This window comes from Heterocephalus glaber, unplaced genomic scaffold (assembly GCF_053883595.1).
Source record: "Heterocephalus glaber isolate CG9 unplaced genomic scaffold, H.glaber_assembly_v1.0 deba00001608, whole genome shotgun sequence".
NCBI classification, from domain to species: domain Eukaryota; kingdom Metazoa; phylum Chordata; class Mammalia; order Rodentia; family Bathyergidae; genus Heterocephalus; species Heterocephalus glaber.
Genome location: NW_028258379.1, coordinates 20924799 through 21157496, shown reverse-complemented (window position 1 = coordinate 21157496; position 232698 = coordinate 20924799). Strand labels below are relative to the sequence as shown.

Sequence of the window (232698 nt, the reverse complement as noted above, 5' to 3'; positions counted from 1 at the left end):
CCAGTTTCTTTTGCCTGCTTGCTTCCGTCCAAGAGGATTTCACTGACTTTTCACTCTCAGGACTGAATACTTCCTCATGTCTTGCACATATTAGGAGACTTAAGTATCCTAAGGAAGGATTCTTCGAAAACGAAGATCTCATCAGTTTTGCATGATTCAAGACTTAAATGTGAACAGAAACCTCCATTCTTGCAAGCATTTATTTCAAGACGCGATGACACAGCTGTAGATTTCAGAATTTACACATCTGGGTTTCCCCGCTCTCCCCGCCTAGCCTCGCCCGTAGCATGCTTTTCTTAGGAAAATGATTAATTGAACAATGGAATCTGAAACACATGGAGATGAATCTCGATCGTGTGCGTGTGTGTGCGCACCAGTGGGGGAGCGGAGGGACGGTTTTGTATAAAATTGTCTTGTTTTTTCAGCCTGCACGTGTGTCGTTACTTTCTTTCACACACTATGTGGACCGTGTTCTCTGGCTGGTAGCATCTTCTGAAATGCAAATTTACTTCAGCGAGGACGTATTTCCCTATATCTCTATTTTGCCTAAAATATGGAATGTAAGTAGAACGGTCTACACTAGAGATGTGAACACCAGCCTTCCCCGCCTCCCAAAGGGAATTGAAGATTTACAAGTCTGTTTAAATGGCACCAGTGTTTCATCACCCATTTTGAGACTTCAAAGTAACCACACCTCCACAACCAAATTGATATTTTGTGTACTCGGGTTAGTTTAACCAAGGAAGGATGTGTTAGGTGTCACCAAACAGCACAGTAAATTAGGGCAGGACATTTATCCTGTACAGTACTGAAATAGAGGAAAGAATATCAACAGCAATGATACCAATTTTTTATTTTTTTTTGTCGCTTTGTAATTTAGGCTGGCCTTGAGCTCTCTGTGATTCTCCTGCCTCAGCTTCCTGAGTGCTGGGGTTATAGACACAAGCCACTGCACCTGGCTGAGCTTAACCCAATCTTAATTATAGAAAATTAAATTGCATCCCATTAGAAGTATTACCATTATCAAGGGGCTTTTTAACTGTGTCACACCTCTAGGGTGAATCATCATGACAAATGGGGTGGATGCCTAAGGGAGGGGTGAGCTATACCGAAGCTGGTTTGACATTCCCAACTGCTCCTCCCGTCATCCTCCTGGGTTTCCTGACCCCCTCGCTTTTTTTTATTTTTGGTACTGGGGATCGAACTCAGGACCTTGCATTTGGCAGGCAGGCAGCGGCACCACTGAGCTAAATCCCTGGAGCTGGGGATTTAGCTCAGTGGTTTCACCGCCTGCTGAGCAAGTGCAAGGTCCTGAGTTCGATCCCCAGTACCAAAAAAAAATGCCCAGCCCTTCCTGACCCTTTCTGTAGGGATTAATGAGCAACTCTAAATGCAAGGAGAGCCGGGAGGCGGGTTCCACAGGGTTCTGCTGGGAGTGGCCAGGGGGCGGGCAAGCCGCTTACCCTACATGGTGTCCACAGCATCAGGAGACGGCCTGCCCTGGACGGTCAGGAAGGTCCTGCCCAACTGCTGGAGGTCTTGGATGTCAGAAGTAATTGAAGTGACTTTTTCACCAACACCAGATTCCTATAGGGCTTTGAGGTGGAAATAACACATTCCAGTCTCCTAAAATGGTTGCCTCAAAATATAAGCAAAATTGCCATGTATGTTTCAAAGGTCAATCTTAAAGTTCATAACATTTATAACATAATAATTTATCCTTCATTCACTAGCCTTTATCATACTCTAGGCTCTATGTTCCAGGTACTGAAATGTAGAATGAATGCTGAGATGGGTTTGAGCCAGGCATGCTGGTGCATGCCTATAATCCCAGCATTCTGGGAGGCCGAGGCAGGAAGGTCACAAATTCAAGCTCAATCTGAGCAACTTAACAAGACCCAGTCTCAAAAAAAAAATTATTTTTAAAGGCTGGGGACATAGCACAGTGCAAAGCCCCTGAGTTCAATCTCCAGTACTGAAAGAGAGTTGGAGGGAAAAGGACACAAAAGAGTGAATTTAAAGAGGCTTTTGTCCTCTGAGAGCCATTTTTGCAATTGACTGAACACGTGTGACAGGCACTAAATGACGTGTTACTGAGTTTAATCTTACTCCATGATGTTGGCACTGATCACTCCCACTTAACAGATAAAGGTGCAAACTCAGAGATGTTGCAGAATCCCGGAACTGCAAATGGATTGCACCCAGAGGTTTAGAGGCAGTAAACAGCTTTATTTACATCAGCAGACCTGACCGGGATCTTTCCCCAAAGAAATCAGGCCCAGAATGTCGGCGGGCTGCCAGTTTTATAGGGTTGCAAGCAAGAGGTACAGAAGCAGAAGCAGAAGCAGAGTATTTGGCAGCCTTTGGTTGGTTATTGGACATTTTTTACATCTCTGAGGCTTAATTCCATTGGCGTTTCCCTGGGAATATAGCAAGCAGAGTTTACACAAAGCAGAGCAGCGGGGGGGTGGGGGTGGGGGGTGCAGAGCAAAGAGTTCTGGCAGGACTTTCTGAGTCCATTATGCTCCTTTGGTGACAGATTACAGAAGGTGTCATGGCTACTCAGGTACATTCTACAAAGAGCATAGTTACCTAGTTAACCCATAGTTACTTAATAACACAGTTGACTCATAGTTCCCCAATTCAGATATTTTTTCTTAAAAATATCTGTCTGGGGGCCAGGGATTTAGCTCAGTGGTTTCGCTGCCTGGTGCACAAGCGCAAGGACCTGAGTTCGATCCCTGTACCAAAAAAAAAAAAAAATATCTATCTCCCTGGAAATTCCTCTTCAGAGAGGCCAAGCAGTTTTCTTAAGATCACTCAGCTAGTGTTAGTCTTAAAAGTGGAATTCAAATAAAAGACTGTCTTGGCCATAAATCCCACATTCTTAATTGTATACTATGCTGTACTATACAGGACCTTCAGTGCAACATGATAGGTTTCATAATAGAGCCATAACGAAGTGCCATGGGGTACAGGAAAGAGCAATAGCCATCTCTTTCATGTAGACTTTGTGCACACTGGCGCCCCATTCTGTTTGGAGCACGTGCTGCTAAAGCAATGTTTTCGGGCACCTAGCACTGCTCCGAGATGCTCAGGACAAAACACACCTGGAGCACCTGCAGGCTGGTTCCTGCTCCACCTTGCCCAGGTTGGGATGGGCTATCTTGAAAGGCTTCAGGAGCCCCATGGCTGGGACCTACACCATCTGACATCTGCTGGAGCCAGAATATCCAAGACAGCTGCTGCACTCCCATGCCTGGCATCAGGGGTGTGATGGCCAGAGCACTGGGGACTGGCTGGATCCCCTTCTCCATGCATGGAGGTTTGGGGGTAGCAAAAGCGTCTCCAGCCAACCTCACAAGAGCTCAGATGGAGCTGCAAGCCTTCTTAGGACCCGGCCTCGGAAATCTCAAACACTGTTTCCACTGCATCATCTGCTCAGTGGTTCCTGAGGCCAGCCAGAGTCCAGGGGTGGAGGTGTGGAAGAACAGGCTCCACCCTGGAGGGGGATGCATGGGAGGCGAGGAGGGTGGGAATCTTGGAGATGAGACTGCTGCCATCGCAGGTTCATTTTCCTCTGTGGCATCGACAACCTTGATAGTCCTTAAATTAGTTATAGAAAGCATCAATGTTTGACATGCTTCAGGATAACTTCTCTGTATATAACTTGTGCTATGAATCGAGGGGATAACAAGGATGACAGTCAGACATCAGCTCCAGCCCCAGAGATGTGGTAAACAGTGGCCTCTAGGAGCTTTTCAAGACCAAGACTGTTTCCCCGTTTTCAGTCTCCAGGAGCTTTTAATGTAACTGCTACCAACCCAGTCTGCCTACAGATTTAGAATTAGGTCTCCCATCTCCGTTTTTCCTGAAATGGCTGAGCCAGTGAAAAAGGCCAAGGGGGCTAATGGAGGCACCTGTGTGTGTGTGCAGTGTTAATCATACCTGTTCTCAGTTCTCCGAGCTGCTCTCCCCTGGCTCTGCCCTGCCTCTCTGTCCTTCCTCTGCCTGCTGGCCAGGGGCGCTCCTCCTGTGCTCACATGAAATCAAGTCCATCTGTCACACACCACCGCTGTGTTTTCCCTTTACAGCCCCTTTTATCATAGATTACAGCATTTGTTTAATCTCCATCTCCCAGTTGGTAAATCTCGAGAGGGCAGGCATCAGTCTGCCTTAGTCACCGGTGTGTGCCCAGAGCCAGGCACGGTGCCCAGTGCAAATTAATTTGATTACTGTCTGAACTAGCAGATGGGCTTTCCAGTAGAAAGAACATTATAAGAGACGGTGAAGACCCTGAGTCAGCTGTTGAGAGACCCCGCCTAAAGGCAGGATTTAAATTGTGTGGGTTAGCTACTTCAAGCAAGATTTCCTCCAACTTCCTGCCTGCTTCTCTCATTTCCCAAGCAAGCAGTAGAAATCCCTTGTGGGAAAATAGCATAGAGGATGGAGAGGAAAATGAGTGTCAGGTGCAGGGCCCAGGCATGAGAACTGGCACCCCAAAGGAGAATGGCAGAGCCGCTAAGAAGGAGCAGAAGGGCTTTGCATCGAATTTGGCCTATTGAAGTGACAAAGCCCTTTGCAAATGGAAAAGCAGGAAAGGCTGGAACCTAAACCACCGCTGAGAAGAAACCAAGGCAACCTCTGCCCTCCTAACTGGGATGTGGCAATCCTGCTCAGGCTTTCTACGGCCAGGGCCTGGGCCGGGTGGGAGGAGCCGGACACAGAGCTGGAGGCTAAGGGAGCGTTCGGGCGTGCAGACTCAGGGCTCAGCCTTCCGAGCACCACCTTTCTTCACTTCCCAGGTGAATGCTGTCCTGCGGCCGCCCTGACGGAAAACTTACAAGGACTGCAGCTGGGGGATTGGCTTAGGCGTTCTCACAAGTCTCAGATCATGGTAATCTGGGTGAAACCTGGTTTGCTTTGGTTTTTAGCCCTATTAAAAGCTGAAAACTAAGGAGTGCTCAACATCTACTCATTGCAGAAAGCGCCTCGCTCCATTCTTAAGATTTTGTGCCTGGAGAAGATACCCAGCCATCTTCATTCCGTTCTCCTCCCTCGACCTGACGCGTTTATGTGAAAACAAGGCCAGCGCGTGGAATCATGGAACCTGAGTACACGGGCTCCTCACACCGGCCAGAATTGCTCCTCTCAGGGCTGAACAATAAACTGCACTGGGTTCTCGTATAAATGCTCCAAACTCCGCGTATGTGTGTGTTTCTGTGTGTGTGTTAACTTTGGAGCTTATTAAAATCTACAAATACAGACCGGCTCCTCTAAAAAAGTGTGGCTGTAGTTACCAAGCTTTCCACTTGAGGGAACCAAAGGGCTACATCTGAAAGAAAGTTGAGGCGGGAAAAACTTCCAGAGCTTTTCCAGAAGTCTTTTCTGAGGAGAAATGAAATCTGAGGGGTGTGTGCCCGTAACCAAATCAGTGTAACTGCTGGAGGCTTCGTCTCAGCCTCTATTTGGTATCATCCACGCCGCCTCTCTTGCTCTTTTGTTTTGACTGGAAATGCTGAAGTAGCGGAGGACAGCTGTGAACTGACATCTTGTCTACCCCATTGTGGGATGCGGTGACGGGAGAAACAAAGCTCCCCGGGCTTTGCACCCACTCCATGCGGCCTCCATGGGTGGCTTCCCCAGACTTCCCGTCTCCCATCTTCCAGTGTGGATGGAGAGAGAGGAGCAGAGAGGCAGCAGGTACCTGGTGTGGGACAGTGTCAAAGGAAGTTTCCAGCTCCAAGTAACTCAGAGATGGGCACCCAGGGGGAAGAGGGATCTCTGTCATAGAGAAAGACCCCATTTTCCCGTTTCCCTGTAAGAATTTGCACCTGGGTGTGGTGGTGCCCACCTGTGATCCCAGCACTTGGGCGGCTGAGGCAGGAGGATCACTGTGAGTGTAAGGCCAGCCAGGGCTACATAATGAGCCCTACATAGTGAGTTCAAGGACAGCCTGAACTACATAGTGAGACCTTATCTTACTTTTAAGAATTTGCAAAATGCTCTTGGTGGTTGTGCTATTTGTTTGTTTTCAGTACTGGGAGCTGAACCTAGGGCCTCTGCACAAACAACATCTCCATCCCTTTTTTCATTTTTATTTTGAGACAGAGTCTCTTGGTAGGTCATTAAATTGCCCAGGTTGAACTCAAACTTGCTGTCTTCCTCCCTCAACCTTCCCAGGGCCGGGCTTACAGGCGTGGGCCACAACACCTGACTACTTTGCATTTCTTTTGCTAGTGGACTTGATGATCTTTCCTGTTCTAGGAGTCATGTGCATTTATTTTCCTGCAAACGGAATCATGTTGCTCGCTTTTCCCGTTAGGCTATTGATCCTTATTGATTTCTGTGAGCTTTTATGTCTTCAGGAAATTAACCTCTTGCTGGAAAATGAACTGCCAGTGATTTCTCAGTTTGAATTTGCTTTTTTCACTTTGATGGTGTTTGTCATGCATACTTTTTGTTGTTCTTGTTGTTATATAAGCAAATGCCTCAATCTTTTTCTTTATGACTTCAGGACTTGAGTGTCATCAGAGAACTTCTATCTAAATGTTCCAACAAGCAGAGAAAGGATATCTTAAAAAGTAGAAGCACTGATTAGGGCTGGACCTGGTTAAACATTTATCTAAATTTATTTGGAATATAAGGAAGAGGAGGACTGGGGAGATCACAGAGCTCACTTTCTTAAGAGGGCATCTGGCAGCCAGGGGGGCTGGGGTGGTAAGGAGCCCCAGCCCAGCGCTCCACATAGCCCTTTCAGTCACACGCCAGGCACTCCCCTGAGCAGCTCACAGCCGAAGCTCTCTTCGTCTGGCTGTACTCCCAGGGGTGTTTGCATGCTGCTGAGCTTCTCCCACCTCTCCTGCCCAAGAGCATCAGCTCCCCCAACCTGCTGGCTCCTGACAAACACAATAAGCAGAAACTGTCCTCTCCGGGAAAATTGCAGGAAGCTGGCTCAAGCCCAGAAGGCTGGGCAAAGGCTGGCCCGGGCTCTGGAGTAGGCAAACAAAGCTGATGGACTGTGAAGGGAAGCAGTGGGGTGTGGGGGACAGGGTTTTCTCGTCTCCATCTCTGTGTGAGGCAGGTCCTGAAAGACACAGCCCGTGTGTGCCCCTGTCTAGCCCCGCTGGTTGGGCTATGGTGCTGCAGCCCTCAACAAGAGAAGAACCTGAAATCACTTTTGAGTGACTCTGTACCAGCCTGTACCCCTTGGCTCCTCTTTCTCAAAGAAAGTGAATTGTGATTCCACACAAGGCAGGCGCAGAGTTGTCCTCGACTGTTACTAGTGGCAAAGGAGCATGTGGGTGGGGAGAAAAGGGTAGACTTGCTGAGCGGGAACACGTGTGAGGATCTGTTTAGATCTAGAAACTCTCAAGCTAGGAGAAAATGATGGTAATGACTCAACATGTTCTGAGTGAGGCAGGGAAAAGGTGACACCAACTCTCCTCAGAGAGTGGCGTTCCCTCGTGGTCTGCCCCTCACACCAGACGACGCTGGCCCTAGACAATTCCTGGCAGAACCCCAGCAGTCACTCCAATCTCTCCTCACTACCACCTCCCCACTGTGCTCCCACATGCAGAGTTCAGGTGTCACAGCAGGCCAGACCGGAGCCAATCGGTCAGCTGTCCTGTGCTACTCAGTGAGCTTGGGCTCAGGGAGTGTTTCTCAGCTTTCTTCGCTGCTAGCATCTTGAGCAAACATTGTAAATGTTTTTCCCTAATTGCTGCCCCCTCCCCAGGAAATTTTAATACCACAAGTATCCTGCATATCTGTTTACGTACTAGGTGTGCATCTTGTGCTTTGTATAGAAAAATATTTCTTTGCTCCCTGCCAAGAATTCATTTTCACCCCTTGGAGGTCAATCTGGCCCCCACTGAGCATGGTACAAACGTATTGCAGCACTATTTGTAAAAGCAAGCGATTAGAAATAAATATTCATCCAAAGGACTGATTGCATAGACCACTGATACATGCAAGAATGTGATACTATGTAGCCACAAAGAGGAGGGAGTCTCCTTTGTACCACCAAGATGAGCTCTGCAAAATGTATTAAGAGGAGGAAATACCCTGAACTGAACCATGTTTATAAAATGATGCCCTCTGTGAGAATTTGCATTGCCTAAATTATCCTTGGAATAGATAAGACAGGGAATGGGTGACTCAGTGTCCTTAGAAGAAGGAAGGCTGGGGCAGGCATGGGATAGAGGATTCTGACTGTGAACTCTGAACCATGGGGTTGTGTTAAAAATATAAATTTAAAGTTAGCATTCATCCTTTTTAGTGCATCTTCTTCAAACATTACCACAGCAAAATCAGTAGTGTTCCACCACCTTAGAGTAAGGTTTTGTCACCTCAGGTTTTTCCACGTCCTTTCCATAACTGGAGTAAAACATGACGCTGAGCTTGGAAATGGAATTTCCCTGACTCCCCGCTGTCATTTCTGCTCAAGCACACAGTTAATTCCCCTAAAGCCGCATATTGATCGTTACACTATGGTTTACACAGCGACTTTCCACACCTGCCACAGGAACTTTGTCCTTAGACAAAGAGGTCATTGCCTGACTTGGTGAATATTTTGAAGCCAAAATTTTCCACCATATATTCCTACCTGTAATGACTTGTTATCCAGACATGCGAAACCCTAAACTGAGGAGGAGCTCTACACACTCAATTGGCTGGACCCTTCCCCTTTCTGTGGTTGAAGTTGTTTATCTGTAGGTGAAGAATGGGGTGTGGCCATCCCGCTGGGTGTCAGAGGCAGTGGGGCTGTGGCAGGACAGGAAAATGGGGCTACGGAGAAAGACAGGTCATGGTGGGTAGAGAGGGGCTGAGGTTGAAGGAGAACACACCAAAGTTAGCCCAAGAGCTCTCCTGGGTAGAGGACCTATCCCTTGAGCGGATCTGGTGCAGCCACTGTTAGTAACTGAGTGGCTACAGCACAGGAGGCCAGACATCTGGTCTTCTGGCCTGAACAGGTGTGGGTTTAAATCCGTTTTACTTTCTTCATGAGGTCCTCACCTAATAGCTCTTGCTGGTGCTCAAACCCCTAGAGGTTAACAAATCATAGTATAAAATTTTCAAAGGACAATTTTTTTTATCAAATTATAGTCATGTGTTACTTAAGATTGGATTATGTTCCAAGAAATGTGTCATTGAGCAATTTTGTAGTGGAGCAAACTCAGAGAGTGAACTTACCCAGACCTGATGGCAGGGATCGCTAACAGGGCCTTTGGATGCAATCAAAAGACATGGAAAAGTGATACCTTGTTTCCAAATAAAAAATAAACAAGGGTTGGTAATGTAGGTCAGGGAAGGGCCCTGGGTTTAATGCCAGTACTGCAAACCAAGAGGAGGAGGAGGGGAAGGGGGAGGGGAGGGGAGGGAAAGGATGGAGAGGGGCAGAGGGAGGGAGAGGGGGAGAGGGAGGGAGAGGGGTAGGGGGAAAGAAAAGAACCAGAGGCTGCGGCTGGTATAATATGGCAGACTTTTTTTGGGGGGGTACCGGGGATCGAACTCGGGTCCTCGAACTCGGGTCCTTGCGCTTGCGCAGCAGGCAGCGAAACCACTGAGCTAAATCCCCGGCCCAATATGGCAGACTTTTACAGCAAATTTTTTCCCCATAGGTAGAAAGGATACACTAAAATAATGATAAAAATTCCGTATAGCAAATACACAAATCAGTAACACAGTCACCTATTGTCAGGCATTAGGTACTCTACAGAACTGATATGTGTGCTGTTACACAACTGGTAGTGTGTTTACCTGGCACCACCACAAATGCGAATGTGAGAGGCTACAGCATCGCTATACAACAGAGAGTTTTGTGCTCTGTATAATCCTATGGGGCCAGAGAGGTATGTTCAGTCCACTGGTCGCAGTAACATCACGCAGTGCAGGACTAAAGTTGTTAGTTGTCGTTTCATCTTCTAGAGAAAGAGCTTTTTGTACACTTTGCATTTGGAAGTCTTCCCTTTCTTTGATCCTTGTAGGAAACGTGTTTAAATTTCCAAATTGGGTTGGCTTTTAGTAAAAAACGTACAATGCTAACTTTTAAATTTGTTCTGGATATAATAAATGCACTGTATCATTAGGGTGGGGGCATAGGTCTCAGATCACACAGAGATGCCCAGTCTGCAGACAGCGCTCATGATCTCGCCAGCTCTGTTAGCTCAGGGAGACACAGCCCTGATTCTCATCGGTGCTTAAAATTCAAATCTCTATGCCCGCCCCGCACCCAGGGGAGGGCAGGGCACTTGATTGACAGCTGTCTAAAACCGTGTGATCCGGTGCGGGGGGCTTGTGGGGGGGGAGAGATTTAGAGGCTGAAGCGCAAAGAAAGAGAAGGAAACTCTGAGCAGGTTCAAGCCATAGACTTTCAAATGCCAGGTTTATGTTGTGCTCTTCTACCATTCTGTTTAGTTAATCAGTGATACTCATTTCCGAACCCAGAATGTCCAGAGCCTTACATGAGGGGGATCAAGTCTTTCCCTTGAGGAGCTGATAATCTGGCTGAAGACAGATGCACTAACCCGCCCACATGTAACCTTGGAATCTGAGATACAGCCAAATACACCTGAGTACACGGCAAAAACACAACAACGCTGAGGCTAAACCTGCAATAAAAACCTCTTCGTGATTATCCTCTGACAGTATGAGGTGAGAGACTTGCAGGGATTCTCAACTTTCTCTGATGAGGGCACTTTTTTAATTTCAAAAACTGTCGTAGTAATAGTTATGTTTTTATATATTCCGTTAATGAGCTAGGCTCATTAAATGCCCCAAGGGCATTTGCCAGCCCTTGCAATAACCCAGACTTCCACGAGGGGGCCTCAGTGCACACGTGTGTTTTTGTTTGTTTTTTGGTGCTGGGGATCCAAAGTGCACACGTTTTTAACCAGAAGTCTAAGCCCACCACTCGGAGTACTGTAATTTGAAGATGGTTTCCCTTAATCTGTTGATGATTCTCCCTGGTAGAGAGCCTTTTATTTTATTTTTTTTGATACTGGGGATCGAACTTGGGACCTTGCGCTTGGGAGGCAGGCAACGGAACCACTGAGCTAATTCCCTGCCCGAGAGACTTTAAATAACCGTCTGGAGACATCTATGGGCTTGAAGAGAAGCACAGGCCCTGGAGTCTGAACTGGTTCCAGTCCTTTTCTGTGTTGAGTAATGGTGACAGTTACGGACCTCAAGTTCCTGTAGTGGTCCCAGTAATGCCCGTGCCCTGCTGCCTAATGCTGTATCTTCAGTCTTCTAGGACGGTTCCCAAAGAAGCTGCTTCACCCTCCCTGCCTGGCCCCAGTGTTTGTGGGAACTCCCCTCCCCACACTGGCCCTACCCCCAACTCACCCCCTCCTCCTGCTGGCCAGGCAGAGGTGGGAACCCCGACTGCAGAGAAAGGGGTAGGGACAGAGGGCAGCAATGCACAGGGCGAGTGAAGCGGCGCATTAGCCAGCAGTTAACAGCAGTAAATTTAAGTACCTGTTTGGACAAGCACATCATAGGTGTTTTCCACAGTCGTTTCCTACAAATACCCTCCAAGTAAGATCTAGAGCTCCACTGCCCAATACAAGCATCACTGGGCCCACCAGGCCACCAGAAATACAGGCTGGACCCAGCTGAGGCACAGGCCGAGTGTACGATTCCTACCAGTAAGAACTAAGAGTTGACTATGGTTTTGGTCCATTCCAGCTGCTATAACCAACTACAGTACACTGAGTGGCTTAGAAACAACAGAAATTTATTTCTCACGGATCTGGAAGCTGAGAAGTTCAGATCGAGGCGGTGGTTAACAGATGGTGACTTGTCTGTCTCTTCATGTGGAAACAGGGTGAGGGCGGCCCTCTTGGGGCTCTTTTCCAAGAGTCCTAATCCTATTCATGAGGGCTGCACCCCATGACCCAGGCACCGCCCCAAATCCCACCTTCTAATACCAACTGTCACCAGTGATTATGTCCCAACGTATGAAGGGGGGGCTAAAAATACTGAAACCATAGCAGATAGTTTAATGAATAATTTTTATTTGATTTTATTTTGATATTTTTGAGATCAGATTAGGTAAATAACAGATTAAATATATGATGAAAAGTAATGTGGCGGAGGAAAGCATCAAGTGATAAATGCGACTCACAATGTATTTCTGTGGATAGTGCTACCTTGGCTCCACTGGCTTTAACTTTCCGACCCACAGCCGGGGGTGGAGCTCAGTGTAGCGCGTGCTTAGGCTTCACCAGGCCCATCCTTCAGAAACGTACAGGCAGGCACCTGTATCAAGGGTGTAGGTTTACAGCGTGGTGAAAAAAACTGGAAACAACCTAAGAGTTCGATGATAAATGATAGTCATTCAAGGCTGGGGGTGTAGCTCAGTAGTAGTGTGCTTGCCTAACATACAAACACCCTGGGTTCCATCCCCAGCAACACGTACACATATGCACACACACACGTGCATACACACACAAATAGTGCATCCATATATGGGACATGTGTAATGATTGAAAAGGCCGTTTTACCCCAAGAATCATCTGAGACACTTAGGAAAAGTACCAAAATGAAAAGGCTTCCTAGGCTGGTCCCTGAGAAATTGTCACTCAGTAGGTCTCCAGTAAGACCTGTCAATCCCTATGTTTAAAAAACGTTCTTAAGGGCCGGGGATTTAGCTCAGTGATTCCACCACCTGCCCTGCAAGCACAAGGACCCAAGTTCGATCCTCGGTACCAAAACAAAACAAAACCCAAAAACGCTCTTAAGAGATTCTGAGCTGGGTACATGCCAATAATCCTAACACTAGGGAGGCTGAGGCAGGAGGATCGCTTTGAGTTTGAGGCCAGCCTGGGCTATAGTGAGTTCCTGACCAGCCAGAACTACATAGTGATACCCTGTCAGAGAGAGAGAGAGAGAGAGAGATTCTGATTTCCAAGTAAGTTTGAGAGATACTAAAATAATTGATCAATATATGTAACTCCATTGGAAAGCTATTCAAGATAGTAATAATTTCCATGATGCACATTTGTTTATTAAACAAATTACGTGTATGGAGTACATTATGTATTTATTCCTAGAAAGAGGTTTGGAAGGATGGATCCAACTTCATGAGAGGTGGCTGCCTTTGGAAGCGCAAGGGGAAGGGGCAGGCTTGCCCTTTTCACTCACTCACAGCAGTGTTTGCCTGCACATCACTTTAAGGAAGCAGGGAGCACTCTTGTGATGTCACAGGTCCCCAAGAGTTCCAGGAGGGTGAGCAGAGGAGAAAGATAGGGGCATTGCTAACTGCTTCACACACAGCCAGGGACATGCAGCGCTGGGGTGGGGTGGCCCCTCCAGGGGGCCCATGGTGGGGCAGGGTCCTTCCCTGGAGACCGGAATGGGGCTGGCCTGGCCCTGGGCCCTTTTCCCTCCTCCACCTTTGCACAATGGGAGCCTGACCTAGGAAGAGGGCTTCCCAGATCGCTGCTTGGCCCGAAGCAGGGCCGACGATGAGGTCACCCTGCACAGCTGCAAACTATTTCAAGGAAACAGGTGGCAGCTCAGGCCTCTTCCAGGCTGGGAGTTTGCTTAGAGAGGCCTCGTTCAAGGGCGTCCTTCATGAAGCCCAGCCACAGAGTCCTCTGCAGCAGGGAAAGGGGAGAGCAGGACAGCAAGATGCCCTCAGGAACCCACAGACACTGCCTCCCTCCACAACCCGAGGGCCCAGCCCCAGCTGCACATTCACCCCGAGAACTTTGGAAATGCTGCGCCAGAGCTGCCCTCCCAGCCCAAGAAAGTCAGACTCCAGGACTGGCCCAGCATCAGCCTTCAGAGAGCTCCCAGTTACTCAAAGGTGCAGGCCGGGTTGAGACTTTGCATCTAACCTTTGCAGCTAAAGTTCCTGTTCCAGCAACATTGCCTGGAAACTTGAACATGCAGACTCTCAGGCCTGGAGATCATAACCTTAGGGAATCAGAATCTGCAGTCCAACAACCTCTGTAAGAGAGTGGATGCACTTCAGAATTTGGAAGCCCTGCAGCTGTACTCAGGGGGCTTGGGAATGGGGACACAGCTCCTAGAAGACTCAGAAAGGGGGAAGAACCGGCTAAGTTCCTGTCTTCCCTGAGGTGCACACTCTCATTGATGCAAAGTAGACCTAGAGCGCTCGTCCTGGCTGGTTGAAGAAAACTAAGTGTGGCAAGGTTGGTGGAACACCTGGTCCCTAGCGCGTAATAAATCAGAGCTCCTGCTTTGCTGGCTATTGTTGCTGTTTCCAGTCTTGCGGCATAACCTGCTCAGTCGGCCAGCGTTCTGGTCCAGCTCAGCCCCATCCTGCCTACGTCAAATGGCTTTTCTTTCCTGGGGGCTCTGACATGGGGACCAGAAAGCCCATGGCTCAGTCTGAACTCTGCAGCAGAGCTGTTTTTCCTGTGGGAACCAAGTGATTGCTCCATCGTTAGGAAGAGAAACAATAAAAGGGTGTAGGTTCTTGTAATCGAGGTGAAAGCTGTGAATGTGGAGCTCTGTGCCAGCTGGAGTGGAGAAGGGGTTGGGGCAGGGCTTGCCAAATCCCTGCCTCCTGGGCATCCTGCTTGCTGTTCAGCTGTGGATTGTGAGCTGGAAGAGCCTCCTGGAGGCAGCCTGCAGTCCACAGTGAACAGTGGACATCACTAAGCGACATCACGCACTTGAGGATATCGTAGCTTCTTCCTATAATGGTACCTTTCAGTTATGTATTTTTATTTATTTTGTTTTTCTGAGACAGGGCCTTGCTGTATAGTTCAGGCTGAGCTTACACTCACTATGCAGCCCAGGCTGGTCTTGAACTAGTAGTGATCCTCCTCTGTGCACCTCTAAGCCCGGCTCAATAATGGTACTTTTTGGGTGGCCCACACCTGTAATCCCAGCACCCGGAGGCTGAGGCAGGAGAATCACTTCGAGTTCATTTTATAGGCAAAAAATAAATAAACAGGCTCAGAGATGTTTAGGTCTAGGGTTAAACAGCTATGGAATGACAGAACTGGGATTCACACAGAAGTTGCCCTAGGTCCGTTTTGGGCCAGACTGTACATCCTCTCCTTAGCCCATAGAGCATGGCATCGGGACTGCAGGCCTTTCAGGGTAAAGTATTTGCTCCTTTTGTGTTTGTTCCTCTTTGTGTACAGAGGAGCCCCTGTGCTCTCCGTTCCTATGTCAATCCCTTCATCCTCCAAGAGGGGTCAGCACAGCCCACCGTGAGCTACAGTTTGGCTTTGTAAATGACAAGTGTTTAAAATTATTTCCCTTTTTCTTTCTCACCTTTCTATTCAAGAAACACTCATTGAGGGTGTCAGGAAACACACAGTTAAGTCAAAAGAGAGTCGGGTCTTATTTTGAGGGACGGGAGTGTGACAGAAGGAATGCTAGCTGCTGGGGTAGTGGGAGAGGAAAAAACACTTGATTTTATTAACCAAAAAGGAGAAATTTCAGACAAAAGGAATAGCAGAAGCAAAGACTCAGAAACAGTGAGCATAGCTCTGTGCTCTTGGTTTTGTTTTTGAACACTAAAATGCAAGTCCCTTGAAATACTTGATTGGGATTTCAAGGAAAAATGATTTTAATTTAATTTAATTTATTTTTGTTTTTGGTATCGGGGATCAAACTTGAGTCCTTGCGCTTGCACAGCAGGCAGTGAAACCACTGAGCTAAATCCCCGGCCCTGATTTTGAATTTTAAATGATTTAAAAAATAATCTTAATAGTGTTTATGAATTCCTATCACAATGCACCATCCAGCTTGCTCAGTGCTACCTGTCCTTTGTGCCCCACAGTGGGCTCTGAGCTGCCCAGTTCTTTCATTTTTCTTACCCACAGCACCTAGAAACATTCTGGCACACATTCCTAGCTCCATAAATCCATAAATATTCACACAGCAAACAAATCTTGGTGTGGGGATACCATGCTATGGAAGAACACTTAGTCACTGCACTCTCTAGAACTGATTGCAAGTTCATTGAAAGTTCGTAGAAGAGAAAGAGCAGCACGAACCAGAAGATCCATTGAGGGAGTTAAGCAGGTTCCAAGGTGGGGACAGAAACAAGAAGTCTAAATAAAGATTCTTCAACACCACTTCAGCATCTTGACAGCAAGAGTTCCCACTTAGAAGAACGCTGGGTGGGGAGGGTGGTGTTTAAGGGATGGAGAGAGGAGCAAGATCCTCGGATGTCATTTCTTTTGCTCTTTTTCTGGATCTCAGGGCCAACCCTTTGGAACTGGCAGACAGGATCTATACTCTTTCCTGTTCCCGGCACGTTCCACAAAGTGACAAGGCCATACATATTGGTGGAATGGAAACGCTTTATGGTAAAGACAAAACCAAATCTGTATTTCAGACAGACACTGATTAAGAGTTCAGAGAGGCTGGGCACCGTGACTCATGCCTGTAATTCCAACACTCTGGGGAGGCCGAGGCAGGAGGTTCACAAGTTCAACCGAAGCCTGGGCAATTTAGCAATTTAGCAAGACCCTGCCTCAAAATAAAAAATTAGAAAAAGGCTGGGGATGTAACTCAGTCTGAAGGCCCTGGGTTCAATCACAATCAGTACTGGAAAAGAAAAAAGAGTTCACAGAAAAGAGACAAAAGCAGTGAGATCTTACTGAAGAACTTTTAATGGATACAGGTTTGAGTGGAGCTGTGGGACACAAACTGTCCCACTCCTATGTCCCTTTGTATTTTTCCAAATTGCCAGTTAAGCCAGACATGGTAGTAATCCCAGCGCTTGGGACGCTGAGGCAGGAGGATTGCTATGAGTTCATGGCCAGCCTCAACTACATAGCAAGACCCTGTCTCAAACAAACAAACAAACCAAGCAAACCAAACTGCCAGTTAAAATGGTGCTAGTCTTAAACCAGCTAAAGCTATACTACCATGTTGGTAGCCATTAGCTACATGTGGCTATTCAAATTTAAGTACAACTTAAAATTTGATGTTGCAAGTTGCAACTAAGTGTATTTCAAGTGTCTAATGGCTGCATGCACCCGGTGGCTGCTATACTGAATAGCTCAGCTAAAGAACATTTCCACCATCATAAGATGTTCAACTGGACCATGCAGACCAAGGGAATAACCCCCCACCCCAGTTGCTAAAAACAGGAGTATGAGGGTTAACTGGATCATATTTATCTACTTTTCACAGGCTCAGAAAAGTTCCTCCACACTTTTCTACTTTTAGCTACTACACCTTAAGATTTAATTAACATTTCCCTTGTTAACAGTTTCTACACTCTCAGAATATTTGCTGTGTACTTTTGTTTTTACAATTCAGTGATTTTTAGTATAGTCACAAAGTTATGTAACCATAAACCCTAATTACAGAATATTTGCATTACCCCAAAAAGAAGCCTCATTTTCACTTAACAGTCCTTCCCCCATTTCTCCTCCCAATCCTTGAAAACCACTAATCTGCTTTCTATCTCTATGGATTCATCTATTCTAGGTATTTCATAGAAATGAAATTATACATTATGTGACCTTTTGTTTCTGGCTTCTTTTCCTTTGCATAATGTTTTGAAGATTTATCCTTTGTATCATGTATCAGTACTTCGTTTGTACAGCTGAATAATATTTCATTATATGGATAGACTACATTTTGTTTATCATCTGCTGATGGGCTTTTTTGGGTTTTTCTACTTTTCAGCTGTTATGAATAATGATGCTATGAATATTAATGTATAAGTTTTTGTGTGGGGATGTGTTTTCAGTTTTTCTGGATATATACCTAGGTGTGGAATTACTGGGTCATATGGTAATTCTAATTTTTTTGTTTTTGTTTTTTGTTTTTGGTACCAGGGATTGAACTCTGGTCCTTGCGCTTGCTCAGCAGGCAGTGGAACCACTGCGCTAAATCCCTGGCCAGTAATTTTAATTTTTGAGGAACTGCCGAACTACTTTCTAAATCGGTTGCACCATCTCATCTCAAGTGCCTTAAAAAATAAATCTCATTTTTTCTCTTTCCTGAGAGTGCTGGATGTCCTGGAACTACCTATTCAAGGTTGACTGAATGGATGACAACTCTGGCTCACAATGAATGTCCATCCAGCCTGGACCTAGAAGACGGCCTTCTGAGTCCCATGAGAGAGGTGTGGCCCTGGTCTCCCTAATGCCACATGTCAACCTGTCAGTGATGCTAGTCTGTCAACTTGTGTTTATTGAGCACATACTGTGTTTCACTTTAGAGGCAGACATGGGGACCCATTGCTAAGTAATGCTCAGTCCTCTAGTCGAGAAGATGGTCAGGTAAACAGGTCATGAAGACGCTGTTGCTTCCAGCCCGTCAGAGTTAGCAAAGTCCTTATGGAGGGACAGATATTTTAGTCAGGACTTGAGTGCTGTGTAGGAGTCATGGAAGAAGAAATGGGATGCGAGAGGCAGAACTGAGATTATTTTCTAGATGAGTCAGGAGAAGGTCTGGCCATCAAGAAGAATGTAGGGTGCTTGGGTGGGATGCACATTCCCCTTTCTCTTGGCATCCTTCCTTCGCTTGTCATCCTTCCTTCACTTCTCATCCTTGGGCTCATCTTTCTTTGATGCAACCAAGATTTACCCAATTCGCTCTCTGCCTTGGGTCAGCCTTGTTCTCTGTCTTTGAAGGGAAGGTATGATAATCCAGCAGAGCTTCAGCTTTGGCAAAAGCCACAGCTATGAAAAATGAGCAACTAGAACTAAGAGCTGACAATCTCTGTGTGCTGCTGGTGCTTGGAAAGGAACTGCCATGAGAGCACTCTCCTCAGACGTCGTCCTGTTATGCCTGATGTTTTAAACAGGAGACGCTCAACTCATGCCCCAGTCCACATTTTCAATATAGCAGGAGCCTGTTTGTCCATGAATATAAATCTAAGCTCTAGTGAACTACAGATAACAAGGCTGAGGCAGGAGAAACATAAATTTGAGCCTATCCTGGGCAATGTCGTGAAATCCTGTTTCAAAAAGAAAAAGAATTAAGTGCAGGTGGGTTGAAATGAGCAATTATTATTTATCCTTATCTCCCTAGCTTGGTATTTAGTTCTCTGGAAATGAAGACTTCATCATGGTGCTCTTTTTCTCCAGGTAGCATAGTTGTTGAATGACTGGGACCTTGGACAAATCGCTTCCCCTTTGTGACCACGTCGGGGTGTGGGAGGCCTCCACCCCGAATCCACGCTGTTTGGCGCCTTCTGCTCACAAGCTACTGCCCTCAGCCCTATGCCTCTTGTATAGCGAAAAGTGTAAAAATGAAGTCGGGAGACTGGCGGAAGAGAGGCTTGGGCGCGATGGTGCCGCCACCTCGGAGGTCCCCAGCCACCAGCCCGCGGGGTCCCCATCCAGCTCCAAGGGGATCCCCATCCTCCCCCACTCCGGCTTTCCTCGAAACGACACTTTCTGCTCCGCTCGGTGCTGCAGGAGGGGGTCCCCGTAGTCGCAAAGGGGGCAAGGGACAGAGGACAGGACACCCCAGCCCCGGGTGCGGTAGGGACACAGGCTGTGGCGCGCAACTGTCGGGGCTCAGGTCCCCGCCGCTCCTGGCCCGGCCCCGCCTCACTCCCCAGCTGCCCAATCAGCGTGCAGCTCGGGCGGCGGCGCGGCCAATCAGAAGCGGCGGGAGCGGCGCCCGGAGCCGGGGGGCGGAGCGAGCCTGGAGTCCGGAGCCGGGAGCCGGCGGCGGCGCTGCGGACCGGAGAGCGCGCGGCGACGGCGGCGCGGCTGGGCCAGATCCCCAGGCCCCTCTAGCTACGGCCGGGACCCTGCGGACGGCGTCGCGGGTAACGGAGCCTGGCGCCGCGCCGCGTGGGGGTGGGGGACGCGGAGAGGGCGCCGCGCAGGTGGAGCGGGCGGGGGCCGCCGCAGCAGGGTCCTAGCGCCGTCCGTGTCCCGGTGCCGGTCGCGGTCCGGTCCGAGCCCGGGCTGCACGTGCGAGGCCGCCCGGCGTCCGGGGCGCGAGGGACGAGGCGGGAGGCCCGGGAGGGCGAGCTGGGGGCCCCTGCGGCCCCTCTGGGACACAGCGCTCCTGGCCCCCGGCGTCCAGGTCGCCCAGCGCGGCTTCGTGTGCCCGACTAGGAAGGCGACAACAGGTGTCGCCGGGGACGGGGCCTCTCCAGCACCCCGCCACTCCCGCCTGAAACCCCGGGGCTCGGGACGGGACCCCCGCCGGCCTGCAGGCGCCGAGCCCGCTGGACAGCGCCCGGGGGCGCCGGGCTGGACCGCGCTGGGCACCGAGTTTCCTGAGCGCGTTGCCAAGCAATTTGCGGGACACCGCCTCTCGCCGGGATGGAGAGAGTTGGAGGCCAGACTGGGAGCGAGAGCGTGTGCTTGCGTCTGTGTGTGTGTGTGTGTGTGTGTGTGCGCGCGTGTGTGTGCTCTGCTGCATCCCCTGCTGAAAGGAGCTGCCTGAGGCTGCGAGTGAATCATTAACCGTGGTCTGGTGCCGCCGCCCCTGGCTCCCGCCTGCACCCTCGGCTCTCCCTCCTCTGCGGTTTCCCTCGCCTCCGCCTCCCGATCTGTGAAGTGGCAATAACGATTGCTCTTGTTGTCTCGAAGATTGGTTGAGCCAGTGTCTGAAAGACATCAAGCACAGCGCCAAGCTGGGTGAAAGCTGAGTCTTATTATTTATTATATGAAGTGCACGGTCGCTTTTAAAGAGCGAGCCAGACGTGTCCAAACTGGCCTAACGACCATTTGGAGCTCTGAACAGCTTTCTACACTTGAAGGGGGGAAATGCTATTATTAATGCTACTGATGATATCATTTAAAGGCGATATAGCTTGAGGGGAGGGTAAAAAACCTGAGCCTTTGGGAAGGTGAGAGAGAAATGGATTCTACCTAAGCTTTGTAGCCCTTGGAAAAATTAGTGTGACTGTTACGTGAAGCGAATGTGGTGATACTTTGTTGAATGCTCATTTTTCACTAGCATGGGTAATTGGGGTGGTGGAATATTTTTAGGTTTCTATACAAACAAGAACGTTTACAAGACATAGAAAGAAAAAAAAAAAGAAAAGTCATCCACACCACAAAATGCCAAAACTTCTAGAAACTTAAAATTGCAGTTGCTACCTTTAAGCATTTAATTCTGTTTCTGACCTGGGTGGTCTAGTTCAGTCCTTTGCCACCGTGTCATTTTCCTTTTGTTGTTTAATCTGAAGAGTCAGATAAACATTTGGCCCCATGTATATTTTTAAAACCTAAAATATCACACGGAGCAGATTTGCTTAGGGTCTGAACCCACTGCTACACTTGCCTCCTCTTGTGATAACCTGTAAGGACCTTCCCAGGTCCTCTAGGGTGATGTCAACCTATCTCGTCACCTTACCCCTGCAGCCTGGGACCCCGGAAAGACTGCAAACTGCCCCAGTTCTCCTAGGGTTTCCAGTGTCTTTTCCAGAATAAACACATCCTATGTTAAGTGAAATAAGTCAGACATAGAAAGTTAAATATCACAGCAACTTAGTGAGACCCTGTCTCAAAATAAAGGAGGGAATTCAAAGGCTCAGAGTCCACTGTTCTGTGCAAAATAAATAAATAAATAAATAAATAAATAAATATTTAAAAGGCAGATGTTTTGGGGATGGGGAGGGGGACCTGAGGGGGGCAAAGGGATCAGAAATGATCAAGGTATGTTGATATGTGCCAATTCCCCATTATGAATGTAGCTATTATATATTGTAAACATATACTGATAAAAATGTGAATTAAAGAAAGAATAAATAGGTCCATTTGGAGAAAATATCTTTTCAGATGGTCAGAAACCCACTTCCAAATGGAGATCTTGTAAAGGTCACAGGAAGGTAGCAGTCCTTCCAGTTGAAGAGGAGTCCTCAGCCTCCATTGGGCAGCATCTTGCTGCTGAGGAGGGAGAGGCCTGTGGTATGGGGCGAAGACTCTGAGAGCCAAACCCCTACCTGTGACTCTGATTGAGGCAGGAAAATTGGACCAGCTGCTCTCCTCTCCAAAGCAAGGCCTCCTGCTCTGTAAGATGAGAGCTCAGCTTGCTTTTGTTATTTTAGTAGGATTCATACAGTTATGTTAAAGAACGGGAAGCCCCTAACACCTACCATAGTGGGGACATACTTACAGATCTGCAGCATCTAGAGAGGGTTGTAAAGGTGAGCGTGATCAGACATACTTGGGAAAGATAAAGAGCTGATTGAGGGGTAACGGTTGAACTGAGTGCAAAAGGGTAAGAAGTCTCTTGTGTGGCCAGCAGTAAGTTGGGATTTGAAAGAAAGGTAGAACAGAGGAGAGAAGATATTCCAGGGAGAGAGGAATGGTCAGAAGGGTTTTCGTTGTCAGGTTAGGCTAACAACAACTAACCCCCAAACCTCAGTGGTTTATAGCAACACAGGTGCCTTTACCTCTGATACTGTATGCTGAGATAGGTCCTATGTAGTTTGACTCCTCATCCGTCTTCATTCTGGGTCCCACTGTGCTTAAGAAACAGCCTCTTTCTGGGACAAAGCTAATCTCATTTATGGCAAAGGAAAAGAGAACTTGAGGAATAAGCCTATGACTTTTAAAGTCTGCTGGCAAATACCATCTGTCCCTTCAGCTCTTGTGCTGTTGACCAAGGTCATCACATGGCCAAACCTGATGTCAGGGGTATAGGGAAGAATAAACTTCCTGCAGATACTGAGAGATGGCTGGGTAGGTCGGAAGGTACAGAAGGAAACAAGGTCAGGGCAGTGGCCCAGAGGCAGATAATGAAGGACCTTGGGTCATGTGCCAGGAGCTTGGGACTTTATTCTGTGGCTAGGGAGCAGCCTACTGGGGCTTGAGGGTCAGAACCTAATAGCAGTGTGGAGAGAAGACTGAAATAGCTGAGGTGAACGAATACAGTGGCCTTGACTCTCTCACTGGTTTTCACATACCTGACTTGAAAATCCACTACTGGAAAATTATTCATTTGGCACTTGAGTGGGTTGTCTTCTTTCTAAGTCCTCTACTGAAATGCACATGCTCTCTCATCTTATTATCTTGGAATATCATCTAAAGCAAATGATTCTTAAACTATGGTGTGTATCAGAATCATCTGAGTACTTGAGAAAACAGATTGCTGGCTTCATCCTGATCCCAGAATCTGAAAATCAGTCAGTCTGGAGTGGAGCCTGAGTATTAGTATATCTGACCAGTTTTCAAGTGAGGTTGCTGGTCCAAAGATTGCACTTTGAAAACAGCAGAACTAAAAGGGAGAAATGAAGGTTGAGGGAAAGACTTGAGTGCAGGGGCCTCATAGATGGAGGAAAAAGACTGGAAGGTTCTAGCATTCTCCATGTAGCAGCTTTGCTGAAGGCTGGACTGCCCATGAGCAGTCAGGTCTGTAAAGTGACTGCATCTTTGGTTTTATATTAAATTGTAGATGCAGTTCTTATGGTGAGGAAATGAAAACAGTTCAGATTCAGAGAGGGGAACAAGTGCTGCTTTGTCCCCGCCCTTTGTAATTCTGCACAGCCTCCCCGTCCAGTCATTGAGAACACACCCTTCAGTCTGGCTCCAGACCTTTCACTAAGGCCTAGCCACATATTCCAATCTTGGTCCCTCAAACTTCTTGTCATTCCAGTCGTAATTTCTTCTGGAACTGAGCTTGCCCACTGGGTGGACACTTGGCTGAATTTTAATGTAGTCAGACCAAAAATATTACTTCACTTGAGGTCAACTTAATGAATAAACATCTGTACCATGTGGTCATGCAAATTACAACCATCCTCCCAACCTTCTACATAAATAACCCTTTGAGAACCTGGGATCAACCAACCCTAGAAGGATTGGCTTATTCTAAGAGGTGGAGCAAGTCACAACAATTCCCCTAACTCTGACTCATCACTCTTACAGTGAGAGAGCATTTTAAAAATGGTTGTGAAGGAGGAAATACATTGGAGTGTACATGACATGGGAAATAAAATACAACACCTTTTTTTTCTTTTTTACTATATTTTTGTCACTTGTGGAAATGCAAAAGTTTGAACTGTACCTGCAAGGCATATGAGGCAGTGGAGTTCCTGCCTAAAACGACGGCACAAGAATGTCTGAAATACTTCCAGGGTCAACATTTCCAGTGCTGGCCAGCTGGTTAGAATACCTGTTTCAAGGTGATCACTGGGGTGATCACTCAAGTAGATCACTGGGGTGTGGCTAGAAAATTCTAGAAACTCTAGGCATATTAATTTTGTGTAAAATAAGAAACAGCATTATGAGCCCAAGCTATAAAATGAAGTGAGGTTTGAAAAGACCTTTGTTCTAGTTGAGAATTGACAGATAAGTCACACTTTGAAAATGTATCTTTTGAGACAGAATTTCTCAGGATTCTGGGTACCTCCAGAGGTGGATGAGAAACCTTGGAACCATAACTTCTGTCTAGGAGGTCTGAGGCTCATTATTTTCCTTTCCAGGGAATTCTGAGAAGTAAGCTGTTTCTTCTCTTGCAGAATTGGCCTCAGTACCACCTTCCCTTAGTGACTTCTGCAAGGGACTACAACAGTGCCCTCAATCTCAGCTTTCCAGAAACTCAGCCTAAAGTTTCAAAAGATGTAACGAAACTAAACTCTAGACTTAAGATTGCAAACCAGAAGAGAAACTAGCCAGGAGGGATTTAAAACATTAGAAAGTGTCACTGTCCCCATTGGATACCATTTATCCAGCAGTTGATATTTTTAAAAGGTAGGCATAAAATCAGTAAATAAATAATATTCTGTTTATGTATATATTGAACAAATCCATACACACACACACGCACACACACACACACATACACACACACACAGTCTGCCAAAAAATGTATACACATTTCAACAGATGGTATTACCCTTGCATGGGGGACCCTAGAGGATGTTGTATATCACTGAAAACCCACGAAACTGCCGGTCCTTGGAGAAGAAATTGGAAATGCATGTGCAGCAGTCTCAATGACCAGGGTTACCCAGGCAGCAGCTCATCATACTATTAAATGTCTGGAAGCTGATGGTCACCACTTGGAGCATCTCTTGTAATTGTAGAGGCCAAAGGTAACTTGTATTAATCTCATGGTGTCTCAGTAAATTTAGTATTAAATAGTTATACAAGTTTTTGTTTTCTTAAAGTATGTATACATTTTTTTTGGTGAACTCTCTATATAATGGCACTTTTATGAGGTAGGTTTACCATGTTAATTTTGTCTTCCTAAAGTGCAATAACTGAGGCAAAAATAGTTGATTAAAATTCCATAGATAATAGACAGAATTGAAAACCTAGGGTTCCTTGAGTTTTTCGTTCATTGTGTACTACACCTCTGTCACCTCAGCTGGCCCTGTACTACCTTAGGCTTGTTACCTGTGGTGACCTCAGCCAGGGAAGCAGGGGCAGTGTTGCTGTGATGGTTAGTTCCAAGGAGAGGTTCTCCTGATTGTTAATGGCCCAGTAAAAGCTTTGGAAGGTGGCTCATGTTAATGGCATTGGCCAGCTTCTGGGTACAGGACTCTGAGGGGAGTTGAGAAGAATTCAGAGAAGTGTAATGTTTAGTCTTTTGGCATGGCCTCCATTGTGAGAGAGGAATTATGTAATATTTATACAAATTCATTAAGAATTACACAACCAGACCAATATCAGGCAAATAATGAAAGAGGATACTAAATGGTGTGAATTCTGACAAGGAGTCATAGAGGCTGTGCTGTGCTGGAAGGTCTAGGAAGGAGCAATTGCATTAGGCTGTATGTAGTAGTGGGATTTCTCTGAGTGGAAGCACTGGTTTTGTAGGGAGGGCCCCTAAGCAAACTGTGTCTGCATCGGTCATCAGTGCTGTTTGAAGTTCACTGCCATTGTTGTACCTGGAATGAAAGAGTCAAGTAAGAAAGAAAACAAGTTTAAGCTACATGACTTCTTAAAGTCTTCCCTTTTTGATCAGCATGTGACCATCTAATTTGAATGATCTTGCACTTGACAGCTTTATAACCTCCTAACAAATGAACCCTACTCATTAGTAGGTGAGTAACACTGGACTCTGATTTGAACTTCTTGTTTTTGTTTGTTTGTTTTTTGAGACAGAGTCTTGATATGTAGCTCCAGCTACCCTCAGACTTAGAGCAGCCCTCCTACCTCAGCCTCCTGGTTGCTGGGATTAAGGCATGCACCACCACACCTGCCATGATCTTCTTAACAAGTTCATTTTATTAATAGAAAAGTACTTTGGAGCTAAGGATGTCAAACCTCTTTATAAATATAATCTCATCCTACCATAAACTATGTCAAGCTGGCAGGTGATCGGTCCCTGTACACTTCCAAAATGATCTGGAAAGGTCAAGAACCCTTTTTAAAGTCATGTAGGAATGCCTTGGCACTTCCACATCAACTGAGCCCACCTCCCCTGACATGTGGTGGTGTCTAGTTGAAGTTGCTTCACAGATCTCCATAAGGATGGTGACAGTAAGGATGTAGGGGCCTGTCATCTCATTAGGGTTTCTCCAGCTGGAGGAACCGTAACCCTAAAGATCCTCACTAACTGTAAACTGACAGTGAGATAATGACACACTTTTTGAGTCTTAACCTTGGTTCTCATTGAAAGAGGTAGTGTTTTAGTGCTGTTGGTCTCTACAAAGACACAATTGGAATGAAAAGACATTAAGTATTTTTAATACCACATGCCAATCAGTATAGCAGGTCTATCAGTTGCTTTCCATCTGCTTGAACTTTGAAGTGAGACTCCAGACCCTGACAAGCTTGATAAGATTGCTCCACTGCCTGCCTTTTGAAGTTAGGTAATTGCTTCCCCCAAAATTAATAAATAAAAAGGGAGATGCTTTAAATGAAAACAGATTTTATTTCATTGTTTGCTTTGGAAACTGAGTATGTTTATCTATCTTTTAGAACTTAAGTTTTAAAAGAGAACAGTTACAATACCATAAGTAAGTGGCTAAGACTAGGATGATCCATGGAGAATGAATTTATTAGCTTATACATTGTTCAAATGTCAACTATTTGAAACCAGAGCTATCAAAACTTCAGCTTACTTGTGTGTTCCTCTACCCTTGCCAAACATAAATGTTAATTTCTTTTCCATATCATTCCCTGTCTCTACATTTTCCTCCACTTCAGACTGAACAGTTGAAAGGTGTGAAAAACTGTTACTCACATTATCGAAATCACTATAAATCGCTGTCATTCATTGAGTTTTCCTAGATTCCAAGTCCTGTGCAGCATGTGATCTCACTGTATTTGCACCTCAGTGATGTAAGGTGAGGAGGAGGAGGAGGATCTCATCTTACAGATGAGGCAAACAGAGTCTGGGCTTAAGTCGTTTGTCAGCGGCTGGGGTGGAGCGGGCCTTTGAATATATACCTCCTTTAATGTCTACATCTGGAAGCTATGCTCTTCGTCGCTATGATGTCTAGAGACAAAAGGAAAAGTGCTCTAAAGAGTTAATGAGGGCTGTCTGTTCGCTCTTTCCACATCTTTAGACCCCGATAGGAGATAAGCTGCCCTTAGCTTTGCATGTCCCTTCACAGTGCACGCTATCAGCAGAGCTGCTGAAGCACACTTACACTTCTATCTCCTCTTCCTTAATATTTTTTTATAAAGTAACCTCTAAGAAGGGGGTTAGCAGTGGAGTGGGGATCGATTACAGCATGTCTCTCAGTCACTCATCAACCTAACTGGCATGGGCAGGGGGTCCTGTCTGCAGCACCGGCCAAGCCCTGTGTTTGCTAACTTCTCCAGCTGTGCTGTCCATCACACTTGGGGCCTGGAACTCACGTGCTCTGCTCTTGATCGCTTTTAAGTTCCTGATCCCTGACAAGGTCTTGGGGATGCAGTACAAAGGAGTCAGAGCTGCCTGCTTTCACATCACTCTCAGGCCTGGAGGACTTGGAGGCTCACGGTACAGTGCTCATGGGACCCATGGCTTGGCCTCTGATCATTCCATTACAGTTTTCCTGTGAAGAGGAACCTAGTCGGGCAGGCACTTGCAGAACTTCGTCCTGGCTATAGGAAGCTGGATAAGAGTGTTTGTTCCTTTAGGGTTATGTCTCTACTTCAGGGAAAAGAAAAAAAAGCTTAATAGGAAAAAAGGTATGTCTTATGGATAGAGCATAGTGAAGTGGTTGACAGCACAGATTTGAGAGTCAGACGGTCCAGGTTTGAATCGTGAGGTCTTGGGTAAGTTATTTAACTTCTCCATGCATCCATTTCCTTATTTCTATAAACAGGACAATAGTAGAATTATTGCATAGGCTTGTTATAAGAATTACATGAGTTATTTAACTAAATGAGTTATAAAGCACCTTAAGATCAAGGAAGTATTCCAATACTGTTTATCAACTAGCACAGAAAAATAAAGTGGAAGGTGACTTGAGATCCAGGAAGTATTCCAGTAGAGTTTATCAACTAGCACAGAAAAATAAAGTGGAAGGTGAATATCACTGTGCACAGTAGACAAAGCCAGGATGGATGACGCCGGTGTAACTGGGTCAGTGAGGGTGCTCCGGATGTGTGTGCGAGTGGAATCGTGGTGAGTGGCCTAGGGGAACTAGGCACTTCAAAGAATCGTATGAGACATATGTTTGTAAACGGCCTTTTTGTAAAATGAACCTGAGAGAAAAGTGTAAGAGGGAAAGGGGCTACAAGGATGGATGACTTGATGTTTTGGGCCAGGGCTACTAGGCAGAGCTGCCATCTTGAGTGGGGAAAGCTTCTCCTGCAGTAGTTTTGGGGAAGAGAGCATAACTTGGACATGTCAAATTTGAGAGACCTGTTTAACATTGATGTAAGATGGGCACCATGTAGAGTCAGGTGAGAATTCAAGGCTGGGAGCATTTTGTGGGGGTCCCAAGCTTATGGGCAGGACCTAAAGCAGTGAAAGGATGCAGTCATTGTGGAAGGGGGCCCAGGACTGAACCAGGGGCAATCAAGCTCCACTGGAAAAGTCCAGCTGGCTCTAGTTTTCTCATTTGTTCTTTCCTCCCTTTGCCAGTGTAAAATGAGGTGTGGACCTCTTGGATATTGGCATTTCCTTTGGGTAGTTTTTATCATTTGAGCTCTATAATGCTGTGGTTAAGTATATGGACTTAAAGTACATAGACCCATATCAGCTATTGTTTGATATTCTGCTGGCTTTGTACTCTTGGGCAAGATATTTAGTCTCTGGGACTCAGTTTCCTTATCTGTGAAATGAGAGCTAATAGCAAGAAAAGCCTGTTTCATAGGTTTGAGAAATCTATAAACGCTGCACCAATACTAGGAACCTATTCTTCTCTTTATCACTGTATAGTTCTCATGTGCGTGCCAGCATGTTAGAAATGAGGAACAGTGATAGCTCACACATGTTTAAAGCTCTTTGAATTTTTTCTGAACTGAAAACCATATTTTAATTTTACTCATACTGCTATAATTTTCCTTCTTTTTATTAAAAATAAAAGGAGGTCAGGGAGATATTGCAATAAATTCTAAACACATATGAGTTATGGATGTTTCCTCTGTAATTGAAAAATGACATCCAAAGATGAAGTCTGTCCTGCATATGTGAGAATTGCTACCTGAATCACAGATGTACCAGCAGCCAGAGGTCTGAAAGCTGAAACAAAAAGTGGATTGCCTCTGGCCATGACTATTTTGATGCAGACTAACTGCACCCTTTCTTTTTATCATTCTGAGCCAGGTAAGGTGCTCACTCTCTTCTAAAATAGTAACTGATCTTCCCTACTGCTTCAAATTGGAGTTTCATGGTTGGTTGGAAGGTACAACTAAATCACTTTATTTCATTCACCAAGTAGTATTATTCTAAGTCTGTTTTTTAAGATGCCTCATGCTCTAGGATAAGTAAGAATCCTCAGATATGGAGAATCACATTCTGAAGTCTTGTCTCTTCATTTTCTAGCATGTTTGCTGTGTTTGCATTTATGGTTTATATGCTTTGAATTTGTGGCTTTTCTGTTTTGCAAGAGTTACTGTCAGTGAGACGTCTACCAGAAGAAATACTATTATTAGTGGTGGCTGGACCAAACCTATGTAATGGCATGGTTTGTTTCTATAAATCCCTACTAGAGTTTTTGAGAAAACTTTTCCAGATGGATGTGAGTGATGTGAGGACTGAAAAGAAAAAAAAAAAAATTAGAAACAGCAAAGCAGAAAAATTAATAAGAAAGAGCTTCCACCAGTGATTAAATTTTTCCTTCTGGTCTTTCAGGTTGAGGAAGTAGAGAGAATAGGCATTAAATGGTGGGAAATTTCCATCAATTTGGAAAAAAACAATAGATGAAATCATTTTTAGCCACTGAGGTGCAAGCTCATGAAGTGACAAGGTCAGAGGATCTTGTCCCATTTGCCTGTGGCGTCAGCCTCCCCTTCTCCGTGAGGAGCATTTTACCCTAAAACAGTAGAAGTGTCCCTGGGAAGTTGAAGTGGATGCAGATGGAGAGTTTATAAATCGTATCATTTTAGAATTATACCAGTGGCTAGGCTTTTTTACATTTTCCAGATTTTTTACTGAGTGCCTTCTTTTTATAATAAAAACATAGAAATTAGAAAAGCAAAAGAAAAGAAAGAAACTACAAGTGTGGGAATGCTTGGGTCATCACCATTTAAAGACACTCAATTGTGAAAATTCTTTTGTCCTGTAAGTTGTGACACTTCCTAACATGTCTGCTCTCTAAATTTACAGTTTATACAGAAGGGTGGGATGTTAATAATGCATTTCACATATCAAAACCCTAGACCCTGCTCTGCCAAGGCAGAGCTAGCCCTCAGTCCACAAATCTCATTCAGCTCTCATGCTGTGCCAAGCCCACCCAGTGTGTCCCAGTTCATCGTGTCTGTCCCTGGTAGTTGGAAATACCCACATGTCCCTGCCATCAGTCCGCAAATGTGAACGTGGGATGGGTCTTGTTTGTGAGAGGTCTGGTTCGCCAGGATAACATAACAGTCAGCCCCCGGGGCCCCCTGTGCAGCCTGTGTGTCTGGTTTTCTGGGAGAGGAGGGAAGGGATGGATTCTCAGAAAAAGGAAGGAGCTATGCACTATATTACTGAAAGCGGAAATAAGGAATTATCAGTTCATGGTCAGTAGAAGCCATAGTGTCTGACTTCCTTTTATGCTCCTCTCAAATTATTTTGTTTTGTTTCTCAAGGCTAGAAAGTGACTTGTGCTAGATAAGTTGTTCTGGGGTGGGAGCTTTAGGCAGGGAGTCCAGAAATCCCTAGGGGATTCATGGATGGACCTTGGAAAGACTGTCAGTGAAGCACAAACAAATAATGTTGCATGTATGTGTGTCTTTCCAGAGACAAGAGTCTCTGACTTAAATTATCACTCAGAGAGATTCAGAGAGTCAGTACTTTTTTAAAAAGGTTATGAGCCGGCTCTAGGAAGAGGTCTTCAAGTTTGAGTTGTGCATCTTGGCCTTGGCCCTAACCAGGGAACTCTTCCTGATGGCAAACATGCATATAGTGGAAATACAGGCACAGGTGTGTGAAACACTTAGGTGTACTCATTGATGCCCATCCTGTAGAAGGGTGAGAAGGTTTCACTTCTTCCAGTGCCAGAGAGGTGGAAATCCAGAAATCTGTAGCCCCTGTAGTTCTGTCCTTCTTTATGCCTCCTGCTTGCTCCTCTCTCTGTTGTTCTTGAACCCACACAAATCTCCTTTAACTCTGTATTACCTAAACATTGTGCTAGTTGGAGTGAACACAAATACCTCTTTTACTTGATCTTCCCCTGGTTTCTAAGAGAAGCAGCTTGGTTTTCCATGCAGTGGGAAGTTGAATCTGACCCAAGCCTCCATGAGGGTGACAAGAGAAGACATTTATAATGGACTCCTAAATGGCCACTATCCTAGGCCCAACACGTAAACCTTCATCTTCCCTACGTTCCCAACCTTAGTTCTTATTTCTCCTCATGTTATTCTCTCTGAGTCACCTCATCCAGATTCCCTCCTTCCATCACTCATCTCTCAGTCTGCTTCAGCAGCAGTCAGCTCTTCTTCTGAGCTCTGGAGCTGCCTGTTGAACAGGCCCTACAGACACCTCCCTGGTTGTCTTACAGGCCCATCAAACTCATCGAGTCTAACCCTGAGTTCATCATATCCCTATCATCCCTTGACCATTTTTCTCTCTAAAGTCTTCGTCTTGGTGAACAACACAGAAATTGGTCTAGTCTTCTAAGAGTCTTTTTCATATGCCTATCACATAACTACTTCTTGAATCTAAATGAGCCCCAAACACTTTATCCCCATGTCTTACTGATGTTACATCCTAAATGGCTGTACAGACATCCTTCTTCTCTGCGCCTAGTCTTGCAGTGTCTGATCACTGTAATTTCTAGCTCCTCTTCCCACCTTTCTGTCTATCTTCCTCATTGCTTCCAGAATCATCTCTCTAGAATTCAAACTGAGTCATATTTTTTACCCCTACTTACATTGTTACTTGATTTCCTTTGCCTTTATGGGAAAACCCAGTAGTCTTGGCCTGGTCTCCAAGGCTCTAACTGACTGACTCCTTCTAGTCTTTTAGTCTCCTGTCTTATACTCTCTTGGCATATTGCTTCATCAAGCTGAATTAATTGTCAATCAGATAACAACATGCTTTCATTTATCTCCAAGTCTTTGTATGGGCATATTACATTTTAGTGGAGGGGTTTTGAGTGGGGGCCTAATAAAAAAAATGGTCACACTTTAAATTTCCAAGCCCTGTATATAAAACAGACATCTTCAAGCTATCTTTGTGCATCACCACATCCCTGCCCAATCCTCCATTCCTAAAATTAACCCCGAGTCTCAGGGCCTCCAAGAACTCCAACCTCATTTCTTTTTTCTTTTTCTTTTTTTTAACATGATTTTATTGGTACATTTTAGGTATACAATATAATGACATTCATCATTGGAAATTTACACCTTTACATAATCTCTCTTGTCCAGCCTCATTTCTGAGCCCCAGCTGCCCCTCACACTGGGTCTTACTCTTATTTCCAGATCCCACCCCATCTCTGATAGCCCAGGGGTGAGCGTCAGGACTGGGTGATGTTTAACTATGGGGTCAGGCAGCTGAGGTCAGGGATGGATGTAAGAGTCAGAGGTGTCTGTTGCACATATTTGGGAGCAGCAAACTGGCTTTGCATGTTATTGTGATCACTGAAACATCCTGAGTACAAATGATCCCCTCCAACTGACCGTAATGTACTGTATTGTCACGCTTTGTTCTGGTTGATGCCATACTGTGAGTTGGGAGTGCTCCTGTTTTCCACCAGTGCTCGGTCCCCCACCCACTAATTTCTATTCATCTTTAAGGTGAGCTTCAGTTTAGGGTGATAACAGATTTCTGGGTATAGTTGAATGTTCCTGTAAATCCCTTTTGTTGGTGTCCGCAATCTTGAAGGGGGATGAGATTATGTAGACTCAGAGCCAACCCACCTTGTTTTAGACAGATTACATATCTATATGCAGAGCTCAGAGAGGTTTGACCCAAAATTTTAAGTCACAAAGGAAACAAAATGAAGGCCAGCCTTCTATTGGATATCTGTAGGTCCAAATGAAGAATCACTACTTCTTTTTAATTTAGCAAAAACTACTTTTACATAGGTGATGCCTGGACCCCCCCCCCCCATCATGGTTTTAATGGGTAATGGATTAAGGGCATAGGAGTTAGATTGTTCTCTGTCCCTGCAGTGGTCTCTGACAATGTCATTCGGCCATCCCCTCTATCTTTTGTGTGCTGAGGTAAGATTTTAAAAATGTGATGAGTGTTTAAATATTTCTTTAAAAAATTATTACAGTAAAAAACAAATTGCCATTAATTCTTCTAAAAGTATTCCCCTTCACTTCAAACACATTTTGTTCCCCCTCACTTTCTGAAGCAGTTCTGGAAGTTCTCTTTCATCAGTCTTTTTTTTTTTTGGTACCAGGAATCGAACTTGAGTCCTTGTGCTTGTGCAGCAGGCGGCAAAAACCACTGAGCTAAATCCCCGGCCTCTCTTTCATCAGTCTTTCTGTGGCTACCTCAATGTCCTGAATTGATTTAAGATATTTACAGCAGTTTCTGTCAAATAAAAAATTATGGTGTATCCTCATTAACCTTACTCACAAGAGCTACCACCTGGTGACTTCTGGCTTTTCCCTAAGTCAGAATGACCGTAGAAGGTAAATGTTTGGAATTGACTTGGGACACTGAAGCAGCCACAACAGTGCAAGTACAGATACAACCGAAGACTTCTAGAACTGCTTCAGAAAATGGCAAAAAAGGTGGGGTGTGTTCGAAGTGAGAGGGTAGTATTGTGAAAGAGATTAATGGCAATGTCTTGTACTATAATCAATTTTTTAGAAACTTAAACATTCGTCATTGTTTTTAAGCACACTGCATTGTGTTTTTGTTTTTAATCACACTGTGATATGAGATTGCCTACCAGTATGTATTCCTATCTGGAATTGAGCTTCCTGTATTGGCTGCTTCTTAAGCACATCTCCAGTCCTCTTAGCCCCACCTGTCTCTGGGTTGCTATGGTGACCAGTATTGCTGTTCTGAACCATTCAGCCATCTGAGACTAATGCTGGGATTCTGGCCCCCACTTTCGGGTGCAGGCGAAGTACCACACTGAAGGATGTGGAATCTTGCTTCCCCATCTGCTGCTGCAGGTGCTAGGAGAAAGATCCAAACATATGAGGAAACTGGGTCGTTACGGGGTGAACTCTGACCACAGAGGAACAGAATCACGCTGAAGCTGCCAGATACATTGCCTGTCCTAGCACCACCCAGCCCGTGGAAGGTTTGGGGACAAAGGAGTCCCTGAGCTGACCAAGTAACAAGCTATGATTCTTGTGAAGCTGTGGCCAGCCCCCCACACTCAGCTTGTATTTGTTTTCCCAGTCTCACTTCTCTCCTTCCTTCACTCTGGCTTCCCTGGCATTGCTATCACATTTTGGCATAGAAGCTTGGCCCTGGGCTCTATTGTCCAGGGAATCCAGCCTAAGGTACATTCAGCGTAGCATCATTTCCCTAGAGAAACACAGGCCCATGCAGGGAGCAGGAGACCCACAGCCCAGGAGGTCCAGAGCACAGATCCAGGGGCTTAGGCCCAGGCTTCGAGCCTGCGTCCTTGTCCTTCCTTGGCTGTGCTGCACTGAGTGGCGTTGGCCACTCATTTAGGGATGGGAACTGGACAGGTGGGTTCATCATTGGAACCTGTGAACTGGTCCCTGTAGGCTGGCCATCTATTCCATGATTTCCTATTTTAAAAAATGTTTCTAATTTTTTTTTTTTTTTTGGTACTGGAGATCAAATACGGGACCTTGTGCTTGTGAGGCAGGCGGCAGAACCACTGAGCTAAATCCCTACCCCAGTGTTTCTAATTTTTAAAAAAATCAAATATTATGTAACTTTACATGTTCCAATAGGACAATCATGAAAATGCATCTTTATGAGGTCTTTAACGTATTCTGGGTTTACATTTTAGCTCTTCCCATAGCTGTTTGTGTAATGTTGAGAAAGTTGGCACGTCCAAGCCTAGGTTTCCTTAGCTGGAAAATAAATAGTGGTAATAGCGTCTTATTCACAGAGTTGTGGTAAAGATTAGATAACGCATAGAAAGCCCTCAGCACTCAAAGGGTATTAGCTGTAGTTATTAGCATCAGGTTTTTAAAGCACAGATTGAGAATGATAGTGTTAATCCCTGTAAAAAAAAGTTTAGAGTGAGATTTTGTAGTCCTTAGGGGTTTTATTGGGACTGCAAGAGATACCTTCTTCGTCTGGGATTTCTTCCTAGGGAATGAAAATCATAGGTCCAGTTTGGATCTTGCTGGAACAGGTGGGAAGGCAGGATAAAAGCTTCCATGGAAGCAGTGTTCACCCACTACATATTTTGAGTCTGCTTCCTTTGTAAACAAGTCTATATCAACCTCAAATTAATCAATTTGTAGAAAAGTTTTACAGCTCTTTTTTTCCAGTACTGGCGATCAAACTCAGGACCTTGCTCTTGCCAGGCAAGCGTGGTGCCACTGAGCTATATCCCTGGCCCCAGTCACAGCTCTTTTGTGGTCATTCAGAGAGTTTGTATCTGAGAAGATCCCAGGAGATAGCCTGTTGCCCTGACACTCATGTGGATTTCAGTATATGCCAGGTAAATAAAAAAGTGCTTCCTCCGTGAAAGCTTGTAATCAGGGTTAATAATGTATCCCCTAGAGGGTTTTTTTTTTTTTTTTTTTTTGGTACTGGGGATTGAACTCGGGTCTTTGCACTTGCGCAGCAGGCGGCGAAACCACTGAGGTAAATCCTGGGCCACCAGTGGTGTTTTTTGCTTTCTTTTACAAAGCCGTGTTAAGGGTTGTTAAACTTTAAATGGTAATCATGGTTTATTATCAACTCTTTGCAGTTCGAGCTTCTAGTGCAGCTGTTGTGCTTTACTTTGAAATGTTCGTTGCTTTTCTTCTGTGTGACCAGTGCCGAGCATTGTAAGGAACTGTAAAGAAGGGCGTCGTCCTCCCCTCTCCAAGCTAACACTCCAGCAAACCTCCATAAGGCTCACTAGCAACCATCTGAGTCCCTTTATGCCCTTCTGTAGGACTTACTAGAAAAATCTACTTTCTTCTGGAAAATTCTCTCTTGCCTCCATGACCCTGGAAGCCTCTGGTTTTTCTCTGTCTCTCTGACTGTCACTAGAGGACTCCTCCTCTCCTTTTCCTGCCTTACTCCCTTGTGTAGACATGCTCCAAGAGTCAGCCAGCTTCCTCTGCCTGTGGCTTTACTTCCTGTAATGATAACCTGTTTTCTCCTTGGCTTTCTGTATCATCTTTCTTGGATGACTGAAATAACTTTTTGCCTCTGATTTTTCTCTCGATGCCAAATCTACATATTCTCTAACGACTTTTTTGTTTCACAGACCTTGAATCTCAGTATGTCCCAGATAAAACTCATTTCTCACCTTCAGCTCTGATTAGCTGCATTCTTTACCAGGCCACTCCTAATTTCCTCAGGATATGTGCTGGGACCTTCTCTGCCCTCAGTTCAGCTACTGATGGGACCAACATTCTCCTACTCACCCACACTTCATGGCTGCCTCCTATCACTCTTGTTCCTTTTATTCTGTTAAATGGAGAACAACCTAAGGATTTCTCTGTCGGTGTTTCTTCTCCTTTCATTCTCTTGTCCTGTCAAGGTTTTCTACTGAACATTCACCATTTTCCTAATGTGCAGAGGTGTGGGAGGAGGGTGTGTGCCATGCGTGGCTGCGGGCGCTGCATTTCTGGACAGTGCTCAGGTGAGGGGCCCTGGTGCGCATTGCATCGTGCAGATCGTGCCTTCTGGATTGTGTGCCGAGGCACAGTGTTGGTGAGGTCCTGTGCTGTGGAGTCTTGAGTGGCAGGGAAAGGGGGTGGGGTGGCACTCCAACCTAGGAGGAAAGTTTCCTTTCTATAAATGAAGGAAGGTTGGGGAGTTTTTTCCCTGTTATTTACCTGGGGGAATAAAGCTCTGTGATGTTCAGTACAAGTCTGCAGTGGGCTTACTTAATTGTACAGCCAGCCACCAAGCTTGCGAGTTATGGATAGGGCTCTGTTTTTCTCTAATCCTTGATATAATGTTGATGGAAGCTTCTAAAAGGAGGGTTCCATGTTCTTGCAGCAGTATGGATAAATTAGGATACTCCTCTCTTATGTCACAACTGGATTTCGTTGTTGTTGTTTTTTTTGGTACTGGGGATCGAACTCAGGTCCTTGCACTTGCACAGCAGGCAGTGAAACCACTGAGCTAAATCTCCAGCCCATAACTGGATTTCTTTGCGTATGATTCCTATTGCCCCAAAGAAGCTGGTGATCCCTATGGTCACGTTGCTGCTTCCTGTTGACCGAAATGGGTGATAGGGACATGCCAGCGATGGTACACCTTGACTGATGCCTGCAGCAGCACTGCCAGCGGTTCTGGGACCCTGGCAGCACCATCCAGGCAGGTTGCCCCTGGGGCTGCACAGCTGTGAAGCACATACCCTGTGGGTATCGCTCACATCGTGACTGGCTGAATGGCATCTCGGAGATCAACATGGTGGCCCTGACCCCTCTGTCTTCTCTCACTGCTTATTTCCAGCCCAGCCTGTGCCTCTCATTGGGCTGGCCTGGCTGCTTCCTGTCTCCTGGTGAAGCTCACACCATTACTTCCTTTTCCCCCAAAATTTCTAAGGTCTCTCTTTCCCTTCCACTTTCACTTCCCGAATGCTATCACCACAGAAATGAAATCATCAAGTTTTTACTCTTTCCTTACCAAACTAACTCCTACATATTCTGTATTAGCAGTGCTAATAGATTGCATTGATCTAACACTTCTTATTCATTATGCTGAGTCTTCTGTGCAACATTATTTTTCATCTTACAGGAATCCCTAAGTTTCAAATGAAACTCGGATTTAGAGAATTTAAGAGACATTCTCCATGACTGCAGTCAATAATGGGGAGACTTGGCTGAAGAGCTTGTGCTCTGAGTCAGGATCTCTGTGCCTTCCTAAGACCTAGGTCACATATGGAAGTCTTCTAGGAGGCCCTCCCTGGCCTCCTCACAACCTGCACGGAGACCTCTGGTAAATCTGCTTTTGTAACCTGCATTATAATTCAAGCTCAGGCCTCCTGGAGATAGTGGGAAGAGGACTATGTTCCTTGGTTTTTTGGAGGTTTCTTATATATTAAAAACTGAAATCCAAAACTGGGTTTCCAATTCTGAAGGACTATTTTCTGGTTTTATATTTCCATATAACCAAATTAAAACCATTAATGTATAGTCACATACACAGAAACCCACAATGTAATCTTGTTGGCAGAAAGTAACTATAGGAGTTACAGAAGATATCCATTGTACACTCTATGTGGAGTGGTCTGGCATTGGAACAGGAATTTAAAGTTCTGGGAGGCTCATCTTCTGTCTTTTCAGTGTATTATTTGAAGTCTTTCATAGTATGAAGCTATTGGCCCTTGGTCTTTCTGGAGCCTGTATTATTTATTTCTTCATCACTAACATCTACTATAACATCAGAATTTGGTACATTAAAGGCTCTTAATTCATGTTGGTTAAATGCATGAGTCTATTAATTGTCTGTGAGTAACTCCAGAAGTCAAAAAGATTTTTGATTGGGAACCCAGCACTATCACTTACTACACTCTAAACTTGAGCAAGTTACTTAGCCTCCCTACCTACCTCCTGTGGTTGATAAAAAGAACAAAGGAGATAATGTACCTCATCTATGGTGTAGCAAAGTGTTAAGTAGTACTTGGGTCCAGGTTGAGAGTGGTGGGAGACAGACAGGTCATGGGCATCATTCTTAATAAAAGCTTCCCTTCCCCGGGCCTCTGCTTCCTGCACAGCCACAGAAAAGGACTGGTGGCCCCAGGCAAGTCTCCAAAGCACCTGGTTTGTTTTCAGGGACAAAGCTCCTATCCACAATCTGCCATTGGTAGAAAACAATGTTCAGACCTTACTTTTTAAATAACGCACTGCAGTCTGCCAAGCATTCTCACCCACATTATGTCATTTAATAATTACTCAGAATTTTAAAATTGCCTGTAGTTTGAAGAAATGTTATAACATGCCTGGCACCTGCTCCTCTTGTCGTGGAAGAGTCATCACCAAGAATATTTTCTCCTGTATTTATTGTGTTCTTTAGCAGTACTTTCATTTTTCTCAATTCTTGGATTCAAGGAATCTCATGGAGAATGTGGCCCAATGGTCTGGGACCTCTGACTCCTGTGTGCCATTGTATTGAAGAGCAGGGCACAGCACACTGCCACCTGGGGCTTCCTTATCTTTCCTTCCATTTGGAGTCACAGAGTTCTAGAACTTGGATGAAGCTTAACAGGGCTGCGACCATGCTCTTCCCAACATGTGAAAGCATTGACCACTTGTTTTGCTACAGTCTTTCCTTAGATACTCTGATTCATTCTGTAAAGTAAAGACTTCCTAACTTGCATCTCTGTCTCTGAGCTCCAAACCCAAATGTCCCAAGTGCCTAGTTGCCATCTCTCTTGAATGTCTGATAAGCATCCCAAATGCATCATCTTTTGAAAGAAATGCTTATTTCACTTCCAAATCCTAACTCATCTCCTGAACTCTAGCTGGTGGCATTGTCACCTTCCCAGATCTCAACCTGAATCCCAGGATGGCCCCCTCCTTTCCTTCACAGCATTCATCAGGCAGTCCTTAGGGACCACCCTAAACTGTGTCTGAAGTAGCATTGCATCCTCTTCATCTCCATTGCCACAGCTGGATTCTGGCTACCATTATCTTGTTTTTCTTTACAGAGAAACAAACAACTTCATTTTTAGTGCTTCTATTATTTTAAATTGTAATAGAGTTTTTAGTAGCTTGACAAAAAGTTTCAGAGGTCATGAAACAAACATTTTTCCCTTTTGATTATGAAAATTGCTTTGTATGGTTTCAGCTTGCATGATCACTTAAAATGTTTTTAAAATTTTCCTTTAAAGATGTGTTACAATATATGTAACCTAAATCTTACCACCTTCACCATTTTAAGAGCACAGCTCAGTGGCATACAGTACTTTCACACAGACGTGCAGCCATTGTCCCTAAAAGTTCTCCACCTATTAAGCACTACTCATTGCTCCTGCCTCCTCTCTAACCCCTGATGAACTCTGCTCTACTTTCTACCACTGTTAATTTAACTGGTCTAGCTTCTAGGTACCTACTGTAAGTGGAAAATCACCTACCACATGTGCTTTTGAAACTGGCTTACTTAAGTATAATATCCTCATGGTTCATCCATGCTATAGCATGTATATCAGAATTTCCTTCTCTTTTAAGCCTGGAAATGTTCCATTGCATGTACATACCACATTTTGTTTATCCATTCATCCATTGATGAGCACTTAGATTATTTCAAGCCACAATCCTCTTTTGTCTCAACTATTCCAACAGCCACCTAATTATTCTCTCCACTAGTAGGCATCTCCCTTCCAACTGCTTCTTCACCTAGCTTCTAAAAGAGCAAGTCAAATTTTAAAATCCTTCAGTGACTTCTCTTTGTGCTTAGAATAAAACCTAAACATCTTAATCTGTCTCACAAGACTTTGTATTTCTAAAACAAATTACCTTTACAGCCTTATCTCATGTCCCTCTCCTGCTTGTCTACTCTGTTCCTAGTTCAGGTTTTTTCTTGTTTGATTTGCATTTCAGACTTTTTGTGTCTTTGATTCTCTCTACTTGGATTACCCCTCCCTTTTTTTAAAAAAAAAATTCTTTTATTGGTACATTTTAGGTATACAACACAATTACATTTCTCATTGGGAACTGTACCTTTACATAATGCATCTTGGCTCTTATGTTTTTCCCCATTCCTAGGCCTCCCTTCACCCCCTCCACCCTTCCCTATTTATAAAGACTTTATTTCCATTTTTTCCATTTCTCAGCATTTCTCCTTTCCCTTCTTTCCTTTCCCCTGCCCCTCCCACTACCCCTACCCCTTTGGACCTTTTCTTCCTATTTTGCATTATCGATTATTCATTCTAATCATTGGTACATTTTAGGTGTACAATATAATGACATTCATCATTGGGAATTTGCACCTTTACATAGTCTCTCTTGGTTCTTATTTTTCACCCTTGCCCAGCCCTCCCTTCAACCCCTCCAGTCCTCCCTATTTACAAAGATTTTGTTCCTATTTTTCCATTTTCTCATATTAATCCCATTCTCTTCTGTCCTTTCCCCTAGCCCTCCCACTTCCTTCCCCTTTGCCCCTTTTCTTCCTATTTCACATTACCTGTTATACCTTTTAGTCCTTATTTACACTTTCAGTTTCTCACACCAGAGAAACTATTTGGTATTTACACGTGTGTCCTATTTCTTTCACTTAAGAGTATCACCTCACTGTGCATCCACTTAGCTATAAATGTCTCTAATTTCTCATTTTTTATGGCTGAGTAGTACTCCATTTTATAAAAAAACCACATTTTCTTTATGCAGTCTCCAGTTGATGGGCATTTCGGCTGTTTCCAAGTTTTAGCTATCACAAACTGTGCTGCTATGAACATGGGCACACATATATCACTGTGGTATGATTCTTTTAATTCTTTGGGGAAGATCCCCAGCAGTGGAATAGTGGGGTCAAATGGGACTTCCAGTCCTAGTTCTTTGAGGTATCTCCATACTGATTTCCACAGTGCTTGCACCAGTCTACACTCTCACCAGCAGTGGAGCAGGGTTCATCTTTCCCTACAGCCCTGCCAGCATTTGTTATTGGTTGATTTCATGATAGCAGCCATTCTTTCTGGAGGTGGAATCTCAGTGTTGTTTTCATTTGCATCTCTCGAATGACCAGTGATGTTGAACATTTTTTCATGTATTTATTTGCTATTTCTACTTCTTTGTCTGAGAAATGTCTGTTCATTTCAGATGCCCATTTTTGGATTGGGGCTTTAAATTTGGGAGGTCTAATTTTTTTAAGTTCTTTATAGATTTGAGATAGTAGACCTTTGTCTGAGGAAGAGCAGGTGAAGATTTTTTTCCCACATTGTGGGTTGTCTGTTCACACTGCTGGTGGTTTCTCTTGCTGTGCAGAAGCTTTTTAATAAGAAGAGATCCAACTTGTTGATTGTTTATGCTAGTTCATGGGCAACTGAGGTTTTGTTCATAAAATCTTTTCCTACACCGATGTCTTCAAGAGTTCTACCTAAGCTCTGTTTCAACTGGTTCAGAGTTTCTATTTTAATACTTAGATCTTTAATCCATTTTGATTTTAGTTTAGTGCATGGTGAGAGATATAGGTCTAGTTTTAATCTTTGGCAAGTTGAAGCCCAGTTTTTCCAGTACCATTTATTAAAGAGGCTATCTTTCCTCCACTGAGGGTGTTTAGCTCCTTTATCAAAGATGAGATGGTTGAGTGTATCTGGCTTTGTTTCTGCATCTTCTAATCTGTTCCACTGGTCCTCAGGTCTGTTTCTTATGCTGTTTTCACCACAGTAGCTTTGTAGTATAGTTGCAAGTTGGGGATTGTGATACCCCCTGCCATGTCTCTGTTACCTAGAATTGCTTTTGCTATTCTGGGTCTCTTCTTGTTCCAAATGAATTTTTGGATTGTTTTCTCAAGGTCCATGAAGTATGCTGCTGGGATCTCAATTGGAATTGCATTAAATCTATTTAGCAGTTTTGGAAGTATAGCCATTTTCACTATATTAATCCTTCCTACCCAGGAGCAGGGGATGTCTGTCCATTTTCTGATATCATCTTCAATCTCTCTTTTCAGAGTGCTATAGTTTTCAGAGAAGAGGTCTTTGATTTCTTTTGTTAGGTGCTTCCTAGGTATTTCAGTTTTTTGGATGCTATTGTGAAAGGAATTATTTGCCCTATTTCTGCCTCAGTGAGTCTGTTGTTCATGTAGAGGAAAGGTATTGATTTTTGTGTGTTGACTTTGTATCCAGCTACTTGACTGAATTTGGTTATTAAGTCTAGAAGACTTTTGGTAGAGTTCTTGGGGTTTTCTATATAGAGTATCATGTCATCTGCAAATAATGACAATTTGACTTCTTCATTTCCTATCTTTACTTCTTTTATTTCTTTCTCTTGTTTAATTGCCATGGCTAATGTTTCCAGAACTATATTGAACAAGAGTGGTGATAGTGGACATCCTTGTCTTGTTCCTGATTTGAGTGTGAAGGATTTCAGTTTTTGACCATTTAGTATGATATTGGCTGTTGGTTTTTCATAGATGGCTTTTATCAGATTGAGGTAGAGACCATCTATTCCAATTTTTTGTAGGGTTTTTATCACAAATGCATGCTGGATTTTGTCAAATGCTTTTTCTGCATCTATGGAGATAATCATATGGTTTTTGTCCTTGGCTCTATTGATATAGTGTATTACATTGATTGATTTGCGTATGTTGAACCATCCCTGCATCCCTGGGATGAATCCCACTTGATCAGGGTATATGATCTTCTTGATGATCTTCTGTATTCTATTTGCCAGTATCTTATTAAGGATTTTTGCATCTATGTTCATTAGTGAGATTGGCCTATAGTTCTCCTTTTCGATTGGGTCTTTCTCTGCTTTGAGGATCAAGGTGATGCTTGCTTCCAGGACTGAATTTGGGAGTATTGCTTCCCTGTCAATTTCACTGAAGAGTTTAAACAGTAGTGGCAGAAGTTCCTCTCTAAATGTCTTGTAGAATTCAGCAGTGAAGGGCCCGGGCTTTTCTTAGTTGATAAGTTTTTAATGACGTTTTCAATTTCATTGGTTGATACTGGGTTGTTTAGAATTTTTAGGTCTTCTTCGTTCAACTTTGTTAACTCATAGGTATCTAGGAATCTGTCCATTTCTTCTGTGTTTTCCATCTTATTCGCGTATAGGTTCTGGAAGTAGGTATTGATGATCCTCTGGATTTCTGCTGGGTCTGTTATAATTTCACCCTTTTCATTCTTAATTGCATGGACTTGGGCCTTTTCTTTCCTTTTTCTGATAAGTTTGGCTAAGGGTTTGTCAAATTTGTTGATTCTTTCGAAGAACCAACTCTTGGCTTCATTGATTTTTTGTATCATTCTCCTAGTCTCCATTGCATTGATTTCTCCTCTGATCTTTATAATTTCCTCCCTTGTATGAGCTCTGGGGTTGTCCTGCTCTTCTTTTTCTAGAAACTTGAGGTGCAGCATCAGGTTGTTTAATTGGGCTCATTCTGTTTTCCTAATATGCGTATTCACTGCTATGAATTTCCCTTGTAAGACTGCTTTCATTGTGTCCCATAGATTCTCATATGTTGTATTGTCATTGTCATTTAATTGAAGGAACTGTCTGATTTCTTCTTTAATTTCCTCTGTGACCCATTCGTTATTCAGAAGTGTGTTGTACAATTTCCACATGTTTATGAAATTTTTCCAGTTTCTTTTGCCATGGATCTCCAATTTCATCGCACTATGGTCTGATAATATACAGGGCATAACTTCAATTCTTTTGCAGTTACTTAAACATGTTCTATGTGTGAGTACGTGGTCTATTTTGGAGAATGACCCATGTGCAGCTGAGAAGAATGTGTATTCTGATTTTGTGGGGTGGAACACTCTGTAAACATCTGTTAAGTTCATTTGTTGAAGAGTTCAATTGAGTTCTAGTATTTCATTACTTAGTCTATTTGATCTATCTATTTGTGACAGTGGGGTGTTGAGGTCCCCCATTACAATTGTATTTGTGCATATATGACTTTTCATGTCCGTTAGTATTTATATAGTTGGGCGCACTAGTGTTTGCTGCATAGATATTTATGATTGTCATCTCTTCCTCTTGGATTCTTCCCTTTACAAGGATGTAGTGTCCTTCTTCATCTCTCTTAATCAGTGTTGGTTTGAAATCTACTTGATCTGCCAAGAGAATAGCTACTCCTGCTTTTTTTCGGGTTCCCTTCGCATGGAGCATTGTTTTCCACCCTTTAACTTTTTAAGTTTCCTTTTGAATTAAGTGTGTTTCTTATATGCAGCATATTGTTGGATTTTGCTTCTTGTCCCATTCTGCCAGTCTGTTTCTTTTGATTGGTGAATTGAGACCATTAACGTTGATAGTTATAACTGAAATGTATTGACTTGTCATTGCCATGACTTTTTCTTTTTGTTGGGTTCTCCCCCTTTACATTTAATTTCTTGTCATGCCAGATGGGTTCATTCTGCTTTGTTTCCTGGGGTTGTGATCCTCAGTGTCTGTTCCTAGGATATTGTGTAAAATTTTTTGGAGTGCTGGTTTGGTATTCACGAAGTTCCTGAGGTGCTCTTTGTCATGAAAGTATCTTATTTCTCCATCAATTTTGAAAGATAGTTTTGCAGAGTACATCAGTCTGGGTTGGAGGTTGTTTACTTTTAGGGCTTGGAATATGTCACTCCAAGCTCTTCTTGCCTTGATGGTTTGTGTTGAGAAGTCTGCTGTGATTCTGATGGGCTTTCCTTTGTATGCTATTTGTTTTTTTTTTCTCTAACTGCTTGTAGAACTTTTTTCTTCTGTTGAGTTTCTGGAATCTTAACAATTATATGCCTATGTATAGATTTTTTTTGATCAAGGCTATTTGGAGTCCTATATGCCTCACTTATCTGTATGTCAAGCTCTTTTCCCCTGCTTGGGAAATTTTCTGTCATCACTTCTGTGAAGAGTTTTTTTCATGTCATCTGCACTCTCTCCTGTTTCTTCATTGACTCCAATCAATCTTATGTTATTCTTCTTTGCCTCGTCTAGCAGCTGCTGGATTGATTTCTCATGTTCCCTTATAATTTTGAAGCAATTTTTCTTTTCCTGGTCATTAATTGCAATCTTATCTTCTATATCTGAAATTCTGTTTTCACATTGGCTCATTCTGCTGTGTAGACTTTTTTTTTTTTTTTTTTTTTTTTTGGTACCGGGGATAGAACTCAGGTCCTTCTGCTTGTGAGGCAGGTGGCAGAACCACTGAGCTAAATCCCCGGCCCTGCTGTGTAGACTTTCAGTGGAGTTTTTCATGTCCTGGAAAACTATTTGCATCTGTTTTATGGATTCCATTTTTTTCCTATGTTGGGATTCCATCATATTCCTCAGCTCCTCTCTAGATTAATCATGTCTTGCACTAGGAGCACAATTTCTCCTGTTATCTGAGAAATTATTTCTGATTTCATTTTTTCCAGATCCCCTTTTGTTGCCAGTTAAGTGGGTCCAGGTCGTTGAGTATCAGAGTGTTCCATCTCATTTCCCTTTGGGGTTGCTGTAGGTGATCTAGAAGTCTGGTTTTGAGACTTATTTACGTGTTTTCTCATTTCATCGGGGGGGGGGGGCGGGGGGTTGCTGTTGGCGCCTGCAAGGATCACCTCCTCTGAGCTGTGAGAGGTGGGACAGGGGCCAGGAGCAGCAGTAAGGATGGTGGCCCAGAAGCGCCTTCCTCTGGGCTGGGAGCGGCGGGACAGAAGGCAGCCCAAAAGCCCTTTCCTCTGGACTGGGGGCAGCGGGAGGGATGGTGGCCAGGAAGCCCCTTCCTCTGGGCCAGGAGCGGCGGGACAGAAGTTGGCCCAAAAGCCCTTTCCTCTGGGCTGGGAGTAGCGGGAGGGATGGTGGCCTGGAAGCCCCGGAAGCCCCTTCCTCTGGACCAGGAGCAGTGGGATGGCGGCTCAGCAGCCCCTACCTCTGGGCCAGGACTGGCAGGACTCAGTACCGTGGTCTGGTGGTCTGGTGGTCTGGTGTCCTCTGCGTCTTTGTAGTGTGGAACCACGTGGCTGTACACAGGAGCGGGGGGTGGGGGTGGGGGTGGGTGGGTGGTGTCCAGTGGATTGCTGCTGGGGCGCGGACTGATTCGGCGTGTTCGGCGCGGACTGATTCGGCGTGTTCGGCGCGGACTGATTCGGCGTGTTCGGCGCGGACTGATTCGGCGTGGACTGATTCGGCGTGGACTGATTCGGCGTGGACTGATTCGGCGTGTTCGGCGCGGACTGATTCGGCGTGGCCTGATTCGGCGTGTTCCGATTCGGCGTGTTCCGATTCGGCGTGTTCCGCGCGACTCGCGATCTCGGTACGGCATCCGCAGACCTGCCTGTCTGCGGTGGGCTGATTCGGCCTACTCCTCCCTTTTTGTCCAGTCATCATTGGCTTCTCATTATTATTATTATTATTATTATTATTTTATTACTTTTTTGTACCGGGGATCGAACTCAGGACCTTGTGCTTTCAAGGCAGGTGGCGGCACCACTAAGCTAAATCCCGGGCCCAGGCTTCTCCTTATCTTTGAGGGACTTGTTAAGTGTAACCTCTTCAGAGAAGTCTTTTCCTACCCACCCCACGTATCATAAGATCCCTTATTAGGCGCTTCACCTTATTTCTTCAGTTATTTGCAGTATTTTCTTTGCTATAGTTGACTTGTTTCATACCTGTTGTGAACAAAATTCAATTCTTTTGTCGTTGTAGAATTGTAGTACCTATTCAAAGGGCACTTAATTAGGTTAGCTTTACCTAAATAATCTCCTCTTCTTAAGGTCAAGTAAGTACTAACCATAATTACATCTGTTAAATCCATTTTGTTATGCAGTAATATCGAGTCACTAATCACAGGAGTAATACTAGGGTATGAAGATTGTGGAATCATCTTAGAAATCTGCCTGTCATAATTTATTTCTCCCATTTTTTGGTTAGAGTTGCATTCATCAGCATGGATCAGGAAGCGTAATTGCAATTGCTTAGACAAAAGGATATATTTTTTTCATATAGCAAGAAATAGATGAATAATTATAGGTTCTGGTGCCATGTGGCTCAGTGCCATCGGGGTCAATGATTGCAGTTTTCTCATGCTGAGCTTCATACGATTGGGCTTCCACTATTGTGACCATGGGCAAGACTTGGAAAAAGTGAAAGTAGGGATTAGGGCCTTATGAGTTACGTGTGTCTTCTTCACTAAACAAACCAGAGATAGAAAAATACTTCTTGGTGCCATATTCCTCACCATATCTTCATCTATGTCTAATTAGCCAAATTGTCTACTACTCCTAGGTACAAAGGAAGCTGGGAAAGCAGGAATAGGAAGTGTGATCAGCATAAACCAATAATGACTCATCCTCCATGCTGGATGGTGAGAGGAAATGCCTGTTGGGGATGCAGCTAATATTATTGTATCTGTTTTCTGAAGGTAGAATATGTTGTAGTAGAAAGAGCGGAAATTAAAGTCAGAAGATCATAACCCTGCCCCACCTCTGTCCTGTTAGCTCTACGGCCTTGAACTGGTCATGTAACATCTCTAAGTCAGTTCCATGTGTATAACAAGGAAGGGAAATATCTACTTTGGTATCGTAGGGTTATGATAAAAGTGAATTGAAATAATCTGTGAAATTCTTTACATTCTGGAAATATATACTAGTGATTTTTGAAAATCATTTGGTATAAAAACAAGACTGTCTTTCATCAATTTTTAGAAATATGTGTATGAATATATATACGTATATTTAATGTCTGTATTTTATAATTATGGCATTTTAACTTCAATAAACTGTAGTAGTGATATTTTGTCAAGCTTCTTGGAAAGCCTTAAGGTAATGCCCCGGAAATATGGCCATCTCAGGGACCCAAAAAACTTCTAGGAAACTGAGTCTCACATTGGAACATCCATAAGTGATAGACTCCTGGTCCTGAGATATATATGAGAAGATTATCCACACCAATTCCCTACCTTCCTATGGGCAAATGTTAGTATCTTCATTTTAAAAATATAAAATTGAGATAAGTCATGATGAATTTGCCAAGATGCACTAAGATAGTATCTTCTAAGGGATTAAGGGACTAGAAAGTGTTCTCAGACTTTAAAGCTTGACCATCTATCCAAGTCACTCACTGATGTGACATACTGTTCAGGTACCTGGGATGTCATTCAAGGTCACTGCCTCAGAAACGCACCAAAGACCAGAGGCAGTGTCTAACGTGTTTTTAAAGCCAAGTGTGTCTTTGATCTTGACTGTGCATGTAGTAGGGTAATGAAATTGTTGGATAGTACAACCAGAAGGATTATTTTGAAGAAAAATCACACAATATAATATATTGTAATTATAACCCTGAGATGCACTTATATATGTATATGATTATGTATATATGCACAAGCACACTCATACATAAAAATATTGTGAATTTAGAAAAAGAATAACACTTTCTCTATTATACATTTTGATACCTAAAATGTACCAGTAAACTTAATGAATTTAAAAAAATAAAATAAAAAAATGGAGACTAACACTGATAGGTAAAGGACTGTGGCATATGTGATTGAAAGGGGGCAAGGGTGAGTTTATGGAGGATCCTCCATAGATGCTGACTAGTACTGAAATATCGCATCCGTTCCTATTGCACTTCTTTTTCATTTGTTTCATTTGAGGCTGAGATATTTACTCCCCGTTTTCCATTAGAAATCAAAAGAATGATCAGTCTCCCTTTTAAATTTGTATTTTAAAGAATAATACATTTAAGTAAAAGATTGAAAGAAAAATAATTGAAAGACAAAGAGCAAACAACAAGGGTCACTCAACTCCAATTCTATTTTTTTTTTTTGGTACTGGGGATCGAACTCCGGTCCTTGGGCTTGGGGGGCAGGTGGTGGAACCACTGCACTAAATCCCTGGCCCTCCATTTCTATTTTAGGAGCATCAAGATACCTGCTAATGAAAGTCTGTGTGTGTGTGTGTGTACACATGCGCGTATATTCTCTGGTGAACTTGGTTCCAGTTCTGTTAGTGAGGACTCTGTTCTCTAATGAAGGAAAAGCATGTGAAGGAGAGGGAAAAGAAGCCATGTTCCAAGTTCTCACTCTGATTTGGGTCTTTCTCATAAGGTCATAGTAGCCCTTCAGTCTTCTGTTTATTCTAAGAACTTATGAAGAAAGCAGCATGGTTACTTCAGTTTCCTGATTAAACTTTTGTGGTTGCTATGGCCCACTGTGATAGAGGTCTCAGTATAAAACCATGCTTGCTATGCTTTTATATTACCGTACTGTGTACAATTCTAAGTATATAGTAGGTGCTCAATAAATTAATGAAATGTCCTCTAAAAAATAGAATCCATAAGGTCTTATTTTCCCCATTTCCCTTCCTGCCTAATTTTCCTTTTGACCTTTTAATGTTTGAGCTATCAGGGAAAACGAAACAAAACTGAATTCTAACTTGAGGGTTTAGAATTGTCACCAGGATCTAGTTTAAAATGTTTCTGCATAAACTCTAAACAGATGGCTGAATAGTGTTTGCCAGTAGACTAAAATCTAACAAGCAGATATAACTTTTCAAAAAAACCATCTAGTTGAATACATACGAAAAAGAGGCCCAAGGGGAAGATGGCCAAAGATACAAACAACTTCTTTGGATCACTAACCAGGCAGGAGTAATGTTTTTGTATAATATAGTGTGGCTAACCTAATAAAATAAAGCATTGTCTCCACACTGTGGGGACAGTATTAATCCATTTGGCTGTATGAAATTCTACTAATTCTCATGATTTATAAAAGTTCTGCAAAATGTCTACTAATATCCAGGGCATCAGGGTAAAATTACCTTTATTTAAATTATCTAAACTGGTCTCATTTTTAAAAAGTGAACACAAGGGGCCAGGTATTTAGCTCAGTGGTTCCGCTGCCTGCGTCACAGGCACAAGGACCCAAGTTCGATCCCCGGTACCAAAAAAAAAAAAAGTGAACACAAGTCAGAAAGGACCATTTCAGGGGAGGACTTACTTCCAAGGGTGCCTATAAGGGTACCAGACTGACCTTTTGCAGTAAACAACCACAGAGTGACAACATGTTGAGACAACTGTTTTCAGCAATTGGTCAACAGGCAGCACAAGATTTCCAGCTGGAGGGAAGGAAAACCCAGGCGATGAGCTGAGCAGCCTCATCTTGGCTCTTTTCCAGGGGGGTTTCCTGATTGCGGATGCAGTCAGCTGCCGTCTAAGCTGAGCACAGCAGTCCTACTGAGCCGAGGAAGTAGAGATCAGGGCTTGGGGCAACTGAAGCAGCTGGAATCTACGGGATAGGGCCTGTCTTATTCTGTTCAGTATTGGTGTAGCAAAATACCTCATTCGAGGTGATGTATAAAGAAGAAGTTTGACTCATAATGCTGGTGGCCAGAGTGTCCAAATAGCATGGAGTTCATTGGTGTCCTGGTGAGGGACCCCAGGCTGCATTGCAACATGGCAGAAAAGCAAAAGGGAACCAGCGATGTGCACAGGGGTCAAACCGTGGGGTACCCTGACTTTATAACAGCTTGCTTTTGTGAGATGACATTAATCCATTCATGAGTGTGGAGCCCCTATGACCTGTGTTCCACTGGGATCCTCTTTTTTATTTTTCAACTGGAATTGAACCCAGAGCCCTCACACTGAGTTACATCACCAGCCCTTTTTTATTTTTTATTTTGTGTCAGGGTCTCGTGTAAGTCACCAAGTTGCCCAGGCTGAGACTAAATTTGTGATCTGACTGCCTTGGCCTCTGGTTCTGGGGACCAGGCTTCCAGCATGTTCCTTTAGGGGACAAACCATATCTGAATGACAGCAGGGCACCTGAGAGGAGAGAGCTGCTGGAAATGTCTGGCTGTACTCAGAGAATCCTCGGTTAGAGTAGAGCAAACATCTTCACACTGAAAGCTTCCTAATGGTGGCTGTTCCAGGATTGCGAATCTGTAAGGCAGGCAGTTCTCAGGGACACTGGTGATTCAGCCCAGCCACAGTAAAAGGTCCTTGTTAACACCTTATTAACAACCTAAGCGGCCAGCCAAGGTGTAGAAAGTCTGTGTCTTAGAGTTAAGGACCTTAGCAGGGTTTGTAAATTTTTCTCTGAAGAAGCAGTAGTAATTGCTATTATTAACCAGTAATTGTTTTAGTCATTGTGAGCCATACAGTATCTGTCATAATTGTTCAATTCTGTTATTGTGCAGCAAAAGCAGCCACAGATAATACATCTATGTACATATGTGGGTGTGTGTTAACATAAATTTACTTACAAAAAAGGCAAAGGGCCAGACTTAGGTTGTGGCTGTAATTAGTCAACCACTGCTGTAGAGTAAGCCCCCCCGCTCCCCAATCCTAGAATCAAATCCTGTTGAAAATTGCAGAGGTGGTAGTTTGGAAGTTCAGTCTTGGTTTTTTTTGTTTGTTTGTTTTTTTGGTATTGGGGATCGAACTCAGGACCTTGCGCTTGCGAAGCAGGCGCCGGAACCACTGAGCTAAATAATCCCCAGCCCTGGAGGTTCAGTCTTACAGTAAATAGAGAGGCTTAGCATTCATCCAAAAACATAAAAGACCAAGTCTACACTAGCTCAAGGTTGAGCAGCCAGTAGTCAAATTGACTAATAGAATAGAAATCAATATTCTGCAGAGGAAAACCCAATCCAGATAAGTATATCCACAACAATTATTAGATATATAAAAGAATAAGAAAATATTATTCTGGTCCAGGAATAGAAGTCAACAGAAACTAATCCTAAATGGCCTAGATATTGAATTTGGCAGACTAAGCTTTAAAAGCAACGATTTCAAATATGTTTAGAGAACTGGCAGAAAATACTGTCCTAATGAGTGAATATATAGGTCATCTCGACAAATAAATGAAATTATAAAAACATTAAATGAAAATTCTAAAATGGAAAAAGTTGAATAAGATACAGTTCATAAGATGAGTTTACAGGACAATGGAGATGACAGAAGAGTCAGTAAAGTTGAGGACAGATCAAGAGCAGAGATGAAGAAGGTGAAAAAGCTCATATATGAAGTAGTAACTGAATGTTTTCAAATTTAGTGAAAAAAAATTGATATATAGATCAAAGAAACTTCACAAACTTCAAACTTCAAGTGAGAAGTGTTCTATGAAAACCACATATGGATTCCCCATCGTCAATTGCTGAGACCTAAAGATAAAGAGGAAACCTTGAAAGCATTTAGAGGAAAAAAAGAATATATCATATGTATGGGGCATTACAACCAACTCCTCACTGGGAACATTCAGACCAAAAGACAAAATACCGAAGGAAAAATTCTATGTCTAGTGAAAAATAGTCTTCAAAAATAAGGATGATATGAAGACTATTGGCCTATCAGGGATTAGAGGGCAATGGGGAAAGATATTCTATATCAGAGTTCTTAGTTGCAAGCAACAGAAAGTGACTTTAACTAGTTTAAAAAGGGAGAGCCTACGAAGGTATTGGAGAACTCACTGGATTGGCAGGAGGCTTGGAAAATAGGAAAGAACCACAGGACCTAGCTAGCAGTGAAGAAGCAGGGTCACATCAAAAGTCTGATTAGGATGGTGCCCTTGCTGCTGTCACCACTGAATCAGGATGTAGCTGCCTCTGGGGTTGCACCAAATTTCCGTTGCCTGTATGCCACTTTTGCATGCATTCAAAGCCCTTGTACCATTTAAGATCCTTTAAAATCCTAACGTTCATTAACATAGGTTGGATCAATTGCCAGGAAGGATGGAAAGAGTGCTTTTGCCTCTCAAGAAAGAAAGGGTTTTTGGATGTTGAGTGGCCAGAAAATAACAAATATGCCCATTCTAAAGTTTTCACAGCAAGAGTCTGTCTTCTCTATCTCTGGATTCAGTGATTGCCTCTTGGTGTAAATGCTTGTTGAACTAAACCAGAGAGTGTGCTGAGATTTGCAGGTGAGTAGGAACTCATGAAATAGAAGCATGGGAGAAATATATCTCAAAGAAAGCATTTAATAGTACATTAAATTACCAAATATGTGAACAAATATTTGAATAAGACAAAGTATACACAAAACCAGTTAGAAAATTTTCAAAAAGTATATGGTTCATATAGGAAGATACTGACAAATGAGATTAGAGATGTAGTTGCCTACAGAAGTATTTATTGAGTACCTACCAAGTACCATTGTGTACTCTGCTCAGCGGTAAGGGTATAGCCATGGACAAAGCTAATGCTCCTCCTGCTCTCAGGGAACTTTTGTTCATTTTTCATGTCTCACTTTATCCTATGAGGAAGAATCTGAGAAGTTTTAAAGTAGAACCAGTGCTCAGGCATTTTCATTTAGGAAGACCACTCTCACATAACAGTGTGTATAACAGGCTAGGGGTGTGATGTTTAAGGCATGGAGATGGGAAGGAAACTAGTAACTGTCTGCATGAGAGATGAGAGGCTGAATGAAGGTATTCTCATGGGCATGGAGAGAATAATTTCAAGAGTTCCTCAAACTTATTTTGAAATTCAGAGCTGTCACTGTTCCACCACTCCCATCCTCTTCAGATGCGCAGAGTGTAACTTACTGTAGGATAGTATGCCATTCCTGTGCCTTTTCCTAAACACCTTTGCCTTTCCATGCTTTTGCTCAGAGCTCTCCTTTCCAGTTGAAGATGAAGCCCAAGACCATCCCCAGCCCAAGTTCTTAGTAATGTCTGAATGCTTTTACTCTCTGGCATTACAGTTTTGTTAGATAACCCATCAGAATGTTCGAGAATGGAGGTTATTATTTTATGTCACTGTACTACCTCCCTGTGATGAACTGTAAGCTACTTAAGAGCAGTGATGCTTTCTTCCTTGTACCCTTACAATCTAGAAAGGGCCTTGGACCAAGTGGTCAGTGCATATTCCTGATGACAATAGTCCCTGGATTTGTGGAACACATTAGCAATCTGTGTGCCTTATAACTTCCCATCCCTTCTTAGTTTCTGCTCGGCGGAATCTGAGGAATGTTACTCTCCACTAACTATGCTTTTTTAACTCACTTTACTCCTAAACCTTTAGCATCTTCTCATTTCCCATTGAGTCTTCTTAGATTTTAAGGCTTGTCAGTCCTTTCCCCAGTAGGAACCACTGTCCTCACCAGACAGACCCACAAACAAGCCTTCTTAGGGTCTGGGTGTTAATCTTCACTCATGTCGATCTTCTGCCTCGAGGACATCTTTACTCTTACCTTCCTGCAGCCCAGAACCAAGAACATCTCGAAACCCAAGAAACCTGCTTAGCCCTTGGTGATTCCAGCCTCCAAAGGTCTCCCTGGGGCTAAACTGTCACAGCATTCACAGTGTGTCATTTAGCAGAACCTTTGTTAATTATGTGTATTCATCCTTGCAGATAAATTGTGAGCATCTTGAGGGTCACTATATCAAAGGGCACCTGGTAACTTTCCAGACGCATAGGGCTTATGAATGCATATTAGAGGACTGATGAAAGACACATCTACTTCTATGACTCCCATCCTATTGGACAATTGCTTTGCAGCACTCTCCCCCAATTTTAGGGTTTAGGGGATGCTGTGAAAAACTATCTAGTGACTCCTGGGTAGCCTTGCTGCTGATTCTGAGTCACCATTCATTTGTGGTGACTCTAAGCCTTACTTTGTGATTCATATTCTAAAAATGGGGTGGGTTTTCAACTGAGGAACTAATTCCAGTCTGAATTTAGCCTCACAATTATTGGATTCCTTTGTAGGTTTCAGGCTTCTCAAGGTCTGGTATCTTATGGCTTATTGGATGTGGCTTTTTTATGACAAATACTTAAAATCCATTTTACAAGAGTATGATGGGAGAGGTTCCCTATAATGAATATTCTACCAGCTTTTCTTGGAACTACTCGTTTGCAATCAGCTTGTGTCTGATCTGGGATGGATAAGCTAAGGAGAGTAGATCAGTCTTTGGTGTTTCTCTTTCTCCTTCTCCCTGTCTGTCTCCCTCTTCCCTCTTTTCTTTTCCTTCAATCCTTCCTCCAGCATTGGGGTTTAAACCCAGAGCCTTTGCAGTGAGCTACATCCTCAGCCCTTATTTATTTATTTATTTATTTATTTATTTATTTATTTATTTTAAATTTTGAGACAGTGTCTCACTAAGTCACTAAATTGCCTAGGCTAGGCTCAAATCTGCAATCCTCCTACCTCAATCTCCAGGAGTGCTGGGATTATAGGTGTGCACCACCACACCCAGCTTCTTTCTGACTGGTCTTGGTTCCTTGTTGAGAATATGCCTATATCTATAAGAGAGGGTATTTCTGCACTTGATCTTAGCCAAAAGGCCAAGAAGACATGAGAGGTTATTTCTGAATTGACCATCTAGGTCCTGTAACTGAGCACTACCTAGCGTCTAGGAGACCTGCTTCAACAATGACTGAAAAGCAGAATGTATAAACAACATAAATGGGATGATTTCATGAAATCTGAGTTCTAGCCCTAAGACTTCCACAAACAAGCTCTGCAACCTTAGGTGAGACATTCAGCAAAGCAGCAGTATGGCAATAACTAACATTTACAAGGAATTTGGTATGAGATCTGGTGTGGCATGAGCTTCCATGAGCTCATCTGCCATTATTATTATCGTTGTCATTGTCAAAGAGGATTTATTATGCTCAGCCCTGAGCACTTGGGATACATTATCTCATTTAATCCTTAGAATTATAAGGTGAGTTTTATTATTCTTGTTGTACAGGGGTGAACTGAGGCTTACAGAGGCTGAATTATGAGTCCAAGGATGTACAAGATTCCAGCTGGACAGTCTTAACTTCTGAGCCCATGTTCTCAGGCTTGGTTGCTGTACTTGATTTCATTGGGCCGCAGGTTTATCATCAGTAAAGCTTAGGAGCTACACTATTTGTCTATACAACGCTCTGATCCTAAAATTCCTATGTATTTTCTCATCCCCTTTGTACTTCCCTTCTTTCTCCCCTCTCCTCCCCAGCCCTCTTACTATGGATTTCGCTGGCTTCCTCACAGGACCAGTAGGATGTTTTCCCCATTGGGTTCTGACAGTGCATGTGTCAGCACATGGGCTTTGCTGTGGCTTTCCTTTTGAGAGGGCAGGGCCGGGAATGTGGGTTTATGCGCTTCTGCTGCTGCTGTTGAGGAAAGGGACATCTGACTCTTCAATTTTGTTGTGTTATCTTGGCCTACAGCCATAACCACACTGAGTGACACAGTGGCAGGGCTCAAGAAAGGCTCTGTAGGCAGAAGTGCACACGAATAAGCTCTCAGAGTGTGTAGGCCCCGAGTTGCTCTATGGTGAGATCTGGGTTAGGAACCTGAACTCTTCAGGCTGTTTGAACATGTCCTGTCCTGTGGTTGCTAAGGCTCTCAGGGGAGGGCCTTGGAGGAGAGCTTTCTGCACTTTTCATCCTCTGTATAAATAGGGTGTCTGCCAGATTTCCACATGGGGAGTTTCCCGGGGCATTTCGTTGTAGTTTTAGTATGATAGATGTTTATAAGGCATCTGTCTATCCCTCCATCCATCCATCCATCTATCCTGTAGTACTTTTTTGTATCTGTGACCCAAAAGTTACAATATTTTGGTATTGGCAGAGCTGCCTTCAGGGGTTGGTTCTATCACTTCCTAGCTTGGGTAATTTAGCACACCTACTTGTAGTGGCTTCCATTTGATCAATCTTTATTTGGGATTTTATTATGAAAAAGAAGGATCAGTGTTTTACTGCCCTGAGATTTGTGCATCCTTCCACTTAGAAGCCTGGAGGGAGCATTTTAGCAATCTGAAGACACCAAATAACCTTATGGCACCACTCAGTTTCTCTCTGCCCAGATTTTTTCACCTAGTAAAGAATAATAGTACCACTTATACATCTCAGCTAAAATGGATTTTGAATCAAATGAAGAATGGTATGAAAATATTTCATAAAATTATGTATTTTCTATAAATATTGGTTGTTTTTAGGAACTATAAAACAAAAGTAATTGCTTTAATCACCAAGAAGGGCAAAAGTTATTACATGTTTATATGCTGACTTTTACAGTATATATTATGTATTGAAGATAATATCCTATAGTAAAATGTCCTATTTTTCTTGTTATTGTGTGCCAGGTGAAAGCTAAGAGTTAAGTTATTCTAGAAACTATCTGAATATTGTGTGTATTCAGCTAATAACCACTGGTATTGCTCAAGGCAGTTAGTAGCTCTTTTATGGAAGCACATTAATTTTGCATTAATTCTGATTTTATTAATTCATCATAAGATCAAGAGCTGTGTTCAAGTTGTAAAAAAGAGATTAATAGCATGAACAAAATTATAAGCTAAATAACAATTCTTCTGTATACATAGAACATGATTACAATATAAGTAAAGGCTTGACATACATATACTAATTCTAATTGACCTAGATTGAAACGTGTTTCTTTTTTTTCTTTTTTTTTTGGTACTGGAAATCGAACTCGGGACCTTTCATTTGCGAGGCAGGAGGCGGAACCACTGAGCTAAATGCCCAGCCCATGAAATGTGTTTCTTTAATTCACATAATTCATGAAAGCAAATATTCTCCATCCTCTTGCTTTAAATGAACGAGATGACTCCATTTCTATTTCTCTTGATTGGTAAACCATGCTTGGAGAGACCATCTGGAGATTGTTGGGTTTCTGCCAAAGATTCAAATCAGGTTTGCAAAAAGTTACCTGCCTAAGGCAAGAAACTGCACTGATTTAATAGAAAAGACCACACTTCTATTTCACCATCTGGTAAAAGAAAAAGAAAACACTTTGAAAATTTTAATATTTGCTTCACAATGATAGTACTATATTACAGATAACAGTATTTCAAAATACAATTATTGAGGAAGTTAGGGAATGTAATTGCTGGAATTTGGGTGATTAATTACAAGTCTGATATGAAGGCATATTATCCAGACATCTTGGTGCTGGTGACAAATGTTTTAGTATAAAAAGTAGAGACAAGACAGAAGCAGAGAGAAATATGACAAGTTGAAAACCACCTCAGACTTCCTGTGGGCAGAACTGCAAGCCTTAGACCTGTGTGTATTTGGTATAATGTGATGGTAATCCTTTTTAATTTTTTTAAACAGATTTTAACTTTGCAGGATAATCAAATGCAAGAAGAACTAATGGTCTACATTCTGAGTACTGCCCTTGGCAAGACCCGCTTAAGATACTGTACACTCCCTTTACCCCAGACATCCTTCTGGGGTCCATCTGAGGTCAGCAGTGTGAAGATGACCGGTGCCTTCTTAGCATGACGACCTTGGACCATGTGATCGCTACCCATCAGTCAGAGTGGGTCTCCTTCAATGAAGAGCCACTCTTTCCTATCCCTTCTGAGGGTAAGGAGTGCTTTCATTGCCTAAAGTGACAGGATTAGCGAAGAACCCACCCTGTTTGCTATGAATTCTACTTGATCATTCTTTGAATAGAATCTTAATAAAGAAAAAAAGATCCAGTTTGGTCACTTTCCTGACATTTATGAATACTTCCATTTAGAAACCAAGAGGAAGCATCTTAGTAACTGTAGGGTCCTAAAAAGGGGCCTGGAAACACAAAGTATTGGTTCTTTCCTTCCAAGGAATATAACTATTTATGAAATCCCTTACTGGCAACATCTCTTACAGTTAGTCTACCAGCAATTTGGGTTTTCTCTATTTTTAAAGTGTATTGTTATAGTGGCAGGTTCTAGAGCCATATTGCTTGAGCTCATATCCTGACTTCATCACAGAAGAATTGTGTACCCTTGGAAAAATCACTTATTTAATCTCTGCACATAGTTCTATTATCTGCACAGTTACCACAGTACCTCCCTCAGGAGTCTTTGTGAAGACTAAATGAATTAACATTATATAAAGTACTTAGAACAGTGCCTGGCCCATGGAAGGAAATCAATCCTGTCAACCTGGGTCACAGTGAAGGTGGTTACATTGCTCCTTAGGGAACTAGGGTTCAGGAATGGAGGTAAGGAGGGGATCCAGGACATATGTGCAGAGCTGTGTCATTTTGTTCTGTTCTACCTCAGCTGCCAGTACCACCTGAAGTCATCCTACCTTCATTTTCAGTACTTGGAAAGTGTAAATCTGTGGGTGTGCCATCCAGGGTGGTGTCTGTGTGACCAGTGATCCCTTGAAATATAGCAAATCTGAATGAAGAAGTGCTAAAAGTATAACATACTTATTCTGAATTTCAAAGACCTACCTAGTTAAAAGAAAAAGGTTAATTATCTTAACAATTTTTATTGCATTTTGAAATTATATGTTATACATATTGGGTTGAAATGCATATTACTAGACATCCTGGGTTGAACATATTGGGTTAAAATGCATATTATTAGAAATAGTTTCTGAGCCTAGAGATACAGCTTAGTGGTAGAGTACATATGCTAGGTCCTGGGTCCTATCCTCCCACCCCTCAAAAAAGTACCAGATGCAGAAATGCATACCTGTAATCCTAGCTATTCTAGAGACTGAGACAGAAGAATCATAATTTTGATATCAGCTTGGACTACATACCAAGATCCCGTCTCAAAATTTTTAAAAAAAGGATGGGGATGTAGCTCAGTGGTAAAGCACTTGCCAACGTGCACAAGGTCCTGGGCCCAGTCTCATAACACCCCTCAAAAATCTCCTGATTCTTTTTACTTTTTCAAATGTGGGTGCTAGAAAATTAAAAATTATACATGTGGCTAACTTTTTATTTCTATTTGACAGTGCTAGTCTAAAGGCTTTGATTACATGCAGGTCACTAGTTTCTTTGGCTAGTGGTAAGAAAAAGGACTTTCATAGTCTTTGCTTTTTAAAAATTCTCATATAGCAAAATTGACTTTGTAGTACACATGTCATAATTTTAGCACATGTATAGATTTATATATCTACCTCTGTATCCTGTATATAGTTATTTTACTTTCAAAAATTTTTTTTTCAAGGGTATGAAATATCTCAGGAAGAGCCTTTATGTCACGCCAAGCTGGTCATTAGTGGAGAATTTGCATCTGGTGCATACAGACTCTAGTGCAGATTGGATGGCAGGGTTTTAAATTTGAATTCAGTGTGCTTAGTCCAGAGAGAAGCTCAGCTGTTCAGCCACAGTCTCCACAGCCCCTATTGCCTTTATTTGTCCCACTCAGCTCAGGTTTATCTTGTATTAGAGCTCTGTGGGCATTTGCATTTGTGATGCCCAAGCACTGGAGTAGATGCTGAGACAGAGTGACCAAGCTGGGTGTAGTGGCACACAAGTGTAATCCCAGTACTCTGGGAGGCTGAGGCAGAAGGATTGCAAGTTTGATCTAACCTAGGCAATTTAGCAACTTAATGAGACTCTGTTTCAAAATAAAAAATGTAGCTCAGTATAAAAATAACACATTCGGGCCAGGGATTTAGCTCAGTGGTTCCGCCACCTGCTCTGCAGGTGCAAGGACCTGAGTTCGATCCCCGGTACCAAAAAAAGTAACACATCCAATCCCCAGTACCACCCAAAAGTTTTTTTTAAAGTGACCAAGACTTCTCTTCTCAGTCTGTGTGCTGCCAAAGCGAGCACAAGACTTGTCAGCCTGCCCAGATACTGACTGGGGACATGTCGAGGGAAAGTCCTTGAGCATAGTGAAAGGTCAGCATGGCTGTTTCCCCTCCCCTTCCTTCTGATCCCCTCCAGTCCCTAAGTCACCCCTTGCTTTTGCCTCTCAGAGACAGTGTGATGAATGTCCTTCCTCATGTGATAGTGGGATCTGCTGTTTGTTTCAGGTGGGGCTGAGGAATATCCCCTGGGACTATCATCTTCCTCAGACCAGTCCGAGAGCTCCTCTGCAGAGAACCAGGTGGTGGATGGAGGCTCTCGGGACCTTTCCCACTCCGAGCACGATGACTCCTCTGAAAAGATGGGCCTCATCTCTGAAGCAACTTCTCCTCCTGGGAGCCCTGAGCGGCCCCCACCCGACCTGGCTTCTGCCATCAGCAACTGGGTTCAATTTGAAGACGACACACCCTGGGCCAGCACCTCACCACCGCATCAGGAAACAGGTGGGACAGACAGAGGCTGGCCGAGTGCCCGGTCTAAGGCGGGCCAAGTTCTGTTTTACCTGCTCCAGAGCTTGGAAGCACCTGCCACATAGGAAAGAGTAGACAGAGGTATCATCTGCTTTTTAATAATTCTGAAACTGGTTTTTGTTGACATAAGCATACAAAAGACTTTACATGTTCTGGTTATTTTCAACCTCTACCCTTGGCTTGGCTGTTGACTTGTCTTTGGAAGGTTACCTACATTTTTACCTATTACAGATTGGAACTATATTTACCTAGAATCTAAATTGCAAGCTCCTTACACATAGAGACAAATGTTTCTCAAAGTGCGGCTCATTGGACATCTCTAATAGAGTTCCTGGTGAGACTAGTTAAACACGGGCATTCTCATGCCCCAAACCTCGAGGGTCCAAGTCTTCAGGGATAGAGATGGTTATAAATGATAAATGATGTTATGGCTCTGAAATGGCCAGGAGCTGCACTAGGAAGCTTAGAGAAGCCAGGGAATCACTAGTGCCCACCCCAGTGACCTGGCTACTTACTGTGTTGAGCACTGAAGCATGCCAGGGGTGATTGGGTAACCTTTGGGACTGTATTAGTTTTCTACTTGCTGCTGTAATGAATAGCAGAAACTTAGTGGCTAAGAGATGATACAATTTTATCATCTTACAATTCTCTGGTTCAGTAGTCCACATGGGTGTGATTGGGCTAAAGTCAAGGTGTTACAGGGCTGAATTTCTTTCTGGAGGCAATGGGGAATCTGTTCTGTGGCCCCTCACAGCTTACACTGGCTGCCTATGTTCTTTAAGATGACCTTTTTTCTGTCATCAAAGCCAGGAGCATAGCATATTCTGAAGTGACATCATTCTCTAACTTCTGCCCCCTCTTCCATTTTTTTTTTCTTTTTTTGGTGCCAGGGATCAAACTCGGGTCCTTGAGCTTGCAAGGCGGGTGGCGGAACCACTGAGCTAAATCCCCGGCCCCTCCTCTTTCATTTTTAAGGACCCTTGTAATTACATGGAGGGAAAAGTTACTGAATACTGCTGCTATGGCTTGAATATTTTGGCTCTCCGAAGTTCATGTTGAAATGTAATCTTAAATGTGTTGGTAGTAAGAAGTAGGTTTTTGGGAGGTCACCAGGGCTTAAGAGTAGAGCCTTTGTGAATAGGATTAATGCCCTTATAAGAGACTTGAGGGAAATTTTCCTCCATTTGATAACACAGTGTCTGTCCTTTTTGCCATGTGAGGGCACAGCTAGAAGGTGCTACCCATAAGGAATAGACCTGACCAGATAACCTATTGGTGCCTGGCTCTTGGACTTAACAGCCTCCAGAACTGTAAGCAAGGAATTCCTATTGTTTATAAATTACCATGTCTAAAATACAATGGACCCTCAAGTTCTGACTGGCCAGACATATAAACAACTTAGTTAATTAGGTTAATGGAAGACTCATCTGCCTCTTGTGATCTATAGCGTGTTCCCAGGTAAACATCCAGATCTCAGCTGTATTGACTTACAACCAACCTGAGTTACAACCAGCCCTTGGGATCAAGTTTAGAAGTCAAGGGACCACTGTATTTTATTATAGCAGCAGGGACAGACTAAGAAAACAGCAGTGAATTTCTAAAGAAGTATGTTTTTTATTTTTAATAGGATAGATTTATTGATCAGTAACTCTCTCCACACTATTATCTCATGTACTTTTTATAATAGTCATTTGAAGAAGGTATTCATATTCTATTTATTTTTCTATGAGAAGACTGAGATAGGTATTGGTTTAGGAATTTGCCCGAGGCTACCCTATGCTAGAAAGTGCCAAGAGAGAGCTTCTAGCCCTGGCTCCTGGGGCTTGGATGGCTGGAGCATGCTGACCTTTGCGTTACTGTTGCGCTGCAGTTGCTGCCCCATGCCCTCTGCTCCCTCCTGACATCGGAGGTGAGAGAGGCAAGGGCTGGGAGGTAAGGGGTGGATGGAATGACCTTTCTCCTCCATTTGCCCTAGAATGGCCGTGCTTTCAGCTCATTGTTATATTCATGGCCTTCAGATTCTTCCACACCCGGTTTACATCTTACTGTTAGCCTGAAAGACTTCTTGAGTGTTTAAAATTATAAGACAGATGGTTCAGTTTCCTTCAACTCTTCACCATTTATATTTACAAAACTAACTTTGGGGTTAGGTAAGTTCTAATCATGTTTCTTCCATCTAGCTGAGATCGTCTTGTTGTTGACCATATTTTGATATATTGTTGAAACTATTCTTTAAGGCAACTATTCTTTATCTAACCTTGGTCTATATACTCCTGTGTTTCCCCAAGGAGTCTGCGGGGTAAAAGTTATTTTCCTAAGAATTCTAAGATGGTCTTTGCTTTTTTCATTGCATTGGCATTTGTATCAATGGTGCAGAAGTAATGACAAGTTAAATTTCGGTCCATTATGTACTCATAGTTAAAAAAAAACTTCAGTTTCACTTAGCAATAGCTTTGATGAAAGAGCAGAAAGTATTAATTTATAAAATCAGGTGATGAACCTGTTGGCCATAGTTTGCTGCTTTGATTTGATATTTTCAAAATATTCATCAAAGTATTACTTTAATAACTGAATTGTTGGACACTCCCTAAATTTTGCACCCAAGGCGAGCGTATCATTTGCTATACCCACATTCCAGCCCTGTGTTGTTCTGAAGATAGATTCATTGGTATTACTAGAAAACAAGTCATCACATGTGCAAAACCATAATTTTGGCTTGAAACTTGCTCAGACATTAGTAACCCCATCTGTTGCCATGTATGAAAATTTCACTCACTGTGGGGCTGGCACTGTCTGCCTCCGGGGGAGCCGGTAGGGTGATTTACCAGCAGACTTCATAACTAATGCGTAAGCAAGAAGTGGAATAAACCATGCATGGTGCTCACACCCTTCTCAGGTAGTGTTGCTAATATAGGAACCCATAAGCCATGGAGGACTCTGCAGAGCATTAGGATGATTTAAAAAATTATTTTCAAATAAAAAATGAAAAGGCAATAAATCTAAAGACCAAATCCCAAGTTTGCTGATACCCAACTTGACCCATCAATGAAACTCCTGAATAAAAGGTGGCATAGTGCATTCTGATTACCCAAATGAACCTCTCCCGCATAGGCTAACTCTTTGGATTTCTTCCCTTGGACTGTGTTTAGCAGTAAGGAAGAGTGGTTTGTAGCCCACTCAGCATGGACAATGTAGACATTCCTCACTGTAGACAGTTGTTCTATTCTGGAGGCTGTTGGGCAGCTCAGATTTTGACCCCAAAATGTTTGGACACATGTCCTGTGTGATTAGCACCACACATGCAATTGCAGAGATTACACAGAAATAACAGATATCTGCAACAAGTTTCCTCACAGTGTCGGAGACATTGTGAGACTTGTACTCACTACTGCCTGCTCAGTTCTTTTGGTAATACTAAGTATATCTTTGGTAATACTAGGTATAGTAGACTGCATAATGGCACTCCAAGACCTAGGACTCTAAGGGCTTAGTCTTTGAAACCTGTAAATGTTATCTTATTTGGACAAGGGTCCTTGCACATGTAATTCAGTTAAGGAATTTGAAATGGGGAAATAATCCCGGGTTATCTGTGTGTGCTGGAAATGCAATCACCTTCCATGCTAGAAGTGTGGCAGAGGAGATTTTTCCCACACAGAGGGGAAGACAAAAACTTGACAATGCTGGCCTTAAAGATTGGAGAGATAGGGCCGGAGATTTAGCTCAGTGGTTCCGCTGCCTGCCTCGAAAGCTCAAGGTCCCAAGTTCAATCCCCAGTACCAAAAAAAAAAAAAAAAAGATTGGAGAGATAAAGCTATAGCCAGACAGTGCAGGGAGCCACCAAAAACCAGGAGAGGCAAGGAACAGATTCTCTCCCTCAAGCCTGTGGAGGGAGTGTGGTCCTGCTGACATCTTGATTTCAGCAAGGGATTTTGATTTCAGACTTCTACCCTCAGGAACCACGAGAGATTAAGTTAACGTTCTTTTAAGCTCCCAAGTTTGTGGTCATTTGTTACAGCAGCCACAGGAAACTAAGGCACTAGGAGTCTAGATTCTTAAAATGGGACCATTTGCTTAAGGTTGAGAATGAGTTGGCCTGGTCCAGGGAGCATCTGTAATAACACAGGCTGTTTGTGAAGCACATGTGTGCTCGCCACTGTGCCTTATCTCCAAACCATACAGCCCTTTATAATTTATTCATTGTGTAACTGGATAATCATTAAGCACTTTATCTCTTTACTTCTGCTAGGTGTGGATATTCAAAGACATAGTAGAGTGATCAGAATTGAACAGAGATTCATTGAGCTTCTCCTGGGGTACTGTAGCAAGAAACCAGAGCCCTGTGATTTCCCCCGTCTGCTTCCAGTTGATTGTCAACTGCATGTCTTCTTCTGCATGTCTTTCAACTAATGCTTCTGTGTTGTTGTTGCTGTTAATGTTCTTCATTTCATGGTAGCTGAAAATTTGGAACTGGGTCTAGAAAAGCAGTATTAGGAGAAGTATTTGCTTCAGAGGTTTATTTTGTAGCCAGGTTGATTTTCTGTCTCTTTTCTGTGAAGGATTAAGTCAGAATTCCCAGTACCCTCCCTTGCTAAACATCAGTTACTTCTGGGGCCTCCCCAGAGCTCTCACAGTTTTTCCCTAGACCAGTGGTGTCTACGTGGAAGAAGTTCACAACTAGGTAGTCCATGTATGTAAAATGAATGATCTGGTGATTTTTAGTCTAATCTGATAATCTGGAAATTATTTGTTCATCAATATTAATTTCTCCACTCTAAGAAAGTTTTTATTTTTTTTTAGTCTCTTAATTACCGTCAGTCAGATCTTGCCTCTGTTTTGGGCCCTAGCTTTGCCTATGTATATCAAGTAGACTTTTTTTTATGGATAACACATTAAAAAAATGGAATTGGGACAAAGAGATGGCTGACATGCTGTATATAATGTGCAAAAGTTTGGAATCATTGTAAGTCTGGAGTATGTAGGTGCCTGTCTGCATGCAAGTGGTGAGATTTAGTCAGAGAAAGTAATTCTTTACTTTAGCTGTCCTCCCAGGCACATCAGTATCACCTGAGCAAACGGACTCTTTCTCATAGTGTATAGTTGCAATGTTAAGTTTCTCAGTGTTAAGTTCGCTTTATTTTCCATGTCTTATTGGCTTCTATTAAATGCTCAGACTTTTAAATTGGATATTCTTGAATTAGGTGAAAGGGAATCGCTTCTTGGCCTTTTGGCCAAGATCAAGTGTAGGTGAAAGGGAAAAATGCTTAACCTGGTACCTGTATGTACCATTCAACTTCTCTGGATTTCCTTTTAGGAGAAGGTCTTGGCTTAAGAGATATAGGTGAGAAGATGAGGACGAGAAGTAGGACTGAGCGCGTTTTTCCTAGTCTTGATTTCTGGAAGAACAAGTGAAGCTTTATTTAGCCAGTCGTCCCATACCTGAACATCTGATTTACAAAGATAAGCTAGAAAACAAAAGATAGCACACATACATACACAAGGAATAGCTAGGTGGAGGAACCTATCTAGGATATTCCTTTCCTCCTTGAAGTCTTTCTGGCAGATAAGAGAGAAAAACCAAAAGAATATATCTTTTAAGCTGTTCCACCTAAGAATAAAGCCAAGGGAGCATTGGATTTCAGCCTGGAATGAGAACGTACTATTTGCCCTGATTAAAATGCAAGGAGGCTGTAGGCCCAGTAGAGTTAGGGACAAAGGGACTGTCATTAGTGGTAGATCTCTTATTTTTATGGCATTTAAATGGCCAGAAGCTGCACTAGAGAGCTTAAACAAGCCAAGGGGTTGTTAGTCCCCACCCTGGTGGCCTGGCCACTTATTTTATGTGCACTGAAGCATACCAAGGGTGATTGGATAACCAGGAGCAACAGTTGGTGGGGAAAACAACTTTAGAAATGCTCAAGTCCCCCAAGGGAGGAGCTTTCTTCTGGACTTTAACTAGGGCAGGATTTGAAGTGAATAAGTACCATCATGGTTGGTCTGGGAAAGAGGCAATACATGATCTCCCTCAGAAAAAATATGATTAAAATAAAGTGAGAACAACAAAAGGCTTTTTATAACTATATCTGTGGGAAAAAGAACAGGTGTCAATTCTTAGGACCTGAGGATGCTGGGAATGAGGGAGCAAATAAAATCATTCCTCTTGAATCTTTCATGAAAATTGGTTACTCTGTTAAAACTCCTGAAATGTGGTAGAGGCCAAATGTGAGAGTCATCTCTGAATTAATAGGTTTGGACTATGTTGGTAAATGTTATCTTCAGGAACATTTTTTATTAAAGAATTTTAAATGTCAAATACTGAAGACTTGGATTAGCCACAAGCACACTGTTCATGTCTCATTATGATGGTGCCACAGGATTTAAGGCTATGTGGTTAAAAAGTATAAACAGATTTAATGGGAAACGTGTTTGCTAAGCTAGATGCATAGATACTCTGCTGAATCATGAGTAGAACCAAAGTGCAAGAACAAACAACAATGATAATCCACAAAAAGTTTCTGGCAAATATAAGTCAAATTTTCATATTGTTCTGTGAAGAAATATTTTTGATAATGAATCTCATCCCAGCCAGAGTTTTATCCATACTTGGTCCATGAGCAATATCATTCTTGACTTCTCCTTGCTGCAAAGTTTAACTAATATACATAAGATCTCCTTGTGCTTTAAAATTCCACCTCGCACCAGGAAGAATATAACAACGGTCAGCTTATCTATCACCTCAAATCTTTTTTTTTTTTTGGTACCGGGGATTGAACTCAGGACCTTGCATTTGCCAGGCAGGCACCAGAACCACTCAGCTAAATCCCCGGCCCTCACTTCAAATCTTTAGGAAGTTTCTCTCCCAAGAAACACTGACTTTGAGCATGTGCATTTTGCAAGTGTGCATGTACTTACAGAGCGTTTGCTAATGCTTACAAACTGATTGAAAAGCAAAGTTTATTCAAAAAATTTAAAAACAACAACAACAAATCAAGGCACTGTTATCAGCATAGGCTTCCTGTTCACTTGTCATTTTATGTGCAGATCTTCCTCCGTGGACATAGCAATTTTCAGCGAGGCTGGGGCTGAATTGGACCCATTATGCAGATACTGCAGGATGTGCCTAATTACAAACATACAAAAAAACCTTTCATTTCCCGAACATTTGTTCCACAGCCCAACTGAAACACTAGTATTCCCTTGTGCTTCAAATGTCTTCCCTAAAATCTTGATCTAAGGCCTTCCCATTGTGTCTGGGGATGCTAATTATCTGGGCCCAGAGAAAGAAGCGCTTGTTTGGGGGAGGCAAGGGGTGGCAGCTGAGGGATGTCATCCGCAAGACCAGCCCAGCAGTTCCTTTCTGTCCTGCTGTTCATTCTGGCTATGGGGGTGGGGGTGTGGAATAAGATCCCAGCCCCTGGGTGAATGTGTAGACAAGGGCCGCTGCATTAGCATGCATGTGTATTTCCCTTCTCAACAGAGCCATTCTTATTATCTAATTGTTCTTCTCAGCTTCTAAATGTAACTTACGACCTATCCGGAGCACATACTCAAGAGTAAATTTCAACTGAGCCCTTCCTCTCTGCTGGCCTCCTCTTTGCTCTCACCACTCTGCCTTTCCTGCTGTTCCAGATAAGTTCATTGCTGCTCTTGCAGTTTGCTCTGCCCTGAGGGCTGTTCCTCCACACTTTCACTCAGAATTCTGCTCAAGCTTGGCCTCCGCAGGGAGGCTCAGAACACTCCATGCCCCACCTCTAGCTTTGCCTGCCTTAAGTTTCTTCACAGCCTTTGTCACTTCCTGAATGAGGTCATATGCTTATTAGTTTGCTTGTTTATTATCTCTCTCCGCCTTAGAGGGAAGACCTTTGCTTGTCTGATTTACTCTCTATCCCAGAATATGGTGCTTACTTAGTACTTGTTGGGTTACTGCATGAAAGGTGTATATGAAACCTAGTGCAGATATCTCAGGGACTCCCACTGATGCACTGTTGGGTAGACCAAGAAGGATGGCTTCTTAATGAAGTCGGGATTTTTTAAAAATAAAATAAGCAAGGAAACCAGGCCAGCCTGTTACCCATTACAACCTTTTCTTATTAACTATTATTATGTTTATAATTTCCCATTGTCATGTAGTCCATACATATATACCCATATACATTTGCATATACATATACATTGGGACATACACATATGTACACACAGCATATATGGTTACACATACACATAATCACAGAACATGGCATACAAGGGTGATCACGATATTTGGTGAATATTTAAATTTGAAAAATTTATTACGGTCAAAGATACGTTGCCACAGTGGCACCACACCTGCCTCGAAAGAGCAAGGTCCTGAGTTCAGTCCCTGGTACCAGGGGGGAAAAAAGATACATTGCCATTAATCCCCCTCAGAGTATTCCACCATATTTTGAATATACTTATCCCATCTTTCTTACCAGTTTATGAAACATTTCTGTAAGTCCCCTTTTGTGCCTTTATGAGATGTGATCAAAAATACCGTGAATGCTGCTGCCTAGTATCATCCACTGGAAAGACAGGCTTTTAAGAACATTACAGTGTGTCTTCGTCCACCTTCTTCATCAGATCTGGTACTGTGCCACTTGGGGCTCTTCTCTAAAGTAAAAATGACCATGAAAAGAAACGTTTTGCATCAAGTCAGGACAATGAGACAGCCACAGTAGCACAACTAAAGATACAAAAGATGACGTCCAGAACTGCTTCAGACAGAAAGTGCTAAGAGTAATGGGATAAATGTGTTTGAAGTGAGGGGGAATTTCTTGAAGGACAATGGCAATATGGCTTTTACAATGATTTTAAAAAAATTTTATATTCATCAGATTTTTTCTATTTTATGAAAAAAAAATTTCAAAACAGCAGGTGACGAAACCACTGAGCTAAATCCCCAGCTGATAAAAATTTCAAAACAAAATAAGAGACTAGCAGTACTTAAAACACTGTATACCAATATCTTCAAAGTAATTACTCATAGTACAAGATAAGGACAAAAAAGATTCTCATCATATTTTTGATCAGCCCTCGTACCCTTATATATACATACACACATGGATACATAACCTCAAACATATATATATTTCCCCTTGGTCTGCCTTTATAAAAGTACACCTAAAAGTGTCTGCTGTATTTTTGTTGTATTTAAAAGTATTGTCATGCCATGAGTGATGGGGAGAGTTCTTTTATATTTTTTTGGTACCGGATATCGAACTTGGGACCTTGTGCTTGCTAGGGAGGCACCAGAACCACTGAGCTAAATCCCCGGCCCATGGGGAGAGTTCTTAAAGATAAATTTTTCCAGCTCTCTAGGAAGAACCTTAAAATATTAACTCTAGTCCTCCTCCTCCTCCTCCTCCTCCTCCAGAGAATGTACTAGCTCATCCAAGGAGGATTTGGGGCCCATCTTACCCTCAATGTGCAGCACAAAACACAATAAACCACACAGGCATGCATCCATTAACTAGTGCATTCATGCAAAAAATATTTAGGCACTGGAAATACAATTATGAGGAAGCTGGACACAGTTCCTGCTCCCCCAGAGTTGAAGTTAGCTAACAGTTGGCAATCTATTACTAATGGAACCCTGTAAGAGCAAACAAGAACTCTTCTAAACCAGTCCTGGTGACAACTGCTTCATGTTGCCAGCTGGGAAACAGCAGGAGAGCCACAAATGAAGAAGAGTCGAGTGAAATATGTTTTGTGTTCACCAATGGACACCTTCAAAACATTGGAAAAAACCACATAGCGTAAGTGATTAGATATGAAAGTATCAAAACATATATAAATATTTAACATTTTAATCTATCCAAAATCCCAGAGGAGAAAAAATTATAGTATTATCTGTGTTCGTTGTATTAGCTGACAACTTATACGTCCTTACAGTGTCACTTCAAGCACCCACTGAATGGCGATCTCTGCTCAAAGCAGGGTGGATAGGGGTGAGTATTCCAGCTCCACAGAGCACACGTCCTGCTGGGAAGCTGCACGGGGAACACAATAAAGAAGAACAAACAGAGTGTGTCAGGAAATGTGCTAAGGAAATGAGAGACAAATGAGGCAAAAGAAGAGAATGTGGTGAAGAGGCTGTGAAATTTTTGTAAAGTCAGGGGGTTACTTTTCAAGAAGTAAATATAAGTGAAGACCTGAGGGAAGCGAGGGAGTGAGCCTGGCAGAAATTGGGAGGACCTTGCAAGCAGACAGGGTGGAGGTGAAAACCCCAAGGCGGCTTTGGTCATGCTGGTGACTGCAGCAGAGTGAATGTAAGGAAAAGGTTATGGCACCTTAAAGGGCAGAGGCATGGTAAGGATTTTGACTTCTGATAGGGATGAAGTGGAAGCCACAGCAGGGTTTTGAACAGAGGCATTCCATGATCCACAGCGGTTTTACAGAGTAACTGTGTTAAACTGTGTGGCTCGCTGTCAAGTAGCCATTGTGAGAGGCATGACTGAGAATAGACTGACAGGAAGAAGCCAGATAGAGACCAGGGAGGCCAGGTAGGAGGCCACTGGATTGGTCCAGGCAAGAGAAGATGAGGACTTGGTCCAGGGTGGTATCTTGGGGGGGGTGGGGGGTGGAAGTGAGCAGATTCCAGATGTGTTTTGAAAGTACGACTAACAGACCTTGTGTTGGACCAAGTGTGAGAAAAGCTGAGGATAACATGATGGTTTCATTCTAAGGAGCTGGAAAGATGAAGGAACTGGTTTGGTGGGATAGCAGGAACTTAGTTTGGGACAAGTAAAGTTTGAGATCTAAGTGGAGGTTTAAGGCAGATTGGGACATATGGATATATCTGGAGGTGATGACTGCCATCACTTAGCAGACGCAGTACTTCCTCTTTGCCCAGCACTTTTCCCAAGTGCTTTATAAGTAGCAGCTTAATTCCCTAGTGGGGTTTGGACTCTTTTTAGCTGCACTGTACAGATCAGTAAATGGAGGGACTGGTGGATGAAGTCATTAGCCCTAGGCAACAGCTAGATCCAGCCAGTGCACCAGGCAGTGTGGATTTGGGGCCTTTGTTCTTAAGCTTGAGGAAGGGAGAGAGGTGGATTTTGATCTTTCTTTAACTTTATTTTTTGCTGCATGGATGTGGCTGTGATGGCAGCAACCCACTTCTGTCTGGCTCGGGCATCAAAGATCTGGCGCCTGGGAGATGAACAGCTGCAGGCTCAACACTGTTCTTCCTCCCTCATTTCAGCCAAGCGTGTGGCCTGAGGACACTCAACTAAGAATGTAAATAGAATAACTCACCTGGCATTTTGAAGTTGATAAATAACAGGGATTAGACCACATGAGAACAGTTTAGCAGCTACAGGGACTGTGCCTCTCCCAGCTTCACTACTCTTATTTTCTCTTTTAAGGGAAATATTGGTGTATTATCTAACAGATGTAAAGAGCTAATGTGAAAATACAAATGATTAAATTGCTTCCTTTTGGAGTCTTTTTTGATATGTGGTTTTAATAAGTTTTACTCACCATTGAATACATACAAAGGGTCGTTATTCAAATATATGAACATATAAAGGACAGCAGTAGGACCCATCACTCAGTTTAATGAGTAGAATATTGTCATCATCGGGGCCTCCCGTGATTTCCTGCTGGTCACATCCTCCTTTCATCACACTCCTTTCCCTCTTCCCTACACCATCACCTTCCCGAGCCTTGTGATAATAACTTGATTACTTCTCTTGATGCTTTTCTTGACAGCTTTTCTACCTACACATCCATCATGAATGATATAATTTAGTTTTGCCTGGTTTTGAACTTTGTATCAATGGAACAATTCTGGAGTTATTATTTTGTTACTTACTCTTTTGACACATGATTTGTGAGATTTGACCAAGTTATTACCTATAGTTATAATTCCTTTAGTTCACATTGATCAGTATTTGTGTCCCATGATAGTTACAGTGGGATACACCACAATTTATTTATCCATTCTGGTCCTGACAGGCATTTGGTACTTAGGAGTGTGTTTGGATGAACCACCTTCTTCGCCTTCTCCCCCTGCTCCTCCTCCTCTTCTTCCTCTTCTTCCCCTTCCCCTTCTCCCCACTCCTTCCTTCTTCTTTCTGTGAATGTCCTTCACTTGTTTCCAGGTGAACATGTCCAAGCAGTTTTCTTGTATAAAAAAGTAGGAGGGGAGTGGCTGTACCATAGAGATGTGTTCATCCTCAAATTGATGAGGTAACCTCAAGCTGTTTTCTAGAGTGGTTTCTGTTTGTTCTCCAACTGTTGTATGTGACAGATGCTGTGACTCCACTTCCCTGTCTACTTGGGATTGTGATACTGTTCTATTTTTGTCATGGAGGGGATAAAAGAAGAAGGGGAAGGAGGAAGATTAATGATATCTGATGTAGTTTTTTTTTTTTAAGAGTAAGAAAATTTATTGAGAAAAAGATAGCTTCTGTCTAAGAAAGACAGAAGGGGAACCGGAAAGTGGGTTGCCCGTATCTGATGTAGTTTTAATTGGCATTTCCTAGATTACCAGGGAAGATGAGCATGTGTGTGTGTTTGTGTACACTGTTTGATTTTTTTCTTTTCATAAAATGCCTATTTGAGTGTATGCCTTTGAGTTCTTGCATTTCTATTGCAGTTTTATGGGAGGTCCTGGTAGGTATGATGTGTGGTAGATATCTCCTGCCCTGTGGATAGTCCTTTCATCTCCTTTATGTTGCCTTTTGGTGGAAAGGGGATTTTTTTTTTTTCATATGAAATCTGGTATTTTTTTTCTTTTATGCTAAGTGCTTTCCCTGTCTTAATAAAGAAAATCTAATCTTTCCTTACTCTAAAATCATAAGCATATTTTGTCTATATTGTCTTCTGTAATACTTCTTCTGCAGCCTTTCACATATTGACGTTTAGTCCACCTGGAGTTAATTTTTCTGTACAAGTTTAATTTTTTCCCACACAGATATCCAATTTTCCCTATAGTATTTCTATTATTTTAAGATATATACTTACATCATTAAAATCTTCATTTTTTTCCTGTTTAAGTAGTGTGTTTCTTCTGAACATGAAAAATGTGCTAAGATTTAATTGAGATTCCAGTTAACCTTTAAACCAACTTGGAGAAACTGATGTCTTTACAACATTTATTCTTTCAGTCCGTGTGTATATATGTATTCATTTATTTAGGCCTTCTTTATGGTCTGCTAATAAACTTTAGGAATATTTCCTCTGAGGCTTTGTACAGTCTTTTGCTATGTTTATTACCACTTATGCTTTATATATCTGTTACTATTTTAAATGCTGTCTTGCTTTAAGTTTTTGTTTTCTACATATATCTTGCTGGCTTTGGAAACACAGTTCATTTTTATGTTGATTTTCCTAAGTCAAAAGTACCTAGCAGAAATTATTAATTTGATAATTTATCATTTGGGTTTTGTAATTTTATGTATATAAAAATATCATCCAAAAATTATGAGAATTTTCTTTTGCTTTTTTTTGTTTCCTGCTTTACCCTACAGGCTGTGACCATAAAAATAATGTTGAATAGGAGGTTAATGGATACCACCTTTTTGGTATGAATCTTCAAGGGAAAGCTTTTTAACTTTGCATGATGTCTCCTGTGGTGTTTTGGGGTTATCGCTGCTAGGTTTGGGGAATCTCTTGTTTCTAGTTTGCCAAAAAATTACTACTTGCATAGGTACTAAAATTTGTTCGGTGCCTTTTCCATATTTATTATGAGAACAATATAATTTTTCTTCTTTAATATGTTATTGTCCTGACTTACATTAATTGATGGGGGTGTTGGGGATTAAATTCAGGGCCACTCTATCATTGAACTATCTCCCCAGCCTTTTTTATTTTTTATTTTGAGATAGTATCTCACTGAGTTGCTCAGGTGGGATTCAAACTTGTGATCTTCCTGCCTCTGCCTCCCAGAGTGCTAGGTTTACAGGTATGAGCCACTGTGCCCAGCTTAATCGATTTTTAAAATGTTAACCAGTATATTCATAGCAGGGCAATATTATCCCTAAAATGGCTAAAATAGTTCTTGAATGACAGCAAAAATCCCTTAAATCTTTTTGTGTATGTGTAGCATAACTATACATAAAGTACATAAATACACATATAGCTTATCTAGCATTAAAATTTCAAGAATAGATAAATTGGATTTCATCAAAATTAAAAGCTTTTATTTTGCAAAAGACACTGCTAAAAGAGTAAGGAGACAAGTTACTAAGGTAAAATACTCAAAATCAGCAGTAAACAATTCAATTCAAAATAAGCAAAAGACAGCCTATGGTGGCCATGGTGGCACGTCCCTGTAATTTCAGCACTCAGGAGTCTGAGGCAGGAGGATAGCCATGTTCAAGGCCAGTCTTGACTACCTAGTGAGTTCAGGGTCAGCCCAAACTACATAGCAAGACCCCATCTCAACCCCTTCCTCCAAATAGGCAAAAGACATAAACATATGTCTCAACAAGGAGGATATGCAAATAGCAAATAAGCACATGAAAATATGTTCAATGTCATTAGCCATTAGGGCAATGCAATTTAAAATAATCTATCATTACACATCTGTTAGACTAAAATAAAAAATAGTGGTAGCATCAAATAGTAGATACAGAGAATTTGGATCACTGATGCATTACTGGTAGGAATCTAAAGTGGTACAACCACTTGGGAAAACTAAATCTGGCCATTACTTATAAAATAAACGTGCAAGTACCCAATGGCCCAGCAGTTGCACTCATGATCATTTATCCCACAGAAGGGGAGACCTATGCTCACACAAAAACCCAAACCCAAACACTCATAGGAGCTTTGTTTATAATAGCTCAGAATGGGAAGCAACTCCGATGCCCTTTGATGGATAGAAGTCCTTTGATGATGGGTGAATGGCTAAGCTAACTGGTGCATCCTTACTATGGGATTCTACTCCACAAAAGTAGGTGTGAACTGGTGACATCTGCAACAACTTGGATGAATCTCAAAGGAATTGTGCTAAATAGTAAAAGCTGATCCTAAAGTGTTACGGACTGTATGATTCTGTTTACATAGCTTTTTTTTTTTCCAGTACCAGGCATGGAACTCAGGAACTTGGGCTTGCCACACAGGCATGGCACCACTGAGCTACATCCCCAGCCCCCATTTACATAGCATTCTTAAAATGACCAAACTATGAAAATGAAAAACAGGCAAAGTGGGAGGAAAATGGCTATAAAAGGGCATGAGGATCTTTCCAGTGATGGTGCTGTTCTGTATTTTGACCATGGTAGTGGTAGTGGAAGCCTGAATCTGCACATGATAACACTGCACAGAACTAAATGTGAACACACACACACACACACACACACACACACACGTATCCATGTGAACTGGGGGAATCTGAATGAGATTGATGGATTATATTAATATCCTTTCCTAGTTGTGATATTCTATTTTTGCATGAATAATTTTGAGACTTATTATATATATATACGAATTTAGAATTATTTATTTCTGATTAATTGAACTTTTGTCATTTTTTTGAACTTTTGTCATATTGTGGTAGTCTGTAGTCTCTGATACAGCTGTATCACTTTTATTTTCATTTACTTTGTTTTAATGTGTCTTCCTCATCCCTCCATCACTGATGATTTTTTATAGTTTAGATATATTATGGACAACATACTGAATTTCATCTGTTATTCAGCCTGACAGTCCTTCTCTTTTAACTAGATCTGTTTACTTATGTTTATTAAATAATGATACAGTTTTATTTGTATCATCTTATGTTTTTCTCATCTTTCTTTCCTACTTTCAGATCATCTTCTTTGTTTTTCTAACTTGTCTTTATTTTCCCTAATTCTGTGACGATATTTTCCTTGGTTGTGCAGTCCTAACTTGATAGTTGTTTTCTGTCCACACACCCTGGCTTTTCTTTCTGTTGAAGAGCTGGTAGTCAAGTCTAATCATCCTGTTGATAGCAAGCTATATTTTTTTTTTAGTGGCTTTTAAGCTTTTTCCTTTGTTTTGTTTTTACATAATTTTGATGTCTGCTTGGGGCTTTCTTCTTAGTTACTCTGCTTGACACGCCTTGGGGTTTCTAATCTGACAAGTAATATCTTTCACAAATTCTAGGAAATCCTCAATCAGCATTTCAAAAAATGATGCAATTTTCTCTCCCTTCTTTTCAGGAGCTCAGATATAAACAAGACCTTCTTATTATGTCTTCTATTTGTTTTTGTCTCTCTGTTTTCACTTTTTGTCTCTCTTGTCCCTTCAGTTTTATATTTATGATAGTATATATTTTCTTTTCCAGACATTTATTTAGTCCTCTTTTACTTCCACCTGTTCCTTTCTCATTTTTGCAGTTTCCTTAAATAAGAAATATTTTCTGTGAATAGTCTGTCTGAATTCTTTGCAGGTCTGATTCTGTTAGCTCTTCCTTTTCAGTACCTTGATTGTTCTTGTTTATGGTAACCTGGCTTTTGTGTTTTCTGATTTTATTATTATCATTACTATATACACATCAGTATAGGAACAGTCTGCCTGAAGGGCTGGTTTGAAGCTATCCTCCAGAAAGGATTATTTGCTTTTCCCAGGTATCAGAGGCCACTACCAACCTGAAAATACTTCAACTAAAATCTCAGGCTGGAGGTTTTTCAGATGGCACAAATGTTGGCCATGAAAACCCCTACATGAGACAGTATGTCAGGCGATATGTTATTTCCTTCGACCCTACACCCAAACAGACGGCAGATCATTTTCTTTGCTAACTAATTTCAAGGGTGGAGGTTATTCCTAATTTACCCATTCAGCCTTTTGGGAATTCTCATTTTCATATCAGATTTATGTTAGTTCTCTCATCCTGGGTTGGGCATAGGTGTTCTTCTCCTTTGTCTTCTTTACACAAGGCTTAAAAAACCCAGACTCAAGAGTTTCTCTGGTTTGCTCATCGTGTGGAGAGTATGATGATCAGGTTGAATGCTTTGCTTGTGTTTCTGGGTTCCAGCTTTCACTTGGCCTTTGGTAATATTTCACTTTCTTGGTAGTCTTGTAATGTATTTTAAATAACGTTGTTACACCTTATCTACCATTTTATTTCCACAGTACTTCAAAGTTCTAATCCATTATAGGAAATGGCAGTCCTATAATAAACTTTTACAAATTCAGCTTTGCTTTTTATTTTATTTTTTTAATTTTTATTTTCCTAGATGGGGTGAAGAAGGAGAAGTTGCAATATGTATGTGGGTCAATTCCCTAAGGTGAATGTAATTAGTATGTGTCAAAAACATATGCCAATAAATTTGTTTTCTCTTTCAGTATTTCAGTTTTATCTGTGTTTGTATAGGGGTTTTAGTTATTTATTTATTTTTAATTATTTTGAGACAGGGTCTTGCTATGTAGTTCAGGCTGGCTTCAAACTTACTATGTAGCCCAGGCCAGCCTTGAACTTAAGGTGATCCTCCTGCCTCAGCCTCCCTAGTGCTGGAATTTCAGGAGTGTGTATAGGAGTTTTATAGCTCCCAGTTTAGTTTTAACAATCTGTATTCTAATATAGACCATTATAGAATGATTTGTGGTGCTTCTGGCTACATAACCAACAAACCAGACACTTGCTTGTCTTTTTCCTGGGCAGTATCTTAGGAATGAGAGGGATAACAAAATGGACGAGAGGTCCTGTCCATAAGGAGTGTCAATTCTAGTATAGAACACATAGCTATCTAGGACATCAGATAGTGATTCTAAGAAAAAACAGACAGGGAATAAATCAGGACTAATTTGAAAATAGAATGACATTTTTAAAGAAAAGTAGGTACAAGCTATGAGCCCACCAGAGAAAAGGCCTAAGTGCTTTATAAATGCCTAACAAAATAAGGACTAGAACAGCCGAGGATTTAGCTCAGTGGTTTCACCACCTGCTGCGCAAGTGCAAGGACCCGAGTTCAATCCCCGGTACCAAAATAAGGACTAGAAATTCTCCTTAGTTTTATATTTGCACTATGTCATGGATATTGCCATTTATTCCTTCTTCTCTGTTAAGTCTCAATTTTCTCTTCTTAAAGGACTAATATTTAGAATTTATAAAGAATTCAAAAAAATTAACCCCCCCCAAATTTAAAGACCTAGTTAAAAAATGGACATGTAAAATGAGTAGCTACTTCTCAGATGAAGAAATATAAATGGCCAATAAATCCATGAAAAAAGGTTCAGCATCACTGGTCATTTGAGACATGCAAATTAAAACAACACCGAGATTCCATCTCACTCCAGAAGGAATGGCTGCCATCAAGAAATCATCCAGTGGCCACCATTCCACGCTCCTAGGGCAGAGAAGGTGAACTGCGTGGGCACCAGAAGCACCCCCCCCCCAACCGTGGAAATGAGAAGACATGTAAACAAGCCTCAAAAACAGACTTGCAGATCACCTACAGCAACCCCAAAGGGAAATGAGATGGAACACTCTGATACTCAACCACCTGGACTCTCTGAACTGGCAACAAAAGAGGATCTGGGAAAAATGAAATCAGAAATAATTTCTCAGATAACAGCAAAGATTGTGCTCATAGTGCAAGACATGGTTAATGAATCTAGAGAGGACACAGATAAAAAGATAGCAGATCTGAGGAACATGATGGAATCCCAACATAGGAAACAAATGGAATCCATAAAACAGATGCAAACAGATTTCCAGGAGATTAAAAACTCCCATCAAAAGTCTACACAGTGGAATGAACCAATGTGAGGACAGAATTTCAGATATAGAAGATAAGATTGTAATTAGTGACTAGGAAAAGAAAAATTGCTTTAAAATTTTAGGGAACATGAGAAATCAATCTAGCATCTGCTAGGTGATGCAAAGAATAATAACATAAGACTGATTGGAGTCAATGAAGAAAGAGGAGAGAGTGCAGATGACGTAAAAAATCTTTTCACAGAAGTGTTGGCAGAAAACTTAGCAAGCAGGGGAAAATAACTTGTCACACAGATAAGTGAGGCATATAGGACTCCAGCTAGCCTTAATCAAAAAAAATCTACACATAGGCATATAATAGTTAGGATTCCAGAAACCCAACAGAAGAACAAAGTTCTACAAGCAGTGAGAGAAAAGAAACAAATCACATACAAAGGAAAGCCCATCAGAATCACAGCAGACTTCTCAGTGCAAACCCTCAAGGCAAGAAGAGCTTGGAGTGACGTATGTCAAGCCCTAAAGGAAAACAGCCTCCAACCCAGATTGATGTACCCTGCAAAACTATCTTTCAAAATTGATGGAGAAATAAGATACTTTTATGATAAAGAGCACCTTAGGAACTTCATGAATACCAAATAAGAGCTCCAAAAAATTTTAGACGATATCCTAGGAAAAGACAATGAGGATCACAACCCCAGGAAGCCCAGCAGAATGAATCCATTGGGCATGACAAATTAAACGCAAAGTGGGAGAATCCAACAAAAAGAAAAAGTCATGACAAGGCTTTGAAAACTTTTAACTTCATCTCCCTAATGAGTGTATAATTCAATCTTGTTATTGTACTGATTAGTATTTTTCTGATTCTAGAGTTGCACACCTTTCCTTGTGCTGTACTGGCTATTTATCATCTTGTGTCTACTTTTTAATTGGGTTGTCTATTAATGAGCTCTAAGAATTCTTTATATATTCTGGTCATAGGTTATATGCACTGTAAATATGGTCTGTTTAAGGACTATTTTCATTTTAATGATGTCATTTAAAGTTCTAAATTTTGATGGAATCTCATTTATCAGTTTTTTTCTTTTATACATCATGTTTTTTGTATCCTAGGTAGTTCTTGCCTACCCTAAATTCATAAACATTTTCCCTTATACTTTCTTCTTAAAGTTTTATACTTTTAGTCTTTCATATTTAGGTTCATAGATCCTTTCAAGTTATTTTTATGCATGGAAATAAAGGGTTGAGGTTAATTTTTTATGTACGGATGCCAGGTGTTCTAGTGCCATTTGCTGAAAACACTATCTTTTCCTTGGCTCTTGAATTGAGTTTATATTCTATAAAATGTTAATGTTAAATAATCTTTCAAAGCTCAGTGGACCATATGTGTGTGGTTCTATTTCTAGATTCTCTGTTTTATTCCAATGATCTATATTTCTTTCCTTACATCAACACTACCTTGATTACTGTAGCTTTAGAAGAAGTCTTAAAATTAGATACTAAATGTCTTCCAACACTGGTTTTTTTTTCCTCTTTTTCTTTTTACTTTTCTAGGTCCTTTGTACTCCTACATAAGTTTTAAATTTCAATATCCAATTCTTCATTTATAGCAAGTGTACATAGACCTGAATTTTTATATAAACCTTGTGTTTTCTAATCCTGCTAAATTCAAATACAAGTTCTAGGGGATCCTAGAGATTTCTTAGTATTTTCTCTGTAGCTGATCGTTTCATCTACATGTAAAGATTTTGCTTCTACCTTGCCAATCCTATCCTAATTGTGTCATTTTATTGCCAGACTATTTTGGTGCAGCCTAGGTTTCAAAGTTTAATGGACAGATGAAGAGTAGGCATATCTGCCCTTGTTCCCCACCTTGAGAAAGCAATGTATCTTCTCCATTCATATAAGGCGTTCTCACTGGAAGTATGGAGTACATGTCTTTAATCTGTTGAGAAGGTTCTGTTCTACTTCTAGTCTCCTGATAGCTTTTACCATGAGCAGCTGTAGAATTGAGTCCGATACTTTTTCTCCAACTAGTGACAAGATCATATGGCATTTTCCTTTCCTCTGCTAAAATGATGACTTTTAGGGATGAATCTTCCAATGCTGAATGAACACTGCCATCCCCATAATAAAACCTCTTTCTACATCCTGCCAGATCTGACTTCTAATAGTTTGTTTTGTTAAACAAATTTCTATCTATGTTCATACTTTTTTCTTCTATTATCTTTATCCAGTTTTAGGATTAGCACAATGTTGAGTTCCTAAAATGAGGGGAGAAGTGTTTCTTTCTTTTTCTGCTTTAAATGTTTGATATAATTTATCAGTTAAAATGTTTATGAGCCTGCTGTTGTCATATAGGTAGGTTTTCAAGCTAGGAATATACTTTCTTTAATAGGTGCTATTCAAATTTCATATTTCCTCCAGAGTTAGTTTCATTAATTTGTCTTCCAAGGTACTTCTCAGAAGTTTTCAAATTTATTTCAAAACAGATTTTTGAAATATGCTTTCTATATCCTTTTAAATTCTGTAAAATCTGTGGTAATGTCTCCTAGGTCTTGATATTTTAATTTTAAAAATGTATAATTGATGTTGTGTAATAGGAAGTAAGGGTCTAAAGGAGCAGAGGAAGTAGGAGGGGTAGGGGAAAGGAAAGAAGGGAAAAGAAAATATATGAGAAAAGGAAAAAAATGGAAACAAAGTCTTTGCAAACAGGGAAGGGAGAGCAGGGGAAGGGGAAAAAAATAAGAACAAAGATACTCATGTAATGGTACAAGATCCCAATGATGTATGTAAATGTATTTTATACCTAAAATGTAACAATAAACTTAATGGAGGGGAAAAAGAAAAGAAAGAAAACTCCCTTGAATTAAAAGAAAAAAAATCATCCAGTAACAAATGCTGGTGAGGCTGTGGAGAGGAAGGAGCCCTTCTCCACTGTTGGTGGGAGTGCAGACTGGTGCAATCATTGTGGAAGTTAGTATAGAGAGTCTTCAGAAAACTAAAAGTAGAAATTCCATTTGACCCACCTATTTCTCTTCTAAGTATCTTCCCCAAAGCGTTAAAGACATCCTATTACAGTGATGTATGGATACTTGTTTTTATAGCAGCACATTTCATAATATGAAACATTGGAAACAGCCTCTATGTCCGTCAACAGATGAATGGATTAAAAAATCTGGTATTTATAAACAATGGAGTACTACTCTGCCATAACGAAGGATAAACTTGAGTCATTTATAGGAAAATGGATGTGCTTTGAGACCATAATTTTAAGTGAAGTAACTCAGACATGCAAGCTTAAATATTGCATGGTTTCTCTTATATGAAAAACTCAATATATATATAGTAAGAAATAAAAGATAATAGGAAAAAGAGGTATTGTAATCTAGCACAGGCAATGTATCTAAAATTGTACTTTGTACCAGGCATGCCTGTAATCCCAGCACCTGGGAGACTGAGGCAGGAGGATCGCTGCAAGTTCAAGGCCAGCCTAGGCTACATAGTGTATTCAAGGCCAGTATGAACTACATAGTGAGACTCTATCAAAAAATAAAAAGTGTACCTTGACTTAGTACAATGGTCTTACATGTTTTATGTGTTCTTTGGCCCATTAGTCTGGTTTTCAAGCTGTATATATAATTAACTTTATAAGGTCTTGCAAAATAAATAAATGAACCTGATGCTGGAAAAATAAAAAGGGGGCAGAGAGAGGGGGAAAAGAAGGGAATTAAAATGTGTTATGTACATGTATGAATTCCCTACAGTGAATGTAATCATTATATTCTGCAAACATGTACTAATAAAAGTTAAAAAAAAAAAAAAACCAACCTTGTTAGCAAAAAAACCTTTCAATTTCCTGTATTTTTTAACCCAAATGCACTTTTGTTCTCCAGCCAAGAATGACTGTGATCTTGGCAAGTTTCTTACCCTTAAGATTGTTTCCCCTCTCTAAAATAAGACCATTACCTATTTCTCTGGATTGAAGGATAAAACAAGGTAACTTGGAATAGTGCTTGATCTTTGAATGGGCATTCAATATAGAGTGATTTCTTTCATTTTTAGTCCTTTCTTGTCCACAGTGTTTTCAGTGCTTGATGGTAAATTGTGATGATAGGATTTTTATACAGCACTGTGGAGAAAGCATATGGTAGGCAATTAACTAAGGACAAATAAGGAGAATTGGAAATTCTGACTTCTGAAGTTAAAACACTTTGTGAAGTGGGTTTAAAAGGAGAGGAAGCCACAGCCTGTGCATTTTCCCCTTAAGGACATTTTTCATTGCATTGCCCAAGGTCTGGCAGTCCCAGCAAACTCCATTTGTGTATATAATGTTCTGGTGAGTCTTCAGTTCCTGTCAAACTCAGCCAAGCAGAGGCATAGCACATAACAGTCCATGGACAGCCATGTGTCTACCAGCCTGGCTCTGATTCTGCAGTGTCACTGGAGCATTGTCTTGGGTTATTAGTGTGCCACCGAAAGTGAAGGAAATCCAAGGATAAAGGTGAAATTGCAAGAAGCATGTAGTTTGGGCTTGAATTAAGCTGAAATGCTAAATTCAGAAATAAAATTGGAGCCTAAAGAAACTCATATTTCCTTAATGAGATTTGCTTTGAATTGAGGGTCCTGAGATGCTCGTCTTAGTGCTGGTTTTGACAGTGACTCACTGTTGGATCTCCATCTGATTTCCTGTTTGTATCACAAGTGATTCTTCCTGTATTTCTTTGCCTTGTATGGCTGTTGTGATTCTATAAGATCTGAGCGACATCAGAGTAAGACAAGAACTCCAAATAAACAAAGGACAGTGTTTAAATTATACCCTCTTGGGTTTCTGTCTGTTACTAGCCCTCACATTGACCATGCCCTGTTGGACATGTCCGTCCTTTGACTCCCTGCGGAGATGCCCTCTGACCTCCGAGAGCAGCTGGACCACCCATTCTGAAGACACCAGCAGTCCTAGCATTGGGCCTTCGTACACAGACCTGCAGCTCATCAATGCGGAGGACCAGACAAGCAGCAGGGCTTCCGGGGCTGACTCAACTGGTAAGCCAAGCTCTGAGCCCTTTCTAGTTTTAGTATTTCCAGGTCTTCCTCAATCCCTGTCATCAGCTTTCTTTGCAGAATGAGTTCAAGTGTAGTCACCCAGTCAAAAAGCCAGCATCCAGAGTGGTTTGAGATCACATTGGCAAAAATGTATGGACTGGCTGATTGGCGGGCTGATTATTCAGACTGGGAAACTATTTGACAGTATGTCTTAATGTGTTACTTTCTGACTGTTTGGTACGCGTACCATTCCCTGCCAATTTATTTTCTCCTTGGATTACTGAACTGTATGTAACATGCACAAGGCTGGCTCTTTCATCCTCCCACCCACACATTTTGCCTCTTTGGAAGGAGGGAGGTGGATTTAAGCAGAGAGAAAGTAAAGTAAATATTTTGTGAAGCAGAATGAGAATCAGGACTAAGTCACTATGTCCAGGCTACAGATAATTTTGCAGTTAGATGGTTGTTCATTTGTGCCTTGATTGAGCTATATGGCGGTCTGTGGTGTCCCACCGTGTCCTTTATTTAGCTTTCCAGTGCTGGCTTGCTTTGCAGGTGGAACATGGGCCTCCCAGTAGACATTGTGTTGGGGGAGGGATTTGGCATGTCATTGGAAAGAAGTATGGCCTTGGGGCTTTATTTGTTTGGCCCAAATGTTATGCTAGTTTCTCTACAGATGAAATTATCCTGTGTGTCCACGATATGTGATTTCCCTACTCAAAAATGTTCTGTAGGAGTTAGTCTCTAGGCCATTTTTCATGTTTGGATAATATTTTCCCTCATGCTTTATGCTACTGGATTCTACAAGTATAAGAGTACATCGTTTGTGTAGACTAAAGGGTTCAGGTAGGATTTGGCTTGGTGTTTGACAATATTGCAGGGTATCTTTGCTTGTTTTTAGAGACAAAGTCTCACTATATAGTTCAGGCTGGCCTTGATCTGTATGTAGTCTAAACTGACCTCAAACTTGGGCAGTCTTCCTGCCTCAGCTCTCCAAGTGCTCGGGTGATGATATATGCCCACAACCCCATTTCCACATGGCTATCAGCAGGATTGGGGTAGCACCCACAGCAGCTGAGGCTCTTAGGAAGAGAAGCTGCACTTGCCTCTTCACCTCCCGTAACTTCATTTCCAGGCCTTCCCGGGCACAGGCAGACACTGTATGTACTGGTTAAGAGTGCCCTGACTCCGGAGTCAGCCTGCTCAGGTTCAAATCCAATTCTGCCGTATCTTAGCCGTGTGACATTAGGCAGGATACTTATTGGTTTGTTTGTTTTGTTTTGTTTTGTGTGCTGGGGGTCACTGAGCTATTCCCCTAGCTACATCCCTATGTTACTTACTTTCCCCTCGTTGCTGAGACAAAAATACCCGACACCCAAAGTTGGAGGGGAGGAGGTTTATTTGGCTTACAGTTCATAGAGATTTCAGTCCATAATTGGCTGGCTCCAAAGCAGAGTGGCTGACAGACAGGCGTCCCAGAGGAGAAACAACATGGCCAGGTAGAAAAGGTTACAAGGGGAGTTACTAGCATCTTTCTGCCCCTTTTATCTTATTCAGACTCCTGGGATTAGGGCGGTGCCAAGCTAATCACTCACGTGTAGTGGTTTAGTAATCATATGCCCTTAACGCCAGCATCACATATTACAGATTCAACTATCCCTGAAAAAGAAAGCCCCACCTCTTCCACATGAGGCTTTGGGGGGACATCTAAACACAAACCATCGCAGTCCCCACTCCCAAATCCTTTTGATTTTAAGCTGTACTGGGGATTGAACTCAGGGTTTACACACTGTGCTACAGCTCCAGACCTTTTTTATTTTCAGACAGAGTCTCATTAAGTCACTAAGATGCCCAGGCTGAGTTCAAACTTTTGATACTCGTGCCCCAGCCTCCCAGAGTCTGGGGATCACTGACATGCACCACCATTACTGGCTGATCTTTACTATTTGCGTGACTCAGTTTCCTTATCTGACAAAGGGAGATAATATTAGTATGTGTCTTGTTAAATTGTCATCAGCTCCAAGTGAGTTGACTTATGTAGAACAGTTTTACACGATGTCTGACACAGAACAATTGACATCAGGGATTAATGTCGTCCCTTTCCTGCTGCAGGGTTCTTATTGCTTAGGGGTGGTAGAAATTGGGTCTGCACTGAAGGAAAAGTGAGGCTGTTAATTTAGTGCCCTCTAGACGTCTTCATCAGGGGGAACTGGCCGTAATTCTTGCAGGTTGTTAATGACATTCAGAGTCGTAGCCTAAACTAGACATAATCATTATTATTTTGTTTTGGTTTTCGGACTGCTGAGGAGCAAACCAAGGGCCTTGTGCATGCTAGCCAAGCTCTAGCATAAGAGCTACATCCCTGTCTCCTGAGCTGGTGGTTGTTAATCTGCCTCTGAAGTTTCTAATAGTTTTTAGCATCTCCGTTTTCTAAAGTCATTCTAACAGTGTCACATTTCACAACAACAAGACCTCCTTCCTGGTTGTTCTGGTCAGGGTCCTGGCAGAAAGCACACAATGCCCTAGAAAGGCTTTACTCGGAAAGAGTTTAATGAAAGCACTGGTTATAGAGGGAGCAAGAGCTCGAGTCACGGAAGAGCTGACCCAGCTCTCCCTGGCCAGACAGTGTGTGAGGATAACAGCTGGGCGACGCTCTGTGCTTCGCCTCTGTGAGAAGAGAGATTGTGGTGGCCCAGGCCTGGCCTGGCTTCCTCAGCCCCACCACTCCATGGTGAGCCGGGCCACGGCCTCCTCCCTGTCCTCTGTGCAGGAGTTCTTCAGGGACCTGGCAGCCCCCGTGACAGTCTGATTCCCAGCTTCAGCGTGCAGGGCAAGACTATGATCAGCCTACTCTTTCTTCTCATTTTCTCACCAGGGGATAATTAGAGGAGGAAAGCAAACAAATCCCCTCACCTTGGTTAGATTACAGGGTGTGTGGCAGAGCTGGAGGTAGTGTTTGCTGTGGGGTTCAGCTCTCCAGAGTAAATGGCAACAAAATTAGAAGCAGGCAAGATCCCAAATAATGCTTGCTTTTCTCTTGTCCCGGCATCTCCACAGGGGCCCCCTTTGCCTAGAGGAGACTCTCACCAGGCAGAGTAGCTGTGGAATGTCACTGACTTACTGGATTTGTAAACAGTAAGAGGACTGAGGGAGCAAAAGCAAGCCTCTGTCTTTGAAGTCCCTTCCAACCACGGAAGTGGAAACACATCAGTGTCTGCAGTAGCACAAGCTGCAGCCTCAGTTTTGGTTTTCTTCTCCATGCAAAAAAAATAGTGTGGATTTCAGTGTGGGATCAGAATGCTCAGATATATGCAAAGTGAGGAGTGTCCAGACGGGATGAGGTATGTATGAACTACACAGAGGATGTTTAATAATTGTTGAAGGGATCCTTACATGGATGGTGTGAGAATACAGGTAGCAAAGTCATCTGTAGCCCAGACCTTTGTGTCCCATTTGATTTGAGTCCAGTATTTCCCCAAGTGTCCCCTGCAGCAGCCCAAGAAAACCGGGATGCAGAGCCCATGCACTAGGCACACTGTGCTACCTGTAACATTAGCTTAGAAGATTTTGAGAAGTCCTGAAATTATATGTACCATGTGTACATTTCCGTATGTCTTTACATACACATATATTTATATAGCTATATATAAATAAATAGTTTTTCCATTAACCCCTATGCCTACCTGGGCAGATCTCAGTGAATGGAAACCTAAACACATGTAAATTTGCCAATTTATTGAAAAGTATATGCCTTCAGTAAAAAGTTGTAAACCAGAGAACCCAGAAAGAAATATTTTGATGAACTTCCCTGGATTAGTTATCCTTATAAAGTTAGCCCTACTTTGTCCCATTTTCTGTTGAGCTTCTTGGCTGGCCTTATAAATTTTCTTTTTTAAAAATCATTCTAGATCCAGGAAGTAAAAATGATTAAGATATGATACGTATATGTACCGATATAAAATAAATTAATTACATATTAGGTATCACAAACATATAATAATAAAAAATAAAATGACATGAATTTAAGAGAAAAATAATTCTAGATTCATAAATCCTAACACTGCATTTTGGAGAAACTTGCTTTGTGTGTCAAACCTCATGGGCTTAAAACAAATTTAGACAAAGTATTCTTGATTCATTTGCACTTATCTGATCACAGTGGAATTCTGCCAATGAAGTAGCATACCCCTAGAGATTTTGTACTAGATTTTTTTCCCTCAGAAATAAGCATTTAAGCCTGGTAGAAAGTTATGGACTGGAACTTCGATTTTTTTTATGGCAATAAAATATTAAATTCTTAGGCAGGTTCTCTTGGCATTTTTTGTTAAGAGTAGTATGAGAACATCACCTACCCTTAGGTAAGGCTGTGTGTCTTTTTATAAGACATACCACACTTCTCTGTTGCCTCTTTTGTCTGAATTTTACTGTAGTTGGTGGGGCTTAACCCAGAATTAGGGGTTTAGATTATAGGTAAATAGTGATTGTCATGTGCAGGTTGGGATCATAAGGAATTTTTGTTATTCTTAAGACACATCTGTATTCTCTGTTTTTTTTAAACCTTGAATATATTTTGCTTAGAAAACAAAAATAAATTAACTTCTAAAAATTCTTCCTTCAGGCCAGGGATGTAGCTCTGTAAGGATGTAGTGTAATGCCTGCCTGGCAAGCATGAGGCCCCGAGTTCGATTCCTAGCACCAAAAATCCCCAAAATTCTTCCTTCTAGCTATAAACTTCCAGGATATTCATATTTTTCCTATACAGTAGTTTGCTTATCAAAATGAAAGAACAACAGGATTTTTTTGTGGTTTGTTTTGGAAACAGGGTCTCACTATGTAGTTCAGGCTGGTCTTGAACTCACTGTATAGCCCAGGCTGGCTTCAAACTCACAGTGATCCTCCTGCTTCTACCTCCTGAGTCCTAAGATTACAGGCATGCACCACCAGGCCCAGCACAACAGAGTATTTTAAAAAATAAATTACATCTTTTTTCCCTTTCATGAGCAAATACAGAGTTGACCTTGTTTCTGTTCCTATTTCTTCTTGTGTCTATTAGCTGTCCACTTGGGATTTTAATCAGTGTTTAAAAACAAAAAAACTGCTGGAGATTTAGCTCAGTGGTTCCGGCTCCTGCCTCAAAAGCGCAAGGTCCCGAGTTCGATCTCTGGTACCAAAAAGCAAAAAACAAAAAACAAAAAACTAATCATTGCTTTCACTGAAAGTTTCTCCAGAGAAGTTCAAAAGTTTCTTAGAATACAAATATTTATTGAGTTTACTGGTCACTGTGAATACGGAAAAAAGGAGTTATTTTCTCATAAAGAACTAATTATCTATAAACAGATGCCACTAAAAGAATTTTTATAACTGTTTCTGTTTGTAGAACATGTCATGTGCCACGAATATGCTGCATTACACATGCATTATCTTATTCAACCTTCACTTTTCTTCTTTTATTGGTGGCACTGGAGAGGGACTCTAGAGATGCTCTGCCACTGAGCTCCTTTCCCAGCCCTTTTCATTTTTTATTTTGAGACAAGGTCTTGCAAAGTTGCCCAAGCTGGCCTTGAACTTGAGATCCTCCTCACTCAACCTCCCAGGTAGCTGAGATCATGGGTGTGTGCCACCAGGCACGGCCACAATCTCTTGAAGTATATTACTGTCCCATCTTATAGATGCAGAAAGAACAACTAAAACCGTTAAGTGACTTGGCCAAAGTCACACAACTAAAGAGGGTCCAGTCTGCCTCCTCAGCTCACCCTGCCTGTTGTGCTGTTGATGGCAGAGTCCATGGACTCGACGGGGCATGGGAAGGAATGAGTAGAGAACCTCCCGCAGGCCTGTGCCTCCTCAGCATTTCCAGGAGCTATGTACAGACTTCCTGTGGCACTTATTTCACCGAGGACTCCTGCTTGGTTAGGCGTTCCCCAGTAGACCAGGGCGTCTTAGAAGCAGGAAACTAGTCCGTTCTGCAGCCCCGGCACGCTGCCTGGCAGATTGAATTTACACAGTGGATATTTGTGTGATAAACTGACCTTCTGAGAGCCCTCATTCCCGAACCTCTTCTCCAAGGACCTGGGCTTAAGTGTGTTTGCCGCTGAAATGTAATTTCAGGACTGTAAGAATTACGAGAACAAGTAGATGGGACTAGTATGGAAATAAGACTTTTCCCATGTTTTTCATGTTTACCAGGTTAGACTGTTATCCAGTGGTCTCCCTTCATTTTATTTTTCCTATTCTCATTTGGATTTTACCATAATCTTTTAAGTACTTTTTTAAAAAGGGTATTATATATGGATGTGTAGGTATAGTGGGGAGAAGCTCTCTTAAGTTTGGATATCTCAGAATCTCGCTGTCCTATATATTCTTTGACCAAAGCAACCACATTTTCCTTCTCTATTTACCTCAGAAGGTGCCAAGAAGGTGAGTTGGGGAAAGCTTTGCTGTGGTACTCAAACTGATCTTTGTGGTTATTGAACCGTCCGTGCAGAACAAAATCTGGAAAGAGTGGCAGAGTTTAAAATGCTGTGTTGCAAACAGATGATCTAAGTGAGATATTTTGGAATCTCTTAATAAAAAAAACCTGTGGTCTCCAACCAGAGATTTTGCAGATCCCTTTTAGAACTGCACATGTACTAATTCTGAAGAGAAGTGGAGGACTGTTATGTGACTGATTGGTTACCTTCTGTGTGTTCTTTATGCTACATTTCTCCCATTATAGTTGAAGATATCAATCTCCAAAGTCTCACATTAGTTAAGAAACAAATTAAACCTGTGCATATACTTATAATCCCAGCTACTTGGGAGGCTGAGGCAGGAGGATTACAAGTTCTAGGCCAACCTGGGCAACTTAAGGAGACCCTGTCTCAAAATAAAATTTTAAAAAGGGCTGGAAGGTAGCTCAGTGGTAGAGCCCTCGCCTAGCATGTGTGAGGTCCTGGGTTTAATTCCCAGCATTGCAAAACAAAACAAGATTAAGACTGATACCCAGACTTATATGCAGCCCTGCCACTCCTGTGGCTGGGCCCTCTGCCCTCAACTCTGGCCCAGTCCCACAGGGCCAAGTTTCAGATGCTGTGATTTTTCAGTTCCAAGCAAGTAATCAAAACTAGTTATTTGGAACTGCTTAAAATGCAGAAGGCCCACGGGCTTGGATGATTGACATCTTTATTGTCTTCAGCCTCTAGGGAGGTCAGTGAAGTGAGAATTTCCCTGAATTATGTATGTGGGCAACAAACCACAGTGTATTAGCAGTACCTTCACTTAGTGACCACACCACATTGTAGTAGTGACAGTTATCTCAAAATAGCATGTATCTGTCTTTTTTAAAATTTTTTTGGTGCTAGGGATCAACCCCAAACCCAGGACTGACAAATGTTAAGCAAGCGTTCTACCACTAAGCTGCATCCCTAACCCTTGAAAAAGTATTTTTATTTTGTTTTGTTTGTTTGTTTTTGAGACAGGGTCTCAGTCACCTAGGATGGCCTTGAACTTGCAATTTTATTGCCTGGGATTCAAAATATCATGTATCTTTCATTATTTGTCATTCCAACTTGTGAATGATGGTTGTCAGTGGCTCTGTTAATGGTTGTATTAATGGTATTAACAATGTATTGCTAATGTGTTAAGAAAGAAGTACAGAATTACTATATCAAAATTCAAGGAATTGTTTTCTAATGTTTGATAAATACTTCAATGTAAACAGTTTCTGTGTCCTTGTTCATGCACTCAATACAGTGTTCTGAGGAGTCCATAGGTTTTATGACACTGACAAAGGGTCTATGACACCAAATACAGTTAAGAAGCCCTGTGTTTGTGACCCTCTGATGCCTGTGCAACAAAGCACAGACTGATTTTATACTCACTGACTTATTCATTCCACAAATGAGGATCTGTGTGTGCCAGGGACCAGGCCAGGACCTAACTAATGATGAGCAAGAGGGGCAAGGCTTTGTCCTCAAGCAGCCTGTAATCTTGTGGGGGTGATGGTTATATTTGATCATGAGTAAAGGCAACTGGAATATTGAGAGAGAAGTCTCTCGATAGGGCAGGTTGAGAGAGTTAGAGGGAAACAGCAGAAGGAAGCTGCCTGCAAACCTGTGGGCGGGGAGGGTTCTCTAGAGAATTGATTTCAAAGCTAAGAACTGCTAGCTGAATTGGGAGCAACATTTGCGAAGGCCTTAAAGACAGATAAAACATTAAGTTCAGTGAGTTGATGGTACCTTGGTTTGACTAAAACATATTGTTCATCCATGGATGATGACAGATTTGTCCAGCTAGAACTGTCCAGTTGTACCTTTGGATGATGGAGATGTCTTGTACATGTGGTGTCCAGTACAGTAGCCATTAGCCACATGTAGCTAATGAGCACTAGAAATGTGGCTAATGGGAAGAATTTATTTATTTATTAATATATTTTGCAGTACTGGGGAATAAACCCAGGACTTTCACACACAGCTACCACCCCAGCCCTTTTAATTTTTTTTTTTTTAATTTTGAGACTTGCTAATCACTAAGTTTGTCAGGCTGTGCTTAAACTTGCAATTCTCTTGCCTCAGACTTCCACAGTGCTGGAATTACAGGGGTGTGGTCAACATGCCCAGCCAAGAATTTAATTCTCAATTTAAATTAATTTAAATTTAAATAGCCACATATTAGTAGTGGCTATGTGCTGGATACTATAATACTGCAGACTCTAGGTAGGGACAGAACATATGAAACCTTGTAGACAAACTCATTTGAAAGAGTTTGAAATCATTCCTCAGAACAGTAGAGAGCCAAGAAAGGTTTCAATTATAGGAATGAATGATGTTGTCAGATACAGAAAATAGTGTCATGGTGCACTGTCCATGTCAATAGTGTCACTGGTTAGGCACTGGGAAAGTATCCAGGCAACATGCTGATAGATGATGGCCTGGATCAGGGAGCTGGACTAGGTTAGAGAAAACTGAACAGACTTAAATGTATTTCAGATACATAGAATCCCAATTGAACAGTGTCTCTGTATGCTTAAAAACTTTCCATATGTATGCCTCTACTCTTGCCCTTCAATTAAGATGAAATTCAGGTGATGTTTTCTCACATGAAGTTTTTATTTTGTGTCAAATGTGGTCCTAAGTATTGGGATTTCAAAGTAAGCTACCCCAACCAAGCCAGTTTTCTTCTTCAATTTGATCCAGGTCATGTGCTCTGTACCACAATAGTCACTTTTCTTGTTGCTGAGACAAAATACCCAATACCCAAAGTTAAAGGAGGAAAAGTTTATTTCAGTTTACAGTTTGTAGAGGTTTCAGTCCATATTTGGTTGATTCCAAAACAGGATGGCACAGCAGAAGGGCATCACAGAGGAGAAACAGCTCATGGCATGGCAGGGCAGGCAGGAGGCAGCAGCAGGCAGCAGCAGCAAGCTTGCCTGCCCTCTCTCCCTTTATATTCCATCCAGGTTGTCAGGCTGTTGGTGCCACTCATGCCCAGGGTGGGGCTTCCATTATCCACACCCTTAATCCCAGTATCACACTCCTTTTTTTTTTTGAAAAACAGTACATCTTTATTGTCTAGAAATATATATATAAAAACACACAAAAGACATTATTCTCTCATTTCCCCATCTTCTTCTTCCTCTTCAACACCTCTGATATAAAGGACATTATTACACCTTATTAAAACTTCACCCAGATGTCCAGACAATGCCCCATCTATGTATTCTTCCATATTTGCAAGCTGCATGTTCATATAGCCATCTACAGAGACCAGGTAGCCCTTGTACTCCATTCCCCACTTCAGTTTCACCATCACTGGCTTTCCTGTTAATCCGTTGAGGAAAGGTTTGGGATTGAGGGGTAAACTCATCGCGAATACAGGCGAATCCCAGTATCACACTCTTAATCTACATTCACATACCCTAATCCAGCCACTTTCTGAACTCCCTATCTGTGACTACATGTGACTTTGACATCTAGATACAAGACATAACATCCACCTACCCTGCCTTTGGCAGGAGGGCTCTCTGCTTGAATGTCATCTCCCTACCAAACTCTTAGGTCCTCCAGGGCCTAAGCAATGTTTTTATTTTTGTATTGTCTTGTATTCTGACCTCCAGCACAATGCCCAGGACTAAGGAGCTGTCCAACAGATGTTTGTATGACATTTCTTTTTGCCAGATTGCATTAGCCCTACACCCTTGCTTCCCACCTGAAAATAAAAGTCTTACTTCAAAATACTTTAGTTCCAAGTACTTGAGTCTAGAAAGGGAAAAAATAGAAATTAGTTCTTTTGGTCATAATCCTAAATTATTTTATTGAATGCCAGTATTACAAATGTAGGTAGCTTTTGAATCATCATCAAATTCACCTGTTAAGGATGGTGCCTCCCACTTTAGCTTGCCAGATGAATGACATAACAGTATTCATTTAAGGGACATCAGAAGTTGTTCCCTATGTTAGCTTTCTGTCACTGTGACAAAATACCTGAGATAAATCAAGTTAAAAGAAGAAAGATTTATTTTGGCTCATGGTTTCAGAGGCTTTAGTCCCTGGTTGATTGGCCTGGGCCAGGCTGAACATCATGGCAAGGAGCACATGGTGGAGCAGAGCTGCTTATCTCATAGCAACCAGGAAGCTGTGAGAGAGCCTGAGAAGAAAGGGGCTGGGACAATATGGTTTCCAAGGTCACACCCCCAAGACCCACTCCCTTCAAGTAGGCTCTGCCTCCTAAGTTTCCATCACCTCTCAGTAATGGTGTGAAATTATTAATCCATGAATGTATTAAACTCACTGATAAAGTTAGAGTCCTTGTGATCCGATCACCTTTGAAAAGCATCACCTCTGAACATTGCTGCATTGGAGACCAAGCCCTTCAGGCGATTTTGTAGGACATTTCAGATCCAACTCCTAACACTCACTAAGGCTCTTGGGCAAACTGTTCAACACTCAGAAATTCAGTCTTCAAAGAGAATTGTGTACTGTGGTATTTTCAGATAATGAAATGTTAACTTAAACTCAACAAAATAGCTGTGGACATCAAGTACTCAAGCCATAGTAGCTGGTGCAGAGTACCTGCTCAAGTGTTTATTAATACTTGATTAGCCCCAAAGCCTCTCCAAATACATTAATGTCTTGTTTGGTTTTAGGATCATAGCAATTGGAGGCTTCTTCTCCCTCTTCCTATTCTTTTTTCTGGTACTGGAGACTGAATCCAAGGCCTCACACATGACAAGCATGTGCTTGCTGTACCATTGAGCTACACTTCCAGCCCTGTTTGGTTTCCTTAAGTATCACAGGCCTTTAATTACGAGTAAAAGAAACTTAGACTATTTTTTCACATTTTCTGGGCGAGAAAGCCAAGACCTAGGAGCAGAATGTGGCTTTGTAATTTCTTGTCCCCATTTATTTTGTGAAGCATATAAAAGCCTTAGAGATTGGGCAAGCACAACTATTTATTTTTTCATTTCATTCTTTCCTAAAACTCTTCTTTTTAATTTTCCCAAATTAAACAATGGACCACCTTCCTGAAAGGTTTCAGTTCACCCAGGCAGAAAGTTAGAAGCAGACAATAGAAATGGAAGCCTTCAGATCCCAGAAAACATTTTTTTAACTTAACAGCCAGCTTGACCCTATAATGAGATTTAGCCCTAGAGAGTTTCTCAGCTGGGTTAATGTGTTTTGTTGTTGTTTTGTTTTATTTTGTTTAGTTTTGAGACAGAATCTTGCTGTGTAGTTCAGGCTGGCCCTGAACTCCCTAGGTAGCACAGGCTGGCCTGAAATTTGCACCACACCCTGCTAGGCTAATGTGTTTTAGACCCTGCATCTCCATCTCTGGTCCCAAAGAGGGCAAGGTCTGGTCTTGGTAATTCTCTTTGGGGTCTCTTTTGTAGTGCTGTGTTCACATTGTATATGTGCTAAAGTTCTGGAGTTGAGGGAGCCATTCTCACTGGCTTTACCACAGAAGCAGCTCCTCTTCCCATTCCCAGATGACTCAGGTCTTAAAAATAAATAAAATACAAAATGTCTCACAGCTGGGTGTTATGCACATGCTGGTAATCCCACGCACTGAGGGAGGCTGAGGCAGGAAGATTGCCAGTTCAAACCGAGCCAGGGAAGCTTAGCACCTTAGTGAGCCCTGTTTCAAAAATTTTAAAAGTGGCTGGGAATGTAATGCAATGAAAAAGCCCTAGGTTCCATCCCCACTATTGGAAAAAAAACCCACTTACAGACATTGGAAAAAAACCCACTTACAGATTTTTTTAAAAAAACCACTTATTGTATTTATATAGTTTTTCCTGTATTAATAGGAGTCGAATTTTTCATGTTTGTTTCAAAAGAGATCGTGAAGCTTAAACTTGGATAAAAGGAGGGAAACATTCCTTGGGTCAAGAGGCTGAACTGCTGGACAAGAGTGGCTGTCTTTGTTGCAATTCCCTGATGTCGAGCACATCCAGCGTGAAGTCCATGGATGTTCTCATCTCTTGTAGTGCACAGAGACAAGTGTGTAAACAGGGTTACAAATGCAAAATAGTGTCCTGTCCAGTGACAGTGATATAGGGTGTATGATATAGGGATGATATATGGACCTCCAAATAATATAAGGGAAATATTTTAACTTCCAACCAGCTAGATGTGCTATATGCTGAGTCACGTTCTCTAAAATCAAAGAATGAATCCTAGCAACAATGGAAATGCTTATTCCTAGAGTAGGAAATGTTTATTGAGAGAAAGATAGCTTCTGTCCAAGAGAGACAGAAGGGGCTTGGAAGGTGGGTAGCCCATGGACTCCAGCTTCCTAAGGGAGTTTTATAGAGCAAAACCACCAGGGGTGGGGTTATAAGGTGGGACAAAACTATAGTCAACTAATAAGATTCCAAGTATAGTCGCTTAGGTAATATTGATCCCATGGAAGAGCAAAGGTGGGTATGAGGTGGGACAAAACCATGACCTACCAAGAAGACCACGAGTATAGTCCATAGGTAGTATTGATTAAATGAGGATCAAAGTGGGGAGCAAGTTACATAGCAAGCAAACATGCAAGGAACAAGGATTTTCCGGGAAGTAATGGGCTAGGGAGGTTTGAGTCCCCCACCCAAGGTGATTGGCCTCTTTAGAATACCAGTCACTGCTGTTCATCCCTAGAGGAAGTATGTGGGTATAGTCATTTCTCCTTGTCTTGAAGCCTGACCTTCAACTAATGTGCCTCTACCCATAGTTATAATATGTTCTTATCTTCTGCAATGACTCTGTTGGGGCCCAGCCCTGTCTGACTACCTATAATATTTTAACTAACTTAGCTATAATGACAGCACCACAAATGCTCATTGTTTTTGTTGTGGTGTTTTGTTTTGGGTTTTTTTGTACCGGGGATCGAACTTGGGTCCTTCCACTTTCGAGGCAGGCGGCAGAACCACTGAGCTCAATCCCCGGCCCAATGTGTTTTTTTTTTTTTAACATGGAATTGATAGCCAATTCTTAGTCCATTGTGTATCAGTTTGCTAGGGCTTCCATAACAATGAACTACTTGCTTTGTAATTGAGAGGGTAAAATAGATTTTTTAGTTAGGAGTTTTTGTTTCAGAGGTGGGCTGTTTCTCCAGACATCCTCATGTTGAGAGTATAAACCGTCACTACCCTCCTCCACTCACAGGAATGGACAGAAAGTACCAGCTCTGGAAAGAATGTGCAGGTGCTGCCCCAGGAGGTCAGAGCTCAGATTCCTACCCACAAGGAAGGAAGGAAGGAAGCTAGCAACACCCAGGGGATGCAGCAGCTGTGGAAATTTCTGTTGCCTTGTTGTATTCCTCCTTTCTCTTTCTCACCTTTACACACCTGAACACTGGAGATGTGACTTGAGACAAGAGGCACCTCCATCTCCTTTGGAGCTAGCTGTGAATGAAGCCTTCTTCCTTTTTCACTGAAGCTTGTCTCCCACGTTCTTGGAGAGCGGTGGGTGTACAGGCCTGAGAAATGAGTAACAGCTCGCTAGGGCTCGGTGGCTCAAACTATAGAAAGCTATTTTCTCACATTTCTGTGCCTAGAAGTTCAAGGTCCAGGTGTCAGAAGGGTGGATTTTTCTGAGGCCAGGCTTCCCCAGGGGCCTTAACACAGTTGGGTTCTCCATTTTTGTGTCCTGGACTAATGTCCTCCCCTTCTAAGGACAGTCATGTTGCTTAGGGGCCACAGTGACTTCATTTTAACTTAGTTACCTCTTTAAAGACTGCATCACCAGGGCCAGGGATTTAGCTCAGTGGTTCTGGCGCCTGCCTCACAAGCGCACGGTCCGAAGTTCGATCCCCGGTACCAAAAAAAAGACTGCATCACCAAACACAATCACACTTTGAGGTACCAGGGGTCAGGACTTCAACATAAGAATTGGGAGGGACACAGTCCAGCCCATAGCACTTTATGCACACAGTTCAGAAGTCCCTGCTTGGAACAGGTTAAAGCAGGAAGCCCATCCCTGTAATCTGGAGTTAGCACAGGCAGTGCCACTTGTTGGGGAAACTGGATCTGGGATTTGATGTTCTGTTTACAGCCTACTTCCCACAGCTATAGTGAGGAGAAAAGCTTTGTTTACACCTAACAAAACCCTTAGCTGTCCTTTTTACCTGCTTATCTACAGAATGACTTGGTGACTAACCAAAGGGTTGCCGCCAGACACAGTCCTGGGTGGTTCCCCAAATCAGAGATAGGGAACCTTGGTTCACCCCCCACAGGGCAGGTTGCAGGTTTGCTAATTTCCATCCCAGAAAAAGAATTTTCAGGATGTGTCAGTAAGAGGCATAAAGAGGTTTGTTAGGTCGATTTTTTTTTTTTTTTCTGAGACAAGATCTCACTATGAAGTTCAGGCTGGCCTCTAACTCCTGGTGATCCTCCTGCCTCAGCCTCTGGAGTGCTGGGATTACAGGTGTGCACCATCACACCTGGCAGTCATTAGGTAGAATTTTAAAAAGCAAACACTTAAAGAGAATAAAGTATGGACCAGAGAGAGAGAGACAGATAGAGAGAGAGAGAGACAGAGAGAGAGAGAGAGAGAGAGACAGACAGACATTGTGCCCTCCAGCAAAAGGGCATAGTTGTGTGATTTTGGGGGGTGGGAATCTATGGACACAGGGAGTTTGATTTATAGGTGAAAGGCAATGATCCTTTTTCTTGAGAAAGTTGATAACTCATTCACAGACGAAGAGTGTGGCCCATTCATAAGGGAAAGAAAGGCCCATTTTACAGGTGAAAATGGATGGCCTATTCATAGATGAAAAAGGGATAGATCATCCAGGGGTGGAAAAATAATGAGGCATTCTACTGGTGAAAAGCACTATTTACAGGTGAAAAGCACAGGCCAAGGCTTATTGTGTCTTTAAGGCCCTTACAATATTTTTGTGTGTTTGAGTGAGTTTCCTGGCATAGAAAATTAATTAGACAACATTTGTGTTCTGAAGGTGCAGTTTTTCCTAAAAGTACAATTTTCCTTGTCTCCTTTCTGCCTGTCTTTATTTCTTCTTTCCTACCTCAGGACTAGTTTATCCTGCAGGAACATGCCAATTTAAATGTATTAGTTCACGCACAGAAAAATGCATAACTGACATGAAAAGATGATGATTTCTAATATCAGGTAAGCTGGTTACACAGTAATGTCCTTTGTCTGGGTAAAGTTTAAGTGATTGAAAATACCTAGTGTTGAGAGTGGAGAGATGGGAATTCACATGCAAGGATTATGGGCAGAGCTTTCTGGAGGGCATTCTGATGATCTGTGTCAGTTTAAATTTCATATGCTTGAACAATTAGTTTATCCCAAGGAAATAATTAGACATTCCTGTGTGTGCAATACAGCCCTGTTTATATCAGTAAAAAGCAAACAAAGCCCACATTCCCAAGGAAATACCAAATAAAGCATGATACAGTCATACAATGGATTGCTATGTAGTCATGGAAACTATCCCAATTATATTTTTCTTGAACAGGTAAGCTACTGACTAGAGCATATAATAATTTTGGTATATTAGCTTATATAATTGTATTGGTGTGTATGTGTTTCTAAATTTATAGAAGAAAAGTCTGATAGGATGGCTATCTCTCAAGGTGCTAATAGTTGTTTTTCTTGAAGGTATAGGGTAGAACCTTTAGTGCTTTTATTTCTATAGGATATGCATTGTTTATAATAAGCATAAAATCAGAAAATACAATAACAAAAATGTTTCCCTTTAAAAATAAAATATGAGCCTGGGCTTGGGAGGGTGCGGGAGGAAGATCAGAAGTTGGAGCTCTGCCTCGGCAATTTAGTGACTTAGTGAAATCCTGTCTCAAAATAAAAACTTAAAAAGCACTAGGAATGTAGCTCAGTTTGAAGGTCCTGGGTTCAATCTTCAGTACCAAAAAGTTGGGGGAGGGGGGTAGATAAAATATGTAACGGGCTATTTTAAAATTTCTTTTATAATGGCTATGTTGAGTGTGTTTGGGGGCTAGCCTATTTGCTTGGAGGCTGGACACCACTTTGGGAGAACTAATCTTTCGTATATGTCTGTCTTCCCTGTGGAACAGAGCCGTGTGCTTGTTTGAACTTTTCATTTGCATAATGCTAGCTGGATATCCTTTTGGTAATTAGGTTCAGTGCAGTGGAAAGCTGTCATTTTCAGGGTTCTACCAACCAGGGTGTAATACCAGCTCTGCCACTTCCCTGCTCTTTATATTGGGCAAATCATTTCACCTCAGTGACCTTTGCTTTCCATAACTGTAGAGTGTGTCATGGAGAAGTCAGGTCCTGACACAATGAGGAATCAGCCTCTCACTTCCTTGGTCCTCAGTCCTTGATGAAAGAATTCAATAAAGACACAAAGGCGGCCGTGCAGAAGTATAGGTAAAATGTATTGCAAAGTAGATACAGCAAGAAAGTAGGAAGTGCCAGGAAGACATGCACCAAGTTAAATTTTGGATACATTTTTATGCACCCAAGAGTTACTCTTGGCCGGTGGGAAACTGGGGTAATTATGGTGCTTATCAACATTTTACTTAGAATTTACTATGGAATTGTAAAATGTCTTCCTGTCATTTTTATTTTATTCATTTGTTTATTATTTATTTATTTATTGAGACAGGGAGTTGCTATGCAATTGAAGCTGGCTTTGAACTCACTATGTAGCTCAGGCTGGCCTTGAACTTCAGGGTGATTCTCCTGCCTCAACCTACCAAGTGCAAAGATTAAAGGAGTGTGCCACCACACCTACTTCCTACCCTTTTTAGATGGTCACTGTTTCCTCAGGGGCTTTAATCATGTAAGAAACTTATGAAAGATAAATTCTTAATTTAAACCAAGTGCAAGCCTAAGGCAGGAGGTTCCTTAAAGAACCTTTCCTGGTGTCACTGGGCTGTAGGTGAGGATAGCCAGGAATGTTGTACGCCTTGTTCTGGCACCAGGTAGCCAGGTAGCCAGGTATCAGAAGAATGGTGCAGAGTATGTAACCGTGAAATGTCACTGTGCTCTGTGGGATCACCTTAGGTCTGATGGCTTATAAATTGATGTCTTTATTTCTTTATTAATTGGCAGCACATGCTATTGTGGATTACCCCCACCCCTCCCTATTTTTCCCTCAGGCCCACCTATATCTAACTGATGTAAGGGAAACTGTAACTCCCAACCTGCTAGATGTCAGATATGCCGAGTTCATGTCCCCTGAGATCGAAGAATGAATTCCAAGGAACAACGGAGGTTAAGAGTAGGAAAATTTATTGAGTGATAGCTCCTGAGAGGTAGGAGGGGTCCCCAAAGTGGGTGGCTACTGAGGCCCTTTGTCAGGGGTAATTTATCCTCCAAAGTCACAATGAGGGTACAACGTGGGTCAAACTATAATCAACCTATAGGATTACAAGTATAGCTGCTTAGCTAATATTGGTCCAATTAGCCTTCCCTAAAATAGGGAAGCCGGTCACGTAGCAAGGGTACATGGAAAGAACAAAGGCGTCTTGGAGAAGGAATGAGTCTAGAGGTTCTGGTTCTCCACCTGGATGACTGATGGCTGTCTGGACTTTACTGGACCAAGTGATAACCAGTTACAGTATAATCTCAAGTTATTGCTTATCCCTTAGGGAGGCATGTAGGCCTGGTCACTGCATCTTCATCTTGAGCCCTAATCTTCTTCAGATGCGCCTCCAGTCACAATTCTGACGTCTTTATTTTTGCTGACTTTCTTGAGAGCCCAGTCCCTCTCTGACTATAAATTAATCTCTATCAAACTTAGCTGCATACAACTGTAATATAACAGATGGAAATAGTAACAATAACAAGGAATAGTAATAGTAATGAGCTTGTAGTTTTATTCTGAAGATTAAGTGAAATCAGGCACGTAAAATTCCTGGAGCATAGCAAGGAGTGGCTTTTATGATGATAGCAGTATGCTGTACTTTTCAGAAGTCTGTATATTTTGAAGCTAAATTTTAGTGAGTGGAAAGAAAATTTTTGAAACTTGTAGAAAAGCAGCTGTGTCTACCTAAAAAAATGTCTCATTGACTGTCCTTGGCCCATTTTTTATAAACTGGCTTTACAAAGGGCGGTTTATTTTATTCTTTCAGTTCTCATGACTGAAGGGTGGCCCACCCAACATGCTTGAGGAGCAGCTGATGTCTGTGGCGTTCTGTTTCAGGCTGCAGTCCCAAGGCTTTCTGAGAAGAGCAGGGTGAGGCAGCAGGGCGGGGTGAGGGACAGAGCTGTACCAGGTTCTCTTGCAGGAGTGGTCCTCTCTCCCCTCCTCAGGATGGGCTGTGTGAGCCAGCCTGTCTCCCTGGAGACTTACTGCTCTTGCTTTTGTCAAGTTACTGTCCTTTTTCCCCCTGCAGAGGTTGCTGGAATTGTAGGGACATTTTCCACTTTGGCATATTTCAGCTCGGGTCCCACCCCTCTGACTGAGTGTGCAGGGCACTGAGTGGATTCGCAGCATTTGGAAAGCCACTGGCACGCGCCCTTCGTCTTTCTTTTCCATTCTTGGACTTTGTCCTCACTCCTTAACCCTGAGTGACTAAAGAAAAGGATTATGTTTCTGGTGAAAACATTCTCTGGCCCTCCCTATGACGTAGACCCCCTTTCAAACAGGATGTTACTCCTGCCCCAGTGACATCCGTCTTTGCCATGCGACTTACTTTAGGGCCCCTGAAATCCAGGTGGACGTGTCACTTCCAGGATGGACTCCCATGTGCTTCCCCCACTGCTCACATTTTCCCCTTTCAGTCACTGTTACTGCCCTACGTGCCTGCCACCATCAGATCTAGGCTGGACTCTGTTCTGGTGCCCCCACCCCCAGCTTTGCATGACGCATGCCCATCTTCTAGATGATGGTTCATGTGCTAGGACTCCAGAATGTGCTGCCTAAATAGCCTCGGGCCCACTTCCAGGCCTCTTCTGGGATCGTGGGCTCACTTGTGACCACACTGCTGGTCATCACCCTTGGACTTGGGGGGCTGGGAATAGACATGGATGTGTGGTTGGGGGGCCGTGTGCAAGCACCCAGAACCTGCACAATCCAGAATGGTGGGAGGGCAGGAGCCACTTCTCCTTATACTGTCATGTTTCTGTGGGGACTCCCAGGAGTCCCAGAAATCAAGATTCCTTCTGGGTTAAGAACATTTGATGATCAAGAGTAGGACATACTTTATTTAGCAGCTTTTAGCTTGGTTTATGTTTTCAGATACTAAAACAAGCCAGATGGGGTGGCACACACCTGTAATCCTTGCAATTGGTAGGCAGGAGGACCCCTGTGGGTTTGAGGCCAGCCTGGGCTACATAGTGAGTTTAAGGCCAGTCTGAATTGCATAGCAAGACCCTGTCTCAACAGAGACATATCTCCTATGAGCCTTCATCTGAACTCTTAGGCCAGTGCCTGGGAATGCCAGGAACAAGTGTGATAGCCTAGAGAGGGCTGTTCTCTTGGGTTGAGCCCTGAAATGAAGACATAGAACTGAGCTGCAGCTCACCCTCCAGGGGTGTCGAGTGTGAAATAAATCTTTGTGACTGTATATTCCTGAGATTCTATGATGATCTCTTACTGAGGCATAATGTAAAGTGACTGGTTCCAAAATGAGGAGGTGACCTTCACTGAAAGGTGTCTGAGTCTGCCCAATTTAAACGTGATAGTGGCAGGACTTTTTGTGATACTGTGCTGGGCAGAGTTGTACTGTCCAGAAGAGTCTGGAAGAAATGAGCAAGTATGTACTCAGTACACATCCAGTGCACTTGTCAATGCTTCTCATTTGCTAGCCCTCGAATACACTTTGAGGCCCCCTTTTTAGTAGCGATAGTTTAGTTTAGCAATGCATCTATTTCTCAGAAGTGACGACTCTGAGACAGATTTGTTGGGGGAAACCCTGATAAAATGATAACTAGAGCCCTGTGCCATGCAATCCTGCCTTGGAGCCAGCCAACTATGGACTGAAATGTGAACCAAAAGAAACCCCTCCTTAAAAAATATGATAAAAGGGCTGGGGATTTAGCTCAGTGGTTTCGCCACCTGCTGCGCAAGCACAAGGACCCGAGTTTGATCCCCGGTACAAAAAAAAAAAAGATAAAATATAAGTAAAACATGGAGAGTAGCTGACAGTGTTTTTTAATGTAGTCCTTAATTTACATTTGGATGTATTCATACATTCATCTCTCACCTTGTGTTAGAAAGAATTGCTCCAATGCACAGCTTTTAGACCCCATCAGATCCTATGAAATGGGAGAGAACTGTGGAGCTGAGAATAAGGTCCTTCTGCAGAGAAGCAGAAATGTCTCCTAGTCCTCGCAGGACTCGCAGTAGAACCACAAGCTTAACTTGAGAAAGACAAATTCAGGCATTTGTGACAGCTGTGATGATCATTATCTAATACGTGAAAAAACGTTCATTTTCAGAAAGATTTTAAATACGTGTTTTTATGTGTTCTTTATTACAGCTTGTGAAATAAGCAGAAAAAACATTTGATTTGCTCTGTTCTACCAGCAATACTGTTAGGAATATTAATATATCAGTTATATATTAATATGTATCATAAACACATTTATTAATGATTAATTGTAATGTACTATATTTTACATATGAATGTATAGTAAATACCTTATATAATGTCTTGTCCAGGAAGCTTTTACAACTCCAAGATTTAGCGATTCAGCCCACTTCATGTTCATTTCCATTCTTGGTATTATCAGTAATTGGTATCAGCTCTCACTGTGGGGGTGCCGAGCCCCATGGCACAGGGATTGGAGCTTCTCTGGGTCCTCAGAGTCTCCTTTGGTCTGTTATGAGGGAGGCAGAAGGACCCATTTTGTTGGCCAGAACTCAGGGGCTGGCCACACTTTATTGCCAGAATGACTGAAAAGTGATGCCCAGCTCTGCCTGGAAGAAAAATAAGCATGAGAAATCTGTACCACAGACATTATTAAAATTTGTACTGCTTGTCTCCCTGATTAGTAGGCCTTGTTTAAGATCTCTGGACCATTGTGCTCTTCCCCAGGTTTAGAGTGTATAGTTTGATGATGTTTGTTTGTTTGAGGCAGGGTCTTGCTTTGTAGTTCAGTTCTGGCTGCTCTTGAACTCACTATGTAGCCCAGGCTGGCCTCGAACTCAGTGTGATCCTCCTGCGTTAGCCTCCCAAATTTTGATGAGTTTTGACACTTGAACACCTGTGGAGTCTTCTCCATAATCAAGATGATGAATATTTCTCCTCCCGAAGTTCTGGTGTCCATTCGTGATCCCCTGCCCTCTCTCTGTCCCTAACCCCCTACCCAAGCACCCACTACTCTGTTTTCCATCACTACAAATTAGATTGCATTTTCAAGAATTTTATGTAGATGGAATCCCAACATAGTTTCTCTAATTTGTCCAGTCACAGGAAAAGTACTAGCTTGTGCTAGAGCTATGTGCTTTTTGTCTGAGTTTGAAATTGGGTAGACTGTTAATCAAGTACTGATTCCCTGGTGTGGACCTAACATCCTATCCCAGGGTCTGAGAATACAGAAGAAACGGTGGTTCACTGCCAATTCCGGAGATCTGTCCTCTGCTGGTCCTCAGCTCTGGCACTGTGCTCCTTGCTGTGTGCAGGGCTAATCCTGACTGTGTCCCTTAGGTGTTTTCAGGATTTCCTCTACCTCAACTCTGACCTCCTTACCTGACACTCACAACACTCTTTGGGGCTTGAGCTTTCCTAGCCTGTTTGTCATCTTTCAAATGGAGTGCAAGGGGGTAACTGTGTTTATTAAATGAGACAATGCAAACCACATAGCACAGTGCCAGGTGGATAATACATATTCAGACTCTAAGCTTTCCTTTCTTTCTGCCCTTTCTGCCTGCCCCCACCCTGCCTGATTTTCATACAATTTCTTCTATCGAAAGTGCTCTCCATCCATGCCAGACTCTTTGTTCCCTGCACACACTCCTGGCCTTCCTCCTTTGGGCCTTGGTTTGTACCTTCCTTTCTTCTGAGCCCAAATGCTGCCCTCTGTATGCAAAGCTCAACTCAAAAGCCAGCACCTCTAGGAAGTCTGCTGAGATTCCTCATCCTGCCCTCTATAAGGTATTTTTATTTTTCACACTCTTATCTCGATGCACAATGCCTCACCTCTGGTCACCGAAATGTGTGAGGATTTCTTCACACCAACAACCAGTTATCCAGCAGACACTAACTGGATATTCATGTTCTATAATTTAACTGATTTTGGACACTATCTACATCAAGATAGTATCAGATCCCACAGACTGTCCTTCGCTTCAATACAGAAGTAATAGGTGGTCACCTAAATATGTGCTGCTCCATGACCCAATCCTCAGTTTTGATTAATTGGTCCTCCTGCTCAGAAAACTTAGAGAAACACTGTGCTTACATTTACTATAAAGGATAATAGCCAGCTGGGAAAGACGCGTATGACAAAGTATGTGGGAAGGCCGCAGTGGTGTTGTGCCATCTTTGGCCATGCCACCTTCCAGGACACTCCTTGTGTTCAGTTACCTGGAAACTGAATGCTTTTGGGTTTGGTGGAGGCTTCATGAGGTAGGCATGGTAGATTATCATTGGCTATTGCTGTCCGCTCAATTTAAGCTCTCGCCTTTCTGGAGCTCAGTGGGTGGGACTGGAAATTCCAGCCCTCTAATTACACGGTTGGTTTCCTGGCAACCAGCCCCATCCTGAGGCTGACTGGGAGCCATCAAACCACTTCCTCAGTGAAAAAGTTGCTTCTATCACCCAGGAATTTCCAAGGGATTTAGGAGCTCTGGGTCAAGAACTGGGGTAAAAGACCAAATATTAGAACAAAAAATTCTCCTAGCATCCCTCTCTGCAAGGGCTTTAGGAACTGTGTCTTGGAGACTGAGGCAAAGACAAAATATGTATTTCTTCTTCCGCAATATGCTCCCACACATATACCTGTATTCAAGGTGGGACCCACTTCTGTCACAACAGCTGCACGTTGCTCACTACTTTTTGCATTCACACCCTCACATTTACTATTCTTACTCTTTAGGGCTCTTTCTCTTGCTGTTCCCTCTGTCTAGAAGGCTATATCTTAAGACTGATACACATCACTTCCTCACTCCATTTCTCTGCTCAGTTGTCACCTCCTGTTAGAGGCCTTCCCAGACCACTCTATCTAAAATGGGCTCTCCTAGCTGGATGTGGTGGCCTGCTCACACCCTGTGATCCCAGCACTTGGAGGCTGCGGCAGGAGGATCACCACAAGTTCAGAACCAGCCTGGGCTACAGAGTGAATTCAAGGCCTGCCTGAACTACATAGTGAGACCTTGTCTCAAAAACACCAAACCAAATGAAAATAAAACAAAACAGGGTCTCCTGTGCCTATTTATTCTTGACCTGTTTATTTATCTTCTTTTGTTTTTTCCCCATTGCACTCAACCCCCTTGAAATTATTTGTCTTTTTCTGATTGCTGTGTCACATAAACTCCATGTATGCAGGGACCTTCTGCTATCTCTGGCCTATAACTAGTGCCTGAAGAAGGAGGTGCACAATAATTATTTGTAAAACAAATGAATATTCAGTAGCACGTTATACCTTCATCTGTAGGAGATGTGAACCTGGAGCGTAAAAGCAGTGTCACCTCAGACACATTTCCATAGTAGTTTAGAGTATGTATTGGCTGAATGACAAAGGCCAACATGGAGGAGCAAATCTTCCAGGGCCCCCAAGCCTCAACTGCCGTTTCAGGCACCATCAATCACAAACTTTCACTAATGTTGTCTCCGTGAAGCTTGTGATAATTTTCAAATCTTCAACCTAATGCTCCAGTTACTACATTAGAACTGCAACTAGGAACCTTGGGAAATTTCCACAACTTCTCCTACCCTCTTCTGAACCCATGTTCTTCCTCATCCCTGTGCTCCTTCTGTCCTTCATCCAACATCAGAGCCCCTCTGCTTTGCCTGCCATTCATTTACTTGCTTATCCACTCCCTCCAGTGTGCGCCATCTTGTACCTTGGGAACCCTTGCTGACAATAAGGAAGTAGTTATGCATGTTCTCCTTATGCAGAATGGACTCCTTGTAATTCCTCCTCCTAGAGTAGTTTTTTCCCCCCCTTTTCTACCCATGGCCCTAATTTCTTCCCCTTGGAAGGATTGGCATAATCTTTCCTCAGTTTACTTTCATCCCATTGATGGGCTGCCATCAGTTCACATTAGTACACAGTGTCTATTTCCACCAACCCCTGCCAAGGTCATGTTCTTTGACTTGCTGAATTTAGCCCTTGGCTGGAGACTTCTCCAAACCCATCTGCCCCTTGATGGTATTTCCGCTACTCTGCAGCCATGGTACAATGGAATGAGCACTGAACTGCGACACCACCCTCTCCCTCTTAGTAGCCAGAAGTCCTCAGGAAGTCACCCTGCCTGGCTGAGCCTCTTTTCTCACCAGAAATGTGGTGATAATGGTCCCCATGCTACCCAACTACATCACGGGTTTATTGGGGAAAGAGGTGTGAAATGCCAAGTTACCTTTTAAACAGCGACTGTTACACTGGCATCGTTTTATTTGAAATTATTCTCTGCACTGTTCTACAAAATGCCAAGCTCTGGATCTCAGTTTCACAGGGCATGTTTCTCTCAGTAATCTCCTGGCTTTACTTGCCTTTTGACTCAGCCTGGACCTCAATGGCAGTTTCCCCCTCAGTGCTTGTACCAACAACCTTAGAATTATTCTTTTTTGGTTTTTTTGAGACACGGCCTTTTTATGTAGTTCAGGCTGGCCTTGAACTCACTGTGTAACCCAAGCTGGCCTCAAACTCACGAGTGGTGGGATTACATGCATTGGATTTTGATGTTTTTTGAGACAAGGTCTTGTTGCATAGTTCAGGCTGGCTTTGAAAGAATTCTTTGATTCCCTGACCTACTGCCATACTCCTTTGGTCAGTTTTTATTCCTAAAGTACCAAACACCCACAACCTCTGTGCTTCTGAGTGCTACTGAGGACCAAAAAGTCTTGAATGAATGAATCCTGCTGCTTCTTCAAGAACCTTGCTCCTTCCAGTGCCTTCCCCTGCATGTTGTGTGTGTATATCTCTCCCCTTCTCATCTAGATTCTCTGTCCTACACCTGCTCCATTAGTAATACTCCTAACAAAATGGTTTCGGAGAAGGTCCTGCTACTTCTCATGTTGATATTTTTGAATAACTTTCCCCAGGTTTCAAGGCCTAGTGTAGATATAGGCAGGTCTGACTCCATAATAAATTCAAAAATATTATTTCTGAAACTTGTGGGGCCCATTGCCATAGTCTGAAACCTGGGTCTTCCTCCACATTCGCTCTCTCTCTCCCTTCAGGTCTCTCTTTTGTCTTCTTTGTAGATGCAGAATTTCCGTGTCAGTGTAGCTGATAGTCCAGCTATGTCCCTAGAACTAGAGGTGAGGAAGACTTCCCCAGCAGCTTCCTCTTCTGTTGTGTGACTCTCCCTAGACCACCCCTGCACCTCTCATGAGAATGAAACTGCAAGGAATGTTCGGGGTGGGACAGGTTGCACTTGGTCGGTTTTGTTTTGGTGTTTGTTTGTTTTTGTACTGGACATTGAACCCGGGGCCTTTACACTGAGTTACATCCCCGGTCCTCTGTTATTTTTTATTTTAAGGCCCTTGCTAAGTTGCTTGAACTTGTAATCCTCTTGCCTCTGCCTTGCAGAGTGCTGGGGTCACAGGCGTTCACCCCACACCTGGCACTTGGTTAGTTTTGAGAGTGTCATGATTAATACTTATACTGAGCTAAATCCCCAGCCCTTTTTTACTTTCTACTTTGAGACAAGGTCTTGCAAAATTGCCAACACTGGGTTTGAACTTGTGACTGTCCTGCTTCAGCCTTCCAGAGTACCTGGTCCGTGTTTATATGATGATGAGTCACCATTTATAATGTTGTAATTAAAATTTGCAGAAAGTTTTTGCTCAGAAGTGCAGCCTGGCTAACTGTGATGGCACCCTGACTACTATAGGACATTTCTTCCCCACTTGTCTTGCCCTTTCTCAGTCTTCTGCTCTATTTCTGACCTATGGCTGCCAGTGGTTCCTTGCTCAGACTCATTTGTGGAAGTAACAACAGCCAAATATTCAGATCTCTACTAAAGAACAAGTTCCTCTTTCCTTTCTGGTGCCCTGAAAACAGATTTTACAGACAGAGTCTTGCTATGCATTTCGAGCTGGCCTTGAACTCACTATGTAGCCCAAGCTGGCCTGGAACTCATGGTGATGCTCCTGCCCCAGCCTCCCAAGTGCTGGAATTACAGCCGTTCACCCCTACGCCTAGTTGGTTCTAGAAACTTGGTTAAGATTCTCGTCTCTTAATGATTCAGAGGGGAAAAGTCCTTAAGACAAAATGATCAGTCTTTCAGCAAATCTGATTTCACTTCTCCTTTAGGGATGCTTCCAGGACTCAACACGTCCAGCAGAGAGGAAGTGGGTATCAGATTTGACCACCACCAAGGCCCTGGTGGTGGCACAGGGACTGGAGAGGGCTTCTTAGTGGATTCTCACCTGGCCGTTCAGGGCTAGGCACCTCTGGCCTCACTGCCACACTTGATCCTTGACATCATTCTAAGTGGGGTTTACTTAAGAATCATACGCGCTGCAGGTGCTGTGTAGCATCTGGCTCACTGATAAGCTTCTTGGCTTTAGAACAGAAACTCTGGCAAGCACATTTCTTTCTCTTTTTTTGAGACAAGATCTCACTATGTCCTCCAGGCTGGCCTTGAACCCATTCTGTAGCCCAGGCTGGCCTTGAACTCACAGCAGTTGCTGGGATTATAGGCATGCACTACCATGCTTGGTCAGCAAAGACATTTCTAACCATCTGCTGCCAAGAGGAAAAAAGGGAGGTGGTTTCAGAACAGGTGGAGGTCTGAATATCTCTTATAATGACAGAAGGACCCCTGTTGTGATTTTTGAATAATATTTTAACAACTTCCTGACAAAGATGAAAAATAAACAGCAGAGTATGTTTAAGCTAAAAAAAATGTTGCTGTTAAGTAGCTCATTACAATAGAATATGAACTCAGCATCAGCAAAGACATGAAGGGTGACTTGCCACTGTCCCAAATGAAGCTTAAGTTGTCACTATGGCTCTGGGTGCCTCTTGATTTGAAAGATTTGTTCTCTAGAGAGGCTGCCATTCCAGGTTCACACAATATTGTCATGATCTAAGGTTATTCTGCCATTTAACTTTGGCCACTAAACTCCCTGGTTCCACTACTGGCTTCCCTTCTTACTAGCTGTTTGATCTAGTGTAAGACACTTACCTTTTATGAGCATTAGTTTCCTCATCTATAAAATTAGAACAATTTCATGGGGGTTGTTGTGAAGATTGAATAAAAAAATGTATTTAGAGCTGTTAGAAAAATGATTGATTTAATAAATGTGCTAGTGGATATCAATTCTTCCAGTAGAAAAATATTATCATAATTATTATTCATAATAATTATGAAATTCATTGTTATTATCAGCATGTCTTGGATGCATAGAGAACAAATCTAATATTTTTTCATGTGGTAATTACTTCTCTATTTGAAAATAGTTAAATATCCTCGGTTCCACAGTCTATTTGTCAAGTTAATTCTACAAAGAAGACAAAATTTTGTACAAGATAATAAAGTTCAAGGAACTAAACTTAAGTTGTAGTATGCTCCAGCCAACTTGAAGAACTCAACAGTAAAATATTTTTAATATCTGAGTAATAATGAGTTTTTCCTTGGAATTTCTATCCCCAAAAGAGAAATTTTTAAAGCATAATAAAATCTAATAAAAAATAATAAAGTCTAATAAAAATGTTTTTTCCCCTTTTTTTCATTCTTTTTCTTTCCCCTTTCCTTTCCTCCGCCTTCTCTCCCTAGTTCCCCTTCACCTTTGAACATTTTCTTCCTGTTTCACAGTATCTATTATAAATTTTGGTCCTCATTTACACTTTTAGTTTCTCACACCAGAGAAATAATTCAGTATTTACACATGTGTGTCCTATTTATTTCATTTAAGAGTATGGCCTCAAGGTGCATCCATGGGGAATGGGAAAAAATAAGAACCAAGATATATTGTGTACAGGTACAAATTCCCAGTAATGAATGTGATAATGTGATTATAATTATAATGTATACCTAAAATATACCAATAAACTTAATGAATAAAAAAATGGTTAAGCTCTTTTTAAATGTTAAATTTTACATTTTTGCTGCATTTAAAGCTAGTACTTGCTTATGATGTATATACAGATGCTCCTGGTTTAATTACCGAGTTTCATTCCTGGGACTGGATCATTAAATGAATTGGTTGTTAAATGAGGAATTGTATATAGTATGTACATTACAATATTCAGAACAAAGAAATGGTCAAAAGAAACTCCTTGCTTTTACTTGCATAACTCTTGCATATAATGTATAACAACATAAAACTACAATACAGTACTGTATAATACAATCAGCAAAAATTACAGTACATATAAACAAGGTGTACTGTACAAAAAGACATTGAGGTTCTTTCAGCAAGATGTACAGAACTGTACAAGAAAAGAACAGAAAAGATGGGTTGTAAGTCTGAACACTGTGCTTCATTAAATGGGTAGGTCGCTAAAATGGGAAACATCTGTATTACTCTCCTTTAAAATGTTTTGGTCCCAAGGGCAGAAACCAGCCTTGCACTAGCTAGGCAAATGCTGTACCACTGAGCTAAATCCCCAATCGCCACTTATAGTTTTGAATGTCATTTATGTGATAGAATCTTGGAGATTTTAGACTGAGAATGTGACTTTTCTCAGAATCATCCCAAACCTGCAAAGCAGGCAGGGTATCTTCGTGTTCATAAATGATATTGGGAGAATATGGCCATCCCTTCCAGAGACCAGGGAGCAGGTCCTCGCCTAAGGAACAGCCATCAGTGGCAGCAATCTGTGAGAGCTATGATCTCCACAAACCATACACACACACACACACACACACACACACACACACACACACACACACATCAGTGATGACAATGAAACTTCCCCAGGAGCTTGGTGCTGGCAGGCCCAGGGTCTGGGAGAAATCCAATTGCCTAATCTAAGGGAGTTATAACCCCATAAATACGTATGTTTACGACCCATTTTATTGCTGACTTCTGGCCTTGAAGGAAGATCCAGTGTTTTGTTAGAGAATAAAAATCAATCTCTCCCAGACAGCCATGGAATTTGTCTCTAGGGAAGATGACGGGACAAATCTTCACTGAACTATTGAGGAATGGTGGGGGTTGGCACTTACCCTTCCCACAGTGGCTGACAGCAGTTGGGCCAGGAGGTGTGGCCTCCTCAGGGCCTTTTGTTTGGTTTCTATGGCTCTAACCCCAATTAGTGGCTGTGCGTGGAGAGAATGCAGCTTGTAACTCTAGTTCAGCAGTTTCAATATGATTCTCTTTTCCCCCTGCATTCAAGGGTGGTCTTACACAGAGAAGCCATCTTTATGAAGTGATGTGAGGTCTCTGGTCAAGCTTCACTGCCTACATTGGTGGGCAGCGGATGAGGGTATAGGACAGACATGCTGGGAACTGACAGGCTTGCTGATACTGGTCTGTGACTCCCTCCTCCCTCCCGTAGTGTGGGGCCTGGTCATGCAGAGAGGCTATGCCAGGGTGACCCAGGCCTGCAACCTGCTCCCACCTCTTGCTTTTCTAGGTGGCCTCCTAGCCAGCAGAACAGAGTTGGTGTTATTTTGTACCAAATAAAAGATCAACAGTAAAGAAGTTAGCACAGCGCTGGCATGTAATACCTTTGTCCACATTCCCAAAGACTTAGACTTGGAGGGCTGAAGTCTCTTTGTTGCAGCCAGCAAGTACCCAGAAGACCTGTGAAGTCCTGAACTTCCAGGAATCACCGAGGAAGGCTGGTTTTGAATCACTTCACAAAAAAGATGTAGTTGCTTTAACCTTGAGGTGTCAAACACATGCCAGTGCGCGCGCGCACACACACACATGTTCCAGCTGCTTTGGACTCATAGCTAGATCTCTGAATCCCACCTGTGTGTTCTGTCCTGTGGTCTTGGTGATGCCATTTCAAGGAGAGAGAATAGGACACAATTTAGCAGACCCCAATGGGAAGCGTAAATCTTATTCATAGTCTCTTCCACTCCCTTCCCTGCCCTAACATAATCACATAGCAGCTTATAGTGGTCCATTTTCCAGAAAGGTAAAAGGAAATCCATTGCAGCATCCTGAATGTGAGGCCAGCTAATTGTGGGACATTGGTGGGTTTTGGAGAAGGTGTTAAAAGATCACATGAAAGGAAGTAGTTTCTGCCCCAGGGGAACTAAACTGGGCAAACACAATTGGCGCACCTGAAACAATTAGCCGGCAATTAAATGCTAACTAAATCCTGAGGTACTGACCCAGGGTTGGAGTTCAAGGTGGGTGAGGGTGAATGTGAGTGTGGACACTGCTACCCTCAGTACTCAGTGCCGTGCCTTGCTGAATGATTGAGCAATAGTGCAAAAGTTATATTTTAATAAAAGCATGTGGCAGCGCTTTTTCCTTTTAAAAAATTAGACCAATTTTAATTTTAAGCTATTTCATTTAAAACCTTATTATAACATTAAAAGAGAGATGGGGAGGGAGAGACGGGGAGGGAGAGGGAGGGAGGGAGAGAGAGAGAGAATGAATTTCTAAACACGGAGCCCAACATATTTCCTTTATCAAAGACTGAAACTCATTCGCAGTCTCTCCAGTGTCCTGCTCAGTGCCTGGCACACAAAGGGTATTCAGTGAGGATGAATGCCCACTAGCACTGCTTGCTGTTACTCATATCCGGACCGTGGCTTTGTGAAGGCTGCCACACCAGCCCTGCTAGCTTGCATGCCAGGTTCTCTTTCGCATTACCAAGTTGAATTTTTCTCACAGTGCTGAGTGGGGGCGGGGGCATGCTGAGGCTCAGCATGGTTAGGTAAGGAGTAGGTAAGGAGAGGAGGGGCTCAGGAGCATCTTGCTGTAGAGTGTGTAGCGGTTTCCTTATCCCACCGAGTTTCCAGAGGTGATGAAGGTAGAGCAGCGGTGCTCAGAATAGAGTGCTTCTCCCACCATGCCTGGAAACACTGTCAAAGTGCCCTCTCCCTGCTGTGGAAAAAGATGAAGCCTGTTTAACTCTACAGTGAGCATTATCATCCCCAAGGTATCAGTGCCAGCAAGTTCTTGTGGCTTCTGCCCACCTGCTTTTCAGGTAAAGCAGGCTTACCTGTTGGTACTTGTGCAGCCTGAACAGTCGGCCTTGGGCCCAGTTGAGGTAAGAGAAGTTAAAGCTGATTCGAGTTCTTCTGTGTAGGATTCCCCTCCACTCCTTTTCTCTTTCCCACTAGAGGGTTTAAGCTACAGGTGGCCTGATGGAGCCATGCTTTCAGTCTGAGTTCACTGGATATTTTCATTTCCTAGAGCTGCTGTAACAAATTACCACAAGCTATGTGGCCGAAAACCCCAGAAATTTATTCTGTCACAGTCTTGGACGCTAGAAGCCCCAAATCAGCTTGTCAATAGGGTTATCTGGTGGTTGCCGGCAATCTTTGGCTTTTGGCAACAAAACACCAATCTCTGCCTCCCTGTTCACATGGCTTTCTTCCCTTTTATCTTTGTGTCTCTTCTTAGAAAGGACACCATGAGTAGATTTAGGGCCTACCTTCATCCTATATGACCTCATCTTGATTATATCTTCAAAGACCCCTTTTCCAAATAAGGACACATTCACAGGTTCTGGGAGTTAGAACTTCAACCTGTCTTTTGAAGGACACAGTTCAACCTGCTATACTAGATGTGTTAATCAGCTTTTAATTACCATAATGAAATACCTAAGATGATCAGCTTATGAGAAGATTTATTTTGACTCTCAGTTCTAGAGGTTCCAGTCCACAATCAGTTGACCCGGCTGCTTTGACCCTGTTGTGAGGCAGTACATCATGGTAAGAGAGCCTGGGTAAGCAGTTTTTCTTACCTCATGGCCAGGAAGCAAAAAAGAAAAAGAGGAGGAGTCCAGGACCTTCAAGGGTATGTCCCCTGTGACCTAGACTTCCCACTAGGCCCCACCCCATAGAGGTTCTACCACTTCCCAGTAGCACTACCCTGAGGGCCTTAAATATATGAACCTTCATGGGTATCCGAACCATAGCACTAGGTGAGATCTTAATGTATCTCAGGCCAAGTGAAAGGTCACAGCATTACTGATACATCTTTCTTTTAGAAAAAACTGATGTCTTTTCAGATCTCTCACCCTGACCTCGTGGGTTACCAACAGTACTTGTCTTCAAATTAGCCAACTGTGATAATTGAACCTGGGAGCAAATGGTGTCTTTTTCCATTCCTACATCCAATTAAATATAAATTCATGAGTGAAGACTTTGGTTAGTTCATTTCTACATGCTCATAATATTAAAATATTAAAGTCATCTTCAGTGTGGGACAAAGTCACTTATTCCTTTGTTTATTTACCAATATTTATTGAGAGGCTGCTGTTCATAGGCACTATGGTAGGAATGGAGAAGACAGTGGTGAAACCAGTGACTATAATTTATTGAGCATCTACTCTTTGTCAGAGTGAGAAACATGTTTATTTTAGTCACTTTCCCATCACTGGGAAAAAATATCTGGCATCTACACCTTAAAGGAGGAGAGGTTTATTTTGGCTTATGGTTTCAGAGGGCTCAGTACATAGTTGGTTCAGAAATGGCATGGTAGAAGGACATGGTGGAGGAAAACTGCTCAACCCATGACAGCCAGAAAGAAGAGAGGAACAAAGGGAGGAGCTGGGGATAGTTTTTTCCAGCTCATATGCTCAGAGACTACCTCTTAAAACCAAGCCTCACCTCACAGGACATTCAACTGTGAACTCATCAGTGGATTAATCCACCAATGATTATACCACCTGCATAATCCAATCACTTTCCAAAAGCTCCACCTGTGAACACATGAGACTCTTGGAGGATAGTTCAGATCTAAACAATAAGGATTGTTTTTACATACATCTCATGAATTCTCCTGAAAGCTATAAGTTAGGCATTGTTACCTTCATTTCATAGATAAGAAAACTGATGGGAAGAAGATTAAAACCCTTGACCAAAGTCAAAGAATGCACAAATGGTAGAATCAGTGAATTTGAATGTTGTACTATGAACCCATCTTTCTCCACTTGTCGACTGAGGGTGTCTAAATGATGTTTTCCAGGTATTTTCTCCCACAAATCTGACTAGTTTTTTTAAAAACCAAATCATCTCTTCAGCATAATAAATATTAATGATATATCATTGAACATAAAATGTGACCAAAAACAGGAGTAAGAAATAAATACTTTTATTTAAAATGATGATTACATTCATCATGGGGAGTTGGTATATATATATCTCATATATTTTATTTCCCTTTACTACACCTTTCCCTCTTCTTCTTCCTCATTTTAAATGCCGTTATGACCTTTTAAATTCTAATGATCCATGAAAAGTCATATATGCACTAATACAATAGTAGTGGGGGATCTCAATACCTCACTGTCACAGATAGATCAACTAGACAAAAATAAGTAATGATATACTAGAACGGAATCAAACTCTTGAACAAATGAACTTAACAGATGTTTACAGAGTATGCCACCCCACAAAATCAGAATACACATTCTTCTCACCTGCACATGGGTCATTCTCCAAAATAGACCACATACTCACACATAGAACATGTTTAAGTAAGTGCAAAGGAATTGAAGTTACCCCCTGTATATTATTAGACCATAGTGTGATGAAATTGGAGGTCAATAGCAAAAGAAACTGCAAAAATTTCATAAACACATGGAAATTGAACAACACACTTCTGAATAACCAATGGGTCACAGAGGAAATTAAAGAAGAAATCAGACAGTTCCTTCAATTAAATGACAGTGACAGTACAACATATCGGAATCTATGGGACACAATGAAAGCAGTCTTTCGAGGGAAATTCATAGCAGTGAATACTCATATTAGGAAAACAGAGCAAGCCCAATTAAACAACCTGATGCTGCACCTCAACCTTCTAGAAAAAGAAGAGCAGGACGAACACAAAACTCATACAAAGGAGGAAATTATAAAGATCAGAGGAGAAGTCAATGCAATGAAGACTAAGAGAATGATACAAAAAAATCAATGAGGCCAAGAGTTGGTTCTTTGAAAGAATCAACAAAATTGACAAACCCTTAGCCAACCTTACCAGGAAAAGGAAAGAAAAGGCCCAAATCCATGCAATTAGGAATGAAAAGGGTGAAATTACAGCAGACCCAGCAGAAATCCAGAGGATCATCAATACCTGCTTCAAGAACCTGTATGCCAATAAGATGGACAACACAGAAGAAATGGACAGATTCCTGGAAAAGTATGAATTACCAAAGTTGAACGAAGAAGATCTAAAAATTCTAAACAACCCAATATCAATCAATGAAATTGAAAACAAAAACTTACCAACTAAGAAAAGCCCGGGTCCCGATGGCTTCACCACTGAATTCTACAAGACATTTAGAGAGGAACTACTGCCACTACTGTTTAAACTCTTCAGTTAAATTGAAAGGGAAGCAATACTCCCAAATTCAGTCCTGGAAGCAAGCATCACCTTGATCCCCAAAGCAGAGAAAGACCCAACCAAAAAGGAGAACTATAGGCCAATCTCACTAATGAACATAGATGCAAAAATCCTTACTAAGATACTGGCAAATAGAATGCAGAAGATCATCCAGAAGATCACACACCCTGACCAAGTGGGATTCATCCCAGGGATGCAGGGATGGTTCAACATATGCAAATCAATCAATGTAATACGCTATATCAGTAGAGCCAAGGACAAAAACCATATGATCATCCCAATCAATGCACAAAAAGCACTTGACAAAATCCAACATGCATTTATGATAAAAACCCTACAAAAAAAATTGGAATAGACAGTCTCTACCTCAATCTGATAAAAGCCATCTATGAAAAATCAACAGCCAGTATCATACTAAATGGTCAAAAACTGAAATCCTTCACACTAAAATCAGGAACAAGACAAGGATGTCCACTATTACTTCTCCTGTTCAATATAGTTTTGGAAACATTAGCCATGGCAATTAGATAAGAGAAAAAAATAAAAGGAATAAAGATAGGAAATGAAGAAGTCAAATTGTCATTATTTGCAGATGACATGATACTCTATATAGAAAACCCCAAGAATGCCACCAAAAGTCTTCTAGATTTAATAACCAAATTCAGTAAAGTAGCTGGTTACAAGGTCAACACACAAAAATCAATAGCTTTCCTCTACACGAACAACAGACTCACTGTGACAAAAATAGGGCAAACAATTCCCTTTCACAATAGCATCCAAAAAACTGACATACCTAGGAATCAACCTAACAAAAGAAATCAAAGACCTCTTCTCTGAAAACTATAGCACTTTGAAAAGAGAGATTGAAGATGATATCAGAAAATGGACAGATATCCCCTGCTCCTGGGTAGGAAGGATCAACATAGTGAAAATGGCCATACTTCCAAAACTGCTATATAGATCCAAGGCAATCCCAATTGAGATCCCAGCAGCATACTTCATGGACCTTGAGAAAACAATCAAAAATTCATTTGGAACAAGAAGAGACCCAGAATAGCAAAAGCAATTCTAGGTAACAGAGACGTGGCAGGGGGTATCACAATCCCCAACTTGAAACTATACTACAAAGCTACTGTGATAAAAACATCATGGTACTGACAAAGAAACAGACCTGAGCACCAGTGGAACAGACTAGAAGATGCAGAAACAATTCCAGACACACTCAGCTACCTCATCTTTGACAAAGGAGCCAAACACCCTCACTAGAGGAAAGATAGCCTCTTTCATAAATGGTGCTGGAAAACTTGGGTTTCAACTTGCCAAAGATTAAAACTAGACCTATATCTCTCACCATCCACTAAACTAAAATCAAAATAGATTAAAGATCTAAATATTAAAATAGAAATGCTGAACTGGCTGGATCAGAGGTTAGGTAGAACTCTTGAAGACACTGATGTAGGAAAAGATTTTATGAACAAAACCTCAGTTGCCTGTGAACTAGCACAATCAATCAACAACTGGGATCTCTTCTTATTAAAAAGCTTCTGCACAGCAAGAGAAGCCAGCAGTGTGAAGAGACAATGCACAACGTGGGAAAAAAGTTTCACCTGTTCTTCAGACAAAGGTCTATTATCTCGAATCTATAAAGAACTTAAAAAAATCAGACCTCCCAAATTTGAAGACCCAATCCAAAAATGGGCATCTGAAATGAACAGACATTTCTCAGACAAAGAAGTAGAAATAGCAAATAAACACATGAAAAAATGTTCAACATCACTGGTCATTCAAGAGATGCAAATGAAAACAACACTGAGATTCCACCTCACCCCAGAAAGAATGGCTGCTATCATGAAATAAATCAACCAATAACAAATGCTGGTGGGGCTGTGGGGAAAGAGGAACCCTGCTCCACTGCTGGTGGGAGTGTAGACTGGTGCAAGCACTGTGGAAATCAGTATGGAGATACCTCAAAGAACTAGGACTGGAAGTCCCATTTGACCCTGCTATTCCACTGCTGGGTATCATCCCCAAAGAATTAAAAGAATCATACCACAGTGATATATGTGCACCCATGTTCATAGCAGCACAATTTGTAATAGCTAAAACTTGGAAGCAGCCCAATTGCCCATCAACTGGAGACTGGATAAAGAAAATGTGGGTTTGGTTTTTTTTTATAAAATGGAGTACTACTCAGCCATAAAGAATGAGAAACTAGAGACATGTATAGCTAAATGGATGCACATTGAGGCAATACTCAAGTGAAATAAATAGGACACACATGTGTAAATACCAAATAGTTTCTCTAGTGTGAGAAACTGAAAGTGTAAATAAGCACTAAGAGGTATAATAGATAAAGCGAAATAGGAAGAAAAGGGGCAAAGGGGAAGGGGAAGTGGGAGGGGCAGGGGAAAGGAAAGAAGGGAATGGAATTAATAGGAGAAAGGAAAAAATGGAAGCAAAGTCTTTGTAAATAGGGATGGAGGGGGTGAAGGGAGGGCAGGGAAAGGGAGAAAAAATAACCAAGAGAGATTATGTAAAGGTGCAAATTTCCAATGATGAATGTCATTATGTTGTATACTTAAAATGTACCAATAAAATAGACTTTGAAAAAATTCTGAGGAGCCAAATGGGGAAAGCTCCTTTCATAGTTAAATGTTTTATTGTTTGTTCTAACTGATATATTACTATTATCTTGCATTGATGATATGTATATATATGATACCACAGACTGTTAGAATTTCTTGTGTAATGGGTCCAAATGTCAGCACATTTAGGAATTTCTTCGTTAATGTCACAGAATAGCAAGGTATGTGCCTTTACAGAAGACCCACATAGTTTTCCAAATAGTATTTCCTTCATCAGTAATAAGGAGGGGTATGTGAGCCACTCTCAAAATCTCTGTCGTGGAACATCATGTTATTACTTTAAATGATTATGAAATTTGTTGTATGGTTTTATAAGATGTTATAGATCATATCTGGAATTTATAGGAAGGCAAGGTGAAGCATTAGAATAGAATCCCCAAGTACAACATTGTTCCTTAGGGAAATGGGATCACTTTCTAGTGCTTCTTGGAGGAATACATTGTGGCAGCGATCAGGGTTGCTCATAGCATGTTTATTTTGTTAATACAGCTACTCAAGCATGTGTTGTGCCTTTGCTATGAGCTGGGTAGATGCTGAGATGGCTGTCTTTCTTTGTAATAAGGTAAGGCTTAGCTGCATGAATACATACAAAGCGTTAAGACAATGCCTGGCACAGAGTAAGGGCTCAGTAAGTGTGGCTGAAGTTGTCATGTTGTGTTATTGTAACTGTTAACTGATCTTTGTGGTGATTTGTGAGGTGCTTCCCCATTCTTTTTTTTTTTTTTTTGTACCGGGGATGGAACTTGGGACCTTGCACTTGTGAGGCAGGAGGCAGCATCACTGAGCTAAATTCCTGGCCCATTCGCCATTCTTTATGAACCATAAGTATGGAGGCTTCACAGCGAGAGCTGAAACAGGAGGACAGGCATTCATTCCCTCATAGTCATGGAGCTTCCTGGGACCCACAGAGAGGACCCCTTTCTTCAGCAGCAATCCTGTATTTTAGACCTACCTTTTATTCTTCTTGACTTTGATTTGCCAGCAGTAGCTCTATATGCTGATGTAGAAACTCTCAAATATGTTATTAAGTTAAAAGTGCCAGATACCAACCACATCATGAGTATACTTTCATCCTGAGTATGTTATTTTTTAAAAGGCATTCATATATGCTTTATATGCATAAAAATTTCTGAACTAGATACATGAGAAATTGCTAATGGTGGTTTCTTCTGGGGAACAGGACTGGTTGTTGTGGATAATGAATTTACTTTTTATTTTATACCCTTATCTACTTCATGAAAATTTTATAATGAATTTTTGTGAACTCAGAAACTTTTTCTTAAAGACGGGGAGGAAAATATAATACCCCTCCTTTGTTCCTATGTTTCCCCTTTCTTCTATGTTTCCCAAACTCAGAATATCCCCTCTTGGCAAACAAACAAAAACAGTTTGGGAAAGAATGCATAACACACCTAAGACCCAAGCCCTAAGCTTAGAGATTCAGATTCACAATATATGTTAGCTTGTAAAAGGCTGTGAGAAATCACAGTAAAGAAACCTATACTTTCTTTCACTTTTGTGATGCCAATTAATATCCCACAGAATTCTATCCCATGACATACCAATTTTAGAAAAGCTATAGAAATTTTACCTTTTTTTTTTTGCGACACGTCTCACTACCTAGTCCAGGCTGACGTGACTCACAGCGATCCTCCTGCCTCATCCTCCAGCATGTTGGGATTACACCATGCACAACCTTGTCCAGCATATAGAGATTTTAGAAAGGTGACCTGGGTCAGGGATGTAGCTCAGTGGCGCTGCACCTGCCTGGCAAGCACAAGGTCCTGAGTTTGATCCCCAGTACCAAAAACATGACCTGGCCTAATGCTGGTGGAATAAGGGTAGGTGCTGTTTAGGGATGGTGGCAGACACTCCCATGGCATAGTGGGGGTGATATGTCTTGAGTTCAGTCAAACATGGGTTCAAATCTTGGGTCTTCCATTCACTAGAGAACTGAGCACCAGCCACATGGCCAAACCTTTGGGCTTCACAGTGCTCATATGTGAGGGAGAAAGAATGATACCTCCTTCCTAAGGACATTTTAGGGTTAATGAGGTCATATATATATATGGCCAGCAGTGGCCAATGATATTAGTTCCCTCTCTTCACTCTCCACTCCATCTCTTTTGCACCATGGCTGCCTTAACTTTGTTTATGAACACCCACACTTACCTAAACAGACAACTACTGAAGGATCCCTCTGTTTGTAAAAGGCTTCATTTCAGGATTTATTTGCTACTGGGCTATCAGGTAACAAGCTCTTGCATTTGCAATGTGAATCCATTTCTAATATCTCCACTTATAGATTCTTATTTCGAGAATATGCCTCTTGTATGAGGCAAGGTTCACAGACCTGGGAAGACTTGAGAATCCTGTTTCTCTAAAATCGAGTCTAAAAGTGAGACTGTAGAAATGGCCTCTTCAAATAACATCCCAGATTGCTTTCTCCAGGCTCCTGCAGGCCCCTGCCCTAGGGCAACCCTTCGTTCTTTTGCCTGTGACAGTGTGAATGCTCTGACACATTGGAGACAGACTTTAGGGTTAAATTTAAAGGTGTGCGTGCTAAAGGTTGCTTTCTCCAAGTAACCTTTGTATAACAGTGGTGGGATTTAATCACCAAGTGTTATTTGCGTCCTCTGAGTACTCATGCCCTACCTTGCAGACGCAGCTCAAAGTTCAGGAAGTAATAACAAAGGGAATCAGAGGGAGATCTGAGGCAGCGCCTCAGAAGAATCTCCTAGTCTGCGCCTGGCCTCGCCCTCCTGGGTGTGTCTGCCTGGGAAGGCCAGTGAGTAACCTGCTCATTTCTTTCCCTCCTGGCCCTTCCCACCCAGACGGGAGCCCTGAGTGGCAGACAGGCAGGCAGACGGCGTGAGCCCTGTTGAAGCATTCGAGGAACTTACCTCCACCCGCACCCACGACCTGGACCCCTCACGGCCGCTGCCACCCCACGGCGGGAGCAGGCAGAGCCCGGGCCAGCGTTCCCAGGGGGGCTCTGCTCCAAAGGGTAAGGGCTGCCAGCGGCGGGACCATTTCATTTCTTTATTTGCTTTAGTGTTGGCTTTTCTTTTCAACTGTATTTAGATGGGAGAATTTCTGAGAACTAAAGGTGTTTGGTTTGGTTGGTTAGTTCCCGGAGGGTCCCAAGTTAAAGAAATTTCTTTTTCCAGCAAGGTTTATTAGAATGTGCAACCTGATAGCCTGGCCTTGGAACAAAACCTAACGTATTAATTACCTCTGATTGGTATAACTTTCCCTTTTATAGTCCCATGGCTGAGGGGCACGGTGCTTACCAAATAGGTTGGAAGGAAGAAAAATGCTAAGGGTTAGGGTATTTTAATACTTGGGTACCTCTGACTAAAGTGTACCCAAATTGTCACCACAGCTTAAATAAGCCAAAATGACATTTTATGTCAAATAAAACAAGCAAGTAGAGAAGCCTGTTAAGTAGATTTCAGTGTGGAACAAGAGATGCCAGAGGTGGGGTTTGAAGAAAAAAGCGTTGCAAGATAAATTGGTCTAATTAAATACATGTGAATGTGGAACTATTGAATTAAATCCGTGGTGCTTTTGGAAGAAAAAGGTCTGATGTTCAATGTGGGATTCATGTGGGATTCATGTGGTATTTAAGGGAGAAAACTGAGATCATTGTATGGTGTGTTGAGAGCTCTTTGAGGGGAGAGTCAGAAGGCAAACAGAGGAGGCTGGAGAGCAGGTTTTTTTCTTGGGGCTTGTGCCAAAGGCTCCTCTCTCAATTGTTGTGAGTGAGAGAATAATTCAGAGTGATCAAGCGCTATATTGTTAGCAGGCTTCTCTGTTTCGAATATTTAAACATAGGCCTTAGGTTGCAGGGGCATGTGAAGGGGCAACAGTGCTGCTACTGATTCCTGGCCTAGCCTCAGGTTTAATACCTGGGAAGAATTCAAGAAAAATAAGTGTTAGGGGGAAGATAAGGATATTTGTAAAGTTAATCCTATAACTCACTACCCCAGTATGTTCGAGACATCCCTGTGCTTTACCTCATGATCACATTAGAGTGTGAAAATACTGAGCCATAGGAGAGTAGCTGGGGAAACTGGGACAGAATTGGCCAAACCAGAGGCGCTTCTATGACGCACACGGATGTTCGGCCCGGGCCCATGTGTCTGTAAATGCAGTGCAGGTTCATTCTTAGCACCTCTATGCAAACAGCTGAAAGATTCTCTCTGTAAGGACCAGCTGATGCTTAACTTAGCTGGAGTTCTGGAGCAGCAGTGAACAACACCCTAAAAGGTAGTGCACCAAGAGGGCGCATCTGAACTTTCTGACATGGAAGAAGAGCTTGAAGTTGACCACGTGTGCTGGTGTGGGCGAGCACAGGCAGGGTGAGCATAGCCACCTGAGCTCAGGAAAAGCACAGTGTGTCTTGCTGAAAATAATCGGTGCTTCTTCCTCATTGTCATTATCAGTGTTCCTATGGTGATAATTCTAGGAGTTTGCTTCCTTACCAGTTCGATTTCCTCTTGGCTAATTAAAAACAGGGATTGACTGCTGCCCAGTCAGCTGGCTCATTAGAAGATGATCCAAGAATTCCACTTACTTTGAGGCCAAGTGAGCAAGAATTGGAGGTGGGAACCATAACGATGATTTTTCCCTGGAGAGATTCGGCTTTACCTGGGAAGTTGTGATGGAAAAGCAGATGGATTGCAGTATCAAGGGCACTGGTGGCCATTCTGGCTCTCACACATTACAGGGAAAAGAAGCTGGCATTGCTACCAAACCTGCTTTTCTCCCAGGTCCAGAGCAGGAACAAAGTACAGTCTAGAAGAGTGTGGGTAGTGATTCCTTCCCTTGATGTCCTGTTCTTCACTTTCCTAACTTTCTAGGATTCCATCATAAATCAAACTGAATTCAGTGCCTCCTTGAGTCTGACTTTCCTGAGGCATCTTTACGATGACTTTAGCATTTTTGTTGTTGTTGAATTGTTTTGCATCCATCCTTGTTGCTTAGACTTTTAAGCGGTGATCCTATGAAGCAGATTGAAAACTGGACATATATACAGGAATTAAATGATGCCCTGAAGACTACTTTGTTGGGGAGCAGGGTATACTTTCTCCTTCAGGCAGTACCTAGTCTTGGCCACTCCCCTCCTATCCCTTGTTTCTGGTTTCTGGAATTCCTTTCTCTTCAGCCCCCTGCTGTCCCAGACCTCACAAGTAGGTGTTTAAAGAATGTGAATGGAGCTAACTAAAAGGTCATGGAGATTTTCCCAAAAACCAGAAAAGAGTACCTTAATTGTAGGGAGACTATAATAACTGCTGCTGTATTTTCAGCTAAGCTGCATATACTTTGAGCCCAGATCAGGAAAAATAGTTGTGGATTCAGCCCGGTAGTTTTAGTGCATTTCCTAAGCAGTAAGGGTTGGTAGCGGTGAGTGAAGTAGGGAGGTAGAGTGAAGAGACCTTAGCCAGCAGCCAGGACTGAATTATAATTAGTATCTGACTGCAGTCTCCAGTGAGCTCCAGTTTCCTGCGCCTCGGGACTCTTTGATGGAATTAAGTGTCATCTTTTTCCTGTGATATTTCTTCTCATGTTTCGGTGCTCCTCATGTTAATTCTGTGCAGTTCTTTGGAGGATGCAGCCCTGATGAACAATGTCACTTTTCATCTGTAGGCACATCCTACATTCAGGAGGAGACATCACAGAGAAATTTGTCCTAAACAAATTCTCATAAAGTTGTCCTGTCATCCACATCTTCAGATACCCCAAAGAATGATATAAAACAGCGCTGAGAGGACATGGATTGCTTTTGCTTTAGTTGGAGGCTGAGATCTTAAAGATCAAGTAAGGTGTGTGTGTGTGTGTGTGTGTGTGTGTGTGTGTGTGTGTACATGTGCAAGCACAGGTAGACCTAGAAATGAGGAATATCAAATAGAGGCTGAGGCAGAAGAATTGCCCTGAGTTGCAGGCCAGCCTGGGCTACATAGTGAGTGTAAAGCCAGTTTGAACTACATAGTGAGACACAACAACAAAAAAAATGAAATAAAGTAAGTACTCTACATCTTTTAGAGGTGAGAATGAAAACTTGCTCTCATTTAGAAATCACACTTGGCTGGAGGGGGTCCCCCCCCCATTATACCATAGAATAGATTATCACATAAAAACTCCCAAGTCCTCCCCTCTTTGAATCTATTCCCTTGCAACTTGACTTTATGACTTCTCTTATCAAATGGTGCAGTGTTTCTCCTGGGCCTGAATCTGGGCTTAGCTTTATCGCTTGCTTTGGCTAGTGGAATATGCAGAAGTAAAGATATGCAGTTCTTAACCTAGTTTTAGGGTACCTCACACACTTCTGCTTGCTGTCTTGAAATCTCAGTCATTAAGTAGACACCCCTGAGTGCCTTTGGTGTGGTCCGAAGACTGTCATCCCACCTGACAGTGATGCTATGTAAGCTGTGTGACTGAGGTAATCTTAGACTAGCCAGGTATCCTCAGACTCTTGCATGGGCCCAGCACAGATCAGCCAGACCTATCCAGACATATATACTCAGGAGCAATAATAAATGCTTGTTGTTTTTAGCTACTTAGGTTGAAGTGGTTTGTGGTGCTAAGGATAAATGATACATCTGGTTATCTGCCCCTGGTCCCTGTGTTCACTTTGAGTTTATAAATGTCATCACAAACAGTTCAAAATAACAGAACGAAGGAGAGTCGATCAGGAGGTGGAGGGATTCTATGAGAAGGGGAAGGGATCCTCAATCCTTGTGATTGTGAAGCATTACTTTGAGACATTTTTAACAACACATTACTAGGCCTCCTGTGAGTATTCAATAAAGTATTTGTTGGGGGGATTAGGAATCTGTAATTTACAAAGCTCTAGTGATTGGGCAGGATTAAAAACCATAATTAAATGGTCTTGTCAGCCCCTTCAACTGGAAGATGCAATGATTTTGATTCACCCAGCACTTACCCAAATAATGCTTAGCTGGTCTAGAGTTCTTTACTGGCTTGTTAAACTTTCTACTGTAGAAATAAACTTTATTATCACCTTGGAGAAAAGCATATTGACCCCAATGTTAGATGGAAAAAAATCATAGGTTCAGATTGGTGGCTAGAGTTGTTATCATTATGTTATTATTATGCCACTGGGGTGTAACACATGGCTAAGTAAATCTTGGGTGTTGGGAATGTAATAGGATATGGCTTTTGAGGACCTTATAATCTAATGAGAAAACTAACAGAAATCCATTCCTTATTATGTATTGAGAGAAATTGATATTTTATACCTAAAATGTACCAATAAACTTAATGGAGAAAGGAAAGAAAAAAAAAAGAAATAGGGACTGGGGATGTAGCTCAGTGGTACCACGCCTGTCTGGCAAGTGCAAGGTCCTGAGTTCGATCCCCGGTACCAAAAAGAAAAAAATCAAACAGCATTTTAACCCTTAAAGTATAGGCAAAATTTGACTGTGGTAGATATATGTTGTTACTACAGTAATGCTGTATTATAAACAACTGCATAATCTCCATACCATACAACAATGCACATTTCTTGACCCTTATATCTGCAGGTTGAAGGGAAATCAGCTGATTCTAGGCTTATTCTGAACTCAGATAGGGGTGGCTTTTCCCAAAAATGTCTCCTGTCCTATCCCTAGTACCTGTGCCAGCTTGAGCACATTCTTCTCATAAAGATGGCAGGGACAAGAGCACAAGTCACCTATGCAAGCTCATTTCAAGCTTCTAATCAGGTCATTAATCTGTTAACATCCTACTGGTCAAAGCAAGTCACAGGGCCAACCCCAGTGTCAAAGGTAACGGACATATAGCCACTTTTTTTTGGTATTGGGGATCGAACTCGGGACCTTGCGGTTAGCCACTTTTTTAGCTTGAGAAGTAACAAATGGCATGAATGTAATAACAGGTAAAGAAATAGAGCCATCATCACAGCAGCACAGTTTTTAATAGCTAAAGCTTGGAAGCAGCCCAAGTGCCTATCAACTGGAGACTGGATAAAGAAGATGTGGTTTTTTAATAAAATGGAGTACTACTCGGCCATGAAAAATGAGCAATTAGAGACATTTATAGCTAAATGGGTGCACTTTGAGGTGATACTCTTAAGTGAAATAAATAGGACATACGTGTAAATACCGAATAGTTTCTCTAGTGTGAGAAACTAAAAGTGTAAATAAGGACTAAAAGCTATAATAGATAATGTGAAATAGAAAGAAAAAGGGCAAAGGGGAAGGGGAAGTGGGGGGGGGTAGGGGAAAGGAAAGAAGGGAATGGAATTAATATGAGAAAATGAAAAAAATGGAAACAAAATCTTTGTAACTAGGGAGGGATGGAGGGGTTGAGGGGAGGGCAGGGGAAGGGGAAAAATAAGAACCAAGAGAGATTATGTAAAGGTGTGAATTTCCAATGATGAATGTCATTATATTGTATACCTAAAATGTACCAATGAAAAAAAAGAAATAGAGCCATCAAAGTAATCTCCCTTTTCCTAGGGGAAGGACATGTGATGGAGCTGTATTTTTTCCATCTTTGGAAAGATTGTGGAGTCATAGCTGGATTCTGAAGTAACCAGGAGGCAGAGAACTGTTCACGTTCTGGAGCTGGCCTCTTCCTTCTAACATCAGGCTCATTCCCCCTGTGATTTATCTGGTGGAATTTCAAAGGGAAAGAGAACTTGATGGTTGCAGAGATGCCATTGGGATCCCTACAGAATGCCTCCATTTCCACTGCACCCTATCCTCCAGAATGTGAAGGGGATGGGTCTCTGGGCTTGGTTGTCGACTGTCCAGTTCCAGGAGAGGTATTATTTGAGTGGAGTGATTATTTTAAATCATATGACATCCTTTGGTTAGTATCCCCGCTTTCTCTGGTGAAAAGTAACCAATTCCTATGTAGTGTGAACCAGTTTCCATCTAGTCTGAACTTTGCCATGACCTTTTCCCAAACTAGCTGAACATTGCTGTGGTTAAAGGAGGTGGAGTGAATATCTTTCCCTGCTGGCTCATCTTTCCATTTGCTTATGGCCTGAGCCTGTCTTGTTGAGGCAGGAAACCAGTGTCCTAAAATATGGTTGAGATTCTCACACATACACTCCAGGGCAGAAACTGTGGTCAAAACCAATAATAGAATACTTTATTTTCAGGCTGTGGATTTATAGGCTTTGGTGTTGATCATTCTGTGCTTTTGGATATATGTGATGCAGAAGAAACTGAAGTACAAAGGGATTATGCAACCTTTTGAAATCACGTCTAGTGGCCAGCTGAGGTTAGCAACCTGTTTGGGGGGAGATTGTATTTTTTTTAACCTCAGCTTTTGCTTGGCAATCGGATTGATGCTGCCTTTCTTCACAAAAAGCTTATCAGGATATGGTTACCCACTGAGCTTATCTTCCTAAGAAACCCTGCCTTCCTAGTATTATTTGTGCTCCATAAGAAACAAGGAAGTCTAGCAAGGAGTTATTCTACACTAGGAGAGTTCCATCCTCCAATGTGAGGGAAAGAAAGCCAGATTATAGGTCGTTTCTAAATCACATCTCCTGAAGTTTCTTCCTGACTGCCTTGAGCACAGAAGTAAATTGGGGTCAGGAATGTTTTAGAGGTCCTAATGGTGACTGTACTACTTTTGTGTGTTTCGGAGCCCTCACTTGACATTTCTGTTGCCTGGTGACTATAAATGAAGGACCGTAGCTTCATGTTCAGCAGCTGTGTGGAATGGCTTTCTGACAGATTATGCTGTTTCTATTTCATGTAAAAAAAATGGGTTTAATTAAACACATTTTAACTGATGCTTTATAGGAATCACGATAGGCTGGGAGCAGGTATTTTTTTGTCAAATTTATATATTCAAGCAATCAAATAATTGCAGTGGCCCAGAATATATGGGATCTGTTACAATTAATGGACTAGCTGATTATCTCAGACAGGTTGTTTGCTTTGTGGTGATGTCTTTGCTGCAAACCTTATAGATACACTAATGCTATATAATATGTTGTTATTTTAGCAGTAATTTGATGTTTTACTCCTTCTTGCTCAGTGTTGAGCTCTGTCTGCCTTGCTTACCAATGAAAACCTAAGAGCCAGTGTAACAGAATCTAAATAAGTAGGTATTAAATGAGTAAAAGACTGAATGCTAAAACGAGTGCCTCTTGCCCCTAAGAATTAGTGGTTCCTCACAGGTATTTCTGCCTCTGCGAAATGGTAGTGAAGGGTTAATGTTCTCTGCAGGAGCAGGAGGGATTTGGATATGGATCTCAGCAGAGCAGCTTGAATCACATTCTTTCTGCTACTATAGCAACAGGTTGAAAATTCTGCCAGCATCGTCGTCGCCTGCCTACACAGAAATGCCTGGCTGCAAGTGACTTCATTGTCTAGGGGACAACTGTTTTTTTTTCTATGATGTTTCAGTGAAGCAGCTTCATTGCAGAGACAAAGAGGTTACCGCAAAGCAGGGGCTAAGAATCATGGAGAGAGAGGCAGAGAGATCTTGTTTTGATTGGAGGGACGTTTCTAATCTTTTGTCCCTTGAAGAGGTGTGAGGTAGGGACAGAATTGAGGTTTATTCTGTTGTCAATAGAATCTTTTTCTCCCTTTTTCGTGAGGCCTCTTTTCTGAGAGATACCCCCACCCCAGCCATGTTTGGAAAACTTTCCCTTAATATCATTGCTAAGAAATGAAGTGATAGTTCTTGGACTATTGCCTATGTTTGTGTCTAAGTTTGGAGATGTCAGAATGGACCGGGATGTAGCCTTTTCCTCTGCATTTATCAGGCCTTCCAACTAACACTGTGCCTGTGGTGTTTACTAAGAAGCAACGCTTACCAAGAATGAGAAATAGAGGTGCTGTTTTTCACTTAGTGTAGCAGTGTTGTAAAGAGAAGAAGGAAAATGGAAAAGCTGCTGAGGAAAGTTGCTTAAACACTATTAAGTTCCCAGGAACTTCACAAATGCTTAAAAAATGCCAGGGCTGATACTCAGGGCTGCTGTTGCTTGTCTCTGCGAGGGGCAAGGAAAGCTCCACTGTGATAATAATCAGAGTTTGGGGCTAATTTTAGTGTTTTCTGGACTAATGAATGAAACCTTAAGCTTTGACGCTCACTTTGGGTTAACTGATCGTATGATCACAAGAACATCATGACTTCTACCACTCTGCAAGCAGACAGGGAAATCTGCTTGGCTTATTCTTTGTTCCTGGTTTACAAACACATTCTGGTCAAAAATAACAGCAGGTTGAGCCTTTCTTCAGAAGCAGCACTGGGTTTTGTTATTAAATTTGACTTTAAAAATCTTGTATGCCATTTACGTACAATTTGAATAGCCCTTCTTTTATAAGCTTCAATGTCCCATCATTACAGCCTCGATGTCCCTAGTGTCCACTGACACTGTCATCTTTATAGCTATGTAGTCAGAGGGGACAGGGCTGGGACCCAGAAGCCTGGGGGTCTGGTCCTAGCCAGGAGAGTAGCCTTGGGCAGCTCATCAGTGGATTTTAATTCCATTATGTATAAAATGAAAGACTTGAAAAAGAGTTCTGGGATTTCCCCACATCTCTCCCTACACAGAAAAAAGTATCACCTGAGTTGTTTTAAAAAGAGAATAGCCAGGGGCCAGGGATTTAGCTCAGTGGTTCCGCCACCTGCCTCAAAAAGTGCAAGGTCCCAAGTTCGATCCCCAGGAAAAAAAAAAAAAAAGCCAGAACACAAGATGCAAGGTCCTGTGTTCCATCCCCTTACAAAAAAACCCCCAAAGCAAAGAACCAACCAGGTTCAGAAGGCAGAGGCAGGAAGATTGCAAGTTGAAGGCCAGCCAGGGCAATTTAGTCAAACCTTGCCTCAAATTTTAAAAATGGAATGAGGACATAGCTTAGTGGTAGAGTACCCCTGAGTTCTATCCCCAATACTACAAACAACAAAACAGACTTGACTTTGTTGAAATCTTGTAATTTGCAAGGCATTGGAAAGCTCTTTGTTTGCCTTTCCCTGACTCCTAGCCTTTAGAGCTTCCTAACCGCTAGCCTTTAGATCACTGTTTCAATTTTGCCTCCTCAGGGAAGCCTTCCTTGATCTCCAGACTAGGTCAGAACTATAGGTCTATCTTCCCTGGTAAGTGCATTCTTTCTTTCATCACACCACAGTTTCTAATGATCTACTTCACGTGTTTTAACCCCATTTTCTCTCTGCTCATGACTGAGGGCTCTGAGACAAGCACCCTTCTGTTTAGAGGAGTTGCTTAGTAAACCCTGGCCGCAAGCTGAAGTGTTGCACCAGGCTTTAGGGAGGGTCATAGTCTCTGCCCTCAGAAATCTTAAGGTTTACAGTCCCTCCTTTTCTTCTCTTTCTTTTTATTCCGTGCCTCAGAAGGAAAATACTGTTTGCTGCAGGAAATGAAAACAGAAGACCCGGAGTTGTTGTCATTGATCTGATCATTAATAGGTTTTCACTTTCCTTGATTGGACTGATAAGTCTTTTGTGACAGAGGCTATGAAATGAGGCCAGGCCTTGAAAGGAGATTTACAGGAGTATACAGAATGGAAGGGGTGGACAAAAGGAGAGAGGATGAAGAGGAGAAGGAAAAACATTGGGCTGTGCCATTTTATTTAGTTTGCTCATAAATGTCCCTCCTTTTTGACCAGTAGGCTTTGCAAGCAAGGACTTGTTTCTTAAATAAAATTTTTGCTGGCAGTGTTTAGTAGTGGCACAAAGAATTGCTACTAAGAGATGGTTGCATACACACACACACAAAACTAACTACATTGGACTCCAGAAATCATTTTGCCTGTCTAAACAAGAACAAAAAAACAGACAAAACATTGGCGAGTTCCTGCAAACCAGTATAGTTATGGTCAGTACAGGTAAATGAATCCTGAAACAAGCTAGCCCTTGAACAGTGAGGGGTACTTTAATTCTAAGCAGTCAGTGAAAGTCTGAACACCAGGGAGGGAAGAGAGAATTCCCTAGGTTGGAGGTGTGATGGATGTTCACCATCCAGGAACAGAAGGCTTGGGAGGAGCTTGATTGAATCCGAAGATGTAAGCCCTTTGGGACTCACTGAGTTTGTGATTTGTAGAGGAAGTTGCTTATGAAGTTTACTGAGTAAATTAAGTTTCAGTAGAAAGCATGAACTCTGTAGCTTCAGAAAGCCAAAGCAGTCTCCATTTATCTTGCGAGCAGGTGTACGTAGATAAGAGCATTGTGAGCAGGCAGAACAGGTTAAGGTTTCTCTTTGACTCCTCTCCCTAAGAGCTCAGTTTCAGTGGGAAAGGACAGGTTGCTCTGCATGGTTGTTGCCAGTCGCTTTCTCAGCAGCAGCCACAGGCACAGAAAGCATATCCATAGCCTGCCTCTAGGCCTGGTTCCACCGGGACTAGGCAGGTTAAATCTCAGCCAGATTCTGTCCTTCCTAGAGGCATTTCAGGAAGAAAAGAATAGCTGAGACACTCAATTGCTCTGCTTTATGGAGAGGAAGGAATTTTAGCCAACAATGCAAAGTGTGCCTTGTGTGTTTTATACCTACCCTGCACAAATGGTGCACAAACATGTACATACCCACACACATCCACTGTTTATTCACTTACTTGGGCAGAGACAGTATGGTATGCCATGTTGGCCGAAGACCAGGAAGTAATTGTGTTAGGCTGACAAGTAGCCAAGCCATAAGGCACAGATGTCTTACTGAGTAATATGGCTGCTCCATCCTTTACAAAAGAACATAAAACAAAGGTAGCGTGTGGGAATATGGTGCTTTCCAACCTGATGTCCCCTGGCTAGTTCCAAGTGTCTGCTGTAAGCATGCTCTTGGTTTTCTAGGGATCTGCCTCTTTCTGGACCTGACTGGGACATGGACACACACACACACACACACACACACACACACACACACACACACACAAATTTTCCTTTACAAAGCAAATCCCCTTTCAGTGGCAAAGCCTCTTAACTCTCAGCTCTGTCTCACCAAACAAGCCTGTTACCTAACCTTTCTTTGCTTTTATATGAAGTTCATAGTAATATCTCTGTGATAGAATTCTTGTGAGAAGCAAATAAGACCACCCAGCATTGTTTTTTTGCATAGAGCCTGGCATACAGTATGAATTTTTAAATTGTTTTTGTTTTTAATAGATACTAATAATAGATATGCAGTTTTCTTCTTTTTTCTTTTGCTCCTTTTCAGCCCTCGGTATTTGCTGCTTCTCAGTATCAGATGTTCTGTTGGGCTATGTATGGGGAGAGGCGAGGAGGGAGGGGGAGTGGAGCAGAGACAGCGGGGCAGGAAGAGAAGTGATGGGGTTCTGTGTCTCTGTTCTCCTCCCCCTGGGATTTTTTCCTAGTTTGCCACCTGCTCTTTACCTGGTGATGGCTGGATTCAATACCAGGGGCAACACAAAGGGAACATACATTCAGCTCTGTCGTCTGAGAAGTGAATCTAAGTTCCAGGCTCACTCCCCTCTCCAGGTCCTTCAGCTCAAATCCTAACCCAAATCTAAGATGTGAGCTAATGCCTAACCCTGATCAAACACTTGAAGGATATCTGTGGTACCAGTTGACTTCATTGTAGAAGTTAGAGGAGGTCACACTGTAGAACTGTTTGACACTTAGAGGAAAGTGCTTTTAAAGTCAAAAAGCTCAATAAAGTGACACAAGCCTGTGGTCCTGGTACTCCAGAGGCTGAGGCAGGAGGATGGCAAATTTGTGGTCAGCCGAAGCTACATAATGAGACCCTGTCTCAAACAAAACAAAGTCAAAGTACAGCTTAAGTGTCAAACGTTCTGAGCAATTGAACCTCTCAGGACTTTCAGACATGCAAGGAAGGGATGTAAACCTGGAGAGAGGGCACAGGAGAGAGGAAACAGGAGCTTTCCTGTCCACCTCTGCTCTGAAAGAGCTGTCAGTACAATGTAGCTTAGTAGATGGCCCAGGGCCTAAAAAAGCTTTGGTAGCTCTAGTTTCCTAATCCACAATGAGGGACAGTAATCTGGAACTAAATGAGATAATGCATATAAAGCATATGGTTTCAGGGTCTGGCATATAGCACATACTAGATAACCGTTAGCCATAATTAGCTCTTGAATAACTCATGGATGCTCAGCTGTTCGGCAGCTAATTAGACTTCTCAGTTCTCGATACATAACTTAAACTTTAAATCCCGTTCCTGACATCACCCACTGCTCACATATTGACCATGGTAGATGGGGAGGAAGTGGCCCACAGTCTGCAGCTCCGCTTAGTCTTAGCAGTTCCTAGGTTGGAATTAAATGATCTGTCATAAGAGCTCACAGACAATAGAATCCTTTTAGAGAAAAAATGAGCAGCAAGCAGACACCCATGATGATGAACAGGGGGTTTGTCCCTGTGATGACTGCAAGATGGCATTGTGTCTTAGTTACTTTTCTTGTTGCTGAGAGAAAATAACCAGCATCCAAAGTTAAGGAGGAAAGGTTTATTTTGCCTCACAGTTTGTAGAGGTTTCAGTCCATAATCGGCTGGCTCCAAGGCAGAGTCTCATGGCAGAGGGGCTTCCAAAGGAGAAACAGTTCATGGTAGGCAGAAGGCAGCAAAAGTAATAAGCAGTCCGGGGCCGGGGATTTAGTTCAGTGATTCCGGTGCCTGCCTTGCAAGCACAAGGTCCTGAGTTCAATCCCCGGTACCCGCCCCCCCCAAAAGAAAGAAAGAAAGAAAGAAATCAGTGATAAGCAGTCCTCTTTTTCTGTCCTTTTATAGGCTAAGCCCTTGGGGGGGGTAGCACTCACACCCAGAACTATGCCAAACTAATCAGTGGCCTAATTTAGTAATCACACACTCTTAATCCCAGCATCACACACTCAAGACGCAGCCACCTCTGAAAAAGCCCCACCTGTGATTGCATGTGATTTTGGGGGGAACATCTAGACACAAGCATTACCACACTGTCTATACATATTTTTATCTTTAACATGAATTCATATTTTATTGTTTCTTTCATATGTATCTCACCAAAAGCAGTGTGATATTCTGAATTCTTTCTGGCCAACAGTGTGTGTGTGGGGGTGTTATGTGGTTGGTTTTCACAACAAAAAGTAAAAGAATGGATATGAATTTGTTTTCTCTTTAAACCAGGATCCTCTAATCCAGCCCCCTCACTTTATAATGTAGAAACTGAGGCCTGAGCATCACCTGGCAGCACGTTGGTTTCCGTACTGACAATCCTGAGTGTTGCTCAGCAGGTGTCATGTCAACCAGTCCATTCTTGTATCAAGTACATTTTATAATATAACTTCCTGTTATGTTATCTTATAAAAAATTAATGAAAATGCAATTTTTGGTCATCTTGTATTTAAATAATTGGACTGGTAAGTGGTTAAATGAATTCTGCAAGTGACAGAAGGACAGGGCTTCCAGTCCTGATCCAGGGTCCTCCTGGCTCCATGGCCTTTTGGCCTGTGGCTCTCCCAGAGTCACCAGAACATGAAGACAATTTTAGAGCCATTGTTTCGAAATGTAAGAGTGGTTATCTGTGTGGAGGATTCTCAAGTAAGATAATATCACCCTTGGCCCAGTCTCTTCCTGCCTTTGGTGCGGTATCCCTGACTCTCCATAGAAAATACACATCTGTCTGCTTTTCGGAAGAGGTGGTGATGACAAAATGAACAGTTTCTGTTTTTCCTACCGAAGGATAACTCCCCACAGACCCTGCACTCTCAGGTAGTCAATCATGATCAAAACAGTTAGACTCCCAGTACCAAGAAAAAAAAAAAAAGAAATCAAAACAGTTACAAGAGTGCCATCATGGGCCAGAAGATTGACCCTGTAAGAATATTGCATAGCAGGGCCCCGTGCTGTACCTCTGAACTCCAAGGAAAGGTCAGATCTGCAGAGCAAAAGACCTGGATAATTAAGTATTTTATTCTCTTAACCACGTAACATTCTGAGGTAGTAAATAAGAAGGTATAGAGAAAGTATATGGGGAAAATACACATTCCACATAGCAATCTTTCAAACCAAATTCTAGAACTATCTGGACTAAACTAAGTTTTTCTCTCAATCTATAGATTATCTTCTTAATGATGTAGATCCAATATTTGACATCTCTTTCTTTGTTTAAAAACCAATAACGTTTTATTAAACAACTACTATGTGCCAGACAGCTATAATAAATTCTTTTCATGAGATCTCATTTAATTTGCATAATACTGTGAGGTAGATATTGATTTCCCTTATTTCATCAAAAAAGACATCAAGGGGCCAGGGATTTAGCTCAGTGGTTCCACTGCCTGCCTCGCAAGCCCAAGGTCCTGAGTTCGATCTCCAGTACCACCAAAAAAAAAAGATATCAAGGTTCTAGGTCCAAAAAACCTGATTTTGGATGCATTTAACAACTAGTATGGAGGGTGGAGGTGGAAGTAGAAGATAAAGTTATAATAGCTTTAGATACATTGTCCCATTTGTCAGCCACTCCCATGAGATGGAGTATTAGTTCCTTTTTGTGCGTTAGGAAATTGAAGCTCAGCTAGACTGTCCTGTGTTCGAGGTCACACAGCAGCAGGAGTCCTTCAGATCCACATCTCTACCTCTGAAGCCCAAGTTCTTATATTGCTACATTATATTTTCCCTTTTTGCTGTATTGGGGATTGAACCCAGGGCCTTCACACTGAGGTGAGGTACATCCTCAGCCCTTTTTATTTTTCTTTTTGAGATAGGGTCTTGCTCAGTTGCCCAGACTGACCTCACACTTACAGTCCTCCTGCCTCGGCCTCCCAGAATGCTGGGGTCACAGCAATCTGCTGCCACATCCCACTGTGTTCCCTTTTTAAAAAAGAAAATAAAACTATAGACATTTTTGCATTAGCTTTGACTCTTAACTTTTGACTCTTGATAAATTACATCCAGTCAACTTCAAGGAATGGAGGTTTTCTACCACTTTCAGACTGAAAACAACAGTGCCCATTCTGAAAATGCTTCCAGATGATGCAATCCAGGAATGCCTGATATTACAGTTGTATCAGTTCAATATATGCACGACTCACCACCTAGACTCATTTGGAGGTATAACTTCTCCTGTTAATGTTGGCCTGTGCTTATGTTTTGTGAGATGTGGAGGGTCTGACAATGATTCCTGAGATTCCTCTCCAGTACTCTTCCAGTTAGCACACTGCTTCATAGGAATGCGCTCCCCGTGGCTTGTTCATTAGGATGGATTTTATATTTAGAAATGTTCATTCTTTACTGTTCCACTCAAATTATTGTTTGCTCTTCCATTTAAATCATCAATGCTTGTTATTGCAGCCACAATGAAAAAGGTAGTAATTATGCTAAGGCACAGCTGAAGAACTATTTTTGCTGCTAATTGTCAGTGTTAATATTCTGTTGTACTTTTTAAATTGTCTGCTTTATTGGAAGATCCCCAGTTTTAGCAGGATTTCCCCTTCTTCATTTCCCTGGGAGGCAATGAGATGAAAATGCCCTTGTTTTTCCTAATGTGTTGAGTGTCAAGGCAAGGCCTGGGTTTGAGTCCTGACTCCATCCCTATTTAACTGTGCAACCTTGGGTAAATTACCTAACTCTGGTGTGCCTCCATTTTTTCCGCTGTTAAAGGAACATAATGGTGGTACCTACCTACCTCATTGGGTTATTGGGAGGATTAAATGAGATAATCCACATAAAGTATTTAAAAGTGTCAGACACAAAATAAACAGAAAAACAACTCTTAGGTACTGTACATATATTATGTAGCAGCTGCACCCTGTGAGATGTGCTAGGGGAATATAAGGAAGTACATACAGGCAAAGCATCCATAATTCGTCTCTGAAATCTGGAGTGGTATAAAATCCAGACATTTTTTTAGTGCTGACATGATACCATGAGTAGAAAATTCCACATGTCAAAATTATTAAAAATGTTGTATAAAGTTGCCTCCAGGCTGTGTGTGTAAGATGCATATAAAATAGAAATGAGTTTTGTGTTTAGACTTGGATCTCATCCCCAAGATGTCTCATCATGTGTATGTAGATATTCCAAAACACAAAAAAATCCAAAAGCTGAAACATTTCTGGTCTCAAACATTCAACTTGTATAAAACCCTGGCCTTCAAGAGATTACAATCATAATTAGAAAAGCTACATAAAAGAAGAAACAGTTGACTCCACGAGAGAGTATTGAGAAATTCCAAATGGGTGAAACAGATAAGAAAGATGGAGGAATTCAGTGGGGATTGATTACTGTAGGTTAGAGTGTTCTGGGTAAAAGAGTGGTTAGTATTCAGGTTAGTGGTTACCCTTGGGTAAGAGTGGCTGAAAAAAAGCCCACAGGGCCTTGCTTCTCATCTGGATGCTGGTTACATGAATGTGCTCAGTTGTGAACATTTACAGAGCCGTGCACCTGAGATTTGCACACTTTCCTGTGTGCGTGGTCTACTTCAAGTACATGAAGAGGACACTGGTTTTGAAAACTAGTTGATTTTTTTTTTTACCATACCTATATGAATTTTATTTTCTTCACCTATAGACTGTAGTTCCCACAGGGTTGTCTTGAGGGTTAAGAAGTCAGTGTATGTAGCACACCTTGTTCAGTGTGCGACAGTGCAGTAGGTCCTTCACATGATCAGCTCCCTGGCGTACATGGTTTGCTGTGTTGAGGTTTGGAACCTCTGTCTGGGGTTCATTGCTTTGTTTGGAGAATGACCTTTTGTCATCATTGTGAATGGACCTGTCATAGTGTGTCATGTGGTGGTGCAGAGACTCAGCCACTGGGGCAAAGGGCACTTCTGCTTATTGGAGCCATGGCTTGGCACTTGTCCCCACACCAGCACTGTGGGTTTCCTTTTCCTGTGTCACGAGCAGGCACACCTGCAAGTGACCCAGTTCTGTGTCCAGGTGTGCACGCAGATGTTTTCACTGGGTATCTTCATCTCTGACTGAGCGAACAGTAATGAAGCATTCAAGGCTTTGTCTTCTTATACCTTATTGTCTAGTAACAAGGTATATCCATTTCTTGAGGACACTACTTTTCTTCCTTTTCTCTTCTCCATATCCTCTTCTCAGTACACATTGTCTCATAGTCTCATCTAATTCATATTTATTCTCTGTGTGTCTGTGTGTCTCCCTGCGCCCGCCTCTCTCCCTCTCGCTCTCTTTCTCTCTCTCTCCTCATTGAGCTGCATTCCATATAAGCAGGCTAAAAGCCATTTGACATCATGTCTGTCCCACGAAAGCAATCAATTTGTAACAGCTTTTTCCTCCTTGCTCCCCGTATCGCTGCAGAACTGTGGCTGGCAGTGCATTGTGTTCATTATAATCACGGAAACAGCCAGTTATCCGGTGTCCATTCTTTGCAGGGCCCTATGCCAAGCACTTGTCCACATTATTACAACTGTCACACATCTTACAGGGCACCATTATCCTGTCTTGGGAGTGAGGAACCTGAGGCTTGGAGAGCTGAAATCATCTTCCTAACGTCACCCTCAGCTTATCTGTGGCACAGTGCACACCTGTGCTCTCTCTCTCTCTCTCTGTCTCTCTGTCACGCTTCTTCTTGCAGAGCTGTTCCAGGTGTTTTGTTTTGTTTTGTTTTGTTTGCAGTACGGGGGATCAAACTCAGGACCTTGAGTTTCCAAGGCAGCGGTGGCACCATGGAGCTAAATCCCCGGCCCTGTTCCAGGTGTTTGATCTGATGATTAAATGATGTAAAGACCCTTCTGTGTCACTTTGTCAGTCAACCATACATATACAAAGCCATGGAGTTAGCAAAGGTTGGCAGCATGGTTTTTGGCACCCCACTCCGGAACCTGCCCCACTGTGCAGCTAAGGTTCTTAGTGGTGGGCAGACACTTCCACCCTTAAGTCTATGCTTGACTTCTCTCATATGTGCGGAGAAGAGGAGGTGGCAGATAACCGTACACATCAGTTGGCTGTGTGCCTAACTGCAAAGGAGATTCAAGCTGAGTCCTAGGCAATGCCTTCAATGTAGAACACAAAGGCTACTAGCTTTAAAGAGCAGAAGGCAGCATGTTTGTCAATATTTCATGGTGTGTCACAGTTGGGCAAGAAGCTTTAGACTTGAAAACAGCAACCCTGATCCCATTACCTCATCTCTGTCTGTGGAAGTCCCTGACTTCAAATGTTAACAGGAATCAAATTTACTTCATGAAACAAAGCATCAGCATTGATTATCCTTTATCCAATGTCAGACTCTATTGCTTTTAACATATCCTATATATACTCCCACTGAGATAGCCAAATATTACATTTACAACTAGAATTAATATACTTACTACTCTGCTCTCTGAACTCTTTAAGCTTACAGATTACACATGCTAAGGACTTAATCAGACACAGTGTCTTCCCACAGCCTGCTTTGAATGCTGTCTCATGAAAATTCTTATCCTGAAATATTAAACAAAAAAAGGTAGGCTGTAAAACCCCACATGTACAGTAATCCATATAAATGTATGTGTTTATAACTGTGTATGTGCAGGGTACACAGCTTGAAAGAAACACTGATAATGTCATGATCAGCATGGGTGACAGCAGGATTTAGGTGCTTTTAATGGTACATGCTTCTGCATCTTCTAAGTATTTTACAGTTTCTTCCTTAAAAGTCAAGAAGTTTAATCTTTTTTATATTTATGTGCTTTGAAGCAGATTCGCATGTGAGTTCATTCAATTCAGCATGCCTTAAATCAGGAGTCACTTCTACCTGAGGCAAAGAACACTTGATCCTGTGCTCCTAGGGACAGGTAGTAGCTTATTCTATTAATAATAGAGTAGCTTAGGTTGGTTATAAACATCAGGTCTCACAGTTCTCACAGTTCCGGAGGCCGAGAAGTTGAAAATCAAAGTGTCTACAGGTTCAGTATCTGGAGAAGAACTGGTCTCTCCTTCCAAGATGACACTTTAATGCTTTGGTCCTTACCTGACAGAGAGGAGAGAGGGCAATAGGGCCTCGCTAGTTCCCTAAAGCCCTTTTGTAAGGGTTCTGCCCCATACGTGAAGGCCACGTCTTTATGACTTAATCGCCTCTCAGAGGCCCACCTTTTAACATTATCAGTTTAGGATTTTGGATTCCAACATATGAATTTCAGGGGGACACAGTAACAATCAAACCATTACCAGATGGGGAACAGGTAAATTAAGTGACACCCATCTGTTCGGGTCTATAAAGATACATAAAAGTGCTCTTGCCATTCCCACTTTCCCCTATTCTCTCATTACTTGATTTCAGTTCTTTTTTCAGAAACACAATCTCCAGAAAAGTATTGAAAATTATATAATGTAAATAAGCATCTCATGACAGAGCTGTAGTTGGTATAGACAAGTTTAGGTTTCATAAATCTGTAAATAAATCTTTATTCCAAGAAGGCTGTCCACACATCTCTGCAATATACCAACTGCCCACCCGGAATGGACCCACTGAAATAATGAGGAATGTAGGACTCATTTAGAACCTAAAGTGACCTCAGTATCTGAATAGTAATTGCAGGCCTAACCATGCAGTGATTAAGGACTGTGGAATATTGAGAAGCATGTTCACATGTGTTATTTTATATTTGCTTCCAAACAACCCTGTGGAATTAAACAGAGCTTACAGCTATTTCATGTTATAGTTAGGAAATTAGCACAGTAGCATTTGGTAGAGATGAAATTCGACATGAAACCTTCTGTTCCATGGTTTTATCAAAGGCCTCACAGTGCCAAATGTCTCTTTCCCAAGATCTTCCCCGACGCCATATGGACTCTAAGGAATACTCACAATAATAATATTAAATATTTGTGTAATGCTTGTTAAATACACTTATATACATGAACTCAGCCCTCATACCAATTTAAGTGGTAAATACTTTTACTATCTCCATTTTACAGTTGAGAGAACTGAGGCCTAGTACTTTAACTTAGGCAAGGTCACAGAGTTAGTAGATGGAGTTGTCAGGATATGAATGAGCATGGAGTCCATTCTCTTGACTAGGTTGACTTGTAGTTTGGCGTATCTCTCTCCCATGTGTTGGTTGATCCAGGTGAAAGATGATGATTTTTCCAACAAGAGTCCTAAAACTCCCTACCTCCAGACTTAAAGTTGGAAGAACGTCTCTTGTATTAAGCAAAATAATACTGTTCTATCATCTTGTGGAAAGAGTTCCAGAAAGTAGAGAGAAACAGGAAAACTGAAATGTTTTTGCTTAATAGTGAGACAAGTTTTAAGGGTTCTAGGAATTTATACCTGCTCATAGTTTCTACAAGAATCTTTTCATCTACCTCTAGCTTGACAGCTAAGGAGCCTGCATAGCAAGCAACACACGTCAATTGTACTAACTTTAAGCAAAAGGAATTTATTTTAAGAATATAGCTTTGAGAATCAGAAAAAAAGCTGAACACTCAAGTTTCAGGAAGTTAGTATATCAGCTTTTACAGCATTAAAAAACACCCACAAATTTAGTTGCTGGAGAAAACAGTATTTTGTTTGGCTCATAGTTCTGCAAGTTAGCGATCTGAGTGGGTTTTAAACATTCCCTGGTCTATTCAAGGATCAGCTGAACTCCTAGGATACTCATGGGTCTGTAGTCTGTTGCCTGATTGGCAACAGTGTCTTGCTTCTTCTCCCTATGGTTGCTTATCCCTTGGAAGGTCACTCACATGATGGTCTCAGGTTCCAACTGCAGGTAAAAAGGGCAAGCCCCAGGCACAAGCACTTCTCCTGCTTCTGTTTGCAATGTATGAATTTCATCTTAACCAAAGAAAGACCCATGATCAAACTTAGAGTCAATATAGAAGGGGAATGCCCAAGAAGGTCAATAGAGATGAGGAGACTCTGTAGTCATTTGGGATATCTCTCACATATGGTCAGTGTATTGGTCAACTTTCCCATTGCTGGTACAAAACACCCAACACCCATGATTTAAAGAATTTTAATTTGGCTGATAGTTTGAGATTTCAGTCCATGGCTGGCTGGCTTTAAGGCAGAAAAATCATGGCAAAAAAACACTTTATGGCATCTGGGAAGAGCACCAGGGAGGGAGAGGCCAGGGACCAGTTATAGTACCAAAAGTCATGCCTCCATGACCCATTCAGACACACCAGAAGTGTGCTTTACTAGTAAATTCCCTAGGGAACTCTCGAGCCAATCAAGTTGACAATCCAGTTTACTTGTTACAGTCGGCAAACCTTGGTAGCTTAATTCAAGATATATTAGCTATGTGCAAGCTCTTTAGAGTTCCTCTCAGTAATTTAGCCCCCACCATTTTTCTATCCTTGAGTAAATTCCATTTAAGATTTCCAAAGATAGTCTGACTTTGAGTCATATGTGTCATGGATGGAGCACCTTGATTGGCAATACAAGAAGACTTGATCGAGAGGGGAAAAGTTTTCTGAAGGACAGTTATGAAGCTATAACCCAAAATAGTAGAGGAGAAATGGTCATTATATCGACTTTGCCCTTCCCCTCGGAGCCGTGTTGACTTTTTCTGTCTAAGAACATATTGAACACAGAAATAACAGTCTCAGCCTGTTACGTGAATAACAGAAGATCTAAAATATTTAAGTCAAAGGGCACTTGCTATAAAGCATGTATCAAGCTCTCATGGGCATCCCCTCTTCATGCCATTGCTGTGTATTCCTTGGGTACTGGATGTATAGCCATGAAAGGGACATGAAAAGACTAGGATTCATTTTTTTTGGTACCCAGGATCGAACTCAGGACCTTGAGCTTGCAAGGCAGGCAGTGGAACCACTGTGCTAAATCCCTGGCCTGAAAAGACTAGGATTCTAATGTGAGATCACACAGTCCATGCCCCTGGAAGCAAATGCAGCAGTTACTTGTTTAGGTCAATTTCATAATTTATACAAAATAGGAAGATTGTTTAAAACTTCCTAGAAAGCAAGGAAGGGTAAAATAGAAGTCAATTTTAATATATTCCAAGCAACAGGGAAAGCCTGAATAGGCTAGTAACACTGTCAGCAGGGATCTGGGACACTGGAATTATTACAGAAAAGTTTAAGGGAAACGGAAAAATTTAAGAGAATAATGGGTCCTTCTTATATGCAAAAAATACCTTTCCTTTTGGACTGACAGCCAAGGCCACTTCTTCTGGTGATTCTGTCCTGCTTTTATGAAAGACAAGGAGGAGGTGTAGCATCTTTGCATGTATATCTGAAACATGCCTTATGAACTAAGTTAGCTTTTTCCAAATGTTTCATCACATTTCTCCAAAGGTTTAAGCATAAACCTGTAATAAATGTGTATTTATTGATAAATATATTTATATTATCAATTTATAAATTATAAACATGGTAGATGTTTTAGGTAATGTTTTATAAGAAACATAAGAGATGGTTTTAAAAGTGAAGAAAGCTTTTTTTAAAAGTGAACAAAAATGGAAGCTCTAAAATATTTTCTTCCTAAAGCCTAGTGGATTATCCCATATGCTTCCTTCAGTGTTGTCTTCCACTTTGGTGGCTACTTCTCTAAACTACTAAAACATCTTCTACCTGCCCAACTTACACAGGCATTTCTAGTACCAGAGGGAAGATAGAAAGTTGGGTACTTATCTTGTCCATAGTGTATTCATGACTGTTACGGGGCTGTATCCAGATGTCCCCTCAAAGCCTCATGGGTTGTAGGTGGGGCTTTTCGGAAGTGGCTGGATCTAGGGTGTGTGGTGCTGGGATTAAGTGTGTGGTGTTGGGATCAAAGGTGTGTGAGTACTAAATTAATCCACTGACTGGTTTGGCATAGTTCTAGGAGTGGATAATGGGAATGTTTGCTGTGAGTGTGAGTGCTATCCTCCGTAAAGCAAATTATTCTCTTTCTCTATCCCTCTTTCCTTTCCTTCCATTTTTATACCTTCCTTTCCTTGTTCCTGTCAGATTAATAATAATGTAACTGCAAAGGCATTCTCCTTCCTTCCTTCCTTCCCTCTCTCTTCTTTCTCAGCTTATTAAAGAAATTATATATAAGTGGTGCCACCGCCTGCCTCACAAGTGCAAGGTCCCAAGTTCGATCCCGGGAACCAAAAAAAAAAAGGAAAGGAAAAGAAATTATATATATATTTATTTGAGGAAAGTATATATTTATTTGGGGAAAGTTTAGTAACATGCCCAAGAGCTCACAGGCAGGCAAGCTGATTGGCTGGCTGGCTTGCTTTTTTATTTTTGCAGTACCAAGGATTGAACTCAGGGCCTTCACATGGAGCTACATCCCTAATCACTTTTTGTTTCTTATTTTGGAGATAGGATTTCACTGAGTTTCCAAATTGCATAGTCTAGGCTTGGACTTGCAATCTTCCTGCCTCATCCTCCCAGAGTGCTGGGATTATGGTTGTGGACCACTATGTTTGACTGAGCTCAAAGTTTTCATGTGGCAAGGCCCGATCATTCTGACTCCAGAGCCCAAGCTCTACCTTCCACTACCTGTGGCGGCCCAAACACAGTGAAGACTATGCCTGGGCCAGAAAGTCGACCCAGTGTTAGCATAAGCCACTTTTTGGGTATTGTTGTTGTTTTTGGATTTTCTAAGAGAGGGTCTCACTATGTAGGTAATACTGGCCTTAAACTCACTGTGTGGCCCAGGCTGGCCTCGAACTCCCTGGGATCCTCTTGCCTCAGCCTTCTGAGTGTAAGTGCTGGGATTATAGGCATGTGCCACCACGCCCAGCTGCAATATAAGCCACTTTGAATCTAGCCTTTCTCTTACATCCCTTGTGTTCACTCAGGAGACAACTGTGTGTATTTGCTGAACAGGATGCATGCTCTAACAAGTCAGGAAAACTACTGAGTAAATGAACCATCTGTAAATAGCTTTTCTATTTATTTGCCCACAGGTTACTTTATGAGGTCTTCTGAAAAATATGAGGGACTCAGAAGTGTACTTCTACCTGCTAGAATAAATTTGTTGATGTGCTAAAAATTAGTGGTTTTCCTATTTTTCTGATGTTATCTTAAATTGATCGGTTTATATTTTGTAAATTACATCTATCAGTCTGTAAGAATGTCTCCTTTTTAGTATATATGCTGCTGAAGCGAGCACAAGAATGTCTCCTTTTCTTATGATAATTAAGAGAGAGTTGGATAAGTACTAAAATGAAATCAAATTACCAAATGCAGTCTCGATTGAAAAGAACTGGCCTGTTACACACGTGAGCCATTTGGTTATTTCGTTGTCATCATCTTTGATGGAAAATCCACATAAAGAAAAATGATCTTTGGGTTAATAAAGGTGAAAGCATCTATAAAGTAGACCCATTGGTTAGAAGTCCTTTCAGCTTATAGAAATTACCCCAACTTTCCTATAGATGATGTTGCCCCTCCCATAAAAGAATTCTTAAATTTCATCAAGAAACTACTATAGTACAGCCTTGGAAAGATAACAAACAGAAGAAAACTTGGTAGACTCAGAATGTCTGTTTCTCCTCATCCCTGGTACACATGTATACAAGCATATGTAATAATGTGTGAGCAGCCAGGAAACGGGAGGATTGTCATTCGTTCGAGGCCAACCTGCCCTACGTAGTGAGTTCAAGGATAGCCTGCACTACAAAGTGAGACCCTGTCTCAAAATAAACAAAAAACAAAAAGACAGAAAGAAAGTGTGAGAGCTCCCAGCTCTGTTCTTTACCCTCGCCACCCACCAGCCCCTGACCAAATTTACAGGATTAACTTTGATGAAGCAGAAATTCCCATCACTAAACTTCAGAATGATCAGACATTGAATCAGGTCTGCTGGAGGATGACACCCATATCACTGTTTTGGGACCGTGAAGGGAAGGACATTGCTGAGTGTGTATGTTCCTTAGGGTGAGGCACTTTAGAGCTGGTGAGAGCCGCAGAACACCTGGTTTCACTCACATACCAATTCCCAAGATGAATATAATTACTGTGTATTGCAAACGTAGTACATACTATTATACTAAACAAGTTAATATAATAAAAATATTTTTTAAAGAAGCCACAAATAAAGACACAGAAATTTAGTACTGGGGAAAACATAAGAAAGAGAACAATGGTCAAAAAGACAAAAGTTTCGAACCAGAGAGCAAAAGGTTGATTTTTGGTCACAGTGCAAGACCACTGCAAGAGATGGAATATTCCCGAACCGTTCCACAAACTTCTGAGCAACAAAAAAGAAGAGAGAGGAAATGCATTGTGTCAGACTGTCTTGATGAGCGGGGAGAGAGTTGGCAGGGCCAGCTGGATTAAGTCCATCTGAAGAAGGTGTTCAGAACAGCTGCATGGGTTCCCTTAGTAAATGCAATCTGGAATGCGGAGTCTTGGCAGAGATTCTGCTCCGCAGCGCTAAGTGGTAGTTTGACGCATGGGCTTCCTCGCCTTGGGATATCGCTTGAGCGCGTCCCTCCACCAGCTTGCAAGCATGGTCTCTCCTGGACAGTGCTGAGCACCAGGAGCACACAGTCCTCTGGCTCTCCTTTTGTCAGTTAAGTAGGTACCACCCAGCGTGTTTGGTCGAAGCGAGAACCTCTCTGCTCTCCTCTCTGCACCTTTACATGTTAGGGAGTGACATCTCCTGGGGTTTTGCCCAAAGACTTCCATATAAATAGATGCAAATCCTTGTTTAATTAATGTTTTCTTCTAAGAAGTTGTGTGTGAAGATAATTCTTACTCATCTCAAAAGTAATGGGTAAAATTTAGCTTAATGAACAAGCACTGAGGAAATAACAGTTAATGAAATGTAAAGGCAGGAATTGACTTCTAATCCCACCTTGGGCAGGTTTCTCAAAACCATTGAACCTCAGTCTTCTCAGCAAAATGAAGGGATCAAGCTTTGCTGGTTCTAAAATCTCTAATTCTGTGCTCCTCTTTTCACTTGTGGATCACTCTGTAGATATATCGGTGCCCATGGTGCATCAGGAGCTGGTTCTACAGTTTTAATATGCTCTTAATACAGTGACTGCTGTTTCGTGTTGAGGAACTGCAATAATATAAGAATATGTGTTCTTCCCACTCAATAAATTCCACTGAACACCTCTCAGTAAATTTTTTGCATTTGTCCATTGCATTAGTAAAATTAGATTAAGAAATGGGGGAAAGAAGATGAGAGTATCTGCTATGTCCAAAATATAGAAACTGCTAATCCTCCCACTACGGTAGCTCTCACTTTTCCTCTGCCTTTGGTGACTTTGATTACCTGGTAATCATTCATTTGATACAATCTTTGGGGAGTTTAAAATAGATTTTGGTCTCACATTAAAACAATCCACCTTTTTTCTTTAGTTTGCATCAGTAGATACTAGGCACCCCAGATATACCGGAACTTTTCCCTGTGGTGTGGGATGAAAGCCTTATCTTTATACATGGCTTTTGTTTGGCCACAGCCCAATTCCTATTAAAAGCAATTTAGAGGGAGCAAGTGGAAGAGATGGTAATTAAAATAACACCAGAGTTTTGGCTATGGTTTTATTTTAATAAGTCAATAAAATGGAATTGTGGATAATGGTTAACTTTGTGCTCAAGACAATTAGCTTTTGGCTGTTTTTACTGGGGAAATTTGCCAGCCTTTTATTCCCCTTCGTTGTTTCTAGTACTGGTAGCACAGGTCATAACTTGCAGGAAACATCTAACTGCTGCTTTCTCAGCCTAGGGAATACCTAAGCTACTTGTTCCTTAAGGTTAATTAGTATTTGCGGTCAAGGTACAGTTTGAACTTTATTTTGTGACCAATACAGCATTGTCTTTGTAAGGGAAGAATATAGATAAACTTTGTGGGTGGAAGTGTTACTGGAGATTGAACCCAGGGCGTGCTGTACTACATCTCCAGCCCTTTAAACAATTTCTTTTAAATTTTGAAACAGAGTCTTGCTACGTTGCCCAGGCTGGCTTCCAACTTGGGGTCCTCATGCTTCAGACTTGCTAGTAGCCGGGATTACAGGCATGTACCACTACTCCTAGCACAGATTTAGTTTTTTTAATATACCCCTTTCTCCACATGAGACTTGTTTTTTTGTTTTTTTGGATTTTTTTGGTACCGGAGATTGAACTCGGATCCTTGTGCTTGTGCAGCAGGCGGCAAAACCACTGAGCTAAATCCCTGGTGAGACATTTGTTTTTTAACACCAAAACGTTATGAAATATTACATTCCAATGCTAACACATATATACTAATGAAATATATTATTCTAATAGTGGGAAGAGCAGTCTGAAATCTGCTGCATCCACTGAACTTTTACTGTTTGCCTTTTAGATAGGACTTAATATTCTCCTAAATTCATGGAAAACAGACAGAGAAATTAAAAACATAGTCAAAGTTTCATAGTTACTTAGCTGCCAATATATAATTGAAACCGAGGCTTTCTGAATTCAAATTATAGATATCCCAATGGTGACATAGGATTCCATTTTAAAGATATAACAATTTAACTAATCTCCTATTGTTGAGCATTTAAGTTGTTTGTAATTTTTCAAACATTGCTATGATAAACAGCCACTGTGTACATTGCTACATGCTTGTCTTGTTATTTTCTTAGACTAAACTCCTATAAGAATTCTTGAGTCACTGTTTTAAAAACTTGTGTACAAATTTTCAAGTTCCCCATCAGGAAAAAATTTTAATACTCCCAGTAGAGTGTAGATTTCCCCAGTTGTCCCCAAAACTGGTTATTATTTATTCTAAATCTTTGTTTCTCTGCTATGGGAATAATGATATTTTATAGTTTTACAAGGTTAATCTTTTTTTCTTTAATAATTATTAGACATTTATATTCCTTCATTAATTTGTTTTTCTCTTTATCCTCTTTGTGAGAGTATATTCATTGTATTAAGGAAACACTCCTTATTTATTAAAGAAGTAAACTTTCTGCCACATAAAATGCAAATATTTATGCTCAGAAAATTTATATCCAGATAAATTTTATATATGCATGAAAGGCCAAAGTAATCCTCTACTAAAAATATATAAGATCCAACCTTTATAAAAACAATGCGCCTGTGTGGTTGTGCATGCCAGTAATCCTAGCACTCAGGAGACTGAGGCAGGAGGATCACCATGAGTTCGAGGCCAGCCAGGGCTACATAATGAGTTTGAGGCCAGCTTGAACTACATAGCAAGATCTTGTCTCAAAAACAAAACAAAACAAAATAGAAGATGGTCACTGTGTGAGATAAGAAAAGAAGCAAAATTAAGAGTGCACAATAAGGGGACCGGGATTTAGCTCAGTGGCACCATGCCTGCTTCACAAGGTCCTGGAAAGGTCCTGAGTTCGATCCCCAGTACCAAAAAAAGAGTTCACAATCAGGAAGCCAGTGTTAACAAGGGATTGCCTTTGGAAGTGGTATTTGGTTTCACCTCAAGAAATGCTTTATTCTTATGTGAACCCTGGTCCACATTTGGCTTTCTTTTATAAAAGTATGTTACGTTATTGAAATATTTTTTCTTTATACATGGTTTTATGGAAAAACAAAGATAGGTTTTTGTTTTGTTTTGTTTTTTTTGAAACAGTCTCACTAGCCCAGGCTGGCCTCAAACTCACAGGAGATACTCCTGCCTCAGCTTCCAGAATGCCGAGACTATAGGCATGTACCACCACGCCCGGCTCAAAGGGTAGTTTTTTATAACTATTGTAATTATGGGACATGAAACTGCGAGTTGAGAGAGAACTTTGAAACAATCATTTGATGTTTTTAAATGACTGACAAAGGGGAAATAGAATCTCTCTGCAAGTTAATTTAATTCAGAATTTTTCTTTCAAATTTAAAGATATTTCATTTAAATTGTATTATGAATTTAATGTTACAAAACTGTCAAGAGTTTGGTGTGATTTTTTAAAATAACTTGGTTTGAGAAGGAATTTATTATAAGACAAAAATGATCTTCAGTAGAGACAGAAGCCTTTTTCTCTCTTCTTTTTTGGCTCAGGAGATGACAAGAAATGCTAATTTGAGGACAAGAGTCCCAACAGAAGGGAATCCTTTGGCAGAAAGCCACTCGCCAAAGGAAGAGGATTTCAGCTTGTTTTTAAACCAAGGGGTGGTGATGGGCTCCAGGGTCAGGAGATCCCTGTTAGCAGGGCTGGGCCAGCAGGGCGGTTTGGGCGGAACCACTACCCTACAGAACTCCTTAGAGCCACTTCAGAAAGGAGCCAGTAAGTTCTGAGACACACCCCTTCCCCAGTTCTCCAGAGACGATGTGTTACAATCCCAAGGTTATATTTCACTCAGGGTCATAATGTTCCCCTTTGCCTGCATTACTAGTAATAAATACATGAAGTATAAATACATTGAACCTAGTTTATTACCTGATTTCTTTCCCTTCATATCCCAGAATATAGTTCATACATCTACAAAAGTGAATTTGGAAGAGATTTTCATCTTTAGTTTTTAAGTGCCTTGGAGTCCTTTTGTAGTGCTGAACATGTAGAGAATACTTTTTGCTCTTTGTATTTTTGAGGTAGATGTGGATACGTGTGTAGACCTAGTCATGTGTTTAGCCTACTTTCTCAAAATGATGCTCTTAACTAAAGGAATTGCTGTCTGTTTGAATACATTTCTTGGAAGGACAGATGACAAGCCAGTCATCCATGTGTGATTGATTACATGTGCAAAATTATATGTGGTATTGCTGATGAAAGTATAAATTTTTCAGGATCCATTTGCCTTTGATTCCAAATGCCTGGCAGTAGAAATAGTGGGTTAGATGGTGGTAGAGAACCCCATACACATTCCAGTGACATGGAAAATAGGAGAGCTACTCCAAAGCAGAGTTTCTTTCCTCAATCAGTAAACCTTTACCGAGTATCTACTATATGCCAGACATTTATTAACTGTGCCAAATCTTTATCAGAATCCATTCCTCCTTGCTAACAGCCTCATTTTCCTCACCCTTCCCAAACCAGTGCAGACACACGGGGTCCTTACAACCCTGAAAAAGTTTGGGTTGTTCCCTCATTAACACTTAAGTCTATTATCTCCTTTCTTGAAGACCCTGCCACAGTAGAGTTTTATTGATAGTAACCTTTTCTCTTTACATACTAAAATAAACCCCAAGATGGAAATGCTAGAGAAGAAAAGAAGAGCTTATATCACGAGCATTTTCTTATATTGCTGTGAAAACATAAACATTTTAACAGCTGGGTCTCATTCCATTGTGTGCCTCAATTTCTTAACATTCATCCAATTGTTAGACGTTTGAAATTTCTCCCTTTATTTTTCCCTGTTTTAAATAATGCTAAAATGAGCATCTTTGTTTTTCAAACTTGGTTCACAATTTGATTTATTTCTTTAGGGTTGAATTGTTAAGTCATTGTTTATGAACACTTGTTAAGACCAGTAATCTAAATTGCGAGACCTCTTTTCAGAGCATCTGTATCAATTTATTCCCATTGAGAGTCTGTTTAGTGTTCCTGTCTGTCATGGTGCCCTTACCCTCATTGAATATTGAAAACTTTTTAAATCTTCACTGATTTTTTGGTTTAATTATTTTTTTTATTACTACAAAGATTGGATGTTTTTCACATGTTTATTAGACATTTTTAGTTTCTCATTCATGATTTATCAGTTTATGATTTTTGCCCATATTTCTATTGGAGATTTTGTTTTTCTGATTCATTTCCATGAACTTACATAGATATTGAGGGTGTTAACTTTTTGCGGGGGGGCGGGTACCGGAGATCGAACTCGGTTCCTTTCCCTTGCGAGGCAGGCGGCAGAACTACTGAGCTAAATCCCCGGCCCAAGGGTGTTAACATTTTATCTTTAATATTTATTTATCATGTCTGGGCTAGAATATTTACAAGTATGTAATATACTATCATTATCACTGACAGAAAATAACTTTCTTTTTTAATAAGGCCAGTTTATATTACTTTACATAGGAGGTAGTTTTCAATGTTTAAAACTGAAGAATACATACCCTAGAAGAAAGTACAGGAAATATCCACTATATTATCATTGTATTCAATGTGATGGCCCTTCCCATGTTCTCATTACAAAATCATAAGCTCTGTACCCAGACCAAGCACTTGCGACAGGTAAGGAGCTACTTTGGAATTCACTGAATTCTAGATAAAATTCGAGTAATGCTCATTCCCCTACATTAGTTTCCTGCAACTCTGAATGGCAGCCCCTGATATCTTCTCCTTTTCCTTTTAGACAATTCTTCCTCACTCCAGGAAGATGAAGAGGTAGAGATGGAAGCCATCAGCTGGCAAACCAGCAGTCCACCCGTGAATGGGCACCCTGCCCCTCCAGTGACCTCTGCTCGTTTCCCCAGCTGGGTCACTTTTGATGACAATGAAGTCAGCTGCCCTTTGCCACCAATCACATCTCCTCTGAAGCCAAATATGCCACCTATGGCACCTGTGACTCCTGTTGTACCTTACAACTCAACTGGGTCATTCAAGAGGGATCGTCCCAAGAGCACTTTGATGAGTTTCTCCAAAGTTCAGAAGCTGGACATTTCCTCCCTAAACCATCAACCCTCTGCAACCGAGGCACCACCTTGGAGGGCCACCAATCCTTTCTTGAATGAGACACTCCAGGATGTCCAGCCCTCCCCTATCAACCCTTTCAGTGCTTTCTTTGAGGAACAGGAGAGGCGCTCCCAAAAAAGCTCCATTTCCAGTACCACAGGGAAAAGCCAAAGAGATTCCCTCATTGTCATCTACCAGGATGCCATCAGTTTTGATGATTCAAGCAAAAACCAGTCCCACTCTGATGCTGTTGAAAAACTCAAACAACTCCAGATTGATGATCCTGATCACTTTAGCACTGCAGCACTACCTGACGATGACCCAATAGCCTGGATTGAACTAGATGCTCACTCACCTAGCTCAGCACTGACTCAGCCCAGAGATGGCTGGCCAATGATGCTCAGGATCCCTGAGAAGAAAAACATCATGTCCTCCAGGCACTGGGGACCAATCTACATCAAACTGACAGACAGTGGTTACCTGCAGCTGTATTATGAGCAGGGCCTAGAAAAGCCATTCCGTGAGTTCAAGCTGGAGATCTGCCATGAAGTTTCAGAACCTCGGCTTCAAAACTATGATGAGAATGGTAGGATCCACAGCTTGCGGATAGACCGAGTCACCTACAAAGAGAAGAAGAAATACCAGCCTAAACCTGCTGTGGCCCACACAGCAGAGAGGGAACAAGTGATTAAGCTGGGCACCACCAATTATGATGACTTCCTGAGCTTCATTCGTGCAGTTCAGGACCAGCTCATGGATCTTCCAGTATTGTCAATGGACTTGAGCACCGTTGGTTTGAACTATCTTGAAGAGGAGATTACAGTGGATGTCAGAGATGAATTCTCTGGCATTATAAGCAAAGGAGACAACAGAATTCTCCAGCACCATGTCTTGACTCGGATCCATATTCTGAGTTTCCTTTCTGGGCTTGCAGAGTGCCGATTGGGCCTCAATGACATTCTCATCAAAGGAAACGAAATAGTTTCTCGGCAAGACATCATGCCCATCACTACCACCAAATGGATTAAACTCCACGAGTGCCATTTTCATGGGTGCGTGGATGAGGATGTGTTCAACAGCTCTCGGGTTATTCTCTTCAACCCTTTGGATGCTTGCCGGTTTGAGCTAATGCGGTTCAGGACAGTGTTTGCTGAGAAGACCTTGCCTTTCACACTCAGGACAGCGGCAAGCATCAGTGGGGCGGAAGTGGAGGTGCAGAGCTGGCTGAGGATGTCACCCGGCTTCTCCTCCAACCGTGACCCTCTCACTCAGGTTCCCTGTGAGAATGTAATGGTTCGTTACCCAGTGCCCAGTGAGTGGGTGAAAAACTTCCGCAGGGAAAGTGTCCTAGGGGAAAAGTCTTTGAAAGCCAAAGTGAACCGAGGGGCAAGTTTTGGCTCAGCTAGTGTCTCTGGCTCTGAGCCTGTCATGAGAGTAACTCTGGGGACTGCCAAGTATGAGCATGCCTTCAGCTCCATTGTGTGGAGGATAAACCGACTGCCTGACAAAAACTCAGGTAGGTAGGTAGTGGTTTCTCCTCCTGGAGGCAACCATGTGGTTGCTAAAGAGCCAGGGCCAATCTTCGACATCTGTTCCTGGATGAAGAACTTTTTGTTGTTGTTGAGTGGACTGGTGATGGAGAGGCAGGGGGACCAGAAGAGTAGAAATATTTACACAGAGTAAATAACAAGTATAGTGACCCAGCTCACTCCACCTCTGTCTCCTCATCATACATCTTCCATAGAACGGTGCACTATTCTGCCCCGTTGAGCTGCCAGCAGCTTTCCAGTGCAGCTTCTGACGTTCTATTCTTTTGGAACGCGGTAAAGTATTAGCTGTGGTCCTGAAAGCACCCCATTTCCGGATCCTAGAAGGCTTCTGGGTTCTGCAGAAGCTTTCTGCCTGTGCCTCAGCTGAAAGTGAAAGGCAGGTTTATGGCCAGTCATACACAGTACACAGGTGAAGTGAGCTTTCTGAGTCCAGCCTCTGTCAGCGATAACAGCTCGACTCAGAGTTTGGCTTTGGGATGAAGGGATAGGAAAGAGGCTGGAGATCCAGCAGAATATGAAGGTCCAAAGGGGCCAAGGTTCCTTCCCACAAAAAGTAAAGGAAGGAATGTTTGGTTTAAACAAACAAGAACTTACCTCCCCTGGCCGGCTTGCTCACAGCCTTGGGAGGCTGTCTGTTGTGCTTGAGTGAGTCCAGAAAACAATTGCTTTCCTCGAGGGTCCAGTGAGATTTAGTGAAATGGCAAAATGAGGTAGCAATCAAAGCAGCTCTAACAGCTTTATTTCTTAGAGTACATCTGGGCGACCCCTGCGGCAGGCAATAAGCCTGTGATTCCATGAGCCCTTAAGCCACGTCTCTGGTTTATAATAAATTTTCCCCATCTGTTCATGAAAGTGGATTTACTAGCCAAGCAAAAAGAATAAGGTTTGGGGAAACTCCTAATTGAAACGTGCAGCCATGCCTTTTTCCATTATCGCTATTAAATCTTCTCCTCCCATACCCGAAATGTCCAGTGATGTGCGAGCAGGGACAGTGGGACTGCTCAGGGAGTGGCGCACACCAGGCATTTGGTGTCAGACACTGGGTGTAAAGACCATTGGACTTCTGTGTTTGAGGTTGGGTTTGCTACCTTCTATTTCTAAATGGACAGCATTTTAAAACAAAGTCTCCCTCTCTGCTTGGTTACTCATTTCCCTGAAACCGGCACTGTACAGTGTTCTCCTGCAGAGAGCGCTGTGGTTCCTGTCTCAGCTGTGGGGCCATCTGACTTGGCAGGGGAAGAGAAACCCTGTGGCCCAGAAGCCCTTAGGAAGAGAAGCTGTGGAATATTGGGTTTTTCCACCCCTTCATCCTACAGCTGAGAAACAAAGGCCCGGGAGGTGAACTGACCCAACTCATTTACAATCATATGGCCACATCCAGGAGTCTTTTCGCAGCGTTACAGCTCCTCTTAATAGATGAAGCCAAATAGACACACACTTGAAATAATTCCCACTATAAGAACAGAGATTTGCAGTTTTTCCAGTGTATATAAACGTATCTTAAAATGCTTTAAAATACGGAATCGTACTGTGTCATAGGGCTTTTGGTTATAAAGCAACAAAGATCTTGAAGCAAGAAAAAAAGAGTTGAATAAATATGAATAGCTCAGACATCCGAAGGAAAGGTCGAAAGAACAGAGCTCAGAATCAGAAAGGACGGCTCTAGAACAAGCCTGGTAACAGAAGCTCGTGGAAGTCTTCTCAGGGTGCTGCCTCAGAGACAAACTGTCACTGTCATGCTCTGCCCTGGTGCCATTTGTCTCGAGTCATGGGCATCTAGAGCAGTTTGTTGCTATAGCACCAAGCACCAAGATGCCATGCAGAACAGGGAAGATTATTTCCTAAAGGGAGAGAGCGGAAAAAATATTTGCTACCAGAAGGAAGGGGAAATGGACACAGGACAGGGAAAAGTAATGTGTTCAGCAAACATTTTCCTCAGTGCTTTTGTAGTGGAGAGTTTTTCTTAATTTTAGAAGGTGCCAGAACAACTCCTGTTGCTCCTATGAGTCGCACCCCAAGAAATGAAACATTCTCTCCTACAGCAGTAGCTGTCTTTGTTGGAATTCTAGTTCTCATTAGACCAGGTGAAGGGACAACATTCCCAGTATTAGCTTTTATGGGTGAAGAATCTGAATTTTAATGTTAATTTTCTCAATTTCATCAAGGAAGATGATATAATTTGTGGGTTTATTTAGTTCATTACCATGAATTAAACTATACCATATTTCCAAATTATTCTCCTCTGTCCACCAGCCTGACCCATTCATAGCTGGAGCTTTCAGAGTTTGCTCTGAATATGCTTTGGTGGAATGAGAGGAGCGAGTCACTTCTGCAAAAGAAATGATTTTTCAATATTCCAAAAATGTGCAAATAAAGGTAATTAGGTAAAAACAGTTGCCTAAATTGCCACTGAATAAAGAGAGTCTACTGTATATGTTACAGCAGTCTAATCCCATAGCAATATATCAAGAATTTAGGACACCGTTTGGAGTCAGAGGCAGATCTGAGTTTTATTCCTAGCTCTACCACATAATGGCAGTGTGACCTCAGGCGATTTACTTAACCCTCAGAGAAACTTAATTTCTCCTGTCTATTAAACAGGGCTATTAATACCTAGATTATTCAGAGTGAAATTAGATAGTGCTTTTAAGGGCTCAGCACCGTATCTGGCCTGTAATGAATACCTAATAAATGATACTATATAATTATATTTGTTATATGCAATTAAAAAGATGGATTCATTTTTATATCCTGTAAATTTTACTATTATATCTTAAATTCCTTTCCTAAAAAACAGTACCAATTGTTCAATTAATTTCCCAAAGTCTTACTCTTTACAGATAAGTGTTGAATTATGTTACATTTGTGAAACAGCAAAACAAATATTTCACTCTGTAATGTTTTCCTTGGAGAGTGGGTGTATATCTCCTTACTCTCTGGGACTGAAAAGCCCTGCCCAGACCAATAAAGAAAATTGGAATTGTTTACTTGGGGAAAGCAGGGTAACTAAGGGACTGTTTAGTTACATAATTAAGCCTGAGTAGTTTCGTGTTGTTCATTCATAGCCAATTGCTACATGGGGGATCCTGGAGCTTAGCTTGTCTCTACCCGGTCACCCTGCAAACCTGCTCTTGAGTTTTGGAGACCGTGAGGTTATGACTTAAGCAAAGTGCAGCCAACTGCTGAGTTCAGCTCTCAGCTCTGCCACTTTCTAGCTGCAACTGTGCCTCCAAGAGCCTCCATTTCCTCGTCTGTAAAGGGATTGTTATGAAGATTGGGTTAGAAAATCTGTGTCAAGCGTTTAACATAGTATCAGGCACAGGCCCCTCAACAAATATTTCTTGCTGTGTCTGTTGAATGACAGTGATGCTTCAATCTTTATATTTACAGAGGTAAGCTCTCTTTTTCTTCAAAAATCTAATAACAACTTTCAAACAAAAACCCTAAATTTGCCATCCAAGGACAATGGAATTATCCGTAAACTTACAGAATTAAGGAGTCGCAAGGGGCTGTGCCTGGCTTGTGCAGTGGGCTCTGGGCCCACCACTCCATTACCCCGCCATCTCTCCACTTTACACATGAGGACTGGAGGTCTGGAGAGAGCAGAGGAATGGGCTATGGAATCTGCCACTTAGGAGAGCGGGAGGTCAGTTCAGGGTGTTCTGAATGTGGATCTGGTGTTCTGTCCAGTGTACCACCTGCTTCCTCGTCCTGTATATGTGTGCCGTCTGTAATGTTTTTCTCACAAACATGTATCATTCACTCACGAAAACATGCCAAAAGCACTTTTGAAAATATAGAACGCTATTAAGAAAATTCAATTCATCTGTCAAAGGAAAGCAATGATTTTGCTCCAGGTGGCTGTTACTGATGTTTTATTAGGTGCTAAGTGCTGATCCCTTGCATTCTGTTCTTCCAATCTGTAGTCCCTCTTTCTTAGTTGTTGTCCTGTATCCACATATCATTCTGACTGGAGAATGGCCTATGTCTTAGGCTATGGGTTTTATTGCTAAGATACCAGGCTGTGGTAATCAGATGATGTCATATCAATGGGTCTAAGGCACATAAAGCTGAAGAAAATCCTCTGCTCAGCCCTGAAACCTCTGGAGACTGGCAGGTGGCAGTTAATGAGGTGGCTCTTTTTTTAAAATTTCTTGACTTCATCCCCAAAGAAGCTGATCTCTGGATTCCTTCTCTCTTTCATAGCTTCTGGCCACCCACACTGTTTCTTTTGCCACCTTGAACTTGGCTCTGACCGGGAAGTGCCTTCCAGCTTTGCCAATCATGTGAATGTTGAGTTCAGCATGCCCACGACTTCTGCCTCCAAAGCTGCTGTAAGATCCATCTCCGTGGAAGACAAGACTGACGTCAGGAAGTGGGTCAATTATTCCACACATTACAGCTACAAGGTAGCCTTGGGAGGCATCTGGCTGATGTTTCCAAATCCATTTGTTCACCCCACAACTCTCCCTCCTTATGCCTTTTAGCAGTGCTTAACATAGGTGCAAAGTATTCTCTTACCACTCTAGAGGAAGTTCATGTACATAACTGTAGATGAGTTTGCTCTGATTTTCATGACTAATCTTTCTTGTGGAAAAATGAAAGGTCAGAAAAAAAAAATAAAGGGGCTGTTCCACCACCTGCCTCGCAAGCGCAAGGTCCTGAGTTCGATCTCTGGTACCAAAAATGGGCTGATTACATGTGAGAGTATATTTTCTCTGTCATTTTGGACAACAAAAAGAACAGTGGGATAAATCGGTGGTTATTACTTATTTATAATATAATTTATGTTGGTCTTGGATTCAATCATAGTAAACCCCATCCCCCCCAAAAAAGGATTAAAGAAGGATTTTGAAAAGTGGTTTAAGAATTTTCTATTCACAATGATGCCCTTACGTTTGTGCGGTGATTTATTGTTCTGAATGTTTCTTAGTGGGCCAAAACGTTTGACTCCCCAAAAGGACAAATGCTCCATCTTGTGGTCAGGAAAAAAATAGCACTTCACACAAGATCCTGTTCTATCTTCAATTGTTATCTACTAAATTGAGCAATATAAATATCCAGGTGCTGAGAGGAGCTACCTTTTCTTTCTTTCTTTTTTTTTTTTTTGGTACTGGGGTTCGAACTCGGGACCTTGCGCTTTTGAGGCAGGCAGCAGAACCACTGAGCTAAATCCCCGGCCCTGAGAGAGGAGCTACTTTAATGATGAAATCACTGTACTCAAAGGATTCCCTTACTGATTTATCAAAGGCTTCACTTGAGGTGTGTCACTTTCCAGGCAAGACTGATTTATTGATTCCTCTGTAAATTCAGTGACTGTTATGGAGAAGAAATGATAGAACTGTAAACATGCCAATACTTATCAGTTTGGAAGCTTCTAAAACAGATACAAATATTTGGGTGTGTTTAAATAATTACAAAGGAAAATTCGATCCCCGGTACCAAAAAAAAAACAAAAAAGGGAATTTTTTCATCTGGTAAGCCTTTGTGAATTGCCTTCTATATATATATATATATATATATATATTTTTTTTTTTTTTTTTTTTTTTTTTTGGTTTTGTTTTGTTTTGTTTTGTTTGGTACTGGGGATCGAACTCGGGTCCTTGCACTTGTGGGGCAAGCAATGGAACAACTGAGCTAAATCCCCGGCCCCTGCCTTCTGTATTTCTACGTTATTAGATAAAATGGTAAACAAGATCTTGCCCCATCCTATAGAGCCTGGAATAGTGGAGCCAGACAGGCATACGGGTACAGTGGAAAGGTTCACGGGGGCACCTCAGTCTGCTTAACCAGTCACATGCAGAGAGACCTTGGAACAACTGTGCAAGGCAAGGAATAAGAGGGAATTCTCAACCAGTGAAGAGCATGCGCAGAGAGTCATGATACACTCAGGGCCAGTAGCTCTCATGTGGCTAAAGCCCAGAACATTAGTAAAATTACAGAGAATCTGAAAAAAGCCCTCTGAGCTTCTCTTTTGGTTTGTTTGCTGCTTTTTTCTTGCTTCTGATATTTTTTCCAACTTATATTTTGGCAGGTGGAAATTGAGCAAAGAAAAAGTTTGAAACCAGACTTTGAAGGAGATGAAACAGAAAATCCCAAGGTGTGTGGGATACAGTGACAAAACCCTACATGTGCTAGGGTGGCTTCCTGAATAGTTTAAGTTTAAGTCAGTACCTGCTGTGGCCACTCCATATTGGGAGCAATCTATCAGACCTTCCTGTTTGCAGTTACCTGTCTTTTAATAGGAGCTCCTGAGGTGGTTGCTTAGAAGATGCTTTTTGACCATGACCAAGCCTGAAGCGTGTGGTTTATCTGACTTGGGAGCTTTCTGTATAGTTAAGCCTTCTTGTCTCATTTCTGCTTATATCACAGTACTAGTATATGGTTTCTTATTACTGTGAAAGAGTCCAGAAAAGTACTTCCAACATCATTGTGGGCATGATTTCTTTCTGATATTCATCCATCACTCATGAGTTTCTGGAAAACATGGTTTTGAAAAGTTAATTAAGAGTCCATTTCTGTCACTTCCTCTTGAAAAGGCTCAGAAAAGGTTCAAGACAAATTTCCTCTTTGGGTTTACTAGACCTTTTTTAGATGTCTCTATTCTATGCAACAGAACTTTTCCGATCTGTCTCCCTTGGTTATAGATTCTTTATATTGAAACATTTTTGTTTTCATTTCTCTTAGGTTTCAGTCCTAGGATTTGTTATCCTGAATCTCTATAGACGTGAGAAAGGGCCCAGTTGGATTTTACAAATTTTGTGACTGGACCTACATTCTGTGATTGGATTGGGCTGTATTCACATTCCGTTGAAAGGAAAGCAAAATTAGGCTTATTTCTCTTCATTTGGAGGAAAAGGGACATTAACTATAAGATTATATTCCGTTTAGGAGACATCTTCAATCTCAATGAATTCCCAAAGTCACACTGAAAAATACAGGCCACTTCTGATTCCTGAAACAAATACCTCAGGCATTTGTCAGGGGCATTTGGGAGTTCTTTTTATACCTCATAGCCAATAGATTGTTGCATGTCTCTTTAACACAGACTTTATAGGAAATGTAAGCTGAAAAGGAAATTTTCAAAGCTGTTTTAAACTTTGGATAAGCTCTCAAGTGTAGAGCTTGATAATCACAGTATTGTAATAAATTAAAAAGGCGTCTAGGATAACACGGAAAAGCCATATTTCCCTATGTTGTGAACATTAAATTCTGATTCCAAGAGTCAGGACATTTAGTCAATCTTCTTTTTCTTCATTTTATTTGTACCTTGGTGTTTTATGATGAAAAGGATGAAATGAGAGAAAGCACATTTTATCTGATTGGTAGATAATACAGAAGTAGACACTATGTCAAATTTTTCATTGACAGATGTAAGATTAATTTTTTTTTTTTTTTTTGGTACCGAGGATCGAACTCCGGTCCTTGCACTTGCGAGGCAGGCTGCAGAACCACTGAGCTAAATCCCTGGCCCATGTAAGATTAATTTATCCAATGAACATTCATTAATTCTAACTGTGTTACTGACACTAGGTTATAGAAATCATCACGATGTTTTTAAAGTATCTAAGCGTAAGCCTGAAACTAAAGGGGGGAGATTGAATAGGCATTAATGAGACACTATGTTCTGAGTTTTTTAAAAGCAACCCTCTTAAATACAGACTACAGGCATGTGTGTGTGTGCGTGTGTGTGTGTTGATGAGAAGGATGTTGGAAAGAACTGGTTTTACAGCCACTCATAGAAATGTTTCTTAGGGAAATGGGAGTTTAGTTATGAATTGGAAGTATATCACAGCTATCAAAGCTAATGCATTCAACCTGTGTTAACAGAAGTTCAGCAATCTCTATATGATATATTGTCACTACCTGTCTGGATAGAAGATTGAGTTCAATTACAGATACTGTTTCTAAGAGACCTTAATAAGTTGCTTGTGTTAATAGGCAGGAGACCAAGGTTGTGAAGAATCTGGCTATATAAGGAATGAGAACAGCAACCTTGAAGAACAGAAGAAATAGCTGGGAAGGGGGTACTGAGCAGGATGGAATGATAATGATAGCTGCCTCAAAATTTCTGTTAAACTATAAAAAGGAAGAAGTAGATTTATTAAGAGTTCTAAAGAGGAATAAACTCAAGTGGTAGAATTTCCTGTTTTTGCAAATGCTCAAAAGTTAAAATAACTGTCTATCCCAGATGCCACGAGAGGGACTGTCACATTGGATTTTGGCTAGCTGACGACCAAGATTTTTTAAAAAGGTCTCAACAAGAATAAGGCTCTCTAGCTCCAGTTGTCTGTTTCCTTCATGTTTTCATGCTGTTTGAAGTACAGAAGAATCCCTTAAAAGACTTTGTCAAGGGATTCCAAAATACATCCTTTCCTGTGCTGTACTAAAGACACTAAAGATTTCTCATAGACTGCCCAGATGGGTTGGAGATTGTCAAGATGAAGGCCATCCCAGTACCTTCTCCCCCAGGCTTAGCACTGTGGCAAGCCCTCTGCCTCACCTGCTAGCATCACATGAGTATGACTTGTTGGTTCTTATTTTTCCTCCTTGATTAATTCTCATTGCCTTCCTATTTTCACCTGAACTGTTTTTTGTTTATTAACCAAGAAGTGGGAGAGTCCCTTCTATACTGCCTGTGTTTGGCAAGCAAATTAGTACTAAATTTAAAAAATCTGCTACCTTGACAACATCAAGTTTGTTTTGCCTCTATTTTTAGGGAACTGACTATGGGTAACATATAGGGGTTGGGGAATATGATACAATATATTTTTAGTGTTTTACTAATCTACATAAAAGTCACAGTTAGGCACATAACTTTTTTGATGTGTAGAGTCTATGACTGCCACCCTGGATATGGGTTATTTTTTGTGGTTACAGAAAGTTCTCAATGAGATCAATAATGTGAAAATATTAAAAGTGAATTCATCTTACCAGTACATAGTATAATTATTAGAATACAAATTAGAAGATAGCAAGAGCTATAATGTACTTTGAGTCTAGGGCTTGCTCTTCAACTTTACAGTAAAAAAGGAAAATAATCATATTCATTGTATGTCAGAATGTGAGGCATTTTGTGAGGGAACATTAAACCTCCTCCACCTGTTCTTGTCGACATAGTATTATTTCTTATCAAAAGTTAGCTCCTTGTTCATATTAAATATTATCTGGACAGTTTTGTGGGTTTTTTATTCTCTTTCTACCTTTCCACATTATTATTGGGGGTCATAATTCTTGAGAACATTTTTTTATTTAAAACATTTCTTATTTGAAATGAAACTAATTTCTGTTCCAATCCAGTGGTTGGGAGAAGGACTTTTTTCCCCTAGAAACTCATGTTCCTGAGAAGTGAGATGCACAAAGATAAGGAATGTATCTTGTGTTTCCAATACCTTGCACAAAACTTGGAATAAAATAGAAGTCAGCTACCTTCAATGCTTCCTGGCAGGGCAGAGATACTCATGAAATAAAGGGAAATTTTTAGGTATTCAGTGTGTGTTGAAAGAATACTGACCTTGAGATTCTGAGACTACTTAAGTCCTATCAAATACTGGTACTAAAGCATGCAATTAGCTTTCATTTCTGGGAGGATTTAAATAACCTTGCTCTCCTTTTATTCCCAATTTCAGTGTCAACTAATAATAATTGTCAGCACTCAAGCACTTAATGTGTTGCTGAACTTGATAAAATGTATCTTATTCACACTGGGACACATTTTTTATGCTCGCAGGTAAAGTAACACAGATGCTGCTAATAATCAGATTACTGATGCAGTTTTGTGGCTGCAAGTCAAACTGTATCTGTGAGCCTAAACCTGGCACATTAGAATGGCTGGCGAGGGAAATACATGTAGAATGGAATTTGATAGAGTCCTCAGCCAGTCTTGGTGGACCAGTTCTTTGGTTTCCCCAACATTAACCACTGACCAATGTTACAGCACATTTCTTTTGTCACTGTGTAAGATGGAGGTCTGAGATTAGGAAAGCTGAATCTTGTCAGATGAAATCAGTATTTCACAGCTGACTTAGATTTTCTAAGTAGTGGAAAATTAGAGAACAAGTTGAAATTTTTTCCTTAAAAGCCTTGCAAACTATTAAATTTGTGTGAAGCAAATTTAGGGGAAGCACTGCCATCCAATCTACTTTTACAAATTCTCCTAGTTGGAATGGTAATTTTAACTCTTCTAAGAAATATTATTTTAATCCCAACATATTTAGAGTTTGGGTTAAGAATGCAATCCAACAGGAAATTTAAACAAAACTTACAAAAAATTTAAAATCATCTTAGTACTAAATCTAACCCTTCATTGCAACTTTTTAATTTTTTTTTTTTTATTCATTTGTGGCACTGGAGAGTGAACCCAGGGCCTTCTGCATGCTAGGCAAGTCTTCTACTAATGAGCTACATTCCCAGCCCCAACTCTTAATATTAGAGTATTCTCACCAAGTTTCTAAAGGTATTCTGTACATGTCACCAAAGTCCAAGTACCAATTCTCTACAAATCACCATTTTTTAATTATTCTCTTTGTATATAAGACAGGCTTTGGATATTGTGATTGATATTTACATATTTAAGTAATTAAAAGTGAAGGAAATATGTAAGACAGCCGTAAATATGGAGAACAGATGTGTATATCAATAATATTTTCCCGTTTATTAACTAAAACAAGAAGTAGGATTTTTATATTTCTTCTAGTGTGCCTTAGTGAATCTGCTTGAGAAAATCTAGTCCTTCGTTTTGAGAATTGAAAAAGAAAAATGTGTCGCTGAACCTGCACTTCCAAGCTTGCCTGTAAAGGCAGAAACTTTCCACATTGATATGTTTGGCAGTGCCTGGAAAGAGGCAAATAATAACTGGATGTAATTTTAAAAAGCTCTCAAAAGCAGACTTAAGAAATAGAAATTCAATATGAAATGGTATAAGGAGATGAATATAGCACTGGCCACCAGTCTTCAAAAAACTTGAACTAGAGACCACTTCTTTAAAACTAAAAGTATGAAGCTACAGGAAAAAAGAGATTGCAAAGCAGGAATAATCAATAGACTTGTTCAGCTCAACAAATATTTATCATGTCTACTCTGATCATGGTGCTGTGTTGGCAGCCAGCTTCCCTGAAAGGATCAAAAGCTAAGCACAAGGACACCGAAGATTGTTTAAAAGTCTTCGGTAGGCATTTTCCCAATTTAACTTCAGTTTCCAGAGAGAGAGAGAGAGAGAGAGAGAGAGAGAGAGAGAGAGAGAGACTTAATTTCTCCTCAGTTTCTTTTAAACTAAGTTTATGGAGTGTTTTATAAAATCTGCTTTGATGCCAATTTCACTGATATTCCATGTCAGTATGACTTCACATATTCTTAGGAACCAATTAATCTAAATTTTGAAGAGTGGGAAACCCAGATGGTTCATCTTTTCCTTTTCATGTCTTTACCCTTTACCAACTGCCCAGAAGGTAAAACAGAGAAAATCTCCCTGCAATCCTTTATTTTGTACTTGCCTTCAAAACTCCAGTTAGAAAGGAGGATCAAAGAGGCTGATGAAGATGGATTGGAATGCTTCTCTGGACCTTGCATGGGCATCACCCAGCAAGAGTGGTGTGGCTATGAAGAACAGACAGGTGTCCAGGGTGGATGTTAGGGTTTAGGTACAACTGGAAGCAGAAGTAGGTCTAGCCTTACAAGGCACTGAGGATGTCAGGATGGTCCCTGATTTATAGATTGCCCTTTTATACAAATGACTAAAGGAGGAAAAAGTACTTAATAAACATCCTGGGACTATTTGTAAGTTATGGCAAAACCAAATGAGACAAAAGGGACAGTCCCCCAACCCCGACTTTCCTCAGCATCTCTTACTAACACGAAAACATACATTTAAAAATGTAAAAAACATGTGTAAGCTACAGAATTGCTTCTCTTATGTGGCATGTTTCAGTATGATTTTGAGTTCTTTTCTTATGCTTAGTCGCATGTAATGGATGGATTCCACCTGGATGGAATGAGGGATTCTAGCTCCTTCCTGTTCACTCCCATGACCCGCTTCAGATCACACCCTGAACTCTAGTTGTGGACACCATCTAGTCACACAGTAACTGAAATCTTACACAGTGTCATTCGTGGCCTTGTGCTTTAGAGTGGGCAATCCTAGCAGTATCTTGCAGAAGACCCTTCTCTCAGCAGCGGCCTGCTGGGTTTAAGGGTGGTAAAGTCAGGAGTGAGAGAAGGGAATTATACGAACTCCTCTGATCCTCAGCCAGCATTCATTTAACCTTCATGTCCACTCACCATCGTAATCTGGAGAAAACATTGCCATATTCAAGAGATTAATCAGAATCAGTGCTTTTGCAAGGGGGACAACAGAGGAACGCCGTTCCTCACCCTGCATTTTTGTAATGTCCATAGTGAGTTTCCTTGTGTGAAAGCAGATGAGCCCAAGATCAAGTGGACGATTCAGCTGATGCAAGGCTTGTATTTTCCTTCTTTCATCACCTGTCCTCATAATACATATTTTCTTGCACTATTGTGGTTAACTTTATGTAAAACAAGTTTATTTTATTTTTTTTAGAAAATTAAAATGTGCCTATGTAAGAAAGTCTACACACTGGCTATCTCTGTCGAGGTGAGGTTTTAGTTGTTCTACTGATTATAATCTGTAATGTCTTTTTTGAATTATGAAAATGAGCTGTTAATAAAATTTTTAAACAAAGTGTCACTATGTAATGTTTAATGAAGGTGGGTATAAAAAGAGTAAATGTTTATTAGCCAAGTCCACCACCCAGTTGATTCAGCTAGAGATCCTAAAACTTGACAAGTTTAATTAAATTAACAGTTAACATTAGTTAAATTGAATATATATAATTCTGGTTTTGTGCCCAATATTGTGAGAAACTGAATGGAAATGATAAAATCCTTAAGGTTTTCTCAGAGAAAAGTATATACACATATAAAAAGTGAAAAATATTATGGAGCACATAAATAATAAAATTGTATTATGTTCCTGACCTATTGTCAGTGTTCCACAAGAAATTCAGTGTATGAATCCCGATAACTAGTGTCAACATAAACTCATCTGTGAAAAAAATCAATATAGACTAGAATACTTAGGAAGTTTTCACAGGAGAGATACCTTGTAGGTGAGACCTGGAGGCAGGAGTAAAAATTTGGCTGGGTGGCAAGAGGAAGAGAACTTAAGGTTGGGAAGAAGCAGGAGTAAAACTGGGATGTTGAGTTAACAGGAAATCAGCCTGGCCTGGGAGGTCTTCCTGCACACCAAGAGATAAGGTGGATGGTTGGCCTGAGCTGCAGTTGAATTTGCATCCAGCCCAACACTGGACTCAATCCAGTAAATGCTGTGAGGCAATACTGGAATCCTACCAATAAAGCGTTATTCTGGAAAGACTAGTCTGTCAAGGGATTTTGGACTATGGGAACAGAAATGATTTAAAGTGTTTTTTTAATAAAGCAAGAAATAAACAGCTTTGTGTTTTATTTAATTCACACTGAGCAGGGACATGTTTCCGTAAAATACAAGCCTGTACTAGGGGAAAACTCAGATCAGTTTAGTGTTCCCTGCTGTCAAGAGATCTCTGTCCTAAAGAAAACACACAGAATTTTATAGCCTCCTCAGTACAAAATTGGGGCTAGTAACAGATTTAAGTACACAAAAGAGTTAATAGCAAATAAGAGCATACTGTTTTCTATAGTTGAGAATGCTGGAGAATGTTCTTCTGCCCACTATTGTTCGCTCCTGAGTTTGGAGACCTAACTAGGTTTCACGTTGTTATAAAACTTTACTTTCCACGGCCAGGTATGTTCACCAATATTCCAGATTTGGGTAGGGAGAAGTGAGGATGAGAGAGTATAGACAGCAGCCTTGGTGTCCTTGGTGTCATTTGTTCATTCTTGTTCCAAACTCTTCTCAGTTCCTTGATCACCTTCAACAATCACCTCTATTCTTCCATCTAGGCAGCTTCCTCTATTCTCAAGACATCGTATTAGCAAACACACAATTATGTAATGCTTACAACCGTTGGTGCAAGGATTTTAGATATATTATTTAATGAAGGTAGCCTCTCCATTTTGTGATGCATTACACTAATAATTCCAGGCAGTTGGATGTTTACTGAAGGTTAGCAATCAATGGTGAGAATCTACATCACAGAAACAGAAAAGAATTCACAACTGACTCTCAGACATTCCTGCTTCTAAAGTTCGTTGACTATAACCCACAGAAGGAGCTTCTTATTGAACATCTCTCCTTTGGTCTTAACCTGAGTAGATACACTCTTTCTGACTGCCGAGGGACGACTGAAAGCTCTTCTTTAAGTGAGATGTGGTGATATATGCCTGAAATCCCAGCTACTTGGGAGGCTGAGGTAGGAGAATCACAAGTTTGAGACCAACATGGACAACTTAGTGAGAACTTGTCTCAAAAAATAAATAAGAGAGCTGGGTTGTGGCCCAGAACTACCCTGCACTGCAAAATTTTATTTTATTTATTTTTTGGTACCAGGGATCGAAGTCGGGACCTTGTGCTTGCGAGGCAGGCGGTAGAACCACTGAGCTAAATCCCCGGCCCAAAATTTTAAAAATAAATACATAAAAATAAATCCCATCTTTAGTGGGGATTAAGTTCTAAAGTCGAACTCTTAAAAACTCACATAAATGGCTCATAAAATAAAGGGATAAATCTTTTCTAATGACAGCTGCTCTATGATCCACAATTAATTTTTCAACTTCCTCTGAGGATTTTGAGAGTCATTATCAACCCAGATTCCAAGCCACTTGAAAAATGTGTTCCAGTTCATGATTATGTGAGGAAGTCATTACAATGAGTCACAATTATTCCCTCGGTTTTACCAACATGAACTGACTATTTCAGACTGCTCAGCATCTTTTATCTGCCTCAGAGGCCCACAGAGTAGGATGGGAGACCAAATAACTCGAATGGAGGTAAAATGAGCCTCCACTTTCCTCCACCCTTACTGTACAAAGCAGTTTTTAGGCCCATTCCATCCTATCCTGTCATGGACTCATCGAAGTATCTTTCCAAATCTTCAGTCATTTCTATGTAACAAACCACCCCAAACCTCAGTAGCTTACACAACTTTTTTTTAATTGTGGTTCACATATCTTTGAGCCTACTCATGGTTGACTGATCTAGGCTGGTCTCATTCATGTGTCCAAGTGTTGACTGGGCATGCTGGAGGCTGGGTTTGGTTAGGACATCTTAACCAAAATAAATAAACATGCTCTGTGTGTCTCTCGTCCTCTTGGAGCCAAAAGGCTTGATGGAATGTCATTTTCATGGGGAAGCAGAAACACAGTGGAAACGCATAAGGCTTCTTCAGTCTTGGGCTTAAGTGGCACATATCTGCTACATTTTTCAGATCAAATCAAGCCACATGGCCAGACCCAGATTAAAGTGATTAGAAAATGTATTCCACTATTTACTGTACTATGAAGTCATAGGCAAAAAGTATTCACATAAGGATAAAGAATTGGAACCATTTATCACAGCTAGTCTTCATAATTATGAAGTATCTTTATTCCCATTTCATTAATAAACTGAACTTCAAAATATTTAAAATGTGAGTTTACAGAATTCTTGAAGAATATTATTTTCTTTATCATCCATCACCTTTGGAAGATAAAAAATTCCCATTTATTCCATAAGGTTCAGTAAGTAGTTCATTGTCATAGTCACTCACCAAGGGCAGGCAAATGGTTTCTCTTCAGAAAAATGATCACATCACATCTCACACCCTAAGGAATCAAGCTTAAACTTGGGTGCAAGGGAATTTCAAAAACAGGCCCTTCTGGCCAGGCATGGTGGCACATGCCTATAATCCCAGCACTGGGGAGGCTGAGGCTGGAGAATTACCTCGAGTATGCAGCCAGCCTGGGCTACATAGTGAGTTCAAGGCCAGCCTGAACTACACAGCAGGACTGTCTCAAAAAAACCCAAAAACAGTCTCTTCCTGGACAAGGATACTGCTGTGGTGTTAATGTATTCCCTGGAGATTTAATCCCCAATACAACAGTATTAGAAAGTGAGGCCTTTTGGGAGATGCTTATTTTATAAAGGGCTCAATCCTCAAGAATAGATTGGTGCCCCTACAAAAGGGCTTAAAGGAGGGAGTTCACCCTTTTCTGTCCCTTCTGTCCCTCCTACCATGTCAAGCCAGTGCCTTCCTCCCCTCTGGAGAATGTGGTAACAAAGGGCCGTCGTGGAGGCAGAGACCTGGTTCTCACCAGATACTGAACCTGCTGGTGCCTTGATCTTGGACTCAGCCTGGGAACTATTAGAAACAAATTTCTGTTCTTTGTAAATTACCCAGGCTTACATATTTTGTTATAGCAGCACAAAGGGACTAAGACAACTAGCTAAAACATGGGAACATTCTATTATTAAAGGAAAAGGAAAAATAGATATCTGAGGACAGCTAGTGATGGGATTCATGTTAGTTAAGCTCAAATACCAACCTATTTTGTGCCTTCTCACAAATAGCTGATTGAGACCAGGGAACAGCCTACAACCATGATGATTTTCATTCCAAATCGCAAATGAGCAATCAATTCTACATAACAATCTTATATACTCCCTTTAAAATGTTGAACTTCTGCCCTCAAAAAAAAAAATCTAGCTTGTACCTTCTCTGCTTTTCTTAAGGCTCCAACAATTCCATACAACTCCTTACACAGAGCTCTTAGATGATAACTGTCTTTTATATTGCATATTAAAAATGAAATTAATCACAGGAACTTCCTTTTCCTCCCACTGCCAAATCTGCCAACCCAGCAATGTATTCTCAACATCAGTTTTAACTTTTTTTCCCACTCTTATCTTCTTCTACAGTGCACAGAAGCTCCCTCTTCCTTGCAAAGGCAAACAGTTCCTCTTGTGCTCAAGTTATTATTGAGTCTTTCTCAAAAATAAGCAACTTATCTTGTACTATTGTGTCTTGGTTTTCTGTTGGACAATTTGAACCAACTTGAAAGTAGTCTCTGAAAATCCCACCTTCCAAAAAAGTGAGGAAAGGACTCTGGGAAGATGAAGGAAGAGGAAGCACTGACAGAATGTCTTACGTAACTACTTGGGAACTTTGCTGTCAGGTGAAGGATTGCAGCTTCCAGTCAAAGGCGTAGATGGTAAACTGCAGTTAATTTGGGTCACTTTCAGCTCTCAGCACAGTAACTGTTATCCATCCCCCACCGCCTAGCCCTTTGGCAGGCAGCCACACACTCATTCCAGGAACAGCTTTCAGGAACTGGGATGGGCAAAAAAGACACTACTCTACATACCAGGGATCTGTGCTTCAGTCACTGATTGCTTTTTCTGATTGCAGATGTGCAAAGAGGCAGATGGCCCTTGCTGTAAGCTCCTGCCCATTCAGCTGGAGGATTAAAAGGGCTGGTACCTTCCTCTTCCACCTTCATCTTTATCTTTTTTCTCTTTTGGGAAACATATGAAAGACTAGAACATTAAAAAGCAACTGCACATATTGAAGAAGTTAGAAAGTCAACATACATGCTCAGGGAAAGGCACAGCTTCAAAAAACACCTGAGAAAACCTTATATTTATACCTCATATGGATTTTTGACACACAGGCATCCCACAAAAAACAGAAAAAGCAAGCCCTGGGGGGAGAATCTGATTTACAGAGTATCTCATTATTAGATTCAAGTGTCCAGTATTCAACAAAAGAAACTGCAAGGCATACAAAGAAATAAGAAAGTATAACTCATTCAAAGAGTAATAATGAACAGAATTAGTCCCTAGAAAAGCCTGGATAGTATATCTGTTAGATTAACACTTTAAAACAACTGTTTTATTATTATTATTTATTTTATTTTATTTTATTTTTTGGGTACCGGAGGTCGAACTCGGGTCCTTGCGCTTGCGCAGCAGGTGGCGTAAAACAACTGTTTCACACCACCTGTGTTTTTCAGCACTTATAAGGTGCTCAGAGAACTAGAGGAAAATATGGAAAAAGAGAATAATGTATGGTGAAAATGGAAATATCAATAAAGAAGTAGAAAACCTAAAAAACACCAAAAAGAAATTCTGGAACTTAAAAAGTAAATTCACTAGCAGCATTCAAAGACAGATTTGAGCAGGCAGAAGGGTTTGTGAACTTAAAAACAGGACAGTGAAGGGCCGGAGATTTAGCTCAGTGGCACGGCGCCTGCCTTGCAAGGACAAGGTCCAGAGATCGATCCCTGGTACAAAAAAAAAAAAAAAAACAGGACAAAGAAAATTGTCAAGCATAAAGAACAGAAAGAAAAAGTATTGAAGTAAAGTTAGCAAAGCCTATGGAACTTATGTGATATCATCAAGCAAACCAATATATGTATTGTAGGAGTTCCAGAAACAGAAAAATATCAAGAAAAGAGCAGAGAGAATGTTTGAAGAAATAATAGCTGAAAACTCCCCAAATTCAATGAAAGATATGAACATAAACATGCAGCAAGCTCCAAGTAGGATGAACTCAAAAACAGTCACACCGAAGCATAGTCAAACTGTTGAAAGCCAAAGTGAAAATCTTTAAATCATCAAGAAAGAAGCAACTTATCACACATAAAAGATATTCAGTAAGATTATCAGCAGATTTCTTAACTTTTGAAACCAGAAGACAGCGGACTGATATGTTGAAAGTAATAAAAGAAGACAAAACAAACAACAACAAAAAACCTGTCCATCAAGAATCCTGTGTTAACAAAACTGACTTGCAACAGTAAGGATAAAATTAAGACACCCCCAGATAAAGAGGACTTCCTTGGCTTTTGTTTACCTAGCTTTTGTTACCACTACACATTCCCTACAAAAATGCTAGAGAGTTCTGTAGGTTAAAGGACAATAGACAGTAACTCAAAAAAATATAAAGCAAAAATGATTTCAGTAAAGATAAATACATAGGTAAGTATAAAAGCTGGTATTGAGGACATTACGTTAAGTGAAATGAGTCAGGTGCAGGCAGATAAATATCACATGATCTCATTTGTATGTGGACTCTAAAAGAGTTGAACTCAGAAGGAAAAGGTAGAATGTTGATTATCAGGGACTTTGGAGTAGCATGATTGAGGAGATGATCAAAGAATATAAAATTTCAGTTGGAGAGGAGGAATAAGTTCAAGAGTGCTATTGTACAACATGGTAAGGACAATTACGTCATATTCTTGAAAGAGTAGATTTTGGGGGATGTCATCACAAAAAATGATAAGCTTGTAAGGTTAATTAGTTTAATTTAGATATTCCACAATTGATACAAGTTTTAAAATATTATGTTTACATAAATATACACTTTTTTGTCAATTAAAATAAGTAAATAATAAAAATTTTAAAGCAAGTATTGTTGTTATACTGGTTTGTAACTCCACATTTTGTTTTCTACATTGTTTAAGAGAATAATATATTGAAAAGAATTATAGGTCCTAATTAAGGCAACATACAAGAAAAGAAAACATATACAGTTTGGGAAAGAAGAAATAAAACTGTCCCTTTAGGTGGCATGACTCTCTATGTAGAAAATCTCAAAAAATTGACAAAAATAACCAAAAACCTCCAGTGACTAATAAGTGATTGTAATAGGGCTGTGGGATGCAAGATTAATACACAAGACTTAATCACTTTCCTATATATCCCAAAGAATAAGTAGAATTTGAAACTGAATCCAAACATGAAATACTTACTAACAAACTATAAGATCTGTATGAGGAGAACTATAGAATTCTAATAAAAAGAAATCAAAGAAGAACTAAATCAAGAAATAGCTCATATTCATGGAAAGGAAGACTCAACTTTGTCAGGATAGTAGTTCTTCCCAACTTGATCTACAGATTCAATGTAATTCTGATAAAAATCCTAGCAAGGTATTTTGTGGATATCAACAAATTTAAAGCTTATATGGAGAAGCAAATGAACAAAAGCAAAACCAAACAAATAAGAATAGCAAACAAAATACTGGAAGAGAACAAAGTTGGAGAACTAATATTACCCAACTTCAAGACACACTATAAAGCTACAATAATCCATACAAGATAGTATTGGCTGAAGAATAGACATATAGAACAGTAGAATATAATTGACAGCTCACAAGTAAGCCCAAATAAAGTCCATTCATCTTTGATAAAAGAATAAGAGCAATATAATTGAGCAAAGATAGTATTTTCAAGAAATAGTGGTGAAACAATGACATATGCACAAAAAAATGACATTAGACACAGGCCTTACATCTTCCACAAAAATAGTCAGTTTGAATCCCAGACCTCAACATTAAATGCAAAACTGTAAAACCTCTGGAAGATAATGTAAGAAAAAATCTATATGATATTGGGTTTAACAATTATTTTTTACTTGCAAAACTAAAACCATAATCCATAAAAGAAAGAATTAATAATCTAAGCTTATTAAAAAATAAAGAAATTTTGACTATTTGAAAGACAGTCAAGAAAATATTTGCAAAGACTAGGAGAAAATGTTTGCAAAATACATAGCAGATAGGAACTTTTGTCCAAAATATGCAAACAACTTTTAAAGTGTAATCATAAGAACACAACCCATTTTTAAATAATGAATCCAAGACCTTAAGAAATACCATCAAAGAGGGGCCAGGGATTTAGCTCAGTGGTTCCTCCGCCTGCCTCGCAAACTCGAGGTCCCAAGTTCGATCCCCAGTACCAAAAAAAAAAAAATACCATCAAAGAAGACATATGGATGGCAAATAATCATATGGAAACATGTTCTGCATCGTATTTGTCTAGGAAAATACAAGTTAAAACAACAATGAGGTCTACAAACCTATAAGAATAGCCAAAATCCAGAACCCTGACACTAGCCAGTAATAACAAAGATATGGACCAACAGGAACTCTAATTCACTGCTGACAGGAATACAAAATGTTACAGCAGCTTTGGAAGAGTTTGGGCTGTTTTTTTGTTTTTGTTTTACAAAACTAAATACAAAAAAAAACACTAGGGCCCGGGATTTAGCTCAGTGGTTTCACTGCCTGCCTCACAAGCGCAAGGTCCAGAGTTCGATCTCCAGTACCAAAAAAAAAGCAAAACTAAATACAATTTTACTGTATAATCCAATGCTCATAGTTTTTGTAATTTACCCAAAGGTGTTGAAAATGTATGTCCACAAAAAAAAACCTGTACATGGATGTTTATAGCAGCAGCTTTATTCCTAATTGTTAAAACTCAGAAGCAATTAAGATGTCCTTCAGTAGATGAATGGATAAATAAATTGTGTTCCGTGTAGACAATGGAGTATTATTCAGCACTAAAAAAAAATGAGCTATCAAGCCATGAAAAGGCTACATACTATATCATTTCAACTATATGTCATCTGGAAAAGGCAAAACTGTGGAGACATTAAGCACATCAGTGGTTTTCCAGGAGATGCAGGAAGGGAGTGATGAACAGGTGGAGCACAAAGGATTTGTAGGATTTGCCTCATGCAGTCATAGGTGGAGCTTTTTCAGAGGTGGATGGATCTAGAGTGTGTGATGCTAGAACTGATTCATGGTGCAATGCTAGGCTCAAGGGCACTAAAATTAAGGGTGTGCGTGCTACCAGCCCTAAGTAGTCTGGGTGAGGTAAAAGGGGCAGAAAGATGCTGTTAAGGTCCTTTTGCTTTTGCTGTCTTTGCCTGCAAGGAACTGTTTTCTCATCTGCAAAGCTGCTCTGCCATGTGCATTAGAGCCAGCCAACTATGGACTAAAACCTCTACAAACTGTGAGCTAAATAAACCTTTCCTGCTTTAACCTTGGGTGTCCGGTATTTTGTCTTAGCAACGAGAAAAATAACTAAGACAGAATCTGGTACCAGAGAAGTGGGGTCATTGCAGTGACTGTACCTGACCCTGTGGTTTAGGAGTGATGGCTTGTGGGAAGAGTTTGGAAAGGTCTGGTGATGCCGGCTGAAAAAGTAGAGCAGGAATGCCTTTGGCTGTACTAGATAGGGGATTCTGGTCAGAGCTCAGGAGACCAGAAGGCTGATAGATATCCTACTGGTAAAGACCAAGCTGAGGAGGTTTCTGCTGGGAAGGACTGCATTGGCCGTTGGACTCCACAGACAGTTTGAAATTTAGTGACCTAGAAAGAAGTCTATGATTATGAAAAAAGCAAGTGGCATATAAAATTTAAGGCATGCGCCTGCCTCGCAAGCACAAGGTCCCGAGTTTGATCCCTGGTACCAAAGGAAAAAAATAAATTTAAGGCATGATTCTATTTTTGCAAAAGACAAAGTGCACTTCTCCCCCATATGTAGATCTAGAGAGGTCTTGCAAGCATAGGAAAAACACAGATGTGATTGCAAGGTGTCAGTGAATGACAGGGATACAGGAATGCAAGAGTTTCATCTTTTACTTTATGTAATTTTTATTTGATGGTTTTGGAAATTTAACTTTTCTTGTTTTGTTGATTTTCCTACTCTGAATAAAACATTTTTAAAAATCCCATGATTGTTTGATATTATTAGTCAGCTTTCCCTTGATAAGACAAGATATCTGACACCTGCAACTTAAAGGAGGAAAGACTTATTTTGGCTCAGTTTCAGTGGGTTCAGTCCATGGTTGGCTGTCTCCAAGGCAGAAATAGCATGGTGAAAGGGCATGGTGAAGGAAACCTGTTCATACCATAGCAGTCAGGAAGCAGAGATAAAAGGGAGGAGCTAAGAACAAGAATACACACTTCAAGGTCATGCCCTGGAGATCCACCTCTTTCGGCCAGTCTCTACCTCCAAACACATCAGACTTTAAGGAAACATTTTACATGCAAACCATAACATTTTGCCCCTGGCCACCAAAAGGGTCATAACCATCTCTTTATGTGAAATAAATTGAGTCCATCTCTAAGTTTCAACAAAGTCTTAAATTTCCCCGCTGCTGAAAAGAGTCCAGAGTCTCCTCTAAAACTCATGGCAAACTCTAAACTGTGAGCTCCTGTAAAATAAAAAAGAAAATTAAATACCTCCAACATATAATGGCACAGAATAAACACTCCCATTTCAGAAGGGAGAAATGGGAGACTACAAAGGAATGGGACTGAAGTAAGACTGAAACTCATAAGGATAAACATTAAATCTTGTAGCTCCATGTCCAGCACTCATGGCAGATTGTGATGAGAGTTCCACATGGCTAGGGCAGCCCCATTCATTTGCCCCTGTCTGTTGCAGCTCACATGGTCTCTCTCTTGGAGAGACTCCACTCACTGCCTGTGATTTTCCTCAGCAAAGGTCCCATATTTCTGGCATCTCCGACTCCAGGGGTATCCACGGCACTTTTGGCTTCACTCTCTTAGCTTCATGCACTGCCTTCACAGGCACATACTACCTGACCTCCTAGGCCTTCTGAAACCTGGGCAGAAGTATCTGTGAGCCCATAACTCTTACATTCTAAATGCCTGAGAAGCCAGAACCATACAGAAAACACTAAACTTTTCTGCCAGTCTGAGCAGTAGCCAGATCACCTTGGTCCATGGCTGCAGCAGCCTCTGAGTTCCTGCATGGCTGAACTGTAGGAAACAACTTTTCAGGCTCTTCCTTTCTGGCCTAGCTTCACATCATTCAGGTCTGTTTTTTACTCTTGATTCTTACTGTAAATCTAGCTGAAAGCATCCAGCAGTATTAATGCCACAGCCTGAATGTCAGGCTGCCTTGAAATTACCTCCACCAGATTAATTGGTCACACTTAATCTCCCACAAAGTAATGGGCAAAATGTAGACAAATTTTCTGCCAGGGAATAACATACATGGCCGACTGCTAATGGAGCGTTTGTTCCCAAATGAAATCTTCTAAGCTTAGTCTTTACTGTCCATGTTTCTATCAGTATTTTGGTGTTTTCTGAGCTCTAACCGTGTCACCTATCAAGCACTGTTTACAACATTCTAAGGCTTCACTAGCTCGCATCTTTAAACTTTTCCAAGCTCCTCCCACAAACCAGTTGCATAGGCTTCTAAACCACATGGTCCTGTATAGTCACAGCAATAGCTCTACTCCTAGTACCAAAATTCATATTAGGTTTCTCCTGAGAAACAGAATAGAAAATATATGTGTCTTAGTTACTTTTCTCATTGCTGGGACAAAATACCTGATACTCACAACTTAAAGAAGGAAAAGTTTATTTTAGCTCATAGTTTGTAGAAGTTTCAGTCCATAGTTGTCTGGATCCAAGGCAGGACAGCATGGCAGAGGGGCATGGCAGGCAGGAAGCAGTATGGGGGATCAAGGGTGTCACACCTACAGTGACCCACCTCTTTCCACCAGGCTTACTCTCTCAACACTGCAACAGTTTCAGCATCATGTCCAAATTCTCTTCTGAGATTTAAGGCAAACGCTTAACTTCAAGCCCTGGGAAAAATGAAAATTACACACTTCCAACACAAAATGGCACAGGATAAACATCCCCATTCCAAAAGGTACAAATAGGAGGACATAAAAGAATGAGACCAGCCCGGGATTTAGCTCAGCGGTTCCAGCGCCTGCCTTGCAAGCGCAAGGTCCTGAGTTCGTTCCCCGGTACCAAAAACAAACAAAACAAAACACACACACACACACACACACACACACACACACACACACACAAAAAGAATGAGACCAAAGCAAGGCCAAAATCCACCAGAACAAACATTAATGCCATAGTTCCTATGTTCAGCACCAAGGGCAATCTATGGCATGATGTGAATTCCAAATGGCTGTCCTGATTGCACTGCTCGTGGTTGTAGCCCTTGTGACCTCTCTTGGGCCTGTTTTGTTCACTCCTTGAAGCTCTCCTCAGCTGATCAATGTTCCTGGCTTCTCCAAACTTCTGGGGTCTCCACTTTAATTTCAGCTTCACACTCGTAGCTTCACACACTGCCCTCTTAGGGGCCCACTGCCTGGCCTCCCAGGCCTTCTGAAATCTGGGTGGAAGCCTTCCTGACCCCACAACTTTGGCATTCTGCATGTGCCTAAAACCAGCACAACGTGGATGGTGCAGTCTGCTGCCAGCTGGAGCAGTAGCCAGGCTTCCTTCTCCCTTGGTTATAGGGGTGGAGTGCCTGGAGTGCTGAGTGCTATGAACCCAATCTGGAGGAACAGATTCCCTGGGCCACTGCCATTCTGGAACATGGTGCCTTGGGGCTCTCTTCTCAAAATAGTCTTTCACCTTTGCAATTTTGAGGCTGCAAAGGGTCAAGTCCTGCTGGTTCTTGTGTTGCTCTTGGGCCATCTTTTCTATTATTCAGTTCCAAAATACTGGATTTTCTTTTCTTTTTGGGGGGGAGGAGGTACCGGGAATCAAACTCACGACCTTGTGCTTGTGAGGCAGGTGCGGTGCCACTAAGCTAAATCCCTGGCCCCAAAGTACCTGATTTTCTAATGCCAATCCTTTCAGCAACTAAGTTTTCTTCTGTTCCATCTTTGCAGGCTGAAACTTTACCAGAGTTTCCTTTCTGGCCAAACTCAAAACTTTTAAAAATCATTCTACTGGGCCTTTTGCTCTTGATTCTTAAAGTACAGCTAGCTCAAAGCCCCCAATAGTAGCCATGCCACTGCCTCAACATTAGATTGCCTTGAAATGTCTTCCACAAGATTAGTTCACTGCCTTTAATCTCAGACTCTTGCAGCATCTCCAGACATAAGCAAAATGCAGACAAATTTTCTGCCAAAGCATAACACACATGGCCTGGACTTCAACTTCCAATTCTTCAACTTCTTGTTCCCAACTAAAACCTCCTGAGCCTCATCTGTAGTAGCTGCTTTTTTATCAGCATTCTGTTGTCTTCTGTGCTGTGACCAGAATCTTCAATTTCAACTCAGTTTATAGCATTCCAGGACTACTTCTTTAGCTGGTATCTCCAAATCTTTCCAAACTATTCCTGCACCAGTTCCAAAGGCTTTTGAATCTCATGGTTAGTACTGTAACCGTAACAACCCCGCTTCTCTGATACCAAAATCTGTCTTAGTTACTTTTCGCGTTGCTGGGACAAAATACATGGTATCCACAATTAAAGGAAGAAAAGTTTATTTTAGCTCACAGTTTGTAGAGGTTTAAGTTCATAATTAGATGGATCCAAGACAGGGCAGTATAGCAGAGGGGCATGGTGAGCAGGAAGCACCATGGGGGATCAAGGGAGAATGAGGCATATTTACCCTCTAGGCCAGGCTCACAGTGACCCACCTTTTCCCATCAGACTTAACCTTTCAACATCACACCCAGCTATAAACCCATCAGTGGACCAATCCAGTGTCACACACCCATGATCCAGTCACCTTCCCAAAACTCCACCTATCAGCGATGTGGCTTTGGGGTACAACTGGATAAAAAACATAACAATATGTATGCAAGGCTATTTATTGGGTAGGCATACAGGATCAGAGTTACGAGAATCCATGATAGCCATGTGCAAGATCAGAGGTAAGAGAATCCACAATGTCCATCTTTATGCTGGAGCACCTGAGCATCCAAGAGTTGCTCAGCCCAAGAAAATGAAAGTCACAAAACAAGAAGAATCAAGGATGCAGCACCAGTTCAAGGTCAAAGGCCTAGTAGCTTACTAGAGAGTCACTAGTGCTAGGTTGTATTGCCTGAAGAAACTGGAGACCTAGAGAATGATGTCTAAAGACTATGGTAGCAAAGGATGTACCCATTTAATATTGGAGCTCTTCAAAACAGAGACATTTTCTTCTCTTCCTTTTATTCTGTCCAGTGTACAAATCTATTGGTTGGCGCCACCCATATCTGATGTGAGTCTTCTTCCCTCAGTTTGCTGGCCTACATGTCAATTATCCATAGACATGCCTAAAACTGTGTTTCATTAATCTGCTAGGCATTTCTTAATCCATTGAAGTTGACATATGATTAATGGTCACAATTGAGGATAGAATAAAGTGGACTAAACATAGAGACTAAGAACATACTGAGATTTTGTAAATGGACTGTATTTGATCATCATTATTCAAACACATTTTTAAAGTCAAACAGAAGTGCTGGAAGTGTAGCTCAGTGGTGGAGCACTGCGGGCCGGGGATTTAGCTCAGTGGCACCTGTGCCTGCCTTGAAAGCGCAAGGTCTTAAGTTTGATCCCCATTATGAGGAAAAAAAAAAAAAAAAGGCCTGGGGATGTAGCACAGGGCAAAGGCCCTGGGTTTGATACTCAGTACCACCACCAGTGGTAGAGTACTTGCCTAGCATGCAAGAGACCCTGGGTTGGATCCCAAACCACCCTCAAAAACAAAACAAAGAAAATTCTGATTTTATTTTTTAAACTAATATTGGAAGAATACATTGTGGTTGCTGGGCATAGTGGCACATGCCTGTAATCACAGGACTCTGGGAGCCTGAGGCAAGAGGAGTGCACATTTGGGCAACTTAGCACTTAGTGACTTAGCAAGATCAAGGTTCAATTCTCAGTTCAAGGGAAGGAAAGAAAAGAAAGAGAGACAGAGACAGACAGACAGGAAGAAAGGAAGCAAAAATATTATGGTCATTGAAAAGAGGCTATGTATGGTATTCTATAAGTATTGCATTAAGAAAAAATAAAAGCAAGAAATGGAGAAAAATTGAGGCAAGAAAAAGGGAGAGGAAAGAAGGAAAGTAAGTGTATGGAAAAGGAGAGAGTTTACAAGAAGGGATTTAGTATTCACTGTTGTTTGTTAAAATTAGAATACAAAAGCAGATATGTGATGAATTCTATGCTTTTAAAATAAAACCATTATTGGTGATAAATTTCACTAAGGAGAATATAAAATGTGTTTAGAAATGAAACATCTCTAGGGACTGTGGTTTCCTAGCCATGTGTTTTTCCTAGGTTCAGATATATTTTCCCATCCCGTGGCTAAATAACTGTATTGATCGTCTTTTATCTCACACACTGCAATGTGATGATATGGCTGAAGGCTGAAAATCTATCATTTCAGTGTAAAAGTTATTGAGGAATGGTAATATATTTTACATGTGAAAAATGAGCAATTATATATCTTGCCTAAAGGTTTATATAAAGACTCTAGTTTTAAACAATATGAGTCATTCCAGAAAATCAAGTGATGACTATTCAACTGATATAGAAACACAGAAACTGGATACTCAAATGATTTAGCTTCAAAAAATCTGGTGAAAAATGTACGAATTTAGAGTTTGTTAATGTGTTTTGTCTGAAACATGGAATTTCTTCTTTGATTCTAATTTTGCAAATGGAAAACACGTGTCCAAAAAATAGATATGCTTGCTTAATTGGTGGACTTGGTTCAGAACTGTGTTCTAAATTCCTAATGTTTGCTCCATTCCACCACTTAACAAAATCTAGACAAAGACACAATAGAACTCACTTAATTCTCTGTATTATCAATATGTTGTTGTCTTTATTGAGGACCTACTTTGTGCTAAGCACTATGCTAAGGGGTTTATATGAATTATCTCTCCGTTCTCATTGAACTGTCTAATATTAAATGCCATTTTACAGATGAGGTGAAGTACCTTGCCCATGATAGGAGTAAGGGCAGCATCTGAATCTACTGATTCTCGAGCTCATGCTTTTAGGTACTTGATATACCATTATCTTATCCAACACGTACTGTCTCTTTTAATTACTGTGCAACAACATTGGCACAGGAACAATTTATTAGTCTAGCAACATATTGTGAATTATACCACTGGCTCATTAAGTGAGATAGAAAAAACTCATTTTTCTACCACTAAAAATTATCATTCTTCATTTCTTGTTTTATGGAAGCATTTGAAAAATAAGGTTAGACAAAAATGTTTTCATTATAGAGCATCTCACTAGAAAATGACTGCTTCTGCCAAATTCACTAATTGAGTAACTGCTATTCGAAATAGGAAGTTGATTTTCAACTGATATAGAAACAGAGAAAAACAGTTATTCAAATGATTTTAACAAATGCTTTGTGGGCAATTATACTTAATTGGGGTGAAGTATCAGTTTCATGTTTCAATTTTGTGTAATCTATAGCTTTTCTTCTCCTGAAAGATATTTAACACATTATATTGTATTAAACACTATTTGACAAACCTAGATATAATCTGATTCAAAAACTTTCACAGAATTCTGGACTGACAGCTTCTTATTTCTAAGACGGGTCAAAACAGCCTTGAACTTGGATTTCTACAATTTCACATGTAAATAATAATATGACCTTAGAGAGATTATTGTTTAATTTGAGTCTGATTCCTATCCACAATACAGGGATAATATTACTTATCTCATTGGACTGTTATAGGCGCTAAAGGATATATTATGTGATTAAAGCTTTTGAAAAACAACACTACCACATCAATACATTACTACTATTATTGGTCATCATTTGACACATCAATTTGAACACAAAATAAGCACCTCATCCTTTTTTATCTCTTTTTTTTCCATTTAAATATCCATTCATTCTACCTACTAGTAAAAACTTCGTGAAATCATTTTATACTAATCACAAGCTTTGGTTCTCAAGAAAGTATTTAAATTGTACCCTTTGATTTTTTTCTCTTGTACCTTTGTCAAAAGACCAGCCCTCAGTATTACGTAATTATGTGGCTTTCTTACTTCATTCTGGTCTGGAATCTGTAATAATTTTTCTGCCATTTTTCCTTTTATAACACCCAATTCCTCTAGTTATAACAATTACCACCACAGGAAAGTAAATTCTGGAGAATAGTTTCAGTACAAGTTGAGCATTGAAAATCTGAAAACTAGGATGCTCCATAATTCAAAAGTTTTGAGTGCTGAAATGGTGTCTCAAGCGGAAAATTCCACTCCTGATCTCATTTGATGGATCACAGCCAAAACACACCAGGAATATTGCATAAAATTGCCTTCGAACTATGTCTATGTGGTGCATGTAAGAGTTTAGCTGTAAAATACCCCCCACCAAAGTGTAACATGTTTAGAAGACAATTGGATCATGGAGTCAATATATTCATCAGCTGATGAGTCTACTGATGAATTTAGTAGCTGCATGTGCTATTAAGGTCTGGGGCCTATTAAGAAGTGGTGTGTTTGAGGGGCATGACCTGGTAGGTAGTATTCTTGACCATGGCTCCTCCCTTCTCTGTTTTCAGGGTGCCATGGTTTGAGCACTCTTTTCTCCCCCATGTGCCCCTGAAGTTCTTTTTCTGCTTTGGAGCCAGCCAACTATGGACTAAAACTGTGAGCCAAAATGAACCTTTCTTCCTTAAGTTGCGGGTATTGGGTATTTTGTCCCAGCATGGGACAAAGTAACTAAGACAGCGATTATGAAATGTAAATGAATCTCCTGTTTAGATTTGGGTCCCATCCCCCAGATGTCTCAGTATGTATATGTAAATATTCCTGTAATAGATTGACTAATGGTCAACTTGTAACGCCCAGCTGAACTGAATCAGTTGGTCTGGGTGTGGAGGATCCACCTGAAGATTGTTATCAATAGCCATAAAAAGAGAACTGGAGGGGAAGATCATTGGCTATTGATTTTTCTAGAAGCTTGCTGCGGATGGTTTTCCTGAGGCAAACTAGGCTGTTCTCATTGGAGGAGGAGCTTGAAGGCTCGCTGTTGCTGGGAATGGCTGCTATTTTCATCAGGGGAGCTTTGATCTTTACTGTGAGCATCACTTCCTGGATCCAATGTGGATCCCTCAGCTTGGTGGCTCAAAGCCTTCATCTCACCAGTGTAGATTTTCTGGCTTCCACCATTGGCCTTTGGGCCTCCAGGTGCAGATCCTTAATACAAGCATGACACATTGCCATGGGCTCTAGGCCATTGGCTGGACTCCAGGAGGACATTGCCTTGGACTCTAAGCCTTTAGCTGGACTTGTGTGGGAAACTGCTGGGATCTAGGCCCTCAGCTAAATCCTTTGAGCTTCTAGTGTGTGGTTAATCTCTTGTACTCCTTTGCATTTGACTTTTTAGGTAATTATCATAAAATAATTCTAGAAATTATGTGTTCCGTATTTAATGTATTCCCTTGCGTAAACCTTGACTACAATTCAAAAATCCTAAAACATCTAAAACACTGGTTCAAAGCATTTTGGATAAAGGACACTCAACATGTAGTAATTCCCCAAGATATAGTTTGCAGATTAACTACATATTTAATTTTCCAGCTGTGATGTATTTCATTGTAAAGTTACATTTCTAGACTTCTCTGTTATATAAGACACTTGAAGCTGTCTGTAGTGGTATGTACCTACAGTCCCAGCTACCAGGGAGCCTCAGGCAGGAGGATCATTTGAGCACAAGAGTTTAAGTTGTGCCTGGGTGACATAGCAAGACCATACCTCTATCAGTTGAAGGTATATGAATAAGAGTATAAAGTTGGTAGGTAAATAAAAAACTCCTTTGGCCATTAAAACTATTTTTACAAAAAAATCTGCATATGATCACCCTAATATTTTTTTTACTAAATTTAACCGTCTCAAATCATAGCTATTCAACTTATGATTCAAGATAAGGTTACACAGGTGAGATATAAGAATCAGATATTGAAGAAATCTACGTAGTGAAACACAGTGTTTAATATGATTACAAGCTGGGCATGGTGGTGCATGCTTATAGTCCCAGTACTCCAGGAAGCGGAGGCAGGAGAATTGCAAGTTTAAGCCCAACCTAGGCAATTTAGCAACTCAGTGAGACCCTGCCTCAAAATACATACATACATACATATATACATACATACATACATCTTGGTTTAATCTCTAGTACTGTCCCCTCCCTCCCAGAACTGTGTTTACATTTATAACATAATAGTAGGTCTTCTTGAGAATTCCTGCCAATTTTTCATTGGGCTCATTTTACACACTTTTTAAAGAAAATTTTCAAACATTTAAAAATTATAGAATAGTATGATGAATCACAATGTATCCTGCACTCATCTTCAACAATTATTGACTCATGGCCAAATTTGTTTCATTTATGTATATTCCACCCTGCTTCTATGTTATTTTAAAGCAAATCTCAGAGCTCATATCACTTCATCCTTAAAATTTTCAACAGCATTTTTGAGAGACAAGAACTTTTCAACGTAAAACCATAACCATACAGGGCTGGCGATCTAGCTCAGTCGCACTGCACTTGCCTTGCAAGCGCAAGGTCCTGAGTTCAATCCCCAGTACTAAAAAAAAAAAAAAGAAAGAAAGAAAACCATAACCATACCTAAAATAACCCCTTCACTGCTGAGTGTGGTAGCACACACCTGTAATCCCAGAACTTGGGAGGCTGAGGCAGGAGGATCAGCATGAGTTTGAGCCCAGCCTGGGCTATATAGTGAGTTCAAAGCCAGCCTGCACTACAAAGCAAGACCCTCTTGTCTCAAAAAAAACAACAGCAAAAAAACCCAGGGCCGCGAATTTAGCTCAGTGGTTCCCCCACCTGCCACACAAGCACAAGGTCCCAAGTTCGATCCCCAGTACCAGAAAAAAAAAAAAGAATATCCCCCCAAATAAATAAAACAAAATAACACTTTCAGCAAATATTCAGCAAGTATTTGAATTTCTCATTGTCACATACTTTTTAAAAAAATTTGAATAAGGATCCAATAAGTTCCACACATCATGATAAGACTGTTTTTCACATTTGATCTTAACCAAACAACTTAGAAGCAGTTGATTGTCCTAATCCTACAGCTTTCTTTCTCCCTCTGCAGTTTTTTATTAAAAGCCAGATCATTTGTTCTATAGCTCTCCAAGGTCTTGATTTTGCTGACTGCCTTCTCAATATGTAACAATATATCCCCGAATCCTTGGCAATTTGTATAAACTCTTAACTGAATGTGTAAATTTGATCAATTTCAGGATTTTATTTTTGAGGTGGCTTAGGGTGTGGAAAGACCATCCCATACATGGTGGCATGGTTTTCATCAGGAAGCAGATAATTTCCAGTAGCATGTAATATCTGGCTGTTTCTCTTTTTGTGATGTTGGCAGATATCAATGCTAAAACTTCCATTTCAATTCATTTGGGGTTGCAAAATGGTGATATTCTATCATTTCTTTTTCACTTACTAGCTGCAATAATTCTTAGTGAGGAACTTCCTCTCATCTATTGTATTTGTTTTCTGAGGTTGTTATAATAAATTATGAGGGGCCTGAGATGTAGCTCAGTAGCATCCTCGCCTACCTGGCAAGCACAAGGTCCTGAGTTAAATTCCTGTCTGCCCCCCCAAAATTATCAGAAACTTGGCATAAAATAACTAAAACTTATTGTCTCATAATTCTAGAGGCCAGAAGTCCAAAATAAAGATGTTGGCAGGGTCACATTTCCTCTAGAGGAGAATCCATTTGTTGTGCCAACAAATGGACAGCGAGTCAAAAGACTGAATGCCAAGATTTTATTTCACCGGCCAGGGTCCAATCTCAAGGACGCAGCCCCAGAGAAGGACCCCGGACCTCTTTTAGCAGCAGTTTTTAAGCAGTTTCAGAACCAGGAAGTTGGCTCTTTCAGGAGCTAGCAGGGTAACCAGTGAGGGCGGGGGTGGCAAACGCAGTTACAGAAGCAGAACGGCTTTCCTGGGAACTGTACATTTTGCAGTTTCTCTTGGAACACTATCTCGACAGCAACATTTGTCTTGACGAACAACCTGGGGGTTCAGGCAGAGGTCAGTGCCATGCATGGATGGAGATTTTACTAAAAGATGGAGGCACAGAGGCTAACTTGACTCAGGCCTCACACATTCTTTGGCTCTTCCAATTATCTGGTGGCTGCTGGATTCTCCGTGGCACCAGCATGCTTTGTGGGAACATGACTCCCATTTCTGCCACTGTGCTCACACTTGCTCCTCCTCCTCTCATTCTGTTTCTTCTGCTATGTTGTGTATAAGAACACTCATCACTGGATTTAGGATCCACTTAGGTAATCTGACAATCTGAGATGATATTATCGCAATAACTTTAACTAAATTATACTGGGAAAGGTGCTTCTTCTATATAAAATTACATTCCCAAGTTCCAGGGTTAGGGTACAGTCATATATTTTTTGGAGCAACCATTCAACCTGCTATATGTACTATTTGATACTTTGTGGTACAGCCTGTAGGAAAGGCTGGATAAACGTTTGACTCTTTTCGTTAGTCATTCTTCAAAATAACACGTTTGTAAACCAGGCATGGTGGCACACTTCTATAATCCCAGTACGCTCAGACAGGAAGCTTGTGAGTTCAAGACCAGCCTGGGGTTACATAGCAAGACCCTGTCTCAAAAAACCAAAATAAACTCAATCAAACAAAAAAACAAAAAGCTGAATATGGTGATACATGCTATTAATGTCAGCACTGTAGTCGGCTGAGGCAGAAGGACTACAAATTCAAGCCCAGCCCTGTCAACTTAGCAAGAGGCTATTTAAAAAATAACAATAATAATAAAAATGTTTAAATGGGGGGGGGTGCTCTAGCCATGGATTCATTCCCTAGCACTGAAAAAAAAAGGAAAAGGAAAAAAAGTTGTTTCCACAGCATCCTCAATGAGAAATTTCATTTCATTCTTTTGTTTTTTGGTTTTTTTTAAAGTTTCATTCTTTTAGCAGCACAATAAAGTAATGGATTTAAATATTTGATACAGTTCAACTCACTCCAAGTACTATCCTGTTGATTCTCAAAGTGTCTCAATGTGGCCAACAGGAACCTATCTCTTCATGTTGATTCCTGTGAATTCTTTTGAGAGGATATTCATACTTTCTGATATCTTCTATTACTAGTTGAATTGTGTCCCTGTAAAACAATATGCTTAAATCATACCCCCAATACCTCAGAAAGTACTGGAAGTACAGTTTTTCAAAGGCAATCAAATTAAAATTAAAATAAGTCATCAGAGTAGGCCCTAAACCAATATGACTTGTGTCTTTATAAAAAGGGAAATTTGGGTACAAGGACAGATAAGCTAGAAAGAAAATGATGCAAAGACACAAGGAGAATATCATGTAAAGATGGAGGTCGAGACTGGATGGATAGAAATATTGAAAGTAAGAAGGGAAAATGGAAACAAAGCTTACATATATGGGGGGTGGAGGGGTTGAAGGTAGGTCATGGGAATGGGAAAAAATAAGAATCAAGATACATCATGTACAAATTCTCAATGATGAATGTGATCATAAGGTATACCTAAATGTACCAATAAACTCAATAAAAATTTTTAAAAATCCTGAAAATGTCATATATTTTCATGCACTATTTAAATTATACTTATATCAAGTTACAGCAATATTTAAAGGTGATTTTGCTTCCTCACATTTGCCACATTTTTATCACAGTAGAATTGAATTCAAAATTACTTAAGGGAAAACATTTCTGCCAAACAAAAAAAAAATCTTACCGTTGAATAATTAATCAAATGAGAAAAACATCTAAGTATATATTTTAGTCTTCTTTTGTTCTGTGAATTTTTTTTTTTTTGGTACCAGGGAATCGAACTTGGGACCTTGTACTTTTGAGGCAGGCACCGGAACCACTGAGCTAAATCCCTGGCTACTTCATTTTTATTCTTAAAACGAACATGTTCACAATCCTGGATTTTCCCTTTGTAATTTAAAATAAATCTTTTTTTTGGTATGGAGTATCGAACTCGGGACCTTGTGCTTGCGAGGCAGGCAATGCAACCACTGAGCTAAATCCCCGGCCCTTAAAATAAATCTTGAAACTAAACCCATAGCACATTTGCAAAAGGTAATACAGATACAATTTTGTGATGTTTTGAGGGCTGCTTTTCAAAAAATGGCTTTAGACTGGATTAGAAGTAGATACTAACTAAGATACTTATTTACTCTGAAGGAAATCTAAACAAGGCCTTAAAAATAGTCTATAGGAGAGAAGCAAATGTACACTGTAAAATAGTGAATAATTGGAAATATTGGTGAATGTGTAATAAAACTGAGTTTAAAAAATAAAGTGGTGTAGCTTTCAAATACTCAGGATTACGATTTTGAAGCAAGATTAGAAAATACATCTTTCTGAAACTAAACAGGCTAACACACATATATTGTGACCGAAGGTACATTACAGACAGATGAAAAAAATCGGAAAACCAATAAGTTGCAATAGGACCCACGATGGAGCAGAGATGGGAAAAGACTTGGGTAAATACTAATGAAGTTATTGGGCTTTATATCAATTTAAAAGATACAAAGAGAAAAAAACTCTGCCTCCACGGAGTGTGCAGGTTTGAAGAAGTGCCCTTTTTAAAATACAGTAACTACAGTATTTCATAGATCAGACCCATCAGAACACATATCTCTTCAGTCCCTTTCTAGAAGATTAATTCTGTACAGACCAAATCTCATGGATTCTCTTCCGTGTACTGTCTGCAGTGGTTTTAACTGATGGCAGAACACATGACTTTTTCTTTTTTAAGACTGAGGATGCATAGTTCAGGCTGGCCTCGAACTCGTGGTAATCCCTTTGCCTCAGCCTAGTGAGTACAGGCGTGTGACATCATGCCTGGTTAAAACACAACTATTTAGTTAAGAATATTAAGTGACAAGGAAGAAAAATTAAGGGATTCCATATGCAAATTGTTGGTATTGTGGGAACGTGAAATCCTCTTAAAATAACATGCAGTGAGACTTACCAGGAACGGTACTATTGAGTTTAATTTTTCTGGCTAATTGCCACCTGCATATCAAATGTATTATAAATGTTGACCTAAAGATAATTTCATATACCAAGAACACTGATTTCCTGTGGCTTCTTTTAAGGCAGTTCTGCAAGGAACTGCCCTGTTAAGAGAATGGAGTTGATGTCTGACCTCCTAAAGTTAATGGATACTCTCTACATTCATTCACAACCCTATCTACCATTTCCAATTTTCTGAATACTAATAGCCTCTACTTTCTCTAACCTTTTCCGAGAGGTCCAGAAAGGCTGAACCTTTTTCTCTTGTGAGATGCCCTGGACAGTCCTCACATCTAGTTTTGCCGACATGCAACTCTGAAATTTCTTTTTCATTGAGTATAAACTTGCTCAGATGTCCATATTACATTTCCCCTGTCAAAACTCTTAGGAACAGGAAAATGAGGCACGCTTGAGTTGATTTCTAAACAAAGGAGTCTCTTCTCGGCGTGAAATGTTGATATAAAGGCAGGAGCAGGTCGAATTCTTATTGAATTGTACCCCAAGACACGAACAAATTGCTTTATATTTTGCAGGGAGAAGCCACGTGAGTTGGTGAATCAAAGACATGCACAGTATTTCAGATGTAGTTTGTCACTACACGCTGGCCATGTTAAGTTACAGTACTCCGGCAATTTTGTACAGGACAGTTATCCTGTTATGATACAACGGTTGTGCCTTTTCTAGGTGGTGGTGGGGATTTCAATCACGGCAAGAAATCATTTAAAGAGCTGGGGACAGTAGAGGCAGAGCCCCTGAAACACTTCAGCCCAATCACTTCGTAGCCAAGCTCTAGGTCAGAGGCCACGCAAGTCGAGAGATGACTCCGCATTTAAAACTGTCCCGAGACCGAACGCACCGGGGGACGGAAGCGCGGCACGTGACCAGCCCTCAGCGCGGCCATTCCTAGGGAGGCAGCCGCCACCGCCCCTTCCACTTTTCCTAGCTCTTCTAGCGCGGGACTCGGCGGAAACCTGTAATAGGAGGCGGTTCTAGTCTGGACTCGATTATCACTAGAATTCGCGCCTTTTCCAGCAATGCTTTCCACAAGTCGCTCGTCGCAAAGGGCTGCCAGAGACTTCCGCCTGGATGCCTACCACGTGATCACGCGAGACTTGGTGCGACGGCGGTCTGTCTCCACTACTGTCTTCCAGTCCCTGAGCTCCGCCCGCCCAGCACCCTCTACGGCGCGTGACGTCGAGGCTTTCAGCAGCCTCCGCCCTGGCGCGCCTGCGCACGTGGCTCTCGCGGTGTCTCCCGCTCAGCCCCACCCACAGCTGCCCCCGCCCTTTCCGCCCCTCCCTCCTCCTCCGCCCTGTCTCTCGGCGGCAGCGGCGGCGGCGGCTCGCGCAGCTTGTTGGCTCGCTATATAAAGGGGAGAAGCAGGCGGACCGGACGGCTGGAGCTGCAGCCGGTGGCGGCAGCGGCGGCGCGGGGAGCGGTGACCGGTGGTGGTTTCCCTCCTTGGCGCGGGGTGGGGAGCGGGCGACGCCCCCTGGACCCCTGAAGGGTCGTGTTTTTTTTTTTTTAGACGATTCCCGAGGTTTTTAGCTCCAGAGGAGGAGTGCCCCCTCCTCCTCTCTTTGCTCCTCCTCCCTACTCCTTCAGGATCGATTTTGTTTCAATTTTTTGCCCCAATCTTGCAGTGACTCGGGTCACCCTCCAGGTCTTTTGGTTCTTTTTTTTTAAATTTCTTTTTTTGGTTTTTCTCTTTATTTTCTCGGGGTTGCCCCCTTCTGGTTTGTGTTGTGTGTGGAAATGGCGAACTCGGCAAATACAAACACCGTGGTAAGGACGTGGTGCGGTGGCCGGCGGGGGCTTCGTGCAGGCGGCAGCAACGGCCGGACTGGGCGGGGGCGGGGACGGCGGCGACTCTCGGCCTCGACCCCGCCGTGCGCCGCTTCCCGCCTCGGGCGGACCGGGCCGGGCCGGGCCGGGGCCGGGGCCGGGCGGGCGGGCGCGGGGGGGGGGGGCCGGGGCTCGCGCGGCGGGCGGCGGGCGGCGGGTGGGCTGGCCGGCGCGCCATGGGGCTGGGGCCGGGGCCGCCGGGAGGGCGGGCGCGAAGATCCGCCGTCCCCGCAGGGCCCGGCCGCCGGCTCGACGAGCTCCCGGGCGGCCGCGCGGGACTCGGGACTACTTCGGGGGTCACCTGGGGTTTCTCCGGAGGTTGTGCTTTGGGACCCTTCACTGGGGCCATTTTAGGACTTTTTTTTTTAAAAAGGACGAAGGTTGAAAAGCACTTATCTCAGTTCCTTCCGAACGGCTAAAATGGCGAAGGGGAAGCAAAACCTTCATCGTATCTCGCACTAGCAAAAGCACCAAAACAAACAAAAACCTGCCGTGGTCCAAGTGCCCCGCTTTCGCCTTGAAATTTGTCTACTTCCCGCTTGCTCCTTTTTGGTTCCTTGAGATCACGTAGGGTTGCAAAAAGCAGTCACATAAATAACCTTTTCAGTCACCAACGCAATGCGATCACTAGTCCCCCCGACTCTTTATTTTTATTATGACAATAAAACACGTTTTTGCCCGGTCCCAAAGGCTGCAGCCAAGCCCGCGGCCGCCCGACACCGTACCGTTGGCGACTCGGGTCGATCCATCATGGCTGCGGCCGCTTACCCTGCTTTTCAGTCCCTCAGCCTTGTGGTCCTCCTCCCTTTGGCTGCCCTGTTTATATAGAGCCATTGCCGCTCTCTAATATAGACTCTGCCAGGATGGGAAGGTGCTTTTCAGGCCTACGTCACCGCCTCTCCATTTAAACACCAGATCCGGCTTTAAATAGTGAGAGCTGCTCAGAGCGGGGCTGGGAGTGCGTGCTCCCGAGGCGAGAGGCGGGCGTGTGTAGAGCGCAGTTTATTTCTGGGTCTTTTTCTTACCGCTGTAATTTTGCACCCGACGGGCGCTGCTTTCAGAGCCCCAAGTGTATGCTTGGCTGCAGTAGTAGCTAGGACGTGTCTTCTTTGTTAGTGGAAATGATTACCCGAATTGCTGTCTTTTTAAAATTTAAAATAATTTTAGATCAGATGGTCTGATCATTTTTCTTGGTTTGGAAAGGTGGTTGCATTGTCGGAAATTTAAAATGCTTTTCGACTTTAAATGTTAGCTGCAGAAGACAGGTTTGGTAGTATTTTGTTACTGAGCTACAGTATTCAGGAAATGTGTTAGAAGTATAGCTCATAATATTTCATTGTGTTTTCCAGTAATTACCTAGACGCAAAGCTTTTCACAGAAATAAATGACTAAAGTCTCCATATGTGCATAGAGAGTCTTACATCCGTGAAGGGGAATTGTGACTAATGAGAGTGAGGAGTCTTACAGCAAAATCCTTAAAAATTCTAAGTTTGTGTTGCACTGGATATTAACATGGTAGCTTGTATAAAACTGGTCCAATTTACTTCCCAACATTGCATCAGAGAACTGAAAATTTTGAGAGAAACCTAATTTATCACGTGATAATGTCACTCATGGCCCTCTCTAGTTTACCAGTTTTAAAGTTTGGAATATTTGTTTCTTAAACCCGAGGACAAACTGAAATTACTCTGTGTAATAAAATACAGTTAAAAGGCAAAAACTTTGGCTCAAGTAAAGCTCAGAATTTTAAATAATAATTTAGAAATTGAGTATTTCAGATAGTGCCTGCATACCCATGTGCTTTTAAAAACACTTTAAGAATTTCAAATTATGAGCAATTCTATTAAATTTTTCTTTTGGTGTATACTTTGTTAAGACAACACATTTCCCTTCTCCCTTCAACATTAATGCTTTTGAATTGGCTAAGTGATAAAGTTTTGGGTTTATTAAGGCATAAAAGTAAAATCTTAAAGTATGATTGATTCATTAAATCGGGAATACCAGAAGAAAGCAGAAGCTCTAAAGCAAAAGATTTTTAGGGTGGCTTCAGAAACATCAGAACATTTAGTTTGGGGGAGGAGTGTGAGTACAAGGCTTGATCCAAAAATACGGTAAACATTTTATTAAAAAAAATTATGGTGAAAGACACATTGCCATTGATCCTCAGAATACTCCCCCTGTCTTAACACATTTATGCCAGCGCTGTTGCCACTTTCTTAAGCAGTTCTGGAAGTCCTATTTCGTGCTTGGGTGTAGTTGTGCAGTTTTGGCTGCTTGGATGTCCTGAATGTATTAAAAACGTTTACCTTTCACGGCCATTTTCACTGTGGGGAAGACCCAGAAGTTCCATGGTTCCAAATCTAGTGCAGAAGGCGAATGAAGACACACCACCATAATGCCTTAAATGTTTTGAATTAATTCGGAACATTAAGGCAGCCATGAAAAGACACTCACAAAGGAGGATGTCCAGAACTGCTTCAGACAGTGGCAAGGATGGGATAAGTGTGTTTGAAAAGAGTGGGAATATTTTGAGGGGCATTAATAGCAACGTGTTCTTCATTGTAATAAATTTTTAAACACTTGTTTTTGCTCAGCCTCTGTATACTGTATATCATCAGTTCGAGATCTATCTTGCCAGTTTAAAATTACACTATTTTATAATGCCTTGAGTCATAAAGAGTAGAAAACACTTTAGGTATACTTTTATAATTCAGTAGTTAAGTCACTATAGGTAAGATAGCCATTGTCAGATACACTTTACCTATATAAGGAGGGACTATGGAGATGCATATTTCACTGATAAAGTCCACAGAGGCAGATTTGGCAAAATAAACCTGATCAGCAGGTGGAACAGATGAGTGAAAACCCAGATATTTAAAGTGTTTTGGTTGTAACAACAAAAAAAGAAATCATGAAAAGTTTTTAATGGTAAGGGTATACTGTCCTGACAAAATCATTGTATTTTTGGCTAGATGAGAACATATTTTCTTAAGAGATTTCCTTGTGATAACATTGTTACTGATAAAGATGGTAATGAAGTATTTATTTCTGTTTGAGATTTGCTTATGAGGGCAAACCTTTGGTTTTTTTGAATAGCCAGTAAATTTTACCTTAAGCAAGGTGTAAAACAGATAATGGCCAAGCATTAAAGAAAGTTAACATTAGTTCCTGATACTGGCTATGATCAATAGGGAGGCAACTACTGTGTGATCTGACATGCAAACTTCCCTTATGTAACTGGTTACAAATAGGATGTGGAGAGGGTGATTGTTCACTCTCCCCTTTTGGTTTGTTTTTCTTTTTAAAAAAATCCTTTTAAAGTGCTTTCACTTCTGGTCTCATTTTATTCTTCAGGTAATTCTTTAGAAGCCAGCCTCTCACTCCTTTACCCCAACTACACTACAAGCAATACCAACACAGTAATAATAAAATGAACGTACAGGGATGTTGATGATTTTGTTCCATTGTGTCACCTGGGCAGGAGTAAAAAGAGAGTAATCATGCTAAAGGGATCAGTGTTGCTTGTTCCTCTGGGACCTTGAGACCTGTAATTGTGGGTATAATAACAGTTTAATGGTATAGCTTGAAGGTACAGACTAGGTCACAAAAAGTAGAAGTGAGGTGATTTCTAAACTTGAATATTCAATAGCTTGCTGGTTATTACCAGGCAGAAGGTTATTGGAAATAAGTTTTGTCAGAGTCTAAGACTTAATAGCATGATTATTAGATAAAACAGGGATTAAACCAAGCATGGAACTATGGAGCTATTTTTAAACATCATATTAGGTTTTTGACTACAACATAGGAAATTATTAATGGAAATTGTATGGGCCTTGTATGCATAAGGACTTTCTGTTTATAAATTACATTAAGTCCATTTTAGCAAGGACAAATAATGTTTATTGGAATGGCCATATCTTTAAGGTTTTAAATTCTAAAATACAGTTACAATGGCCATATCTTTTTAAAGCTTTACATTCCAAAATAAAGTTTAGATCCTTGGCAAAATAACTATTTTATTTGTTTGAATTTGTGAAAACTTGTTAAAAAACAATCTTTTTTAAGACTCTCTTTTTCTTTTAAAGCCTAAATTGTATAGGTCTGTGATTGAAGATGTTATTAATGATGTGAGAGACATCTTTCTGGATGATGGAGTGGATGAACAAGTCTTGATGGAACTAAAAACCGTGAGTTTGTCTCTCTTTTTTTTTTTTCCATAGTCCCTCACCGTTCTCTTTACCCAAAAATGAATTTTTAATTTTTCCATAGGATGAATGTTTGACTTGAAGGAGGTAGTATAGTTACGGGAAGGGTATTAGTTTTAAATCCCAATTCCACCATTCATTCTTCCCCTGGCATTAAGCAAGCTACTTTTTTGCTTTTTTTTTTTTTATATTTCGTTTTTGAGAGGCATAAGCAGATTTAGAATCAAAGAATATATACTTGGAAGAGAGTGCAGGTACTCAGGGTAAGACTGCCAAGCTACTTTAGTATTTCATTTTCCTTACAGAGTTGAGGATTAAATGTAATAGCTATATAAAATGCTTAGCACAGTGTTTAAGATGAGCATTAGCTATGACTATTGGGCAACTAATTCTACATTTTATGGTTTTATTACTTGACATGTATGTGACAGGTTTTTAGTTTTTATGGTCCTACTATATTTGTATCATCAAATTTAAGTTCTAAGAACTGAGTAAGTGTTGGCAAAAGAATTTTAGGTTCTTGAGTCAGATCCTTGGTCAGTGGGCTAAAGTTAGGTTTATAATATATTCTGTGTTGGGAGCTGGTTAGATTTCTTAAAATTAGATTTGTGTTTTCCTAGTGTTGTTATGACTCAGTGAAATGGGGAAAGTTTTTGCCCTGTTGGTTAAAATACAGATTTTCAAAGTACAGTATGTCTTTGGATTCCTGGGTTTTCTTCAGAGATTGACTGAAGTTCCAATCTGAAAAATTGTAGTTTGTCGCTCTTTCATATAAAAACTGTATTCTGTGAGAAAAGCAACTAGCTCACAACTCAAACACAGAAGTGCTTTTCCTTGAGTTAATGGTTCATAGGCAATACAGTTTCACTTTATGCATATTTCTCCCAAAGAACTGAATATTAAAAGAACGTGTATTCAGTGACGATGTTAGGAAATTTGGTTGCTTGGTATTCCTTAATGAGATGTATTGATATTTGAAAGATTTGCATAATTCATTTAGATGATCGCTGCACAATGTTGAAAATCCAAAGTACAAGACAAATTAACTTATTTTATCTAACTATGAACAGTTCATTGGTATATGGTTTCAGATTTTTACATTGCAAAATTTGTAAGAACCCATCATTAAACTTAAAATACTTTTTCTTTTCCCAACTACCTGTTAGAGACCAAATTTATTTCATGTACTTCATGAAATGCAGAGGCTGGCATGAGTCACTTCACACTTTTATTTGGAAAATATGGTTGCTATATTTTTAGGAAAAAAATCTTACGTTAACATGTAATGGATACATTTTATTTTAATTAGTAAATGTTTTAAAAATATTTCTTATAATCTCTTACTATAACTATAAATAGTATTCACAAACACAAAAGTGGTCTTAGGGTCCTCAGTAATTTTTGAAAGAGATAAAGGGTCCTGACATCAAAAAGTTTTAATACTGCTGGTTTAGAAATGGGTATTGAGTTCCTTTAGAGCTGTGTACAAATAAATAACCAATAAGTAAATGCTAAGGAACATTTGTTATGGTCTTATTTACCCATTCAACAAAGTTGTGGAGGCTGCAACTTAGCAACTCATTATTTTAAATAAAACAAATCTCTTATTTGTCATGGTGAGATATATATATATATATATATATGTATGCCTTAGTGTGTTTACCCATCTGTGAGTAACTTCTCTAGAGTGTCCAATACAAATCTGACTGTGTGAGGAAGGAAAAAATGGAAGTTTAAGATGAGGAAATATATTTACCCTGAGAGAAATGTAAGGGCTATTAACAGTGAAAAGTAGGTGTCTAAAAATGCAAGTGTAAGAATGCCAGTTATGAGACATGAAGACATGAATTGGAAGAACACTGTATACTGCTCAAACAGCATGAAGTACTTCAGGGATATGACTAATAAGAGAATAAGCTTATTTTGATTCTTTAGTATTACTGGGGTAAATGTTTTACAATTTATGTACACTTCTAGAGGTTGTGCTTTCAATTTTGGAACCTTAACATTTATAGGTACAGAAAAATCAGTCATAAAGATTTTCAAGTAATTTACCTTAGGCCAGAGTAGTGATCAGTCTAGGTTGTTATCTACTCTTGCTTTGCATAGTGAAAATCTGGAGAATTGATTTTTCCTATTGGTCTCTAGTAATAAATTACAAAGAAAATAAATTATCTTTGAAATCAAATTACTTGAGTTACATTTTCATTACATTTGACTTTTTTACATATACATGGATGTTTTCTAGGTCATGAAGTGATACTTAATTTTTAGTTTTTAATGACAAAAAGTGCAACTTACTCAAATTTGAATCCCCAGCCTTCACTACAATGCCTGTATTATGTAGTTGACATCCAGTAAGTCTTTAGCTGCACTGGTTAGTAACAAATGCAGCTCTAGAATCTAACTGAACAAAATTGTCTAATATTCTTATTGTTATTAAATGAGATGTACTCTTCTGGGTTGCAATAGAAGTTAAAAATAAAACTAATATGTGTTTGTTATTTTAATTCACTACACTAAATTTTTTCAGGATCTCATTAGAATTTCCAGAATGTGCCCTAAATTTAACAGCATCATCCAAAAGAACTTTTTTTTTTTTTTTGGTGGTTTTTTGAGACAGGGTCTCACAGTGTAGTCCAGGCTGGCCTTGAATTCACTGTGTAGCCCAGGTTGGCCTCAAACTCATGATGATCTTCCTGCCTCAGCCTCCTGAGGGCTGAGATTACAGGTATGCATCACTGCATCCAGGTCCAAAGAACTTTCTGCAGTAATGGAAATGTTCTGTGTCTGTATTCTCCATTATGATAGTCACTAGTCACATGTAGTTATTAAGCACTTACAATATGATTAGAGGAACTGAGGGATTTCATTTTTATTATAGTTAACTTAAAGTTAAATGACCACATGTGCCTGGTGGCTGCCATATTAGACCATGGAGGTTTGAACATTGCTTTATATTAATTTTATATTTTATGACTCATAAATAAAGACTGCCATGTAGTTTTAGCCCCTTCTCCTTTCACAGAGGCATTTCACAAACTTACAAAAACTTGCATAAAGCGATAAAGGCTGTAGTGTGAATCAGATTGCTGATGGGAATGCATGTAATTTTAAGGGTTTACTAGAAAAAATGATAGTTAAAAATATTTAGCCATTTCTTGAACTGCTGTGGGTCAACTTTAATGTGTGACCTATGGGAGATAGATAAGATGTATTAAAGGAAGCTCTGTTAGTAAATCCCTATTTGAGTATAGAGTGTGTTTTGGATTGGTGAGCAAATGGGGACGAGTCTAAAATTCTCTTCAAAGTGAGTATTTAATTCCTGATTTCCAGACACTCTGATCTATCATATTGAAATAGCAAGTACCACTTGAGATACAAAAACATAGCCTTTCTTTCTGATAAAACAGAATGAGAAGAGTTTCCTCAGTTGGAAGTAAATGTGAAATTGTTTTATCTGTCCCTAGTTCAGGTTTCTCTGCACTGGCACTATTGACATTTTGGATTGGTTAATTATATTGCAAAGGCTGTCCTATTCAGGTTTTTGTTTTTGTTTTGTTGTTATTTTTTTTGTTTTTTTGAAACAGGGTCTCACTTTGTAGTTCAGGCTGGCCTTGAACTTACTGTGTAGCCCAGGCTGTCCTCGAACTTGTTCAGACCTTCTGCCTTAGCCTCCTAAGTGCTGGGATTATAGGTGTGTGCCACCCTGCCTGGCTTGTCCTATTCATTTGAATACGTTAGCAGCATAACTAGCTTCTACCCACTAGATGCCAGTAGTACCCTTCAATTGTGACCAAAATGTCTCTAAACATAACCACACCTCTCTAGGGGCAAGGTGCAAAATCACCCCCAATCTAGAACCACCCCCAATTTATTATTCTAAATGTAGTCTAGTCATAGGTGGATATTTGATATGCTCTTAAGTATATTAGTACTAAATTGAGTACTTTATTTTTTACTTTCTTTGCTCTAGGGAAACCTTATGTTTCCTTAACATTTCTTGGAAGCCCAGAAATGGAATTACTCATATGTTTTATTCAGGAACTAGATGGTTTATGAAAATAGGGGACTCCTTCAGAATTTCTATCCTAGCATATTTCCAGGAAGCAGTAGGTCCATCACATTTCATACATCAGAAAGTAGCTTCACACATTGTGCTTTGACAAGGACACTTAGTAAGTGTGAACCTAGGTCTTTCATCGTCTATGACAAACAGTGCTTAATAGTAAAAAGGAAGCTACCAGATGGTCAGAGACTAGCAGGATTAGTTCAGAGATTAGAAGATTGGATTAAAGCTGAAATTACAGTGAGGCAAGCTAGGTACAGAGTGCAAAATTCAGCCCTAAGATGAGTCAGATTGCCTAGGTTATATCCTAGTTCTGCTTGCTTCTAATTGGTGATCTTGGATAAGTTACTTCTTACTCAGGTTCTTTTTCTATAAAAAGGAAATGATGGCATCTATTTTATAGGGTTATTTTGTGAAAAAGTCTGTGCATGTAAAATACTCAGTGCACGGAACTCAATAAATTTTAGTTACCGAAACGTCTATTTAACGTTTATACAAATGTATATCTTAATCATTTGGGGGAACAGAATATGAATTTTCTTTGTCAATTTTAGATACCTAGGCAAAGATTACAAAAGTAGGGCTGCCAGAAATAATAGCTACTTGGAAAAAAGAGTACTGTAGAACTGAGAAGGAAAGGATTCTTCATATTTTCTAAGCGAAACATATAAAAAGCAATTCTGTATTCCTAGTTGTCTTCCGTAGTATTATGCTATAGTGATTACTGTTGCCAAAACGGTCTTATATTTTTTAACAACCAATAATTAAAACATACTTTTTTTGTTTTTTCCGCTCAGTACTGCAGATTGAACCCAAGGCCTTTGCAGGAGCTGCTTCCCCAGCCCTTTGTTTTTATTTTGAGCTAGGGCCTTGCTAAGTTGCCTAGGCTGTCCTCAAACTTAACAATCCTCCTGCCTCAGCCTCCCAGAGTGCAGGGATTACTTGCTAATTGTAGACATTTTATTTATCAAAACATTCTATACTTTAGCTGTGCCTGGTGGCACATACCTGTTCAAGCCTAGCCTGGGCAATTTAGCAACTTAGTGAGAGTGTCTCAAAATTTTAAAAAGGTGGGTGCTCTGGGGATGTAGCTCAATACAGTTCAGCCCCCAGTACCACCAAAATAAAAAAGGTATAAAATGAAATTGAAGACACTGAACATACAATTAATTCAAATTTTACATTGATTACTAAGCTCAGTACTTAGTACTAACATGATACTATTTGTGTATTTTTCATGCTATCTAGAATAGTGTTACTGTTCTTGGTAAATACCAGTTCTCCTGCAGAGCTTTTGGAAATGTTAGGCTGTGTTCATATGTTATGGTGACTAGTGGACACCTTTGGCGGTTAGTAGGCAGAAACCAGGAATGTTGCCTTTCCTGTGGGACTGTCCTATAAGATAAAGACTTGCCCTGCCTAAAGTGTTGTTAGCATCTTTACAGAGAAACACTATTCTAGGACAGTTTGTTTTTCTATTTTTTTCTTTGAATCTAGTACTAGATGGCTGGTAAATTTTTAGTCACTTATTAGATCCTAAGTAAGACAGTCTGCCCTGAAGATGTTCATTCTTTAATAAAGTAGACTCAGTTTGGTCAGTGCAAAAGTAGAACTGTTTCTTAATATACTTGAGTAATAAGGGACTGGTTTTCTTTGAACCTGTATGTCTTTAGTCTTTAGCTTGTTTGGATCTTTGAGAGTAAACTACTGATCACTAGGAATGTAGTTTAAGGTTAGGTATGTTGTATTCTGGGAAATGTGCCATCCTAAGGAAATTGGTATTTAGAATGGGAGAGAATACCAGGGTGCTAGTTAAATGCACATTTTGAGGTTTCTGCTCCAGAATGTCTGGCTTCATAGAGATAATAGAATGGGACTCAAGAACCTGCTTTTGTAAATAAGTACAATAGTCTTCCTCTATGCACAGTTTTACTTTTTTGAGGTTTTAGTTACATGTGGTCACTATGGTTCAAAAATATTAAATGGAAAATTCCAGAAATAAACAGTTCACAAATTTTATATTGTGCATCATTTGAGTACCACGAGTAAATCTCTCTCCAACCAGCCCTGTACTCCTCCGGATATGAGTCATAAAAATCATGGTTTAAAAACATCTTATTAAAACATTAATTAATATGGTTTTTTTTTTAACCTTCCGTTTTTTGACTGAAGCAGAGATTTTATTTTCTTTTGGAAGAAGAAGAGAGATACAGAAGGTTTGGATGATACAGTGAGAACTTTACCATATGTAATACATTAATGTGTTTTCTTTGTCATGCAAATGGCTACTTTGATAATACGTTGTGCTAGGAGCCCTCTTCATACAAATGAACCAGACAAATTTGAACTCTTAGAAAATAGTGCTTTGTTACTACAGGAGGAAACTAGCTATTTTTAGTTCAGAGTTTGTAGAGGCCTAGATTTATTAGTGGAAAGTACGATTAGAAGTAATTTTATTCAGTTTTTCCTCCTTTTAGGTGAGGAAAATGCCTAAGAAAGATAGGTGATTTTGGACTCATTAGTAGCCAAAGATTTAACTGATTTGCTGTGGTGTAATGATCTGTTACACAATTAAAACCTTCACTATCAATAATATTAGTTGACTTTTATTGACCACTGACTTTAGACTCTGATAGTGTTTTTACGTGGATATATTACTGAATTTTCACAACCATCATGAAAAAATATGGTTACTATTTCTGGAAGAATAGATTTCAGGAAAAAAAAAAGAATAGAATAGATTTCAGGCAAGATTATATACAGGCATTCCTCATTTAATGACAGAGTTAGCTGCTGCCACCAGGTCATTAAATGAATTGGTCACCAAATGAGGAATTGTATATATTATGTACATTACAATATTCAGAACAAAGAAATGGTCAAAGAAAACTTCAACTTGATGACTTTGCTTTTATTTGCATAACTCTTACATGCAGTACTATATAGTACAGTACAATCAGCAAAAGTTATAGTACTTTATAAACAAGGTGTACCATACCGAAAAAAGACATTGAAGCTCTATCAACAAAATGTACAGAACTGTACCCCCCCCCCCCAAAAAAAATTAACAGGTTGTTGAGTCCAAGCAGCAGGCTGTAAGTCCGAGCAGTCGTTAAGCAAGGAATAGCTGTACTGGACCTTTTAGGGGGATGGTTGCACTGGGAAAATTGTTTACTATTAAGCTGTTAGAGATGTGCATAAATCTAGAATGTTTAGAATGGGAAAGGGTCAGGAGATTAATAAAAAGTCCGTGTGTATGGCAAGGGAAACTTAAAGGATCTCATAGAAGCCTCAGATGAGTGAGGCAGTATTCCAAGAGCAAACTGTGGAGGAGAACAAGTATGTGTAGATGTTGCATGCAAAGTGACCAAATTGTTTCACTTTTATTTTCAAGGACTGCTTTGTGACTTTATTGGGTGATTTCTTACAGAGTGGAGGTTTTAGATTGAACACTAAACCTAAGTGTTAGGGGGAAGGATGAAAGAGTTGCAGATACTTTCTTTTTCTCCTTTTTTGTCCTCCACTGATTTCTTATCTGTCCTACAGTGAAATGAGAAAATACAAGCTGAGTATCTCTTATCTGAAATACTTATTTTGGATTTTGGGAAATTTTCAGATTTTGGCATATTTGTGTGTTCATAATAAAATTAATTTGTTTTATATATATCTTGTACACTTAGCTTCTAGGTAATTTTATACAATGTTTTCAGTAATTTTGTGCATGAAGCAAAATTTCATGTTGTAGAATTTTCCAATTGTGATATAATGTCAGTCCCCCAAAAGTTACAGATTTTGGAACATTTAATGTTTTGAATTTTTGGATGTGGAATGCTCAGCATATAGGAGTTGCTAAACCAAAACCAAAACAAACGATTGTTAGTCTTTGTCCTAGTGGGGAAAAAAGGAAGGAAATTTCAAGAATGTTGGGAAAACCTGTAAGAGCATCAGGCTATTTTTTTTTCTTTACAGAGGATTAAACAGATGGGAAGTTGGGGCTCTTCTGACTTGGGGATTGCCGCTATGTTTCTAATTCTTCCAATTTAAGAGATGATTTTGTGTTTTTTATCTGTTATTTAAAAGAGGCAGAAAATTTTGCATTAAGGAAAGTATTGCATAAGTCAGTAATAGTTTTGATATTTTTGATTACTAAAAAATTTCTTGTATAAAACTGTTTAGCAGTATCTGCCAGTTAAAGAATTATTGTGGAAAGTTTGTTGAAGTTACAAAAAAACTAAAAATTCTTTAGTATGCTAAAATGCAGATGAGGTTTGATTCTTTAAAGATTTTTTTTCATTGTTGTTTATACTTGCATAAGAATTAATGATTGATTATATATTTTGTGGTTGTATACGTTTTTTAAATGGAAAAATTTAGTGAGGTGTTGGGCTCATGTCTATAACCCCAGCCTTCTGGGAGACTGAGTTAGGGGATCACAAGTTGCCCAAGCCTGGGCAATTTAGTGAGATCCTGTCTTAAAAGGTTGGGGATGCAGCCCATTGCAAAAGCCCTAGGTTCAGTCCTCAGTTCCACCCAGGAAGTGGAGGTAGGTAAGAGCAGCTAATAAAAATATATTTTGTCCAAATGTCCAGAGGTACTTACTCCTGTTTCACTTGGAAATCTTTAATGTTCTTTGCCTTAGCTATGGGAGAGTAAACTGATGCAGTCTAGGGCAGTAGATGGATTTCATTCAGAAGAACAGCAGCTTTTATTGCAAGTTCAGCAACAGCATCAACCCCAGCAGCAGCAACACCACCACCACCACCACCATCAGCAAGCTCAACCTCAGCAGACGGTACCTCAACAAGCACAGACCCAGCAGGTCCTTATTCCTGCATCACAGCAAGGTGAGACTGAATTTGTTTCCCTATTACAGCCCGAATAGTTAGAATTGGTTTTTTTCCAAAGAAGAAATACTCTGGGTTTCTTGAATCTTCTTTTTAAGAGGTGCTTGGTAAAAAAAGATTACATTTTCTTTCCAAGAAGGCTAATACAGTAATATCTTGGTTCAGAAATTGTTTTCTGTTTGCAAACAATTTGGTTCTCAAGCAAAAGTGTTTGACAGAATTTTGCTTCCTTTCACAAACTCCACATCAGGTGACAAACACAACCATGGCTATCCTCCCCACACAAATACAAACATATCCATCTTCCCAAAAATCATAAAACACATTAAGTTTGTGAACTGAGGTACTACTGTACAGTGATGTATTTCCTAAAAGAAGTCAGCTCTATAGAAGTTATTTACTAAGCGCTTCATTATTTTATTTGATAGAATAGTTATATCCTATCTTTATAATGCGTGTTCCTTCAAAGGCATGTTTGAGTTTAGTTTTTATCCATGTAAACACTAGATGAGTTTTGTAACTTTACTTTGACAATCTGACATTCATTCCCATAACCATTTGTATAAGTCTAAGTAGACAGAATTAGATTTCTTTAAAGCGATGAGTGGATATGGTACATAACATAATTTATATTAGTTGGCTTAAAAGTAAGAAAAAGACACATATTTATAGAGTATGTCCATAGTACTTTGCAATGTGCAAGTTATTTTATACTCTTTCATTATTACCTTATGTGGGTTTTGAGCTTTTAGTACTGTTTCACAGCTGAGGAAAATCTTGCCCTGGAAAGGCTAAGAAGCTTGATCCCATTGCATGTAGCAAGTATTTTTCCCTGCTGACAAACATCAACTCAGTTACAAAATTTCCTGAGCATTCTAATTTAGTGAATCTCAGTTGTTATTGGAGAGGAATTACTGTAAATGAAAATTTTAAGGTAACCGTTTACTACCCATTTGTCTCATCTGAGAATATATGTAAGACAAAAAGTTGATGATGACATACAGTAGTACAAAGTTCTGTTTGGGTTATTTTACTGTGTAATTATTTTACTATTTATATCAGTGCCTTATTTTAAATCTGAACCTTATATCAAATTATTGTATCTTTTTCATCTTTGATGACTGTTCCTCCTGTTGCTTTGAGACCTGGCACTAGGATTTTAGGTCATCATAAATTGAAATTTGATTTTCTTCACTCAGAGAATATTAAGATAATGGGATTATCTGTCTGTTCTCTGAAATTTGCGGAATCAAACAACTTCATTTACACTTAAGTGGCATTGCCATTATTTCTGATTTGTATTTTTAAACAATTGATGAAAGAAACATGATTGTTATAGTTGTCAGGTTGGAAAAAAAGGCCTGTAAATTAAAAATAGTTTTAACTTTTTGAGCTTGCTCTTAATAAATTAGCTCATTCTAACAGTGGTACATAGGTAAAACAGTTAACACTGAGTAAAGCAAGATTAATTACATTTGCAAATTCTGAATGCACAGAAATTTTTTTTTTTTCCGTACTGGGGATCGAACTCAGGAAGAAATGTATCTCTTTAGATGTTGAGTATCTCACTATTTTCCTGTTTCTAAATTCCCTTGTATCCTTGAGTTGTAATTTAAATTTTTTTATTAGTTTTTTAGTATAGAGTGGACATAACACAACTGTTATTTTCCATAGAAAAGTGTTCTAATGCAGAAAGTGTGAAAAACATGAAATTCAACATATGTGTCATTCCTGTGATTATGAAATAGCTGCATGTGTCTTTGTTTGCATGTGTGTGTGTTTTTTTTTCTTGTAGCCACAGCACCACAAGTTATTGTTCCTGATTCTAAGCTGATACAACATATGAATGCCTCAAACATGGTAAGACATAGGACTAACTCTTAGATTGGCTTAACGTATTCTAATCCAAATTGTGGTTCTGCCTAGGTATGTTGTATAATAACAATTTAAGATTATTGAACACTTGAACAAAATAGCAGCTCCCCCATAAATTTCCTAAAATTGCACTTAGCAGCAGTTGTAAAGTTTAACTTGGTGCTTAGACATTAAGATTCACTAAATTATGCAATTTTTTGGTAGAAAATACCAAAAGGATAGTGCTTTGTGATAGGTGCTTTGTCTGCTGTTTTTGGAAATTAACTGTAGGAGACCAGGCTTACCTATTATGTCACAGTTCCTCCCATACATTATCAGCCTCACAAATCCATACCTTGGCAGAATTGTGAATTTCTGCATGATAGTAGAAATTGCAATTTTTAACTTCACAAATATTGAGGGTCTCTATTTGTATTTCAGCTCTTTGGTATGAAAATTGCAGAATTCCATGATGCATAAGGATTTTTATTCAGAAAAATTCCATTTTAATTCTAAGTTCTCAAATCTTTTTTTAACCTTCACCCTTTAAAAAAAAGTTCTCATTATGATTAAGGACTTGTTTCGGGGATAATGGAAATTAAAATGGAAGCAACAGCACAAATTTACAGGCAAAAGATTTAATTGAGAAAGAAAACAGGGAAAAGACTTCACCTTGAGTAGAATAGTTAAAGGGAACCCAGGTCTGCCTGAGAAGATCAGACTGGCCCACTAACAGGAAAATGGGACTAGCTTTTATGGCTTTGCTGGGGTGGGCTAGGGGCTCGTAACTTTCAGTTGGGCCATCTGTATGGCCTCATGTTTTAGGAGGTTTCCTCAGCAGCTATTAATACCCTGGGTTTCCCCAGTGTTACAGTGCACTTGGTCCTTAGACTGTACCAGCAAGACATGAGACACAATGGGACCCACAGGGATCTCTGTATGCCACCCAGAGCTGTGGTGGAATCCTGCTTTGAACCTGTGGGATCGAACTTCTCAGGGGACTCTAAGGACTGAGTTTTGGGGTAAGGGAATTTGAGAAGGACAAATTCCATACATTGTTAGCAAAGGAGGATGGGGAAAGAGATATCTTCACCTTTAGTAGGTAACAGGTCACGGATTAAGGCCTAAGAATCACTATCGTGTCCCCTCATAAGTCCATATTAGAGTTCATGTTATTAAGGTAAGACTTTCCTGTAGAAAAACTAGAATTATTTCAAACCAGATTTTGGTATTATCACCTGGAATAGTCCTTCCTAATATTGAAGAGTTTTAAATGTGTTGTGGGAGAGAAATATGAATTAATACTACATTTAAATTTAAGAGACTTAGACAAAATAGTGGTCCATTTCTTACTAGTTAGGTCTCAGATTCTAAAGGGCGTGTGTATTTAAACAAATCATAAATCAGAAAATAGCATTTATGTGTATTTTAGCATTTTACTAGCATTTATATATTTTTAGTCAGTGCTTCCACCATGAATTTTACATGTTCTAAAAATTAATCAGTAAAGGCACTTTATCAAGAAAAGTGTTTGGGCTTTTGTTGGTTTACATTATTATTATTGCTAATTCATAGATATTCAGTGAGAATACTTCTGACTTTTCTAATGGCTTTGTTAAAAATATATATTGAAAAATTAAGTAATTTCATAAAAATGTAAAGATAGTGGTAGTACAACAGCATTTGGCAGAAGGCTGTTTGAGGGAGTTGGAGCAAACCGCTTGCCAGGTTTTTGTTTTGAAATGATCAAATGCATTATGTTTGAGCTGTTTCATGAAATACAAGAAGAAAATTTCAGTAGTCATTAAGAGTTGTGTATTGTCTATCACCCAACAAATATTTATTAGTCACTTGGAATGTGTAGAAAGTGTATGAGTAGTTATGCATACTATATAGAAACTACTATGTCAGTTTATTGTTGGGGGTAGATATGTTATCTCTAAAGTATGAATTAAAGGTATTTAATATTTGTAAATAATATTTTTCACTGGTAAGTGGTTGTTTAGTATGTCAAACATATTAAATGTAGATTACCTTTTTTTTCTTTTGCCTATGTCGATTTATTTTAAATTGGGTGGTTGGGTATCCAACTTACACATGGATGAACCTGTTGGAATTTCAGAGTCAAGATACAGAAATTACGTAAGCCTATCAAGTGGCGGCAACAAAACTGTTTTCTTTAGTTGTTTTAAGATAGGGTCTTGCTATGTAATCCAGGCTGGTCTTGAACTCAATATATAGTTCAGGCTGACCTCAAACTTACGGCAGTCCTCCAGCCTCAGCCTCCTGAGTGCTGTGATTATAGGCGTGCACCACCATGCCCCAGCCATATCTGTTTTCTTGAAAGCTGTACTTAAGAGCTCAAATTAGGTAATAGTTGTATCATTAACCCAATTTAGTATAGTTTCCCAATTTTGTTGACTTCTCTGGCATTAGTATCTCCCAATGTATGTATATTTATTTGTCAAACTTATCCAAATATGAATGCTTCTAAAAATGTACAGGTTAAATTGAATGAATGTATGGAGCTTTGTTACCTTAGTAAGATTGAAGAGGGAGGGGAAAAGACACAATAGTGAGATAAATGAATGTACTTAAAATACAGAATAAAGAAATAGATAACGTAATTCTTTTGAGGGGGAGCAAGAGGAAAAGTGAACTATCCAGAAATAGTAAGTCAAGAATTTATTTTTTGGATTTAAAGAACTTTAGAATACAGTCCCAATACTCTGTATGTGTGTATAATTTATGTGCACAATTATTGTATAATGATTCCATTTTAAGATACAGAAATTTAAAATTGATGGCTTTTCTTGATACTTTAAGGCTTTAAATTAATTATTATTAGTATATATTAAGCATCCTTAATTTGAAAATATGAAATTGGGCACACACCTGTAATCCCAGCACTCTGGGAGGTTGGTTAGGAGAATCGGAAGTTCAAGCCTAGTTTGGTGGTAGAGCTCATTGTGGGTGACATAGGTTCAATCCCTAGTACCACGGGGCAAAAAACAGACAAGAAATTATGAAATCTAAAGTGTTCCAAAATTGGAAAGTTGGAGCACTGACATGATGCAAACAGAAAGTTCTATACCTGACCGTATATAAGAGTTGCAGCTAAAACTTGAGACTTACTGAGAATGTATAAAATTACCCCCAAGCTATATGAATAAAGATGTATATGAAACATAAGTTACCTTCATGTTTTGACTTGGATCCTGTTCCCGAGATTATGTATATGAAGGTAAAAATTCAAAATGCAGAACACTGCTGGTTCTAAGCATTTTCAGTAAGGGATGCTCAATATGTATATATTTCACCTAGAATATGGTACCAATATGTTCCTTTTTTTCTCTTTTTGGATAATATAGCATCTTAGAAGGATAGGACAGCTATACTCTTCAGATATATTATTTTCTGTGTATCTTTTGATTCTAGTAGAAATTTTAAAAACTAAGAAATGAAAATAAAATACTTAAAATTTTGCCTCAAGTGTATTAACTGAAGACAAATTGAATTTAAGGAAGCAAAGAATGGACAAAGAAGCAGTAATGCCAATAACGATTTGTCTGTCCTTAATGTGGGTATTTCTAAAAATATACAGGTTAGATTGAGTGTATAAAGGCCTTAAAGAAAATTGAAAGGGGAGGTAAGAAAAATCTGCCCATGAGATTGCTTAGAGTATGTTTCTTAGGAAAAAAATGCAAACAAACCAAATAATTACATTGGTTCTTAAAATACAGTAATTAGGTTATTTAGGCTAGATCTTTTTTTGTTTGTTTGGGTTTTTTTGAGACAAGGTCTCACTAAGTAGTTTGAGCTGGTCTTGAACTCACTATGTAGCTCAGACTAGCCTTGAACTCACAGTAATCTTCCTGCCTCAGCCTCCTGAGTGTTGCGATTACAGGCGTGTGTCACCATGCCTGGGTTCGGCAAGATGGTCTAATACTATTTAATAACATAGAATTTAGACTTACTGTTAGAACTTTTCATTTTGATACGTACTAAACAAAAAATTGAATACACCAATTAAAATATGTTAGATAAACTGAGATACTTTCATGTGCATGTGTGATTTTTATATTTTTTCTTTGTTTTTATATTTTCAGAGTGCCGCTGCTACAGCTGCTACCTTGGCCCTCCCTGCAGGTGTGACTCCTGTTCAACAGATTTTAACAAATTCAGGTACATAGGAATAATGAATGAAACCATTTCAGAGAACAGCATCTAACCGCCTGTGTTTTTTGTTTCTTTTACCATTTGGTTTAGCTTATTAAAATAACATTGAGAGCTGTAGTACATCCAACAGTAATCATTATTGAGAAGATGAAAATTGCTCTCCAGAAGTACTCTGTAATCTTGATTTTATGGTTTTTGTTATTTGGTTAATTTCTAAATTCATGAAGAACAAATTAGAGACTGTCTTGCTACATATTTTATTAACCTATAATTTATTCACTAGCTAATTTAAGATTCTGGGTCATCTAAAGCAACCCATTTGTGGAATATTTGGTTCTGTGTGTATAAGCTGGTCATACAATTAATATTATGTGGCTGTGATGATTAGTTCAGCAAACTGCTGTTGCTTTTTGCAGTTTTGAAGCAAAGTACCATGAAGCTTTAGTTTAATGAACTATTATGTTTTCAAACTCTCCATAATCTGTTTTGGGGCTTTTTGTTTTGTTTTTGTTTTTGTTTCTAGCTTTTTTGAGACAGTGCCTCGCTATGTAGTTCTGGCTGGCCTTTAACTCAGTATGTAGTCCAGGCTGGCCTCGAACTCCTGGCAATCCTTCTGCCTCAGCCTCTGGAGGGCTGGGATTACAGGCACACATGCGCCCCTACGTGCGGCGCATAATCTGTTGTTAACCCCCAGTTGAAAACAGTTGAATGAGAGTAATACTTACGGAAAAATAAAACATAAAGTATTTGAACATGCAGCGAGGATAGGGAAGATAATGATTATAGTTACATGTATAAGTGATATCCCTCAATAAGATTGTTAGACATCCACCTTGATAATTTCTAAGTTGTGTGGTGGTTTGACATTCCATATTATTTTGGGATGGTCACTGCTAAAATGGTAACTTGGAATACATTTTCTTGCTTTAGGCCAGCTTCTTCAGGTGGTCAGAGCAGCCAATGGTGCCCAGTATATCTTTCAGCCTCAGCAGTCAGTGGTTCTACAACAACAGGTTATACCACAAATGCAGCCTGGGGGTGTACAAGCTCCTGTCATACAACAGGTAAAATAATTTTAGTTATGAACCCCATAGGGTTTTTTTCATCTTCTATATGGATTAGTTGGGTGGTTCTTCTCTTTTTCTCCATCACTTTATATATACAAATTTTTAGACTCTTCTCTAGTATTCCCTGTTGTTTTAAGTTTCTGGTGTATGTCTTGCAGCTTAATTTATGGTCAGTTTAAAACTGAATTGTTGCTGTCTGGTTGTCCTTTGTCATTTTTCTGAATATGCTTTTCTGTCAGGACCACTCCACTCTATTCAGCCTCCTTAGCTAGTCATTTGGCTTTCATTCGCAAACAGTTCCTGAGTCTCAGGTCTTCCCAAGGGGTGGAAGGCTGAGATGACTAGTTGATGATGCTTGTGTATTTTCTAGAAGGGGGACGAGAGTTGTCCCTTGATCTCCAATAACCAAGGTGTTAGTAGTGCTGCCAGTTCTTCTTAGTAGTTTCTTTCTTCTTTTTTTTTCTTTGAAATATTGCCTTGTTTGCGATCTTTCTTATACTTGAAACTAGTTTTCTCACTCTATTTTCTTAGTTTATGCTGTCATAATTTATTACTAAAAATACTGCATTATCTTAACCAGTTTCCTTGCCTCTAATCTTCTGTCCTCCTAACCTGACTGGGTTTACAGTCTGGTTCATCATTTTCGTAAAGAAGTTAAAATCTTGTAGTGGCTTTCCATTGTCTGTTGGAAAAAGTCCAAACTTTTCAACATGGTTTATAAGATTAAAAAAAAAAAAAATTCCTGGGTGGTTGGGGTGGTTCTTGTTTCTTTGAATTCTGCAGGTTTATCTCTTGCCATGCCCCCAGTTATTTGCTTTAGCAGCTGTTGAAAGTTTACAAATACTTGTACCATACTTGTATGCCAAGTGTTATACTATTGTACAGCAAGAACAAAGATGAAAGAGGTATAGTTATTTTCTTACAGAATTTAGGTACTTAAAAAAAAAATCACACAAACACATAATTTTAATGTAATAGTAATATGATGAAAGACCCAAGATTAGAGAACAGATCTATTAACCCACCCTAAATAACTTTCCAAAAATGATGTGCTGTTGTCACTTCTGGTTTCACTTGACGCTATTCTTTTATTTAGAATACTGCCTTTGGCATTCTATCCCACAACTTCTTCCACTCCCTCCAGATAAAACAAACAGAAAAGCCTGGCTAATTTCCTTATAACACACATAGAAACTGAAGTATTATTTATTAGGAAGATAATATTGATCATTCCTGTCCTCCAAGCTGAAATTGGTACCCTCTTCGGTGTTCTCAAAAAAGACTATCATGCACGTTGTTTCCTTTATCAGAAATGCTTGGCATAAGGGGAATTTCAGATCTTGGAATATTTGTGTAGGTTACCAGTTGAGCATCTTTAAACCGAGTATCTAAAATACTACAAAATACAAACTTTTCAATTAGAGATTCGAATACCTGTGTTCTATTACAGTATCTTGTATCTTTTTTAGTTGTTTTTGGTTTATTTATTTTGCATGTTCAGTCTGTAATTTTCTTAAAGGAAAAAAATTTACATTCTTTGAACCTAATGGCAAGTAACAGGCATTAGGTCGTTTAAATTTTTAATAACTATGAATATGATAATTATAATTCATATAGTTAATATTTTTTCCCTTTTTTTTTTTTTCTTTTTTGAGACAGGGTCTTGCTATGTAGTTCAAGCTGACCTTGAACTCACTGTGTAGCCCAGGCTGACCTCAAACACATGGCAATCCTCCTGCCTCAGCCTCCCAAGTGCTGGGACTACAGGCATGTGCCACCATGCCTGGCTAATAATAGTTAATATTTGTTGATGTATTCAGGTTGTAGGTTAGTTCAGAATTGTAGAATGCAGAACCTGGAAGGAAGCAGTGTACATATTTATTAGTTCTTGGTAATGATTGGATGATAGAAGCATCTGGAGAGTTGTTAGTAAAATTAATAGCTTTTATCTCACATCAGTGAAATCAGAACATTAAATAGTGCAGCCTATGTTTCAGTACTTTCTAAGCTACCAGGTGGTTCTAATTTGCTGCCAGTGTTGAGTGAGAACCATTGATCTTCTAGCAATGAAATGACAAGCTTAGAGAGGTTGAATGAATCGCTTGTGCTTTTTCTGTGTCTAATCTTAAACAAAACCAGATCTGGGTCTTCAAATTCTCAGTCCATTTTTCTTCATGTTGAGGCAGTAGAGTTTAATAGCCTAAGCAGGGCTCTGGACCACCAAAGTCTAGGTTCAGATTTTTTTCCTTTTAGTTACAAGCTTTGCTAGTAACCAAACCATTCTATACCTCAAGCAAATCAGCCAGTGACTTGTATAACGCTTGGCTTATGCAAGAATGTCTGACACATACACAATAAGTGCTAAATGAAGCAATCAGCTCTAGATAATCTTTGTTTGAGAGATTTGAATGGTAAAATGGAAAGTTAGTGGGTCAGTACACTAAACATTGCTTTTATACTTTATTGGTTTTAACTACGTATGAGGTAATAGCCATTTCTGATGATTCTTTAACATTTTGGTGAATTTTTTTTTACCGTACTTGATTCTCTAACTAGTTCCTAATACATGGTTTTCTTTTGCCTTAGGTTCTAGCCCCTCTTCCTGGAGGAATTTCACCACAGACAGGTGTCATTATCCAGCCTCAGCAAATCTTATTTACAGGAAATAAGACTCAAGTTATACCTACGACAGTGGCGGCACCTACTGCGGCACAAGCACAGATCACTGCAGCTGGTCAGCAGCAGCCACAGGCACAACCTACCCAACAGCAAGCTCCACTGGTCTTACAAGTTGATGGAACTGGAGATACATCATCCGAGGAAGATGAAGATGAGGAAGAAGACTATGATGATGATGAAGAGGAAGACAAAGAGAAAGATGGAGCTGAAGATGGGCAGGTGGAAGAAGTAAGTTTCTAGAGAATACTTGAAAAGTGAATTTGTTCGATCATTTCCTGTTTTATTTGGTTCTAAGTAGATGAATTACATCCTGGTTTTTTTTGAAGCTGTGAGGTGCTGTGCAAAATAAAAATTTAAAAAATAAAGTTAGATTGCCCTAACTTAAGTTTTTAGATTTTTCTGGCTGTATTCCCATTTGTAAAATATAATTGTTTCATTGCCAAATTAAGTTTTATTAATAAAGTTAGTGGAGATTGGAAGTAATTCTGATTCTTGGGCTTCTGAATTTGTAATGTGACTTAAACATAAGACATTGGTAGAAAAGATAAATGTGGTTGATATTTGGTTTAGTAATTTAAAAAGCCTGAAAACATTTTGAGGGAGAAGAAACTCAAGAAAAACTGAAGGTAACCATTTTAGTCAAAACTTTTTGGGTTTGGGTCCATATTCCAGACTAGTTCGATTTTCACTGTTTATCGCTTCCCTCAGCATATGATGTAATCTTTTTTTATCTTGGTGCAAAGTTCTTCTAAATTAAGTATTTTTTTAAAGTTTATTATTAAATATTGAATACATAGGGTTGTTTCTAATTGTTTACTCTTGGAAACAGTTTCATGGGTGTTCAGTCTTTTATATTGTCAGAGCCACATTGAATAAAGAGAACTTCCTTATGCCACATATAAAATCCATAATGTAATTAATATATATAAGTAACAAAACTTTAAAATGTTTATTATAACATTTTAAAGAGCAAAAGGAACATAAAACTAGATGGATATTTGACTTTGTTTTTGTGGAACTACTGCATCATTGTCTGGTTTGATGGAAGTGATTGAAATCTGAGTTCGCAAGGTGCTGTTCAGAAACATTTAATCTAATTTTACTCTTCATATGCTTCATCTTTGAAAATAGTCTCTCACAAATGTATGTTGTGCCAGAAGCAATGGCATGCATACATAGGGTATGATTGTGAAGTGAATGTTTTTCTCTAGTATGATAGGTCTTAATGAAAGTCTAGTAAAAAGACATGGTCAGATTTTTCTCTGAGTTGAATGATTGGAACTCTCCATTCCATTTGAAAATTGGTAGGGAATATATTTATGTCCACTGCAGATGGAGTCACAGATACACCAAAAAATTGATGACTTTTCCAGAATCTTGAAACTTGCTCACAAAGTGAGTCAAAACACAAAGCAGGGCCGTGGATTTAGCTCAGTGGTTTCACCGCCTGATGCGCAAGTGCAAGGACCTGAGTTTGATCCCTTGTGCCAAAAAACCCCAAAACACAAAGCAAGGCTGCATATTTTTCACTATACTCAAAACTGTTTATCAAAATGCATAAAATTATTGGCCATAACTTGAGCTTGCCATATGGTAATACAGTACTGATATGTTGATTTTCACCTTGAAGATGGCTTTTTTAAATGAGTGATCTAATCCATCAAAAATGCTAAATCAGTGAGTCATTTTTCATCTTCAAGTTCTGGCACAAAGTTTTCTTTTGATTTTATAAATGACTTGATTTCATTTTGTAGATTATTCTTTCAGCATATTACTCCAGCTGAGCCACCTTACTTTAGAAAAAAATGATGCCCCAAAAATCAGTGTCCCTATGAAAGAATTGGTGATGATCTCATCCCTTGACTTACCAAGCTCAAAGCTCTTGACAGTTTGAATGACATCCATTTTCAAAACTTTTGCACATAAATTTTTTTGGTGTATGATGCAGTGTTAGGACATCAACTCTGAGCTGCTAGTGACAATTCATTTATAAATCTCTCTTTTTTTAGCAACCATCTGTAGGGAATTGCCAGTAGCTATAGCAGATATATTGATAAAGGTTAAAGAAAATTGTTTTAATCTAATTTTTGCTGCTTCATGCAAGTCAAGAGATTTAGCTTTGTCTTTTAATGGCACCAGAAAAGCCATTTCTTCAATGATGTATTTGTTACCAATACCTTTAATAAAAGTTGAAGTGTATCTGTAGTATCATTACTTTCATCTGTTGTCAAAGCATAAAATATGAAATAAGCAGCTTTACCCTCCAAATATCTCTTGATATATTGTCCTGTTTCTTTGATTCATCTGGCTATAGTCAAGTGAGACAAAGTGATTTTAGAAAAATCTGTCTTTATCAGGACAGATCTGGCTGGGCTTGAACTTACTGTGTAGTCCAGGCTGGCTCAAACTTGCAGCAATCCTCCTGCTTCAGCCTCCCAAGTGCTGGGATATTACAGACATGTGCCAGCATACCTGGTTTATATTTGCATACTTTCTGAACATTGCTTAATAAACATATGCTCAGTAAATGGTTTTAAATTTTTTTGCAGATAGATTTGCTGCTAGCTTTTATAATAGAATCCATTACACATTCCTTGATAGGTGTTGAATGTGGTAGCATTTTTTGCATGTAATGTCTTTTCAGATTGTAATCTTTGAAAAACTGATATAATTTCTCTACAAATTACGTGTAGTGTTATTTATCATTGCAAAATATTCCTATGTCCATTTTTCATTGAATACTTTATCATGATTTTTCTTCCGGTTAATTTTAATTTTTATTAGTATATATTCACAGTATATAGTGATTACATTCATTGTGGGGAATTGATATATAACACATTTTAATTCTTTTTACTCCTCATTCCTCATCCTTCTCTCCCCTTCTATGTGTTGGTCCTCTTCCCATTTGCAAAAGACCTATTTCCCTGTGTCCTATTACTTAGCTTTCTTTTGCTCTTTAAATTATACTTTGGGTTTCTCATGTAAGAGAAACCATGTGATATTTAAACTTTTGTGTCTGATTTCATTTAACATTATTGTCTCATGATGTATCCATTTTCCTACAAATGATTGAAGTTTATCCTTCTTTATGGCAGAGTAGTACTCCATGGGAGTATAAATACATTTCCTTTATCAGTTCGTCTGTTGATGGTCATGTAGCCCACTTCCAAGATTTAGCTATTGTGAATTGTGTGTTATAAATGTGGGTCTGCACATATCACTATAACATGATGACTTCAATTCTTTCGAGAAGATACCTAGAAGGGAAATGGCTGGGTCAAATGGAATTTCTAGTTTTAGGACACTAAAACTCTCTCTAGTTTGAGGACACTCCATACTGATTTCCAAGGGTTCCTTTTCCCCCAAAGCCTTGCCAGCATTTATTATTATTTGATTTCTTGATGATAGCCATTCTTTCTGGGCTGAGATGGAATCTCAGTGCTGTTTAAATTCGCATCTCTGATGGCTAGCGGTGTTACAACAGTTTTTCATAAAATGAGAAATGAAGTTGAAATCTGTACAGGCTTAGTTATATAGCTGAACTGTTTTAATATTATTTAATTTCTTATTGAAATTTCATTAACATCAGAAAATCATTAGATAAAATCTGATTAATAGTACTGTACTGCCTCTGTGGTATATATAAATGCACATTTGATATTTGGTATTCGAAGACCATCAATGTCATTTCATCTCTTCATTCAATATTAGAGGGGACTTTTAATAGCAGTACATGAAATTTATTTATAAATTTTTTTCTTACCTGTAGGAGCCCCTCAATAGTGAAGATGATGTGAGTGATGAGGAAGGGCAGGAACTCTTTGACACAGAAAATGTTGTTGTATGCCAGTATGATAAGGTAAGCATTTCATCTTCAGATCACTAATACTATTTTTGTTGTAATTTCTTCTCTAAACTCTGTTTTCTGCCCCACTGAATAAAACATTTGGGCCACTAATTAATGACTGTATTATACTTCATAAATAGTGTGAAAATGTGACCGTATCGTAGGTTTTGTTTTCGTTTTTTGTTGTTTTATGGGAGTTTTTTTCCTGTGGTACTGAGGATCGAACTCACGACCTCGTGCTTGCGAGGCAGGCCCTGTGCCACTGAGCTAAATCCCTGGCCCTCATAGGTTATTTTTGACAGTGAATAAAACTAATTTCTTAATTTTACACTTAAAAAAATAAGTAATGATTTTTTCAATTTAAACTGTCTCAACTTATAAACAGAGCTGTTTAGAATTTGTCCTTTAACATTATCTTAATAACACAATCTTGTTTTTCATTAGCTACAACAATCTCAAAGCTAAAAGGATTTAATTAAAATTTCTAACGTTACTTATTACTACGAAGAAGAGTAGGACAATAAACAGGACTGAAAATAACAGTTTTGCTGAAAATTATTTTAAAATTTTATATGGCTTTGCTGTAATTTTGTAATATTAAGGAATTTTTAAACCAAATTCCATGAGTATTAACTGTTGATTCTTTATGTTCCTATTTTTTGGGGGTTGGGGGCGGCTGCCAGGGATCAACTTGGAACCTTTCACTTGTAAACCAGGTGCCGGAACCACTGAGCTAAATCCCCAGCCCTGTGTTCCTAATTCTTAAAGTTATCTTTTCAAGGCTTTTGTTACAGTTATTGGAAATTACAAATGTAATTTCCTGATACATACACACAGAGCAAGAGTATGAGGTTAAAACAGCAAGCACTAATAAACCTTTTTTGGTCAGGAAGTCTCAAGGGAACTGCTTGTAACTAAATTAAACACATTTTCAAAATAACAAAATGTAAGATTTAGCAAGCAAGAGATCTTAGATTAACTAGGGAATCTAGTTCTAAGTATTTTTATTATTTTAAGTATTTTCCTGTTACTAGAGAATGGTTTCATTTCCTCTTGACAGACTGTACACATAATATTTGAAACCTTAAAATTGGTTTGTTTTATTACCAGGTACATTACTTCAGTGTTTTAGACTAGAACATTGAAAATAGCTTTAAGTAGTACTTTGAATCATAAACAGTTTTAAAAATTTCAGAAGTCTTAATATTATTTGGTTTTGTTGTTTAGTTTTGTTTTGTTTTGTTTTGATCCCTGGTATCGGGGATCCAACTCGGGACTTTGTGCTTGCTAGGCGGGCATGGCGCCACTGAGCTAAATCCCAGGCCCAAAGAATAAAATTTTTGTTGTTGTTCTGTTTTTTCTTTGAGGAATTTGCTGGGGGTTTTTTTGTTTGTTTGTTTGTTTTTTAAGTCTAATTTTAAAAATTAGAAAAATTGAAAGAGTGGAGGGGTTGACGTTTTAGTCACAGTAAATGGTAGTGTATCCTGTTGATCAATTAAGAGGTTGAATATGATTTGAGCATACTTGAATTTTAGGAGTTTAGTTTTGACACCTAAACTTTAAATTTTCAGTGAGTAAGTTTTTGAGGAGAAAATGGAATAAGATATGTATTGCCAGTCACATCAGTCTGTTATTAAGTGCTAATAATGTGGTAGAATTCTCAAGTGTAGATAGATGATGAATGTTACAACATTTGTTGAATGATATACAGGCTTCAGCTTTGTTTATAGGTAATTTTACTTTAATATGTTTTCACTGGAAAATTTAAGAGGCTTTTCTCTTGTCATTTGGGATATTCCTTCATGAAAGGCTTATGCTAGTAAATGAATTGCTTTTCAAATTGTACTTTTTATTTTTGTTCATATAAGAGTATTTATCATCTGTTGCCTATCATGACTTCAGTTCTGAGCACATGAACTACATGTACACCATGAAACTTTTCTACATTTGGTTTGAACAAATTACCCTTCAGTAAAATGCAGTCAATTTCCTTACTTTTCTGGGAATTCCTATTTCCTGGGTACTCATCACTTATTTTTCTCTCTGTAATCTTACTGTATTTCAGGTTTCATTCACTTGGCTCATACTGGAAATATATTTGTATACCCATATTTAGGATAATTAATACTTCACTGGGAATTTTTTAAGGGAGACTCAGGTCTTTTCATTCAGCAGATGCCTACTGAGTTCCTGTGATGTCATAGTGGCTTGAGATACACTAGTGAGCAAAACAAAACAAAAGTTCCTTGTTGGGAAGCTTACTCTAGTGTAGGTAGACAGATGTTAAAACAGAATTGATTTATTAATATGGCATAGTACCAGCTGATACTTGCTATGGAAGAGTACTGATGAGAAGGGAAAGGGGACAGTTTCAATTAGAATAGTCAGTTAAGTAGGTCTTTTGTGTAGATAACATTTAAGCAAACAGCCCTATCTGGTGGCAGAGCCTGCTTGTTTTGTTTGAGGAGCAGCCAGTGTAGCTAAATTAAGGAGAGAGGGGGAGTTGGAGGCTAACACAGAGGCAGACAGTATGGGTTTCTATAAGGACATGGACTCTATTCTGAATATATGGGGAAGCTATCAGAAGGTTTCAAATGGAGAAATGGTGTGATCTGATTTAAATTTGAAAAGGATTACTTTGCCACCTTTGTTGAAGGTAGTGTGGAGAGGAAGCAAAGGTAGAAACCAGGAGACTAGAGATACAGTGCAGTAATCCAAGAAACAGTGACTCAGGCTATGGTGGTATTATTAAAGTGATGAGGGCTAGTTGGATCTTAGATTCTTTTTTTTTTTTTTTTGAAGTAGGAGTCAACAGGATTTCTTGTCTCTTGGTTGTATGGTAGAAGGGGGAAAAAAAAGAATCAGGAGTGAGTCCAGGGTACTTCAGTGACAAACTGAATATGAGGATGATGTTGCCATCAACTCAGATGGAAAGTGGCTGCACTTGGAGCAGGGTTAGGAGAGGGAGTTCAGCTCTGGACATGTTAAGTGTAGTATGTCTGTTAGACATTCAGGTCACCCACTATAAAATAGCAGATTTAATGTCTACTTTGTTGAGATCAAAGCTATTAAATACTGCTTAATCTGAGTCTCTACCGTCTGTTGTTTAAACTTTTTTTGTGTTTGAATCTAGAAGAAGAACATGAGTGGTTTTCAAATATATGAAGAGTTTGGTAGCTTTTTAAGTTTCAAAAGGCAGAGCTAGAATCAGTAACTGGAAGTTAGAGGAGGCGGATTTCAGTAGGGGAAAGTACAAAAGACAAGAAAGCTGTCCCCAAAATTAATAACTTAATTTGGAATTCTTTCCCCCTTACTTGTAAATCATATTCAGGCAGACACTGAACAACCATTGGCCAAGAATACACTATAGAGAATGTTTGTATTGAGAGGTTAGGCGTGAGATTTTAGAATTTGGATCTCAGAAAATATCTGTACCAGGTGAGCAGTTCTGCAATATTAAATGAGAAATTCTGTGTTAGGTTTTGAGAACATTGTATAGGGAGTTGGATTTTGGTTTAAAAAAAAGTGTACTGGTTACAAATGAACTACTTCGGTAAACACAAGTCCCAAGAGCTGTAATACACATAATACTAATTAGGAGTAAGCTTATTTCTTAAAATCCATTCAGTGAGAGACTTTTTAGGGAGGAGGTGGTCAAATTAAACTTAGTAAATTGGAAATACAATATTGTATAATATGAAGTTTTGTGAAATTTTTGTGAATGGATTTTTGTATTTGTATTTGTTAGATCCTAATTTTGTTTTTGTTTATTTAGATACACAGAAGTAAAAACAAATGGAAATTTCATCTCAAGGATGGCATTATGAATCTTAATGGAAGAGATTATATATTTTCCAAAGCCATTGGAGATGCAGAATGGTGAAGAGTTGCTTCTTTTCTTTTAGAAACAAAAGAAACTTTAAAAATCTTTAAAGTGGATGGTTTAAAACTTGGACATATACCAACCAAAACTTTACTTCTGCATGTCAGAAAAGTGCAGTAGAAGCAAAAGCTACTGGAACAAAGATAGACCTTGACACAACATAGACACTACTTCTAACTGGCAAGCCATGGAACTGTAGTACCTGGGGTTGTTGCGGGGAGGGGTTGGGTTTTGTGTAGGAAAACCATAACTGTCAATTTTAAACACAGGAACTTGCCACCGGTAATTAGCATGTAAAGTTTTGTCTATATTCCTTCCTCCAACTTGGGCTCTGTTAGAAGGCACTTGTTGGAATGAACTGAAGAAACTTCCTTTTGATAGATTGAAATGAAACTGCTTATTGTATGTGGTTATATTTGGTAAAAAGTACGTGTGAGCTTTTTACGAAAGGGTAAGAATTATGGTGTTCAATTTTAATTCACTTGTATAAGAAAACAATTTAAAATTCTCATAGTAGGTCTTAAAATTTTTTACCTGTTATTCTTCCTCCGTAATATATACCTCTTCCCTGCTTTATGAAACATCTATTTAAGAGTTTAAGGAAGTGTAATCAGTGATCACAGTTTGGAGACAAAATTTGACCCAGGAATGGGTATTTATTTTAATTAGGTTTTCATACTTTAAAAACTTAGATTTTAGTTAAGTGGAATTAAAAGTGACAACTTTAATTTATCTACAGAAAAACTGTTTAGTCCTACACTTTAAAAAGAAACCCTAATTGGCTCCTCAGGAATACATTTTTATTTCATAAAGATATCATCTGACTAAAATTGTATGTACTTGAGTGTATATGAAGGTTTTTCTTGTTGGGCTGAAGTGTGTGCTTATATATGCATTTAGTCTTTAAATGTTCAGATATTCTGTACATTGATTGAAGCATAAGGACAGGTGGTGAGGACCTGAATTTTTATTAAACAATTTAGTAATTATAAAAGTTTCTTGTGTTTACTAGTAAAGAATTTAAAAACATTATTTTAATTGAACAAGTTTTTTAAAAGCAACTTTGTAATTTGAGGGGAAATTTTGGGAGGGGGGTTGAGGGAGGTGGGCCACTAAGTACATATTTACCTCTCTTTCATTGGGTGGCTCATCCAGGCCATTGATAGACTCGGGCTCCAGTTTGCACATTGGAAAGAAGCATAGAAATTTGAGTGTATATTAAAATAATAGAAATTTAGTATGTATATTAATGCAAAGCTCTGTATTTCTATAAGGGCTTTGAAGAACAATTTGGCAGTATTTTCTTCAGCTGCCTGGGAGAACTGCAGAAACACTCTGCTTTTGTGTTCTAAGAACTAATTCGATTTCTCATGGTTTTTCTTGATAAAATTCATAGGTGTTTAAGTCACTTGTATATTGATTCTTTTTGTCTTCCATTTTTGTCTTATTTGCCTTTATATGTTTCCAGAAGTTACAGTAAAGTATATTACAAAGGAGGAAACTCTGAGCTATTACAGTATTTTATTTTCAACACAAATCTTTCTAAAAGGCTAATGAAACAAAATTTTTTTTGGTCTACTTCCTACCCTTCTTACCAACCTGATCTTTTTAACTTAAGTTTTGAACTTTGGTATAAATGGTGGTATCTAGCATGCTAGTTAGGATTTATTTAGATGCCACCAGTGGCACCAGCTTTTATTTTGACGATATTAATCGTATCTTTTACCCCACTACACTGAAAGCACACACAATTTTTGTTTTTGTGTATTATTAATAAGACTGGGAGGAGAGAAGAAGAAGGGAGTAAAGTCACAGAAGCCTTGTTCCGTTGTCCTTCAGAATGGTTACTAGTAGGCTTATATTTACTGAGTGCAGAAGTCAACGACTTGAACTACCTATGGAAATGCAGCAATGCTGCAATGTTGTGTAAGTTTAAACCCTTTGGCCATCTAGTAGTTCTTATGCTACTGAAACTTAGAATACTGTATGATATTTAGCTCATGTCTTGGCCCTCTTTGTAGACAAGCATTCATATTCATAGCTGCATTGTATACTGGCCTGTTACTGTAACTATTTTCAAACATGAACAACCACTGCTTTCAGAGTGACTCACTGGTGTTATTTTGAAGCAGGAAATAACCATTTGTATTTGCACCTGTGTGCTGCATATTAATTATAGCATACTTGGCAAGTGCTTTTCTTTTACCTGTAAAAATTCTGAAAGCTGGTCCAAACAACACTGCATATCAAGTTGTGTTCTTATATATTACTGCATTATGCTCCTTTTAATCAAATAGCATGTTTATTTTTACTATAGTGTCTTTTGCTCTATGAATGTCACCTCCTTTGAATTCTTAATCATGCTTTTAACATTATATTTAACAAATGATTTTGTTAGGTTACATTACAATGTCATTCCTTTGAAAAGGCAAGGGATTCCTTCAGGATTTTAAAATGAAAGTAGTTTGTTCATCTAAAGGGGGAAAACAGTTCTGACTTGGTATTAAGAAAATAAGCAGTGGTTTTTAGAAGAGGATTTGTTTAGATTTGCACAGATGGTGATGGCACCTTTCATTTTTAAAAAATTAACATTGATCCATAGCGCTAAGGAGAACTGACGCAAAATGACTGAAGGTGTGAAAGTGTGTGCCTTTCAGTATCCACACTCTTGCTTGGTGGTCATTTTTAGAGTCGGACCCCTTGAATTCCTGAAAGCACATTTAATTTCTGTGCAGTGCCACGTGTGGCTAAAACAACTCTTTAATGTGCAATCAGTTTCTAGAGCAAAATGTCTCTTTATGAGGGGGATCTTTATATTGGGCTTTTATATTTTTTGAAATATTGACATTTCTTTCTGTTAAGTGTCATGTCACATTTACACTGTTGCCTTTTTAAAAATCAAAGCCACTGATACTCTACAGTTGCATCCTGATTTGAGCAGTATGTATAGTGATTGTGTTCTTAATAAGCATAATAGACTCTGCTTTTAGAAAATAAGAACATAAAAATAGCTTTTGTATAAAGACTTTCTTTTGCTATAGTGAATATCAAGGATTTTTTTTTCCTGACTTTTAGGGAGGAATGAAAAGAATTGTCTCCCTCTAAGAGTAATTTTTTTTTATTATCTTATAGCAATAATGTCACCATTATTATCAGAGGGTAAATATGCCTTGTATGGAAAAACAGACTTGATTTCCTCTTGGGAATTCCCTTTATAACTTAGTATTTTGTTCCGATTGAGAAAGTTCCTATATTTTCAGATTATTTCACCTTGAACTTTTTTGAGCTTTTGTGCAATGTTTTATTGATCTGTTTTTGTACGTTTTCATTTCACCTCATGTCTATCCTCCACCTACCTGTTTGAATCAGCTATAGCAAATTTTGAATTAAAAAGTAGTCTTATGTGTTTCCTCATGAGTTTGTGTTAGCTTTAATCTTATGCTATGGAAATTATTCTGAAATTTATATTCTTGAAGCCTGCCTTAGTCTATCATTTGTCATTTTCTGTGGTTTAAGGAACACCTCAGACTTAATATTTTGTGTATTTTGAGGAATAAAAACTCTTGCCTTCTCTTTTAAGGGAAGACCTACATTCATTTAGTAACCATTCTTTCAGTTAAGTTTCCTTAAATCGTCCAGTATGTGTTAGTGCTAGACCTGGGGGAGGAGCTAATCCTTTTTACTGTTCTGAGCTACTATTGTCACCTGCTGTTGTACATACTGTTGTGTGTAAGGACATAAATATATTTATTATGTTTGTAAAATTCATTCTGTACAATTGCAGATCAAGGTTGCTCTTCTGTGATATATGGGATATTATGTTTTAAAGACCATCTTGAAATACAGTTAGAGAACTTAGTATTTTGATGTACTCTAAGACCTATTTTAAGTTTAATATTTTACCTTTGCAAAAACTTTAATTAAAGATGTTATTTAAAAAAGTAATGTTGCTTGCTTTGCTTACTAGTCTTATGTTTTTGTTACACAGATAATAAAATTATAAAGTTTAGAAAGGAAAATGCTTTACCTTGTTAATGAGGATAAGTTTAACAAAAATAAGGGCATCATTAGATTCTGTACTTTTAAGATACGTTGTTTTGAATGTTAGCCTCAATTATTAAACTTACAAATTCGTAATAGCTTTAAAAAGTTGTATTTTCAAGGCACACAGGAAGTTAGGTTGGAATAAGCTCACACCAACTAAGTGTAAGAATATAACATTTACATACTGTGTTACATGGGTATTTCTACTCCAAAGCATAGATTACTTAGGATAAAATTACTCAAGAACATTGTTTATTTGTT

The 232698-nt window shown here is 40.6% G+C and overlaps 2 protein-coding genes, 1 non-coding gene and 1 pseudogene across 8 annotated transcripts; 3 read left to right on the top strand and 1 right to left on the bottom strand.

Annotated features, from left to right (window-relative positions):
* The first annotated feature begins 19611 nt into the window (after nucleotides 1–19611).
* Nucleotides 19612–177613, top strand: Ston2 (stonin 2). Of its 6 annotated transcripts, none has more exons than XM_087195445.1 (8): nucleotides 19612–19738; nucleotides 59165–59404; nucleotides 61805–62080; nucleotides 85599–85796; nucleotides 157493–159328; nucleotides 163569–163771; nucleotides 165397–165462; nucleotides 176702–177613. In XM_087195445.1, the coding sequence occupies exons 2-8, from the start codon at nucleotides 59317–59319 to the stop codon at nucleotides 176759–176761; spliced, it is 2727 nt and encodes a 908-aa protein (XP_087051571.1). In that variant the 5' UTR covers nucleotides 19612–19738; nucleotides 59165–59316; the 3' UTR covers nucleotides 176762–177613. The 6 variants fall into 6 exon arrangements, with proteins under 6 accessions (XP_087051571.1, XP_087051570.1, XP_087051572.1 ...); XM_087195444.1 differs by having other exon boundaries at nucleotides 19618–19738; nucleotides 59150–59404; XM_087195446.1 differs by lacking the exon at nucleotides 85599–85796 and having other exon boundaries at nucleotides 19618–19738; nucleotides 59150–59404.
* On the bottom strand, nucleotides 95336–95671 carry LOC101725717 (small nuclear ribonucleoprotein F pseudogene; annotated as a pseudogene).
* A 19624-nt stretch (nucleotides 177614–197237) lies between the features above and the next one.
* On the top strand, nucleotides 197238–232338 carry Gtf2a1 (general transcription factor IIA subunit 1). Its single transcript, XM_004837104.3, has 9 exons — nucleotides 197238–197703; nucleotides 201849–201950; nucleotides 210677–210881; nucleotides 212677–212741; nucleotides 216845–216920; nucleotides 217845–217978; nucleotides 220568–220888; nucleotides 224433–224522; nucleotides 228286–232338. Exons 1-9 carry the CDS (start codon nucleotides 197674–197676, stop codon nucleotides 228391–228393), a joined length of 1131 nt encoding a protein of 376 aa, XP_004837161.1. The 5' UTR covers nucleotides 197238–197673; the 3' UTR covers nucleotides 228394–232338.
* LOC147822781 (small nucleolar RNA SNORA79) lies at nucleotides 211997–212140 on the top strand. The gene has a single exon (XR_015445235.1). It is a non-coding gene; the product is annotated as a small nucleolar RNA SNORA79 (small nucleolar RNA).
* Nucleotides 232339–232698: the final 360 nt, after the last annotated feature.

Excerpts from the sequence above, each read along its gene's own strand:
- Ston2 (XM_087195445.1), top strand. The coding sequence starts at position 59,317 with ATGACGACCTTGGACCATGTGATCGCTACCCATCAGTCAGAGTGGGTC. Across the intron at positions 59,405-61,804 it reads CTTTCCTATCCCTTCTGAGG|GTGGGGCTGAGGAATATCCC; the intron begins GTAAGGAGTGCT and ends TGTTTGTTTCAG. Across the intron at positions 62,081-85,598 it reads ACCACCGCATCAGGAAACAG|CCCTCACATTGACCATGCCC; the intron begins GTGGGACAGACA and ends GTCTGTTACTAG.
- Gtf2a1 (XM_004837104.3), top strand. The coding sequence starts at position 197,674 with ATGGCGAACTCGGCAAATACAAACACCGTG. Across the intron at positions 212,742-216,844 it reads ATATGAATGCCTCAAACATG|AGTGCCGCTGCTACAGCTGC; the intron begins GTAAGACATAGG and ends TTATATTTTCAG. Across the intron at positions 224,523-228,285 it reads TTGTATGCCAGTATGATAAG|ATACACAGAAGTAAAAACAA; the intron begins GTAAGCATTTCA and ends TTGTTTATTTAG.